Genomic DNA, 288,358 nt, shown 5'->3' on the forward strand with positions numbered 1-288,358 from the left:
CTATCTGCTCAAAGACTGAGTATAGGGAGTATGTGATGTGCCAGACTAAAGAGACTGGGATGGAGGGTGTTTGTCTGTAATATCTGGGGGCATCCAAACCCCAAGACCTCTGGGCTTGGGCCCACAGGTAGGATGCCTCCCATGGATTTGGGATCAGGACTTGTAGTAGAGGTGATATCTTTTACTAGGCCAACTAGATTTTTGCAAAACAAAAATAAAAAAAATCTTTTGGGCACAAGCACCCTCCTTCAGGCATAGGAGAAAAATTGCAGAAGTCCTCCTGAGTAGAAATGAAAGTTTGTATCGGTCTGAAGTCCCTGGGGGATGGAGGATGCCTGCCTGTTGTAGCGCCACCCAGGGCGTTCAGAACAACTGAGTTCTGGAAACTCAAGCCATATGATGTGGAGCTGCTTTAGCTAATTCGACCTGGAACACGAAAGATATTAATTAAAAAAAAAAAATCTGCTGTGCACAGACAAGAGCGATGTCCCCAGCCTGGACTTCACCTGCTCGTGGCTCGCCCAACTGCAAGAGCAGGGATTCGCCCTCGTCCCCCCCGCCCTGCGGCCTGTCAGTGACCCTGCCCGGAGGGTGGAGGGTGGAGGGTGCCGGGAGGGTGGAGGCCCTTGCTCGTGGCTGCGTTTTGTGCCTCCAGCCGCTCCCCCCTCTCCCTCCCCCGCCCTTCCGCTCCCGCTCCCGCTGCTGGGCTGGGCTGGGCTGGGCTGGGCTGGGCGGGAGAGAGCGGGCGGCTCCGGCTGGGCTCCCCGCTGCTCCGCATCGCGCGCCCGCCCCTCAGGCGACCCTGCTCCGGGGCAAGGACAGCCCGTGTGCCAGCCTGCTCCGGCCCTGAAGGGGAGGGCTGGGGGCAAAGCGTGGGGAAGGATGGCTGCGCTGAACCAGGACGTGCTGGTGGAAGTGGAAGAAGAGGAAGAGGACGAGGAGGAGGACGAGGAGGATGGGGATGTTGGTGAGTAGAAGACATCTGAGCAGGGGGGCCGGGAGCCCCCACCAGAAATCAAGGGAGTTCAGTACAGCAGGCTCTCGGAGGGCTTTGCAGGCTGGGGAGTTTTGCAGCAGAGCGCACAAGGCTCCGCAAAAAAAAAGTGAAAGCTTCCTTTGGTCTGTAGCAGGATTTTCAAGTCTCTTCTCGGGAAGGAGCAGGGGTAAGGGATACCGCTTTCTGTGCTTCAGTCTCACTTCACCACCCCCCCGCCCCACACACACACACACTCACACCCAAAACACCTCACTTAATGACTTGTCAGACTAAACTGCAGACCTAGGGAAGTTTCTTCTGGAGTTTATTTAGAGATTGAAAGTCAGCCACTAACACAGCATTTTCTTTAGTATTAGTCACGCAGTATGACTGAGGCCAAGGCAGTGCTTAAACATGTAATTCCTTTTAAAGTCCCAAATGCTGGCTTGATATTTGTATATGTAATGAATGAAGGAAGGTGTCCCTGAAGTGTGTGGATGGGAGGCCAGGGTAGAAAGATGCCTGGTTTACAGGTAAGTAGCTAGTGAGACAGTCATAGTGTGATTTAACCTAGTTCTGTGAGTTTAAAGCACAGCATCCGAGTTTTCATTACAAAGGTGGAACAAAGAATGTGGAATGAATTTGTCCTTGCTAGCAATGCATGTAGAAGTGTATTTTCAGCAGGTAGCCTGGAAGTAATTTGGTTCTTTTCATTCTTTCGTATATTCAGGGCATTTTGGTATGTGTAAGTATACAGAAAACCCTTCATAGAATCATAGAAGTAGGTCGGAAGGGACCTTATAGATCTTCAAGTCCGACCCCCTGCCAGGGCAGGAGAAAAAAAAACTGGGCTCAAATGATCCCAGCTAGGTAGGCATCAAGCCTCCTCTTAAAGACCCCCAGGGTAGGAGCCAGCACCACTTCCCTTGAAAGTTGGTTCCTTGATAGCACCAATGCATTAAATATGAAGAGAGGAACATAGTGATGTAGCCAGGATCTCAGAACAGCCTTTAAGGGTGGAGAAGTGAAATAAAGTTGGCTCAGTATTTCTGGAAAATGGAAAGAATGGCATTTCCACAACACACAGACAGAGAGGATCCCCTGAGGCTGATCTGGACTGTGCAGTTGGCATCAGCTTCAAGAGCTAGCAACTTGTGCTTCCTCTTTGCCAGACTTCATATGCCTTTATTTGACAGCTAAGCAAGATAGAAGGGGAAAAAAGAATCAAAAGAAAAGGCATAAACAGAGTAGGGAGAAGATTGGCCCAACGTAGAAAGATTTGCCACTCAAAATGCAAACTGTGTCTGCCAGAATGGTAGATACTAAAATAACCAGAGAGCTGGATGTCGAACCAGATGATACATTAGCCCCTATACCAGGGGTGGGCAAAATGTGGCTCTGGGGGATGGATGTGGCCCACCAGGCCATTCTATCTGGCCTGCGGGGCCCCTAAAAAATTTAGAAAATTAATATTGATCTGCCCTGGGTTGCCTGTCATGTGGCCCTTGATGGCTTGCTAAAACTCAGTAAATGGCCCTGTACCCAAAATAATTGCCCGCCCCTGCCATATACGAACAGGCACTCTCCAGAACAATTACTTTTGTATTTACTGTTGAACTAAATCTTGTTTATAGACAATGGGTCAGATACTCAAGATGGTGCAAATGGATGTGTCACCATTTGTTTCAAAGCTGCTTTACACCAGATTTAGATCTGGATCTGGTCCTGTGTTTTGCCATCCAAAAGCCTTTTATTTTCGCAGTAGTTTTTATAAGAAATAAAATAACTCAAAAAGTGTAGATGTTATCTTTGTGAGTTGTACATTCAAGTAGAGAAGACTAGATATGAGATATGTTCCTGTAGTCAAAGACAATGGATAAGCTTTTCACACTGTTTTTAAACTTTACCATATAAATAGGATTCTTATCATTAATACTGAAAAATGAATGAAGAATTTTATGGATAACTACAGAATTTTGACATTTCCATTACATTGGGATTGATTTTCGAGTTGAAAAACAGTAGTAGTGGAGACTTAAAAAATTGTAGCTGTCGGTAAGTATGAACTCATGGTAAAGTATTCTTTGTTAACACAAATGACAAGAAGACAAAAATAATTTTTCCTACTAGGAGTGACCCAGAGGGACAACATTTCATACTACTCCCCTTATTAGAGGGTGGAGCAGCTCTTCAGTATGTTAATGAACACATCTCTGGTTTTCCATCTTCTACCTCAGAGAACAGCTAACTTGTTTTCTGCTCAGGGCTGAGTATTCCATCAAGCTGTGTTTGGGTCCCAAACCAAACTAAGCATGAGTTGCTTGCAGGAGACAGGAATTTGGAATATCAATGATATATTGGAAGTTTGATTTAAAAAAGTGAGCAGTGGTGATCTCACAAATTATTACACAGAGAAATTTCACTGTGCAGCTTTGTTGAAACTGCTATTCGGCCTTGTAAAGTTGCACTTTCTACTAACACAAGTATTTCAGCTCACATACCTGATTTTTTTCTACACAAATTATAAAGCAAACTGTGGACAGGAAGTTCAGCAAGAAAGTTGCATTAGTGGGAGAGGGTAGAAGTCCATGATTGTTTCTAATTTTACCGTGCAAGTGTGCTTCTGTTATATGCACACAAAAAGCATCCCTTGATTTAGAATTAAATGGGATTTATCAGGTGGTACTCACTTCATTTCAGCTGCAGTTTTGCTTGAGTAGGGATCCAGGGTCTGGAATTCAGATTGGGTTTTCACTAAGCTAGAGGAATATTTTTTCTGTAGCTTGATTAGAGGGACATCTCTATTTCATTTAGAGGCAAGTTGCTATCAAAATGGTAGTTACATTTGTAACATTATTATGTTTCTGAAATTTCTAGTACCAGATAAAAAGTGGTGAAATGCGTATGTAACAGGGGCCTGCTCAGGGCCGATCTAACTGTGGCCTGCCCATCGGTTCCTGGGCTAACCGCCCGTGTCCTTGTCTACCACACCTTGTTGTTATATTTAATTAGTAAATGTTAATAAGCAGGAGGCTGCCCATTTTCTGCCCCAATGCCAGGGGGTGCTATCTGTGGCTCCTTTCCTTCCCTACACTGCAGCCCAAGCCTTGTAGACGGCATCATACTGTTTCCACTATCACTGGCCCCTCACTGGGCCCCAGAATCCTACTATTGAACCACCTGGATTCCTCCCCTCAGGCAGACTCTTCCACCATCATACTGGGCAACATACCTCCCTGAGCTGCTACCCCTTCGGGTGTGATTCCCCCCACCGGGACCTTTGGCTCACTAGCCCTGGCCCACCTCCAGGCCAGTCGGAACCCCAGGCCCTTAGCTTTTGGGTGTCCCTTGAGGTGGGCCCCTGGCCCTTTGACCCTTCCAGTCCTGGCCTCAGCATGGACAGGGGAAATTCAGACAGGCATTGAGTCTATGGCCCTTTTCTCACTCACTGGGTCCACTTTCAGGGCCCTCCAAAACAAGGGGTAACCCACCTGGTTGTGGGGTTAAGGTGCCCCAACCCATCTTTCACTGGGGTGGTAACTGGCCTGGTATTTCCTAGGGGCTCCTACGCCACTGGGAGCCCCACCAGGCCACCCACTCCCGGCAGGGTGCAGTTTTAGGTCATACCCAGGAGCCTCCTACCCATCCCCTACAGCTCCTCCCTTACCTCCAAATGATATCAGCAGCCCTCCAGCCAGGCTGTGTTGTTGCCTGGCCCCCCAGCAGCAGAACTTTCTTGTTTATATGGGCAGCCCTGAATCTAAAATGGCTGCGCTTATTAGGCACCTAGCAGCCACCAGCTCCAGGCCCTTAAAGTGGCAGGCACAACCAAGGTCAATCACTGGAGAAGCTGAAACTCAAAACAAGTAATTTGTTATCTAGAAGCCCTTGACTTATTAAGACAGAGCTCAGGAAAATGTAAATGTTTATTAGGATCATACCACAGACTATATGATACTAAACTAGTTTGTGTTTGTGTGTGTCTTTACTGGATTCTGGGGGGGTGGGGAAGGGGGAGCATGGTTTAGGGCCAGTGACTTTAAAGATAGTTTGCATAGACATACAATCTAGGGACAGAAATTACACATAAACCAGTATAAGTGATCAGAAACCAGTTCTTATCTGTAACACAATGGAAGTTAAGTGCACATAAACCTCTTTCAAAATGGCCAAAACTGGTTTAAGATAAACCTGGATAGATGTAGTATCAGACTTAACTGATTAGGTTAAATCAGTTTATTGAACTTCTGTCTCAGACCCTCTCCAGATTCAAGTTAACTCACAGTCCCCCAGCATCCCAGGATGCTTTGCACCTCCCCCACAAATCTCTCTTGTAGGGTGGGTAAACTAGCCTTGTCCCAAGCTGTCTGCTCCAGCTGAGCAGGGAGGTGTGCTCTAGCACTCCCTGGGTTCTGGCTTAGGCCACTGCAGGCAGGGGGCTGCATTTCTGGAATCAAAAGTAAATGTGTGTTCACTTGCTCTTTGGTTCAATCTATACAGCTTAGACAACCTGCAAAATTGAATTGATTCAACCCTGAGCTTTCTGACTGTACTTAGCCTTAGTACAAGTGATTGTCATCTTAACCATTCAGCATTGCATCCTTTTCACTTGCTTGGGATAGTTTGCTCTTTGTTCTGGTTTGTTTTTTTTTTGCTCCATCCTGTGACTCCAATCTAACTTTTGGACCCTCTTCAAGAAATTAGATGTTCTATTTGAACTTTAACTCTTGAGCCCTATTGTCTTCTTGGTCCTGTATATGTGTTGCTATAATCATGAAAACATCTTTTGGATATGATGCTAGTTTAATCACAAAGAAGATAAACTAATTCATACTTTTTTCCCCTCGTGTCAAGCCAGTTGCCTGCTGGTAAAAATTCTATTTCTTCTTTTAGAAAATGAATTCACAGTTGGCCTGATTGGCCAGCATACATTTTTCCTAGTTCTTACGCCATTATTCTAGTTATTTCTCCCTGTCTTGTGCTGAAACTCCTAGCCTTTATACTCATAGCATTGGTGCTTTTTAAATTGATCAGAGATCTTCACTAGCTGCCTAGCCCATTTATGAATCCAGCACATCTTTCTCTTAGTCTTCAAGTTCCTCTGTAGAGGTGCACTCTTCTCCAGTCTCATTTCTTCCTGTGTAGGTACTGCACCCAGCAGTACCGGTTATGTACCATAATATAACTCTACACTATAAAGTAATATAAATGAAGAAAAGTACTTATAGTTATTCTTCACCTCATTAATTTTTCTCTTTATTCTATTCTCCCCTCTTTGCCTCCTGTTTTATAAAACGATAAATTATATGTATGAGTGTATACATCTCTCCAATAGCAGAGACTAATATAAATCTTCTGATTTCTTAAAATATAACTGATTTTCTTCTGTAGTTTATTGAAGGACACAATTGTGGAAACTTTGAAGACTTTTCTTCTGCTCTATGGGGCCAAAAGTAAATCTTACCATCATAACAAAGTAAACATCCTTATCAATTTCATTTTCACAGGGAGATGTTTTCCTTAGTGCTTCATACATGCAGGGATGTGAATATCTACAATATAATGTAATATCCTATCTACTTCTGTCATGCCTGTTGTCTTTCAATTTTATTTCTCTGTTTTATAATTTAACTAAAAATGAATTAAGCCATATGTTGGTCAGCCCTTGTCTTGAAAAATACTGCAGAACAATTCTGTCTGTTGCAGAACCATTGGAGAAAGACCAGTTCAGTTTCCTGTTTAGTCAAACATATCAGGCTGAGCAAATGTAGAGCGGGGTTGAAGGGTTAAGGGTTAATATTGCAACTACTTCTGCTACATTGTATTTTACCATCTTAGATTCATTGTGGAATACTGATGGAAGTCACCTGCTGGTAGAAAAAGCAATGGCAACAGCCAAAAACAAGTGAAAGGAAATTCATTTGTACTTCAGCTGTAGAAAGTGCCTTCTTATTTAATAAAACTTATTGCAGCTTTAGTGTTTTTTTCGGTATTGGAGAGAACATGACTCTTGATACAATATAGGCATCATTCAGCATTATAACAACAGATTTTGTTGCTGTTTAGCTTGTTTTATTGCCAACTGTGTCACAAAGTTAGGGGAAATGTGTCACCAGGAAAAATTAATATATTAGTTTTTATGTTAGTAGCTTCCATGTAAGTTTTCATATAAGGTGAGTGAGCCTTATCTCTGTTCTACAGCCAGAAAAACTGAGGAGCAGAGCAGTGAAGTACATCCCTAATGCTATAAGAAACGGCAGAAGTGGGCTTAAAACTCAGAAATTGTCCTTCCTGTTCTTTTCTATACAGCATGCTGCTTCTATAGCTTATTAAAAAAAAGTCAAAAACTATACATAAAGGAGCTTGATTTCTTTCTTTGCACAGTGTAGATTGGAATTTCAAGCACATATGCATGTACATATGTACAAAAACATATTAAAATGTCAGGAAGTCTGAAATTTGGAAATGTGTTTTTGTTTATTATTCTTTAATATTGTACTGACTCAGAATCTTAATCTTGGATGAAGATCTCATTTTTCTAGGCCGCTACAAACAAAAGATGGTTCCTGTAATACCAAGTATTGTTTGTTACCTCTTGGCTAGGGAAAGAAGTTACATATAAACTGGTATAAGTGACTGGAAACCAGTTCTCTGTAGCACAACAGAAGTCCGGTGCACAAAGTACTTTCAAAATTACCAAAATCAATTTAAGATAAACCTGTATGGTTGTATCAGACTTAACTGATTTAGGTTAAATAGGTTAACTGAACTTTCGTCCCAGATCCCCACCAAATCCAAGTTAAGTCACAGTTACCCCAGCATCCCAGGATGGTTTGCACCTCCCCACAATCCCCGCCTTGCAAGTTGGGTGGGCTAGCCTTGGCCCAAGCTATTGCTCCAGCTGAGCAGGGAGGTATGCTCTAGCGCCCCCCTGGATACTGCCCTGGGCCAGTGCAGGCATGTGGCTACATTTCCAGAATTAAAAAGTGAATGTCTTTTTACTTTCATATCAGTTCAATCTATGCAACTTAAAATAACTTGTGAAGATTGAATCAGTTCAGCCACGGACTCTTTGACTGTCTGTACTTAGCCTTTGTGTTCGCTGCTTGCTTCTCCTTATATACATCTGACCATCTGGCTTTACATCTGACCCTTTCTTCCTCTCCTATTACTTCAACTGTCCTACTTTTTCACTCTCCCTATTTGTTTTACATTCACTTACACATTTGTGTCATTTGTAAATTTTACCAACAATGAAAAATGGAGCCGAACAAGCTGCATTAGATGAATTGCCCATGCGGTTCATCAGCCGCTCTTACTGCCAGCTAGGAACGGTGCCAGCCAATGACGTCATCAAAAGTTGCTGCCCAGCTGATTTAAAAGCCGGCAATGGGGAAGTGGAGAGGAGGGCAACACCACTGGGACCAGTAGGCAAGGCAGCTCCCCGGGCTGCACACAGGCTGTGTTGGTAGCTTAGGAACAATACAGACAGCAACCCAACAGAGGGGTCCAGGATTTATTGAAGGAGGCATCACACTGGCCTGGCAGGGCAGCCAGGCCAAGGAGAATGGTGTCGAGGGACGTTGGAGCTACAGACACTGGACTTGGAGTACAGGGCCGCAGCCCACCCACTCAACTGTTCCTTTTTCTTTCTTCTTAAATCATTTCAAGTTTTTGCAGGGCCCCAAAGCAGGGAGAGGGGCCAAGGACAGTCTCCACAGGCCAGGAGGAGCCAGAACAGCACAGCAGGTAGCAGTGTAGTAAAGGAAGAACAGGTGTTTTGGCTGGAATGTTCCAACGTCCTGTGGTCGTCTCACACAGAAAGAGGCCGGGTGATGAGCGGGGAGAAGAGGAGGCAGGTGAAGACATCAGAAGGGCTAGCCAGTAATCTGACATCTGGCTGTCCTGAGGTTTGGTGCATGGCTAGGATGTAGGGGAGGGGGAGCCCCAAGAACGCCTGCTGAGGGCAGCGCCCAGTCTGCAAGGAGTGACAAGAAGGAGCCCCAACACCGAAGGAAACCACCAAGTCGTGGCAGGCGAGTATCGGGGCCTCCTCCAGGGTGAACATGACCTAAGATCAAGACCACTGGAACACACCCTGTGGCTGGCACTGGGTGCACACTCCAAAGCAGCAAGAGGGTGGCTCCACAAGGCCAGACAAGTGCAGTGATCATAAAAATTCTTGAATTATAAAGGGGTCAGCAACATGAAAAGGGTGGAAAATAAGCCAATATTTCTAGAAAAATGGGAAAGGATTTAATATAGGAAACTATTCTAGAACACTCCAGACATATCAAAGGGAAGGCCAAAACCTCATGAATGTGTTTAACCATTAAAGAAAAGTATGACAAAATACCTCATCAAATATATGAAAAAGTGAGCCAGAAGTACTGGAGAGGGTATGGAGACCTCACTGTAAATATTGTAGATACAAAAACAGCAAGTAGAATTTTTCAAGATTGAGGTACAAGTTAGGCTACCCACAGATCTCATGTTGATTCTTTAGGTCACAGTCCAAAGTTGATTACTACAGAAAGAACCCCTTGATAAAATATGCTACCAGTAGCCATGGATACGATAGCTTATTTTTTGAAAAAAGACAAGTCTCAGAAAGTCAGTAGAACTGGGAGAGATACGGGAAATCCTTTCAATGAAAAGTGTTTAATTAGGATCAAATTAATTTAATGATGAATAGTTACAATTTTGCAATTTGAACAAATAGCATTAAGAGGTTGAACAAACAAAGCTTTTACAAAGAATAAATACAGATTCTGAATAAGATTTGTTAATACACTCATGGAAACTTCACCCATATCAGTAATGACAAGTAGAATTTTTTTCCCCCCAGGAAAAGAACATCATCCTTGTTCAAATACAGTTTATAGCATCCTTTAAGCCACTTCATCTTGATGCTGGTTGGCACTCATGCCCTGTAATTTCATAGGAAATGATGGCTTGGATGCTGAGGATTCAAAGGTCTGGTTTGCACCTGAAGATGTGCCAAACCTGAAATTAGGATAGCTAATGCCAAAACTGAGGTTTTCACTGCTACACTTCCAAAAAAAAAATCAAGGATTAATACTTGAGCTATATGTAAGAATATTTAGTTACAGCAACTGTAACTGGCTTTGTAATTATTTCCCGCTTTTTCTCCTACCCATATAATTGAAAGGATTTTTCTTTGATTGTTTGTAGTCCACAGTTTGGGAGGATTTGCTCTGTGTGACTGAAGGGGAGGGGAAGACATTAGACAAGCCTGGCCTGGCAGGAAAAAGTCAGGAAGAGGGTTCTCTGTTTTGAAAGCATTAGGAGCAAAGCTAAAGAAATTAAGCCTGTTGCACCTGATGTAAGCAAGTAAATTTTTCAAAACACAGCTGAAGACTTTGAGACTATAAATTCTCCACAGGTGTATAGTTTAACAAGATAAGCATTTGAACAAAATGAGGAAACAGAAGGGAGTTTGTCTGTGTGTTTCTGTTTGTTCTTGCAGGCATTAGGATGCATGGTGCAACTCAGGTTCTGTAATGTATAACATAGAAAGCTGAACTTGCTTTATCTCTAGTGTTTGTTGCTTTAGTAGCATCTGTACACATAATGTCTGTGACTTTTGTAACATCAAAAGTGTTGGTCTATGAAATCCATACATTATTAAACAGTTTCTTAACCCATGCATTTAATACCTGAAAAATGAGAAACAATTCCCATGGTGATGCCCATAATATCACATAGCTTTTTGCAGGTTTGTTATCCAAATTCAGCTTTTAACATTATTAAAGTAAGACAGCTTCCCAAATAAATTAAATGTGTGGTGGTCAACCTGCTCCTCTGTCGATGTAATTAAAATGAAAATACATGAAGTCACTGTTCAGGTTTGGTATTAGAATACAAGTATGAAGCTAGAGTACACCTTGTTTTTAGGTATCTGTTGGAGACTGATATGAAAGCCGAATTGTGCTTTGTGGCACATTAATCACTATATTGGAGGCTGCATGAAAACAGAAAGAAAGTTTTCTCCTTTTAGTTTCTTCATGATGTGCTTTCAAGCCATTCTGTGAATGTGGTATGACCTTCTGTAACCTGAACTATCACTAAGCATAGATTTTTCCCCTCACAAATTTATCTAAGTAAAGCAACTGTTTGTGTGTGGAATCTTTCATTTAGTTCACCATACATGCTTTACTCAAGAATCCCTCCTTTCTGCCTGATTGTGCTTCATTACAGGATATGTATATTGACCGCTCCCTGGAGAATTATATTAATATCTGAAACTTACCAGCTTGCTCATATAATTTAGTCTTCCCACTGTGTTTGTTTTCTGTCCCAAAGTCTCTGCAGCAGAAACGAGATCCCCTGATCTCTGTATGGACTTCTAGAATGAAATCTTGGTCCTATTAAGGTCAGTTAAGACTCTCTTGTTCACAACAGTAAGACTGGATTTTATCCCAGGTCTCAAGAGGTCTCCTTTTCTCCACTGGGAACACTGAAGGACACCATTGCACCCTCTTCTGCGGGTACTCAGTACTAATGACACATGAATCAGGAGGCACAACTGGGCCCTGGTTTTTACCCACAGTAATACTGTACTTAACAGGATAGACTCAGAGAAAGGTTTTTCTCTACAGTGCTGTCACCTGATTGACATAAATGCCCCATTTGCTGTGCCAGTCTTTGTGCAGCAATGAAATGATTAATGGGCACTGTGACAGGACCAGCCCTGATGCCCCCTGGTGGCCACCTTAATCCTGCCCTACTGCAGCTCCTCAGTTTGTCATCTGCCATGCCTCACTATTAAATGTTACCTTACACTGGGAGGTTGTCCCTACTCCAAGCCCTGCAGTGATTCTATTGATGCTACTCTTAGACTCTGGAACCTATGCGTTTCTCTCTGGGGCTCCAGCCCCTCCAAGCTCAGTCCCTCTCTCTGGGGCTCTGAATCCTCCAAGCATCAGCTCTCTGAAACTAGGCCCTAATTGTGGCCCCATGGTCCAGTTGTCTTAAGGGCTATCATCATGGCTTCTAGCTACCTTCATAGCCACAGCCATGCAGATAATACTTGTCTTGTCATGCACCAAGCTCTCTGGTCTGATGCTCTGGCCCACAGGGTCCCTGACCCTGGCTGGACCACTAGACCTTCCCTTTAGCCCTGTTCTGGGTTCAGCCCCCTGAGTCCCCAGTTCTGCAGGGCTAGCTGCTATCTTCTACCTCTAAAGCAGGGGCAGGCAATTATTTCAAGCAGAGGGCTGCTTGATGAGTTTTGGTGAGCTGTTGAGGGCCTCATGGGTAGCCCTGCCCCTTCAGTTGCCCCACCACCTGGTTGCCATCTTGGGACTGGATGTCCCACCCCCTGACCCCTGACCCTAGCCACCAGAAGCCCCACCCCCGACCTTTGCCATCAGAAGTCCCTCCCCTTGCACAACTTAACAGGTAGCAAAGGGTTGTAACGCCCCTAACATCCTGCCCCAGAAGTGGGATTTCAGGGGCATCAGAGCTCCCCCAGAACTTTCCCCCTACCAAAAGGAGGCTCTGCCGCTGCTTCTGCTGGCCAGTGCTGACCCAGTCGGGCTTGCCCTGTCCCCAGCAGCACCTGGGAAGCTGACTTCAGTCACATGCTGCTCCAGATGGGACGGACTTGGCCAGGTCTGCACTGGCCAGGAAAGGCGGCATGCAGCTGAAGTCAGCTTCCCATGTGCTGCTGGAGACGGGAGGAGCCCAGCCAGGTCTGCACCAGCCAGCAGAATTGGCGGCGGAGCTGTGTGCCGCTTGGGATGGAACAAGCCTGGCCATGTCCTCCTGCTCAGTGCAAAGAAATATGATGTCATTGGGATAACGGAGACCTGGTGGGACTCCACCCATGACTGGACCACAGGGATAGAGGGCTATACCCTGTACAGGAGGGATCGTATTGACAAAAGGGGCGGGGGTGTAGCTCTCTATGTGAAGGAAAGCTACATGTCCCTGCAAGCTGATGTTGGCGACCGGCATGGACAGCTAGAGACCCTCTGGGTTAAAATTCGTGGGGAATTCAGCACAGGGGACACAACGGTGGGAGTCTACTACAGACCTCCCACTCAAAGTCCCGAGCTTGACCAGGAGTTTGCCCGGGAACTGACTGAGGCCGCTTGCTTCAGGACCTTGGTTGTCATGGGTGACTTCAATTACACGGACATCTCGTGGGAAGATCACTCAGCTAAATCTGAGCGGGCGCAAAGCTCTCTCATGCGTGGATGACCTCTACCTGACTCAAGAAGTCTATGGGCCAATGAGAGGCAAAGCGCTGCTTGACCTGGTACTGGCTACGGGGGACGACCTAATCGGCGACCTAGTGATTGACGGGAAGTTGGGTGACAGCGACTACGAGCTGATCACCTTCACCATCCGCCGTAAAGCTGGCAAGTCAGTCAGCAACACAGAAGTCCTTGACTTCAGAAAAGCCGACTTTGACAAGCTCAAGAGGCTTGTCGGTCAGGCCGTCAGGGACCATGACCACAGGGAGTTGGGAGTTCAAGAAGAGTGGTTGCTTCTCAAGGAAGCGATCCTCAGTGCACAAGCTAAATCTATTCCAACACGGAGGAAAGGCAGCAAGAAGGCATAGCAGCCCCCTGGCTCTCCAGAGACCTAGCGGACCTACTGTGGCTAAAAAGGAAAGCCTACAAAGGATGGAGGATGGGATTCACCTCCAAGGAGGATTACTCCGCGCTGGTCCGGTCCTGCAGGGAGCAAACCAGGAAAGCCAAGGCTGCAACTGAACTCCAACTAGCTTCAGGCATCAAGGACAACAAAAAGTCCTTTTTCAGATATGTGGGGAGCTGGAGGAAAAGCAAGGGCAATGTTGGACCCCTGCTAAACCAGATGGGGCAACTGACAACTGACGCCCAGGAAAAAGCCAACCTATTAAATAGGTACTTTGCGTCAGTCTTTCATCAGTCACACGGGATGCCCATGCCTGCTATGGGACAGGGAAATCTGGGTGAGGGGGATCCCCTACCCTCCATCAATGCTGACCTCATGAAGGAACACCTTGAGAAGCTGGATACCTTCAAGTCAGCTGGCCCTGACAACCTGCACCCCAGGGTACTCAAGGAGCTGGCGAGCGTCATAGCCCAGCCCCTGGCACGGATCTCTGAAAACTCCTGGCACTCTGGTGTAGTGCCCAAAGACTGGAAGAAGGCCAATGTGGTGCCGATCTTCAAGAAAGGGAGGAGAGTGGATCCGGCTAACTACAGGCCCATTAGCCTGACTTCTATCCTGGGGAAGATCTTAGAAAAGTTTATTAAGGAGGCCATCCTTGAGGGACTGGCCCAGGCTAACATTCTAAGGGACAGCCAGCACGGGTTTGTTGCGGGTAGGTCTTGTTTGACCAATCTCATTTCCTTCTATGACCAGGTGACCTATCACCTGGACAAGGGAGAGGAGGTTAATGTCATATATCTTGACTTCAAAAAAGCTTTTGATCTGGTATCCCATGATCACCTCTTGGCCAAACTGCCCAGTTGTGGCTTTGGCTCCACCACGATCCGCTGGCTGGGAAACTGGCTTCGTGGTCGGACCCAGAGGGTTGTGATTGATGGCAGTCACTCATCGTGGTGCCCTGTGACCAGTGGGGTCCCTCAAGGCTCTGTCCTGGGACCCATACTGTTCAACATCTTCATTAATGATGTGGACATTGGAGTCAGGAGTGGACTGGCCAAGTTCGTCGATGACACCAAACTTTGGGGCAAAGCATCCACGCCAGAAGATAGGCGGGTGATCCAGGCTGACCTGGACAAGCTCAGCAAATGGGCAGACGAGAACCTCACGGTGTTTAACACCGAAAAATGCAAGGTTCTCCACCTTGGGAGGAAAAACCTGCAGCTTCCTTATAGGCTCGGCAGTGCTACGTTGGTTAGCACTACAGAAGAAAGAGACTTGGGGGTCATCATTGACCACAAGATGAACATGAGCCTCCAATGCGATGCTGCGGCTAATAAAGCGACCAAAATGCTGGCGTGCATCCATAGATGCTTCTCGAGCAAATCCCGGGACGTCATTCTCCCCTTGTACTCGGCCTTAGTGAGGCCGCAGCTGGAGTACTGTGTCCAGTTTTGGGCTCCACAATTCAAAAAGGATGTGGAGAAGCTTGAGAGAGTCCAGAGGAGAGCCACGCGCACGATCAGAGGTCAGGAAAACAGATCTTACGATGACAGGCTGAGAGCCATGGGACTCTTTAGCCTGGAAAAGCGCAGGCTCAGGGGTGATCTGATGGCCACCTACAAGTTTATCAGGGGTGACCACCAGGATCTGGGGGAACATCTGTTCACCAGAGCGCCCCATGGGTGATGAGGTCGAACGGTCACAAACTCCTGCAAGACCGTTTCAGGCTGGACATAAGGAAGAATTTCTCTACTGTCCGAGCCCCCAAGGTCTGGAACAGTCTGCCAGCGGAGGTGGTTCAAGCGCCTACATTGAACACCTTCAAGAGTAAATTGGATGCTTATCTTGCTGGGATCCTATGACCCCAGCTGACTTCCTGCCCTTTGGGCAGGGGGGCTGGACTCAATGATCTCCCGAGGTCCCTTCCAGCCCTAATGTCTATGAAATCTATGAAATCTATGAAGCCCAGCTGGAGCAGCAGGGGCTCAGCTGCATTTTCCCCGTCTGCGCCAGTCAGTCCCGAGCAGCACCACGGCTCCACTGCTGCTTCTGCTGGCTGGTGCAGACCTGGCCGGGCTCCTCCTGTCCCCAGCAGCACACGAGGCGCTGACTTGAGCTGCATGCCACTTTTGCTGGCCGGTGTAGACCCTGCTGGGTCCCAGAGCAGCATGTGACTGAAGCTGGCTTCCCATATGCTGCTGGGGACGGGGTGAGCCCGGCCAGGTCTTCCACAGCCAGCAGAAGTGGTGGTGGAGCCATGTGCTGCTCGGGACTGACAGGCGCTGGTAGCGGGAAAATGCAGCTGAGCCCCTGCCACTTTGGCAGGGCTCATCCTGTCCCGAGCGGCACACGGCTCCACCTCCACCTCTCCTCCCTGGTGATGACTGGGCCAGAGCTGCGGCCCAGCTGCTGCTTCCCCTCCCCAGTGCCAGCCAAGCCTGACCCTGTATGGCCCGAATGGCATGGCATAGCATGGGGAAAGCCTGCCCAGCAGCTGCTTTCCTGGGCTTACCTGCAGGGCAGGACCCTTTCCAGTCCTGTGCAGCAAAGCAGAACCTGGCCCAGACACTCTTTTCCCCTCACTGGCACCACAGGTTCTGGCCCCGCCCCCCTCCAGCTGCAAAGTGGCCGGAGCCAGGGCAGGGTGAGGCTAGCTGCGTTGGACTGAGGTCAGGGTTGGTTGCCTTGCAACCAGAACCCAAGGAAACAGCCTGAGGTGCTGCAGCTAGCAGCTGATGCCGCCAGAGGCTTTTAGCAAGGCAGCCACCATTACGTGGGTTTTGAAGGGGCTCTGTGGGCTGGAGGTGGACCATGAGCCATATTTTGCCCACCTCCGCTCTAAAGTACTTGGCATCAGCCTCACACAGCCTGTTGGGTCCCAGACTCTTGCAGGGCTCAGTCCGTATAACACAGGCTGCCTCCCAAGGCACCCCACTCATGGCTTTTATTGCCCTTATAGCTACACGCAGACCTCCAATACTATACCTGCCAATACTCAAACTAAGGTGCCCTCCGGGGCTCCCTGCTTCAGGGAGCAAGGTCCCAGCAAACTCCTACCCTCTACCTGCTGACTTCTTGCAACTTCACCTGGTATCTGCATTGCCTGGTTTCCTCTCTCTAGCAGCACAGGCTAATAGTTTCACCCTCAGCAGATATCAGAACGAGACTTAAGTTCTCTGTCTCAGAAGCTGAGTTTTTAGTATACTGGGGCTCCACCCTTTCTGGTGATAAAGCCTCAACTTTGCCCAGGGGTTTCTTCTTAGCCCACTACCCAGCTGTTCTGACCTACTGCAGGCAGCTCTCAGGTGCTGCAGCTTGAGCCACTGAGCTGCAGTCATTGCCCTCTTACCTACCTGGAGCCTTAGCTGCCTGTGGTCATGCAGCTAGCTCTCAAGTAGTCCCCTGCTGCTCTTTTAACTCCTATCTGTAGCTTCCCCTGGCTGCTTGCTTCTCTTCAGCTTCTTCAGGTGCTTGCTTAGCTGCCTTTACTGCCTTGCGGCCCTCTAATGCTGCCCTCTCATTCTCCAAGTTGCAGGGTTTAGGAGACTCTCCAACAGGCATAAAATTATTTAATTAAACAAAGCTTATGTAAAGACCAAAGGCTAATTGTTTTGTATGTGGTCATAGCTATTAGTAACATTTTCATGTCATGTTTGTAGACAGGAAAAAGCCAAATCAGGTTAGTTTTTCATCAAAAGGAGCAGAAAGACTAACTGGTTTATAGAGAGATTTTGTGTAAATATCTAATTAATGCACCTTCTTGTTGGAAAATTGCTTAAAAATATATTACAGCATAAATTCATTTTTATTTTTGGCCAGGATAGACTGGGTTGGGGCATGGCTTTTTTGGCCCACCTTTTCCAGGGCCTTTCTCAAGAGAGGCAAGCAGGCCATCCCTGAATAGGGATGCTTGGATACCTTGGTAGCTGCCTCAGGTTCCTTATGCCCCTTATGGAGAGTCCCGTGACTATCATGCCAAGACCTTCAGTGCATACACTTATGCAAGAGTATGGAGGAGTGGAGGCTGTCCTAGAACTATTATCCTCCCTGCTGCTTCTGGGAGCAATGTTGGCAAGCACTAAGATCTTCTCTAAAGCACTTGCAGATTGGCTGTGTTACAGGGGCCGGGACCACGTTATCTCATCCGTGTTAAAGGGTAGAATAGAGTAAAATCCTGTCAATCTGAGAGTTATTCATCTGTAACTGGATCCTTTCATTTCTTTCACAAAATAGAAATCATGCAGAATGCTCAAACTTCCGTATGATTAACCCATTACACTACCTCTCATCTGTCAGATACTGCTTACAACTCAATACCCTTCTCAAATACTGGTTTTATAGAAAAAGGAATGACTGGTTTTTTATCTAAAAAGAATGATAGAGCAGAATGCCACTGAACCAAGTATTAAGTGCTGTATTCTGTAAATATTTAATGTGCCTGGTTCCTTATGCCCCTTAGAGTCCTGTAACCATCACACCAAGACCTTCAGTGCATAGGCCTAGACAAAAGTATGAAGGAATGGAGGCTGTCCTCCGTTTAGACCATTGAGGCAGAGTACAAAGTCCAGAGTGAGTTCATCCATTCAGTGCCTCAGTAGTTGTAGCTTCTGCCAGAAAGCAACAGATTAGAGCTGCTGTTGACTGTCTAACGTCAGAGAAAGCATAAATTAACTGAACATTATGTATTTCAGGAGTGTAGGTTGTAGCTGTGTTGGTCTAAAGACATAGGCAGACAAGATTCTTTGGATAAATTCAATATCTTTTTGGGGGTAAATCCGATATACAAAAAAAGATATTGAATTTACCCAAAGAACCTTATCTGAACTTTATATGGTGCAGTTGCATATATGCTAGAGTTCAGATGCTCTTCTTCAAATGCTCTGATTTTATGCCTTGTATAGCTCACTTTCAAAATAGTCTAAAACGGCTGAATAAGAACATTTTCAATTTAACATTTATATTAAATATTTGCTGCCTAAACTACTAATCACTACCATTTTCTAACTGAAAAGCAAAGGTTTGTAGTGGCTGCCAAGAGTTCTAGGTTTTGTTTTTCTTATATTTTCTCTTCCTTTAAGTTTTCTTGTGGAAAGATTTCCCCCTACCCTGCCATGTTAGTCTGGTTAGTCAGGTTCTTCAGCATTTTTAAAAATGTAGTTTCCCATGGCACATTAAATATTTACATAATATAGCACTTATTCCTTGCTTCAATGGCACTCTGCTCCACCACTCTTTTACAGGAAAAACAGCAGGCATTTGTCATTCTATAAAAGTATTTGAAAAAAGCTCTAATAGATGAGAAGTAGCATAGTGGGTTAAACATATGGACGTTTGAGTGTTCTACATTATTTCTATTCTGTGAAGGAAACCAAAGGATCAAGTTACGGATGAATAACTGTCGGATTCACAGGATTTTACTCTGTGTTTATTCTGCCCTTTAACACGGATAAGATGACGAAGTTCAGCCCCTTGTAACACAGCCAATCTTGAAGTGCTTTAGAGAAGATCTTAGTGCTTGCCAACATTGCTGCCAGCAGAGTCCACAGAACAACTGATGAACTACCACTGCTTCAGGGAACAGCTGCCAGGTAAGAGCCAGCTTGAAGGATCTCAGCAAAAAGGAAATGTGATTGGTAGTAGATCTGCCTTGATTTGTCAGTGGGAACATTGAGTTGGGCAGGGAATATAGAGCTGGTAGATTTTTTTAGAAGGAGTTTTTTACTCAGGAAATGTCACATGTATCACAGATTAACATGGAAAACTTTAGGAAGCCCATTGTTGAAGTCTTGGCAATATATTATTGGGAAAATGCCTATCATCATTATTTTTGTAGTTAAAAACTATGTAAGCTTCTCAGAATTTCACTCTGCGAGTATATTCAGTGATGATGCAGACAGGACCATATCTGTCTTTGACCAGCAAGGTTCTTTAAGTAGATGTGATATCTTTTATTAGACTAATTGAGTAGCTGGAAAAAAACTTCTTAGCAAGCTTTCAGGCACAGTCATCCTTCATCAGACACAGGGAGTCTCTGCTCGTCTGAGACTTCAAGGAATGAGAGAAGCTAAAAGTGTGGCAACTTAGACCAGCATGGCTACAGCCAAGAACCTGGCATATCTGGCTTTGCTACTTACTTATTGCTAATGTCAGTGGAAGTCCATTGTTTGCACTGATAGATTATTTTGCATTTGAGCAACGAAGAGAAGCAGTAGGGCGGGACAGGATGTATGCTGAAGAACTTGAAAGGGAGAAGAGATTCCAGTGAAAAGATAGGAAGGTTGGCAGTATAGTTGTATCTAGAGATAAGCAGACAGAACAAAAAGAATCTTTCTAACTATTCAAATGAAAAAAACCCATCAGTGTACTTTACTGCTATTCAGAACCTCTTTATGAATTATTTATGAGTTCATGTAAGCTCTTGTTCACAAGAATGTTCAGGGAAAGCAAAAATATTGCAAATGCTAATGTGAATAAATATAACAGGAGAAGCATTGTCACAGCTCTCTTTGATTCACAGAGGAGGCCCAACTAATTATAAATAGTGAACTGATTTGTAAAAGCCATAACCTGCTCTTGGTTAACAGAAGTGAGAAAGACACTCTTCCTGCTGGTAATCCAGAGGTCTTCCAGAGGAGGAACAGAAATGTTATGGTGGGACTAAGGGTATGCCACAGTATTTGTAATGAATCATGAAGATAAAATACTTTAAATGAGATACAAGCATGCTTGTAATCCTCAGTAGAAATCATGACTGATCTTCAGGGCCGGTCTAACCATTAGGCAAACTAGGCAGTCACCTAGGGTGCCAAAATTCAGGGGGAGGCACCAAAATTATATGCAGAACAAAATAACAGGAATATCATTCTAAATAACAGCCCTGGGCAGCTGTTATAATTGTGTTAGAGTTAATGAAAAGTGTGAAACAACCAATAAAAATGTTTTGTTGTTATTGTTTTAGTGCTCATTTTGAATATCAAATAAGTACATGTAAAAGTTCATTCTAGACTTCGTATTTTGCTCTATGTTGGAAGTGCTGGGGGCAACGAGGTACACAGTTCAGCTAGGTTGCCACCTAACCTTGGACCGGCCCTGCTGATCTTGGTAATTTACCAACGGGAGGGGGGATTTGTTTTTAATGTCAATTATTTGCAGCAAAATTTCTATTGCTCTCTCTTGATTAATCAATAGAGACAGATATAATGGTATGAAGTAAAGTGAGATCACAAGGATTTTCTAGAATGCTGTAGCATTTCTAAAGAGTTTTACAAGTTTGTTAGTATGATACTACTAAATATAGTTGAAATTTGTTTCTCTCCATCTCTTTTTAGAAGGAATAAGTGGCTGAATTTCTAAGTACGCACTAAAAGTAAAGATCAGGCCACTGATTGCAATAGGATTAGGATAATTTTTGTGAAAAAGTGCTACTCATAAAAATTGCAGAACCCATCCCTTCACGAAAATATTCTCCTCATTACATATTTCATCATCTTATTACTGCACTGTAGTATTCAGTGTACTTCATTCAGAAATGGTTAATTTAGAGGAAAAAAAAATCAAATCCATATTGTTACTTCCTGCTCTGTAAAAGACAAATAAGTAGAAATACATCTGGACTGCAGTAAGAAGAAATTACTCGAAACCCACCTATTAGCACTTGGTAAGACTCCAAAATGTAATTGTATAATGCTCTATTTGAAAAAACCCCAAACAAAACAAAATAAAAAAAACAATATAGCCTGATGGAAAAGAAAGCCATATCTTACCTAAATATAATATTTCAGAACAAATCCCTTAAGGCTGATAAAATGATAGAAGAAAAATGTTGCAGGGATAATGTGGTCTCGGTCAAATAGAACTCCAGTGGCTGTTTCATACATATTGGTCTTGGAGGACTTATGCATTCACTGTCTATTCACAGGAATATTAGGCTTTAGGTAAAGAAGCTGATAATTATGCTTGCTTCAGCTCCTAGCGAAAAAATTGAGACGATTCCTTGCATTGCAAAAACTAGAAAATACTTTTTGATTAGAGGACTAAATTGTCTATATTTTCATGAATCCAGGGACCAGTTTTGCAAAAATTTATATGCATACAGAGAAGTAGTAATGTGAATTGTGCATAAATGTTTACAGCATCAGGTTATGAGGCTTATATTTCTGTATTCAAAGTAATTTGAATTTAAAATATTCCTTTTCACGAATCTTACATAACATTTAGTTGTATAAATATTTTAAAGCAAATATATATTAAACTTATTATGGAGCTGAAGTATATCTGTCAGCTTAGAGACATGTTAACTTAAAAATACAGTTATAATTTTATAAAAGTTCAAACTACACATTTCCACTTGATCCAGAGGCATCAAGGTCTAACCGAAAAGCTATTTGCAATTACAATTTGGCTGATCATATTAGTGCTCATTAAAAACTGGTTTCACAGCTGGCCAGGAGGTTGGTATTGGTGATGCATACCTTGGGCTTATCATCTTCACTGCTTAAAAAGCTGTTTTTCCTGCTTTGGGACAGTTAGAGCAGACCAATTAACCTAAGGTAAAACATTGTGAAGACAAGGAACTTTAGTTTTATTGTTAGGTAATTTCACCAAGGTATATAGGGATAACTTCAGCAGAATTTCCCCACAATAAACTAAAATGCCATGTCTATATTGTCGTCAGGCAAGGTTCTTTGAGTAGATGTGATATCTTTTATTAGACCAACCAAGTAGTTGGAATAAAGCTTTCGGGCGCAATTACTCTTCTTTAGGCATAGGAAGGCTTTGCTGTTCACTTCCTATGCCTGAATAAGGGTGATTGAAAGCTTACTAAGAACTTTATTCCAACTACTCAGTTGGTCTAATAAAATATATCACATCTACTCAAAGAACCTTGTCTGCTAGCTATATTGTGTTCAGACCAGAATATGGATGTCTATCGCTTGAGCTAAAAGAGTAAATTCACTTAGTTGGCAGTATTGTTCTTTCTGCACCAGCTACCTAACTGAGACACACCACTTTTTTCAGTTTTTACTCATCTGTGACTGACTTCACTCACTGAAGCATCCCTTTAACAGAACTGTCCACATGCATAAAGTTATTTAGGTATGTAAATGTTGGCAGGCTCAGACTATATGGTTTGCATATTACTATCCTGGGCATTCTTGTCAGAGGTTTATTATCCAAAGCACAACCTATTTTATTATCACCTAAGGATGAATAAGGAGTATCACTGTAAATAGTAAGAATGCTTGTATCGTGTGTACCTGGTCTCTCTCTCCAGCTGTCTCCTTTGAGTGGAAAGAGAGCTTAATTAAATATTTTGAGGATAGATGTTTATCTTAAAGCATGTGGCAGTTACCCAGGTTTCTGTACATTTTAATGAATGCTGTTCAGTGAAACAAACAGACCCTGTAATCATCCTGCTTGGCAGGGTTTTTAAGTGAGTTTTCTGCATATAGAAACATTCCAGAGCAGAGATCTCATTGATTACTCTCAAGAGAAACCTGCAGAATTCTTTATCCTTCCTTTTCCCCTTTTTAATCACCCTTTAAAGGAGCCCTCCCATGCACCTCCTGGTCTTCAGAGGATACAGTGATGTCCTGTAGGGCTGGTCAGTACCATGCAAAATCAAAACTAGAGGGAAACTGCTTGGAAATAACCATGATAGGATCTGACTATAAGTGTGATCCTGAATCAGGATCCCAGTATGAGTAATGAGCATTTTCACTACGTGAAGCATCTGTTTTTATTTGTGCAAAAAGAAAAGTATTGAAATCTATGTACAAAAGAGGCACACCCACCCACACAACTGTAGTTTACAGTTTACTTTGGGAGCAGTTGAAATATTATATTCTATGTATGTGTATCTGTAGGGAACAACACTGCCCCCTTTCCTTCTCCCCATATGAATTATGAGCACACTTTTCCAACTTTTTTAACTGAACATGTGCATTTCTTTTCTTAATAAAATAAAAGAATGTGCCAGTACTTCCTTAAAGGCCAGGATATTTTATATCTATGATACCCTGCATCAACATGCTATTTAATTATGTAGACATTGGACAGTAAGAGTCATATCAATCAAAATTCTAACAAAAGGTTTGAATTGTTTATGACAGCAGAGTATGGAGTGCTGTTGAAATCAATGGGATGTTTGTATTATTCATCCTAGGCATAAACACTTTTCCTCTAACTTCCCCAGCACCTTCATCAAGCATACTTTGTTTTTGTGTTTCATTAGGGTAATTATGCCTGTTATACATTGTCGCGGGGCACTCCCGCGCCCCGCTCCTAAGGAGACGCCCCAGGAAGAGGAGAGGTGTAACAGGGCACCAGGGTGTCTGCTACTAGCAGGAGGAATAGGGCTGCTGAAGCACCCTGGAGCAACACAGATGGGGGTTGCTAGGGCAACCAGGCAGGTCATGTGGCCAGGAGGGGGCAGGGCCAGGCCCTTATAAACAGCTAGGCCCAAGCCTAGCTAGCAGTACCTTTCTGGATGCCACAGGAGCAGGAGCTTTGTGGCTGAGCTGAGTGGCCAGAGTTGGGGGTTGCAGCCTTACCTTACTGACCGGCTGCAATGATGCTAGGGACAAGAACACCCTGATAAGAGGTAGGGCTGGGAGCTCGAGAGGGGCTGAGAGTTGGCTTTACGAGCGGGTAACTCTTGGTTGGTTTTGTTACAGCCGTTCAGGCTTGGCTTGAGTTATAGTTAACCGGAGGACCGGGTGAGGCTGTAGGGGAGCGAGGAGGCCTCAGTGGGGCTCCCCAGCAGTTTGGGGGCTCCGGGTGCCCAGTAGGGGCACAGCTGTTTGTGCCGGAGTGGCACGGAGCACGGGGTTGGACCCCGGCCCGGAAGGGCGGCACTTTGCCCAGTGGGGCAAAAGACCCAAGAAAGGGTCAAGGGGGCCAGGCACGGCTACGGCCACCTGAGCCCCAAGCGCGGAGAGGGCGCAGAACAGAAACGACCCAGGAAAGGGTCAAGGGGGCCAGGCACGGCTACGGCCACCTGAGCCCCAAACACGGACAGGCCCCGGAGAGGGCGCAGCGCGGAGAGGGCGGGACAGGCCCCGGAGAGGGCGCAGCGCGGAGAGGGCGGGACAGGCCCCGGAGAGGGCGCAGCGCGGAGAGGGCGGGACAGGCCCCGGAGAGGGCGCAGCGCGGAGAGGGCGCAGAACAGAAACGACCCAGGAAAGGGTCAAGGGGGCCAGGCACGGCTACGGCCACCTGAGCCCCAAACACGGGAAATCCGCGAGCGCGGAGGGCGCGGCGGAGACCCAAGGGCGTCAGGAATAGGCTGGTGGGTGAGAGCCCGGCCCAGGGGCACCAGGTGGGTGACGAGCCCAGGGTGCCAGAGGGAGAGCACCAGAGGGGCAGGGGACCAGACAACGTCCCCCGGGACAGCTGCGAGGCTTGGGGCGTGCTAAAGGGGAGGTTTTGGAGGCACGCATTTGCCCATAAGGCTGGGGCGAGAGTACCCCCCACTTTGGAGCGGAGGTGATACCATCAAGGTGCTGTTAGGTGCGAGTAGGCAGCCTCCCATTCTGAACCTCAACAGCAAAGATGTGGCGGGCGAGTAGAGGGTGTCAGACCACCCTAATTGGCACGGCAAGGGGGCGCTCGCGAGCTCACGGGGCCATCCATGACATACATCACCCTGTTTTGGCAGTACCAGAGGTCTTCTGCTTCAAGGTTGCCTCCCGTAGCATATGCCATGCTGTGTAGCAGGCCAACCTCATGACTGGTATGTAGTAAGAGAGAAGACATGACCACCTTCTTACTGCCCCTTTTTGATGTATCCTCTGAGTCACTAATTAAGGAGTGATTCTATGCTTCCCTGACTTAAAGTTTTGTTCTGGCTTTTCACTCTTTCAACATGCCAGTATGCTAGACTGTCTTCCTATAATACAAAAAGAGAGCAAAAAATATTTCACTACTGATAAAATATAAGCCGAAGGCCAGCAGGGTGACACCTTATTAAGTTGTTCAGAGGGGTATAAACTTTTGTAGGCTACAGCCTACTTCATTGGATGTATACACATTGTGAAAATAGCTTATATGAAGCAGTATTATTAGTTGTATTATATTATATAAATATCAACTGTCACCAATAATACCTTTCTTGGTTCTAGGAGCCTAAAAACTGCAGGTTAGCCTAATGTGGCTAATGTGGTACTATTGCATGTTACTAAATATATTTTTTTTACCATATATAAATATACAATGCTTGCAAATTCTACTAACAATATGCAGTCAAAACATTTGTAAGAAGAATTTATTCGTCTAATTTTCATTATTTTTATACCTTTTTAAAAAATCAGTCCATAAATCAACCCACAGTGCATTCACTATATGTTCTGAAGTTAAGAGGAAATGATGCCATTCAGCTGCAAGTTGCTGTGCTCAGTGCAAAATTTAGCAGGATAAATCAATGGTCTATGTTACACAGGAGGTCAGATTATCTGACCTTAATCTTTGAACTAGAATCATAGTTTTTAGCTGATAAATTTTTAGATTCATTAGTGTTTGCATGCAAATTTGTTAGGTATTTTATTATAAAAAGATATGCTGTAGTTTCTATCAAAAATTTTTGCTGGTCTTCTACTACCTTTGACATATTTATGTAGTAGATATATACATCATCCTTCCTAGCAAAGGCTCAGGGTAGCTTACAGTTAGAGATGAAATTACTAAATTTCTAATTTCTAAAGCAGATTGAATATTCTAAGAACACTACTTTTAAAATCATAAAATAGTAGGTCTCTGTAACAGGACCAGTGCTTTGGGGGTGGCCATGATGCCTCTGGTAGTCATGTGGCTTCTGTCCTGCTCTGGCTCTTGGGTCCCCTCCATTCTCTCCTTCTTGCCATACCTTGGTGTTCTTAGTTAACTTTTGAAAGGGAAGCCTCCCAAGAGACCTAGAGCAAGCCCTGCTCTGTCTTCCTGCCAGTAGATCCTTCTTGGACCCAGATAGTAACAAGGCTGGATTGGGACTTTGTGGGCATTCCTGACCTGTGCATGCCCCAGGGCATCTTCTGCCTTGTGGGCTATTCAAAGCTTCCAACCTCCCCTACAGCCATGCTGTGCCTTGCAGGTGTTATGATTTAGTTACTTCCCCTTGTTGGGGTTTCAGCCTTCCTGGTCTCCACTCCCTTCCTCTCACTGGGTCTTCTGGCCCCAGCCTACTGTGTTGGACATGGCTTCTGGACTCTAGCCCGTGTCCTGCCTACTTTGTGGCTTTAGCCCTCAGCCCTGGTCTCACCCCTCTAGGACTGTGGGGGGCATCTGACCTGCTCTCATCTCCCTAGGCTGTGGATCCCTGGCCCTGGTCTCACCCCTCTAGGGCTTTGGGCCCCTGGCCCTATTTATTGCTTCTCTTGGGCTTCTCGTTCACTGGGGCCATTGGCCCTTTGCCTTAGCTCTCACCTTGCTATGAGTGCTCTCTCCCTGCTCAGGGCTCTGGGTTCACTGACCCTGCCTGACTTTAGCCTGGGTTAGGCTTCAGCCCTGCTCCCAGCTACCAGCCTGTTCAGCCCAAGCTGCTTCTGGGCCTTGGGCCTCAGCCCCTGGCGAAGCTCACAAGAAACACACCTCCTCTCAGGAACTACTAGAACCTCCTCTTGTCCCCAATAGTCCCGTAGTCAGTAGGGTCAGAAGAGACCTGAGCAGATCATCAAGTCTAACCCCCTGCCATCGCATTCCATTACTATGCCAGACACTGCTGATCATAGCTGTAACAAGAGACCAGGCCCTCTTGGCTATAACACAGACTTCTCAGGGTATCTTAACCCAATAGCAATTCCTCAGCTGACTCACTTCCCTCTACCCCAAGTCATATTTCCCTTTAAATCAGCAGTATTCTACCTGCCTGGCCTAGGGTAGCCAAGGTGTCTGTCCAGAGCTCCTCTACTTCTCTCCCACTCTAGAGCACCTTCCTGTGCAGTCTCAGACTGCCCCCCCCGCTCCCCAGGCCATGGGTTTATATACTTCTCCAAACCCTGCCCCTTTCTGGTCAGGTGACTCTCCCCACCACCTGCAGTGGTTTCTCATCAGGGCCTGACATCTAGTTTCCATGGGAGCTTACACTTACTGCTCCAGCTGTGTCCTGGTTGCCTGTCTAGGCTCTGCCCTGTTGTCTTATTGCAGCATAGCCACCCCAGAAATAGATACTCCAAGCCTTTGGCATCTAATTGCCTGCTCTCTTGCAGCCAGCTTACTTTGGGCAGCGTTCCCTTGCCTGGCTGCAGATGTTCCTCTTTTCCTTAATGTGCAGCTCTCTGTATAGATAACAGTGCTTCTTTGCTGCCTACTCCTTTGCAGCTAACCTCTATTAAGCTGCCTGGACTCTATCCACTACAAGTTTTTTCCCTTGAGGTAACAGAACTCCCTGTTACAGTTTCAAGGAGACATCAGCTAGCTGGTCCCTTGCAGTGAGGCAGAAATAAATATATCTAGACTGTCCCTGATAGATTTCTTGCTTACTTGTTCTTAAAACCCCCCAGTAAAGGAGATCCTATCAGATCCCTACACAGCCTGTTCCTGCTATTTCACCAGCATTACTGTTAGACATCTTTTTGTGATATCTTTCCTATCTCAGGCTTGTCTAGCTTGAGAGTACTTGGAAACTGGGTGGAGGGGAAAGGCAGCAGGGAAGCAGTCACTGGGGAGGGCAAGTGGCAGAAGGGACAGACACCATTGTGGGGGAAGTGATAGTGGAGACAGATGTTAGGAGGGTAGGCTTATGAAGGCATATACAATACTAGGCAAATGGTGGGGAGGCAGGTGAGGGGAGCAAGAAATGAGGGTCAGGCTGCCTACCCCCCGCCACTACTTTTCTTGCCACTTTCATAGATTTCATAGACATTAGGGCTGGAAGAGACCTTGGGAGATCATTGAGTGAGGCCCCTGCCCCAAGGGCAGGAAGTCAGCTGGGGTCAAAGGATCCCAGCAAGATAAGAATCCAAATGCTTCTTAAAGGAGTCCGGAGTAGGTGCTCGCACCACCTCTAGAGGGAGCATATTCCAAGCCTTGGTGGCTCAGTCAGTAAAGAAGTTTTTCCTTATGTCCAGCCTAAAACAGTCTTGGAGGAGTTTTTGACCATTGGTCCTTGTCATCCCTTGGGGCGCTCTGGTGAACAGACATTCCCCCAGATCCTGATGCACACCCCTGATGTACTTATGGGCTGCTATCAGGTCTCCCTTGACCCTGCGCTTTTCCAGGCTAAAGAGCCCCATGGCTCTCAACCTCTCTTCATAAGGCCTATTCTCCTGCCCTCTGATCATGTGCATGGCTCTCCTCTGGACTCTCTCCAGCTTCTCTATATACTTCCTGAATTGTGGAGCCCAGAATTGGATGCAGTACTTGTGAGAGCCCCAGCCCCGAGCAGCCTCGGGAGCAGCAAGGCGGGTCCTGCCACATCAGTAAATTGTTGGCGGCTGCGGGGCGTGGGGCGCAATATAGGCGGTACAGCTGTGGTGGGGGCGAGATCGCACGCAAGCCACCGAGTGGGCCTGACTCCGGAGGCGAGCTTCGCGCGGTGCCTCAAGGCACGAGGCTTAATTACCTCTCCCAGGTGTGCGGCGGTGCTGGCGGGCACAAAAGCAGCACCAGCGCGGAGAAGCAGCGGACCGGAAGGGCCGGGAGAGGAGCGGATCCCCAGCGGAAGCTTGGAGCGGCGGAGGCTTGCCAACACGCACCCGGCACACGTATTCTGGGGAAAGGGTAAGGCCCCGCAGGGGCAAGGCACCAGGGGTGACAAGCCCCGAAGTCACTTGAGGCGGTTGTGAAGGCTGGGGGGTGGCACCTCACCCCAGCTGAAGGTTGTTTGGCCGGTAGCCAGGAGAAGCAGGCTATGGGCCTCAGCCACAGTGCATTGGGGGCAGGAGGCAGAGCCGCCCAGGCGGGGCAGGGACGCTCCAGTGACAGACGGCGGACCCCAATAGAGGGACAAAAGCCTCCTGAGAGAGGTGAGCGGGACTTGAAGGGACCCGGAGTCAGATACCCGTACGGGAACTGACTGTTCGGCTTACGGGTTACCAACTTTGTGTTTGATATTCGAGGCGTTGTCTCATCCCCCCCACCAGAGGGGAGGCTAGGTGGGCAACCCGGACTTGTATATGGAGGCCCGGGTGAGGATGTAGGGGAGGAAGGAGCCCTCAACGATCTTGGACCTGGACCGACGGGAGGGCCCACTTCTGGACGTGCATGCGCCATCATAGACACACTGAACCAAGGAAACATCGAAGTCGTTGCAGACGGACCTGGCATGAGCATCCCCGGAGCGGGGGCCACACCCGGAGATTAATGGTCAATCATCCGTAGACGTCCAAGCGAGCGTACTCATTGACGGGCGCGTGGACAGTACTCCAGCTGCAGCCTCACCAAGCGGGAGGATGACATCCTGAGATTTACTTGAGAAGCATCTATGGATGCAAGCCAGAGTTTGGTTTGCTTTACTAGCTACGACATTGCATTGCTGGCTTATGTTCATCTTGTGGTCAGTCATGACCCCCAAGTCCCTTTCAGCCTTGGTGCTAGTGAGTGTAGCACTGCCGAGCCTATAAGCATCCTGCAGGTTTTTTCCCCAAGGTGGAGTACCTTACATTTGTCGGTATTAAAAGTCATCAGGTTTGTATCCACCCACCTTTTCAGCCTATCCAAGTCAGCCTGGATCACCAACCTATCCTCTGGTGTGGCTGCTCTACCCCAAAGTTTGGTGTCATTGGCAAACTTGGCCAGTCCACTTCTGACACCTGTATCCACGTTGTTGATAAAGACGTTAAAAAGAACAGGTCCAAGGACAGAGCCTTGGGGGACACCACTGGTCACAGAGCACCATGATGATTCACTTCTGTCGATCACCACTCTCTGAGTCCGGCCTCCAATCCAATTCTCCAGCCTTCGGACTGTGATGTAGCTGAGACCACAGTTGGCCAATTTTTCCAAGAGAAGATTGGGACACCAGATCAAAGGCTTTTTTGAAGTCCAGATATATGATGTCAGTCTCTTCTCCCTTGTCCAGGTGATACATCACCTGGTTGTAGAAGGAGATGAGATTGGTCAGGCAAGACCTACCTGCAACAAACCCATGCTGGCTGTCCCTCAGGATGTTGCCATCAGCTAGCTTGTCAAGAATGGACTCTGATTTTTTTCCAGACTCTTACCAGGGACTGAGGTCAAGCTTATTGGCCTGTAGTTCTCTGGTTCTACTTTCCTCCCTTTCTTGAAGATGGGCACCACATTGGCCTTCTTCCCATCTTCAGGTACTTCACCTCTGTGCCAGGAGTTTTTTTTTTTAAATCTTGGCCAGTGGCTGGGCTATGACTCCTGCCAGCTCCTTAAGTACTCTGGGGTGCAATCTGTCAGGACCCACTGACTTGAAGGTGTCCAGCCTCTCAAGGTGTTCCTTTACAAGGTCTACACCGATGCTGGGTATAATTTCACCCTCACCCTGGCCGTCCCACATCTTGCTAGGCTAGACAGGGTAGGCAGCCTGACCCCCTTGGGGTTGATGAAAACTTGACACAAAGGATCAATTAAGCAGGTTAGCTTTTTCATGGGAGTCAGTTGTCAGTTGTCCCATTTGGTTCAGCAGGGATCCAGTGTTACCCTTGCTTTCCTTCCGACTCCCCACATATCTAAAAAAGGACTTTTTATTGTCTTTGATGTGTAGCCAGGTGGAGTTTGGTTGCAGTGTAGCCAGGTGGAGTTTGGTTGCAGCCTTGGCTTTCCTGGTTTGCTCCCGACAGGTACGCATCAGTACAAAGTGATCCTCCTTTGTGGTGATTTCTATCTTCCATCCTTTATAAGCCTCTCTTTTTTGGCTTAGGAGGTCCATGAGTTCCCTGCTGAGCCAACAGGGTTGCTGTGCCCTTTTGCTACCTCTCCTCCGAGATGGGATGGACATCTCTTGTGCCTCCAGGATCACTCCCTTAAGGAGAGACCACTCCTCTTGGACTTGTTTTCCTGCCGAGTCATGGTCCCTTAGTGCCTCTACAACAAGCCTCTTGAACTTAAAGTCAGCTTTCCTAAAGTCGAGGACTTCTGCATTGCTGACTGACTTGCCAGCTTTGCAATGGCTAGTAAAAGTGATCAGCTCATGGTCACTGTCTCCCAGCTTTCCTTCCATCTTTAGTTTGCTGACTAGGTCAACCCCTTTAGCCAGTACCAAGTCTAGCAGCGCTTTACCTCTTGTGGGTCCATAGGCTTCTTGGGTCAGGTAAAGTTTGTCCACACACATGAGGAGGCTTTGCAACCGTTTGGATTTGGCCGAGTGCTCTTTGCACGAGATGTCTGGGTAGCTGAAGTCTCCCATGACAACTATGCACCAAGAGCATGTAGCCTCAGCCAGTTCCCTGGTGAATTCCTGGTCAATCTCTTGTTCCTGATTAGGGTGTCTATAGTAGACTCCTACCATTGTGTCCCCTGTGCCACATTCCTCCCATATTTTAGCCCAGAGGGTCTCTAGTCGCCCTCCTTGGGTGCCAATGTCAGCTTGCAGGGATGTGTAGCTGTCCTTGACATAGAGAGCTACACCTCCGCCTCTTTTATCTGCATGATCTCTCCTATACAGGGTATAGTCATCTATACCTGTGGCCCAGCCATAGGTGGAGTCCCACCAAGTCTCCCTTATCCCTATGAGATCATAGTCTTTCTTGTTTAGTAGGAGGACCAGTTCCTCCTGTCTGTTCCCCAAGCTCCTGGCATTGGTGTAGAGACACGTAAGTGTCCCATTGGGAGCCCTAGGCTTCCTCACATTCCCAGGAGGACACCGTTCCAGGGCTGGGGTAGGAGTGGAATCCCTTGGGTGCCCTAGCCTGTTGGTTTTGTAACTATTGCTTAGTGGGCTTGCTCTGGTGGTTGCCTACCCATCCCCCAGCAGGCTTAGTTTAAAGCCTGGTCGAGCAGGTCAGCCATTCTGGCTGAGAAGAGCTTCCTCCCCAGTGAAGTGAGGTGGAGGCCATCTCTTCCCAGCAGACTGCTGTTCCTCTCACCAGAGAGTGGACTATGATCATGGAAGTCAAAGCCTTCACAATGACACCAGCGCCACTGTCTTCAGTTGACTACCTCGCTCCTCAGCCCATGACCCATAACCGGGAGGATAGAGGAAAAAAATAACCTGCACCCAATCCCCTGTGCCCCACTCCCAGAGCCCTGTAGCCATTCATGACCTGGCTGGGATTGCTCTGAGCCGTGTCAATTATGTCCACATGGATAAGGAGCATAGGGTAGTGGTTGGAGGGTTGGATAAGCGTGGCTGGATAAGCTCTGCCACATCCCGGATGTGGGCCCCTGGGAGGCAGCAGGGGGTCAGGGTGGCAGATTGTCCCCTCAGTCCCCCTTAGGAGGGAGTGTCCCACAATGACCACTCTGTGTTTTTTCTTAGGGGACCTCTGCCACTGCTTTCTCTGTCACAGCAGTGGGCAGGATGAATTTAAGACAACCATCCAGTAATTAGAAGCTATACAGGGAAAATTATAACAAACATAATTTTCCATATATATAATCTAATTATTGAGGGGTTGTGTTAAATTTGAAGCCTTCTTAGATTTGAGTAAATGTGGTATGTTTACCTTTCCAGTGTTCTGTGACTCTGTCTGTTCTCTGTAAGTTCTTGGCAATAATCTCTAATGATTTTCAGCTAGTACCTTAAGGTGTAGTGTTGAGTTTTTCTAGGCAATCCTGACTTAAACGTATCTGTTTTATGTATTTTTTTTTAACTTGTTCTTCCCATATCGTGGCCTGCCCTCCTACCTTGTTTTTCTAAAATTAATTTTATAAAGTATCTGGTCACAATTTCCCCTTTCTTGTAGTGAAATGAGTGCACCTTCCTGAGGGAAGAGGATTTGGTCAAAATGAGTTATAGTGTAACACCTCTGACACCTGCTGGCTTTGAAGACACGAAGGGATCTTGCTGAAGGTTTCTCATCAGGAGTGTCTTTCAGTTGCAGCCTACTCCAAGGCATTTGTCCCAGTGACAGTGAAGCCTGAAGTAATGAAGATATTGAATATTTCTGCCTTGTCTGCATCTTCTGATTACTCTCTTTTCCCATTTAGTAATGAACCTGTCCTTTCCTTGGTATTCCTCTTACTTCATATATGTTTATAGAATCTTTTTGTGTTGTCCCTTTTGTTCTCTGCTGATTTGAAATTCACTTTGCATCTAATCTATTAGATGTTTTCCCAATATGCTTGTGCTTTTCCTTTATATTCATCTTTAGTCGTGTGCCCTTGTTTCCACTTTTTGTTTGATTCTTTTTTCATTTGTCAATTACTGAAAAACTCCTGCTGGAATCCATAATAGTCTCTTACTTTGTTTCCTTATCTTTCCATAGCATTGAGATAGTTTCATCATTGTGCATTTAATATGCTGTTATTCAGTAACTGCCAGATCTCCTGCACTTATTCATTTCAACAGATCCTACCTAGCAGTTTATTTAACAATTTACTTACCAGTTAGTTTATTGAACTCTGTTTTTTCTGAATTCCATTATCCTTATTCTGGTATTCTCACACATTTCTTTCCTTAGGATAGCAAACTCTATCATTTTATGATCACTTTCATCCAAATTACCTTCCACTTTTTAGATTCTCAATCTATCTTCCTGTTAGTCAAATCTAATATCTGCTGTCCTAGTAGACGACTCCATTTTCTGAAGGACTTTAAAGGTCCATGCCCTGCCATATCATTTTTCAACAGATACCAGGGTAGTTAAAATTCCCTGTTACAATCCAGTCCTATCCTTTTGGTACATTTAATAGTTCTTCCTGAGAAGAGGAAGAGTATTGCTATGCAATTACTTCTGTTTTGTCCTGTCCCTTTTTATAGGACATCAGTGTTGATGTTTGACGCTATCCTTCCATGATGAGCTATATGTAATGCATTACAGAATTTTCTTTTGCTGCATAACTTTACCAAATTTATTTTTACTTCTTCTATGTTGAGCAGAAGAGCAATGGATGGCCTTGTGAGCATGATTCTCACTTAGTTTTGTTTCCTGTTTTTGTGACTCAGAATAGTAATATGATCTCTTGCAATATAGCTCAAATGTAGCATCAACATTTTTTACTGATCTGAGGTAGTTATTTTATGTTTCATATGTATTTTTTGCATTAGTTACCTATGGATTTTAAAGCCAGTGATACTACCTGAGAGTCATTAATGTTATTTTTCCTGGTAACATTTAAGACTTTATCTGTTAACACAATATTGTCTGATCCCTACATTCACACACCACCCAGACTTTGTGGATGACTAAAGCCTGCTGGTCATGAGGTCTTCAATTTGGGTTCAATTCAACCCTCTCTCCACAGAAATCTGTTTTATTTGTCTACCCTCAACCTTAATTTTTGTTGTTGTTATTCTGGTTCCCTTTTTTTCCTATGCCTTCAAAGTTTTCATTGTTTAATGATCAGTTTTGAGCACATGCTATTCTTTTCACATTTTCAGAACTTGTTTTTGTATCTGCATCTTCACTTGGTATCTTACTCTGTTTCTATTTATTTTTATCCTGTTGTACACTGCATCCAACATTTTGGCTGGGGATAGAAAAAAGTTATTCGTATTTTCTTATCAGACTGCACATATGAATAGTAGTAGAAGCATACTTTCTATTGGTAACATACTTTCCACTGGTGCTTCTTTGCCTCCTTCTGCCAAAAGGTAGTTTAGATCCCTTTGTGTCTTCAAAGCCATAGATTCTAAACATTAATTTACTAGACCTACCTAGCTTTAATCACTGGGCTTTTGTGAAATGTCAGCAGAATCCAAAATATGTATTAAAGGTGACTACAGATCAAAGAATACATGCAGATTTTTCCATCGTTATGTTGAATTTATAATAATTATATGAACTTATATTTACTTCTAAAACTTAGCAAACTGGATATGTAAGCTGTTAAGAAAATGTGTCTGTTGCTTTTCTAATGTCTTTTCTTATATGTCCTGCTGCTGTTATGTGATCTTTTAAAAGTGTGGGTATTATATTTTAGATTCTACGTATATTTTACTAATTAAATTCCTTGATTAGGTGAAAATCTAGAGTCAAAACAGATTTTTCTTTGATAATGTTTTAGCAATAATTTTTGCATTCTTTCTATACACAAGAATGTCTAAAATTTTTCAGATATAATTTTTGAGGTTGTTTGCTTAATTACATAAGAAGGTATAGCCATCAGTCATCCTTCTCCATATTGAAATAGCTGTAATAATGAAATACAACTATTACCAGTTGCCAATGGCAGCTGAATTATTCCTTATTTTCTACAGGTGACTGCATCCAAATACTAGGAGATACAGTACAAATAACTGCATCATATATTAACTGCATAAAAAATGTGTACACTGAACATGATTACTATGGAGCAATATAGCCTAGATTTTACTCTGTAGTAAATTTATTCTTCAGTAGGGAGTGGACACATCACCAGCTCTCTATGTCAATTGCTTGCAGTAGGCACAGTTATAGAACCTGGCCACCAGATGGCAGTAAGATCCATTTTTCATTTGGCAAAGGACTTCCTTTGGATGCAATACACTAGGGGAGTGGGCACGTGACAGATTCTACATATTATCTTTTGCATATAGCAACTTTACTGCATGTTTTTCTGTGGGTAACTTTTTCCTGGATTTGAATGATTTACTATGTTGTAAAGCTGTGTCATGTGTGCACTTCACTTTTACTCTGCAGTAAAACTCTTGTGTGTCCATATCCAAAGAAAATAACAATGTAAATTGAAGCACTCAAAAGTTAGAAAATTCCAAAATTAAAGCTACCTATGCAACCTTTACTTGGGTACCCCTTGTACATACACATTGCAGTATAGAGTTAAATTCCATAGACATGCAGTTTTTGCATAGGATCACTCTAAATTCAGAGGACTTGGACAAACATCTTAGTTTCTGGATCTCAGTCAGGCTTAGCCAGAAGGTGGGCCCCAAACTGCTCAGACTGGGGAAGTTTATGCATGCACCAGTTCAGAACTCTGGGCACTAAAGAGAACTTTGTATAGAACTTTGAAGTCAATATCAATTCCTTGAGGATTAGTAAGCAGCTAAGAAGGATATTATGGATTGTATTTTGGATTTAGGCTGTTCAACTCTACCCAAGTTTTAAGTCCATTATTGGTTCTAGCTCTCTGGCTAAATACACTTATTTCAACAGTTTATTGGTCAACATATATTCACTGAGATTCCCTGTTTTTCACATTTTGTTATTGTGTTAGATAAGTGAGAACAACTAATTTCTTGTTTACTAGATGATATGTATGTACTTGAAATCTATGGGTCCCTATACATAAGCAGCAAGGCTGCTCCAACGTGTTGTAACTCAATTAATCAAGTCTTCTGGAGCATCATAATTATCGTAATTATCATGCTCCAGCAGACTCCAGCATCTTCTGTATCAGCATCCCCCATACTTAAAAATAGTGGTAGGGATGCTTTAATTATAGCTTGTCAAAGAGCTTTAGTTAAAATGACCCTGCTGCCATTTTTAAGCCCAAGGATACTGATACGCAAGATGCTCCAGGTGCTTTAATTAGAGCAGGACTCAGAGCCACTCTAATTAGAGCACAGCACAGTGTGGGCTCGCCCCATCACCCCCAAGCACCTGCATCCCCCAGGCTACCAGGTGCCAAGCTGGGCATACCCTGCTTACTGTTCCCTTATCCAGTGGTGGTGGTGCCCCATGTACCAAGTATGGGGTGCTACCCCTACAGCTTCCCCACTGCCAATGTCACCTGCCCACCTGGTAGCGGACTGTAGTTTGGCAGCGCTTCCCTATTAGAGCCACAGTGGGCCCCTGACAGCAGCAGTGGTGGGGGAGTCATAGGCATAGTGCCACAAGATTCCTTCCCCTTTGGAAAGAAAATTTTAGAAAATATATTCCTGGATATGGAAATAATACAGTAGGGCATGATTCACTTCTCAAATGCCATAGCTGCATTGGAGGACACAACACTTTGCACCAACTGTAGTCATTAGCCTCTATGTCCCTTGTCTTCTGGCCAGAACATCTTCACTGCCCTTTGTATACCCTTTAGAAATGAAAGTGGCCTGTGGTACAGAGTGAGATGTGAAGAAAGGAAGATACAAACTCTGGATTGCCATCACAGCATATCCCGTTCTAGTATGTGGGGAAAATGATTGATGTAGCATAGCCATGTTACCTTCCTCTTGTCTATTTCCTCTGTCCTGAAGAAGCTCTCTGTAGAGATTAGAGAACCTTGCACATTGATGGTTGAGAACGTCCTTCAGCACAAAGCAGGGATATTCTATGCGTGGATGGTCATTTGCCCATGCACCAATCTCAAGGTGCATGGACAACAGAAAGGGTTTTGAACTTCCTGATCAGTTTTTTCCATTATCTTATAGTTTTGACTGCAACCAGCTACATGTTTTTAAATATTACTGCACTGTCTCCATGAAATTTAAATCTGTGATAATTAACAAGTGTTTGTTAATATGTTTTAAAATTCCACCTATAATAGTTGTCTAGTTATCCCCGTACTGATACATGAAAGTTGAAGTAGGGTTCAAGTGTTGTTGTAGCTGTGATGGTCCAGGAAATGTCTAAAAGGCAAGGATTTTTTGTGATATCTTTTATTGGACTAACATTTTTTAGTTAGGAGAGCTGTTGAACAAGTTTCAGACATCTGTTGACCTTGTGAGGTCCTTTCCAGCCCTACAGTCTGAGCCTAAATCCCCTTTCTCATGAAAGTTGAAATAATTCTTAACAACCACCATTTCTGTCACAGGAGGGAAAATTGCTTCTAATATGTGTCTGTACAGCAGGCTAATTTCTGCACTGATTTAAAGCCAGTGCACCCCCATGCTATGTTGCATGGTATGTAAATCAGACTAGAAGTTTCTCTGATGGGTTATGTCTAGGCTGAATTGCACCAGTGAAGATCTGGAGTCAGCATTTGGATTTCACGGGCATAGGTCTAGATGTACAGTGGTGTAGCTAATCAAAATCTAGCCCATTTTCTGTTTATAAACAACTAAACTTGGAGCCAATCCATCTTCCATTGAAATGAGCAGGAGTTCTGCCACAGGCTTTGGGCAAATGACCTACTTTCAAATGGAGAGCATGCATTTGTCCATTTAAGATTTGTACATGTAAAAATTGAGGAACAATATTCTAATCTTATGCCTTCTACATATACAAACACTACAGTTAGCCCAATCATTTATCCATGAAACTGCTTTGTCACTTGATACCAGTCTACTAGCCACATTATTTCTTCTGAAGGGGTTGCCTTGATTCTGACCAGCTTCTGGAAACAGGGCTTTAGATTTTAATTATTCTTTATGTTATGTTATCAACTGAACCATCTTTTTCTTTATGGCTAGACCTAGAAGATATTTTATTTTTGGATTTCAAACCATGTATCCTGGGTACTTTGTTTTAACAACTATAAGAAAAGATTACTCAGCAGAAAGAAGAGTTTTCCAAACAAAAAAGAATCATCTTCTAGGACAGCCATTACATTCCCGTGGTGATACAGTAGTGCCTTTGTAACTACATCCTGAGTATGCTTGCATGTTCTGAAATTAAAATAAATATTTTGCTTACTAGGTAATATAGATATGGGCCTTGATTTGATACCTGAAGACCTGCTGTGTGTGGCTGTGCTTTTAGTAACAGCTTTAAACAGTTTTTTGGCATAACTAATTATTGTCTGTTTATTCACCTATCCTCAAAACGGGCTATAAGCAACCATAAAGAGAGAAAAAGATTTTCTTATTACAGTTATTAAATTAGACAAATAAATTAGAAATTTAGAATATTTAATTAGAATATTTAATTAAAATAAAAGAGAATTAAATTTTAAAATATGATTTCCATAATTTTTTTTCTACCACATCTTTTTCAAAAAATAACTAGTTTTATTCTACCCCTAATCTATATATTGTCAGCTCCTTTTTCTATTCATAGTCCTAGAGTACGCCAACTTTCTTTTAATTCTTGATGTTCCCCATGTGAGCACTGGGACTTGGAAAAGGGAAGTTTTTCCACATTTAGAGAACCCCTCCCCCTTTATTTTGGCAGGAATTTCTTCAGTAGCCCACAATGGTTACATCTTCAATTTCAGCCTGGTCTTCTAAGTGCATTTGAAGCAAGACATCATACATTTGCCTTCCAGAATGCAGGATCAAAATCCTAGGTTTAAAGACCAAGGCTCTTAGGCCTTTCTACTGATAAAGGTCTTGTCTAGGCCTTTTTTAAAATGAGCGTGTTCATAAAGCCTGTTTCAGAATATGCAGCTGCCTCACATCACGGACAACATGTGCTCTTGAGCCAATACCTATCCATCCTAGTTATTAATGTTTATTTTCTGCTGTGATGAAGACAGTGGTTGCCAACTCCTCACTTAGCTGGTTGTCTTAAATGTATTGATAATAGTTCTTTTCCTAGGAGATGCCTCTGCCTGCATAATAGTCCCGGGCCACATTAAGCAAGAAAGAGAAGAGGATCAAAATAATTAGTCTGTGGGCCTTTGATTTCCTTAGAATCTGAGAATGACCACCTATCTTGGTCTGAGACTGAAATATGATTTTTTTTAAAACAGTACTGAAGAGTTTTTATTAATCTCAGAACCCAGTTTGTAACTGGGTATTTTGCCTCATCACTTCACATGATTCCTGGGACTGTACATGTGAGGTAAGCCCTTGTGAGCAAATGAGCCACTCTTTCTTGAAAAATGATCAAATCATAGGCAACTGGTAGGGCATGCACAGAGATGCATGTGCTCCCCAATGGCTGACACCAGCGCTGTTGGCAGGGCTGGTGCCCCCATGACAGGGCTGTGGCTGTCGGCGGCTTCTGCAGATCCCCCCCCAGATTCAGGAGGCACCAGTCACTCGTGGATAAAATTACAGTTACCAGCATAAGAAACGTTTCAAAGTTCAGTTACTACCATAGTGTTAGCCCCCTTTTTAAGAGGCTCCACGTAAAGTGATAAAAAAGCCCTTGACTTTTTTGTCACGCTACTTCAGGGTTGGGCAATTATTTCAGCTGCAGGACCACTTACTGAGTTTTGGTGAGCTGTTGAGGGCTGCAAACATAAAATATTTTAGAAGATATTTTAACAAATTACAAAAAATATATATACTAAAAATCAAATATCTACTATATTTTAATATTATGTCAAAAATAAGTTTTGTTCTGATTTGTGTTTTTCTGAGTAGCATGTATAGAGGGGATTACTGAAAATAAAGCCTAACTCTTACATATTATATAGGAGGGGAGGGGACTGGGTGTGTGGGTCTGTATACAGGGGTGCATGTGGGGGATGGGTGTGCATGTGTGTGGCTGGGGGCTAGCTACCTGCTAGGTCCCAGGAGCCTGCCAGGGGCGGGGGGAGGAAGGGGAGCCAGGGAGCACATGCAGCAGAGATCAACAAGGTGGGGCTGGTGCTGGTGCATTCCCCCTCTTCCCCCCCCTGCAGCTGCCTGGCAGCTGCCACCATGGCACTCCACATGGGGCTGAGCCCTACCCATTGCCACCTGGGCCAGCTCGCACTGTGCTCCCACCTGCACCCACTGGACAGTTTTGACCCCAGATAGTGCACATAGCTTCCCGGTGGGGCTGCTCCTGGTGCAACTGCAGCTGCCCAGGTGCTGCTTGGCTCCCTCCACCTCCTATGGCTCCTCCTGCCCCTGCTGTACTGCTCCAGGTAGAGGGGAAGAAGCTGCAGCTGGGCGGCTCCTGCTTCAGTGTGCAGAGCTATGACTCCAGCTTCAACCTGCCTTCCACCCACTTCACCTGTCCGGCACAATGAGCAGCCAAGGTGGCCGATTAGGAGCAACCTGCTGGTGGCTGAGTGGGTCGAAGGCCACCAGGAGATGAAGCTGGAGAAGGAGGTGCTGAAGGTGGGGGAAATGAACAGTACCCAGGTGGCTGCAGACACACCGGGAGCAGTCCTGCTGGCTGCCCTGGGTAGTAGCGGGTGGGGCTCAGCTCCATGTAGACTGTAGCTGGGGAAGCCTCAGGCCAGTGAATTTGCACACTGGATCCAGCCCTCAGGTCATATTTTGCCCACCCCTGCACTACTTGGATGTTACATTTAGACACTGGTTTTGACCAGGAGGCAGGGCAGCAACAGAAGCATTTCACTCCATTCAGTATGAGCACACATGGGTCTACTGATGGAGAATTTGATGCCTTATTATTTTGGTTGATAAGTTATTTTATTCAGCTCAGGCAAATAGTTAAAACCAATTTACTTTATTTTCTGTTTCTCGTGTAGTAGGACAAGGCTGCAATATAAACATTGTAGGGGAAGATTTTGATTCAGAGAAAAACTCTCTGTATTTTACTTAGTGCAGATGTTCACTGAATTTTTCAAAATTCATTAAATTATTTCATATGCATCTCATTTACCCCCAAGCCCAATGAACTATAAATGACCTAATTGTCTTGCTGTACATTTTATTTACAGTTTTACATGCAGTCTGTCACTGAACTACATCATTATCTAAAAATCCCTGGGTGCAAAGCCAAGTACAAAAACTTTGCAATGGAGAGATCCCACCAAGATACTAAGCAAGAGCTGAAAGAAGCATAAGTTGTGTGCTGACCCTCTGCAGAGGGGTGAATTTTAACCATTAAATGAGAGCTCAGTGTTCCATTAACATTGTCTGCGAGCAAAGGATTTTCAGTTGTTATTTTTAAACTGCTTTGACAGCCAGTCAATGCTCTCACTTACCAAATACTCTTAGGAAAGTGAGGGATGACATTTAATGCAAGGTAACAACATTTGAGGACATGAGGGAATTGCAAGCATCATGAATTGGCCTTGCATTCATGATTACACACTCGCTATCTTATTCATTGTCATGGCCAAGTTCTTGTCCTTCGCAGTGTCTCACAGGGTCACATGAAGAGCTAAGTTTTCATATTGGTCATGATCAGTATTTTGAAAAGAGCTCTTGACACTCAGAACAATCCTGTTTTGATTAGGTTAGCTTCTCTAGGTGACTTACAAGGCTGAATAATATCACTGCTCCTTTTGGCCTGAGGTGTTGGTGTTTTGTGAATTGTATCTGTCATAGAAGGAGAAATTGAAAATGGGCAGGTATTTCTGATGCAAAATTATTGATTTACAAAAAAATGTACATAGCTTTCTTCCCCTAAACACAATACAAATTAAAAAATAGGAGGCAGTGTCTTTGCTCACAGGTCCAAACTTCTTTCCAGCTAGACCTCTGCCCATGAAGTGTTTCTCTCATTATGTCTTTCCAGTATCTTCTTTTGGATGCCTCTGAGTACTGCTGCTTACCAACACATGCCTTCCTCTATCTATCAGTCTCCAGCAAAACCTTTTCCCATAGCTCAGATTCTGACTGGTTTTTCATGTGGCCTTCATTTTGGGCAGTAAATGCAATTGCTTCAACTTTCTTACTCCAGCAAGTAGCTTAACTACAGCTGTCATACCTGCCAGCTTCCATGAAGTTTCACCATCGTAACAGTAGTGTTATATTCCCGTATTGTACAAAATTGAATTATTCAAGAGAATGCTGAAGCAAACTGGAAATAATGAAAGCAAGTAAATAGGTCACAGTTACTATTAATTCATTGCTTTGTTATAGAAATATATTTAGTCTTCAGGGAAATAGCAACAAAGATGAGAATCCAAATAATGAGACAGGATACTTTGCCTTGTAACAATTTTTTTATGCTTCCATAGTGCTTTCCATCTTAAGCTCAATGGAAGGAGGGGTATCCAGTACCTTGTTAGGTGTCTAGTATTGGGTTATTTAACATCCTCATTAATGATCTAGAATGGGGCTGTCCAGCTGGCAGCCCACAGGCTTCATGCAGCCTAAAAGGGATTATAATATGACCACATGCTTATCCCATTCTCTTGAGGCAGTGGTAGCTAGGGTCTCCAGGCTCCCCCTCCCTCTTCCAGATTTTATTCCTGCCCCAACTCCTGGAGTCAGGACAATGCATCGGGAGAGGGCCACACTGCCCATGTGGCACGGGAGGGTTCTGCGGAGATGGGATGGGAGCCAGGCTGCCCCTGCTGCATGTGCAGCAGAGGGAGCTGGGTTGTATGTATAGCAGGGAAGAGCTGGGCTGCACACATGCTGAAGAGGAGCTATGCTACATGTGCAGTGGGGTGGGATCAAGGGGGTGGCGTCCACAGTGTATGCCTCATAGGTGTGCAAAGGAGAAGCATAAAAGTTACTCTGCTAAGTGGCACAGGGGCATGTCAGGGATAGAACCAGCGGTATGGTCACTGCACCTACACGTGTACTGGACTGCAGTCCAGCCTTTATGCAGCTGTGAGGGTTGGGCCTGTCTGCACATGAAATTATTTTGGTCTAGCTATTATGCTTGAAATTATATCACACTTTAGTCTAACTATAGACAAGCCCTAAATTAGAGCAACTCCTGGGGCGCTCTGCCTTACGTTGCAGGCACCCAAGGTTCATAGAATCATGGAAGTAGGGTCAGAAGGGACCTTGTAGATCTTCAAGTCCGACCCCCCCCACCTGGGCAGGAGAAAAACTGGGCTCAAATGACTCCAGCCAGGTAGGCATCAAGCCTCTTCTTAAAGAACCCCAGGGTAGGAGCCAGCACCACTTCCCTTGGAAGTTGGTTCCAGATCCTAGCCGCCCTAACTGTGAAGTAGTTCTTACAGGTGACTAAACTATACCTACTCTCCAACAACTTGGAGCCATTATTCCTTGTTATGCCAGGGGGCGCTAGGGGAAACAAGGTCTCTCCCAAACCCTTCTGGTCCCCCCTAGTGAGTTTATAGACAGTCACCAGGTCCCCCCTCAGCCTTCTCTTGTGAAGGCTGAACAGGTTCAGTCCCGCAGTCTCTCATTGTAGGGTCTGCCCTGTTGTCCCCGGATCATGCGGATGGCCCTCCTCTCGACCCTCTCCATGTTGTCCACATCCCTCCTGAAGTGGGGCGCACAGAACTGGACACAGTACTCCAGCTGTTGCCTGACCAGTGTCACGTAGAGAGGGAGGATCACCTCCTTGGCCCTACTTGAGATGCACCTGTGGATGCACGACAAGGTCCGGTTAGCCCTGCCAACCGTGACCTCGCATTGTCGGCCCATGTTCATCTTGGAGTCAGTAATGACTCCAAGATCCCTTTCTGCCTCCATGCTTTCAAGAAGGGCATTTCCCATCTTATAAGTGTGCTGCTGGTTACTACTGCCTAAGTGCAGCACCCTGCACTTGTCAGTATTGAAATGCATCCTGTTTTTGTTAGCCCACCCCTGCAACCTATCCAGGTCCCTCCCTACTAGCGTGCTCACCTCACCCCAAATTTTGGTATCATCAGCAAATTTAAACAGGTTGCTTTTCACCCTGTCGTCCAAATCACTGCTAAAAAAATTGAACAGCGCGGGCCCAAGGACCAAGCCCTGGGGGACTCCGCTGGCCACTTCCCCCAGGTCGACTATGACCCGTCCACCACCACCATCTGAGTACAACCCTTCAGCCAATCTGCAATCCATCTGACTGTGTAGGCATCAATGCCACAGTCACCTAGTCTTTTAATGAGGATGGGGTGGGAGACGGTGTCAAAGGCCTTGATGAAGTCCAGAAAGACTACGTCCATGGCGACACCTGCATCCAATGCTTTTGTGACCTGATCATAAAAGGCAATCAGGTTGGTCTGATATGACCTGCCCCTAATGAAACCATGCTGGTTGCCCTTGAGCATCATCCCTGAAGCCAGCCCATCACAGATGTGTTCCTTGATGATCTTCTCAAAGAGTTTCCCTAGGATTGAGGTAAGACTGATGGGGCTATAGTTGCCAGGGTCCTCTCTCTCTCCAGGGACCACGTTGTAAAGGTATCCCAAAGCAACATGTCTTCTGTTGTCCAGCACAGTGCCTTTAGAGCTGTATATATTTCTAGAGATGAGGTGCAGAATCTGACTCTTAGTCTCGAGGCCCTTCATGCTTCTCAGACACTGTTCAGATATTTTGTAAAGGAATGCGTACAGATATAGAACCTGCCATTTGGAAGAAAGCATAATGTCTCTTTGTGGGAGTATAACAAAGAGCACTGAGCATCACTGAGGTAGGATCTTGGAAACTAGGATAACTATGAGAAAATTCAGATAAAATACTCCTACAAAGGAACATTCAAAAAGGAATTGTATAATTCAACCAAGGAGGGGTAAGAGGCAACAAATTTAATAGATTCCTGTATTTTCTTTCCCTTTGTCTTATTGCTCATTAATGTCCCAGCAGGAAAGAATGGCCAGTCCCTTTTTGCCCAAGGCCTTGTGTACTGCCAATGGCCCACAGATAATGTTGGAGAGCTAGCCAAGACAAGATGCAATTGTACAGCCAGGCCCTGATCCAGACATGTGGGGGGAGGAGGTGTGGCCCAGCCCCAACTTATCTATGCAGGGGGAGAAGAGGCATCACCTTGCCCCAACCCAGCCTCATGGAGCAGGAATGTGTGGCCTGGCACCACGAGGGGAGACCTGGTTGTATGGGAAGCATGGCCTGGTCCTGATCTGGCCAGGCTGGGGAAAGAAGGAGTGGTTCAACCCTGACCAAGTCACATGGGGCTTGGGTATTTGTCAGCAGGGGAAGGGTGACAGTATTGCTACTGCTTCCCTGCTGCCAAATTTCCTGATCCATGAGGATCCCCATGGGCCAATTACCATGGTTCTGTGGACCAGATTTGGCCCATGTGCCAGGGATTGAGCACCCCAGTGTAGAAAATAGCACAGGCCAGACATATGGATGGAGAGAAAAATTGCACTAGCTGTTTCAACTTGAGTTTGCCCTATTTGATGTTTATTACTGCTAAGCCACAGAGTATCAGTACTTGGGAACAAGTATGGCAATAATTCTTTCCACCACGAAGGAGGGTTCTCCTCTCCTCTCTTTCCAATTCTGCTGAAAAGATTTCTAGACAGTGCTGAGGAGGAGTTTGCAATTATGTCCTTGGGCCAGAGTACAGGCCAGTTTTAACATCTGGTTTTTACTTGAGTAGTTGTAGATGGTCTTTGTGGAGGTCTTAAGAGGTAGTACTGCAGCCAGATCCCTGTTCAAAGGCTCCCCTGCTGGCCGAAGGGGCTATTGCACTTTATACATGGCTTTGCTCAGTATAATACCCTATAGTGCAGTGTAGAGTGAGGCAGATAACAGTAAAATTTGCCTGCTGTCCTTCCAGGCCATGTCCCGTTTGCAGTATGTGCAGCCAACAGTGCTTCCTCAGTTGCAGGTTTATTGAAGTATTCCACTGCCTGATACAGAGTAGCCGTTAACTTTGTGTAGAACAGATCTCTAAGCGTATAACTGATGGTCACAAGTCTGATACAAGAGGTATTTCTATACTCTAGATTAAATGGATCCCTAAAAATATGTAATGATATACAGAGGGGGTGATCTTACCATACATGCTGAAATGTATCACTGTTACCTAATTGCCCATAATATGATTCAGCTTATGTCTAATACTGGTGAACTGTAGCCATGAGCTCTTTCCTACTGTTCTTTTGGTTTTTTTATGTTAGCTAATACTTTGAAAGATGTTACTGTTATTCCCCAATCACTTCCGGAAATTTATTTTGAGAGCTGACCAACTCTGATTATCCAACTGGGCCAAGATTTTAAGCTATGACTCAAACATTTCTGGAACTTATACTGATGGAAAATCCATGGTGTGTCTTTTGCTTTCCTCCCTGGACTTAACACAACCACCACAGGACAGATCAAGAAACTGACAGTTTAACATCTGGAACAGGCCCTATCACACAGTTTGTACCACGCTATCAGAAATAGAATCTGAACCAGGGAACTTTGCAATATGCAGCTTAGAAACCAGGGATAGCTTTATAAACACCCTTTGTTATATATTATTCTGTAAATTTTTTTGCCATTCTGTAGTTTTTTGCCATTCTGGATAGGAAAGTATTGTAGCATCATATCTTCAGTTAGTATAAATTAGCTCAGTTGATGAATCATTAGCTTCTGGCAGCATACAAATGTACATTTCTAAAAAAACATTCAAAAAGCTTTAGAAGTATTTGTGAGGTTGATATGTCTCACCTGATTCTCTGGCACTCATTTAACTGCTATTTAAAAGCACCGTCTGTTCACATTGACAAATATTGTTGGTAACTTGGGGCCCCGAGTCTCTGTTTAGCCCTTGAGTGCACACGTGTCAACAACTCTTTCCCTAGTAAAACTCGTATTTTTGGCAGAAAATTCTCTTCCATTTTTAAGGTAGAGGGGATGAAAATAGCATGAAGAAGTATCTGGTATTTGTGGGAAAACACAGTATTTGTCTTACTTTACCCCACCACCCTTCTCCAGCCTCAAATGTGGGTTTTGTTTTATATTTTTATATTTTGGATGCTGAAAGGTAGTACTTTTAATTCTTAACAAGGTAGCAATTCTGGTCATTGAGAGTGATTCACCTGTCATGAGCCTTCTGGTAGCAGTTTTGTTAGGGTGTCTTATATATTACCCAGTGCTTGACCTGACAGCCAATTTTACCACCTGTAAGCAACTACTGTTGTGATGTAGAATAGTTTGTGTTTCACTAAATCATTTAGTTTTTGTGTTTATATTGTAAAAAAAAAAAGAAATAGCACATTGCTAGAACCTGGGAACCATTTTTTTTTAAACAGGATATCACTCAGGGCAGTATTTTAATGTTGCATACATGCCTTACCTTTTAGGTTATGTGGAAGTTATTCACCTCCTACCACAAATTTGTGTTCCTACCTGTACCATTCCTGTTTTGGGACATAAAATAAGAATTACCTGGCAATGGTAGCTATTACTGAATAACAAATACAGTCAACCTCAGGCAGGGTTACATTGTGCTTGGTACACATGGAGTCAGATTCTCACATTGAGAAAATATCAACACTGCGATTTTTTTGCATCAGGGTAGGTTGATCTGTATAAACTACTAAAGACATGGCACTGAGGAGAAGGGTGCATTTTACACTATTGCAGTATGTCTATACCTATTTGTACTGGTGGGCCTAAATCTCTGGCTCAGGTCTCTTTCTTCCTACCCTCCTCAAAATCCTCTTGCATAGACAAGCCAGAGAAATGTCTTATTTGATAAATATTCAGTTGACTTTAGAGGCATGTAAAGACAATTGGTTTACTTGACAAACTAAGTGCTGTTCAGTGTGTGAGTAAGAATAGTAGCATCTGGGTTTAATGGCAAGCCTTCCTCCACCATGTATTACTGTATGGAACAGTGAGCATGGAGTTTGTGAGGTGCCAATAAAGATTGAAGGCATTCTTTTTTATTAGGTTTCGTTAGTGCAACTCCACAAATGCATAAACTAGGATGAGTTGTTTAGATTCAAACATGTTGATTAACCCAGACCTGTTATAATTGAGAGTATGGAAGCACAAAGATAAGAAATTATTAGAACTGCGAAGAGAAGTCAAGTATTTTGGCATCCAAGTCACTCACACAAGTTCCAAATAGCTTAAATGTTATAGTCTGTATTCTTTTTTTTAGTCTTGGAAGAACTGGAGCAGACTATCTTTCCCAGCTATGGAACAACTTCAGAGCAGAAAAATCTCCATACTGCAGAATGGGTAGGTATTACCTGACTTTAAGTTAATTGTATGTGCCTATACATTTCCAGATATTTAATACAATTTTGAGGTAGGTTTCCAGAAGAGAGAGCTTCTATTTTGTAGTTGAAATTAGTGCCTGTAGTTCAACATGAGTAGTTGCATATTTAACTACCAACTCTGGTCTCCCGTCATCTAATTTAGAGGTGCAGTTTTTCAGGTGTTCTATGAATCTTCACCTTTGGGTGCAAAATATAGTTTCAAATTACATACAGGGAAACCAGGCCTCAAACCAGATTAAAAAATTGCCTCTTAATCACCTGGATATCAATAACTTATGAGTCAGGAGGATGTGTACTATGTTGCATTTATTCTTATTTCCAACATATAATTTTATTTGAGCGCTTGTAGCACTGTGTAGAATTAAGTTTGCCTAGTAGTTTTACATTTTAAAGAAGTTTGCTTTCAGTAAATAAATGGTACTGAAATGCACTAGCAAAATGTGTAGGTCACAGCCCATTCTAGTGGATGTGCCACAGAGGATCACTCCTCCCACCAGTCAAGCCCAGTTCATATTGACTGAGTTGGTGGTCAGTACAGCTCCGCATGGGCAAAATTCTATTTTCTCCATACATTTCAAAGATGTTACTTCCAAGAAGCTAATTAACTAAAATTAAAGAACAGTCACAATCAGATGTCTGTGCCTTAAGGAAGCCTGTGCCTTGTGCATAAGGTTAGGTAGGCCTACATGAATACTTTTAATTTTTGTTTTAGCTAATCAAATGAAAAAATCTTTTCTTCAAATCAAGCTAGAATGGAAACAGAGCAAACCAAAATGAAATAGAGTTATGCTAGAAATCCCACGAACTTTCATAGTGGGACTTACGAACGATTTTGTTTCTGTTTCACACATTTTTAACAAAAACAGCTGAAATGAAGGCACTATGAGATGCCATATATAAAATCAGAGGTGCAGGTTTTTTCCCTTTTTACTAATAGCCTGGTGTTTAGAGCATTCATCTAGGATGTGGAAGACAGACTCTATTCCTCCATTACCTGAGGGGATTTTCATAGTTGTTTCATAGTTGGTAGGGTTGGAAGGGACCTGAGCAAATCATCAAGTCTGACCCCCTGCCATGGCAGGAAAGAGTACTGGGGTCAAATGACCCCAGCAAGGTGTTCATCTAGCTTCCTCTTAAAGACCCCAGGGTCTGAGCCAGCACCACTTCACTTGGAAGTTGGTTTCAGATCCTAGCTGCCCTGACAGTGAAGTAGCGCCTCCTGATGTCTAGTCTGAACTCTCCTTATCTCTTTCCTGAAAGGGGAGGTGCTAACGGGCTGTAGTGTATTCAGGGTGAGACTGGTTTCAGTCTCTTATGCTAATCCTGTTCCATTTTGTATAAAATACTGAAATAGTTTATGCTGAAACTGGAACCCAGTCCTCCCTCATTCCTGGTGCCTGCCTTAACCACCTAGCTACAAAGTTCTCCCACTTCTCCCTGGCTCAATGATTATTTAAGTATTCCAAATAAAATGAAACCATTTTAGCAACAAAGATTGATGTCCTGACTATGCCACAGTCTTAAAATACCACGCAGCTATGACCTCAAATACACTATGCTGCTCCATGTGGGCTACCTCCTGGACAGCATACAACATACCTGTTTACACGGCACTGCAGGATAATGAATGCTGTTATTCAGCAGTACAGTGCGTTTAGGTGCTGCTGCCTGGTGCAATAAGTGTGTGATGCATATGGGTCCTGAAAGTAGCTCTCACAAGATAGCCTACAAGCTGTGGTTAGAACACTCTCATGGTAGATGGATGATGTGCATTTAAAGACACTCGTGGGATATGGTGGATGAAGCCCCTCACCACCAGCTCCTGGAGTAGAAGTGGGCACTACCCCTATTATCTGAATGTAGTCCCCAATTCTTGCCCAAATGAAATCATTCAGTGATTCAGTTCTTGTTTACAAATAGTTTGGGATTAATCAAAATTGCATGTTTTATATGTATTATGTATTTACCAAAAAGAATTCAGCCAGCCCATATTACGAGGCAGTCTTAAATACAAGATCACGTACTGTCTTTCCAGGATCCCTGCCTCATTCATTAGATACTGCCCTGGAAATTAATACTTTTTCTGTAGTAAAAGAGACTCTGATTGTGTACTGGGGAAGATGGTAGGTGTATAATGAGTAGGGGTGTGCAAAGCGGGCAGTATTTGATTCGGATTCAGCCCAATTTGAGGGACAGTGATTTGGTTTGTTAATTCAGATCACTGTCCTGATTTGATTTGGTGAAATCTGAATCTGAAGATTCAATTCTGATTTGGAGAATCAGTGATTTGGCCATATATACAGCTTTATATGTTTTTTCTACGTACCTTGAGGTACCAGGCATGGCTCATGAATGCTGAGATGGTGGAGTGGGTGGAACGTCCCACAGGACCACAGGGGGAGTCCCCTGCACAATTGGCAGTGGACCCGGAAGTGGACCAGAAGTCCATGGCTGGGTCCGCCGGCTCAGTGATCAGCCTTGGGGGGACCCCTGGTGCCCCCACCAGACCCAGGAGGCACCAGTTGCCAAGAGTGTTCTGGGCCCGCTGCTGAACGTGCAGGGGACACCCCTGCACTCCCACAGGACGCTGCATCCTCCCCACCATCTCAGCATTCAAGAGCCGCACCTGGTACAAAGAAAAAACATATAAGCTGTGTCTATGGCTGAATCATCAAATCTCTCTGAATATAATTGGAGGCTTCTGATTTGGAGAGATTAATGGGTCTCCTGATTAGATTTGTATTTGGAAATTTGGCCACCGAATCGGGCCGAATCTCCTCCAAATCAAATCGGTGACTGAAGCTTTGCACAGCCCTAGTAGTGAATGAGAGAGAATTCTAATTGCAATAAGATGGGAGTGTCTGATAGTTATAGAAACTGAAGTCCTGGAGAACTGGATTTTATCCTTGTCTCTGCCACAGAGTTGCTATCTGTTGTTAGTTGAGTAACTTCACTTATACAGGCTGTTCAAAGTGGCCACTGTTTTTCTGATTTTTGACTGCCTAAGATGAGATACCAGAAACCAGACTAACTCAAGTGCTGAGCATTCACAACTGCAAATAATGTCTATTTTGTTTTGTTTTAAACTGGCCAAGTACTTTTAAAAAAGGGCAAGCGCCTGTCATCTCAGGATTGACATCCATGGTGGATATTTGACAATTCTGGCCTTAATCTGTCTGCCTTATCTCCCCATCAATAAAATGATGGTAATGATACTACTTTATTTTACAAGGTATTGTGAAAATAACTGCATGAATATGCATGAAATACTCAGGTTCTTTGGCGAGAACACCACAGGAACACAAAAGTGAAATCAAGGGGTGCCTACAAACATGCAGCAAGGCTACTCCAACGTGAGCAGACTTGATTAATCGAGTTTGCTGGAGCATGGTTATTACCGTGCTCCAGAGGACTCCAGCATCATGTGTATCAGTGTCCCTGTGCTGAAAATGGTGGCAGGGACACTTTAACTAAGGCTTATCAAATGAGCTTTAGTTAAAGTGCCCCTGCTGCCATTTTTCAGCACAGGGACGCTGATACATGTTAAGCTCTGGGCGCTTTAATTACAGCTGCTCTTGGAGCTCTAATTAAAGCCCCACCCCCCCAACACCAACACCACTCCCAGAGCACATGTATAAATTTCCAAGAGTTTTATATTAGAGCATAGTCTGGCTGGTGTGAAGTAAATAAAGTCTTGGTAGTAGGGACTGAAGAGATGATAAAAAAATATGTATTTGCGTATTCACCAAATATGGAAAAATAGCATGTGGTCAGGTAATTAAAGACTCTCATGGTGCTTGTGCACAATGGAAACAAATTAAAATCACATGGGCAATCTTAATTAAAGAACTTTCCACATCCTGAGTCTTTGACTTCACAAACTCAATTTATTTTAGAATGGTTTGTTTTGTTTTGAATGTAATAGAACCATAATATAAGTTCAACACCTTCCTGGAAGGAATCATATAAGAAACTAGAACTGTAGCTAGTATATTAATTCAAATTATAGCTTGCATCTTGAGAATGCACCCCCAAAAATCAGAAATTGGAGCTTTCCCAAGTGGGCAGAAAAGTATTCTTGCAGTGGGTTGTAGGCTTCAACTTCAGATAAACATAGTCCTTGCCTTGATAAAGTGTAACTAAAGTTGATTGTATCAGTTGCAGAGGCTGCATGCAAAATAAACAGGAAATCAAGTGGGTGTCTAACCTAAAGTTAGCTCAAGATATAAGTCATCCTAATGCAACAGTAGTTGCCAACAGTTTTCTAAAGCCAATGTGACACTAATGACTTCCTAGTTTTTATTCTGTTCTACTTTGTATGCAAACTTTAGTTCAGTTTCAACCTTCATTCAATAACTATGGATATGTTTCTCCCCATGGGTGTCAGGGTACTGAAAAAATATATATGAAACAGTTTTGCTTTTGATTCATACTTGCTAATAATCATAACTGGCTAAAAATGGAAATAAAACATAACCATGTTACTAGCACTAATAAAATTATTAGCAAACATGAGTCAAAAAGAACACTGTATAACAGATTTACTGCTTCATAAGACACACACATTTATTTCCTGTGGGATGTAAATAAATGTTACAGCTTTCAGATATCAAGGTCTTTGTTGGGCGTAAAGTCAGAAAAATTGCCATATTTATTAGTCACTATGAATGTTAAGGAATATGAGACTTTATTAGTAAAAAAAAAGCATTGCACTTCAGCATCTTTCAACAGATCTCAGAAACATGACAAACAACAAAGGTTCACAATGCCTCTGAGATTTATAGTCTTTCATTTTGCATGTGGAGAAACAAACATGGACATTTCCAGAAAGAGTTTCTGAGGAATGCAAGAATAGGTACTCTTGAAGTTGTTGGAATTTGCAAAGCCACAAGCAGAAGTGGCTAATGTCTTGAAAGTACAGCTACTTCTCATATTGCACATATTCTTGGTACTTGGACTCCAACAGCATGCTCTACTCAAGGATTTTCAGAAAGCATCTCTCCGTGAAGGCTGTGGTACTCAGCCACTTTTCTGCTCACTTGTCACTAGAGAACAGTTTCCCCAACACTGGTTCAGCATGCAGGAGGATGCTATTTTGAGTCCATCTGAAGGTGCAAGCGGGAGGTTTGCCTCTCCAGCCAGTTTGGCACAGGCTGGTAGACTAATGTTTATGCTTTAGTCCCTCTAACAGAAGATCCCCTTTCCCAGGGATGACATGGAAACTGAACTAAACAAGCAATTTTCTAAGCTCCTTTCAAACAATTCTTTGTCAGCCCTTCTGGACTCCAAGTTCTTTGGCATTCTTCTTAAAACCTCCTGGTCTTTATCAGCTCTCTTTTCCCTTTCTAGTATTGTGCCATTAACACCGGATGTTTCCATGCAACCTCAGCAGGTGCTGTCTCAGGGGCGACCTATGCCTTCTCTTTGTTGGAGATGCAAGCCTGGCTGGAAATGTCCTCTCTCCATACAAGTTTCCTGTTTCTGTTTCCCAGGATCTCTTCCAATAATGGATCTGAGGGTCCATGAGAGATACCACCAAGGTCAAGTCACTTAGTGGAGAACACTCTTGGGATCTCAGTAGCTTTCTTCTGCTTCCAACTACTTGCTGTGAATTTGACCATATAACTCGTAGGTTTACAACATGCTTCCTAAAATCTGTCCTCCCTCCTGCAACACTATCACAAGCCTCTCTTCCTGCTGTGATATCCTCCCCTTTTGGGCTACAGGTTTTCTACTGTATAGCCTACCCAGCTGAGGAACCTGACCTTGTACCTGATTAACCTATTACTTTCCTTCTTGCTTCTCTGATCATTTTACTTCATTTGTGGCTTCAACTCTCCTTCCTGCATTAACGTGCTGGAGCAGACTTGCTTAATCGAGCACATTCTAGCAGCCTCAGTGTTATGTGTGTGCAGGCTCCCATGCTTCAGAATGGTGGTGGCAGTGGGAGCTTTTTAAATAAAGCTCATTGAGCGAGCTTTGGTTAAAGTACCCCCACTGCCATTTTGAAGCATGGGACACTACATACATGAGATGCTGCAGGCACTTTAATTAGAGCAGCTCCCAAGCGCCACTTTAATTAAAGTGCCCCTCTCCCCCACTGCCCCAACCTGAAGCATGTGTAAAGATGCCTCTTGTTCCTAAATCAAGCACTCCAGAGATTATTTTGTTTTAGTTTTATTGTGTACTTTTCAGAGACAGTACAGCTCTCTCTGCCCTTGTGGAGTCGTTTAGCTCAAGGATGTCAGTTCCTAAACTAGGGGCCAAAACCCTCCGTGGGTTGCAGCACTTACAAGTGGGATTAAGAGACTCAAAAATTCTGTTGCAAGAGTCAGATACACACCAGAAGTGGGACTGCAGAGCCAGAAAGATTGGGAACCTCTTCTCTCAGTAACTGAGTGGTTACTTGTTTCCAGACTGATAACAAGGGTGAAGAATTTAGTCCTGTGTAAGGCATGTGGTAAATTCAGGGTGCGTCCTCAAAAGATGCTTACTGCAGCAAAGTGTCACCGTTTACGTGAGTGGTGCTATTAGGCTGGAGTAAACTAAACTCTGCTGTTGGATAATACTGCCCAGCACAAGTACTATTCTACAGTGGAGATATTTACTCTACTGCAACACACATGTAGACATTGACTGGGGCTGGCTGGGGCATGCGGGTGGGTGCTGCAGTGCATGGCTAACCAGCAGGCAGTCCCACACTGCAGCATCTTTGTGCCCCAGCCAGCCCATCCACAGCCCATTGAGGTTGGGGCGAGGGGAGCAGCTATGGGCTGGCAGGCTGACCTCCCAGGACTCCTGCCAGCTGGGGCTGCACCACCCTGGCTTAATGTGCTGCAGTCATGGACACATATGTAAATGCTACTCCTGGGAGCAGTAAACTCTGGCCTGAACTGTGCTGGAGTTTATTGTGTTGCATTAATATCACATGTAGATGTGCACTCTGTTTTGTAACAACAGAAAATCCATCAGGATGTTGTCATTTTTTCCCCTCTCAGCACTGTATGAGTCTCAGTGTGTGGTGATGATGACCTTGGTACTTGTCTATCAGTGAAGAAGCAGCCTACCTTAGTACAAAGGCGCTTGTTTTTCCATGGCATAGAGAGAAACATATTACAAAACAGTTGGCCAGCCTCTCAGAAAATATAAATCAGCATAGTCCTGTTGCCTTCAACAGAGCTAAGTGAAATCAGCTGAGGAAATGTCCTAGTGCAGGCTTGTCAGATTTGCCCTGTGCTCCAGGCTGGATCCAGATGGCACGGACCAGCAACAGTTGTGGTAGGGCTGTGTTCCAGCAGAAGTACAAAGCTGCATTTGGCAGTAGCATGGATCCAGTGCTAGGCAGCAGCACAGAACCTCACTCAGTTGGGTGGCAGCATAAGTCTAGGTCTGAGCAGCAGCACAAGTCTGGGGACATGCAGGAGCACAGGTGACAACATAGGCTTAGGGAGCTGCCACCAATTGCCATGTATTTCAGGGTCCAATTGCCCTGTATTCTGCTTCAGGCCATGCCCCTCCCCCAAATTCTGGCATCCCATCAGACTGCCAGCAGGAGGAATGAAATGGTTTCATGTGCCACATCTGGCCTGAGAGCCATGTGTTTGGCACTCATGTCTTAGTGTCTATGAATTTAGAGTCAAAGGAAGACATCCTGTTCCTATATTGGATAATTTCTCAAAGAACAATTAAGTACAGTAAAATTTTTCCTCGTGGTTTCAAATATAGTGTGAACTTTTGTTTTCTGCCCTTAAAATGACAGTTTGACAAGTCATTTCTGCATGGAAACCTGTACCTTAGTCATATTTTTTTTAAACACTATGCTTGTCCATGGTATAGTAAATAAATAAATATAATTCTAGCCTTACTATTTTGCTCACTTTTTCTTCATTCTTATCTTTTCTTTGCTGTTACTGTTATTATTGTTATGACCCATATTATGGCATGTTCCAGTTACTCATGACAGGCCATAAACAGTTACAGTTCCCACGTTCTTAAGGCCTTCGTAGTCAATGCTAGCTTAACTCTATTCATAGACAGAAATACTGGCTCTACACTTGCCTTCCCAAAGTACCAGATTGTTTTGCCTTCTGTGGCCTGCCACTACACTTCCTTAGCTTCTCTCTAACAGCATGGCAATTGTCTAGTGAGGTAGCAATATAAATGATTAGTGCTGTTCTGATCTTCATGATGTCTAGTCAGTTGTATGACATGATCCAGTCTGTTATGGGTGTACATGATGACAAAGATATATAATTATGTAATGACAATGATGATGATGTTATATCAAAATGTAGTCAAGGGAAAAATGGAACTTACGTTCTTGAAGTGTTTTGAAAAAAGTATTCACACAATCTAGCCCTTTATGTCTCTCATTCACACTGAGAACGTGGCTAATAGTTACCAATATCACACAGATATTATTCTGAATGGTTGTACTGTACTTTAAGATTTCAAAAAACACTACACAATATGTCCTAGATAGAATGATCTGATTTTTGTACTGTTTAATTATGCTAATCCGTATTTAACTGGATAAGCATTAGGGTGTTATAACAACAAACTGTTAAAAGTGATTGTGTTTGTCAATACTAAAAATGTGCTAGTTGATTAAGCTGAAACTCTGAAAATTGGAAAACACAAAAATAGGATCCTGGTTTATTTCTTCTCAAACAAAACACTATCAGATATGAAATTCTCTCTAGACTTTTGGCACTAGATTTCAGTCATTTTTTCAGCAAAATTCCTCACTGAAATTACAACCTGATTTTAGTATTTAATTTTTTGTTTTCTATATTCAGTAATAGCATTTGAAGCATAAACCTATTTCTTAAAAAACCCTGGACATAAACGTCTGCATAGTTTAAATAATAAAAATAAGGTTCTTGCAAAATTGTTAACTTAGTTGCATTGCATATATGTTGTTTACTACTCCTGTTTGGTTTTATTCCAACTAAAAGCATTGTTTAATTTACTATTGTTTGTCACAAAACTATCCAGTAAAGCATATGGAATCTACAGTGCATTTGAGTTAATGTGACTGTTGGAAACTTAACTTAAATGTTTCTAGATTTTTTTTATGTTTTAATTTTACAATATTTACTCTTACATTTTTTCATAATGTTGATCTTACAATATAATGATATATATCCATGCCCAATGGGTTAATTATGTTACTTTATTGATTTATAAAATGTCTATTTCCAGGGCATTTGGACACTATGTACAATAATTAAAAATAGTCGTTAAAGACCTCCCCAGTGAGCTTACATTTAAGAAACTGGCTTGCTAACTATGAGCCTTTGCAAACCTTGATTCATGATGTTTCATCTTTCAACTATGCACAGTTTTATGTATCCATGTTATTTGTATATAAACAACCTCTTCATACTTAACAGTAGTATTGTGTGTCCTAGCCGGGATACTCTTGCATACCAGATCTATACTGTTACTTATAAATATGCTACATTCATTATTAAAATAAAGTTATTTAGGATGCAAGTCAAGCATTTATGAGTTAGAGAGGCAAGGTTTAAATTTCCTCTAAAACCTTGATTCCTGCAAGTAAGATATGTATCCTAATGCATACACCAAGGGTGGAATTCTGTTTGTTTTTGTGCATCTTAAGGGTTACATAAATGCCCAAAACATCACTTAAATATAGGTAGCAAATTCTGTTGGCCTGGCATGTGGCTATCTAAGTTTGTACACACAGACTGAACAGTAGACTGCGGACTAACCAGGCATGTATGCACACCTGTTTTGGATGTGGACTGGCATCTAAAGCACAAAGAGGTAAATGGCTAGAAACCCACTACTTAATGGGTTAGGGGAGGAGGATGATGACAACTGACCTTAGCAAGTTCAGGCCATGATGCCCCCTGGTGACTACACAACCCTTCCCCACTCCAAATGTAGGGTATCCTCCCTTCTCACTTTCCTGCCAGGCCTCGATGTATTTAATTGATTGGAAGGGAGGCTATCTAATAGGTCCTAGAACAAGTTGACATTTCTCTGAAAGCCAGCAAGTCCCTTCCAGACTCCGATGGTTTCAACCCTGCCTTCACATTAAATGGACCCTGTCAGCCTGTCCATGCCCCACTCCCCCAGACACCTGTAGCCTTAAGAGCTGTTCATGGGCGTCAACCTCCCCTACAGCCATGCTTATACCTCACAGGTGTTACTCTACCATCACTGTCTTGTTAGGACCTCAGCCTCTGCCCCTTTTCTCTAGCTTGGTCTTATAGCCTGATCCCACTGTGCTGGATCTGGCTTCAGCTCTTGTCTTTATATTTGGTTCTGGGCGTCCTGGCCCTGTCTCCACTCTGCCTTGGGTAATAAGCCTGCTTTGGCTCTCTCTGTCTGGGCCCCCTGGCCCTATCTCTTTCCTGCTCTGGGCACTGATCCTGCTTTGGCTCTGTTTGGGCCCCCTGGGCCCTGCTTGGCTTCAGTCGTGCTAGGCTACCATCTCTCTAGGCTATAGCCTACCTTTGGGTTCAGAGCTACTCCATGTCCTGCACCACCTCAGCCCTTGGCAAGCTCAAGACACTGTCATGCCCTCTGGCACTACTGGGACTTCCGTACCACCCCTAATAGTCCCTAACTCAAATCACCATATTAAACTGCAATGAAGGAGTAAGACACCTGGCTATAATTGAGCATTCTCAAGCCCAGTGGCTGTAAGACAAACTCAATCCACATTAGCTCCAAACATAAACAGGAGCTTACTACTGTTAGAGTAGCAAGACTTTCCCTTGCCCTGATTTATGTCCCCCGATAGCAAGATTTCAGTGCCTTACTTGCATCCTTAAGGTACTCCAGGAGTCAGCAGAGCCCCTTCCTGCAGTCTACAGACAGGAACTCTTCACTCTGCAGCTTGTTGGGCCAGACTGCCTAGCCTAGCTCAGCAAGGGGTGGCCAGAGTTACTCACCCTGGGAGCCACATTTGATCCTCCACTGAAGTTCAAGAGCTGGAGAGTGGGGGGCTGGGGGTGGGGGCTGTGCCCCAGCAGCAGCAGCCGCCGCCCAGCACCTGAGCTGGCAGTCCTGAGAGAAGTGGGTGGGGTTTTGTCCAATTTCTGGAGAGCAACGAGTACTGTGCTGGCGAGCCCCATGAGGCTTGTAAGCCGCAGTTTGGCCACCATGGCTATAGGCTTTTACTGGGCCTAAGCCTTGCCTGTTCCAGTCCAGTGGTAGGCAGGGGTTTCACATTAAGGCATGAAGGTTAATTTCCATGGGATCTTATGACTGTTGCTCTAGCAGCCTCCCTGTGCCCAAACTAGGCTCTGCTGTACTGCCAATTCCCTAGCAGTCAACTTGCTGTAGGCGGAGCTCTCCAGACTGGGGTGTAAGTACACCCCCTACTCTAATGGGCAGCTGTCTGCCCAGGCCCCTGTGTTCCCTTGCAGCCTTCCCCCTTGTAGCTAGTCTGCATTCAGCTAGCTGGGCTCTGTCACCTGTAGTTTCTCCCTTAAAATAACAGGCTCTGTTACACCCTCTTACATTTTAACTCCAATAGCTGAGTGAATTGGGAAGTCACCCAGTGAGCTAGAGATCTGGGTTTTAGGCCTTTATCACCCACAGAAGATTTGAACCTGTAGGTCTCTGACATAGGTCAGGACCAAGTGCTTCTCCTACGCTCCTTTTCAAGCTTGGTCCCTGGCAGTTAAAAGAGGGAGTTATATGGGGTCAGGAGAACTAGGGCTCACCAAAGTGTATATGGTTGAGATGGATGCTGGTTTGGAAAAAAGGTGGGGCAGAAGCTGCACTGCTCTCTGTCCATTTTATTTAATAACTAATCTTAGTGGTTTGGACTGAGAAGGAGCACTTGAGAGGGCTCTGGTTTATGCTTATCTTGTGGCATAGTATTTAAAGTACTGTGCTAGGAGGGCTGAAAGATGCGGACTTAAGCTCCCTGTGAGGTGGGCTTAAACCTCAGGTCTTTGGCTTCCCAGGCACACTTCTGAACCACACAACTACTGGGGCTAAACACAGATGGTCCCCTCCCACCATTTTTTCTGGAACTCATGCACATTTGTGGGTACATATACATGTGGTCTGTGTGCCCAAAGCATAAAGAAGATGCTGAAAACAGCCATGTTGATGTTTAGAAAACTGCCACTTAGATGCACAAATGCAAATAGAATTCTCTGGTGGCCAAATCAAGCTTGCTTGCGCATCCTTATGTCTTTTTAACTTTCAGTTGCTTGACTTTCACAACCTAAAGCACTTTCTTTAGCACAGGCTTCAAGGATTTTCATACCCTAGTTTTGTTTTAAAAAAGAAAAAAAGAAAATATATTACAGAACACTTCCCCCCATTATTCGTTATGAGGTTTGAACTATTTTTCAGTCTCGTTTTTACCTTAAGTTATAGACAACCCCATTAGCCAGCACCTGGAAAAGATGGCTAACCTGAAGAAAAACACACACTACTAGGTTAATGTACTCCAGAGTATGGAAAAAGCCATATCTGGTTTCTTCTGTTTCCATGACTCCCCTGCTACAGCAGCTCTTGGGCAGCTCCCATTGCTTTGGCATGTAGGTAATATTTTCCTGATTATCAAAGGCAGGAAAAAGTAAAATGGAGATTTTTCAATGGGTCTTGTTAGCAGAACATGAATGGAATTTCATGGGATGAAGAAAAAGCACTTCTCTATTTACCCTGAGGATTTTCTTCCGGCTCAATGCCAAAGACCTTCTGCTAACAATGGAAATGCAGCTAGAGCATCCAAAATGCAAAATATTTATACTGCAAAGTGTTAGGCAATCTACCTAACATGCAACATCTTCCTCTGTAATTATAGTCTTGGATTACATGAGGGTCTACTGCAATTTATGATCTAGAGATTAACCTATTTAGCATTCAGTTTCTATGCCTTTTCATTACAAGAATTGTATAAATTGTTTTTAGTCTAATTATAATATTTAGAGTATCTGTTTGTTGGCTTGATTTTAATAATTTCATCATTTTCCTGAAAGGATATTGCATGGGGTTTTTTAAATGGAAATGACAGTTTAATTGTCATGGTAGAATCAGTGTGATAAAAATACAAATCCTGAATTAAATATCACTCCCAGGTTTATACTGATTCCAAGAAAAGTGAGAAGAGTCTATCAGACTCTGTTTTGGTGGAAAAAAGACATTCACGTAAAGCAAAAAATAAATCTGTTTGGTAGTAGGCTGATACTTTGACTCCCAACTAGATTCTAGTCACTTTATACCTAACCCCAATCACATGAAACACTTAAAACTAGAGTAGAAAGGGCATTGGCAGCTTCACATTTTGTATGTAAAACTCCTGCTGAGAGAAAGAAAGCCTGCAGAGGCAATCTGTGTTGCCCTAATAGGACTGTTCCAGCTCCAACTCTTATAATTCTAGGATTCACAGCTGCTGATTCATTTGATTGACAGAGATTGTCAGTCTCATTGCAGTAGTCTAGGAGATGCTGTCTAACTGGAAGTTTAAACTATTAATTTTTTCAAAGCTTTTTGGCGCAGGATGCTGGGATTTTGGGATCAGTCCAGTACAATTAATAAATTCTGATTGTGAATTCAATCAATTACACAATTGCTGAATCATTGAATGCCTCTGCATTTATGGAGTCAACCATTTTCTAGCAGACCTACGGCATAAATATCCCAGACCAAAGAGAGTATTAAACCTTGATGACTCCCATCAAAGTGGAAGCACTTTGTGACAATGTAATGGTTGGAATAAAAGGAAACAATGCATCTAAGTTTTGTTGTTGGGTTTTTTTTTCCTACAGGGAAAAGCTTTGGAGTAAAGTTGACTGAAATGTCATTTTTCTGGTTTATGGGAACATTTGCATTTAAAAAAATGCTTTTAAAAAATCTTAAAAACCAAGAAGTCTGAAAAATGGTTTGCAAATACTAGCACAGGGTGTTTCCAAATAAAACATATTTCTTTTGAATCCCAAAGCTGCTCACTGAAATTGGCATGCTTGTCAACTCCATCCACCATTAGCAAGAACAGCAATTTCGGTGTGATAACTTGGAAGTCTGACTCTGCGGTCAGACTACTCAAAGTCATGGGCAGTATGACTCCACAGTCAGGGTCAAGGGTCTGTAGCCAAGAGACAAGCCAGACTTAGGAACCAGCAGATAAGCCATAATCAGGAGTCAAACTCAATCAGCCTAAGAACACAGAGTCTTTATAACCCAGATACCAGAAGAGAGAGGAACAGAGCAGGAGCTAGACCAGGGGTAGGCAATTATTTTGGCTGGAGGGCCACTTAATGAGTTTTGATGAGCTTCTGAGGGCTGCATAGGTAGCCCTGTCCTTTGACAGCTGCCCCAGCCCCTGGTTGCTGTATTAGGACCAGAAGTCCCACCCCCTAACCCCTGACCTTTGCCACACTTGCCCCCTCCCCCCTGCAAAATACTCCTTTTGGGAGGGGAGGGTTGCCATCTTGGAACTAGAAAAAAACCCAAAAACCCAAAGGCCCTGCTACCAGCAGCAGCATGAGACAGGGGTGCTCAGAGTGCTTGTGCCCCATTCAGGTGCTGGCACCCGGTGGCGCATTACTCCGGCCAGCGCTGCATGTGGGGGCGAGGAGCACAGCCTGCCTGGCCTGCCGCTATTGCAGGGGCCCTGTGTGGTGGCACTGGAGGAAGCCCTCTGTTGGTGCTGGCTGCCTTCTCCACCCCCTGCTGCACAGGTCCTGGGACTCCACTGGGAATGGAAAGGGCCTTGCCCCCTGCTTCCCCATGGAGTCTCGAGACTTGTGTAGCAGGGAATAGGGAAGGCGGCTGGCTCTAGCACAGGGCTTCCCCCAGTAGTGTGCGAGTGAAGGTCCCTCCCATCCCCATCTCTTCCCCTTCCCTATCTGCTGCCCAGAGTGAGCGGGACACTGGGGACGCCAAGCCGGTCCCTCCGAGGTGATTGCAACGACAGCAGCAGCAGCCCCGCCCAGCAGCTGTCTGTCCCAGGAAATCCCAGGAGCCCAGAAGTCTGTCCCAGGAAGTCCAAATCCCTAGACTCGCTGTCTGCCCTGGGGACCCTGGTCCTGATATTCTGTATTGACTATACAGGTATAATCCCTTGCTTTTGGCTGGTTATTCATTTTGCACAAGGAGGAAGACTAAAATCTTAACTCACGTAACTGTATAATGGGTATCAGTCAAGGAAAGATGTGGGAAGGTTCTTGTATATGACAGTTCTGCTATTTTCTGGAAGCATATCTTCTTTTATATAATGATGTGTGGGATTCCTCAGCTGTATTTAATGCTGAATGCCTTCAATGGAGCTACATCCACATATACCAACTGAGGATCTGGCCCAAAATCACGAATACTTTCCAGTTTAGCCTGTGGCATACTTGTGTCATCTCTCCTTCAGATAGTGCAAGAATTCTGATGATATTAAACTCTAATTTTTAATGAGAAAAATGTGGTGATGAGCATTACAATATGTGGCCATGCCCATTCAGTACTCCCACAAACTGTGAAATCATAACTTTGGCACTCAAATTCCCCCATCAGTCCCAATGCCCCTAATATGTCACACGTACAAAATAAGATGTTATAAGTGAAGATGATAATCCAACCTGCTTTCCTCCAGGGATTGGGTGATAGTTTATAGATGTATTAATCCATTTGATTATGGTATTCATTATAGCATGGGATGTGTGGTATATAATAGTGTTCTTTTCTGGCTGAGATTTTGCTAATAAAAAAGAGAAGTGTATCGACACGGGATGTGTTACATTTTGTGCATGGGAGTTTGCACTGTGGTCATGTTCTTCATTCTGAGGCACTGGTGCTTTTGGATGTTCATGTATGTGAAGTTGTTACAAGTTTTTTAAGTTATTGAGCTGTCCAGATTTCTGGTAGGTAATGGGACAGATGGTAAGGCACTTACTCTAAAAATCCCTGTAGGAGCCAGAATATTTTATATCAAGACTCCATAGCAGCATAGCCATGATGGTACATAACTTACTTGATAGATGCCTTATTTGGTAATGGTATTGCAGCCTAATATCCCTCCTATTGCTAGATCTCCAAAGCTAATTTACAATTTTTGAAAGACAAAATTAAGTGGAAGTTCTGTTATCCTCACGTCATGCAGAGACCTGCCAGACTTTCCAGCATACATATTTGGATCTTTAGTTTGTGACCTTTCTTGCATTAATTTTGCTACTTTAATGACATGTTATAAGTGTGTAACAGGTATTGAGTATTTCTACTCTTCAACATCTATATGTATTCTACAGGTATGAAAATTGACTGGTAAAATGCTACATCATAAAAATGTTTTACCTGTCTTTCAGGTGGAGTTTGATCGTAAACCTGACTCTTTATTCTTCAATGATGGCCAACGAAGAATTGACTTTGTGTTAGTATATGAAGATGAGAGAAAAAAAGACAATCGCACGAAAAAATTGAATAAAAAGCGCAAGGTACTATGTGTTATCATACCCTTGAAGGCATTAAGCAAAATCATATAATTCAGAATGAAACCAGACTTTCATTTTAAGTCCTATTTTATACCCACTCACTTTTATTTGGAATAACTGTCCACATCTACATGAGATGCTGACTACACAGTAGCTCATTACTACTGCACAGTAGCATTGCATGGCGTGAAGCATTGCATGGCATGACACTACTGCACAGTAGTAATGAGCTCCTGTGCAGTCAGCATCACCAAAAAGCCGTTTGGCAGCGCTACTGTGCAGTAACTCTGGTTACTGCGTGGTCATTTAGTACTTGTGTGTGCAAGTACCAAATGACTGTGAAGTAACAACTGTGCAGTCAGCATCTCATATAGTGCCACTACATATCAGAATGCTTGAATCATCATGTGTGGATTTTGTCAGAAAATCTAGAAGGTGCAAGAAGAGAGATGTTTATACATAAACATAATAAAAAATATATATGTTTTTCATCCCATGTAATTTTTACAAGAGGAAATTTTCTTAACTCCAGGTATCATTCAGATGTTGTTATTTAGGCAGTCACAAATTGTCACAAAATTTCAGCCAGAAATTTTGCAGAGCAATTCTCTAGAAAGAACTGTCAAGAAATCTTCATTGTTGGGGCCTATCTCCTCCTTCAAGGTGGCTGGCATTGGAAAGATACCAGATCCAGGGGTGTTGATTGTTGACATAGCCACCCAAGTGTGCACCAGAGCACTCCAGACCTTCCTTGTGGACACATACAGACAGATGGGGTTAATCCTCAGATATTAGTGGGGCTCTTCTTTTGCATACCTGAGAGGAGCAGAGATGGTTTGGGAACTGTTAGAGGCTGTTTTGGCTGCTGACACACAGTTTAGCAGTCATTAGGCTGCTCTAACTTGCCCCAGCCAAAATAGTCCCTGAGAGCCATTTCACTGGCCTAGGATTACATAGTACATTATGGCCACACGTCCTTCTTTCCCTGACATGCTTCCTGGGCAGTGGTGCAGAGGGCAGAAATCAGGCAGTCATGCTAGCTTTACGCTCCTTAGAAATATTTCTTTGTATATGAAGCTGAATGCCTAGTTGTCCCATTAGTCCATTTTTTACACAGAGCAATCAGAATGTAGGCCATGATCATATCACCTCTGTGGGTCAGAGGTGAATTACAAGGCACTGAGGCCCTAGGCGCCTCAGAGCCTTGACACATAGCTATATCTGGCTTCTTCCTTCTTTCCTCTTTATGTCCCTCCCCCAGGATTAGTAGTCCTGTGTTCCTGTTATATCGCAGTAGCTAGGTCCTTATCATGGTCCCCTGCAATACATGAGTTCCTTTACCACACCAATGTGCTGCAATAGGAATAGTGCTTTGAAATTCATCCAAGAAAGGTCACAACAGTATTGTTTAATTTTATCAGTATACAAAGAAGTGGATACTACAAGCAATTATATGTCACAACTTTGAACTCCTTGATATTATCCCTTTAATTTAGAGTGATGCTGACATGCCTAACAGTTTACTTTAATACCATGGTTCTTTCTTCTGTATCAGCAGTGTGTTTGCCTAAAGTCTCTAAGTTTTAAAAGACTCAGCTGAGAAGTGGGCAAGGAGAAAATATAATACCAAAAGAAGTAGATACAAGGACTTGACGCAGGGAAAAGGAGGCATAGTGGTAAAAAGCCTTGTAGCTAGCCTGGTTGATAATAGGCCTGTGTGAAGCGGCAAGTACTTGCTTCGGATTTGAATTCCGCCGATTCAGAGTGATTTGATTCAGAGATTCAAATCACTGTATTGATTTGATTCGGCTGAATCAGATCCAAAGATTCAGTGCCACTTCAGAGATTTGGCCATAGACTAAACAGGCAGCAGTCCTCACCATGCTGGACACAGCTGCCTTCAGCTGGTAAGTCTGTTGCGGTGGGCAGAGGGGGCAGGGAAGAGGTGTGAGGGAGGGATTGGGCCTGGGGCTGGGAAAAGCTGCCCAGCTGGGGTGGGGGGCACAGGACTCAGGGAGGAGGGCAGAGGGGGTGTGCAGGATGCGGGAAGTGGGCGCAGCAACGCTAGAGTGGAGGCTATGTCCTGATGCTGTTTGCCCAGCTGGGGTGGGGAGGGGGGCAGGATTTGAGCGCGGCTCGCTCTGGACAGAAGGGGGCAAGTGGCTGCAGGCCATAGCCCCCGTTCCCAGTGGTGCCGCGCCTGCATCCCGCACCCCCTGCCCCAGCTGGGCAAGCAGGAGCAGTGCCCACCCCCCGTTCCCCCACCCCAGCTGGCCAAGTGACGGCGGGGCAGAGCTCCCACTCCCAGCACTGATGCGGGCACGGCAGTGCTGGGAATTGGGCTCTGCCCTGCTGCCACTTGCCCAGCCCGGGGCGGGTGTGGGGGGTGGGATGCAGGTGCAGCAACGCTGGGAGCAGGGGCTGTGCCCTGCTGCCACTTGCCCCCTTCCACCAGGACTGAGCCACGCCTGTGTCACACACCCCCCCCACTGCAGCTGGGCAAATGGCAGCAGAGCAGAGCCCCCACTCCGAGTGCTGTTACATCCTGCGCCCCCCGCCCGCCACCCTGAGTCCCACACCCCTTGCCCCAGCTGGGCAGCTTATCCCAGCCCCAATCCCTCCCTCCCGTATGTGCCTTCCCTCCTCTCTCCACTCACCACAAAAGACTTACCAGCTGAAGGCAGCTGTGTCCAGCGTGGTGAGGACTGCTGCCTGTTTATTCTATGACCAAATCTCCAAATCAGGATGAATCTTTTCCGAATCAATCTGGAGGCTTCCAGTTTAATTCAGAGCTTTTAACTGGTCTCCCAATTTGATTTGGATTTGGAGCTTCTGCTGCTGAATCGGGCCAACTCTCCTCCGTATAGAATCGGCTACCAAAGCTTCACACAGCCCTAGTTGATAATTATCATACAGTATTGTTGTTGACATTGCCAGGGCAGCCATAAGGAGTGGGTGTAGGTTACTTTATGTATGTATCACATATCACAAGTACCAGAAATAATGTGAAGTAGAGAGGTAATTAAAACCAGAAAGCTGCTGTTTTGTAGACACTGCTTTTATTAATTAGATTTTCACATTTTATATTTGTAGTTTTTGATCACAGCCCAAACATTTAAAATAGTAAGCATTGTTTCCAAATATTGATTAAAACTAAATGTGCATGCTACCATAGTATTTTCTTATGGGACTGTAACTAAACCTTGAATGATCTGACTAAAAAGCATAATCCTAGGTGCCTTCCCTGGTCCTGGCTGAAAGACCTTTCTGTCTTAGGATCCAATCCTGTTACTGGTAGTATGTTAGTGCATTACTGAATCCACATGGACCCAGCTAAAGGGTTCTGTGTGGACACAGTGGTCTTGTTGTGTATAATGAATTTTAGAACAGGGTTTATAGGATTAACAAGTAGAGAGTAGTTAGAAACAGCAGACAAATGACCAGTTTGGAGATTAGCCAGTTTGGGTAATTAGTAGGGTTCTAATATATGAGTGGATATTCATTTTTTGTAATATACAGATTTTATTCTAATTATTTGTCAAGTCTGCCAATACCTGCAAGAGTCATGGCAGAAGCAGATTCACAGGAGAAATTTGAATAGAGAGAAAGTAGTAGCCTTTATAGAAGAGCCTGCATGAACAGGGACACTTAGAAGGCATAAAGATATATATGGGAGAAACAGACAAACATTTTGGGACTGGTAACTTCAGTAGCACTGAAAAGATGTGTGGTGCCATGAAAAAGACAAGAATGGAGAAACAAAAGAAATCAAAATTATGCAGGACCTTGAAAGCAAACACAAGTAGCTTTGAATGGATGCAGCAGAGAATAGATTCAAAGTAAGAAAGAGACAGACAGCAAAAGACGGGCAAGCAAAAGAAAAATGTCAGTTGACAGTGAAAAGTGTAGGAACAATAGGTAGTAGGTAGAGAAAATGAGCTGGATTTTTTTCCCTTTTAATATATGCATTTTTTGTTTTGTAGAGTCAGAAAAAATGAGTTATTCAGAGCAACCAAAACCACGTTGTATAATTCTGAAACATTGACTCCTTTCCTTAAAACTGAAAAATACTTCAAACACAGGTGTCATGGATTTAGTAATACATTTTCCTTATCTATTAGTTAAGGATTCTGGGTACTTCAAGAGATGCGAGTGTTCTGCTTTTTTGATGATAGAATAAGTGAGCAATTGGCATAGTAGATAAAGGCAAGATTCGGTTTTGCAGCCCCTCCTTCTGTAGTTCACACTTTGCAGTTGGACCCTGTTTGCTTTTTTGGAGAGTTTCATGTTTATTTAAAAAATCTATACTGAAATGTGAGCCTTGAAAACCTAGATTTCAAAGGTTTCTGTAATACGTAGATGCTTGATTTCATGTCAGAACACCTGCTGCTCAGAGAATATTGAGGCCGACAAGTTACAGGACTTCATTTTAAAGCAAATTTTGCATGCACATGTAAAACATTTTTCTTCCTGTGTTTCCTTCCAAACAATGCACTGTTTTCCAGCGCCTGCTGCACACCGCTAGTAGGATTGTATTAAGAGAGGCGGAGAAGAAACAAAGGTACATAGAGTAACAGAAGAGAGAAAAGCTAAATGAAAATAGGGAGGGATAGGTGATTTACTTATGATGCAGCTTTGTAGCCTTGGAACATGCTAATAAATAAGCAGTGTAACAATAAAATTAACATTTTGGCCTATCAGAATTTCCAGATTATACTACCTAAAATATATAAAGATTTTATCTGCCCTAGAGTAATCTTTAATTGGTATCTTGTCTTTTACTGACGCCACTGCTTATTTGGTTATATTTTCTTCTTGGACAAACTGACTACTACTTTTATGATGAAATACTGTTACAAGTAACCAAACTCAGAAATTTGTCATTTACAATCAACTTTAAATACTGCAGACTCCACTGTCAGTCCCTGATCAATAATGAGCTGAAAAATGCCAAACTTTATAAGCACACCGTGTAATTCAAGGAGCTTAAAGCATAAAAGATTCCATGTTTGTGCTACTGTTTGACTCCCCTGGCAGTTTTATATAGCTATTAGCCAGAGGTTTATTGAAGAGTAATAGATCCAGTGGGCTTTGTTCTCTTGGTTTCACTGAAGTTAATGGCAAAGCACCAGTTGACTCCTATAGGGCCAGGACTTTGTCCGTAATGTGTTCCACCTACCAGGACAAATCCTGACAGGGCTTGCATTCTACCCAATGCCATCAGATGACATAGAAGTAATATGACATATAAATAATCTGCCCCAAATGAACCAGTATACCATTTTATCTGTTAACACCTCTTACAGAGCATATAGTTGAAATCTAATATGGAAACAATAGAAAAGTATATTCAAAATAAATGAATAAAGAATGTGGCTTTTCTCCTAATCCTACTCCAGTTGAAATGCAGTGAAAGACTCAATTAAAGTGGAAACTGGACTAGAATCTTTAGTTTTTGAGGATGGCATCCAATAAAACAATGCAATCTTCATACAAATAGTTTTCATAAAAATTTCACCAAACAAAAAATAACCCTCAGCAAATAGTTCATATTCAGCAATTTCTACAGAAAGGTTTTACAAGAACTTCAGCAAGATGTGAGTAGTTTGTTTTCACAAGTAAACAGTCTTTTCATAATGTGTCTTGCCAGTCAAATATAGTAAATCTAATTTAGTTTAGTTACATGGCAAACAAAAAATGAGCTTAAACAATTTTAAATAACCCAGCTGTACTTCTCAGAAGAAAGAACAATATTGGTGATAGTTAAATAAACACTGAAAACAAATATAGGATACTTTAAGGCCATAGTTTGGGACTGTGAAAGATGACATGGTATATAAACTAGTTGTGCACCCAGCTGCCCTGCTATCATTCAATCAGGTAAGAAAGATGAAAGAGCCCAACGGATTAAGAAAGATGGGAAATCATACATACTTTTTCCTTTAGCAGGACTGAGGAAAGTGGAGTAGTGGAAATAAGGTCTCTGTTCCCAAGACAGCCCCACTTGTATTATGCTTTCCACTTCCTTGCCTCATCTGCTGGGGGAGGAAAGAAGTCAGGAATGTCTCTAGACCTAGTAGACAGCTTTATGGGGAAGTGTGGCCAGAAGTCATTTCTTTCAGTCTAGTTATTAAAAGTAATTCCTAGCAGTATGGGGCATGTATTAATGTCACACCTCCCAGAATTAAAATTGACTTGAAAATCATGAAAAATTCTCTGTAAAATAAAATATTTTGCATTTTTTCCTTTGCTTTCCAGTGTCTGTGTCTTTATAGTATGTTCCACTCACATTTTCAGCCTACTCTCTGCAATGATGAGTGATAGGGACTTTCTCTTTCTTAGGGAAAAAAAATAACTCCAAAGCAGAGATACTGAAGTGATGTCTTGATGATACAATTGAGGTTTTAAGAAAAACCCCAAGTATCATCAGAGTTGCAATGAAATTATAATCTCTGGAAATGCTGGGTTGGCAGGGACGCATCCTCTGTGTTCGCAATGCTAACTGGACAGAGGGCAATCCTTTAACCCAGTGGGCTCAATATTCTCTTCCTGAAAGACTAAGATTCCCCTGTAAAGTTTTGAGGAATAAATGGAACTCATTGCCACAAAAAACTATTGGGGAAACCTGATTAGTATGACTGGAAAAATAATTAGATGTCTATAAATAAGAAAAATATCTACATTTGTACTTACTGGGAGAAATGAAAATACTTGTCTATCAGCTGAATGGCAGTAGGGATCAGATAGTAATAGTTTCTTATGAAACAACATTGTGCATCTTCTTCACTGTCACCAGAACAGATTAGGAGACATAATCATAGGGTAGGATTAAATGGTTAACTCTCACTATGGCAAAAGTTAATTGTAAGGTAGCCCTGAATCCCTTGTGTTTTAGTGTATTTAAATATCTGGAAAGGAGAGATAATAATGAGGTAGCAAGATCTGCAGATGGCAGAGCATCATTTCAGTTTTTCAGGAGCAGAATGACTTTGAGGAATTAAACCAGCTAGGTGATTTGGCAATATGGTTGAAAATGAAATTCGTTGTTGACAAATGCAAAGGAGTGCACCTTTCTTGGAAAAATTTAAACTATACTTGCCCCATACAGCTTCCTGAATTAACTGTATTGGTTCAAGAAAGTGACTTATATGCCACTGTAGGCAGCTCTGTGAAAGCCTCTGGCTCAGTGTACAGCTGTAGCAAAAAAAATCCAACAAAATAGGAGATATAAGAAACAGGATGGTGAAAAACATTCCTTTGTGGAAGTCAGTGGTACAGGCTGATTTGGATTACTGTGTATAATCCGGATTATTGCAGTGTTAAAAGTGATTCAAAGAAGGAGAAAAGGATGATCCAGGCTATGGAATATTCTCATAGGAAGAGAATTTGCAAATATCAGAATTGTTTACTTTATAAATGAGATTACTAGAAGAGAACATGTCTCTGCATATGGAATAGTGCTCATGTTTTTGGCTCCATGGGCCAGATGAATGGCATAGGGCTAGTCCTTGAGCTGGATTGGACCCTGCGCCACCCTCACATACTAGGATCAGGCCCATGGTCCCTGCACTGCCTCCTCCCAACCCCCACCCAGCCAGGATCAGGCACCAGGGCACTGCTCCTGCTCCCGCTCCCGCACTGCTCCTGTTTGTCTGGGATTGGGCTCCAGGGCCCTATGCTGCCCCTGTCTGACCAGAATCAGGCTCTGGGGCCCTGTATTGCCTCCATCTGGCTGGGATCAGGCTGCATGGCCCTTTGCTGCTTCCACCCAGCTGCAGTTGGGCTCTGCACTGCTCCTGCCTGGCCTCCTCATGTCAAGACTGGGTCCCATGCCACCTTGTGTGCCTGATCTGGTGTGCAGGACCACAGTTGACAGGGCTCTCCACAAATCCATGGGTAGCCCCACAGGCCAAATAACAGTGTCAGGGGCCAGATCTGGCCCATGGGCTGGGGGTTAAGCACACCTAGTCTAGACTATTGAATGGTCTGAATGAATGCTGGAGACAGATCAGAAACTTCTGTTCTCCCAGTCTTATTACACAAGAACAAAGAGATACCTTATGAAATAAAAATGTGTAAAATTAAAAAGGAACACCTTTTTAATACAACATGTGATTAAGCTGAAGAACACATTACCACAAGGAGTTGTTGAGGCCAAGAATTTAACAAGCTCTAAAAGAGGATTGGTCATTTGTATGGTTGTCAAGAATATTCAGCATTAGCATAATTTAGTGGTAGTAAAAATGTTGGAAGGATAATAAACTCTGTGTTTCAGGATTTACACCAATCTATAAATATTAGCAATCATGATAAGCTGTAATTACAAGGCTGATTATCCCACTGCTAGCTACTGCAGAGTTCCTGCAATCCCCTCTAAAGCGTCTGGGACCAGCTCCTGGCAGATACAGGCTACTGGGATAGATGGACCTTGGAGCTGACCCTATATAATAATTACTATCAAGATACTGAACCCAATTCCATTGAAGTAGATGCAAGTGCACATGGCTTTAAGTACATAAGTTACTGTTGCATGAAGGGTGCTAGCATACATGGACCTTTGAAATATTCTTGTCTGAGAATTCAAGCAAGATTTAATAAAATATTTAGTCATCTACAAGTCAGGAATTGCAGTGAATTCAGGAATTGCATTTGTGTGGTATTCAGGAATTGCAGTTCAGAAATTGCAGTGAAGTCAGGAATTGCACTTGTAGGCATGTGGCTGCTGAAATGTAGAACCCTGTATGAGGTACATGGGCTCCCTACACAGTGCACGGGGAAATACAGTACCCAGAAAAACAACACACTGAGCAGGAAGCTGCCTAGAACTAGCCAACTGGAAACAGCATAGAGGTGTGTCTGAAATCTTGCACCTCTGTGCATAGTAAAGCCACAGCCTAGAATCCTTTCCTGAGAGTTTATGCCTACACCCATTCTTTGAAAGAACAGGTCAGGACTTGCATTTTCTTGCTCTCCCTCATTCTCTATCTTTCTCTTTTTTTAAAAAAAGAAGCACAGCCAAAGGAAAAAGTGGTGTGGCCTTCACCAACATTGTGGTGAGACAGTTTGCTCAGGAAGTGGGCAGACTCGGTTCAGTTTCCTTCTCAGACTGAAAGCCATATCTCTCACGTCCGTGGAGAGTACCCTCACCGCAAGGCTTTAAGGTTTTTGGGGGGAGGAGAAAAGGGCAGGGATAGAAGGACTTGGCACTCTATTCTTCATGTTGAAGCTGGCCCCCTGTGCAGAAAATAATTCAAGATTCATGTAAGCGGGTTAGTGAGCCTGCTGCCTTGAGGGCTGGCTTTGCTCCCAAAAATGCTCCTTAGCCAGACCTTTAAACACAGAAACACATTCCTTCTATTGAACAAACAAATAAACCAGTAACCAGAAATCTTTAGCCTTTCTCCAGCAATAGAAAGGGCTTTAGCTTTGTCCCAGTACAATAGTGTGGCCCCTTCATGGTAGCAACCTTATTTGAATTTCAGTTTGCCTCCTGCCTGTAAACTGCTTCTTCACCCAGTCTGCTGCCCTCTGCCTTCTCCTCTGGGTTTTTTACACTACAGATGGGATACTCCAGCTTTTCCCAATGGATGATCACAGTGTTGAGTATTCTCATTAAGTAAAAGCGTGAAGCTAACTCTTACCTCAGTAAGCTAGAACACCAAAACAGTCTCAAGAGCTGAACTAGTGATTCTTTTTATCTCAAATTAGACTAAAGATCAAGTGCTTTCCACATTTCAGGAGTGTGGGCATTCTACATAGCTGCTCTTAGATGAAGAATGAGAAGACTGGTGGTTAATAGAGCACCCATTGCCATTGCAGTCATAGCATGGGTATTGTGCACAGCAGCTTGTCAGTTGAGGGATTTTTCACTTTTGTTGAATTATTTTTTACTTTTATTTTATGTACATTGCTTTATACAAATACAAATGAACAAAAATGCATTACTATTTGCCATCACTTTTAGCAGAGGAAAAGAGCAAACTACGAGTCAAATCTGATAAACAATGGCTTGGAACTTGAAGCAACAAGATCGGTGAGTAACGTTTCCTTTATGTGGGCAACCATATCTAAGTTCAGATTTTGGCATCATCTGGATAAGGAGATGAAGTCTGTAAATGAACTATAGCATTTTTCTTTCTCTTTGTTCCTAGGAGATCAAAGGTTTAATTTTGGTTGCTTTCTCTACTCCTTGTTCAGCAGCCAGAAACCTCTGAGTTATAGCAGGGTATCTGTCATTGACTTGCTCTGTGGCAGCTTGTTTCCCCTTCCCCTGCCCACCACTCTTTGAAGAGAATTCTGCTTTGTGCTGTGGGGACACATAGATGTCCTATTCATTTCAGGGGGCAGCACTCAGTTACCTAGGGGTACAAGCAGGTGTTGCATTTGTCTCAGGAGAAACAATTTTCTATGGGACAAAGTATAGTGATTCAGACACCCATGCCCATTGTCCTGGGTTAAACCCTAAAAGGGTTAATGGGATAACAAGTACAAACAGTTTGTCCCAGGATGTTGTGATATGTGTCTGAATGTTTATCCTGGGATTGCATCATTCAGTCAGCGGCAGAAAAGCAGGACTTTTTTATTCCAGGAAAAACATAGGCACAACATGTCCCAGGACAAGCCCATTTCTAGCTTAAGAGGTACATTAATTGGAATTCTGCTTCTCTCTGACTGTATAAAGACATATGTATCTCAGCAGGACTTCAGACAAAGCAGATTGATATCTACATTCATTAGGCTTCTTCTGTCTCCATGAATACCTTAAAGATCAGAGACCTGAGTTTTAGGCTCCCTTCAGCTTTGAAAATTGAACCCATACCTCCTATATCCCAGCAGAGTGTCCTAACCCTCCAAGGTATGGTGCAGACATACCTGTGAGTATCTTCTATCCTGCTCTTCTGGCCCACTAGGCAAGACACCTCTACTTGCCCATTCCAGGACATGATTTGACCTTTAGACTGTAGTGGCTCTGATTGCAAGAGAGAAAAATTTTAAATACCGACATGTAAATACCATAAGCCTTTTACCACCTGTAAACAGCCAAGCTAAAAACACTTGTCCATAAAATCTTTTTTAAAAAGTGTGCTATCTGTAACAACATAAAGCATTCAGAGCTGATTGAAGCTCTTTGGTAGGGGAAGCAAGTAGGACTCAGTGGGCTCTTACAAAGTTACATTTTTTATATGATTGGGCCCCTGAAAGTGCCATGCCATAATACATATGCACAGCTGCAGAGTGTTTTTAAATGGCTGATCACATGAAAAATTAACCGGCCTCAAATGAGGTGTTAGATAAAGTGCTCTAAAGCAGAGCCTCTTAGAGAACATGTGTTCCCTCCAGGGTTAATTTTTCATGCTTTGTAGGGCTGTCAGTGGAGGAGGGGGGAGGAGGAGAAGGGAGCAGCATGGAGCTGTTGGCTGGGCTTGGCCAGGCTGGAGCTGGTGGGGGAAGGGGGTGGAACAGAGCTCCCTTGCCTCATGGTCCCAGCCCAGCTCCCCACAATACCCCAGACAACTCACCGCCTCCCCTCACTCCAGCTCCAACCAGGCTCTGTGCTGCTTCCCCCGACTCCTCCCTCCCCCACTGATAGCCCTGGAACTGGAGAGGGGAGTGGGACTGGGGAGCGAAGTGATTCTGCAGCCTTCTTGGAGGCTGCTGGAGCACCCCTGCCTACTGTCCAGGGCCAGTGCAGGCAGGCTCAATCTCGTCAGCCCAACTGGAGAACATCTGTGACGGAAGCAGGGAGAGAGTGCTCTAATGCATGGTGCTAGGACTTAGAACAGGTCCCCCAAATGTCTATAGGCACCCAGTGTTGAAACACAGACAGAGCACAGCACCACCACCAGGTGTCTTGAGAAGTAAAGCACCCTGAAGGGAGCTCTTCTCAGGACTTCGGGGTTCAAGAGATTCTCTGTACCTCCTTCCCCAACCCCCAGCCATGTGCTGGTGCTGTTGCATCCTGTCTGCCTCAAATACTGTGGCAGGCAGTGGAGGTCCATTTCATGATGGGGGGAGTGGGGCCAGTGGGTGTAAGACTAGGAGCTGGACTGGGGGGACAGCTTGGTGCAGGGTACGGTTGGGGGCTCAGGGTGTTTGGGTGAGTAGAGGACCTCGGTGAGGTGTAAAATGTTTGCTGTCATCAAGTAGGGTTACCAATCTAAGAACATTTTTTTATTGATAATCTGAAAACATTTTACTGATGACCAATTTTTTTTATTATGGTTTAAATTTGACCTTTGTCCAGGGTCTGGCAGAAGGGTTACATTTACGTTTGGTAAAACTTGTCAATCAAAACGTGTCAGTACAAAAGTTTGCAGGTTGTCATTAGGCAGACAGTGTTCATTGGGTAAATGTAATATCTTTTATTAGACCAACTCAGTAGTTGGAAAGATTGTTCTTTGCAAGCTTTTGGGCACAAACATCCTTCTTCAGGCACTGGAGAGAGGTTGTCATTAAAAATTTGTCTTTGGTTGGCAACCCTGGATACCAGTCCAATACTGAATATCCTGCAACATGTATGTGTTGTACTTTCTTTGCTGGTTTTGATAATTCTGCCATGCTCATGGACTAGGATCCTTTTAATAATTTGTAGGTTTAGAAATCTAGTGTAGGTTTATAGAAAGGCTAATAAATGATTATGCAGAAAGCTTTGTTAAATTACTTTGTAATATTTTACAGAAATGTTACCCTTAAAGCAATGATTTGGTGGTGTTTTAATAATACCATTCTATCCAGAATGTTCTCACTGCCTACCTCTAGCAATGGAAGTGAATGAGATGTTCACTATAATGGAAAAGGAATACAGCCTTGAATAGGTTTTCCATGGGCTTTAAAAGAATGGGGAAGCTTGTAGTTTAAAAGATTTTTAAAACATTTTTTATTTAATTTTTCACACAAACATATTTTTAATATGCTTACCTTTCAGGTCTTGGATGAACAGCTTATTTTTGTAAAAGTACATGCACCTTGGGAAGTGCTATGCACATATGCTGAGGTTATGCACATCAAATTACCTCTGCAGCCCAATGACCTGAAAGCCCGAGATTCAGCTTTCAACTGGTTCAGTAGACTCTTCAGAGTGGATGAAAATATCATCAAACCAGAGCAAGAGTTTTTCACTGCCCCATTTGAAAAGGACCATTTGTCTAACTTTTACATTCAGGACAAAGACATGTTCTTCAACCCTGCAACCAGAAGCCGAATTGTAAGTTAATATAAAGGGTTTATTTGCCTAAATCTGTTTATTTCCAACAGAAGCAGCACAACCATCATTGCTACAAAAAAAAAGCCCTCCCAAAACCTCATTGGGCAGTGCAGGGGTGTGGGGGAATGGACCCAGAGCCAAAGGGGTGGGAAACAGCCCCAGACCTGGGGGAGAAGGGATAGGGAATGGGCCGGGACCCGAACTGGCAGGGGGAGGAGAGGGAAAATGGACCTGGACCCAAAGGGCGGGGACCAGACGTGGGATGTGTCCCTGCCCACCCATCATTCTTGATGGGCAATTTGGTAGTAGAATATAAGGGGGTACTAAAATTGGGTAAAGGCCCTGTACAGTGAATTTCCCCCACAGAATTTTTATGACTATACTAACATGTTTATCCTCTTTATCAGGCATCAGCAACCAGTGGCAGGCTGCTAAAACAGAGCTAGCTCCACAGGTGACTGCTGAGTCTTAGCGGACTGGCACGGCCACTGCTGCTTCCCCTACTGCTGCAGTGCTACTGCTGTAACTTCCCCACAATGCCTCCTCCCCCACCAAACCATGCTAACCTCTCCAGCTTGTGGGTCATAGGTTGCTGACCCATGGTCTACACTGATTAATTGCAAATTGTAAGAGAGATGAGGCCTTTTTTTCAGGTTTACTGTATTCTGTCCCGCATGGAATATGAAGTTAGAGGCAATGTGAAAAAGTTTGGTATTAACAAACTGTTGGACTCTGGGATCTACAAGGCAGCATTTCCTCTTCATGATGTAAGTCTAATGCTTGCAACAATTCTTTATTGACAAATGCAGGTATGAATGTTGAGGGCATATGTATGATTCCCATACAATGTCAAAATGCATCTGGACATTATGGATGATTAAAGCAGGGCTGGACAAAAATATCTCCCTTGAAAAATTTTCTTGTGGAAAATGGGAGGTTTTAACTAAAGGTTTGCTGTAGTTTGTTTATTTATTTTTAAAAAGCATCTGCTTTTCTCAAAGAATTGTGATTATTCACAGAAAAATCAAAAAAATGACATGGAAACTACAAAGTTTTCTACAAAAAATTAAACTAAATTTTTTTTTTCTGATTGATATTCTTTGCAGATGTCAAAGAGCTCTCTTTGTAGGGCATTCCACCCATTTCACAATTTGGTCTTACAAACCCAAGCCAGACCTCCACTTCGAGTGGACCTTGTGTGCATCTATGCACGGGATTCTTTTTCAAGGATTGCCTTGAGTCTAACAAGGGATCCCTTGCATCTGGAAAGGCTGAGAACCACTGGCTTAGTGGGATACAATTGTTATATGCATTCTGTTTTGCAGTCTTGTTTCAGGCACAAATCAGAGGATCCCAATTGTCCCAGTGAACGATATCTTCTGTATAAGGAATGGGCTCACCCTCAAAAAATTTTCAAACTGCAGCCATTAGACTTTGTCAGGTGGGTTTCAGTGTGATCAGTTCAATACACAGGGACCTAAAAAGTCACATCAAATATTCACTTTTTGATACATTGAGGATTCAGGGTTTGCTTATTATAGACATATATACTTATATCAGCCTATGCATTGGATCAGGCTCTGTTTTTGAGTAGCTGAGATATAGGTTCATGCATATGTAACTAACCAAAATTGAACTTCTGTAACAAGTGATCTCATTTTTGGAAACTGCATTTGGGAAGGAGACGTTCTATGCAAGCATAAAAATGTACACATTCACAGATATAGTAAGTTACACTTTGCAATCACACAGTCATACTATAAAAATATGAAAATAGAGTCTGGATCACAATATTTGGAATAGGAAGCTATTTGAGGAAGGAATGTGGAGTTATTGCATCTTGAAAGAGTATTTTTCCTCCTCACCCCAACAGGAAATATTATGGAGAGAAAATTGGAATCTATTTTGCTTGGCTTGGTTTTTACACTCAGATGCTGTTACTGGCAGCAGTAGTTGGACTTGGCTGTTTTTTATATGGATGCATAACAAAGGACAACTGCACATGGAGGTACCTGATGTACAGTTCAAACATATTCTAATATATACAAAATTCTGAGTATGTACTTAAGAGTGCAGAATTTGCTAGGCACTCAAAAAGGTACACCTTGTTAGTGCAGAGGTTCACTGAATTAGCAAACGAGCACTATTACAACAGAAATGACGAGTATATATAAAGGTTGCAAGCACATTTTGGGGCCTTTTAGCCCTATGCCCCTTGTTCCCTCTTCTTCCTTTGCTCTTTTTCCCTCATTTTTTCTTTTCTCATTGTAAATGTTCCTGCCTATACTCTTTGTCTATTTTCTTCTGCCTAACAAAAAGTAAGCAAACAAAGGGCCATATCATGCCATCATCTTTTAAGCAGAACTCCCCATCAAAATCAGTGGAGAGTTTTGCTGTAAGATGGATGGTCCATTATGACCCAAAGGCTTTACAAATCAGAATTTACAGAGAGATGCACATCAACAAAAAAAACAGCATGGAAGAAAAGGGCAGATGAGGAACATAATTAAAGCAACTAGAACATTAAAAAAGCTTCAGAAATGTACTGAAAACAATCTCTAGCTTACAAAATAAGTAAAAGGAAATAAAAAGAAAAGCAGAGACAAGCAGACCCTGAAAAAATAAAAAATACAGCAGAGGATCTGAAACGGAATCAAATGATTTACATCTATTGGGAAGCTAGGACTGTATGGGAAAGAAAGAGCTAATTAAGAGCCTGCTTTAACAGTTAATCTCTGAACTGACAGAACAGGCTCCTTTTGACTTCAGTGGGTGGTGGATCAATCCTTGCAAGAACAAAAATCTAGTTAATGGAATAACTAAGCTGGAGACAAAATGAACGTGAAGGATAACAGAAGCTGGCTTGTATCTGAAGATAAATATGTCATGTGGGCAGATGAGTAGCAGACGTGCAGAGAACATTATGCTGATTCCTGTGGAAGATTGCATTTCCTGATTTTCTTTGTACTTGCACATATCTGGGCAAAAATCCATATATAGTGTACAAATACAGAACACACAGTGAAAAATCTTAGCTTCAGAACAAGTTAATATAACATGTCATTTTAGGTATGTTACTCCCTAAGGGAGAGTAAGAACTTTCTCATCAAGTGATTTCACATAGGGCAGGTGGGCCTGTTAAAACAAACATCTTAAAACTGAAGGTGCTCAGCTGCTCATTCCAGCTTTTCAATAGAAGGAAAACAGGCAATCTGATGACACAGATGTGTTAAAGACCTCTACCCCTCCCTTAGATCCTGGAGAGAGACATTGACTAAGGAGGGGCTACCAGAACCAACTTATACAGATTCCTGCTCATAGGAACATTAGGACAGATGAATTAAAGAAGCCTCCCGAGTCACACATCCAGCTTCTCTACTGTCACAGGCAATATCACTATGTAATCTCATTCATACATTAATCAGCTCCTTAAGGCTGGGAGGGCTTACTCCTCTATGACACAAAAACAATGGCTGGGAATTCAAAGAGTGTTTATAACCTAAGTTTAATCTTGGACAGTTTACACTCCTTGTGCTTGTACAACATTGTCCTTTAACTTAAGTCTTCTCCCTCTCGAGTGTTTATCCTCCTTGATGTATTTATAGAGCAATTAAAAGTTGTATCAAACACTGCCTTGCTAAACTAAACAAGATAGTCCCCCTTTTTGTCTCCTATCATGAGATCATGGAGGTACCTGATGTGCGGTTCAAACATATGCTGTACTAATTTTCCCCACTAGGCAGCTGTGCTGAAACAATTATCCTGGGCATAGACTGTGTGATGCTCCTTCTGGTTTGGAGATGTTACACATGGAGCAGCACGGCATGTTTAAGTAGAGCACCATCCAGTAACCAGTCACTGTTCTTTCTGTCATCTTTCTCTGTACCTGTCAATTTGGTCCTCCTTTTTCTTCTGTAGCTAGAACCATGCAAACTACTTCTGCCACTTCCAAGTACTTCTGCAGTCTATAGCCTGGCAGGCAGAAGCCCTGTTTTTTTCATCTACAACCTTCCCGTCCTCCAATAGCTGTATTGAAAGCTGTGGAAGGGGGTAACAGAGGATAATCTGCGCACAGAATATTTGTCAGCTAACAGAGTCACCTCAAAACCTTAAAAAGGAACAGTGGAATTAAGATTTTTTTACTTGTTTTATTCTTAAACTGAGCTACTTTAGAGCATACTGCAAAGCATAACAGCAGATATTTCCTGCTGTTCTGTATTATCTAATGTGCAGTAAACTGAAGGCTAAGTATGAAAATGGCAGGAGGGCCCAAAGCATGAAAACTGTGTGTCATTCCTTACTTCTCCTAGTCGTCACACCACAACAAGCCTTGAAGAGAGCTTGGCTTTATGTTTGTGTGAATGAGTGATTTTATTTTTAGCCAAGAAGTGTGTGATCCCAACATAGGAGGCAATATTATAATGTGCCCTCAGTGTGATCGAGAATGTACATACTGGAATCTCACCATCACCTGTGAATCCTCTAAAGTAAGTTGTTGTTTGCAGCCTACCAATGTGTTTTGTAAGTTCAATTACAATAACTTTCATGTTTTTACCTGTACTATTTATGTAAATATGTCTATTTATGGGTACTGTACTATTTATGGGTTCCTGTACTATTTATGGGTAAATATGCCCCAGTGTTTCCCAGTCTGATTTCTGAAGAGCTGCAAGAACTGTGCAAATAATTGATTTTTTTTTTTAATTCAGTGGGTCAAATGAAACGTCAATAAAAAGATTTCAACTGGACCCTTACGGAAAAAGTTTTAGTTTTTCTCATCAGAACAAAAAACTACAAATATTTGGGTTTGGTGAAATACAGCATTTTGTTAAATCCAAAATGGAATGCTTGCCTTTATTTACATGAATCCAAAAAGAGATTTCCCTCCCACAGTTATCTGGCTGAACCCAGAGCTGAGCAGCCGCATCCCTGGGCTGGAACAGGTCATTCAGTGGGGGAGGGGGCACATGGCCAGGGGGAGTGCAGGGTTGGCTGCAGGGTACAAGCAGGAACCCGCAGCCTGTCCCCGCATTCCTTGTCCCTCCTCCCCCCGCCACCCCACCCCACCTCCATGCCTGTACCTGCCCCCTCCCCCTTTAGCTTCTGCCTTGGCTTCAGTCCCCCCAGCTCCAACCCAGCCTGGCCAGGAGCTGCTGTCACTTCAATACAGCTGCAGCAGAAGTTAGGGGCAGGGAAAGTCAGGGATGAATTTAAGATGACCTTCCACTAATTAAATTGTATACATGGACAATTATAACAAATTTATAACTGTCCATGTATAGAATCTAAATTTTGGTGGGTCATCTTAAATTTGAAGTAATCTTGGATTCCAGTATATATGTTATATTTTGGTGGGTTTTTTACTTTTATTCTTTTATCAGTCAAATTTAGCTGACTTAGATTTCAAAAGAGAACTTCCCAATGACATAGCAGGCCATTCTGTTTAGAAAATGAAAAAATATATATTCAAATTTTTCTAGTTTTTCTCCAATTCTCATTGGATGGGAGCAAATCACAGTTTCAGCTGTTCACTGAATTTGATGCAGGTGTGCAACTTGTTTTAGCCTCTATAAAGCTTCATTTTTAACTTTTCAATCAGATAAACTGCTGATTGGGAAAACTTCAGTCAATTCTAATGATTTTTTGTTCTTCAGCACAGGAATTTGAAGGGGAGAGGAAGGTAAAATAATAGGGAAGGGGTGTTGTAAAAATAGTCAGAGGATGGTTCCACCTTCTGTTAGTCTATAAAGGTGCATATCTACCCTGCCTTCTGCCTGCCTTCTGTTACTTACCATACTGAAATAACATTCTCTTATTAACCAAGTAGATTTTTTATTATTTTGTATTTTACTACTTCTAACGTCTGTATAGATACATATGTCTCAACTGAAATGTACAGTCCAGTAAACAGATGGTGTATTGATACTGGGCCATTTTTATATTCTTTTACTGAATATTTGACTCATATTTCGATTTAGTTTTTTTCCATTTATTTATTGTGGAGTGGTTAACATTAGAAAAATGGTATGAGGAAAGGTGGAGATTGCTTATTAACCATATAAAAGTTTAAAAGATATCATCAAAATGTGCAACAAGTAACTTCTCTTCTTGTTTTGTATAAGAACACCCCCTCCCCCCGAGTATTATATATTAAGCATCTACTTTATTTTAAATTCTTTCTAGAAACTCTGCATGTTTGATAGCTTTGGAACACTAGTGTTTGCAGTATTTATGGGAATATGGGGTAAGTCATTTTCAAGGTTTTCCTTTTTAACTGTGGTTTTTTCATCTCATTTTGGCCAAACCTACAGCATCAGCTAAAAATGTGGCTAAAATTTTACAACTACTTCAGTGTCTAGTGTTCAGCAGTTTCACTGTAGGGGATTCACTACCAGACCTAAGCACGCCCCATAATTCTTTCTAGCGTCATTAGTAAGATAAAAAGGTTTCTTTACAATTAAAGGGACAGATAGTAATGTTTTTCAGTTTTCCTTCATTCTGTCAGACCTGGAGAAAAGCAAAAAGAGATTAGAACTTCCAAGTGTTGATCCAGCAGGAACCACATGTTTAAGTGTGTCTGGCAAATGAACTGTTTTTCTCCCAAAGAATCTTGGAAATGTCTATGCCTACTAGCAGCCGTATGAGTGCAGCAGGCAATGGAAAAAAAGAGATGGTTATTATATCCTCCAGTAATTTTTTCCTTCCTTCTTCATTTAAGTAACTGATATGCTAAAAATACAGTAGTTATACTCTAGGGACATCTTAAGGCAGGCTAAATGTCTCTTTAATTAGGATATTTCCACTGACTTGAAGCCATTTAGTACTGGATTCAATGGACCAGGCAAAGCTTGTTTACCCAGAAACTGTCTCATTTCACTGGATTGTCCATATTAGCAACAATGAATTGACTTTAACCAAACCCTCTTAGCTAGGGGACAAACTTATTGGTAGTTAAGAATAACAATGACTTATACACTAGTAAAAGAGTTATGAAAGTGAGTTTTATGTTAGTGTTGCATGAAAAGCAGCTGACTGAAGACAATTTGACTAACCTTTTTGAATAATATATGTAAACTGACAAGAAATTGACAAATTATGATAATGACAAATTATTTTATAGTAACTGTTTCTTTAAATGAATTGTTAAATTAAATATTTTTTTTTCAAAAGAAGACTTTTTCAAAGATGTGCAAAATTCAGGATACCAGCAGGACATTCCCTACATCAGACTTAGAGAATCTTGATGTTAATTTGGTCTTGTCATTGTTGTTGCAATAGCTTATGTGTAATTTGCTTCTTAGTTAAAAATCATGATTTTCTGTTTTGTATTTTATTCCAGAAATTATAGTTTGAAAGTTAAAAGCTCCACAATTACTATATTGGCTCCATCAGTCTATTAGTATTCATATCATAAATCCACTTTATACGGAGGTGAATGATAATTTGGTAGTTAAGTGAAAACTTTAGTGAATCCAAATGACCCCTGGTTCTGGTGCTCTTTAATTGTACTTGTCATTAAATTGTAAGACTCTGGTCTAAAATAACTTACAAAATGTTGCATTTTTAGATGTATTAAGTGTACTCCTGCCTTATGTTTCCTTCAAAGATCTCAAAGCACCATAAAATTTAAATGAAAAGCCTCACAGTACCCTGTGCAGAGTAGCATATCTACATTACTTTGAGCACAGGGTTAAACTAGATGATCTCCAGAGGTACCTTCCAACCCTAATTTTCTATGACTATGATTACTAACCTTCTGCTATTGTAGCAGTGTCAACAGAATTCCCTCCTGGAGAGACAGTGTATGCCATTAGGAGTTTGTTTGTTTTCTTACAGCATAGCTAAACCACTGCCCTGAACAACAGAAGCTCTGCCAACACAAAGTTTTCTTAGCTGGGGGATACAGGGATTTTCATATTTCCAGCCAATGTAGCTATGCCAGTAGAACTTGTAGTATATAGCAACAGTAGGTTACAGTAAAGGACACATGCCTGAAGTAATATAGTAAGTCTGATCCAGAGACAGGATTGGAATTTCGATCTCAGAGTAATTTATTTTAATGATTAGAAAATGCCTCAAGAATAAAACATTGGCAACAGATGGGTCATAGCTCCAAAGCCTGAATGGCACAGAACACCTGGAAAGATAAGGATAGGATAGGAAATTGATGATGACCTTCGCATAAGCCAGTGGTATTCAACCTTTCAGTCTTGCAGGTGAAATGACTGGCACAGGGCCAGTCTGTGGGCCAGATTGAGTACCTGCACACTGGGATTGGGCCTCAGGACCCCACACTGCCCCCCTGTATGGCCCTGCACAACTCTGCAGCATGCAGGACCCGAGCCTACAGAGTTCCTCATGGCCAGGATGATTTGTCTCCCAGGGCCAGATTTGGCCTGAGGCCAGGGGTTGAGCACCCCAAGCATAGGCAGATCTCCCGGTGATACACAGCATATCCTATGACCCAGAACCTTCCCTGCCTGCTAGCACTGGGATAGTGGCAGGGCGAAGGGCATAACTAGGATGGGTCTAGGCTTCAGTATTCCCCATCTAGCTAGTTCTTGAGGGCCTTTTTCAGCTGATGCAAATCATAGCTGCCTATCTTCTAGTTTATCCTGGGAACCAAACCCAGTAGAAAGATACTGCAGGAGATTGTTTCCTTTGGTGCACTGGAAAGGATAGAAAGACACCTTCTATACCATTTTTCACCACCTGCTTGGAATGAGTTGTCCTTGTGCTCAGCAGAGAGCAAAGGGACTGCTCCTGTGGGAGGTCTTTCATAGGTTGGGGAGGAACAACTCTCTTTTAGGCCTATGTATTGGTGCAAGGACCATACTCAGTCTAATCCATAGAGCTTTCTACTTAGTGCATGCTTGATTTCAGTGTACTCACTGTAACTAATTTTGGAAAACCTGGTGCAGGCATGTACTGAGTAAGTGTATATGGTAATAAACAGATGTTAGTCTGTTTATTACCTGTGGCAAATTGCTAAGGTATTCTTTTTAAAACATCATTTTTCTTTGATTAACCAAAAAACTCCTTTTCCTTTGCATCCCATAATAAGTTTTTTCAAAAAAATCCCACAATGTAAAATCCAAGTTGCTCATATTCTCTACATATTCATGAAAGAAAATAAGCTTCCATGCATCTTCAGCAGGTGCTTATACACCATTCATGCACAGGTTTATGTCATAATACATAATACCTACATAATCGAAGCAGTAATTTGGTAAAGAAAAAGATCCTGTTATTTTCTCCCTCATAAAGACTTGGCAGCATCCCACTAACCAGTAAAGATTTTATTCCATGTCTGCAGAAAGCAATATAGAAAATTAATGATCCACATATTACAGCCCAAGAGGTCAAAACAGCGTACAGTGCACATGTGATATAGCTCTAGTTGTTTGTTGTTTGGTTAGTTACTTTGTTTCTGGAGTTTTGGAAGCGTCGGCAGGCTGAACTGGAATATGAATGGGACACTGTTGAGTTCCTAGAGCAGGAAGAACAAATACGGCCAGAATATGAAGCACGATGCACTCACATAGTAATGAATGAAATTACACAGGTAAGGAATGTTTTTACAATTAAGCATAGCAAAAACTATCACAAAGCTAGAAATTTAAGGAAGAGCCTCACAAAATGATAAGCCAGATGTTCAGTTGGTAGAAATCAGAATTACTTCAACAAAGTCAGTGACTTGAAAATCTGCTTTGGTGGCTTGATTTACCAAATAGTATTGCACAACACTGGACGTGTCTACACATGCATTTACACCAATTTACTGTGCAATAGGTAGGAAAAGGCCAGTGTCTACACATGTAGGCATTAAAGCACATTAACCCTGTATGTGGACTGACTTGGAACTAAACTTAGTCCCAAGTCAGTCCACACACCCAGTGTTACTGCACAGTAGGGCATCTACATGTGTGTTACTGAGCACTAACCAATCAGGCATAAATTGGATACCTGCATGATGCAGGTATCCAATTTATGCTCAAGATAGCTTAAGTGACCATATTTACTGCACAGTGTGGGCGTGCACACGTGCCCATACTGCTTGGTAATTTCGGTTACTGTGCAGTAAATGCACAAGTTTAGACACACCCATAATGTATCAGGTTAAAATGGAAGGCCAGAAATCAAATTTACCATTGCCAATGGCTGTGCTGATCATTGCAACCTTGGGAACTGACAGATTTCTGTAACCATGATACCATGTATGTGGGATGATTTAGTAGTAGAGAGTTTCCTAAAAGCTAACAAGACTTCACTAAAAAGCCCTGGTGCCACAGAACAGTGCTCCTACTCCAAGTTATCAATTGGGGTAGGATTTTTTGTTGCGAGAAGCCCACAGTGGTCACCAGTTTTCTCAGTTATTTGCCTATGGACATGTCAAGAAAACAAAATTGAATGAAGGATAAAAAATTGTATTTATATCCAAAGTTGTTTTTGGGTGAAAGCGGTATAAAGAGGTATTGTTGCCAAACATATGTGGATGCTAATAAGAGAGGTAATGGCAAATTCACAGGAAGATAATCCTCATTGCAGTGAAAACCGGATTCATATTTATGAGTATCTTAGTTTAGATCTCTGCTTATTACATATTTTCAAGTAGCTCTAGCTTAAATGAATCATGCCAGATAAGGGTTAGTTTCACATTTTTATTATTTTGTGTTAATACATCACCGCAGCATTTATTTGATTATTTGCATTTCTTTAATTTTCTATCCATATTACATTAATGTGTATAAATAAAGAACTCAAGGATTTCTGAAGATAGCCGCATACGGTAACAACCTGTCCTAAATGACTGACTCTTTTATGTCTTGTGCTATCTTTACTGCATAAGGATAATTCTTTTTGGGTATTTTAAAGTGTAAAGAGGGAGTCCCCTGCGGTTCAGTGGTAGGATCCTTGTCTACCACACAGGAGGCCTAGGCTCAGTTCCATCACACTTATACATCTACAGCCATGGAGGCATCAAACATCTGGACTCAGTTTGGTCTTTGGATTCTGTCTCAGTGGCCTAAAGGGAGGATGGAAGGTCTGGGTATGGAAGGTCTGGGTAGCCTTCACTCTTCCAAAAAAAAAATCCTGCCAAGTATATGCATCGAAGGTCTGGGTGGCCCTCACGCACACACCATGATCCAGGAGGATCAATAGTTGCCACAAATTGTGAAGAAAAAAGAAAAATTCTAAAAAAAAAAAATTCTACTAAGTAGCACATTTCATTTGAGCATTTCAAGCATCTTCTAAAACATTGCTAAGTCTCATACTGCTGAAGTGAGGCTGGTTTAAGTCCAGATTTTCAGTGTCCACTAATTTTCACTGAGAACTTCTAGATGCCAAACTTGAGGGGATTGGTTTTCAGACGGACTGAGCAACTGAACAGTGGATTCTTGGATCCCTAGGTGTCTCAGGCTGACAGCCAAACCCAGTAGACATTTGTTTGAGAACTTGGGCCTATTCAAACTGCCATGGTGACATAGCAAAAATCAGGTCTGGAAAGTGAAATTAAGTCCTTAGTCTTGTTCTTCTGTTCTAAATACTGGAACATGACAAACAAATATATATACACACACATATAAAAAACACACACACATATACATATGTGTATATATACATATATACATATACATACACATATATACATATATGTATATATACATAGATACACACACACACACGTGTATATATACACACACACACACGTGTATATATACACACACACACACACACACACACGTGTGTGTAGATATCTAACTATATAAATAGATGCTCATGTGTATGAGCAAAAGGTATTATTAATCTACCTCTAAATTGACTTTCTTTATAGGAAGAAGAACGTGTTCCATACACAGCCTGCGGAAAGTGTGTCAGGATGGCCTGCTGTACAAGTGCAGTCTTTTTCTGGGTAAAAATTCCATTGGTCTTTTATCTGACAAGCTTTATTTTTCAGAGCATTTAAAAAAAACAACCAGTGAACTAATACATGAACCTATGAAGTATCATAGTGGTCAGAATTTTCCAATACTGTATCAATGCTGAAATTGCACCCATGAAGCATGTACATATGTGCACAAATGTTCATCAATCAAAGATACTGTTACACAGGCAAAATAGATCATTGTGAATACAATTCCATACATATGCACAGTAAATGTTGTGGTTATCATTGGTCAGCTGGTTTGAAAATGCATGTCTTTTGTTTCTTCTGTTATTATTTTCAGCTAAATGCTCTGCTGCTAGGTGGAGCAAAGAGACTGGTTTTAGGGATAGATTTGGTTGCACTCTCTTTCCTCCTTGCCAGTTTCTTTCATACTTGTTGTTCCAGCCCTTCATTTTAGTGCCACATTGCAGACTACTGGGCCTCTTTCAGCTTTTTTGTTTCACTTAAAAGAGCAAAGCTGGGAGTGCTTTAATCTTCCTAATACTGCTCCTTAATTAAAACTAAAACTTGAAAGAATTCAGTCATCCATGAAACAATATGTAAGATGGCAAACAGGCCCAAAGCAGCTACTTTTAAAAGCTCCAGGTTTTAATACACTGTGGGTTCCTGTACCCAAGCACAGAGACTGCTCTGATGCACTGTAATTACAGTGCATTGGAGCAGATTCGATTAATCGAATCTGCTGGAATGTGGTAATTATCGTACTCCAGCAGCCTCCCATGTCTCATGTATCAGTGTCCCCACACTTCAAAATGGTGGCAGGGGCACTTGAACTAGTTTGAGGGCATTTGAACTAGTCCCCGCCATCATCTTGAAGTGTGGAGACACTGATACACGAGACACTGTGGCACTCTACTTACAGCGACTCTTGGAGCCTCTCTAATTGAAGTGCTAGCCCCCTCATCCCTAAAGCACATGTAAAAATGCCCTGTGTGCTCCTAGAGCTGCAGCATAAACCATAATTAGAAATCATTACAAATACCAGGGAGTAGTGCTGGGGCCCAAGGGTAATAAAGAGCACTGGCTGGCCAATGCAAAAGAAGCTGCGCTCAATGTTCCCACAACTGGAGCAGAGTAAAAAGAACACTGGCTGGCTGCTGGCATTAAACGGGGTGGGCTCCAGATTGCCAGATCTTGGGACTTGTTTGCGGAATTTGCATTATTATTATTTTATTATGTATATAATACTGGTGGCCAGTGGGGGAGGGGAATGGGAGTACATGTCACTTTACAGAAATATAATAGGAGACTCTCCTTGCTCCAAGCAACTTACAATCTAAACATCTTGACAGCCAACAATAAACAGAAACAGAAGAAGTAGCAGAGGTCACAAAACTGAAGGGAGGCATAAACTAGGGGATCATAACACCAGAAGACCCTGGCAGATATTAGATTTATGGTGCAATTAAGGTGTTAAATGCACCATAAATAATACACCTGTTATATTTACTGTATTATCTCACCATAAATTGGCATTAACATGTATGTGGATCCACATGTAATGTGGAATATTTTTGTGGTTCTTTGTATCACACGTTAAATTGAATATATGGCATTTGGAGCTGATTCATGATCGATCCCAATGCTCACCTGAGCATCAGGATCTGGCATTGGGCAGCCCCAGAGTCTGAGATATAGCCATTCCCCCCTAATCAGTGGGTTTGGACTGGTGGAGCCCAAGACCTGATGGGCCCTCTAATCCCCAGAGGCACATATGGAGGGGGGGCGTGGCACTGTGAGGCTGCTACAACACACTGTAATTACAGCATGTCAGAGCAGACTTGATTAAAATCAAGGCTGCTGTAGCATGGTAATTACCGCACTTCAGCAGACTCCAGCATCATGTGCATCAGTGTCCTCATGCTGAAAGATTGCAGCAGGGATGCTTTAATTAGAGCACTGCCATTTTTCAGTGTGGGGGAGCTGATACACATGATGGTCCAGGTGATTTCATTACAGCAGCTCTCAGAGTCACTTTAAATAAAGTGCCCCCCTCCTGGAGTATGTGTATACGCACTCTTAGAGACTAACTGATTCAGAGAGGCATGAGCTTTCGTAGGGAACAACCTACTTCAGGGAAAGAGGGAAAAATGCAAAGGGAAAGAGAACACTGACCAGGAAAGTATGGTTTCAACCAATGCATATCAGATGACTTTGCTTAAAATTTGCCTGTTTCTGTTGGGTGTAGTTGCTTATTTTGGGTCACTAACAACAACAGTATCCAACTCTTCTACAGGGATTTTCATCCACTGTGCAGTCCTGCCAGTTATGCAGTGCTTTAAATAAATGGAGTAACAGGAGAAAAAATTCCTTCCTAACTCCTGAAAATGGCCATCATAAGATTTGATTGCCCTTCTCATTATCTTAGCTTGCATAGCTACAAACATTATTATTGGCTATAAAATAGTCCATACCTTTTCTTGCATGTGTGCTGCACTTTTTTATGGATTCTGATTCATTGACCTTTATCTGCACTGAACAACCTTATGAGCTAGGGTAAAAGGAGAGTCCAATCCATTTCACTTTGCCCTGTGTAATGCATATTTCAAACTCACTGTTTTTCCCAACCCATATTATTTAACTCAAATACATTTACTGTACTGTGTTTTCAGATTCTTTTGATTATTGCTTCTGTTATTGGAATCATCGTCTACAGACTATCAGTTTTTCTCGTGTTTTCTTCAACACTTCCACGGCACATTAATGGAACAGAGGCAATCCAGAAGTACCTGACTCCACAGACAGCCACTTCAGTCACTGCTTCAATCATCAGCTTTATAATCATTATGATTCTGAACATCATCTACGAAAAAGTGGCAATCATGATTACTGACTTTGGTAAGATTATGTTGTAGCTAAGATAGAAACTTTGTCTAAGATAACAAGAAATGACAACATTACTCTTACAATAAGAATCAGCTGTACTATGCATTTTGGAATTTTCTCAACATAGCATGCAATGACTTCTAGAATTTTTCAAGTTCAAAATTTCAGTGCTATCAAAGAAATAAGATGTTCAACATCTTGCATCAAAATTTCTTATAAAGCCAGCATGAAAGATCAATTATTTACAGCGTTGTATTTGTGAAACAGACAAGGCAAAGAAGGTTACTATAATATCCAAGCTTTATGAAAACAGATCAGTAACGCATAACACATTCAATTAAATTAGCTTTTGTTTATAGAGAGAATAGCCTTTTTCTTGTAAATAGATATAATAAGGTCACCATTCCAAAGCTAGAAATTATTCTCCTGCTATTGAATAAATAAACAGTCACAAACATTACCATTTGTTTCTGACCAGGCCATCTGCATCAAAGTTGCTATTCTACTTTAGTTATGTTTTCTTCAACAAATCTTTAGATGTGTAAAGTAGTGTGGTATTTCAATATTGTTTTATTTTCATCAGTTCAAAGTATAATGTTATATATTTAGTGTGCCAGGGTTTTTCTGTGAGCAATACTGAATTTTTGCTTATAGAAAAAAAGACTAAGCGTCTAAGAATACTGTAACGGGGGGCGTTCTAGGGGCCACTTTCCCAGTGGCCTGCCCACTTGTTTCTGGGCTAACCACCCGCATTCTCACCCACCGAACCTTGTTGTTAATTATTTAATTGAAGTTAATAAAGCAGGAGGGTGCCTATTTCTTGTCCCGATGCCAGGACACATTATCTGCAGCTCTGTTCCTCCCCTACATTGCAGCCCAAGCCTCGCAGATGGCATCCAGATGTTATCAATGTCACCGGCACCACACTGGGCCCCAGAATCCTAGTAGTTGCATCCCACTTAGATCCCTCCATTCAGGCAGCCTATTCTGCCTTCATTCCTGGCTGCATAGCTCCCTGAGCTGCTTCCCCCTTACGGGTGTAGTCCCCCCGGCTCTACTGGCCCTGGCCCACCTCCAGGCCAGTCAGAACCCTAGGTGCGCAGCTCTTGGGCGTTCCTCCACTGGGACCCTGGCCCTTTGAGCTTTCCAGTCCTGGCCCCAGCTTGGACCAGTCAAGGGGAGTCCAGACAGGTGTGAGTCTATGGCCTGACTCTCTCTCTGGGGTCCACCTTCTAGACCCTACAAAGGGGGTAACCCACCCAGCTGTGGGGGCTAGGGGTTAAGGTGCCCCAACCCACCTTTCACCAGGGTGATAACTGGCCTGGCATTTCCTGGGGGCTCCCGCACCACTGAGAGTCCCACCAGACCACCCACTCCCAGCAGGGTGCAGTTTTAGGTCATGCCCAAGACCAGGAGCCTCCTATCCATCCCCTGCAGCTCCTCCCTTACCTCCAGGTGATACCTGCAGCCAGGCAATGTTGTTGCCTGGCCTTCCAGCAGCAAAATGCCCTGTTTATATGGGCAGCCCTGAATCTAAAATGGCTGCCCTCATCAGGAACCTGCCAGTTGCTGTCTTCTGGCCCTTAAAGTGGCAGGCACAAAAGTGCCCTGCCACAAATACACTCTCTACTTTTTACAACAGATACAGTTTTAGAATTAGTATAATGACTACAGTATATTAAGAGGTACTAAACTACATAGATAATAATGATGTAATTGTATTCTGGCATGCAAGGCTCATGCAGATTTTTTGACTGAGGCTCCAGAGTCATTCATGGGTTAACACTATTTTTTTTTAACTACAGAACTTCCAAGGACACAGACTGATTATGAAAACAGCTTGACCACGAAGATGTTCTTATTCCAGTTTGTCAACTATTATTCTTCGTGTTTCTACATTGCATTCTTTAAGGGCAAATTTGTAGGTTACCCTGGGGACCCAGTTTATTGGTTAGGAAAATACAGGAATGAGGAGGTAAGAATGTACTACAACATCCTAATTATTAACAGTTAGAGGTATTAGCCAGGGAATGCCCAATGCACTTCAGAAACAGGGGTTCAAAATATAGCCTTGTCCCTTGCCCTTTTCTAGGCCAGCTGCATAGCGTATCAGCATCCAGCACAATTTATAGTAGTTTGAAAGTGTCTTAAAAATCTTCTGACTGTCAACATTCCCTTATTATAGGGACTGCTCTAATAGCTGGGGTTTAGCAGAGCATAACAAAGGTCCAGTCACTCGGATTCTCTCTCGGGGCAGGCCAGCTAAGTTGGCACTGGGGAGGAAGTGGCACAATGTCCTCAACCATCCACTGAGAACCCCCTCGTTTAGCAGTGATCTTCTTATGCTGACAGTGCAGCATGAGGAGGTTGCATAGCCTGGCACCTGCCTGCTTAGGCGAGTGTCAGATTTAGTCTAGTTAGACAAAAGTCACAATTACTAGAAGGTTTTACCTCAGTTGTCCTGTTTTTAAAAATGGTTAAAATAACATTAATTGAAATAAAATTTGTACTTCTTTTTTTAAAAAGAACTCTTCACTTGTGCCCAAAGCATAACATGACTTTGAGAATTTTTCATACCTCTCTAACTTTTAGTGTGATCCAGGTGGATGTCTCCTAGAACTTACCACTCAGCTTGCAATAATAGTAGGGGGTAAATCAATCTGGAATAATGTACAAGAAGTGCTTCTTCCGTAAGTACAGTGTTAAGTATTTTATTATCTAACTAATGAAACGGCTAAAATATTTGAAGGCAAAGAACTTCCCTTTGTTTGAAGTCAATTTGCATTTTGCTATATTTTTCATTAAGAGTAGACTGAGGTGTCAAGAGAACAAGACCAACAGTTCACACTTTGCAGGCCTACCTTGACAATCTTGGGTTTGATTTTTTCAGAAGTCCTGTGCACCCACAGTTTCTAATGACTTGAGTTCAGTATGAGGGTATGTCCTGAATATCAGGCCCCACCTGTTCAAGTTGGGTGCCCATAATTCAGGTGATCGAGATTCAACCCTACTCTGAACACTTTGGCTAGTTTATTATTGCTTAATATTTAGTTGCATGGTTTATATCTCAGGATGTGTCACAGGGTGCCTTACCTCCTGAACTCTAGCCAGAACAGCCTCTCAGCCAGACATTTCCTCCTTCCTTGCTGCAGCAAACTGCAGCCCAGCTTATACTTCTGGGCCAAACTGGCTGTCCTCATCAGGCACCTGGCTGCTGCCTGTTTACTGCTCTTAAAGTGGCCCTGCCACAATGTGCAATTTAAGAATCAGTTATCTACTTATTTATTTTTAAGTATGTTTTTGTAGTTATAAATTTTAGAGGAGTTGATATTTACTGCTTCAATCCAACAGCCAAAAAATGTGATCCTAGTTGGTTTTATGCCACTGGTTTTTCCAGTTCACTGAGCCAGTTATCTGTCCTTCAGATTATTTGTACGTCTCCATTTCCACTTACACTGTATGACCACTTGCAGTTAGGAGTTGAGTCTTAGCTTCATGCCACTTCTAAGTCAGTAGTTAATGTTGCTTGGTATTGTTTGGTCCTGAAGAACTAAATCAAGCCACATCTACCCTTTCTGTTACTTGCAACAATCATGTAACAGGTGTTATTAAGGCTTTAGGGCTTATCAGTCAGAAGTTTGGGAGAAAAATAGAATTATGATGAATTAAATGCGTCTCCAGATGGAGACTCAGAAGAACATAGAAATAAATGAAGTATGCAGCAGGTTAGAGGTGTATAAGGGACTTACTTATATTATTTATTGAACAAAAACAGTGTGCTCAGGGCTGCATAAGTTAGGTGACAAAAATCATACAATTTAAGTCAAACACAGACAATACAGATTGGAGACCACAGTGCTAGGCAAAAATCACAGGCAGAATAATTGAAATGTTTATATATATGTTTCAGTAGGTAAAGGATGGGAACACAACTGAGCTTGATACATATGGCTTTGTGGAAAACTCATCTAAATGGAATGCTGATGTCATTCTTTGAGAAGAGTAGAAGTTTAACTGAGAACGATAAATGCATAGCTGTCATATACTTAGAATTGTATTAGGCACGTGGTTAGCATCTTGTGACATTCTGATAAAAAACTTAATACAATGTCAACAGAATACACATTCAATGGATTGGAAATGATGTCTCAAAAATAGTTATCAGTAGGGTGGAGATTGTTTCTGCAGGGATTCTTATTAGACCTGACTCTAGTCAACATTTTCAACAACAATATGGAGTAAAAATAAAATTTCCATTGATAAAATTTGCAGATGAGACAAAAATTGTTAGATAACTGTGAAGAGATTCATTCACTGATCTGAATCACTTGCTAAGCTGGGCCTATTTAAACAAAATACAGGCAAATATTCTGGAAGACATATGATAGCCAAACACAAGTTATGTATCTTATGACAATGCAGGAATGCAGACCAAACCTACAGAATTTGGAGTTGAAAAGCAATGAATCTGAAAAGGGCTGAAAAGCTAAAGGAGACTAGTAATTCAGCATGAGTTCTCAGAGCTGATGTGGCAGAAGGGCGAACCTGGTCTTCTGGTATATAAACAGGAGAATAGTGAGCCAGAGTGGAGGGGCAATTTATATGTTTACGTGATATTGGTGTGACCACTACTGCCCTATTGCATATGGTAGCATGCATGTTCTGGTGTTGACAGTTTAAAAGGGATAATGAAAAATGGAGAGGCTACAGGTAAGAGTCATAAAAATGAATATGTCTTACAGTGAGAGACAAATATATCTTTTAAACACTTTAAATGGGGAAAGGGACTTACTCTTGGGGCTGTTCATCAGCTTGTACTAACTGTTGCACTTGCATGATTCTCTAGGGATACAAGTTTGCTAAACTGCTGTGATTTTGATCAAGGTTAAAGTTGTGTTGGTTTTGTTATGCTCGTAGCACTATGGACGCGTGTAAGTGCAACACTGATATCTTAACAGCATTGCATCAGTATTATTTGATGTCAATATAGTTATTACATCTGTTTATACCCTTAAAGAACTCAGTCTATTTACCTTATGAAAAAGAAGCCTGAAAGATGACTTGATTATGCAATATATATACCTTTAGAGAGAGTCCTCAGAGGGGACAGAGACACTTTTAATCTAGGAGAGAAAGGCATACCAAGAAACTAAAGCTGAAAATTAAAAAATAAGGGTGATTAACAATTGAAACAAACTACCAAGAGGAATGGTGGGCTCTGCATTTCTTGGAGAAATATAAGAGGAGAAGAACAGAAAGAAAAATGAGGAGAAAAGGACATACATATACACACCCATATACACACACACTCTCAAATCTGAGATGTAAGTAAAGGACATTTAGAAAGGAAGGAAGGAGGCCCTACATCTTGCCTCCACTGAAGTTAAATTCCACTTGTCAATGAATTGGGAATGAAAACTGCAGGTAAAAACGGGGGAAGGATGGAGAATATGAGATGAATGTCCTGTTTTACTTGTTTCATTTTAGGTTCAGTTTCAATGCAGCTATTTTCCAGGATATGTTTAAGGAGTACCCATCATGATAAAGGATACATTAAAAGATGCTTTGACTAAAAAGAAGAATGTTGAAAAAGCAGTACTTCCATACTGTGATAGGGGCATGCTCAAGGCCGGACCTCATGCCGGCCAGCCCACCTGTCTCTGATCTAACCACCTGCCTCACTATTCTGCCGTGCCTTGATGTTTCTTAATTAGTTCTAATTAGGTGGGAAGCTGCCCATTCTTGCCCTGATGCCAGGGGACACTATCTGTGGCTCCGTTCCTCCCTTACACTGCAGCCCAAGCCTCGCAGATGGCATCTACCAGTGGTCTGCACTTGGTCTTTCATAATACATACACCATACATACAAACATACAAGCAAACACATACTGGGCTCCAAGCCCTCAGCCCCCCCACTGGGGCTGTACACTGGGGTCTTCCACCCCTTGGGGCTCAGGTGGCCGCAACCCTACCTGGCCCTAGAGTCTTACATCCCCACACTGTCCCCTCACTGGGGCTCCACACACTGCCCCTTCACTGGGGCTTTGCACACTGCCCCTTCACTGGTCATTGGGGTCTGCCGCCCTGTCCGGCTTAGGTGGCCATAGCCCTGCCTGGCCCTTTGCCCTGGGGTATTACACCCTGTGAGGCTCAGGTGGCCATAGCCATGCCTGGCCCCTTCTCAGGGTCCCTGCAGCCACAAGACTCAAAGAGCCTGGGCGCTGCTTCAGGACCCTCTGCTGACCTGAGCCCTGCCTCAGGACTTGCATGATCCTGGGCTCCCCTTGAACCTGAGATGTGGGGCCTAGAGGTTATTGAGGCACCCCAACCCACCTTCCACCGGGGTGGTAACTGGCCTGGTATTTACTGGGGGCTCCCAGACCACTGGGAGCCCCACCTGACCACCCACTCCCAGCAGTGTGCATTTTTAGGTCATGCCCAGGACCAAGAGTCTCCTATCTGTCCCCATAAGCTCTTGCCCTTACCTCCTAGGTAAGGGCAAGAGCTGCAGCTCAGCTAGGCGATATTTCTGCCTGGGCTGGTAGCAGCACATGGCAGCTTTTATATGCCTAGTATTCAAAGTGGCTGCCCTCATCAGGCACCTGGTAGCTGCCTGCCTGTGTCCTGCCACATTTACATATTAAGAAATCAAAGATCTAGTAAAGTTGGCATCTCTTGAAAAATTTCAGAAGCATTTGGCTAGTATCTCATTCTTTATTTCTCATTACAAACAGGGTGTCTCTTTTCTCTTACTATGAAGGACTTGTATGTAAAAATAGTATCTTGGTTCCTTAACGTACTGTTGCTGTCCTACTTATTCCAAGATAACAAGTAGATTGTAATCGTAGCATAATTTTTCTTAAATTCTGGTGCATGGTTTTTTTGGACCAGACCCTCTAGGGAGGACAGAAAAACACCCTAACCTGGGGAATATATTGGACCACAGTCTCTGTTACTCTTTTCTTTGTGTAGGTATTTTCACCAATTCAATATGGGCATAAAATTCTGCCATTTTGATTTGTTAGCATTTTACACCCATTTTTCACTCTTATAACTTACTCTGTAAAGTCTGATCCACATCAAATCAGACCCACTGTTTGAATTTGGGAGTTTTGGTTGTCCAGTTGTGATCAACAACTTGGCAACAGCACCAGAGCAATTCTCTGCTATAGTAAGTCTTTGATCAGGCACACTAACAATATTAATTATCAAATTTTTCCCTGACTGATAGTTGGATTAAAAATCTAATTGGAAGATGTTGTACACCTGCTAGATCAGAAAAGGTTATTCCACGTTGGGAGCAGGACTACCATCTTCAACCCATTGGAAAACTTGGATTGTTTTATGAGTATCTTGAAATGGGTAAGGAACAGTTCAAATCTGATGTATATGACATTCTCTAAACATGTTTTAAAGAGAGTTTTTGGGTAAATAATGATTTTATAGATTGCCTTGTTTTAGAGATGAAAGCTTGTCTGAAATGATCAAAGATAGATGTTTCCATCAATCTAAATCAATTAAGTGTTTGAAATTGTCAAAGATAGATATTTCTATTAATCTAAATCAATTAAGTGTTTGAAATTGTCAAAGATATATATTTCTATTAATCTAAATCAACTATCTAAAAAGACACGACTTGACTAGCAGTGGTTTATATGAATGGTTTGTTGCCCCTTCATCTCTTACCAATCCTCCTGAAAGTGTTTTAGGAGCGAGGACGCTATCAGCTTCAGCCCCTGTACAACAACATCAGGTTTCTATAGCACACTAATTGGAATTAGGTCCACCTACTTATCATAGGTTTTTGAGAGTTCACAAAACTCCAAGTTTTTTTCCGACCAAGCATACTTTCATACTGTTATAATCATACCTACGTCTGCACCACACACCAACAAGTAATGCCTGTTCATTCTTATGGAATCTTCATTTTTGGCTTAGAAATAGTAAATCCCACATTTGGGATGATGACCCTTGAGGTCCCTTATAAACTTATTATTTTGTTTTTCTAATTTAGGCTTTACAGTATAGCACTTAGTTATTAAATTCCCAATCCAGCAAGGTCAATAATCATATGAAAGAAGCAGGTTACTCATGTTTAGGAGTTATACCTTTTCAACTTTTCACAAACCCAGCACTCTTTCACCGTTTTTTAAATTTTGGTAGATTTCCTTTTCTTTTGGGATTGTGATGTACTTTTCTATGTATCTGATCTCACAAGGAATCCCACTTGAGGACCAGATTATGTACCTGGTAAAAAAAAAAAAATCCCGTCTCTCTGATGGTGTGAGTGAATACATACACATGAAAGTTAAAGAATAATTATCCTATATTTTTTGTCTCATTGTAAGTTATACAGTTTGGATTCGTCACTCTGTTTGTGGCATCATTCCCTTTGGCTCCTCTTCTGGCTCTTATTAACAATTTGTTGGAAATACGAATAGATGCCTGGAAGATTACAACCCAGTTCCAACGCATGGTGCCACAGAAAGCACAAGATATTGGTGCATGGCAGCCAATCATGCAAGGAATGGCGATTGTGGCTGTAGTGACCAACGTAAGTACACAGTGACAATTCCAAACAAAAGTTTTGGGAGTAACTCTTAAATGTTACTTCCAGTTTAGGAGGTAAAGTATCAATAAGTTTCATGCTGGAACAACTGGAGATAAAGTGTTCAAAATTCAGAATTTAGGACTCTAGCCTAAGTCACTTTTCATAAAGAATGTGGATGCTTTCAAGAAATCTAAGTCATTTCACTTTTCAAGAAGATATTAAATTCTTCAGAAATCTTGTGTTCAAACTCATTCTGCGGTGGAAAAATACACTGCATCTTTCCTAGCTGTACAGAACATACTAAATATAGAATTAATTTTCTGAGAATTTTCAAGTAAATTCATGCATTTTGAATAAATTAGGTTGTAATTAAACTAAGTTATTAAATATTATTGTTTCTAATTGTTCTAGTTATGTTTATGACTTCATAGTTAAGTTTGACTTAAAGCAGTTTTTCACTTAAAGCAGAGATTTAAGCTTCTTTCTTGTGTTTTAAAAGCTTCAATGAATCCTCCAAATGACTTATCTTGTGAGGGCAGAATAAATTTTCTCAGAATTTGCAAATGAATCTGTTAATCAGTTTCAGTTAAAATTAGTTTAAATGGGTCCTTTACACATTTTAGCACCTGGTGCCAAAAATTTTTCTCCCCAAATAGTCTTAATAGTCAAATGCGGAGTCTTCAAACTTTCAGTATATTTTAAAACTCATTAACAACTTAAACAAGCTTGGTAAAAAACAGGATTAAGACATTTTAGAAGGCAGGGTAGATTCGAACCTAATAGGCTAAACCAGGGGTGCTCAGCCACTGGCCTGCAGGCCCAATCTGCCCCGCGGAGCTATGACATCCAGCCCACAGAAATCTTCACAGGTCAGAAACATTGGCAGGTGGGGAGTAGTGGAACCTCCACGTGGCAGGGTTCAGCCCTGCCCAGGCCATTGCCACACAGTGGGATCAGGGCTGGGTCCACCCGCTGTGCATCTGGACTGGACCAAGCCGTTCCCCACACATCTAGATAGGGGTCACTTAACTCTCTTCTCCCCTTCCCTCCCTTCCCACCCCCCCAGCCATCTGGATCAGGGCCTAGCTGTGCTCCATGCTCCCATGTGCCATGTGTACAGATTGGGGCCACTCCACCCTGCCCTGCCTCATGCATCTAGACCAGGTCTGGATTCCTCCCCAACCCCGTGTATGCAGATCAGGGCAGCTGCAGCAACCCCCACCCCGCCATGCATCTGCATATGGGGTGGGCTGCTTCTCCCTCCCCAACATGTTTGGATTGGGGCTGCTCTGCCCTGCACCCCTTGGTGGTCAGATCAGGTTCAGGCTCCATAACCCCACTAAGGCCAGATGGGGCTCTGCAATGTCAGCCAGAGCTAGCCCACAGCTGGGCCTGGCACTTCTCATCCAGCCTACAGGGTAAAAAGTTTGGGCACCACTGAGTTAAACAAAGTAGATGGATATATAACACAAGCTTTTGTGGGCTGAAGCTCACTTCTTCACATGCTTTGAAAGGAAATGCTCAAAGCTGTGCATAAGAAGGAGAGAGAAATTTTAATGCAAAAGCAGAAGGGGCAGAGGGAGAGGAGAGGAAATCTCTTTTGCCAATGAAGTATACAATGTGGTATATCAGCTTCTTCTGAAGACTAAACTCTGATCTCAAAAGTGTCCAGTGCTACTGCTATCTTTCTAAATGACTGCAATCTCCCGTTTCTCCCCTTAGCAGACTGAAGTTACATTACCGTCTCACATGGCCATGATCTCAGAGTAGAATCATAGGCTCATAAGAAACTAGGGCTGGAAGGGACCTCACAAAATCTAGTGCTGCTCCCTGGTCAAGGCAGGATCATCCCTGATTAAACCATCCCAGCAAAATGTCTGTCCAGTCTGCTCTTGAAAATTTCCAGAGATGGAGATTTTACAACTTCTCTAGGGAGCCTATTCCAAAGCTTGACCATCCTCTTAGGAAGTTCTTTCTAACTTCCAACACAAATTTCCTCTGCTGCAGCTTGAGTCCATTGCTCATAGTCCTATCCCCTACAGCCACAAGAAATAGTCTATCTCCATCCTCTGTATAATTACCCTTCAAGTATTTGAAGACTGTTATCAAATACCCCCTTAGTCTTCTCTTCTCCAGACTAAATACCCTAGTTCCTTCAGCCTTTCCTCATAAGTCTTGCTTCCCAAGCCTCTAATATTTTTTGTTGTTCTCCTCTGGACTCTTTCCAATCAGTCCACATCTATTTTAAAGTGTGGGGCCCAAAACTGAACACTACTCCAGGTGACACCTCACCAGTGCTGAACAGAGTAGAAGAATTGTTTCCCTTGATTTACATATGATGCTCTTGTTAAATACAATCCAGTATGCTATTGGCTTTTTTTGCAAGAAGAGCACACTGCTGGCTCATATTTAGCTTATGGTCTGCTACAGTAGACTCTACTGTAACCCCAGGCCCTTCTCTGTAGTATTGCAGCCTTGGCCGTCATTCCCCCAGTCTGTTGTTATGCATACAATTATTCTGTCCCAAACACAGGACTTTCAACTTCTCCTTGTTGAATTTCATCTGATTGACAATGGACTATTTTTTTCAGTCTATCTAGGTCATTCTGGATGCTAGCCCCATGATCCAGAGTGTTTGCAATGCCACCCAACTTGGTGTCACCACAAATTGACTAAGCATATACTTAATCCCATCATCCAGATTATTAATAAGATGTTAAACAATATCAGATTCAGAACAGACCCCTGGGGAATCCCACTTGAGCCCTCTCAACTCAACATCGAGCTCAATGAGAGCTACTCATTAAGCACAATGATCCAACCAGTTACGTAGCCACCGTGTAGTACAGATTCACAGATTCACACACAATTTAGGGATGGAAAGGACCTCATGAGATCATTGGGTTCAGCCCCCCTTCTCTGGGCAGGAAAGACTGCTGGGGTCAAATAACCCCAGAAAGGTGTGTCCAGTCTCCTTTTGAAGATCTCCAGGGTAGGTACCTGCACCACCCCCACTGGGAGTCTATTCCAGAGTCTGGTCCCATGAACCATACAGAAGTTTTTTCTTAAAACTAGTACTTTCATCTAGGCCAGGGGTTCTCATACTTTGTGCTACCGTAACCCTAAGTGCTGGATAGTGAGGAATTGAGAGCTCGCATGCAGCAGCTGCCACCGCCACATGCTGCTTCCCCATGCCACCGTGGTAACCCCTGGGAAGTTTGTGGCCCCCTTTTAAGTTGCTCACGACCCTCTGGGGGGTGACAACCCAGTTTGAGAACCCTTGATCTAGGCTGTATTTCCGTAGCTTGTTAATATGAATATGTCAAAAGGCTTGCTAAAGTCTAGCTAAAGTTAAGGTATATCACATCCACTACTCCCCCTTCATCCACAGAGCCTGTACCTTCTTATAAAAGGAAACCAGGTTGGTCAGGCATGACTTGCTCTTGGTGAATCCACGCTAGCTGTTCCTGACACCTTGTTCTTTTCTCAATGCTTCACAGTAGATTCCTTGAGGACATGCTTCATGATATTTCCAGGGATCAACATTAGACTGACCAGTCTGTAATTTCCCAAATCCTTCTTCTTCCCTTTCTTAAAGATGGGTCTATATTTCCCTTTTTCCAAGCATCTGGGACCTCACCTGACCTCCATGAGTTCTCAAAGAGGATAGCCAATGGCTCTAAAACTACCTTAGCCAATTCCTTCAGTACCTGAGGATTCATCCCACCCACATAGGGGTTGGGGTAGCACAGGCACTAAGGCACATGGTTGACAGCCCAGACATCATGCACTTGAGGCCATAGCAGAAGTGCTCATGGTGCAGTCCTGTCAGATTCCAATGAATCTGTGAATTCTACTAAAAACCTTGTCACAAGGGCATGGAAGAGGAAGGATCACATCCAGCCCTGCCAACTTGCAAGGATCTGGCTTCTCTAAGTAATCTTTAACTTATTCCAGAAATCTGGACTTCTTCCCTACTTTTGTTTCCAGCCATGCTCATCACTTGGTAGCTGATCCTATTTGTGAAGACTGAAATAAAAAACCATAATATACTTTAGCCTTTTCTGGACCAATCTTAACTAGATTGCCTTCCATACTCCATAAGGGATCTTCTGGTCTTCCTTTTTGACATACTTGTAGAATCCCTTTTTATTGCCTCAAGTCCCTTGCTAGGTGCATCTTAAATCATGTGTGGCCTTCCTAATGTTCTTCCTGCATGCCCATAGGATGCTCTTACACTTTCCCCTAGTAATATGGCTCAGTTCCCACTTTTTGTAGGATTTCTTTTTGAGATTCAATTCACTGAAGAGATTTCTGTCCAGACAGGCTGGTCTTCTGTTGCACTTCCCATTTTTTCAGTGCTTCAGGACAGCTTGCTCGTGTCCTTAAAAGAACCGCCTTAAAGTACAGCCAGCTGTCCTGGACTCCTTTCCCCACCTCAGAGTGCCCTCCTAGGATATCCTGCCCACCAGTTCCCTAGGTTTGTTGAAATCTGTTTTTCTGAACTCCAGTGTCTTCATTCTGCTGCTGTCCTTTCTTTTTCCCTTAGGATCTTGCATTCTATCATTTCATGGTCACTGTCACCTAAGTTGCCAACTTTTCCATTACCATTCACTTCCTCCCTTTTTGTGAGCAGAAAGTCAAGAAGAGCTTTCCCTTAGCTGGCCTGATTGCCAGCTGTGTCAAAAAGTTATCCCCAACACTCCAGGAATTTGCTGGACTGCTTCTACACTGTTGTATTTCCCTCCCAGTAGATGTCTCGGTAATTGAAGTCTCCCTTGAGAACCAAGTCCTATAATTTGGAAATGCCCATCAGTTGTTTAAAAGAAGTTCTCCTCTACTTCTTCCTTCTGGTTTGGGGCTTATAGCAGGTGCCCACTGTGACATCCCCCGTGCTGCTTTCCCCTCTGACCTTTACCTAGAGGCTTTCAATAGACCTACCTTCCACTTCATACTGCATCTCAGAACACAGGTACATCTCTCTATAAAGTGCAACACCTCCTTTTTTTCCATGCCTGTCCTTCCTAAACAAGTTATACCCATTCATGTCAATATAGTTATGTGAACTATCCCACCATGTCTCTGTAATCCCAATTACATCACAATTCTGTGATTGTTCTGTGATAGGGCATCCAATTTTTCCTATATATTCCCCATGCTTTGTGCATTAGATAGAAACATTTCAGGTGTCTAACTGATTGTCATAACTTCTCCCTGAGATTATTGCTAAGTATTCTGCTATTGCTTCCACTTCATAAGTTTTTTATGCAGCACCCCTGGCTCTTTACTGATCTCGGGACATTTGTTTCCACCCCCAGCAGTTAGTAACTAATAAGCAATGAATATTAATAACACTGTTAGTAACAAGATTAAGGCAAAAATGCGACTTAGCAAAACAAAAAACAAAGAAGAGAGATGAGAAAAGGTATAGCAAAGATACTCACATACTTTATTAACCTGCATCTCTAATTAGTCTCCACTACAGCCAATTAGGATTTTTTTTTTTATTGGAACTATTTTAAGTACATAACTATTTCAGTCTACATATTTCAGACAAACAGATTTAGCCAATAGCCCAGTTGCCAGGCCACTCACCTGAAATCCTGGAGCAAGATGCAAGTGAGTCAGGCCAAATAATTTAATTATGTCTTCTAAATCCCAGGAAGGAGAGTGAACCACTAGGTATAAACACCAGGTGACAGAGTCTACAGCAGTTATTGCTAGTGTTCCATCTAATATAAATACATGGCCATTGAAATATGAGATTAAAGCTTGAACTTGAGTTGTTGGCTGCTGTGCTGTAGACAGGGATTATGTGGCATGAATTAGAACTTTTTTAATTTTGAAAGGTCTCTCTCAACCCAGTGTGAAACAAGAACATTCCAATACAACTGGAAAATCATTCCCCACCTAGCTCCAGTCTCCATTTACTGACTGCATTTGGGACCACCATCTTCCCAGAGAACTTGAGAACTACCCATTGCACCAGATCAACTCAACAGAGGTGGCTAGAATTAAATGGAGAAGGAGTGTACTCAGAAAAATGGGTGTTGGGAGGAATGGCAAGCATGTGCCATTAAAGTGTACACTCCAGTTGCTTTGTGCTACTTTGTTAGCCAAAATGACTGTACATCCAGCAAGTTCGGTAGTGGTATAAAGAAGTGATATAAAGAAAAATTGGTTCAAAATTGGTAATACGTATCACCAAATTATTATAAGTATGACATGATAGCAGCTCTTTGGCTCTTAAATTTAGTATTTACATACCCAAAAAATTACATTAAAATAATCTACAAAAGGGAATTCCCAGAAAATAACCAGCTATATTATGCTAGAGTTAAGATTCTCAGTGCATATCAGGAACTTCCATAGGCTGATTCAGGATTTTTAAAAGGGTGGGGTGCAGAAATAGCAACCAGTGCTACAGGAGTAACTGTATTCCCCATGCCCAGCCTTTTTCCCCTTGCCCCACTCAACTGGATTGTGCATACCACTCTCCAGCTGAAGCAAGGATCTTTTTTAAGTTCTTGAAGCAGGTTAGAATCCCTACATACACTTTTGGCACCTCTCCCTTCCCCTTTGTGCTCAGAGGCACCTCCCCTGCCTTCCCCTCCCTTTCCCTATTTATGCCTCTGGATGCAGGGAGACACACCTGCTGCCACCACTGTTCTGCTCCAGCTGTGGCTGCCAAGAGAGGGGCATGTGGAGGCAGGATCAGCTGGGAACAGCTGTGGCAGTTTCCCCTCCCTGCCCTGTTCCCAGGGAATACTTGGGGGAGCTCCTCCATTGCCACCACTGCTGTCCCTGGCTGAGCTGCGTTCCCTGCACAGCCTGGTTGGGGCAGAGCACTGTAGCACCCCTGCCTACATGTTAGGAAGGAACAGCGGTGGCAGCATGGAGGGGGAGGGAGAGGGTGCCAGGAACAAGGCAGGGTTGGATTCTTGCTTGCTTTGGGGACTTAAAAACAAGTCCTCAGTTGCTGCTTCCACAGGGTGGCCCAAAAAGGGTGAAACCATGCCACTGCATGCCCTCTGGATCTACCCTGTGGTAACTGCTTTTAGATAACTGTTACAATGGCTAAAGTAAAACAATAGCTTCCTGGTGTAGTTATGCCACAAAAGAAATCCAAATATATTAAGGCATAAAGATGCCCAGTTAGGACATGAGGAATGCCCTTTGAAAGGAAGAATGCCCTAATTCTGCCCTTTGAAGGCACCACAAGATGAAAAATGGAATGCATTTTTTTAAAATAAATTTAATCTACTCTCAAGTGAAGATCTCTGGAATACTATCATCATAACCCAGATGATTCTTGTATGTCATTAGAGACAGAGTTATGGTTGTTAGTGACTTAGTTGTATATTAACATGCTCTTATTAATGTGCATGGATTTCTTCTGAGGCAAAACTGTACAAGGAAGTTATCAGAGCAACTTGTTTTTGTATTCTGTGGACAAATCACATAAAGAACTCACATGAAAAAATCATGTGAAGAACAAAATGGATATTTCCCCTTATCCTTGTTTAATTACCAACCTTTCTCTCACGAAGACATGTACTTACTGCTCTAAAGGTAACTGAAGTGCAGCCTTGCTCTGCCCTTGGTTCCTCAATTACTACTTAATCCTGTAGACTTATTGCATGTTGATATCATATTGATATCATGCATTCCTATTCACACTGTACTTTTGTGGAAAATTTGTATGCCAGAGACAACCAACCTTTGTATAAATTCAGCTTATTTCCTACCAACTTCAGTGATATTATTACCACAGAAGGGCTGCAGGATCAGTGTAATTTATGTGCAATAATTTTAGCCCCAGTTGTTTTACAGACTGCAAGAGACTTGAGAATCATTTTGGATGAAGGTTTGTTACACACCAGGATATGACGCTATAGCCCAAGTGCTGGGAATAGTTTATTTTTTTCCTTTTCTTTTAATTTGTGTTTATTTTCTTTGACATCCAGGCTCCTGCACGTGAATGCATAAACTTTCCTTCACCATCCCTTCTCCCATCTGATTGCTTTACATCAGTGTACAGAATCTGTACCTACTCTTCCCTGTGCAACTGTTGATTTTGTTACTACTGATCAGCTACTATAGCCTTGGGCACAGTATATTTTCCCCTGCATATATTACCTTTGCAACACCTGCTATGCTACAAGTAACTTTTGTGTAAAACTGTTAGTCTTGGGGCTTGTGGTTCAAGCAGCAGAGCTGTTATTGTAGCATGCCAGAGCATCTGTTGTTGATTTGAAGACTGATTTTAATTTGTTATGGTATAAATGGAAAACTGTATTCAGTATAGCTTGGGAAACAGAGAACACTGCTTGTGTTTGTACTTTTTCCATGCGATACTCTAGAAAGCAGCCCACAATTCTGAAAAAAAAGATGTTTCCTTTTAGAGGACACAGTAGAATTAGCTTTCTTGTTTCTGTTCTTGTAGCTCTGTGCAGCACATCTGGAGATGATTCTGAAACAGGGGAAAAAGTGAATCGAAGTTCAGATTTATGATTATGTGAAAACTGGGACCTTGCAAAAAATTCAATAAGAAGGAGCCATTAAACTATGTAAATACTGTATCCCACATTTTTTTTTATTGATGCTTAGGAGAAGCAGCAAATTGATTTGATCCAAAGGAGAGGGGTTTTTTTTCCTTCCGTTTTGCCTTCAGCTAGTTTACGGTTTGATCGTATCCAAACCATATGTGTAATGAATATTATAAATTTATATTTAGCTAACATTGTTTCTGTTCTTTTAGCTCAGCAAAAGCTGGGTAATTTGGTTATCAGGGTTTTTTTCCTCCATGCAGTTAGAAAACTTGTTAATATTTTGCATATCTGTTCTAATTTTAGCCTTTGTATGCTAAAAGCAACTAGTATCTGAGTGTAAATGTAAACAACATACAGAAGTTCTGCTTCATTGCTCCCTGGTGTCTACTGCCTGAAAGCGGTTTCTAAAGGGACACTCCCTTGTATTTAATCTATGCCAGAATATATTATAAAAAAGCTTTCTTATGTTGATATTTATCCTTGAAAACTTAACGCAAAATTCTTTTATTATGAAGCCTCTGTCACTTATCAGCCAAATTAATGCAAGTTTTGACAACTAAACAGCAAACCATCAAAGCTCCATCGAGTTTGAACTCTAAAAGGGCCCAATACTTGTGCTACTGGAGTCAGTTGGAATTTTTCCCAGATGTGACCAGGGTGTAATTGTCCTTGCTTCTGCCACCTCATTCTTATATTAAGTAGGATTTTGGTCATCACAGAGTTTGGGGAATAAGATATTACTCGACATATGTAATATTATGTTTTGCATAATTTACAATTGCATCTTCAGATCAGGGCTTCCCTCACATGTACAGCTCCTAGGCAAGGATTTTTTTGCTTCCCCCATCCCCACCCTAAGCTTGCAACACGCACTGTTTCCCCAAAAGGAAGGAGCATTACATACAATTGCATCACACAATGGCTCTTAGGAAAACTAGGCTAACATAAATGTGAATAGAGTAAAAATATATACCACCTCTGAAGTTCAACTTTACTTTCTCTCTTCACCTATTTTCTTAAATGTTCTCCCCATTTTTCTATCGCACACCAATATACACTGACTTTCTCTCCCCTTCTATGTACAGTATTTCCCATTCTGGGTTTCTGTCTCTATAGTTTTCCCCATCTCTGCATTGGTTACATTCTGTTTTATGATCAAGGTTTTGTCTACTGCCTCGCACCTGCAGTTTTCCAGTTATTGTGCTGCTAATTAATCTAGCTTTATGCCTGATTGATCAGCAGCAGATCTTAACAATGGAGATCCTTTTCCATAGGAATAGGCAGCAATCAGAGAAGGCATTGGATTAACCAGGATGAAGCCATCATCTTGAACAGGGTTGTCTTGGGGAGCTCACTACTGTAACTGCCATTAAACCCACAAGCCTGATTCCAATATTTGCTTTATAGCAGGCAAGTGGAGTGAAGTATGGCTTCTCTTGGGAGCAGGATGGCAATAAGAAGTCGTGTAATATGTTTAACAGCAGCAGGCAGCTGCTATCAAGAAAGGAAAAACTGTCCTGGCATAAAAAATAGTTTCCATGTCCAATGACACCTGGAACCTGTGAGCCAGCAGCTGCAGAAATGAACTTGGCCTAGAGAACCCCCATAAAAACCAGGAATGTTTTGGGGGTCAGGAGTGAATAAGCTATAGATGTTGGGGGGGTGGGGTTTAATTCAAGCCTAAGCATTCCTCATACAGTTTAATTTCTTTTTTAATAACAGACTTTAATCTGTAAATTTAGTCACAATTCATCAATCAGCAGTTGTTTAAAATATGTGGTAAGTAGGTCTCAGAGTAACCATGTTTACTGTAGCCGACTATAAAGTGCTGCATGTTTAGTTTGGTTGCTGAACTGCTCTGAGTAGCCATAAGAAAAAATCATTAACTGCACAGCTTTCTAAAGGGGTCCAACAGAGCTGGTATAATTTAGAGGCTATACGCAGTGTACATTCCAAAAGAAGATCGTTTTATGCCTCTGAGTGACAGCATATTTGTTTTTCAGGAAGAACTACTGAATTGAAAGTGCATACATTCTGTTTTTAATGAAATAATGCAAATCTGTTGAAATGCAAATTGTATAAGAAAACTACCTGTATTAATGCAGTTTGTTAAATATGGTTTTCTTTTTGTCTTCTTCATCTAACTTGCAGGCAATGATAATTGCTTTTACATCTGACATGATACCTCGTTTGGTTTATTACTGGTCCTTTTCAGTCCCTCCCTATGGGAATCACAGCGACTATACCATGAAAGGCTACATTAACAATACACTTTCTGTCTTTGCTGTATCGGACTTCAGAAAGGAAAGCAAGCCAGTTCCACTCTCTTGGTTTGATAACCAAACAACATGCAGGCAAGTGTCAAATAAGTTTTCTTTCCATTTCATAAGAATAATCCAGAAAACATCCTCATCTGGTTTGCAGAAATCTAATTTAGTCCTGTTTATACACGGTTCACCTCAGAAACAGTCAAAAGTGAAATTAAACAACAGTATTATTCACATCACTTATTAATCCTTGCTCAGTTTGATTTCTACCACTAATGAATACATTGTATTAACACTGTCTTTGTTGTGTTGTATTTATTATGTAATGGAGGAAAATGAATTTCAACAAGTTTACCTTATTTAGTAGTTGCACATTTTATCTATCATGTTAGTTCCATACAGTTTACAGCTTACTACTCCAGACTGCATTAAGCCATGACATGTTTTGCTCCATCCCCTGGCCATAGTGTATTACTGCAGAGCTTGCTGAAATGATCTTGTGTTTTTAAATTACCCACAGATACCGTGATTTCCGCTATCCTCCTGGGCATGAACATCAATATGAACACAACACATACTACTGGCATGTGATCGCAGCCAAACTTGCTTTCATCATTGTCATGGAGGTCAGTCCACAGAGCTTTAAATTTTTATAAGTCTTCCCCACAAGCAAAAACTACAAACTGAAATTAATTATTTTGCAAAGTGATCAGTTTGTTTGCTTTGCTAACAAAATGTATTGTGGTGGGTTTGCATCAGCATAGCAATGAAACAATACCAGTTTACCCTAACTGAAGATCAGAATCTGCATTTAGCAGATCCTTACTTAGGGACCTTAAAATATTGGAAGAGTCTGTTAAAGCAACTTGTGTGCATGCCTTTGTGCCTGTGGATCCCCCACCCAGCCCAAACATGCTAACTAGGCATTAGTTTTAAATGATTTTATTAAGGTAAGCAACAATATGGCCACATTGTTGTAGTCCATATGGTGGATGATAAAAAGCTCAAATCTAGTGCTAAACTTGTGCTGGAGGCAGAACAGCTGCTCTGCTGTATTCTGTGCTATTCTGGGCTCTGCCATGCTCGGAGTTAAGCTGGGGAGAAAAGCCACAGAGCAGCTCTGTGGTCCTAGATACCCTAATGTTGCCAACCCCAGGTGTACAGAAATCTTGAGCTCAGTCCTTGCAAATCTGTGCAATTGAATTTAGAAATGTGAGCTGTTTTGAAACAGCATATGTCTGGGATATATTATTTGCCTTCTGATTGTTGAGACCTTAGTTTTCACATTTTCAAGCCCTTCTCCATAATCCTGAGAGCCAGAAATTTAATAGCAGTTGGCAGTGCTGACTGCACCTCACTGCAATCAGATTAGCAGCAACTTCTCTCTCCTGTGGGATTTTGAAGAGATGTTGAAAGTAGCTGCAAAGCTGCAGGGCTCCTAAGGAGAACTAAGCTGCTGGGTAGGAAATGGGAACCCAAAGAGCTGTATAGCAGCCTTTGGCCTATGTGCAGGTGCTTCTGAAGAACTTGGTGGATCTCAGATTTCTGTGGGGCTGCACTGTCCATTCTGCAAGGGAGCAAATCCTGTCTCCTGTGTCAATACTGGGACAAGGTTTGGTGGGTCCAGTTCTGAGTTATTCTTTTCTTTTTTGGGGGATGGAAATAGAGTATGATTAGGTAGAGTTGGCTGGCCCAAAAGTGACCTAAGAGCTGCTTTAACTAATGCAGTCTTTTCTGTGTCCCTCACTAAGCTTGGAAACCAACAAATAGTCATAGATAATTATGCGTCTTGGTCACGTTCTGAACTAGGGTCAATGCAGTGCCCTTCTATCACTTTCATACAAACCAGGGAGGCTTTCTGCACTGAGGACACATTTTGAAATCCTCTTACACAACCAGAGTACCATGAAAAGGTCTCATTGGGAAACAGGCCCTGAAAGTAGAACTTGGGATTTCCAAGCCACTATAACATGACCCACAGTATCCATGAGTATCAGTGAAGCACTTGTAAGTAAAAATAGAGGTTTTGGGTAGTGAGTGTGCAGACATTAAAGAATCCACAGTCTGACTAGCTATGGGAGGTCTGACACTCAGAATTTGTATTATTTTCTGGATCCTGACTTTTTCCCCAGTCAAACTAATTAGGTTTTGCTTCCCTTCCTACAAATACAGCAGTCCATAAAGGCAAATTCTTTAAAGTCCTAAGCCGGAACCATACCCTGCCCAAAGCACACCCCTTGCCAGTCTCTGTCCCAAATCTCATGTCCCTGTCTTTAATAGCTGGCCTACTGTGACTGTTTATTTAAACCAGCCATAGCTGGCTCCCTGCAACTTGGTGCTCCCAGGTTTCTGTCTATAGATTGCATATAACTACTGCTTTGTCATGCATTCGTATTGTAAACTCTTCTGCAGAAGGGATGGCCTCATCTTTATATGCACAGAGTGTAGAGCACATTGATAGTGCTAGATATTATGGGCCAAATCTAAAAAAGAAGCTGGCAGCATAAATGTAGAATTCAGATAGTGTTCAGATGCCCAAGTTATAAACTGCATTCTTAAAACCCCTTAGTCAGCAACTGCCTAGATGCTGAAGAGGTCTCAGCTTCATAGGCACTGCAGTCCTTGATCTTAGCCTTCCCAACCGATTTAAAAGTTATGCTTCTGGACATGCACAGAACAGAACAGTATTGATAAGGCTGGGCAGCTTGGTTCCTAGCTCATGCCCAAGCCCAGTGAGATTCCAGAAACCAGGTATCCTTTCATTTAAGCCCATTGAGCATCCACTGACAAGACACGCTTACAGAACGCCCTCTCCTCCCAACACACGCACACACCACTGGTCTTCCCACAGAATGCTACTGTTTCCTTTTAAAAGACAAAAGAGCTTAAGGAGAGGATAGTGCTGTTCTCCCCTCTTATAGTATCATAGGGCTTAAAACGCTTGCCCACAATGCAGGAAACAGAATCCATTCTTACCTGTCTGCCAGAGGACATTGTGTCTTGGATCTCTAGCTTCCTTGGAGATTGTGCTGCCACCTGGCTGCAGGCTATTCCAGGTGCAGCTGTGCCAGTGTACAAGAAAGACACTAGAGGCTAGACAGAGCATGCCTCTGCAGGTTAGTGATCAGAGCAGAGTTCCAGGCCATGCTGCAAGGACTGTGGGTGTGAATGCTTTGCTGCCTAGTGGCCCACCTTCAACAAGGATGGAAGTGCCCCATCACCCAAAACAGCCAAGTGCCAGCTGGTTATGGCTCTTTATAGAAATATGGGAGATGTGGGTTTGAAGTCCCTTAGACGCAGATGGGCATCGAGTCCAATTTTGGGGAGGCTAAAGGACCCGTAAGCTACTACTTAAAGGGTGGGCATCACCACTGCCACTTCAGTTTTTAGAGGTAAGAGCAAACCTTAGAGCTCAGTTCTTTGGAAGAACAGTTATAAGCACCATTCTGAGGCAGATATTCTTGGCTCTGGATCCTGGGTGGATGGAGATGCCGGTTGCTCTTAATCAGGAGCTACAGAAAAGGGTGTGGTTCAAGTGACACTGGCGAGCAGAAGGTGGCTCCCTGCTTAATATTCAGGTTTACTAGGGATCACTTCTCAGGTGCCTAATTCTTGCCATGTATTGAATAGGAGGAAGAGGATGATTATCTGGGTGTTACAATGCCTGGCTCTGGTACAGTTCCAGGACTGGCACCACACTGGAGTCTGGAACTGGCTCCAGGTTGTCACTTTCCTACCACACGTTAAATTTAAGTCATGATGGAAACCAGACACAAAAAAAAATGCATATTTTGCAGACTGTTTTTGTGGCTGGTTTTCTACTTTGTAGCAGCATTAATTTATTGAATGTTTTTCAGGGTTGCTGTTTACACTGAAATTAACATGATAATTTGCCAGGGGCCTATATTACTGTTTTCACTCAGATGTCCTGATTTTATGGTACAAAACAAATCTCACTGATCCTAAGAGATAAAGCAACATTTCTTCTCTGTGTTGTTCTATAATAATAGTCTTATTCTGTGTGAATAAACCTTTTTATTTTTACCTTCCCCAGCATATCATATATTTTGTGAAGTTTATTATTTCATACGCAATTCCAGATGTATCAAAAAAGACCAAGAGCAAGATCAAACGAGAGAAATACCTAACACAGAAACTCTTGCACGAGAATCATCTCAGGGTTATGAAGAAAAATGTGGGAAATATAGCTGACAAACTCTTGAATGTAACCGACACCATTTTCCGACCAAAAACTGAATAAGAATTTTGCGTGCTGATATTGCTTACCTAGTGTGGCTCTGTCAGATGTTACTAATGACTAATCAAAAGTTTTAGATTAGCTACTTTTAGCAAATACAGTTTCCTTTTAAATAGTATCTGTTTAAAGGTACAGCATTTGTTGGTTTCAGCAAGACATTAAGAGACTAAGATAATGCCTTGCTAAAATTATCACCAAGACAAAGTGACATTTTTTTCCCCTAGTTGTTTTAGACAAAATTTTTATCATGACTTTTTGCACACTGTTAAGAAGAGGTCGGTTTATTTTGGAATGTAGCAGAATACCTTCCACTTCATTCAGGCATTGTTTTTTTAATCTGTGTCATTTGAACAAAACACAAATAATTTGTATTAAAGGAAATAACACAGCAGCCATTAACTGAGAGCTTTGATCAATGAATAATTCAATCACTTGGGAGCTAAATAAATTAAGAAGAAAAGCTAAAAACAAGGGAAGAAAATGAAATAAAAAGGAAGATAATAGAACTAAATGATCCTTATTGCACAACCTGTTGTCGTCATGGTAAGCATTGTGGTATACTATAGGATAGCTTGATAGTCGCACTGGGCATTGTGTGCATTATAGGTTACTTCAGTCACTGTGATAAGTATGGATTTGATCACAGTGTCAGGAAGCATTACAAGCCTGATTCTCTTCTTGTTAACAGCTGTGTAAAGCAAGAGGGATTCCATTAAAAGTCAGTGGAGATGCACTGACTTTGCAGCATTGAGTGTGAAGATCAGGCAATGTATCTTTACACAATCAATGTACTTTAATTAGTTCATTATGGCAGTTCTGTTTTGAGCTGGTGTGTGTAATCTTGAAGGTCTCTTACCTGTCTGGTAAAAGTTTAAAATTCTTTTCACATATATAATAATATCCAGAAGGATGTATTTTACTTTACTTTCACAGCCAAAACTATCTACTTCATTGGTACTTTTAACAGTGGAAGGAGTACATGGCTGGACTTATCATGATACACTATTTTATGAGTAAACTTAGACAGGAGCATGGATTCACTGAAACAGAAAAGGAAGCATACGATTTTAAATGTGTTACATGTGTATGTTGAGTTAGGTGGGTCATGCTTGCTTGTTTTGTCATTTTTTACATTTAATACAATATGTACGCATGACAGAACTCTAAAATAGTTCATTCATAACTATATTACATATTATGAAGTGTGCTTTTGCTGAAGCTAGATAATGTCAATTAAATGTATTTTATCCTGGTAACAACCAAAGAAAATCAGAAAAATTGAAAGTACTGCTAATATAATTCACCCCCTCCCAGGCTCATCATGTGACACAAAAATGCAGCTCCAGTGCTGTATTGTGTGTTTTTTAAAACACCTACTGACCAGGGAGTTGAAGTAGCTGTCAATATGGAAATAGTTGAGAGATGGATTAAATTCAAGCTTTCTTAGGCTCAGAACCTGTGGAAAGATCCACACGGACACACAGGCCGCAATCAGACAAGGATGGATGTTTAGTTCCCTGGAGACAAGTAGCAATGGAGCACCTTGTGCTGCCGCTACTTGTCTCTGAGGAACGCCCATGCCATGTGCACTTTGATGTGTGGCAAGTTACACTGGGTGACATCAGGGAGGCTGAGGCCAGCAGCCTTACCTGTGGTGCTGGGGGTCTCCTGGGGCTGCAGCAGCAGGAATTCTGCTACTTGGAGCCTAACCAGCAGCCAGAGCATGGCTCCAGGTGACCTGGCTCCACTTTTGAGTGGCGAGTGCTGCCTGTGCATGCAAGGTTCAAAAAAACCCATGGAAAAAAGAAGTGAAGCAGTGCTCACACAGGCAGCATGCCCTTGCAGCTCGGAGAACATCTAAATGTACGGTATGTGGCACCACAGATGTGTTTGTGGTGCCATGTACCACACAGCTGTGCTCATCTGGACATGGCCACAGGGATCGCACCATTTTCCCCAATACAGGGATGTGGTCTTCATTGTAATAATAAGGTATGAAACATTCTCATCATCAAAAACATGTGCTATGATAAACTTGAATACCATTCCACAGCAGAGTGAGAAGAAATGCTGTACAAACGAGAAGAGTGAAATCAACAGAGCCTGGAGTAAAGACAATTACTTGATCCAGTCCAAATGCCCTTACTGCCCCATTTGACAGTTAGTGAAACTAAGATGCACAGAGGTTAAGTGCCTTGCCTTAACCACAAAGTCAGCAGTGAAGGAGCTAATATTAGTGAGCAGGAGGTTCCCAGTGACATGCTTAGTCCCTTGGACCTCACTTTCGTGTGCTCACACAGGCATGTATTATCTCTTCACTTAGCAGTATTCTTCTAAATCCAAGAGCCAACCTCTTCCGTAGTATCTCAGGATTCAGAGTCTTTCCTTTAATACATCGCCATGTCAGTAAACATTTCTTTTTTAAGTGTAATGTTACCAATATTAGAAACAAGTGGAGATACAGCTAATCTAGTTGTAGAATCCTGATAAGCGTTGCCTTCAGGACACAGTTTGATCTGGTCCATTGTACTGGTGGCACTGTACACACGGTATTATTTCTCACACAATGCTGAATTTCAGATCAAGGAGAGAAATATGGTGCCTATAAACGCCATAACAATAACAATAAATTTTAAATAACAGTACCTTTAAAATTCTGTGCAGTTTACACCAGCTCTGCCTTTACCTGTAAAAGACATGGACTGTGCTGAGATTTTAAAATAAAATATTAAGGAGGGGGGAAAAAGTGCCAGCATGATCATTGAGCAACATCAGGTATTGCAGTGCCATTATTCATAAAGTGCCACTATTCTTGAAGTCCTTCGTATGTTGGTATGTTTTGATGCACAGGAATTCACATTTGCTTTCTTTTTTTCTAAGAATGGCTGTTTTTAGTTGTTAATTAATGTTTTAACACTAATTCCTTTATATTTATTATTTTAATAAAATTTATTTTAAAACATATTCAGTGCCTTAAACTATTGCTTTTTTCAGAAGTCGAACGAATAACAGTGAAGCTACCAAGTTTGATGTTTAAAAGTCAACTTTGTTTTTCAGCATAATGTTCTGTTTCAAGCTGTCACCATTAAATTGCATCATTGCTATCAAGAATTATCAGCTTCTGTCTTTTCTAAACTCTCTCTGTGGGATTCCTCCTTTTCAGTAGCAGCTCTGTGATAAGGGTGAAGAACATTATGTTCCTCTACAAACATTAAATTTTAGGCTTTTTTAAAGCCATTTTGAGTTCTTATTACAAATGTGGAGCTTCTAAATCCTCATCTATTTCAGTAGGGTCAGGTCTCCCTACATCCAGGTAGTTAAGCCTAAATCTAGCCCCAGCCGGCATAAATTACAACTTGTTGCTCCTATACCCACTATGGGCAAGAGTGACATATTCACTTTAACACTGAAGCCAAAGGTCCCAGACGTCCATGTACAATTAAAAAAAAGTACAACTCTTGCTGAACTTTTGTTCTCCCTAAGCAAACAATCATGAACTTTACTATACCTCTCAAACCCCAAACTCTTAAAGAGTCTAACAAGAGGGATAATCCTGAAAGGTAAATATGATCCTTGGGCCATTTCAGAACAGATCTTGTCTGCAGTAGTCTTTTTCTTTTGTTTTCTCACAGTCGCTTTTAAGTGCTGATGTATTCCCGTAACAGTAGAGTACTAATTTAGGTGTTTTAACTCTAGTTTGAGCAGGCTTAAACAATGGTTATAAAAATGTCTATATTCTGTTATTGTTCTCACAAGGTCATCTTCTGCAATAAAATTCCACTCATTTGGCATTGAGCTAATATACAAAAAGACTGTGATTTACAAGCAAAGAGGAGACAACTCACACTTGGACTAACTAACATGCACAAGGAAGAGTAATTTGTAACCAACTGCTACATGCTTTACTTTATACTCGGTCCCCTTTTCCTCACCCAGTAGTTGAACTGCCATTATTGGGCGCATCCACACATGCAAGCACGTGCGCTTGCAGCAGCTCAAATAGAAGCGGTGCAAATTTAAGCGGGGGCTTTTTGCCTCAGCACACGTGCTCAGACATGCACTTCGTTATGGAGCAAATTGTGCCACTTGGGGCAAAATAACCCTGCCTGGCTCCTCCCGGATCTTCAGCCAGGGGGAGCCCAGGGCCAGCACCTGTGCTGTCCCCAGCAGTATAAAAAGCTGCCCTGGCAAGTAGCTCAGGGCTACTGGCTCTCAGAACCTTCTGGGGCCCAGCCCATTGGTACCTGGGGACACTACCTCTTGTGCCAGCTAGACTACTGAAGCAGCCCTGAGAGTTCCCTGTACCCTCTACCCACTGCAGGGGCCTGGCAGTGGGGGCTGCTGCCTGGCTGTGACCTGCTGTGCACCTGCCAGACTCAGATGGGGACTGCACAGCCAGTAGAGGCATCTGCCACTATGGGCCAGCTGCCAATGCACTGTGGTTGCAGGGTTGGACTTTGTGCAGCACTACTGCCATTTGTGCCCCCTGGGCAGCTATCACCCAGAAGATGTTCCAGGTGTGGTGGCCTGCTTTGAACTGTCAAAGCATGTCCTCCTGGCCCCATCTGGCCAGGAGGTCAGCCACAGCCAGATGGGTCCAAGGTGCCAGCTCTGAGCAAGCAGGGTCCTGCCACTGGCCTTCCTAGCAGGAATTCTAGGGTTCCCTATTGGAAAACTGAAAAGTCCCCGATAAAAAAATCCCAAAGTCGCCCTCTAAAATACCCCTAAATCCATGTTCCTCCACAAGTAAACAAAAGACCACTATAAAGAGAGAGAGAGAGAGTGAGACAGAGACAGTAATCAGTTGAACTGATTACTGATATATCTACAGTGTTAAAGCAAGTCTCCTATCATAATAATAAAGTGAACTCTAAATACAGGTTTAATGAATTAATGAATACATATTTTGCTGCCCTCCCACAGGGCAATGGCCCCCACACAAGGGCTACGCCCCCCCAACAGGGGATTCAGCCCCTATACAAGTGGTTCAGCCCCCACACAAGAGATACACCCCCCCAACAGGGAGTTCAGCTCCCCAACAGGGCATTCGTCCACCACACAAAGGGTTTGGCCCCCCAACAGGGGGTTCATCCCCCACGCAAGGGGTACAACACCCCAACGGGAGCCAAATGGCCCCCGCAGGGGCTTCCAACCCCCCTGCAAGGCCCACATTCCTCCCCAACCCCCTGATTGCTGCCCCACCTGCCCTCATCCCCCACCAGCTGCTGCAGCCACCCCAATGGCTGCGCCACTCAGCCCCACCCCATGCTCCCCCAGACCTCCCAATGGCTGCCCCACCCAACCCCACCCCCCAACTTGCACCCCAGGCCCCCAAGGCTACCCCCACAACCCCAGGCACCATCACTTAAAAAAAACACCCAGAAAAAGAACAGAAAAAATGGGGGAGAAAAAGCCTCTGCTTACCTTAGAAGCAGGGGTTGGGGGGCTCCAGGGCCTCCTGGCAGAGCCCCCTGTGCAGCACAAGACAGCAGAGGGACAGGAGGACCCAGGCTGGGGCCACTGGGGCTGTCGCCCTGCCCTGCACTGTGCAGGTAGGGCCCCAGTCAGCAGATGGCAGCTTCAACTGCTGGTAAGTGCCAGGGTTTTGTTTGGTTTTTTTTTTTTAAGTGGAGTGGGGCAGGGATGGGGAGGTTTGGGGGGATGGGGCCGGACAGGGCAGGGGTCAGGGGCCTCAGGGGGAGGATGGCGGGGGGAGGGGCTGGCTACATCAGTAGTCGGAGGCCTGGGGAGGTTGGTGGGGGCTAGGGGAGTGGGCGGGGCCAGCAGAGTTCCCCCCCACAGTCCCTTCCCCCTCCTCCAGCCCCCCCCAACCCCTTACTCACCGGCACCAGAGCCCTGGTGCTGAAACACGTGGCACCACTGCAAGGGGACAACCATAGAGATGCTTTGGCAGCCAGAGCGTCTCTATGGAGTACCCAACCTCTGGTTGCCTGCCCCACTTTTTTATACTTCCCTTATATCCAGGGGTCAACTTTTCTCCCTGCACTGCAAACTTGCAGCGTGGGGAACATGTTTTTGTTCCCGCACGTGCCTGTTTCCCCACCTCAAACGGGTTTGAGGCGGGACAAGAAGCATGTGCACACTCATGTGGACGCGCCCATTGTGTATAACTAAGCCTCTTTCTCCTACGTGCCATATCAATACTAGTTATTCTTACCAAGCACGTTCTGTAAACTGGTTTTTGTGCTAGCTCAAATTACGTCAAGATAGAAGAAGTACTTAGATAGAACTGTCTCCTAAAAAACACCACATAAGTACATTTATCAGCTATACTGTACTCATCTAGTGCAAGATCTTCCTCATAGCACAGGACAATTTAAGGAATCTTGTATTGGTTTCAGCAGTATTAGGATACATTACCCTCTGCTGACCAGCCATCATAGCACACGTACCTGCAGTGCAGTTGAAGCTCTATGTACTAGAGCTGTGCAAAGCTTCTGTCCCTGATTCGATCCAGTTTGGTGGCCAAATCTCCGAATCTGAATTGAATCAGAGGACCCTTTAATCTCTACGAATCAAATCAGAACCCTTTGAATCGATTCGGAGAAATTTGGTGAATCAGACATAGACAGTTTTAAATGTTTTCTCTACCTACCTCAAGGTACCAGGTGGCTTGTGAATGCTGTGATGGTGGGGCAGATGCAGCGTCCCACAGGAGTGCAGGGAGGTCCCCAGCGCGCTCAGCAGCAGACCCAGAAGTGGACCAGAAGCACTTTCAGTCTAGTTCCAGGTGCACTGGAGAGCATGCGAGGCCCCCCAGCTTGGTGACTGGTGCCTCCTGGATCTGGGGTGGACCCAGGATCCCCCCACAGCTGATCACCAAGCTGGGGGAGCAGCAGTGCACTCCCTAGTGGAACTGGAAGTGGACTGCAAGTACATCCAGTCCACTTCCAGGTTCGTCACTGAGCATGGGGGCCCCTCCCCCCCCACCCCTTCCATGCTCCTGTGGGATACTTCATCCACCCCAGCATCGCAGCATTCACAAGTTGCACCTGGTACCTTGAGGTATGTAGAAAAAACATTTAAAGCTGTGTCTATGTCTGAATCGCTGATTCTCTGAATTAGTATCAGATCTTCAGATTTGGTTGAATTGAATCAGGGACAGTGATCCAAATCAACAAACTGAATCACTGTCCCCAGTTTGGGCCAAATCTGAATTTGAATTGAATAGGGCCCATTTTGCACTCCCCTAGTATGTACCATTCTGGTGTTTAGTATCTCAGCAGCCCTGGGCAGGGTGCAAACCTGGGAAGATGGAGATCCTTATGCAAATAAAGATACTGTTGCTTGCATATTGGCCATTGCCTCATTTGCATAGGCTTAACCACAATTAATTTTACCACCCTCTACTGCTTTCTAGCCAATCCTCTTCTCCCCTTCTTTCGTTGCTCTTTATATAGACTTCGAATTTCTCACTTTCCCTCATTTCTCCATTTCCCCTGTATACCTTTAGTTTCTCAGGACTCTGCCATCTCTGGGCTTCCCACTTCAGCTGCCATCTTTCTGGGATGAAGGAGACTTAGCAGGCCTGCAGTCACAGTGAAAGCCTGTGCCTGGAAAGGATTGCTAGATGGGAGTGCTATTATGGTAAGGCCAGCTGGGTAGGTCTGAGTGCTCCTGGAACTGGAGAAGGTGATCTCATGTAGGTCTGGAGGGAAAAGTGCTACTGGATGCAGCTGAGTTCCTTTAGTCCTCCTTCTCACTTCTCTTCCTTCCTCTACTTACCTGCAGCAATAAAACAACAAACTTTCCATATCTTTCCAGAGCAGAATTGTAGCCCCTTGTCTCTGGGTTGTCAAACTTGGAATTTTGTCCTCAATTTTCAAAAACTGGACTTGATCAGCCAGACCCTTCTCACATGTGTTCCTGTAGCACTGGGAAGCATCCCATTGCATCTGCTAAGAAGGCACAGAACAATAGTACTTCGAGCCATAGGGACATTTTTTCTTCTGGTTCAAGATGTAACTGCTGTCTCTGGAAATAGTCTGGCCTCTGAGTAGAGCTAACTAGCCTTCCATCAGTACAGCACTAAAAGCAGCTACTCTTATTGGAATTAGACCACTTCTTGAGGTCTGTAAAGCATCTGGGATTGTGTCCTGGCTTTTGTCCTACAAGCTGACTGCTTTACTATGTACAGCATTGCACCACACTGCAGCTCACATATATTGAACAGATAGCTACAGAGAACAACCATGACAAACTCAACTTTTATATAACTCTTACCCAACCAACTCCATGCAAGTGGCACAGCTATTGAAATGTCCCACTCACCCTGTGGCAAAGTGTTGGGAGTTTGGGTATTGAATTCTCTTTCCTACTGTGTGTCTGAATAATCCACTTCCTTTCCATCCATTTATGAAACCTCATTAGCATGGTTTCATTCTTTATTTTTGTTTGCTGTACTCTTTGTGGGACAGTAGTACCAACAGTGTGTTGAACACTGTAGCAATCATTGGATTTAATAAGCCCAGGCATATGTGAATGAAAAGAATTAAACAATAAGCTTTATTGTGGAACAGTAGGCAACCTCTGCAGACCATTGGTCTCTCCCTAAGTAGCCTAACTGTGGGGTCAATCTCCCAATTCCCAAATGCTGTAGTCTAGGTAAGGTAATATCTCTAAATAACAGCTTCTATTGCTACAAACATTTCCCTTCCTAAATAGGAAAACAGCCCCCCTCCCCTCTGTGTAACATGCAACTTAGAAAGCTGACATCCTCTGCACCTTCTCTTTGGGTCTCTGTGATCATTGCCGAGCAAACTACTGCAAGTTCCATTAATCTTAATAGCAGTCATGCACACGTTAAAGGAATGGAATTTTCCAGTCTTCTTCTGCCATTAATTCCCCAAACCTATGCAGCTTAATTTTGTCATTGCTCAAGATTCTTGTTTTACTCCCAGTCTTTATCCTTTAAAGTGTGGTCCAAATTTGAGATCAGTGTTTGTTTGTTTATTAGATTTGTAAGTTGACCTTCCCCACAAAGGTTCAGGGCAATGTACAGAGGAGAGAAAAAAAACTTATAAAATGAATAAGAAGGAACAGAATTCTAATATTATAAAAGCCTTGGTCTGTCTGTCTGTCCGTAACGCTTTATTCGCACTCTATAGTGCTGAAAAAAACTCTGTAGAAAGAAAGCGTTACAGCCTTCTTACCAGGTCAAGTTGATGAAAGGCACTACTAACACCTAGTGCCACTTAGAGATCCTAACTTCAGGCTGTGAATCTGAATAACAAAGAGGCTGAACCCCATCAGTGATAGGGATCCCGATGCCCTCAGGTGATATGGCATACCTACCACCATTGCCTTTTTCTTGCCTGCATTTAGCTTCAATTGGTTCACTTGCATCCAAACCCCACCAGCATCCAGACACTGGGAATGGACAGAGGCTGAAGGGCACAGCTGAAATGAGGAAGAAAAAGTTGGGTATCATTAGCATATATGGGTGAATTCCAGATTTCTGCATGATCTCCCCCAGAAGCCTTAAATGCACGCTAGCCAACTGCCTGTCAAGAATGATGGGGGAGGTGAGGTGGGCGGGGATGGAGCGCCAGCACCCCGCGGTGTCACTGCTCTGCCTCTGGCCCCATGTGCCCCCCCCACCCCCGTGTTCTCCCCCCACCCACAGCTGGCTCCCAGGAACAGGGGGGAGAGGAGCTTCTACACAGCAGCAGCCACTGACACTCAGTGCCCTGTGCTGCCATTAGTCTGCATTCAGCTACAAGCAACATCTCCCTCCACCCTGCCTCCCTTCTCTCTCTCCTTCATCCCTCCCCACCGCCTCCCTCTACCAGCTGTTGTCACGGCTGGGCAGCAGCAGCGGGGAGGGGCGGGGGGGACACGCTGCCCCTGAAAACCACCCAATTCCCTGCCCTACTCCCCTTTCTCCCTCCCCTCTTCCCCTCTTCCCCACCGCCTCCACCTCCCTGCCAGGCGGGGATGGAGCACTGCCACCCACCATCCTGCACTGCCACCACCTGCCAGAAGTGGCGGAGGAAAGCTTGCCCCGCCATCCCTACCGCCAGCACCCTGGTCACCTCCCATGAGTGGGGAGGAGGGCAGGAAGCTTGTCCCACCATCCCCTCTGTCCCCCTTGTCCAGCATGCTAGGCTGCCACTGCCTCCAGGAAGCAGGGCGAGGGGTGGCGGGGGGCAGGCCAACACTCCATCACTGCTGCCTCCAAGGAGCAGGGCTGGAAGAGGGGGGACAAGGCCAGTGCTGCTGGCCTGGCCCCACACTCTGTCCCTGCCATCATGGTGGCACTCCACCACACTGCCATCGCCACTTCCTGTCCACAACACTCTTGGAGCACTCTGATTGGCTGCCAAGACAACCAATCAGAGTGCGAATAAAGCGTTATGGACAGACCAAAGCTTTTATCATATTAGCATTGCGTGGGAAGGGCAACAAGTTGGAGCCCTGGAGAACCCCACAGAGACGTTCCCAAGGGAACTGCAATCTCTTCTCTCTCCTACCACCACCTTCTGGAACCTCTGTGCTGGAAAGTGGAAGCAATTAAGAACAGTCCCATAAATACCCAGCAGATCATGGTCAAGTGTATCAAAGGCCACGGAAAGACCTAAAAGAATCAGCAGAGCACAATTTCCCCTGCTGATGTCTAAGAAAAGATCATTGACTAAGGCCTCGAGCTCAATTTCTGTGCTATACCCAGGGCAAAAGCCAGAACGACAAGAATCCACGAATCACTTCCAAAACACAGGTCTTAACAACTCTGCTCATAAACGGGGCCCCTGTATCCAGGCAGGTACAAGACATTAAGTTCAACATGTTCCCTGCATTAGGTGTTGGCTCAGTTACTACATGGGATGGTCCCACGGTAGTTATGGAAGAGATGCAGTCCCACTTCAGCCCTGAAAAGGAAGCCTCAACATGGCTGTTAAAGTCACCAAAGACAATAAATCTGGGTGTCCTCAGCACCACCTCCAAGACCAGCTCAGCTAATTTGGTCACATAATTTCCTGTATAATGACATAGTAGTTGATACACCAGTAGAATTCCCATCCTATCCCCTAGACTTAAGTCCAAGGTAAGCACACTCCACCCTCAAGCAATTAGATGATGTCTTACCACTGGTAAGATGGGGGATTCAGAGGTGATGGTGGTAGCCTCAGAGCTAGGGAGGGCCTTCTGCACAACAGACATCATGGAAGACATGGAAACACTTATAAGGGAAGATGACAAATGGGCAGGGAAGGTAGATATTGCTGGTTGAGTAGCTGAATAAGTGAACAATAATACAGCAGACAAGCTAGAAGGAGCTAAATTGAGGAAGCCCTTGAGGAGACAGCTTGGAGTGGTGGACAAAAGGACTAGCACAGGGAATTAGGGATTTTATTTTAAATAAAACTAGTATTAATTGAAAATTTAAATTAAAAAATATGTTCGAATTCAAGCTTTTGTTCTCATTCTTCAACTTGAGTGAAATCCAGGAAGAAAATCATCAGCATGACCAGAGGGGCGGGGAAAGTCCATGAACTTCCCATTTTAGTATCACAGCCCCACCTGAGTACCCCACTCTGAGCACTGATCAGGCTGTGTTTGAGACCCACCATGAACACCACATGCCCCCAGAGGCTGGGGGGGGCACGGTGAGCTCCCACAGGTAGCAGCAGTGCTGCTGGTGGCAAGCTGGGGGGGAGAAGGGGTGGTGAGCTGCGCCTGCAGGTGCCGTCGGCAGCGTCAGTGGTGCCTCTTTGCAAGGGGTGCACCACCAATCTCAGGGGGTGCACGTGCACCCGCATGCACCCCTCCATGCATTGCCAATGAATCCCACTACACTGTTCTATTCTTGGACCTCCCTCTCACACTTTGCCTCATAGAGGCTGTCTGTGTGTTACTCCTCAGAGAAAGGTTGAAGCTCTCTAATGCCAAATCCTCCCAGCTCCCCAACTGCTGAAACAGATCCTGTCACGGAGCTTCAATGTTGTGGGCACCCTCATTTATAGCTCTTCTGTCTGCAGCACACGATAGCTGAAGCACACAACACGAAGTCTTTGCAACACAAGAGTCTAATCAGCCACTCTTTGGATACTGAAAAAAAATCTCCAACTACACGGAGGAAGTTGAGAGAAATTTCCCACACGCTATTCCCTGGCTGTTTCTGGATTCAGGTCAACTCCTTCCAAGATGCCACATCCCCTTTCCTGCACTTCTCTCCTCATGGCTTCCCCTCTGGATCTTAAGGCTGTCATCTCTCTCTCCCAGCCAACTTCCTTCTTTCTCAGCCCCACCCTGAACCCTTTTGAGATGAGAACATACCCTCACGTTTCTCTCCATGGTTCTCCATCTCTGAGAGCCCCCTGAGCACCTAGCTACTTTGTCCTCCATCTGAGAAAATGCGATGGTTTCAAACTCTACAGAGCAGTTGGAAAAAACTAGTTTTATCTAGAGACAGTTATTCTTTTGTCCTCCTGCTCCAAATAAGACCTATTCAGGTGTGACAGTCTTTAGGGAATGACCTAATCATGAATAAACAGGCATACACCACTTCCTTTTCTCATTAGTCTTAAGGCAGTAAGCCTGAGAGAGATACAATCATACCGACAGCTCATAAAATGAAAGTGGAGTAAAACTATACACAATTTCCCCAAATTCCCATAGAAAAATCAGTTTTCAAATCAGAAAGCTTCCATTTAATAGCCAAGTCTTAATTTCCCTACTTCTTGGCCAATGCATGCAATGAGTCAAGCAGCAGTCTATGCTTTTATCCACAAACATATAGCTAGCTCTTGTATGCCTTCCACTACGTGCTTTCTTTTCAGACCTGGCTAATCCCCGTGTCCTGTTTTAGGCATACCTTTCACAACCAGGCAATCATTTCCTCTACCAGTCCAACTGTCTCTCAGTGCCCAGACTGAATTGAATTGCATTTAAGTCATCTATGACCAAAGTCATTGTAATATTTTATTTGGCTTTGATTTGTTCACTGGAAGAGCTTGGAAGCAGGGTGAAAGTTTGTGACAATAAATTTTGCCCAGCAATCAACCCTAAGGATATTTACTAATCCCAGAGCAGATGACACACAAGATGTGCTAATTTCATGAATGTTGTAGGGATAAATGCATTTTGGGAAGTGTCTTGGGGGAAAAGAGGGGAAGTGTCTGCCCCCCAGGACAGGGATCAGGATCCCCGGCACACATGCCAATTAGTGCTGGGTAGAGACTTTTTCATTAGGAAGTGGGGGCTGGGTGGGAAGCAGGGGCTGCTCCGGACCTTTGGGGTCTCGAGGTGTGGCAGGGCACCTGGCAGCACCCAAAGGGGGGCCCGACCCAGCCTGCGGGGATGAAGTGCAACCTTCCTGCCCGGCTGGGCACGAAGCCAGGCTCAGGGGGCTCCTGCCTCCAGGCTCAGCCTCCCTGCCCATGTTCCCTCTAAGGAGCAGTGGTCCGTGAGTGCGCCGCCTCGGTCCGGCGTGGGACACTTACCAACGGGGCTGGAGGCTGGAGCTGGGAGACGGGAGCCAGAGGCTGGGCGGGAGCCTGGCGTGGACTGCGCCAGCTCCAGGGAAGCGCTCCGCTCCCCTGCGTCATGGCCGCATCCCCCGCATCAGGGAGCAGAGCCCGCGCCAGCGCCCCCCCCAGCCTGCATCCCCGCCCGGCCTCACCGCTGTCCGCCCCAGTGAGGCTCCGCCGGCTCCGGGCCACTGCTCCCCTCCCCGGCCCTGACATCATGTGCCTCCTCGCTCCCTGAGGCGATGCGGGGGAGCGGAGCAGTGTCCCGAGCCGGCAGAGCCTCACGTGGGGCAGGCAGCGGCTCCTCCCCGACGTGAGGCGAAGCAAGGCGGGGATGGAGGCTGGGGCTCCGCCGGCTCCCGGGAAGTGCTCCGCTCCCCGGCCCTGATGCGGGGGAGCGAAGCACTTCCCCGGAGGCGGCAGAGTCCGCGCCAGGCTCCCGCCCAGCCTCTCCCGCTGCACGGCCTTGAAAAGGCTGTGCTCGGCCGCGCATGCGCGCACCGTAGAGGGACCCTTGCTCCCTGCACGCTGGGCACGGGGCGAGCAGGGTGGAGCCACCCCCAGTTCAGGGGGCTGGCCCTGGGATCTCCCAGGAAAAGCCGCCGTGGTTGCCCTGGCTTGCCCTGAACCCTGCCTTGCCCACCCGCAGCTCCCCTCAAGTAGCTGCCGGGACCAGGGCTGCAGCCCTGCCCGCAGTGGCTGTTCCCAGAGCCCGGGGGGTTCCCACTGTGGCCCAGGGGGCTCCGCCTCACTTGTGCTGCACACAGCATGCACAGAGGATGAGCGAGGAGCCCAGAGTCCTGCCCCAGCCAGGTGGTGTCCCCTCTCAGGGAGGGCAGCTGTGCCCCATCCCTACGAAGCTGTGTGGGCTGGGCTGGGCTGGGCTGGGCCCCACCTTGTGTGCTGCTGGGCATCCCTGCCCACCTGCCCTGGCCTGAGTCTGAAGAGCCCTCGGGCAGCCCCCACTTCCCACCTGGCTCCACACTCCTCTAGCTACTCCTTTCCCAAGGGCCAGACCAGGTCAGCCTGCCTGGGCCACCTCCCCCTGCCTCTGCTTCTCTCTGCACTGCCTGGTCCCAGTGCTGGGCGCCCTGGCGCTACCCCCACCCGAGCAGGATGGGGTGTCCATCTGCCCGAGCCCTAACTGAGTCCTCCCTCCTAGCTCTGGGCCCAGGCTCTCCCTGCTCCAGGACCGCTGGGGAGGCCTGAGCACCCTGGTACTGGCAGCTGCTGCTGGGGAGTCACTGCCTCCCTCCACCCAACACTGCACTGGACCAGCAGGCCTGAGCCACAGCTACTAGTGGTGGGAGACATGGGCACAAAGGGACACAACCTCTTTCTTTTTCCTTTTTTCCTCTTTTTCTTTCTCTCTCTTCTCATTTTTCTTTCTCTCTCTATGTTTTCTTTCTTTTTTCTCTCCCCCCTTTTTTGTCTATTTTTCTTTTTTCTTTCTTTACCTCGTTCTCTTTTCTTTCTGTTCTCTTTTTCTTTTTTCTCTTTCCCTCTCTTTATTCTTTCTTGTTTTCTCCCTCTCATCATAACATGCTTAACAAAAAAGAATACACAAGAACAAAGGTAGTATATGAAGTTTTATTTATTGTCACAAGGTTTAGAATTTTTAGAAAACCTGGTATTTACTGTAAAAAGAAAAGCAATATTTATGATTATTAATGTGCAGTGCATCCTGCCATGTACCCTCTGCCCCATTTTTCTTTTCGTGGCATGCTGGCACTCCAGCACCTTACAAGGTAGGCATTGCCACTTTTTTGGCACCCTGGCCAAAAATGTTGCCTACCTGTTGAATTAAAAAAATCGTGGTTCGTTTCTCGGGAGGTGGAAAAAACTTTCAGCTTCAGACACACTTTATTAGCAATACAAAAGGTATATATTTGCAAATAGGGTCAGAGGGAGAAGACAAAAGATCAAATCCCTCTGCCCCCGAGCATAATCATTAGCAGGCTTTTATCCCCTCTCTCCTGACCACGTGTGCAGAAGGAGGAATTTTTACAACTCATTTCCGGTTCATACAAACATATATGTAAACATGTCGCTTCATACGTCCCATGTGCATTATAATTAACTACTTAAGTATGCGGGGCGGGTAGGCTTAATATGCATTAGGTTATCACGCGTGCGTGGATGGGACTCAAGATTACTCAAGGTTCAACCTGAAGGCAAAAATGGCATTTGCTCTTATCTTAGCCTTAGGAATGTGGGGTCATAAAAGAAAGTGTGATTTAGTGTGACAAAGAGATAGTAAATTTGCAGGACAGAGAGGGAGTGATGCCTTAGTACAAAGGGCCTTTTGGTGGCTTTTCCCTTCAATTTCCACCCCCCCCCTTCCCTCTCCCATTAAGGAGACAAGGATGGGTAGCAGCTGTGTTTGTTTGTTTTTTTCTAAATCTGCTATTGATAATGCATTTTTAATAATATTTCTAACATACCCCTGCCCCAGGAGGTGAGAGAAGCAATTCCTGACCTCCTTTGCCTCTCCTGGATGGTAAACCCCTCTCCTTCCACAACTCAGACACCCAATGAGTTTTACTTCCCATGGCTGTTTTTAATAAATTTACAAACCTTTGTGGCTACTTGTATGTCTAACCTGGTTACCTGCCTTTAGGGCTCTAGTTGCTGATCCTTCACACTACTGCAAACTGTTGGGTCTTGCCTACAAATACAGTTAGCTATTTTGTTTTAAGTCGGATGTTACCTTAACCCAGATGTACGCTCCAGGGTAGATAAACCCTGATGCATGTGTATAACTTACTTCAAATTGTAGACAAGGGCAAGAGTTTGCAGAATAAGGCCACTTTATTGTCTTAATTACAGATTTAAAAGAAGTCATAGGACAATTTCCTGTTCTGACTGTTACTTGCCAGTATGCTGTCAAGTCTAATGGAATTTGTGACAAGAAAGGTAGTACAGCATCTAAAAACATCAGGAAGACAAGGAACTGAGATGCTGAGTTAGAAGTCTCCTGCAGTGTTTGTCCCCCAAGTTACTGAGAAGTATCAATGAAGTGAGAAATCACTGAGGAGAGAGTAGCTCCATTTACAATTATGGAAGCATAATATTAAAATGGTACTAGGTATTTCTATTTAAAAAGACATTAAAATACTTTCAATAGCTCTCATTAATTAGTAACTACTGATTTAGCTATGCAAGAGCCATATGCTGATCTAACGCTCAATGGGTATGCTACTCCCAGACTAATGACAGATTATGGCCCTCTAGCTAGTCATAGCATTTACAGAGGTTCTAAGAAAATCATTTTTTCCTTACCGATAAAACTATCTCTGTAAAGGAGTCCATTAAATCAGAAAGCTGTTACAATACTATGTTATACAGTTTTCTATACACAAACACATGCTTTTTAAAAAAAATTAAAAGCACTCATGCAACTTTAACATCTTAAAAGCTTTAACTGAAAGGCATGAACCCACAAGCATTGTCTACCTCTATCCAAACTACGCTGTTGGTTCAATAAAAGATATCACCCAAATAAATCCTTGCCGCTCAGAATTCCTGAACCTTCATGGCTACAATACCACTCTAAGACTACCGAAACCCACAACATAATTTGATCCAAAATTCTGTTTCCCTGTTCTATTTCTGACCTACAAGGAAGACATTCATCATCCTTAATTGGAGCTATTAACAAATCCTCTCTTAACTTACAGTTAAAGTAATGACATCTTATTGACAGACAGTAGAATAAACAGTGTCTTATTGAAAGCTTATGTCTTGCAGGAGTTAGAGCTGTCTTCAGGACTTCAGGCCAAGTAATGAAAACAGGTTTTGCTACTAAATCAAGGACAATGACTTCACTAGCTCTCTGCTGGCCTTTGGCAATAACTTAAATCCTTTCTAACTCACTGAGCCATCCTCCACGGTACAATCAAATAAAGGAAACCTATTCCAAGAAAGATGCACCCCCCCCCATATAAAATAGTTAAAAGTAGAATCTGTAAGAGCCATGTGGTAACTGAATCCTGTGACCTGACAGCATGTGGAACAGATTGGACCTGAAAGGACAAAATGTGTGCTAATGGTCCTATTCAGCCTTACCCAATTGTATTTGTAAGTGATTCAACAGTTTTGTCTCATGATTTTATCTTACAAAAATTAATTCAGAACCATCTGGTTATGTACATTCTTACTGGATTCAGGGATTTAAGTCCCCAGCTGCTGCTCCCACAGCATAGTCTGCCCGCTCTATGGAAGGAAGGAGGCAAGAAGCTAGGAGTGGGGAGTGCAGGCACCCCTACAGTGCCAGTTGCTGCTCCCATGTCACCCTTTAAACCCTGAATTCTCCCATGCAAATAAATCCTCAGACTGTTTATAGGGCACAGACAGAAACAGATAGGTACAGCAAGGTGGGCCATGGCTGGGAGAAGTTGCATATTTCACAAAAAAGAGCATGTGCTTTGGAAGGCTGGGATTAGATTTGTTGGGTTTTTCATTTATGTATTTACCGTCCTAATATGTTATTGAGAATCTGCTTTATTATTCTATTGTACATTAAGGTGATAATGCTCATTTTGTATTAAATCTGTAATAAAATCTGTAATACTGACATCTAAGATTAAATACAACTTTAAATACTTAATCTTTGATTAATGATCAATATGTTAAGATTAAAATCTGGTTTTATTGTAATACTGTTTATCACAATGGTTGGATTGGGTAATCGATGATGTCTTTTACTTCATAATTATGTTACATAGAAAGTTAAAGCAAGTGTAGTTGAAAACGAACAAAATCTGGTTCCCCTTACTAATCTGAAAGTATGTCAAGCACTGGTTTCATAGTTTCATAGTTAGTAGGGTCGGAAGGGACCTGAACAGATCATCAAGTCTGACCCCCTGCCATGGCAGGAAAGAGTACTGGGGTCAAACGACCCCAGCAAGGTGTTTGTCTAGCCTTGTCTTAAAGACCCCCAGGGTAGGAGCCAGCACCACTTCTCTTGGAAGTTGGTTCCAGATCCTAGCTACCCTGACACTGAAGTAGCGCCTCCTGATGTCTAATCTGAATTTACCCTCTGCCAGCTTGTGACCGTTATTTCTAGTTACTCCCGGTAGAGCTCGGGGAAACAGGGACTGCCCCAATGTCTGCTGGTCCCCTCTGACTAGTTTGTAAACGGCCACTAGATCCCCACTCCACTAGATCTCTTGTGGAGGCTGAACAGGTTCAGGTCCTGTAGCCTCTCCTCACAGGGCCTGCCCTGCTGCCCCCTGATCATGCGAGTGGCCCTGCTCTGGACCCTCTCCATGTTGTCCACATCCCTCCTGAAGTGCGGCGCACAGAACTGGACGCAGTACTCCAGCTGCGGCCTGACCAGTGCCGCATAGAGGGGAAGCATCACCTCCTTGGATCTGCTTGAGATGCATCTGTGGATGCATGACAAGGTGTGGTTGGCCTTCCTGACTGCAGCCCCACACTGCCGGCTCATGTTCATCTTGGAATCAATGACGACTCCAAGATCCTTTTCTGCCTCTGTACTGATGAGAAAGGAGTTCCCCAGCCTGTAGGTATGGTGCTGGTTCTTCTTCCTCCCCAGGTGCAGTACCTTGCACTTGTCATTGTTAAAACCCATCCTGTTCTCATCCACCCACCCCTGTAACCTGGTTAGTGGGGGAGATGGAAGGCTCTATTAACCAGCAAGTCTTCAGATGTCAAAACTAAGGACTTGTGCGCACAACAATTGTGAACCACTTCCCAATCAGTGACATATGGACTGGTTTAATTGTCACATGTGTCTGCACCATTGCATAATGAAACATCTCCTTTCCTCCAAGCTAGAAGAGCAATAAGCTCAAGAGGTTCACTTTTCAGATTTCCTTATCAAGAAAAGAAGATTTTTGCTACAGATCTTAAACTAACTGCCTTTTGAGAAAGGAAACCAGATTAAATAAACAAAATATTCCCAGCTGTTTTTACTGTTTGAATTATCAGAGCATCTAGGAGCCCTAACCAAGGTGATGGGCCGTGCTGCTGTACAGAGAAGGTCCCCTGTCTCAGATGAACTTACAGTCAACTAACAGACAAGAGTCAATGGACCAGGGGCAGGCAATTATTTTGGGCGGAGGGCCGCTTACTGAGTTTTGGCAAGCCATCAAGGGCCACATGACAAGCAGCCATGGGCAGATGACTATTAAATTGTCTAAATTTTTTAGGGGCCCTGCAAATGGAATAGAATGGCCTAGCAGGCTGCATCTGGCCCGCAGGCCATATTTTGCCCACCCCTGCAATGGATGGACACAAACTAACAGGGAACCAAGAGGCAATGGACTCAGCCCACTAGCAGTTTAAGTGCTGTCAAGGTTTTGCAAGCATTGGAGTGAGTGAGAATTTTAAAGGGGCAATCTGAAGAGCAATGAAGGATTTTTACAGGGAGCCTCTTCCAAGTGTGAGCAGCAGGGTGGTAGAAAGCACAATAGTGATCTCTAAAAAATGTGATAAGTCTGTGATGGAAGTGGCATTACAAGCTAACTGGAGATGAGAGGTGACCTCACAATAAATTAATGGGTGGGGATAGGCTGTGAAAAACCTTGAAAGTGAAAACAAGCTGTTCATGTTTGGCCCAACAGGGGAAGCTAATAAAGAAAGTTTTGACAAGCTCAATGTGTCAATTTAGATGCACATTTTTGTAGCAATATTCTGAATGTGTATGAGCCAAACAAGATTGCTTCTGTCAAGGCCTGAGGAAAGAACATCATGGAAAGCCCTAAGAACAGTCATCATGACATGAGGTGATCAGAGACTTAACAAGAATTTTAATTTGTGTGGATGAACAGAAAAGGCTGTATCTTAGATGTTATGCAGAATGACATTGCTCTACATCCTTGCAATTAGACTATGTCTGAATCAAAGAGGATTTCCAGGTGATGTGCCTGAGTAGTAGGATAGTGGTGGCATCCACGGTAACAGAAAAAGAATGCAGCTGCAAGGATTTATGGAGAAGGCAAGAAACTAAGGGCTATAAGGCATTCCAAGTTTGAGCTGAGAGACAGGTATCCATAAAATGATCATATAAATGGAGGGCTAGAAAGGACCTCAAGATATAATGTAGTCCACCTCCCTGTTCTGAAGCAGGATCAAGTAGATAGATCATATCTTTCAGATGTTTGTCTAAACTATTCTTAAAAGCTTCTAATGAAGGAGAATTTGCAATTTCCCCAAGTAGTTTCTTGTTTTCAGTGCTTAAATTTTCTTACAGTTAGCAAACTTTTCCCAGTATCTAATCTAAGTTCTTCCCTACTACAAAATTAAACCAATTGCTTTTTTTCCTTACCCTTGGTGCTCATGGAAAATTGACCATTGCCCTCCTTGATAAGACAGCATGTTGGAAAATGATCATAATATTCCCGTATCTCGGTCTTCCTTTTTCTAGACTAAATAAACCCAGTTCTTTCAAACTTTTCTCAGAACTCATTTTCCAGAACTTCTCATCAGTCCTGTCTCTTTCCTGTGGAATCCCAGGACAGGAATCCCCTGTCTCTTGTATGTCTATAATTTTCTTAAAAGCATGATGCCCAAACTAGACATCATATACCAGCTGAGGCTTTACCATTGCCTAATACAGCAGTTTTCAAACTTCCTAAAGTCATAGCACCCTCTTCTCTCACTATTTCTGCAGCAGAACCCCTGTCCCTGGCTCTGTGGGCCACATGAGCTGACATGGAAACAGGAGGTGACCCAGCCTGGCAATGACAACACATTGCCTCCCAGCCTGCTCTGCTGCTTCTCCCAATCTCTTTCTGGAGTCCCTGACAATTTATCACAGAAACCCAGGGTTCTGTGGAAAACAGTTTGAAAACCAATAGCCTGGTTGAACAAGATAATTACTGCCCATGTCTTACATGCAGCAACCATGTTAATTTGCCTTCTGTAAAACAGCATTGCATTTATCATTCAGTTTGTGGTCCCACAGAACTTTGCCCCCTGCAATTCTCATTTGATTTCTCCTTCTAAGTGTACCACTTTTAAACAAGAAGGCAAACACTGAATATTTGACCAGCCCTCTGGGTTCTCCACCATCCTTCTTGTATTCTCAGAAATATTCAGCTAGCTCCTTTATTATGCCACAGAGAACATCACCAGGTCCCACCACCTTAAATTCATTTAACTTACCTAAAGATCCTTGTCCTGCACTCTTATCCCCTTCTTTAATGATTTTAATTAACTGTCTGATCACAATTAACCTTTTTGTGAAGTCTGAAGCAAAACAAAGGCACTGAATACTCCAGCATCCTTTATGTATTTGTTCTCTGTACTCGTTAAACAATGGATCTATGCTTTCTTTGGTCCTTTCCTTACTTTTAATATATTTATAGAACCTTTTCTTACAGACTTTTAGGTGCCTTGTTCTTTTAAACTCATTTTGCACCCTACCCTTTCCAACTTTGTCTATATATGCCTGTGATATGTTTTTATACTCATCCTCAGTCACAAGTCCTTATTTCTAGATTTTGTCTATTCCCTTTGATTTTTCAGGCCATGAAGGTCCTGATATAACAACATTATTCTTTCTTCCTCATCCTTTCCTCTGCAGTGGCAGGGTTGACTGTTGTGTCTTTGATATTACCTTATTTAGCCACAGGTCTCCCCTACTTCTTTATTTTTTAGAACATCTTCAAATGTGATCCTACCCACAGTTTTTCCAGGTTTACTGAAGTCTGCTTCATTGAAGTTTTTTGGTTTTATTCTGCAGCCCTCACTCCTTCCTTTTTCAGAACTGTGAATTCTATCATTTATCAATCCTTTCTCCCAAGTTACCTTCCATGTTTAGATTCTTAACCAGGTTCTCCCATCTAGTCATAATCAAATCTAAAATAGCCACCAGCTTCCCCAACAACTTTCTCCACCTTCAGAAATAAGTTACCCACAAACACTCCAAGAGTTTATTAGACAGCCAGGTACCAGAGAAACAGGTCAAACTTAAAGATGCACCTAAAGCATCTGTGCGTCTTCAGCATACAGGTAGCCTGAAAGATAAGAAGAGAATGTGACCAAAAGATACTACCATGTTAGCACCCCAAAGAGGCTGGTGGTGGGTTAAGAAGCATCCCCTGAAAAACAATTAAAGAGGTAGAAAGTGAACTAGGAGAGGACAGAGTTCTGGATGCCTGGCCAGAATCAATGTGTTACTCAGTCTACAGAGAAATTATGGTTCTCATACAGACTTTTCCACCAAGAACTATTATAGGCATCCCTGACTCTTTCCAGTTTTCAGAAAAAAAACTGAGAATCAGGAGGATCATGTCCAACTTCCACTGTCTCCCGTCCAAGAGACTGATAAGAAACCATGACAATTTGCACAGCCCCAACATAGATTTTTTTTTCCCCTGTGGCATTCAGCAATGATTCAAAATCAGTACCTAATATCAGACTGCAATTAACTTCTGAAGCAGTTGGATCTGGGTTACAATATGCAGCTCTGAACTTATTCTTGCAAATCCTGGTTTTCAACTAGTCCGGTTACCAAAAAAAGGCACCATAAAGGCATATTTTTGCAACTTCTAATTCAGATGTAACCAAAATTTCATGAGTCAAGCTGTGGTCACAAAAGACTAACCAACTATCATGGAAATCTTGCAAGGATGACCTCTCTCAAAATAGCAGGATTATCACAAGATTTCAGCACTTCCAAATCTGAGCCCTCATCCTGGTCCGGATCCTGCCTTAGACTTGAACCCAAACACTTCTATATTTACCTTCAGTCTTTCATATAAGTTGCGAAATCTTTGGGGCATGGACCTTTTTTGTTCTATGTTTGTACACCAGTTTCCCAAATTGTGGGGTGTGCTACCTGGGGGATACAAAAGGTTGGTAGGGTGTTCGAGTGAGTCTCAAGATGGCAATCAGCAGTGCCCCCCTACTTCAGCCACTCTCATGGCCCTCTACCTAAAATGTAGTGGTTGCTTCCCTCACTGCTAATACCCTGTCTCTGTGAGTCTTATGAGCTAACACAGAGGTAGGCAACCCGGCCTGGCAATGGCAGCGCCCTGCCTCCTAGCCTGCTCTGCCATTACCCACAACCACGTTGCAGAACCCCCGATTACCACCAACAAGAGGAACTGGTGGCAGGGGAAGTTGTGGCAGCGGCTGACGTAGGAGTGGGGGACTGCCTGACTTCACTACAACGTGATCTAAGCCCACAATGCTCAGCATACACTGCTGCACAGCATTTTAGCACACAGGTATCTTAGTTGATGATTGGGGTGTATAGGTCCGGCTACAGAGTGGACATGTCTACACGTGCCCCTATGGCCCAGTTCTTACTGTTACTGGCACAAAAGGAGACCGTTCTGGGCTGTGCTGGTGGCACACAGTTATTTTTAACCCCTACATTGCTGTAGCGATGCACAATATGGAAGAAGAGTGTTGCTACAGCGACATAGCAGCAGCGTCATAGTTTTTGCTTGCGGATGCTACGTCACTGCAGCATGTTGCTATGGCAACAGAGCATCACATGTAGATGTGCCCAATAAGTAATATTTTGACCATAATCTGAACATTACCTTTTTGGTATAATGAATGATACCATTACCAGACTAGTTTATTGTAATCACATATGAATTCTATTAAATAATGTCACAGCTCAGTAGTACCAACACCCCCAAATTAGGTTGCTCTCTGCACACAGTTTTCATTTATTTCTCCCGTCTGGCCTTAAACTTGATTACAATTGGAAAGGTCAGGGTGTCCTGTAAATAAACTACTTTGATCATCTGATATTACCCAGATTAGAAAGTTTTTCACCAGGAGGTTTAAAGAATTAATTTATTTCTCAAGAACATCAAGCAGCCAGTTCATAAGACTCTTTAAATCCCAGTTGTCCAATAATTATTTGTTGTGTTGTATAATGATTTATCCTCAACATACTTCTAAAGTTAGAATGAAAAATTAAATATGGTCACACTTTATAAAACAGTTACAGGCAGGATGAAATTAGAGAATCACTAAATCTATTCACTACTGCTAAGTTTAGACATCTGGAACTTCATCAGTGCTATGCTCAATATCAAAACAATTTTCACTGGAATTCTCATGTTTCATACATGCCAACCATGTTGAAAGTCCTCATAATTTTTTAGTGAACCCCTTTGAAATTTTTCCCACTCTGTCCTTGAAGAATTTTTTCTTAAACTCTGGAATTTCAGTGTAGGAAAAGGCTTTCTTACAGTTACAGCTTTTCTTACTGTACAGTTGGAATAGTTAGACAAGCTTTTGAATACAAGATATTCTTTACTGCATAGGTAAAAAGATATCTATAAAACTCAGCAATTGCATTTTGCAGGGAGTCCAAACCAATCTTTCTTGTTTTCAAAGGTATACATTTCTTAAATCTTCCCTGCTTGATTTTAATGAGCATAAGGTCAGTTGGGCAGAACTGTACAGCCTTCCAAGTCAAAAGGTTAGATTTCTGTACTACCATGGGGAAGAGCAGGAGAAGCAAATCCTTGGTCTGGATCCCTGTCTGCAGGAAAACTAAGGCAGAATCCTATTTCACATTATATATTAGGCAGCTGTCTAACTGCAGTTTGCTTGTGATTCAACTCTGGGAACACAAGCACGTATACCTACTGAGCAAGCTCCAGCTGAGTCAGTCACACCTACAGTACAATCAGCTGAGTCAGTACACACCTACAGTACAATCCTTAAATTATAGCCAGGCAAAAACTGGTGAGTAGTAGGTGAAATACAGGGTGGGTCTACATGAGTGCTTTAATGTGCATTAGCCTCTTGTAATGCACATTTATCATCACTAAAAAAAAAAGCATGCTATTTAGTGAATGGGCATTAAAATAGGCTACTGCACATTAAGCATCACTTAAAAACCATGCTCTTTAGTTAATGTGCATTACAACAGGCTAATGAGCTGTTTCCTAGTAGCTCACAATGGAAGGCATTTTTACTCATGCTCTGGGAGCAGGGTGGGGTGAGAAGGTGATGGCACTTTAATTACAATGGCTCCAAGTGCCATTCTAATTAAAGCACCACAGCATTGCATTTATCAGCATCCCCAAGCTTAAAAATGGTGGCAGGGGCACTTGAGCTAAAGCTTGTTCAACTAGTTTTAGATAAAGCACTCCCACACAAGGTACAGGAGGCTGCTGGAGTCCAGCAATTGCCACGTTCCAACAGACTCAATTAATCAAGTCTGCTTTGATGCACTGGAATTTCAACGTGTCAGAGCAGCTTCTGTGCTCATATATAGGCACCCGGAAGTACTAGATTTAAAGCACCTTAATTAAACTGCATTAATGTACATGTATATGCACCCAAAGCCTTTACATGTTTCAGCCTGATAGCCTAACAGTTAGGTCACTTGCCTAGAGATCCAAATCCTAGCTTGTCTCACCCAGAGTAGGGTTTGAACCTGCAGCACCTGTTTCCCAGCAAAGTGCTCTAAACTTCAGGCTGCAGGTTATACATTATCTAGTTCCCTCTCCAGCCTCCCTCTTGGAACTGGCTCAATACATTTGGCATCTAATATTCCTTGGATACACTGGATAGAAAGCAGTGGGAAGTTTCTACACTGTTAGGAGCAAGAGCCCAGGCCAGAACTGAGGCCCATCTCCCCATCCAGGACCACAGCCATCTCATCAAGCCACATATTCTTGGCATTTATTCTCTTCCTCCACAGGGCAAAATAGAATCTGAAACTCTGTGCAAGTGCCAAAATCTTCAGTTCCACAGCAATGTTCATGCCATTTAGGTACATGCAGTAAAACAGGATTCTGTCCAAAAACACTGAATCCTTAACAGAGGAGATGATTTAAATTATCTGTCAGCTATGATTATTTAACATATCTCTGGTGAAAAATACATTTAAATGATGTGTGTGCATGTCTCAAATTATAGTGACTAAAAACAAAAACCAAAAAATTTTCACATTCATACAAAAGTAAGTTAGGTAGTTTACTGAAGACTAGTGAATTATCTACCTTACTATTGGCCAGCAGGAACTCCATGTCTAAAAAATGTATATCAAGTTTGCTGTTTGGGATATCTTGATGTTCTTTTTTTTAAATCAAATTATTGTCACCGTTTTACTGGTTGTAACAAAAAAAATAATCAAACAATTAATTTTTCAGCTTGCACAGGTCAGTCTGACAGAGTGACATGGATTCTCTCCATGCCAAACTAAGAATCTTAATCTGCTCTCCAGGTACTAACAGCATTACCTTAAGGTGTGATTCAGTCTTTGAACCTGAGCTATACTATTTTATTTAAAACCCAACTACAAAAGGGGGCAGGAAGCATAGAGGGAAATAAAAAACCAAATCATATGGCTAAGGTCCACATGATCAGCATGATAATCACATTTATTTGTATAACACTGTCCTTAACGGAGGTTGTTCTTACACTGATCCTTAATAAAAGGATAATAGCCGACAAGAATAACAGCCACAAGAGATATTTCTAGTCAGCTATTGTTCTCTCACTTGGCCAGTCTCTTTGCAGTCTAAGGGTATAAGTAGAGGGGATTAGCTGACTTTCCTTCCAGAATAACTGAGGTGCCAAAATGACAATTCTATTAGGACTGTTTCCATTGAATGGAATATTTCATTCACGCTTTCAGAAATCCATCACAAAGGCAACAATTCATCATTTCCATTTTCGTCCTCCTTCCCCACTGAGGATGAGCTAAGCAAAAAATAACCTAATCTAAGCATCACTGGTCATCAATAAGAACTTCATAGGTGGAATTAAGTTTAGCTTGTAAATCCCATTGCTTAGAGCCAACTAAAATCAACCAAAACATGCTTATGGGATACCATAGGCCCCAACAAGCGCTTGATGTACGTCAAACTGGCAGTCATTTTTCCTCTTACTGCAGGTGATAGAATCAACTTCAGCTTCACTAAACAATGCTTGGTGAAAAACAGATAACTGATGTTTTTGCCCTTTCAATTTCCTGTGGTAAAGAAAAAGAAAAAAGAACATAAACAGAACATTCTTGTGTGTTTTATCCCTGAAGGGAGATCTATTTGATAACTCAAAAGCAGTAAAATAATAGTGCATTACACAACCAGAGATATTACGGAATATAAAGCAACTGCTTCTCAGCTCAGTTTCACAGAGAAACTCACACGTGGACAACCCTTCTTGACATTTATTTAAATTCTCTGGTTTTTCACTCAAATAAAATTCACCTCATGTCCCCTAGAAAAATCATGAATCCTTTCCATCAACAGAATCAGCAGAGCCACAAGTTAACAAGATGCAAGTGCTATATTCCTGCTCTCAACTGCTGACCAGGCATCAACTGTCTCATTCCAGCTGACCAATCTTGCAAAGATGTATACACATGCTTAACTTTTAGACAGATGGGAACAGTCAGATACCATGAGTGATAAAGTTGTTTTAGCGAATAAGTAACAAAGAGAAATATTTGCTGCATAGCATGAAAAATGTTAGTCTCCTACTGTCTTATCCTGTGCTTCTGCCCCTGACCCAGCCAACCACTTGAGCATGTATTTAGGGTTGTCCAGTCGGTGACCCAACTGGCTGGACAACCCTACTTAAACCCATAAGGGGTTAAACATGCAAACTGAGCAGCTGATGGGTGGGACAGGTATGTAGGGGAGGCGGGGGATGCTGGGATGCCTGCCCAAGGCAGGTAACTGGGCTGTGAACAGCAGGAAGAAGCTTGTGGGGGTGGCCCAGTGGCATACTGCCCCTGGGTTTGTAGACTGCACTTCATATGTTCCCCAGATTCCCAGAAGCTGGACAGCCCTGTGTTTAAGCACAATAACTTGTTAAAAGTTAAGATTGTGCCTAGGTGCCTGGCAAGAATGAGATCATTTCTTTGTCTACCAGTTAACATCCCAACAATTTCATAATTAACTAAACTAGAGACTTATTTTGACAATTCACTTACGATGCAAGGTTACATCTCCATGTTATCATCAGTGGCTATGCCATTCAGTGAATTTTAGCTGTTAGAAAAATTAGTGTGAATACAATGTAATACTTAACGCCTTGTGAACTGTGAAACACAAGGATGAAGGCTACAGGCCATCAAAGCAGCTAAGTGTGATTTACTACACAATAGCTCAAAGCCTGTGGTGTGTCTTATATTAATCATTTATACAGCAGCATATTATTAATACATGCAGAAGCAGATGTCCCTTTCTCTAGTAAAATGTGCTCATGTGAGCAATTAGGGAGAAACCAAATAGATTAAGCAGTCATACCCAAGCATAGCATTTTATAACAACAATGAAGAGAGAGTGGCTGCTGCCCACAGGACTATTTTAGAGTTTCTATGTTATCTTCCACTTAAAAAAAAACCCTTGTGTTGTTTAAGTACTTGAGACCAGATCCACAGCTGGTGTGAGGCAGCATAGCTCCACTGATTCTGACCATGCCTATTTGTGCCAACTGAAGTGCTAACATTTTCTGAAATGTAAAGGAGCAAAACCACCAATAACAAATCCATTAGTTATTTCAAGTATGCATTAATACAAAGCAGAACATACATTGCACTGTAATAAGAATATAACTTGGATGCAATTCAAGACAAAGGGCCAAAGTACTGTTGTTATCGTAGAATGAACACATTAGAGAGAAAATTTGTCTTTATGTATTTATCAAATAAAGATTTCCTCCTTGCCTCTCTACTCAAATTCTTTACCTGCTGCCATGTCATGACTGCCATCTAAAATTTCTTCCACTTGAGGACTGCATCTGAGTCACTTTGGAAAATTAAAAAGCATTCTTGGCTTTTATAGAAATCTGTTCGTCCTATTTAAACTCACAATTAATTTCAAAGCAGATGAAGTAGTAAAATCCAAGTAGTAAAAAAAAAAAGAAAAGAAAATCCCACTATTTCCTGAAGTAGAATTTATAAATAAAGCACTGTAAAATATCTTTATTTAATCTGTGTGTCTTGCTCCTTACCCCAGAATTCACACTTACGGGCTGCTGGGCCCCTGGTCTCTGCTTTCCTGGGCTGCTCTCACCCCTCCTGGGCTATGAGATCACCCTTCCTGGGCCATGGGGCCACAACCCTAGTTCTTGCTCCTGCTGGGCTTTGAGCTCACCACTCATGGGCTGTCACTTGTTCTTGTCCCTCTTGTGCTATGAGTACACCCCTTTTGGGCTTCAGGTCCCTGGCCCCAATTCCTGCCCCTCTCAGACACTTGGTTTTCCCCTTCACAGGCTGTGGGTCCTTAACACTGGTTTGCATCCTGCTCAGGCACTGGACCTCTGTCTCTGTCTCTGCTACTCTCACAAACCTGGGTAAAGGGCCACACCTCTTACTACAAAGGAGGGCAACCCCCACCCCCCCACTCCATCCCAATCCTGACCAAGTCTCCTCAAGTGCTTGAAATTCACCAGTGAGACTGCTTCAGACTCATCCCCAGCACTTGTCTCAAGCCCAAAGTCTCTGGCTGACTTTAAGTCAAGCCTAGAGCAGCTTTATAAGTGAAGGTTTGGCTCTGGAGTATATTAGCTAATTCAGATAGGGTAAAGGTGGAACATGTTCAATCCTACCCTCCTTGAACTGCTAAGTGATGTGACATGGACAAGCCCAAGCAGCTCAGTACCCAGAACAGCAGCACTGCTGGGCAGGCCTGCAATTCTCAACCAATTCTCAAGCATTGCAGTAGCATTGTTATATGTACTTACATTTACACAATTCACAGGACAGAAGATTCAAATAAGAATCCAGAAGATTTCAAATAGGAATCTACGGTGTCAAACACATTCTGCCTGTTGGGATTTTTCTGAGTCCTTTGCACCAGAAAAAAATATTTTTCTGCAGCTAAATGCTGGCATATTCCAAAGGATGACTCGAGTCTAATAATGGGTGTCTAAAAAAGGTTGAGAACCACTCATCTAGGTGCATAGGAAGCTTACTAGCAAAAACTTAAGCACCTCAGTAGTTAGGATCATACTTGGACTTAGACAACTAAGTTCCACTTTAAATGCCTGAGAGCTTTCACAAATCTAGGCCTTTGTTACCTGCTAAAAATAGCAAGAACATTTTCAACAGTTACCAAAAAGGAGAAAGTAAAATGCATTTTTCTATTTTTCTACAAATTTGAAACAAAATTTGCTTTTAAGAAGAATAAAATATTACATGATAGGTAAGTGATGTTTACATGATAAAGTATTACATGATAGGTAAGCCATATTTATAATAATTAGGATATGTTTTAAATTAGAAATAAATGGAGAAGTTAAGATACTCTTTGAAGAAAAAAAAATCCTCTCTCAAAGCACAGGTTCGTATTCAAAACTATGTATACATTGTTTTAAAAAAAATTACCAAAATATTTCCTCCCACCTATAGAAAACCCATGGTGGCAGAGATTCCTGTCCAGAAAAAAAATTATCCCTGAAAAAATGTGTTTCACTTTTTGCAATGTCCTGTAGAGGGAGTGTCTCTGTCATTTAGCAACCAGATTCCACATGCAAACTGCCTGATGGATTTTAAGATTGGTGCCTCAGCTAATTTATCCAGCTATGCTATAAATGAGAGAAAACAAAATGGAATGTTTACAACAGCTATCCGACCAAGTCAAGTCAAACATTTCATCTGACACCATTTAAAAATTTAGGCTGCAACTCTACATACACAGTAGTTCACTGATTCCTAATAAGGGTGCCGTGATTCACATGATTCACAAGATGAACCCATAGAATTCAAAAAGGAGTCCATAATGTTACAAACATGCTGACCTGTTGTGGTCTTTCTGAGTGCTTTGCATCAGAAGAACTGCTCTCTTATTTTTCTATAGCTGAAAAGCAAGTGAAAACAAAGAGTTGGCATTTCCCAAGGGGTGCCTCAAGTCTATTGAGGTGTGCCTCGAATCTATTGAGGAGTGTCTTAAGTGTAAAAAAAGTTAAGAACCACTGCAGTAGTTGAGGGAACTAATCACGTGCTTAATGTTACATACAAAGATGTTTGGAGGATCAGAGCCATTGGGCCCAATACTGTAAGACACTAGCTGGCAGTCATTTACACCTTCCAGATAAGACAAAGGTTTTTGTAATCCCAAAGTGCTCAACAGACTTAAAATCCTGGTATAGCTTCAGAACCTCCTTTTTAAAATTTTGCTGAGGTGATGCTACATTTCCAAATAGCTGGAAATTACTGATTTTTCAAACACACACTATTTTAATATCCGTGTCATGTCTTTGCAAAGCTTTTAACTACTCTGGAGCTGAGCTGGCTGGGAATTTTTCCACAACATTTTTTTTTCCGATCAGAAAATGCTAATTTATCAAAATGGAAATTTTTGACAAAAATGTATCAGTTTTCAAAAAAAAAGCAACAGCATTTCCGTCAGGAAGACTTCCAAGGTATAGGATGTGTGATGCTCCCCTTCTTATACTAGCCAATGGCTTTGTGGTGAAGGACAACCTAGGCTGAAGTTGCTACTCCAATTTGGACAGAACTGGGACTTTGCCCTGGATCTACCACAGCTATTCTATAAACAGATAGATGCCAGCCCCCCTTTCACATGTCCCTCCTTCCCACACCCCAAACACCATATCACCCCAAACACCATATGCCCAATTTCTTTCATTGAAAAATCTCCCTTTCATCCCAATGCAAAATGAAAACATATTTTGAAACCCTATAATTTCATGAAATGTAATTCATGTTTTCCTACCAGTCCTATTCTGACATCCATTCTTGCAGTCCAAAAGCCAGTACTCTAGCAAGTGAATCAGGAACATTTACCACTCTTGTGAATTATGATAACTGAGGAAATAACCATTCTCTGGCACAACAAATTCCTAGTTTTTTAGGTTTAGGTAGGGCTTTCAATCTTTCTCCCAACCGTGCAGTCTAGAAAAGGCAGTCTGATGTGCTTGTGCCTGGGCCTGTGACTGTGAAATCAAAACACTGTACTTTTTCCAATTGTCTCAAGATTTCTTTCACAGATGCATGGTTTGTCCTTGCCAGGAACCTTCATTCATTCTAAGTGGAGAAAATGTTAAACCACAATCAGGAGTTCTTTTCGATAGAACAATAATTTCTCTCTAAAGAAACTATACGAAGTCTATATGCATGCCCAGAGAAGCATGTACGTGCATTTTCCTAGGGACAAACAGCAGCAGCACATAGTTGTGCCACTGCTACTTGTCCCTGGGGAACACGCGTGCACACGGAATCTGGTGCATGGCGAGTTGCCCTGGGTGTATGGACAGGGAAGGGGTAGGGGAGACTGAGGCCAGCACCTGGACTGGCCTCAGCAGCATTACCTGGGACCCTGGGGGCTTCCCAGCCTTACCTGAGGGCAGTGGTGACATGGAGCCTGGCCGGCAGCCAGAGCATGGCTCCAGCCGGCCAAGCTCCAATTTCGGGCAACTGCTACTACGTGTTCTACCTCACTTTTTTCTGCTGTATGGTTTTTTTTACACCAGGATCTCCCATGCCCAAATTAGCACAGTGAACACCTGCACATGCTGCATGTGCAGTTTGTGGTTCCACAGACTCGTCTGAAGTATTGCAAACTGCACGTGCGCATTTGTCTGGGTTTGCTAAGTGGCCATTCTCAAAGTCCTTTGTGTGTCTGAGTCACTGTTCTTTCCATTCATACCTGTGAGCAACTGTGTCCAAGGCAAGAGGGTTTTTAGTTATGGGTAGGCTAAAAAAAGGAGTAATCACAACTCTGAAAATGCTAAATCATCCTCCACTGAGCACTGAAATGATTTCTCACACATGCTACAGAATGTTTTTGCAATACTGGCAAATCCAAAAATAAATCTTCTGTAATAGAAGCAGAGTCCTACACAACCGTAAACACCTAAGGAATGGTCTGTTCTCTATAGACATTTTTTTTGGAAGTGGAAATTCCTCCCTCTCCAGCTGTGTGCCCAAGGTAAGTCACCCCACATTTCTCTAGGTTCATTTTTAGCTTGGCAGACTTAAATTTATAACAGATCATTTGTAAAACTATCAGTTCGTATTCAAAAGGCTTAGCATGCAGCACAATATCAACCAGGTACCACAAAACAACATAGTTGGTTTTATGCATAAACACTTAATTAGCCACAGGTTGTAATGACCTGAAATAGTCTTTTCCCTGTCGTTTGGGCTCACTTCCACTGTCCAAAACCTATAGTTAAGATCTAGCGTGGAAAACCGGGTTGAACCTGCTACAGGTTCTTAACCTTTTTAAGGTACCCCTTGTTAGACTCCAGGCACCTTTGGAAAACAGCAGCTCTTAATATTAATCCTTTTTTTGAGTATGGAAAAATAGCAGAGCAATTTTTCTGTTGCAAAGAACTCATAAAGACCACAACAGGTCAGAATGTTTCTAACATTATGGATTCCTTTTTTGAAATCTTTGAGTTTATCTTGGGAACCATATTTTTACACCAACAGTGTTAATGTTATGTAGCATCCTACGACACCCTTAAGATCTCCAGACACCCCAGGGTGTCGTGGCATCCTGGTTTAGAATCACTGTGCTACAGTATCCAGAGCATCCACAATCATGTATATATAAGTCCTTCGAAGTGACTTCATTTAACTTGTCATAACCCATACAGAATCTGGTGCTGTCATTTTTTCCCTAACGAGAGCTATCAGCAGAGACCAGCTGAAGGCTGGGGTGATACCTTCCTGATCGATTTCCTTAGTGACATGTCACAACTCAATTACTATTGGTAAAAGATGAAAAGACTCTTTCATGGGCTGCTTTCCTTCCCCCCCGCATCTAGCTCTCCTCCCACCCCTCATGGAATCATACAAAATTAGGATTGGAAGGGACCCCAGGAGGTCATTTAGACTAACCTCTTGCTCAAAGCAGGATCATCCCCATCTAGATCATCCCAGGCAAAGCTTTGTCTAGTCAGGTCTTAAAACCTCCAAGGATGGAGATCCCACCATCTCTCTATGTAACCTTTTCCAGTGTTTTACTACCCTCCTAGAGAGAAAATTCTTCCTAATATCTAACCTAAACTTCCCTTGCTGCAACTTGAAACCATTGCTCCTTGTTCTGTCATCTGCCACCACTGAAAACAGTCTAGCTCCATCCTTTTTGGAACCCCGCTTCAGACAGTTGAAGGCTGCTATTAAATCCCCTCCCAGTCTTCTTTTCTCTAGACTAAATAATGCCAGTTCCCTCATCCTCTCCTCATAAGTCATGTTCCCCAGCCCCCTCACCATTTTTGTTGCCCTCGGCTGGACTCTCTCTAGTTTGCCCATATCCTTTGGTGGGGTGGGGGTGGGGGGCACAAAACTGAACACAGTACTCCAGATGTGTCCTCACCAGCGCTGAATAGAAGGAAGCAATCACTTATTTTGACCTACTAGCAACACATCTACCAATCCAGCCCAGTATGCCATTACCTTCTGAGCAACAAGGGCACGCTGCTGGCTCATATTCAGCTTATTGTCCCCTGTAACCCCCCAGGGCCTTTTCTGCAGAGCTTCTGCCCAGCCAGTCAGCCCCCAGCCTGTACTAGTGTATATATACGTTTGCTCTGTCCTATGTGCAGGGCTTGTTTCTTGTCTTTGTTGGCCCAATCCTCCAATTTGTCTAGGTCACTCTGAATCCTAGTCCTACCCTCCAGCGTATCTACTATGCCCTGCCCCCCCACCACTTGGTGTCAACTGCTGACTTGCTGAGGGTGCACGCTATGCCATCTTCCAGGTCATTGATGAAGGCATTGACCAAAACTAGCCCCAGGACTGACTCCTGGGGTAGTCCATTTGATACCAGCTGCCAACTAGACATTGTGCCATTGATTACTACTCTCTGAGCCTGATATTCCAGTCAGTTTTCTATCCAGCTTACAGTCCACCTTACAGTCACCACCATCCACCTTACAGTCTCACCCTCATAGCTATCCTTCCCTGGACAAATGCAGTAAAAATTATACCCTACCTGGATGAGGATAGCAACAAGAAAGTTGTTTAGTAATCTATGTCTGATTTAGGTGCATAGCAATGTATTGGAAAAACTAGAATTCTGGGAGTAAGCTTTCACCCTCTTCTAGTTTATTTCTAAACTACTCAATCCACCAATTCATATTTTACAACTGTGATTTATTGCTTTAACTATTTGCTGAGTGAATGATTCTGACAAGCACTTAAGAGAGATCTATTCTAGTTTCAGATCCAGTTAAAAAAAATTAAATATAGATTTTTAGTAGGTAAGCCTCCTACCAACCCCCACCCAAGGCTTCTCTGTCAAATGGTGTGGCAAAAATTCCACAACCTTTCGAAGTCCTCTTGATCTCCTCTGGCCAATCTTGATTTGCAAATCCAAGTCCAGCTGAGCCAATTCAGCTGAGGTCCTTTCTTTCCCTCTCCTAGCTGTTCTCTAGTCAGCTCAAATTGAAGGCTGACTCGCAACAGCTTAAACAGATTTGGTTCAAACCCTTGATAACTCACACTTTTTTCTCCATGAATACATTCTGCAACATGAGCAGGGCTGGGCCACAAAGGTTGGCTGCTAGGAACATCCCTTACTTTCTATCTTCTCCAAGGAATTCTATTTCTTCTGCCTCTCAATGCCATGCTCTTTACTACTTCTGTGGATTTCTGTCTCTGGCTCACAGGCCACACAGTTGCAAGGAGTTCAGAAGTAAAACTCATTTCTGCCAAGTTAATTCTTGCCCATGTCTTCTTATGTGAACAGTAGTTTCTATGTTCAATTTTCTTATCCCATAAAGACATCTAAATCTTGATTCACAAGGGAGACTCAGTGCCTTAGTGCTACTTAAGGTGCCTAAATCCAAAATTTACAATCCAAAAACCTGCTGAAGTTTTCACCAGTAACATCTACTTAGTGCTGATTTTTTAGTTAATTACTTTTGTTCAAGATAAACTACTGTCAATACATGTTACTTTTTACCTGAGTATCAAATGAGTGGGTGAAACATAAAAAGACAATTGCACATACCAACAACACTGGGGTGGTATATTGCACATAAACTTCACTAAATGTACAGCTAGATTGAAGGAATTTTTTTCTGGTTTATCCTAGAACTTAGTCCACTTTTTCTTAAACCAAAGCCTGAACTTATTAAAAGCCCATTAAATGTGTCAGGTAAATTGCTATACATTGGCTGGTGTCTCAGAAATTCTAATTAGGTGTCTATCTTTCCTTAATTTCAGCAAGCCAGGAAGCTTTTCTAACACCATTATAAAAGGAATTTACCAGAGGGAAAATGAATGTGATAGTTACTTTGGAGACCTAAAGCAGCCCAGAAGCCTTTCATTTGGGGAAAATCCTAGTAAGTGTGCAGATTGTTATAACTTGGCTTCTTTCACACTCCCCTCCTGCTCAAAAGCAGTTGAGCCTTTTTTGCTCTTACTTGAAACAAAGAGTTATTTATATTGTAGTACTGACCAAATATGGAAAACTTCAGCTCAATAGGTAAGTATGAGACAGCTTTATAACTAACTGAAGACAGAAGGTTAGAATGTAAATGGCTTATCCATGGCTGTTTAGGCACACTCTAAATTCTAGAATTTTTGCATGAAACATGGCATTTTTTTGCACTAGAACAATTTCATGTACTGGATTATACTTATATTTCATTTGATTTTCCAAATGATAATGCACTTACACACGCTAAACATTTTCTTAGAAGGCTACAGTCATGTATTTTTCAACTAGCTCTCTTGTAATTAGTTTGAGGTGCTAGAATACAATAGATTATGGGAACTATAAACATAATATGTTTGTTTAGGATGTTTAAGATGTGCGACTCCTCTGCCAAAAAAAATATTTTAATAAACAAAATTTCTCTCCACCCACAACCTTAAGGTTAAACTTCTCAAATAATTAAAGTAATATACATGAGTAAAATATTATGGACATATCAGGAAGTCAATTGGACTCACCTGTTTCAAGTTAAAAGGCATTTGAGAGAGTCAGGATCCAAATAGCTGTTTCTATAATATATTAAAAGTGGCTAGTCAATTAATTTAGAACTGTTACAACTCCAAGAATCCAATCAAGCAATAATACTATTCATTTCAACTGAAGTGACTTTAGTTGAATCAGTATAGCACAAATAAAATAAAGTAACAACAAAATCAAGATCTTAGCAACAGAAACCCAGTTTGCAAGCTGCATCTAGCCACATTTCATTCCTAATTCAGTCTCAAACTAATGCCAGCTGTAACTGTTTCCACATAACAGTTTATTTTGATCTCTGTATCCATTGACTGCTAAATCTTAAAGGTGTAGTAACCACACTGAATCAGCACTTGGCATTCACCTGCAGGCTTCAGACATATAAATACAGTTTGTCTGCAAACTATTTGGTATGTTTGCAACCAAGATTATTGCTATTAAAAGGAAAGACTTATTTTTCTCTGTACAAAAAACCCAAGAAGTAGTTTATACAGCTGGGATTATTAATATCTTTTTGGAGTGATGGACATGATACAATTCAGTGTCTAGAAGACTATACTACATATTTTTAGCTACTTACAGAAGGATATATGACTTCAGCTAGACAGAGCACAGGCTATTTTTGAAGCTAATTCTCCTATGAATGCTCATAAGCTTGAGTTTGCTTTGAAGGGCCAAAAGGTATATTCTTACTTCAACACACAGGAGATTTAAGTGCAAAGTTCCCATTAGCAGCTGTTACCAGAATTTTTTTGTGTAAACCCCTGTGCTCTAAGACAAAGATAAACTTCTAAAATGCAAAGACTCTGTAAGGAAGAAAGAGGAAAAATGAAAAGAAATGGAAAATAGGATATGGGGTCTGGGCTGTAAAATTTAGATATTACAGTGTCTACTCTTTAGACATCTACATCCTTTATTGCAGAGGTCAGCATCCTATGGTCCATGATCTGGATCCAGCCCATGGCAGAACCCCATGCAATGGTACATTTGCTTTGGGCTTGTGGAGGTCATTTCCCAGTAGAATCACCCCCCACCCCGTCAACTCAAGGCCCCCAGCTACTGTGGGGGAGGTGTTGGCACAGTCTACAGTCTGTTGATTAATGCAGCCCCCAAATTTGACTTGCCTGATTGCTTTCAATGACAGGATTTGGCAGCAGCTGCAGTTGGGGGGCAGCAGAAAGTCCTCAGACCCAGAAGCTGCTGTGTTAACCCCCTTGCTGCTGGCCACACCAACACCTCTCATGGGAGAAGTGGGCATGAGGCTGCCAAAGGGACAGGGGCTACTGGGACATTACCTCTGTGCTAGCTCTGTTGGGCCCACTCTCATGTGGGTTCAGCCCACAGTAGCAACTGGATTGCAAATAATGGTCTAGCATTGTTAACCGTTTCTGACTCCTGCTTTATTCACTAGTGTAATTCCAGCAATGTCCATGGAGTTACCCCAGGGATGAATTTACTCTTCTTCAGTTAAGTTCCCAGCTGGTTCACTTTCTCTAGTATTGCTTATGCTGCAAAAATGAATTGTGACCACCAACAGGTGTCAGCAATGGGTAAAGCTGAACTGATGTTGTGACCATATTAACTACGAATAAACTAAATAAACATAGGTATACTATTCAATTCAGTATCCATTCCCAGCAGGCCAGATATTAGAGGAGGGATCAGGCAACTCAAATAGACAATTGTAAAATAATCTAAACAGCTTCTTTCTTTTTCCTTAATATGTCAGTTAGTGGGTGCTTTGTACCACAAAGTGGTATTTAATGCAGTTATAGATCTTCTCATGATATATAGCCAGGTGTTTTCCTTGTCTGAATTTTTATTAAGCCCTGTGTTTCACTGATGTGCATGGCAATCAGAGTCATAAATTAATTATGTTTTGCTTTAAATGTGTTTTTCTTTTAATTTAAATTAATAGGCCCTGTTTTTTTGTGCAATGCAAAAAGGTAACTAGAATAGGGTCCAATTTTTTATAATGTTAAATATTTGGTATATCCTTCATCTCCTCTTCTATCTACCTGCTCTTGGAATGAAACAGAAATACCTTTCCAGTCCTCCTTTAGGAAGATGACTTCTCATGTCTTTAACAGAGGTCTCTGAGTATTGGGACCCCTTTTTCCAGCCACTCTGAAATATAAATGTAACACTAGCAGCAGTGCTACTCACAGCCACATCCAAATTTTTGGGATCCTGGTGTGCTAATACGGCTCCGTCTACTCTCACTCCATCTACAAGCTGGGAGCACCACTCATTGGAGTGCTCTCCCAAGGTCCTTCCCGCATCAGACCACACACTAAATAACTATTTACAGTAATAACTGAGAGAGTCACAAATTTGACATCCCATAAATAACAAACAAAATATTTCCAAACAGCTCAATAATAATCTATACAAGCAGATAAAGCAAATACTTACCATATAACAAGAGCAATTAAGTTATCAACTTTAACACTCAGGCACCTTATAACAGGTATACACTTAATCAGTCAGGTCTCCACAAAATCACTCTGCCTGCACCAAAGTAGCCCACTGTGGAGTGGCTGCAGTGGAGCCCCCTCTAAAGAGATGTGGCGATGCCATCATCAGGACAAAAGATGGGGGTGCCTATCAGCACCTCAGGTGTGGCTGCTCTGGAGACCAGGGTTTCTTCCCTTTTCCCATCTTTCCTGGGTGCCTGCAATCAACCACACCATTCCCCAGACACTTCCCAAGGCAGCACCCCTTCTCAGCTGTACTTTATTAAGCTCTCTGCTGGAGCTCCCCCACAGCCACCATTCCCCCCTGCTTTATCCAGCTCTTCCGGAAAACCTCCTCTAGCAACCCCTGTCCCTGATTCCCTCCCAGTGACTCCCTGTACCCTGGAATCTTAAGAGTGGGGAGGGGGACTTGTTTGCACAACCCCTGCTCCTGTAGTAAAGAATACCAGGTGATCCTGGGTACTCATTAGCTGGTGGCTCCTCTGCCCTCAGTAGCGGCTCACTCAGAAGCAGCCCTTCTCCGCACAACTTCAGCTCCCCCCACCTCAGCTAGTCTCCCCTGTTTTTTCCTGGGCGTCCTGCTCTGGAGTTCCAGCTGTCCAACCAGGTGCGTGCATTCTGTGTGCATAGCCTGCTGCAGAGCCTGGTCCCAGGAGTGCAAACACCCTGATTGAGTTTGCAAGCGCTGAGGAAACCCTTCAGCACTTGTACATCAGAAAAGCCTTCTACAATTAAGCTAACCTCCCTTAAGTAAATTACCCCTCTTTGGTGGAAGTTTTCTGGCCCTAAAGCAGGTATTAATCTGAGTCAATTTCTGTGGTATTATTACTACTACTACCATGTCATAGACTTCATAGGCCAAGTATAGATGGCACAGTTATTGCAGAGTAAGTGTGCAGTAAGTACTCTACAGCCATAAACGTAGATAGTCATGGCAGACAGAGTGCTTAAAAAATGGCAGATCGTGCTCTAAGGTAACCCTGGATAGATGTGATATCAGACACTGTACATTAGGGCACTGTATTGAATGTCTATGCAGAATCCCTTCTCAACTCATGTTAGGTCATAACCCATGGGGCTTTGTGGTATCCCACTCACCCTCCCTCACAAGGCAATGCTTTAGCCTAGGCCAGAGCTCGTCGCCTCTGCCTGAGTACTGGGTTGGCTCTACCTCTGGACTCTCACTGGTAGCAAAGCCCCTGTTTCCAATGCCTCTTCCTCCCCACATTTTCTCCAGCTAGCTGTGGCGGGGAAAGGGTCTGTGGCCCAGCATCAGCCCCACCACCGGCACACCTGTATCCCTGGGCCTTCTCCCCCCACCCCATCATGAAACACCCCACAGACCTCATGGTGAGACCAGGAAAACACACTGCACATGTGCCCAGCTCTGTGCGGTCTGGGCCTTGACACTAGCACACCCTCCCAGGTACCCCCTTCCAGTCAGACCCAGCTTGCCCTCCCCCACCCCCCCCCACACAACCCAGCAGGACCTAGTGCAGGTGGCCTGATGCAGAAGTGGAGCCTGGACATCTGTGCTCCATCTCCTAGCCATGGGAGCCTGGACACCTCAGTTCTGTCTGCCAGCTGTGGGTGCCCAGATGCCTGGGTTCTGTTTCCCAGTGGGAGAGCCTGGATGCTTGGGCTCCCGGGCATTGTAGCTGCCACAGCAGGCAGGTGGGACCCAGGCAGCCGGGTTTTCCCAGCTGGGAAATGGAGCCCAGATGTGTGGTTTGGGGTGACCTAAAAAGGATTTTCACCAAAAATCCCAATCCAGCTCCTTCTTCAGCATCCCAGCTCTCTTAGCTGGGAGATGCCACCCAGCTGTTCCATGGGGTGGTCAGTGCTGGGTTGTGAGCATCTGCATGGCTTCCAGCCCCAGGCAGAGGAAAGGGTCAGGACAGGGGACTCATCAGAGCTACCTCAGTGTCTCCCTTGTCTGCAGAGTCTGCATTTGTGCATGGGAGATCCAGTCATGGAGGTCAAGATGCTGGATCCAGGATGGTTGCCTGGACACCTGCAGAGTGCATGAGACATACATAGATGGTACCAGCGAAATAGGGAACAAATGCAACTCCCTATGTGGAAGGTGGGAATGGACAAGCTGGTGACTGCTTACACCTGTACTGCTGCTACACTTGAAAAAGCCACCCGGGCCCAGGGACACATTGTGAAGGTCCAAGAACAAGGTTTTCAGGAGGCCACCTGCTATCTGACAGAGGACACCTGCACCACTACAGAGCTGAGAATCACAGTGCCAGTTTATGCACTAGGTCAAAGACTGCTTGGGATCCAGGTACAAAAACCCTGAGTGGTGTCAGAGCAGCCTCCCACAGAGAGAATGTAAACCCCTTGGGCCAGAGTGCTGGGAAAGGTTGATGCCCAGTCTCCCACAGCATGGCAAGTCCTACTCCCGGGACTCTTCTCTGGAGTGACATAGCTGAGGGTCCCATGAAGGGGAGCCCCTGGATGGCAGTCAAGGGGGAACACTCCACACCACACATTGATTCAGAGGTGCTGGGGGTGGGGAAACAGGAGATGTGGTGCATGGGAGCTGATGACCCAAAGTCCAAGGAAGCAGGAAGGTGTCCAGCATGGCCCACTGGAGGTCAGCAGTGGGGGAGGGAAATGAGGCTGCCCAAGACTTGATGCTAGGGCCAGCAGGGACACCATCCACCTTCCAGGGCCAACTCACTACCCTTAGCTGCTGGTGGTCACCAGCATAGGCACAGCCCCCCCAAGAGATTTCAGTATTAGAAAGGCATGGGAGCATTCAGAACAGGGACGAGGTGGGGCGGGGGCGCGGGGCCCCAACCTGCCAGGATCAGCTGTTCTGGGCCCGGGTCCCATTGAAGAAGGAGCAGCACAGCCTCTATGGGGATTGGCAGCCCCCGGGCTCGGGTCCAAGTTCCAAAGTGGGCAGCGTTTCAGTTTTGCTTTATTATGAAAATCTGGCAGCCGCAGCATTTAATGTAACCAAAGGACATCGGTTTTCCATGCAGCATTCCCCCTGCCCCCCCAAGGAAGGTTTTGTGTTTGAGGAGTTGAGCCCTGTAGTTTCCCACTGCCTCCCCTCCACCCCAACGTTATAACCACCCAGTGCTGCCAGGGTCTCTTCCCCACTCTCTCAATGTTAACTGAGAAGATGGCTCCAGAGTGGGCAACGTTCCATGGTTTTTCTTTAATAAATACACTAAAAGTTTGGCAGTTTCAACATTTGATTAAAACAAGGCAAGTCTCTTCCTTGGGCTGCATTCCCCTGCAGCCCGATATGTGTCCCTGGTGGGAGTCGGAGAGAGAGAGGGGAAGAGGAATGGTGCCCAGCCAGCCTGGGTTGTGCCCAGTCAGCAGGGCTGCCCAGGACATGGGGCCAAGGAGCCCAAGGCTGGAGACCCATGGCCTGGTGCCAGGGCAGGGACACTCAAAGCCCTTGAGTCCCATTCATCCAGGGAGGGCTCCCAAGTAACATGGGTGAAGAGGTAATCAGACAGAGCTCCACAGATCCAGACACCCTGATGCTGTGCAGGGCTGGGACCACCAACATTAATGGGGGGACTTACTTCCTCCCCAGTCCCTGTGCTGCATATGCCCAGGGTGCCAGACCCAGACTGTACTTGAAGCATTCCTTCTGGTAGTCCAGCTGCCCCTAATAGGACTTCCTAAGCCAAGGCAGGAGGAGGGTAAAATGAGCCCCTGATGAGAACTGAGGTGCAATGACATCACTGCGGACTCTAGAAGCATAGTGCCCATTCTCCATCAGCCCAGGCTATGGAGTTGAGCAAGATGCGAGAATCATCCTCATCAACCACATGAAAGTTGGTGGCCTAGTCATGCCCTGGATGTCTGTGGGGGGTTCTGTGTGTGTGGGGGGTGTGCACACACAGACACAGAACCAAGGCATTCTGGACACACACATACACACACATTCACACAACCCAGGCATCCAGGACACATACACACACAGAACCCAGGCATCTGGGATGGACACAAACACACACACACACACAGAACCCAGGCATCCAAGACATCCACACACTCTTGGCGGATGCAGGGTGCACTAGATTACCATGCAAGGGAAAGCTGGCTGGTGGCTTGTGTCCATGAGGGTGCATGCCTTGGTAAGCTGCTACTGCATCAGGTCCAGGTGGGCAGCTGTGATGTCCCACTGCCTCCAGTGAGACTCTCACAGGGTAACCAGTAGGACCTGCTGCATCACCTGGGTCCCCCTGCTTGCTTGGGTGTGCAGGCCTGGAATCAAAGGCACGTGAAAGTCATGATGGCAGGGGGTTTGGGGGCATGGTGGCCCATGCCCAGCAACTAATCATGGGTGCCTCAGCCGTTTGGCTCCATTTGGGAGTCTTAGACTACCTGGGGAGCCCACAGGGCATTCTGGGAGGTATGCAAGAACCCCCCTAGCTGCTGGACTCAGGCATTCAGGCCCCACCAAAGGGCTAACGCCTGTGTTGTTTGCTTCTCATCTAATCTCAGGCACCTGAAGCTCAAATGTTAGAGTGCTTCTACCTCGGGCTTCTTGAATGCCTGTACTTAGCTGTAAGGTCTGACCTAAATTTCACCCAAGCCAACAGAAACATTTCTATTGACCTCAGACACATATAACCCTTTTTATCCATGGATCTCAAAGCACTCTAGAAAGGGTGTAAATATTAAAGATCCATATAGGTGGGGAGGCATGGTGCAATGAAATGACTTGGTCAAAGCAACATAGCAGACACACATAATGAACGGCCATCAGCAACTGCCATTCACTTCATTGCCTAGATACCTTTAAGCATTAAACTAAATGTACCTATGGCAGTATTGATCCTTCTCTGCAAATGCCTTTCTCAGGCATGCATTTGATTTTAGTTTAATAGCTTAAGAATGTTTGTTACTATATGGTCTTTGTCTTTTCAAAAATACTATAAAGTCAACGTACATAGCCAAACAGTCGCCTTAAGGCAAAAATAAAGCTGGTGATGTGTGTGTTTAGTGCTTGGCTCAAAGAGGTTTTCACAATGCATAAATATATAAATAAGCAAAAAGTGGAATTTCCCAGTTAAAAACAAAGCAATATTAACATATGTCATAGATATCTGCAAGATATTTAATTATACCTAACTTAAGGTATTTTCAGGAACATTATTCTCCCTGAGATTTTGTTTTACAGGACTTCCATTCTTGCCAATGTTTTATACGTTTAAACAGGAATATTTAATGAGAAAAGAGATACAACATTTTCAATTCTATTGGAATATACTGTTGTAGGGGCAGGGGGAGTTTTAGGAAAGGTAAGAAATGAGCTGTATTTCCTTTAAAGGAAAGTCAGAACCTACTTCATCTGCCATTGCAATATGACATAGTCTAAGAGGTGTGGTTTTAATCCCTCAAAGCTACAGTAGCAGTAATGCCTTCTTCTACAGCAGCAGAATTCACTTTTTAAAGGAATACTTCAAATGGCAGAACACGCATTGACTTCAGTGCAAACTCATGTTAAACTCGTATAAACATGTTTCATGTCTAAACCACAGAAATGAAATCCACAAAAGCCAACATGTTGCATGGGATGCCACCTAGTCTGGGGAGGACACTGTTTAAACCAGTCAGTAGGAAATGCTGAGAAGAGATGGGGTTTAAACCCACCCCTCAAATACGATTAGGTTTATACCTCCAGTGGGGTATAAACACACAGCCCTGCAACCTCTCTGGAGTTAGTGGTCAGGGGCGATGCACAGGGGGTACATGGGGTGCACCCCCATCAGGCTGCACTCCCTGTTTAGCCAGCAGTCAGGGGGGCTGGCAGGAGCACCAATGCCCCCCCTGCGAGTACCAGCCAGGAAGTGGTGCCGCCAGCAAAAGTGGAAGTGGCTGCAGGAGTTCCGGTGGGTGAAATCGGCCGCCGGGGGACCACCCCCTCCGGTCGCTGACTCAAGAGGCACCAGACACCCATGTTAGAGGTTAAAGGCAGCCCTTTCTCACAAAATGTGGATGGTGGCATGTCCATTTTAACTAACTGTGCACTGGTTAGAGCAATCACTCAGGTGTGACAAACCTGGACCCCCTTTCCCCTTCTACTCAAGGGATTATTCCTCCTCCTCACAGGAAAGTGCCCTAACCACCTGGAAACAAATTAAGATGGAATGGGCTTATTGTAGTTCCTCTCATGGAGGCTGTTCTAGTTTGCATGGAAAAATTAAACATTCCTTGTGTTTAAGAGAGAGAGACATAGAGACAGAAAGAGAGAGAGGGCACTCCCATGGGAAGGGGGAGCACTGGATTCAAATCCTACTCCAATTACTATTTTATTATTTTATGTTAAATATTACAGAGAGCAGGCACAGGAACCCAAGTCTACTGAACAAGGGTCAGATGACACCATTTTTTTGCACAGAGCTCAGGATGGCAGGTGTGCTGTGAGAATGACTAGTTGGTAAAGCACAGCTTAGTTTAGGCATAAACTAGACACATTGTTTCTCAGCATGTTCAATTCTTGGCATGTGAGATATATTTGTAAGGTGTAAGGGTGCACTATACAGAGACACAACAGCTAGCTCTGCAAGTGCTTGTTCTAGAATCAGAAGCAATATAACCATATTAGTGTGGTGCTGTACCTGAGCTAACAAGCTGTAGTAATATGGCTACATTGATACCAGTCCCAAAGATAAAGCATGCAGAGCTAGCTCAGGGTATCTGCATTGTGTTCTGCAGGCATATCCTTAAGATGCTAGGATGACATTCAAAGAGGCGTTTTGGTATCTTGGTGTCTAAAGTCCCACTGAAATCATTTAATTTTTGGACTTGGGTTTGGGTGCGTACAGTGACACTTAGGTGCCTACATCCTTTTGTGGATCTAACCCATGTTGCCTATTACGCCTGTTGCAGACCTTGCTTATGGAGGGATTTCCACAGGCTCGGAAGGAAGTGCAGAGCATGTCCTAATACATCAGTACCCTTTTAGGCTCCTACCCCAAATGCATTCCGATCTTGTCCCTTCTCCCCACATCCATGAAGGTATAAATATAGCCCACTGTCATTAATAAATTATCAATTACATGAATACTTACCCACTTTTACAACAATGGTAAATATTGGCAGAATATATTAGCTGTATGAAAAGGTCAAAAAGAAGTAAGTCTTTACCTACTGAGATAATAAATAAAGCTCAAGATGAACAGAATTCTTCTAACAGTAAAAATAAAGTATATTCAATATGCATGGCTGTTTCATCTGTTAAGAAAATCTACCCATTAATTAAAATTGTTGCACTAAAACTGGAACAACAAAAAATGCTAAAACATGATATCTCTAAGCAGCAGGAAATCAGCCTGAGGACAGTAAAACAATCTGAAAGCACTAAAAGAACAGAAGAAAAGGAGCAGAAAGAACAAAAATGCCAGGGATACAGCAAACAACAAGAACCATGAGAAATGAGAAAAGCCATCAAGGTCATCAACTGACAAGGGAAATCACTGAAATGTACAGACAATGTTCTGTTCATTTACATGCATTGTTTTTCTGATTGCAGAGTCATTAAAGAAGTGTTCAGTACTAACAAATAGCTTTACAGATTTTTTTACAGTAAGAAAACTAAATCTGTAGCTTCAGAGAGAAACTGAAAATGATCTGGTATTCTATAATGTGAGAATCAGGATTTGGGTTAATAAGCACATTTGTCTGATTAACCTTCTCCATAGTCAATGATTTGCGATGGTCCATCAGTCAAGAGTGCTTAGCCAGTGTTGCCAACTGAACATCTAACACTTGAGCATTTATTCATAGAAATAATCATAAAACATCAAAATAAAATGCACGGGTCACATGATAATTAACAATAACTAAGACAAACATATTTAAAAATATTCAAACACCTGATGATAAGCCCTACCAGAGAGAAGTCCCAGCATTTGTAGTTATAGTAAAATTGCAATGATATTGACAGTTGTCATAGATAATATCCACAATTATTACAGTTTTTGAGGAAAAAAATAAGGAAGATAAATCTGCATAATAGTGAATGAAAGATATTAATGCCTGGCAGCTGTTTGGTGGTGTACCTGTATGTGACCTCAGTTATTGGTGCTATTCCCATTAATAAAATACAGGTGTTTATAGCAAAAAATCTGGCATCCAATTCAGTGTTAAATATAACAGGAGATTGCAGTCTGAAAAAAACAAAGAATAACTGAGCATGTAATCTGACCACTCTTCTAAACTGGTTAAAGCACTTTGGTGAGGAAATGTGAGGAGATGTATTTGGATGCACACATCAATTCACTGTCTGAGACTGCCAAGTAAATACCTGAACTTACTATTAACCTCTTTAAAAAGAGCACAAATGGACACCAAAAGTTAGATTTTTTTATCTCTATTTGGTTCAACAAATTCACAGTAGGCAAGGATACATAAAAAAGATTTGAAAATTTTGGTGTCATGCTTTAGGGCATACGTCAAGTATTAACTTCCTGGAATTAAAAACTACTCCTATGAGAGGAAGTTTGTTGCAATTTCCCTTTGAAGCATACAATATTAGATATTGTCAGAGATGCAATATCAGACCAGTTGGGCCATTTGCCTATTTCAATATGATAATTTTTCTGTTCCTATGTTATATACTAGAGCTGACCCAGTAACTGGCAATGAATCATTTATTAGACAACTGTTGACTTTTGTGAACTGTCCCCAAACAAACTGCAAAATTCTCAAACATATCTGTTATTCAAAATTATTTGAAAGTGAATACTTTATGGAGAGTGGAGATTGTTCATTAAGATTAGCAAATTTGCAAATTTGTACTGTCTTGATTAATTATACATGTCACATAGGCTTGTTTTAGTTTCCAGCATGGATCACATCTGTAAATAACAATCAAAGTAAAAAAATTGAAAATTTGTAACATTACAAATGAAATACAAGGCAACAGGTACTCTTGGAAAATATTATAGTATAAAATACACTATATTTGATGTTTGTACTAGGAAATTGAAAGTATTCAAATGTTCACAAAAAGGTCATGTCAAATTGAAGCTTGCTTTCAAATGCAAGTTTCAAATATTTATTTCTGAAGATTTACTAGCCAAATTTTGTTCTAAAATAATTCTGTTTAATTTAATCTCTGGGACACTTCTCAGTTTGGGGAGAATCTATCCTACTTTACAAACGTAGAAGAACCTGGTCTTTTGATGTCAGCAGTACTCATGCATAATCGTTTACAGCCATGTAATCACACTAAAGTTACTAAGTGCAGAATCTGGTTTATAATATGTTTCTTCTATTGGAGTTCACAGATGTCATTTTCTTAATTATGTTTTACTAATTATATTATTGACTTTGTTCTGAGAAAGCTCCTCTCTGAGGATGGTATCAACTCAATTAAAAAATGGAATGTGTTTTTAAAGACAACAGAGGACATTTCAACATACCATAATAAAAACCATTTCAGAGTACATGGATTTACCTAAATTCCACTGGTTCCAAATCAATTGAAATTATGCTTATTCGATTACTTCAGTAAATACTGTAGGTTCTGAAAATAAATGAATGAGGTATCTGCCATTGAAATGTAACTGAAAATAAGGTAACCTGACCCACCACATTCAGCTGTCATAAACAGAATATTGTCCTTTATTATACAAATAAAAGGATACTTGATAAAGGAATACTAGTAGACTGCTGGCAAGTAGACTGCTAAGTTATGATTGGACAATGGTGTGTGCTGACTGTATAGAATTTGTGACACTATGCAATTTATTATAGAAACATGCTCAAAGAGCTTAATGGATAAAGAGCTTGGTCCTAATCCGGCTGACTCCAATGGAAGCAAGTTGAGTCTCAAGCAGTAGAACTGATATGTTTTATCACTTTGCCCTGCCTGAATAGAAGGAAGAAAAACTAGTGAAACACCATACTTAGCAGATGGTGTAGTGGCTCTTAAGGGTGGCTAAATTTTTGGTGGGATACAGGAGACGAGCAAAAAAGAGGCAAAATTATGTCTACTACATTCTATAAAACAAGAACAGATTATTCAGGTGGTTGGCAGAACACGTGGTAAAGAATAACAGATTTGACTGGTTCAGGGCGATTTATGGTTTACAGAGATCTTGTGAATAACAGCCAACGTTCTGAACAAATGTTTAGTCTATTAGACCTTTCTCATTCCCCTGACAGAAGCAATGTCTACCTACAAAGACCACACATCGCCTTTACTGTCAGCTATAGACCATGTAGAGGCATGTTTTATTACCATAGATAAATGATCAAGAGCATGTGTCTGGCCTAAGGCCCAATGAGTAATTTCTATAGACGTTACTTAACTGCAAAGTTCAAAAGGTTCACAGTAATATATACTGAAGCAGAAAAATTTTGACAGAAACACTGAAATACTTTGATCTAAATAAACAAACAAACAAACAAACAAACAAACCCTAACAGCTGGTTTCTGAAGTAGATGTCCTTAGAAAGACGATGGCAAGATTAAACATTTTTTTAGAAGCAGTCTGAATGTAGAAGATTGGAAGAATTTTCTCTCATGCTGGTCATGAATCAGTTCCTCACAATTCTCTCAGAGTATGTCAAGCTGTAGATCCAGTAATGTCAAACAGAACAGTTTCTAGGTTAGAGAATTTCTTAGCTATGTGACAAGACTATGAAAAAAGAGAGGGAAGGTAAAGAATATACAAGTCTCACTTCTATGCCCCCACTACAGCTGAGCAAAGAAAAGAAATGAAAGTGTCACCAAGAATGGAAACATTGTTAACCATTTGGAAAGGCAGAATACCTTAGTCTAGCATTGTCAAACACTTCTGGCCCAATGAGCCAGATCAGTGGCACAAGACCAGTTCATGGGACAGATCCAGAGTGTGGAGCCACATCATCTGGTTCAAGGATCTGGAATTTGGTAGCAGTACCATTAATTGCTGAGACCCCTGGAGCCTTGGTAACTACCACTCCTCCCACCACCAAATTTCCAGTCTCACAGGGCAGGTGATATGGCTGCATGCTCTGAGTGTGGCCCATGAGGGTCCTTACAGGTCTGGAAATGTGGTGGGATAACAAGATTAATTGCCACAGCTCAATTGACACTGAGATTGCTCGCCACACTGCCAAATTTCTGGACTCGTGGGGACTCCCATGGCCTGGCTGGCATGACTCCGTAGTGGTTTCTCCTGCCTTAGTCTGCTTTGTCAGGAAAAAGCTGAAGGAACTAGCCATGTAGCCAAGACATTTATACCAATTCAGAGCTAGTTTAACCTACAGTTCATGTAAAGATAGCTAGAGAGGCCTACTGTACTGGTTGCAGTTTTCAGAGAACTAGGGAAACGTATGGAGTAGTGATTTCTTATATATGTTTTACCGGGTAAAGTATGTGTTCTCCAAACCAGTCCAGATTTGGAAAAGGTACATGGAGTCTTGTCTATACCACTTGACTCTCTGTTGCCCATAGGGTTTCTGGTCCTGTTGGTATAACATCCTCTAGCTATGTATACCAGAAATGTCTGCATTTTTGTGTGTCCAGCCCTCACCTAGGGATAAAAAAGGGAAAGTTTTCATCTGTCTCTTATGCAAGGCACCACATAGCCCATCATAATAAATATTTTGTTTAGCAAAATGATTTAACCTTTTCTTATCATCATTTAGAACAGGGATGCTCAACCTCCAGCCACTGGGCCAACTGTAGCCCACAGAGCCTTGAAATCCAGCCCATGGGGCTCCCCAGGTTGGGAAATTTGGCGGCGGGGGAGCAGTAGCAGTTAACACTGCCACCCCTCCCTGCTGCCAAAATGCCACCCCCGGGGATGGGGTGGAGCTGGGCCAGGACCCTCCTCTAGCCACATTGGAGCTAGGCCATGCTCCCTTCTCCCATGCACAGGGCCAGACCATGCCCCCTTCCTCCCTCAGGGCTAGATTGGGGCTGTATATTGGCCCCTCCCCGCTGGGGGTCAGGTTGGGGCAGCCAAGCCCCCATCCACCGTGCAGCTGGATCAGTGTTGGGTTACCCACGCCCTGCTCTGTATAGCTGGATTGGGCCCTGACAGATCCAACCCATAGAAGGATCAAGCACCGCCCATCCAGCTAAAAGGGTTGAGCACCACTACTTTAGAACGTTTAAAATCTCCAAGGACTTCAGTGAGTGAACTTAGTGTAATTCCTAAAAAAGACATCTTAAAACTGAACTGAAATACTACAGGAACACCTCTTTAGTTCGGTGTTCAGTTGGATAGTTCAGTTGGATAGTTCTAAGTACTAGATTCTTCAAGGATATTGTCACATTTTAGCCAAAAGAATAGGTTTTTATATGTCTTACTATACAGATAATTCAAAATATGGCTACTTTGAAAGTTGTCGCCAAAGGTGTTCATATTGCTTTCAGTCATGTGTAAGTCAAACAGAGGTGAGCATCATAGTAACCAAAAGGAAGTACAATGAGTTAACAGGAGTTGAAATTAATATATGAAGTAGATTAGAAAGTGAAATCCAAAACGAAAATTGCTATCCAGTATGGTATTTCTTTTTTCATACTTTTGACCTATTTGAAGAATAGAGAAGTTGGCAATGGAAAGATAGGAAACCAGATTGAGGAAAAGAATCTAAGGTGAAAAACATTCAGATTTAGAAACTGAATTGTTTGAGTGGTTTTATGTTTTGAAGCAGAATAATATGCCAATATCTGGGCCACTAGTTAAAGAGAAAGCAGATGATATTCCACTGAAGCTAGGAATCAATTTGCAGCATTCTAATGGTTGGCTCCAGAGATTCCAGTATCATCACATCATTTCACTTCATGTACATGGCAAAGCATCTTCCACTGATGTCTTGGCTACAGAAAATTAGCGAGAAAGCGTGAAGCCAATTCTGGACAAATATAGCCCAAAGGACGTGTTCAACGCTGATGAGAAGGGAGTTTTTTTATAATCTGCAGCCTGATAGGATACTGGAATTTAAAGGAAAAATGTGTCGCTGAGGGAAGTAAAGCAAAGAATGGCTCATCATACTACTCTGCTGCAATGACAACAATAGTGAGAAACTATAGTGGTGGGAAGTTTCAAAATCCGCAGTGTATGAAAGGGGCAAAACACCTGCCATGTCAGTTCAGGGCCAGTATAAATGCATTGATGATGACTAAATTGCTTCAAGAATGGCTGCTCTGGTTTGAATGGAGAAAGCCATGCCAAGATCAGGGTGGATTTGACTTAAATCACTGGCCAAGAAGCCTCGATTTAATCATTGTTTTCTACAAAAAGTACATTCTTGTTTGATATAACCTTAATACATATTATTCATAACTCAGAGATAGATTTAGGTTTCATTTTTAGAAGGTATACACTATACATTTTAAAGCAGTGATTTATTTTGATATTTTTTCAGATTAATTGTGCAGCTACATCAGGAAACTGAATTATGATGTGGTTATTTTATTCACCAAAGCTAATTGAAGCAGATACTTGTGAAGTAATTTGGGAGGTGAACTATTTTCAATTCACTAGACTAATCATGGATATTTAGCGCATATTTTTGCCATGCTGTGTTAGGAAGACAGCAACAACCATCATGAAAAACAGACATTTAAATTGCTTTATTTAACTAAAACAAGCTCATGCATTTTGGATATTTTTCTTCAACAACAAACATATAATTATTTTAACAAAACAAGCGCATGCATTTTTGAATTTTTATCTGTTTTAGTTATAAATGTGAAATGTATCTTTAACAAAAAATAAATAAGTTATTTCAGCTAGGTCAACATGAGAAACTTAAAACACAGGATTATGCAGAAAACTCAGTCTTCACCTTCCTCTTCCTGTTTATTCATAGCCTGGGAAAGAAAGACAAGTTTTCCTGCTTTCTCAGTTCCCAGGTGATTCCTCAATTTTGAATGAATTAGTCCAAAGGAAGAAAATATTCTTTCTACACCTGCAGAAGAAGCTACTGCTGTTCTAAGATGGATTATCACTTCAGTAGTCTCTGATGAATCCAGGTGCTTAAGTGACTTCTATCAGTTCACTGTAACTTCCATTAAAACCTCCTCAGAAAACTTATATTTCTTGAATGGTTGACCCTTAACTCTGAAATTTATTATAGTTGGTATTGTGGAGGAATGATTGTTGGATGTCCATGTCATAGCCAACTCCTCCTCTTAAGCAGTTAAGGATTGATCCTGGTACCGAGTATTGAGAATATTGGCAAGAAAATAAGCTGGAGATAGCACTTGATCCATTTGTTTTTTTAATGCCTGTAATTTAACACTGTCATAGCTTATTTCTATTTTCAAGATCTCACTCAGTTCCTTCCAAATTTCAGAGCATCAGTAATAAAACAGCGATTTCTCTGCACTTTGTTCAGGGCTATGGTAATATGCTTCAGGATAGTCAGCATATGTTCTACATTTCTCTTTAGCCCAATGTTGAGAACTTTGGCTATGACAGTTCCAACTAGTTTGTCACAATTTTGTTCACACATTGTCATCAGATTAGGTCAGTCTCAATGTATCGCTCAAAACGGTCCACTACTGAGTTCTATCGCACGTCTTGTGGGAGAGTTAGTTTGGTTCCTCCTGCTTTCTTCAGAGCAGCTGCTGCAAAGTAGTTGTTATGGAAGTATTTTGCAATTTCAATAACATTAGCCTTTATTTCTGGAACGCTGAAATCTTTAGCTAAGAGGTGCATCAAATGTTATTAATGTAGGCCTTTCTTCACTTTCTTCTAGATTTCTTCTCATTTTTGATACATTTGCAGCTTTCTGTGCAATCTGTAACAAAGCTGCATACTGGACATTTTAATTTTTTTCAGTTTGTTTTAGCTTTTACTGCTACCTCTTGTAAGTATTCTGCTGTGTGTGCATTTTCTGATGTATCAATTGTTTCTGTAAGGTAGACAGTACTTTCTTCTGTTGTCACACAAGCACATATTACTGGATCGTTGTAGACATTACTCCACCCATCAAGGCTCAGACTAACAATTTCCCCCTCTAGACTTTTTACACACTGTTCAATTTCTTTCTCATACACTTTATCCAGCAATTTGCCTGCTATTTCTGTTCTGTTGAGTGGACTGTATCCTGGCCATAATGACTGAACCATATCAATGAAGTGTGTGCTCTCAACCATACAGAAAGGAGAGTCTGTTGCATAAACAAGCTGAGCAATTTTTTCCTCAATTACCTCTTGCTATAATCTGTTGGCTTTTATTACAAACTTATCTATAGTTGTTTTGGATGATGGAGATTTGTTTTTCTTTTTGCTACAGGTGATATACTATGTGACATACATTTGACTAAAACAATGATATCATTAGCAGATAGTGCTGAAACTGTAGACAGTGATGATGATGATGATGATGATGATGATGATGATGGATAGTTAGAATCCTGTATTTTGGGGATGGATGAACAAAAATGTCAGTGCAGTCACTGCAGTACTGCTCATTTCATTGCACTCAGTACTACTTTAGAAGTGAAAGTATAAAAGGAAGCTCTGCCTATTTCAGCCATTATTTTACTTCACAACTGCATTAAAAATATGTAGTTTTTCCTCAAACACTTTTATGAGAATTCATAATTTATATTTTTCCTCAAGCATTTTTATGAGAATTCAATTAGTCCAGAAGTCCATCAGATGTGGACAAGGAAGACAGGCAGTCCTTAAGAAAGAAGTACAAAATAAAGTTTACTAACCTGGAGATCCTGAATGTTTAGACATGTTCCATTCATCATCTTCAAAGCAGCTTCCTCCTTAGAAGGAGCAGTTCTTATGACGTTGTTTCATTTGGGCAACCAGACCTTGCATTTCTTTGTTGCACTGTTTGCATTTTGCACACATGCCTGTCTTACCCACAGGTAGAGGAACTTCCTTAACAGATTCCCAAACAGGGTCTGTTTTATGGCCTGGCAAGCCTGCTGCCATGATAGGTTTTCCCTTCTACAACACTGTTCCCTCACTAGATCTCAAATCAATGGAGAGTCTGTACTCAGAAACTTATTCCTTAAGACTTCTGGAATATTCTGCTCAAAACATTTTTCTTTTGTTTCTACTGCCACTCCTTCCTTGCATTTATCTCCAGTCTCCTCCTCCTTGCCCAGATCTACTCCACCCTCAACAATCCTCTATTTATTTAACTTCTTGAAACTTTGCACTTTTAGAGGGAGGTAAGGGCTTGACTCTGTGCACACAAACTTGTACTTTTAGAGAGAGACAATAGGGCTGGTGGGTAGGTAATTAGGTCTGTTATCTCTCATCTCCATATATTGCTGTTAACAAGGATAGGTATATTTTTAAAGCATCTTAACAAAAAATACAATAATATAAAAAATTGATTTAAATTTAAAAAAATCAGATTTTTTTTATTTTTTTAAATGATTTATTTTTATCCAGCCTAACCTAAATCAAAATGTGTTTCTATTAATTTATAACTGCAGCCCACGATTGTGAAGGATTAGGCCTGAAGCAAGTGTGTGCACTCTTTCTCCCAGCAACCACTATGAGCTATATGCAGCCCCTAGATCAGGGAATAATACACCATGTTAAGTTGGCACATAGGAAAAAAACTGGTGTGGTATCTGCTGCAAGAGATTTCTAGGAATGCAACAGACTGGCAAAAATGGAATGTTCTTGATGCTATGATAAATGTCATCATTTCATGGGATAAAGTTTCACTTCATATCATTGCAAATCACTTTGCAAAGGGAGACTTTGGCACCAAGGCTCCCAAAAAACTTGAGTTTGAGCAAGATGATCCTGGCTGGGCTGAGCTTTGGAGAGAAATGGATTACATCACTGATTTCCAAGAGTTCATCAATGCTGATGATACAACGTCAACTTTTGAAGTAGGACATGATAAAGAGCAAGTCAGGAAGAGGCAGAAGAAAATGAGGACCCGGAGTCTGAACAAGCCTGTGCAGTTCTCAGTTCTATGCTAAAAGCCAATACTGTTTCTGTGGAGGAGAGATTAATGAAAGCTGTGGAAAAAAATGAATAAATTTGTCCATGATCAATATAAGAAGATAGTCAAGCAGACCACAATAAACTCTTTCTTTAAGAAACTGTGAGAAAAAGTATACTATACAGTGGTTTTGTATAATAAATGCAGGCCAAGTCTACACAAAATGCTTATTGCATAGTCATTATTGTACAGTCATTTAGTACTTGTACACCGAAGACTACTATGCAGTAGTATCGCATCACACTTTCTGCCACACAACGCTTTTGCACAGTAGTCTTGGGCTATTGCATGGTTAACATCTTGTGTAGATGCAGCCACAGTATTGTAATTTGATTATTTCAACCTGGTTATTTCAAAGTCAGTATATTCCCTTGCATTTTGAATTAACAAGGTTTTCATGCAAATCCTAAACTGATATTTTTTGGCAAATTATATAAAATCCTATTATGATTCCTATAGCAACAGCACATGGCTGGAAGATGAGGGCAAAATGGGACTGTTGTTCTTCTTTCTCCAATGGTGGATATATACCTACAATTTGTCAAAGAGTGTATTACTGAATATATACTGCAAGCCTTTCAACACTGACACAACTAATTTTTACACTGAAAAGTAAAATGCTGGAAACTGTTAGCACAGTGGTTTTAACCAACTTTAACCAGATTACTTCTCTCTCCCGACTACAATAAGTTGGTCCAATAAAAGATATTGCAGACTTAACCAGTATTGACAGTTCTACCACTTAAGTAAAAAAAAAAATCAATGGACATTTGGTTAAAGGGACTTTATCTTCTTCGGTAGTCTTCAAACTTTGATTAAACCTGAGGCATGGCTTTTTAGAAAACACTGCTATATACACAATGGAATTCAGTAAACTTACTTTTAATGCCAGCTTCCTTTGTGATCTTGTTCTTTTCTCTTGTATCATCATCATTCTGTCAAAATGAAGGAAAGATGGGTGCTCCCCAATCTTAACTCAATTAAAAAATAATTACTCTTCAAAAAAAAGGAAGAGAAAGGAAATAGATGCCTTTGGCAATTGATTAGAACAATGATTAATTATTCTATGGTTGTGAGTTTCTGAAACATTCTTTTCCTTAATACTCAGTAATATTCAGTACAAATTTTCACTCAGATGGAACTATCCGATGAAATAGCTAGTAGCCAGGCCGCTTCTACTATTCCATTCAACTTACAGATACAGGAACAGCTCAAGTCAATGGAACGCTACCTTTTTGCACAGACAAAGCACCTGGCCTTAGATATTTTAAAATGTGTTCTTACCATTCTCACATGGATAAGGTATCTGGATATTTCAAGTACAATCTGTAAGAGATTTGCAAAAATTTGTTCAAGGGAATCCTAGGGAATATAAGGATTATTTCCCATACATTTTCTTTACATACATAAACTTTACAGGTCCTGCAGACCTGCAAGACGTATCTGGGAAATCTGAATAGGCAAGAAAGGAAAGTTCAGTGTCTTATATGGCACTAGGAGAAACTAGGAGAAACTGAACCAATTATGTCAATAGCAAAGACCAGAGGAATACCAAATAGTTAACCAGAAAAAGTTAAAAGCTTGCTAAATGTCGATATTACCACTGGGGGAAGTACTTGTTGAGTTTGAGACACTGTTTTAGTTTTGTTACCCAAAGACTATGGGTAACCCAAAGACTATGGGTTACTCCTATTCCTCTGGTCTGAAGATAATTTAAAGAAAATAAAGGCAGTATAAAACACATGTAATACCCACCCCTGAGTTGCAATGGATTAAGCAGAGAGGTGTGGGGCCACTTCAAACCCAGGAAAACTAAACCCAGAGAACTGATTTGAACTATGGCTCCCAACCTGTCTTGGGAGCTGGCAGAAAGTTGCCACTAAAATGCTATGAAATGCCCGCAAAAATGAAAACGAGACAAACAGGGTTTGAACTACAGCCTCCAGGCTGCTTGAAAGCTAGCAGGAGGGGAACTGGGGGAAAAGGAGCTGCAGCATGAGGGCCATTCTGCCCAGATCCAGCATGGATAGAGCAGGGGAGAGGCCTTGCTGCCTGGCATGCTCCAAGAAACACTGAAAGAGGCCCCAGGGAAACTGTGGAAGAGCCTGGTCTGAATGTAGCTGGGAGAAGTATCGACTTCCTCCCAGAAGAGACCCCAGCAGAGAGAGAGAAATCAACTGTGGCTACAGAGCAGCACATGCTTGAGTAGCATGGAAAAGGCTGCAGAAGTTAGTGCAATCAGTATGGTTATGAGCCAGTGAAAGTCCTTGTGGCATCTGGGACAGCTTGGGCTAGTCACAAAGTGAAGACAATCACCATGGAGGATCTTTGTGACACTGCTTGGAGTTGGGGTTTTAAGCTGCACTGTTAAAAGGGTTAAGTGTGTTATCTAGCTTTGATGCTGGGTTTGATGGGTATTATGGTATTATGAATTGCTGGTCTGTTGCTTAGGAGTGTGAATAAATCATTCTGGTTTGTACCCTCCTATTAAACTGATGTGCTGTTGGGGAAACTGAGTCACCACAACCACACCTCCCCTCCCCCTCCTGGGAGGAGTTACATAAACTGGGATAAAGTTGGGAAATAGGATATATAGCAATGGTAGAGAAAAGGTAGAGACTGACTTACCTTCCTAATTAATTCCAAAAATAGACTAAATGTGAAGTTATTAAATTTTTTGAGGGACTTAAAAAGTCAGGAGCCATAACTGAGGAGACATGTATTTGATCATCTCAATCTCTGAAACAAAAAGATACCTAGCAACCAATATTTGAATCCTGCTCACTGGATACAGAAGACTTTTTAAAATCTTCCAAAATAAAGAACAAAACAAAAAAAAATTGTCATGTTTCCTTTTCACTTCAGTTCTAGGTTTATTCCTTGAAGAGCCCAGATAAATACAGAAAAAGTTTTTAAGGTAGCAAAATGTCTTCTTTACTTACAGAAGCACCCTGAAGACACCTCCACTGAGGGGGAAGCAGCAAGCGACTGTGTCCCAGCTCCACTGTGGAGGGAACTGTGGCGTCGGTGCATGGATCGGTACATGGAGGATCCGAGGGAAGCTGAAGGCATCTCAAAGCTGCACAAAGCAGCACTGGTCCCCATCCTTGCAAGAGGCAGGAGCCCCACAGTGCATAGAATGGTGCACGGGGCCAGGAAGGAGCCCCACGGTGCATGGGGCCTGGGAGGAAACTGCTTCCCATCCCTGCAATCCACGATTCATGGAGTGGTGCACAGGGCCTGGAAAGAGCTGAAGGGATCTCATGGCTGCACAAGGCACTGAGAGGCAGGAGCCCCTCAGTGCACAGAGCAGTGCACAGGCCCTGGACAGCACTGAAGGGACTTTGTGGCAGTGCAGGTCCTCTTCCATGCAAGGGACAGGAGCCCCTCAGCATACAGAGCAGTGCATGGGGCCTGGACGATGCTGAAGGGACCCCGCAGCTGCACAAGGCAGCGTGGGTCCCCATCCCTGCAAGAGGCAGGGGTCCCTCGGTGCACACACTGGTGCATGGGGCCTGGATAGAGCTTAAGGGATCCCCTCAGCTGCATGCGACAGCACAGGTCCCCATTAATGCAAGAGGCAGGAGTCCCTTGGTGCACAGAGTGGTACATGGGGCCTGAGAGGGATGACAGACCAGGGCTGCACGAGGTTTCGTGCAGCAAGTGGCAGCAGGATGGAGTGACCATTCTAGTGAGGGGGGAAGCCCCGCAGCAAACCTGCAGAGAGAGAGAGACAAGCCAAGCCCACCAGAATTGCTGGGAGTCATGAGTTACCCAGGAAGGGGATTGCAATCTCAAGGAGGGGAAGAAACGAGGCTTTCCACAGTGGAGGAGGGTCTCTCCCCTTTTGGTGATCAAAGGAGAGCCCTGCATTGTGGGGGAAAGACCCCTTTGTGGCATGGGAGTTAAGGGCCCCTGTTCATTCAGGGGGTGGCTTCCTGGGCACTGAGCCATTCTAGTCACGTGGACTAAGGGTGGGTGACAGTGTTTCTTTATGGTAACCTGTTATTTTTCCTCAGCATTATTACTTCCCTTTAGGCACAATTGCTGTACTATTGTTGTTGTCCTTGCTCCTAATATTACTGGGACCTTCGCTGTAAACTTGCATATTTTAATGTTGTATTATGAGATGCTTATGAACTGCCTTATTTTGCCTGCTAGCGGTTCAGTTGCTTAAAGACCTGCTAAAGCATCCCTTGTTCAATATTTGCTTTCACTGTGTTCATTATCCTTATGTACTGAATTTTATTAATGTAATCTCATTTATGTATGTTTAGACTATTGTTTTATCCCTGCCAGGTTTCATCTGCTGATCTATTGTTTAACCTATGTTTACTGTTGATTATTCCCTTGCCTGCTGCCTGGAGGGCCTGCTGAGGGTGGAGCTGTACACTAATGTAGCAGGCTTACCTTTCAGAGCTTGAGTTGAGTCCCAAGCTTGAAATCCTGCTGTTTTGATTGGTGGAGCTCATCCACCAATCAGGAGTCAGCAAGAGAAATAACATCACGCCCCTTTTCTGAGGGGAGGGGGAGAACAGCTCCCCCGGACCTGGTTGAAGACTGCAAACTGTCAGGTCCAGAAGACTTCAGGGGTGGAGCCCTGGAGCATATAAAAGGAGCTGTATGGCCAGCATGAGGGGGATGTGTTGGTGACAGGGAAGAGAGAAGAGTGGGGCTTAGAAGAGCTGAGGAGAGCTGCTCAGTAGGGCAAAACAGTAGCCCAGGAAGAGCCCCTGAAGACTTCTATCAGCAAGAAGCAGCGGACGGCTCCAGCGGTTAGGCTCTTGGTGTGCAGCATGGCACACGGCGTCCAGACCCTGGGAGCTGTGTGAGGCGGCTTGGGTCTGCAACCTATGGTGTGTGGCCAGAGACATGGTGCATAGGATGGTGCACAAAGCAGGATCCTTGGAGCCCCTGGGGTGGCTCAGGTCCTCAACCCCCAGAACGAGGCTGAAAGCTCAGTGCAGGAGGCGCTGCATGGAGGGTGAGAGACCCGGGGATCCATTTGAGGTGGCTTGGGTCTACAGCTGCTGGCACTGGGCAGCAGCTTAGTGCAGACACTGCTCAGGGGGTCCAGGAGCAGACTGAGCCATGGTGCTGCACAAGGCTGTCCACCTTCAACCCCTAGCACAAGGTGAAGCACCCACTACACACAGCAGTGCATGTGGCCCTAAGCCAGGATGGTGGCAGCAGAGTTGGGTGGCAGGAAAACCCGGCAGGGAACAGAGCTCGACCTGGAGAACAGGAGGCAACTCTCTGGGACTGTAAGATACCCTGGAGAGAGGGTCCCCACAGGGGAGGGACCCCCTGAGGATTGCAAAGGGGCACCATGTGGGCCGCTCCTGGGGGATAGCAGGGGAGCTTAGAAGTGCTTGGGGTCTTCCTCTCCTTTTTCTTTCCTCCCACCTCCTTTCCTGTAGTGGTACTTTAGGAGTGGGGCCTCTACCCTGGAGGGCCTCCAGGTAGTCTAAGGACTGCTGGTTATATTTGTGGACTGTGCCTTACAGTTTATGTGAATAATTTGAAGTAATAGTTTGCATATTAATAGAGTTATAAGGTTGCCTAATCAATATCCTTTGGTCTGGTTTGTTCTATTGTTCATCTGTATTTTTAAATGATAACTCTGTGTGTGTGTGTGTGTGTATGGTATGGGATTTATTATTTTGTAAATTTGTACATATATATATATATATATACACACACACATACATATGTCCTTACCCTTTAATGGTTTTGTTGTAATAATAAATCTGTCTATAGTTAAGTAATTGATTGCCTGGGCCTGACTCTATAGGAGATGGATGCAGCCACTGGGCTGTTGTGTCCCTCTGCAGCACACTGCCCTGCCAATAATTCCCTCAACTGGAGAGGGAAGTACAAACCCATGTGTGCCCAGGCTACACTAACTAGAAGACCACTGAGGGTCAAAACTTATGCTGATATAGTGCCTTTGTCTGTCATACCCAGCTGAGATTGCCTGGGTATACATTTAATAAGAGTTACTGTCTTTGTAAACATACATCTGTAAATAGTATAGATTGATCTATCTATCTATATGTACATGTTTAATAAGTTTTTTTTATTGACACTATACTGTAAATTAAATCTGTAAATAGTTAAATATCACTGGGTGTCCTGCTCTGCTCTGTAGGGGAGGAAGGTGAGCTGACCTAAACTACACAGGCATGCTCCCACAGCACACTCACACCTTCTAACATCCCTTTAATTGAGGAGGGGGTACCAGCTGCGTACCACCTGGGCTACATTTTTAAGGAGATTCTGCCGATATCTGATCCAAGTGACTTCCCAAAGTACTTCCCAAAGTATATAACATCCCAAATGGGCAAGACCTGGTAGAGGCCCTTGTTATGCTTGGAGGTTTAAAGGATAAAAATGAGGTAGACTGTATCTGAGGTAGACTGGCTGAAGAAAAAATGGTTTGTTCTGGAAATACTTTTGGAAATGCTTTTACATAGAGCTACTTTTCCCTACTGTGTCCCAAAACTTTGAGCCTGACAAATAAACAGAGTAGAAAATGAGGTAATTTGAACTGTGACATGCTGTTCTTATGCTTAATGTCACCAGCAACGTATCAAACTCTACTTTTGGATTGAAAAAGTGATTTTCCTCATCCACTTCCAAGCGCTCAACTTTTAATGCTATTAAAACTAAGGGGAAAATGTAGAATATGTCACATTTTTTCAGCTAACCAAACTTAGTAGTAAAGTACTGTAACTTGTGTTAAGCAGGAGGATAACTTCATAAGCCAAATGACCCTTTCCTGTGGTGGGGGAAACTCAGGTCCACTCCAACCTACCTAGAGCCACTCCTGAAATAGGTCCTGTATTGTACCTCACTATCATTTTTTTCGTTTCTATTGCAGTGTCACAAACCCATTTGTAGGATACCCTTGGAGCCCTGTGTTTCTCCCTGCTGTCCCATTGCTTGTCCCAAGGAACAGACCAAGGTTTGCTTTCAGATAAGCCCCACAAGCCTCAACTCCATTGCCCTTACACTGGACTTCACATCTGCAGCAGTGGAACCTCTGCCAGGTCAGAGCAGCTTATCCTTCGGTTATGAAATCCATTTTAGGTCCCCCGGTCTGTAGAATGGGTGAGTCTCAAATATCACTCTCCCAGAGATCACTCTTTACCACAAGCAGGCAGTAAAGAGGCAAAGCAACAAAAGGATTTATTATGTAGGAGAAAACAAGTATACAAGAAAAACTTACCCTTGGTTTAAACATAGAACAAAAAGACAAGTAAAGTTTCTTACTCTTTCATCTGATTACCACTTAGTCCTTCAAAGAGACCTGCCAGTATTTTCAGAGATGAGTCTTCCTGCTGATCCTGCCAGCCCTGACTACTGGGGACTGGATTCTTCCCTAGCCTGAGATAATCCAAAGACCCTGGGCACCTCACAGATAGCCCTCAAAATATCTCCAAGTCAGCTCTCCCCTCCTCCTGTCCCTACTCCTTATTTGAATTGTTCCAATTCCTCAGAAATCTCAGAATCTCTCCCCAAGAGATTTGGCATCCCTCTGGCTCACAGGCCATTTCTCTTCACTACTGAGGGGTTGATTTTCCCATTACAGGCAGACAATGCCTTAGGTGCCCATGCCAGTAATGGCTCCTCCTGTCTGTCACTGAGTGGCAACTGTCCTTGCCCAAGAACACAATGGCAAGAGATACGTAGCAGTTTCACCTACAACTTTTTCCTTAAGTATGCATCCCTCAGTTCCTTTGATTAGATCATCTCCAAAACCATAAACAGACCACGTAATGTAATCCACACAACCATGACCAGATAGTGAGCTGTCCTACAGGTAGGTAAGAGGGCTCCTGGGGAAGGGAGCCAGAGAGACTTCCTGGGAGGGGAAGGAACCAGAAGGAGAGACTTCCTGAAAGGAGGAAGGGAGCAGAATAGGGCTTCTGGAGAGAGAGAAGGGGGGGAGGGGTCAGGCTCCTAGAGAGAGGAGCCTGAGACAGACAGACAGCTGAGAAAGGAGAGCTGGGAGGCTGACAGCCACAACTGAGAGGGAGGGAGATGGCGAGTCAGCACAGCGGTGCCTGAGGGCCCTGCCTGGAGTGCCTTTCAACTGGGAGTCAACCAGAGCATGTGAGTGTATTGGGGACTGTGTACACAGCTAGAGTGGACTGAGAGAGGGAGGGGGTGCAGGCTGGTGGTGGCGGACCTGAACTCTGGCACTCAGTGGTCTGGGAACAGACCACGTGTTGTGTGTTTGCACCCTGAAAAGTGCTTCTGTTGATTGACTCCTGCTGGGAAGGAGCTTGCCCCAGGGGAATATGGATGATCAAAAAAGGCTGTAAACCTGTGAAAGGACACTGAGGAATGATGTGGGGACCTAGTTAACACCAAACATGCTATACATGACCAAAATGTTTCATCTCAAAGTGAACTATAGTCAGAACAAGTTCACATTCATACTGTTTCCCCATAAAGAAAATAAACTCTTTTAAGTTTTTCTTCCAGATGCATACAGTTGGTTTATGGTCAAAATTCAGTCCCAGAGAGCGTAGTTTGCAAGGAAGATACTTTATTTGAACTTCATTCCTTCACATTGTTGATATTTTCACTCTTGCTCTTAATGTTTCTGCAGGATTATCCTAGTGGATTTTAGCCCTTCATTCTTCCCACTTTTTGATGTTGTGGCTTTCTTTTTTTTCCCCCGTCACTGTGATTCTAGAATAATTGCTATTGGTTTCTCAAGAAATGTTATCTTGATATATCCTTTTGACTAAATAATGATTATTTTTACTGTCATCATTTTTAATCTATTAAACTTAGAGAATGATCCAGTTGTCTTTTCATTAATAAATCTGGTAACAACCGACATTTTTATCAGGTATCTCTGTTTGCTGCAGTATTCCTTGTAGTCAGATTCCAATGCTAAGTCCAGGAAATACTACATTATTTTGCACTTCTGCAAGATAAGGCAAACTCAAATCCATGAATTTGGGTTCTAGGGTGAGAAATGATATTCCCCAATGATATTCTTCTTAATCCTGTGAAGATGTAGATGCTGCAGCATGTGAATGAGTGTTTGTGGGGATCTGATCTATACCTTCCAACTAAGTTACTAATGGCAAATTGCACTGGATGATGCACTGTGCAGAACCTGTAGAAAACTATCAAGACCTCTTCCAAGAGGGTTTTAGAGGCAGCAGGCAGTAAATGACCTTATAGGAGTAAGCAGCTTCTGTGTGGAAGATATGTCAGTCCTCATATTTTGGGGCCAAATTTCCTGCTGTTTTGTGTGACAGACCTCACAAATGACAATGGCAAAAGCAAACTCGTGGAGTTTCCACCCCGTATATGTTTTTTCCTAGTAGTGCAAACTCCTTTCATACCTGAAACTCTTGCTCTTCTCTTAAAAATTACTAATACAGAACTAGAAAACTAAAATACTGTTACTAAGATGGTATAGCCTCTCTTTGTAGGGCCTGGCCTGCTGCTCCCTGTCCATGCAAGTGGCCCTCCTTTGGACCCTCTCGATGCTGGCCACATCCCTCTTGAAGTGTGGCGCCCAGAACTGGATGCAGTACTCCAACTGCGTCCTGACCAATATCGCATAGAAGGGGAGGATCACCTCCTTGGACTTGCTCATGATGCATCTGTGGACTCATGGAATATAAGATCTTATTTTCACTTTTTATTTATTTTTTCCTTCAATTATCAGAAGACTACGCTTCATACTGTATCTATTTTTTTCTTTTCCATTTCAGAACCAAAAGTTATATACATAGAATTCATTTCTAGAAGTCATTATTTGGCAAGTAGATTATTCTAAAAGACATTATTTGTTAAGTAGACTGCTATATCTAACTTGCATATTGTTACCGTTATTCCTTGAATTCTTGAATTCTGTGAATGACAGCACATTTGCTAATTTTTTCCCATGAAACATTGGGATCAAACTCATTAAAAAAAATTGATCAATCCCATTATCAAAAAAATGTATATTAGCAGGAGCTTGTGAATTCTGCAGCCTTGTTGTAAAACTGGTTTTGGCCTTTATGGTAGCAGAGAAAATATCAAAAAATAATGAACTAACTGTAAACTGTGATCTTTCCAAATGTCTGCAGAGAACCTATAGAAATTAGTTCTGACAGCTGTTGTCTGCTTTGTTCACCTCACTGATGACCCTAAGGACTCCACAATTCTACATTTTCCCAAGATGCCAGAGAATTCAGCATTTATTATAATAACTGATTTTTTCAGTTAGAACCACACACATAGGAATCATAGAAAAATAGGAATAAAAAGAACCTCACAAGGCAGGATCATCTCTAACTAAACCATCTCAGCCAAGTGTCTGTCCAGACTTTTTTTGAAAATTTCCAAGGAGATTCCACAAGTTCTCTAGGTAATCTGTTTCAGTGCTTGACCACTCTTTGTCAAAAAGTTCCTCTTAATTTCTAACCTAAATTTACCCTAGGTTGTTCCTAGTCCTAGCCCCCTATAACCACAGGGAAAAGGTCATGTCTATCCTCTCTATAATCACCCTTCAGATATTTGGAGACTAGAATCACATCCTCTTCAGTCTTCTCTTCTCCAGACTAAAACAACCTAGTTCTTTTAGCCTTTCCTCATATGTCCTGTCTCCCAGGCCCCGATCATTTTTATCGCTGTGCACTGGACTCTTTCCACTCTGTCCACAAACTTCTTGAAGTCTGGGGCCCAAAACTGGACATAGTACTCCAGGGGAGACCTCACTACTGCTAAATAGAGGGGAAGAATCATTTCCCCTGATTTGCAAGTAACATTCCTGTTAATATAACTCAGTATGTTGTTGTTAAAAAAAGGCCAGAAGTCCACTGTAGAGCTTATTCAGTTTGTGGTCCACCATAACCCCCAGGCCCTTCTCTGCTACTGGCTACTTCAGCCTAGCCAGTCATTCCCCAAGCTGTGCTTGTGCATGTGGTTATTCTGTCCAAAATGCAGAACTTGGCACGAATTCTTGTTGAATCTCATCTGATTGATTGTGGATTATTTCTCCACCCTGAGTATTTCTCCAGTCTATCCACATGTCATGTTGTTTTCAGTCATGGCCCAGCTAGGACCAGTCTACACTTGTCTCTTGATATATGTCTTTCTGCACCAGAGGGAATGACTTGGATTACAGAGCTGGTTCTCAGACTCTTTGGATGAATGGACCACTGTCAACCCTCACAATTTTTCAGGTTCACCATGCACCCCATCATCCAATTTTAAAAAAAAATGGGGGAGAGCCTGAGGTAATCTGCAGACCAGGTACAACCCACTTGCCAATGTTTCACAGACTACTATTGGACCAAGGGCCACCATTTGGAAAGGACTGGATAATGGTGATATATTTTTCCCTGAACTTTTCCTTGTAGCAATAGGGATGGGAGAAGCAAGAGCTAGAATACAGATTACATCCAGAAAAGAGAGGAGATACAACACTGTAAGTGGTCATGCTAGACAGCCTAGAGAAGAATGTAATATATTGGATGAAATTCACCCTCTGCAGAAACCAACATAAGGGCCACGTGACATTAAATTTACATGTACGCATTAAACTTATTGTGTCAGCCAGCAGCACTGTCAAGCACTATCAGCAGCACTGCACTGTTCCAGACTGGCTGTCTCCTAAACCAGAAATTTTGCAGCACCCACATGGTGCTGAAGACAAGTTAATCACCAATGATGGGGAGTAACTGGTTTTCTCATTTAGCGGGGTTAACTGACCCACCCAGAGCACTAGGTGGACAAGACTATGCTGCTTTAGTTTAAGAGGCAACCCAGATGGAGAAGGGTGGTATACATGGCACAGTAAGTTTAGTGTGCAGAAAATTCAGGCATATTAAACTGCAGCCAGGGACACATTTGAACGTGCACACATCAGGAACAAATTTGCTCCTCATGGTAGCAGTTCAGTCCAGGGCTGCTCCTGCCCTGCTCTGAACCCCTGCAGCTGCCAGGAGGAGCTCCGGGCTCCATTGTGTGCCAACCCCAGGCTGGCGGGGGGCACAGAGGCTGGACCCAATCTCTGTGGGGTGGAGGGAGCTGTCCTGGCTGCAGGGTAGCTCCCTCCCAGCTGTGCAGCAATCAGGGCCAGCTCCAATCTCCGCATGGCTGGGAGGGAGGTGCCCTGCAACTGGGACAGCTCCCCCTGCCCTGTGGAGATTGGGGCTTAGCCAAGCAGCAGTGGCCCCTTCCTGCCTGGGCTGACTGGGAGCAAATTACTCCCGGTCAGGTTCTGCATGTGCGCTTCAGCACATTAGTTAATGTGCCATTTTTCTAGTAACTGAATGTATTGGTACTTGCAAACAGTGCATTAGGGTAATTTTAATGCACAGTAATTGACACACACATGTAGATACTGATGCTTTACTGCACATTAGATGAGTCTAATGTGCAGTAAAGCATCCCATGTAGATGTACCCACTGTTAAGAATTATTCAAAAGAGGGTGTAAGTGGGACTGATGTGGGCTTTAAGCCTGAATTTCACTCAGTATGTAGAAGTTCACAAATCCCAATACAAAAAACCCTGTGCTAAGAAACATTAAACAATTCTAATTATATTATTTTATTTGGTCAGGGCTTTCATTATAGCTATGTCCGTGGATAGGTTATTCTCTCAGCCATAATGAAACCACTGGGAAATTCTTTTTTATTTGCTCCTCTGTGGCATAGAGTAGACCTTTTGCATGTTTGTTAGGCCAGGACTAGGAACACTATCTATACAGATACATTTTGTAACATACACATTGATTATCTTTAAGTTTTTCACCTCTGCTTTCTAATGCAATGGAAGAGGAAGTTAGAGATTTTGGGGGACTAATCCAATTATTTTTAGTATTTAGCGTATCTCCAAGCTTTTTAACATTTTTAAATGATAGAGGTGTATTCACAGGTCCATTTGTGCTCCTGATAATCAGTAATATGTAACCTTTCATTTAAAATTTTTTTCATAGTAATAAGAAAACAGCTCTGGATGTGTTTTAGACAGCAGCCAAGATGTACCCAAGGGGTGTAATTATCACTTACTATATTAAAAAAAAAGAGAGAGAAGGTATTACAATACAAATATCCAGAGATAAACAAGGATACTAGAAAAATAATTGCTTTAAGTTTCTAGCTTTCACTAGATGTGGGCTTTAAGCCCACTAGACAATATTGGGTATATTTTAAAACAAGTCTAATTCCTTTGCTTTGGAAGTAAGATTGGCTATTTCTTGATTAATGGATAAGTTGGACCAGCAAGGATTTTGAAAATTCTGACTTGTACAATGCAACTAAGATAACTTATATAATTGGAAATTATTTGGTAATGGCAGATAATATGCTCAGTACTACTATACAAGGCACACAACAACCCACTGTGCCATGTGGAACATACAGTCTAAATTTCTGATCCTGTAATGAGCTCAATGGAGGTGGAGTCCTGTACCCATAAGGAGTTAATTATAGCAGGGATTGTAATTATAGCAGGGGTATGCATACCCCTGGGGTACTTAGGCTGTAGGGGGTATGTGTGGGCAGGGACAGAACGCACCCCAGGGCTCAGCGGCAGCATCTCCCCCAGCACCTTCCCATACTTTGCTTCTTCTCTGGAAGAGGGGGAGGGACATGCCGGGCGCTGCTGGCCCCACACAGCACACCATGGTGCCTCCCCACCCCACAACTCAGCTTGCTCTCTGTGCCTGCTCCTAGGAGCAGGGCTGGGGGGGGCAAGGGCAGCAGTGTCCCTCTGGAGGCTGCACATATGCTGCCCATCCAGCTGGCTGGGTGGGTGGGGCTCGCATGTGGTGGCCGCCACCACTGCTGCCGCACCTCCCGCTGCTTTCCTGCGGCCAGTCACACGTGTGGCTCTGCAGGCTGCTGACATGCCTCACACCTTGTATGCTGCTCATCAGCAGCCCGCAGAGCCACACATGTGATCATCCACGGGAAAGCGGTGCAGGGTGTGGTAGCAGCAGCATGGAGCAGTGGCAGCTGCCACGTGCCAGTCTCCCCCTCCCCCTTCAGCCAGCTGGGTGGCATGTGTATGGCCTGCAGAGAGGCACCACTGCCCTCATCTCCCCAGCCCGGCTCTTGGCAGGGAGCACATAGACGCACTCTCCCCCATTGTCGATCTCTCCCTGCCCAGCCCTTCCCTCTCTGCCACCCCATCCCTTCCCCCCACACACACTTACCTGTTGGGGGGGGGTGCCTGCATGTGTATCTCTGTGTCTGTGTCTGTGTCTATGTTTATGTCTATGTCTGTGCCTGTATGTGTGTGTGTGTGTGTCTTCATCTTTGTATGTGTGTGTCCTGCCCATCTGGCTGCAACAGGCACATGGCATCACACAGCTCTTGGGACAGCGGGGTGCAACTGCCTCTACCCTGCACACAGATCTGGGGGGTGCGTAACCCCTTGGATTTCCACCGGGGTGCGCACAGCAGCAGGAACTGCCCCCTACTCCCGACACCTCCCAGATGGACTGCTCTTGCAGCACCGTCTTGCACTCTGCCTCAGCTGTGCAGTGCCTGCCCCTGCTCTAGTCCCACTCCCTCCCTCAGCACAGGGGCCTCAATCTGTCCCCCCACCCCTCCGTCCCTTAAAACCAATAACAAAATATACAGGGGTACACGAGCTGAAACTTTGAAGCAGAAGGGGTGCACTTGTTAAAAAAGTTTAAAAACCCCTGAATTATAGGATCAGGGCCTAAAAATACATAAAGATAAGATTGGATAGCTCAAGACTCCTAGCAGAGGCATCAGCTTAGCACTTCCTTACAAGACCTTTATTTTGTCAGTTACTGCTAATTTTCTGGTCATAGTTCATCCATTCAAATTTATCAAAAGGTGAAAATAACTGGGTAGCAATATCAATACAATGCCTCATTATCAATTAAGCCATATTAAAAGTTATTATAAATTTCCATGCTGAGAAAGACATTGTGCTTTATAGGGCTGCAGATATAAAATCATATCTGATTTTAGCAATTTTTACCATAGCTTCACCTCAATTTTTAGCTTAAGGGATCAGCGCTTCACCTACTAATATTTTGGAAGAATAGATTGATGTATTAAAGATAAAGGGCATTTATACACATACATTTTCATGATCGGACACGCCAGAGATCCAACATGTTAATCAAGTCTGCTCTGCCTGCTGCTCTGCGAGCTGATACACACAGAGCCATGTCACTTGCAATTGTAAAAGTGGCAAAATGCACATCAGCACAGAGAAAATGGCAGTGGTGCACTTTTGAACTAAAACATTGTATTTTAGTTCAAAAGTGGATCACTGCCATTTTTTGCACACTGATACACATTTTGCTGGTTATACAACTGCAAGCAAAACAACACTGGGCACTTTTCAAAGCACCCAGTGCTGTGGTGTTTGCATGTGTAAAAAATGCCCAAAGATCATCATCCACCTGTAACAACAGGGTTAGTTATGAGGAATGCCACTGAAGTCCATGGAGTTAGCCAGTGTAGGTACAGTAAGGCTCAATCCAAAAGACTCTTAAACAGATAGATCTCTCTCACAACCTCTCATATATAATTTCAGGATCTATGAATCATAGCTATATTGGTTCTAGCATGGATAGAGATTTTAATTCAGCTAATTGCCATAGGTTTAATGAATGTCCCTTTTTAATTCATTTTTATCCTTGCACTGAGAAGGGCAGAACAGAGTTTAAAAGGGATGATCTATTTTATGCTGATACTGATTTTATGCTGATACCTTAATGTAACACGAGCTGGGGAACATGAATCAAAGATACTCGTACCTTTGAGCCACATAATGAGCGCTTAAAACTAGTTTCAGGTGTTAACGTGTGCACAATCCAGGTGTTAGGAGCTCCATGAGTCACCCAAAACTACGATGTAACAAGGCCCTAAGTAAAAGAACCCTTTAATGGGAAAAGCTGCTGTGACCTTACTCTGTTGTAACCCCTTCTGGGTCTTATATTTTAAGAATGGGACTGAAAAGCTAAAGAAAAGATACCAAACAAAAGTTTTAAAATGTATTTTATGGGTAGAATATTAATGTTAGACTTAACAGTTTCTAAAGTCTGCCAAAAAGAAGGCTCAGGGGAGACAAGATCACAGGGTATAAATACCTTTGTAGGAAGAGGATTATTCTTATAAAATTGTAACATGACAAAGAGTAATGCCTAAAACTCAGGGACACAAAGCATGATGGAGTAATTAAGCACTGGTGCTGTAGAGGAAGGTCAAGGAAAGACATGAATAAAATGATGTAGGAAGAAGGAATAAAAAAACCTCAATTCAGTATTTTGAAGAAAGTGGTATTAACAGAAGCAGAATACAACATGCTCCCTCTACCCAAGGAACAGTTACAGGGACCACTTCTGCACATCGGTCCATACATACAAAAACGAATCTTACTGTCTTCAATGACCCTCTACATGGAGACATTCTAACATGTACACCATAATTTCCCCTCTCCCTCCAACAGTGAATTGGTAACACAACCCCATCTTTCTACCTGAGCCCCTCAATTTTGCTAAACAAGAATTAGCAAAGCAAAGAATCAGGACCACAATGACAGCAAGCCTCCCAGTTGTTTGTCCAGATGCAAAAGGCACTTATTTGACTTCCCTGAAACAAAGAAGATTTAAATTCAATCTCAGAAAAAATATTCCTTACTATCACAACCAAAGGACAGTGGAACGGGCTGCCCATGACAGTTGTGGAATCTCTTGCTTTGGAGGTTTTCAGAAAGAGGCTGGATAAGCAACTGTCCAATATGGTTTAGGAATAGAACACACAGGGTTCATCTTCATATGCAATTAGTGTGATGCAATAGACTCGGGAGCAGTTTGCATCAGAGTTTGTAAGAGCTTTGGGCTGGCAGGCTGATCTCCCAGGCCCCCTGCCAGCCAGGGCTGCACCGCCCTGGCTCAATGTCTTGTTGTCCCGGGTGCAGAGATTACATGTGTGCCTGGGACAACAAGACAATGAGCCAGGGCAGTGCAGCCCTGGCTGGCAGGGGGCCTGGGAGATCAGCCTGCCAGCCCAGAGCTGCTTCCCATCCCATCCCATCCCTCCATCCCCCAAACTGCCTCAGTGTGCTGCAGAGGGGCTGGCTGGGCCACAAGGGTGCTATAGTGTAGGGCTAGCCAGCAAACAGCCCCCACAGAGTAAATAACTCTGCCATCAGACAGTACTTGTGTCTGGCAGTATTAACCTATGGCAGAGTTACCTAGTTTACTCTGGTCTAATAGCTCCACATGTGTAGATGGTGACACTTTAACATGGAGCTAATTAGGCAACTCCATAGTAAGCATCTTGTGTAGATGCTCCCAAAATGTTTGTGCCAGGTTTTGTACAAGATGACCCTAGATGGCCCTTCCAACCCTATGATTCTGCTATTTCTATAGAGAATGGCTGAAGAAGAGACATTAGTAACATATTAACTTAGAAGACACTTGGAAATCACAGTTATAAGTATTGTATAAGAACCTAACCAGAATAGAATTACTGGCCCTCAGAATACTTTTGGGATTAGGATGGCCTTACCTGCTCAGAGCTCAGAAGATAAGGTAGCAGTCAGCTGGTGCCATCTGAAAACCTAAGAAGGAGAACTACCAGAAGCAGGAAGCAGAAAGAATAGAGAGAAAACCACATCTCTGAAGATTCAATAAAATCATTCTTTGTATATTGTTCCTTTTCTCTTTGAAATAATTGTGCATATAAAAGTTTGTGCCCAATACATGGACAAAGAAAAGTGAAATAAAAGCCATTTCCAAGTTCCTTGAACATCTTTGGTTTTGGAAAAGTAGTAATCAGCTGGAAAATACCTATTAGGATTGCTGTTTGTAGCCGTGTTGGTCTAAGGACATAGGCTGACAGGGTTCTTTGGGTAGATGTGATCTTTTACTAGACCAACTAAATAAATATGTATTTAGTTGGTCTAATAAAAGATATCACATCTACCCAAAGAACCTTGTCTGAAAGATACCTATGGCATTTTAAATCCAAGGGTTCAGACTTGGAAAGCCTACCTACAGCTCCATTCACCAACTAGAATTGTCTTTTAGGAATATATGATAGAACATACTTTATTTGTTTAGCTCTCACATGCTTGCTTGTGAAATCCAATCATTTTTAATATTCTACGTAAGAATATATTTTTAAGTTCAGTAAAGCAAGTTCTCCTCTGTCTCAATGTCCTGCAGCATTTTAAGATTCACTCTGTTTCTTTTCCCTTTTCAAGGAAACCTATATATGTATAACTCAATTTATGTGAAAATTCCTTTGGGAGATACAGAGGCAAGTACTGAAACAAATAATGGAGATAGATAAATCATTACATATTAAGACAAAGCAGAAAATCAACGTTAATGAGAATGCTGAAAGCGAGACTGTTATTCACCATGCCTGTGACAATAGCGCATCCACTCCCTCATGGAGAGAATTTCAATAGAGTAGGATAACCTTCAATATTCCTGTCATACTAAAGACAATGTATCCAATTTGTTCATGTTTATTAAGAAGGCTGTGGTCAAACAGCAAACCACCTACATATAGACATTCAGGGAGGTTAGGGGGAGGTTAGATCAAGTTAAAAATGGCTACTCAATCTAAGGTAAGTCAGGATAGGAGGGCTAATGGGGAGAGAGGTCAGGGTCAGAGAGGCTGGTGGGGTCTGCAGAGGGGGTTGGGAGAACTGAGAGAGCAAGCAGGGTCCACAGCAGGGTTAGGAGTCCCCCTGGACCTCCCTTCCTGATGATGCCAAACTGTCCCCGATCTTGCAAACAGCTCCCAGGGCTGGTTTTCACCAGTCCAGAGAGCCAGATGGAAGTAAGTCAGGGTTGGGGGTGGAGAGGGTGGACTGGGAGGGCTGTTGGCTCTGCAGGAGGGGACCCTCTGATCCTGCCCACCCCGGCCCCTCCATGACTTACTTCCTTTGGCTTCTGGCAGCAGTGAATGCCAGTAAAACCAGCCCCAGGAGCAACTTTTAGGATTGGGGGCTTTGCTGGGTTCTGGGTGAGGGTGGTCTGTCTGGGCTTGAGGGGTGGGGTTGGGGGGCTAAAAATAGCCTAGGGGGGCGGGGAGCAGAGCCCCAGGCTGAGTCCAGGGGCTGTACTTTCCCAGCCCTGGGGCTGCACTAGGAACTGTATAGAAGTTCAGTTACATTAGTCTCACTGGACCCAATCTAAGTTGGACTACCTCCAAGTTACTGTTAATTTAGATTGGATCAGCCATTTTTAGACTTCTGCACAGTTCACACTTAGATCTACCTAACTAGGGATCTAAGTGTAAGGTCCACACCTGGGCAAACTAGGTTAGATCAGATGGCCACTTTTAATGTGATCGAACCTCCCCCTAACCTCCTGGAATGTCTGTATCTAGCCTTAGTTTGACTGAAGTCATGGTGAACAGAATGCACCTGAGCTCATGGGATTCGAGAAAATAAACACTCCTAGGCCTGGTTAGTATTCAAATAGGAGACTATTTGAGAATCCCAGATACTATAGATACAACCCAAAAATTATAGTGAAACAGCATGCAAATACTAGAAAACAAATAAACGGCAAGCCTCCATTTCCCCCTGTTATCACTGTAAACTGAAACGTGGGAATAAAATAGGATTTGTATTGGATTCTGGCACATAACAAGATATTGTACCATTGAAGTATTGTTAAATAGAAAGCTTTTTAGTCTTAGGATATTTTGCATTTAGATCTGTGCCTAAAAAAAAAACAAATTTAAAAATAATGTCATGACCTAAAATGTGTATCTTCTCTCTGAGGAGAAAGGAAAACAATATGGGGCCAATGTGAACAATACAAAGAAGATGATCTCAAGAAATGAAGATCATCACTCTAAATGACAATAATCAAGAAGTATTTCTAGAAAGGCAAGACCTAAATCAATCAATATTGGAGAACCAATTCTATAATCAATATTAAGTTCTGTGTTCTTAAAAATTAGCCAGATGAAATCTTCTTTAATGTCCTGTTTTCAGATGAATTGCAATTACAATGAAAGTAATTAGAGTCTGATGTTTTGGTGAAGGTCTCAATGCTCCTTGGAATGAATCCAGTAAATTGTAAGCCCAGTGACTTATAGGTAGTGATTTTTCATTTGACTTTGTTCCTTACTAGCAATAGGAAGAGAGTGACTATTTAAAAGAAACAATAAATGCCCATGAATTTTACTTTTATTATACTCAAACTGTCTTTTTTCTTTCTCGGTCCTGAAATATATCACTTAAGATATTAATGAAAAGAACATCCTGTATTTACTAACTAGTATGTCTGCTTTGAAGTAGAAAGGTGAAAATTGACCTAATGCCTCAAAATATGTGCATATACCACACACTGTCTGCATATAGAGAGCATTGTTAGAATTTGAGTTTCTGTGCCAGTTAGATTTGGGCATAAAGGGCCAAACCAATAACCACTGATGATAATGGGAATATTTCCATTGCCTGTATCGATCTTCTCATCAGGCTCTCAAAGAGGAGAGTTCTACAGGGAGTACACCAACAATGGCAGCACAATCCCTAAGGAGAAATGAAAGGAAGGGCAACAGGAAGTGAGATAAAGGTAACAGTAAGTTGAGTTCAGTGGGAGAAAAGAAAAGTGGCAGGAAGGTAGAGTGAACCTCTCCCCCTCCCCACCCCAACCCTCCCTACCAGGAAACTCTAGATTCAAAGAGAACTGAAATCCCACTAAAGGGACACAGGTGAAGCAGCTGTTCATTATCTCACTGCATTAATCATCCAGAGGTTTGAACTCCTGTGTGAACTGCTTTTTAATTCAGTATGAGAATTAACATGTTATCCTGTTTTCTTTTTGAGGAAGTTCTTTTCTCTACCAGGTCACTTTCAGCAAGGGGATAAAATGGGTTAAGCAGCTTACAATTCTTCTAATAAGAGAATTACTAATGGTAATTACTAGATCATGGGAATCCACAACTTCTTTTGGTGGGCCCAATCTTTCTCCTCAATGATCGTACAGTATAAAAACCAAAACAACAAATCCTAAAATACAAGGTTCTTTTCCATTCGGTTCTATCAGTTTCATCCTATCTTCAACACAAAACAAAATAAATTGTCTCCACCAGAAAATCCCATACCCTGCAGATCCCTGGCCCTGTAAGTTCCCCAGTGAAGTTGTAGACCAGCCTACTGTCACAAATCAAACAAATAAAATAGGTAGGCACATAATGTCACTTTAGAAAAGTTAGGAATGGGACTCCCCAGATCTTAACCCAGAACTTAACCATTTGGTCAATCATCATTTTAGAAGTGTAACCCATGCTAACAATGTATATGTCTTTGTCCCCTTCTGACAGAATCAATAGCTAGAAATAGATGTCTCCATATCAAGCAGTTCAGCTATGTCAGGATGTGTCCCAGCACAGCTGATCCATTTCATTGGGTGAAACACGTTGGGCATTGTCCCACCTGTTGATTTTGTGGAACAAGGGGGGACATGGTCTTCCAGGGCTTGAGAGGCCCAGTCCTGCACAACCTGGTAAGTTTCATGCAGGATCAGGCCCCTTAAGTCCTGGGAGCACCTGCCTGGCTTTCCCCTCTACAGAGACACACCCTGGGGAATCTCAGGGTGTGCCACTGTAAGTGAGAAACCTCAGCTTTTCCACTTACAGAGCTGTGCACTAGGATCTCCAGGGTCTTGTCTCTGTAAGCAGGTAAGCCCTAGCTTTCCCACTTGCAAACATGCCCCAAGATTCCCCAGGGCATATATCTGTAAGAGAGAAAAGCCAGGCAGGCACTCCCAGGGCTTGAGGGGCCTGAGACTGCAAAGGAATTCATAAGGTGCACAGGATCAGACCCCCCAAACCGCCAGAGTATCTGCTTGGGGCACCTGGAGAGTAAAGATGGCCCCAGGCTGCCTGGGCTCTCCTACCACAAAACAAATAGACATCCGCTGCTAAACAGCAACACAAATTAATATCACCTTTATCATGGCCATAAATTTTGGGCATTCATGGTGTGACAAGGAACATAGATGTCTGTTTTCTTAGTTTTTAGGATTCCTAAACCTGTATGGGTAGAAACAGACATTGCCTTTTACACCTTTGTGCCACCATAAACATTTTTATGGTGGCACAAAGGCATGAAAGGCAATGCCTGTTTCCACCTGTAAAGGTTTAAGAATCCTATACTGCCTTCTCTCCATGCTAATTAACCCAGTCATTTAGCCCACATAGTCCTTTAGGTCAGTGGATCTCAACCTTGTTTGTACCAGGACCCATTTTTAAACATCGATAGCCAGTTCCGACCCAGTGCCCCTTGCTCCCAACCCAATGCCCCCACCCTCAGGCCCTAGCTCCCCAGTGTGTGGGGCAAGGGGTGGGTATGTGGGGCGGGGGGGGGAAGGGCATGGAGTGCCCCAAACAACCCCTTCCAGGCTGGAACTCTGCCAATTTTCCACCATTTTCTCCTTTAAAGGAGAATCTATTTTTAAAGTTTATTGTCCCATTTTTAAAGTTTCTTCGCTGCCCTTTCACATATTCTTGCAACTCACTTTTGGGTTGTGAACCACAGGTTGAGAAATGCTGCTTTAAGTTACACGTAAAGGCTTATACTTTTATAGCCAGAGGTCTCACATTCATTTTCTTCAGATGACCCAAACAGGCATATCATGCTTCTGGCTCTACTGTCTCTATTACTAAGCCATATCTTTGTTCTTCGAGAAAGGAGTAGAACCTAGGAATCCTCATATCCAGCATGCCAGTACTATTTTAATTAGTTATGTAACCAACAGATAAAGAGTATCATACTTATGGGCTACTCCTCATAAAAGATAGTGTGCTTTTCTCTGCTAGGTACTCCTATGACTGATTCTGTGATTTAAGGGTACAAATCCTGCTAGAAATTGATGAAGTATGTCAAGATGAGGAACCTGAAATCGTTATAAGTAAATAAAATATGTTTAGCAGCATGAAATATTTTCAAGCTGAGCCTGGATGTTCATTTTATTATATTTTGCTCTACTTTCCCTGACAAGGAGGTCAAAAACAACATGGACTATAAAGAGTGCCTTATTAATTATTCCTAAAATAATTTGCCCCCACTCCCACATCATGGCTGAGGTATATTAGCAGGGGAGCAGTAACTGGAGGTCCCAGGTGTGTATACCCAACTTAAGTCACTCTGACCCAGAAACTCAAAACTATGTCTATCAACAGTGGTGTAACTAGGGCAGGGTGACCAGGGATGCTACCCCAGGTGCTGACTTTGGGTGCAGAAAAACATATGTTACCAGAGCCGAACTATCATGCTGGCAGCATAGCAGCAACCAGAAGCCACTGCTGTCCCTGTGTGTGGTAGCTGCCCTGGGCCCCTGGCTGCATTGTTATGCCTCTTCCTATTAACATAATTTTTGTTCATGATGTAGGGCTCTATGTATGATTTTAAGAAGTGCTAAGCATCTATATCTTGGAACTGCAGGCTTTAATAGCTTTTGAAATAAGGACAGAGAACTAATAATAATATCTAAAGCAAAATGTAGGTGCCTATGTGGGTGTCTAACTCTAAACTTGTGATCCAAGCAAAACCAATTTGGCTGTGTAGCAGGATGCCACCCAAGGGCTGCCATGATGAACCCTAGTGGCTGCCTTAAACCTGCCCAGTTCCTGCCTCCCAGGGTCTTGCCCTACTTCCTCTCCTGCCACACCTTGATGTTGAAAGGTAACAAGGGAAGGCTGCCCTCAGACTTCGGTAAGCCTAACATGCTCTCTCTCTCCATGCATATTTCCTCAGGCCCTACTTGCCTTAAGGGCTAAATTTGTGGCCTCCTTCCATCCCTATAGACATGTGCATGCTTGATCCAAGGCAAGGCTGCTCTCAGTCCACATCAGCCCCACACCGACATCAGGCTCTCTGCCCTCTCTTATGGTCCCCTCTCCTTCCCTGCCATTATGCCCAAGTAACAGGGTTTGAGTTCCTGGTTACAGGCTGCTACCTAGTCTGGGAGGCACTTACATTCCATAGGTGCTTTATTTTAAAGTAAAAAAGTTCTCTACATGCCTAAAGTGCTGGTTCTGGGTGTTCCTAGAACTAGGTCAGCCTGACCAGCTCAGTGATTAGCACTTACGTCAGCCCAGTCAGAATCCAGAAACCAAGTAATCCTCTCCCAGTGTCCACAAGAGCCCTCCCAGAAACAGGAGGCCTGTGGTCTAGTCCTGGATCCAGAAACTACGCATGATTTTCACTTTACACAGTAACTGGATTCATCAGTTAAAAGATAAATACCTAGCTTATGGGTTGATTAAGTTTAGGGCTGAGGTGTCAAGATGGTGGAGCATACACAAGTATAGGACTTCTAGGTAGCCAGGAAGTGTGGAGGTCACACACTGCAGAACCCCTGAAGTTTAGGTGGCTCCATAATTAAACAGCTGAGAAAGGGGGTTTTTTTATCACAATTTTGTACGCAGATGCCTGAATTCTGCTTATGTGCTACTTTAGGTGGCTATGGCCACTTCAAATAAAGGATTTAGGGGCCTGGCACACTGCAGCAAAGAATTAAAAACTCATTGGGCCAAAGAGATCATAGAATCATAGAAAATTAGGGTTGGAAGGGACCTCAGGAGGTCACCTTGTCCAACCCCCTGCTCAAAGCAAGACCATCCCAAAGTATATAATCCCAGTCAAGGCTTTGTCTAGCTGGCTCTTAAAAAGTTCTACCTCTCTGTGTAACCTGTTCCAGTGTTTTACTACCCTCCTAGTGAGAAAGTTTTTCATAATATCTAACCTCAGCTTCCCTTGTTGCAACTAGAGACCATTGCTCCTTGTTCTGTCATCTGCCACCACTGAGAACAGTCTAGCTGCATCCTCTTTGGTATTTGAAGGCTGCTATTAAATCCCCACTTCAATAGGTGTCTACAGGTGAATTTCAGTGGGCTTAAATTTAATGTGCCTTAAGCACCATGTGCCCCTGTGAACACTGAGGGGACCTCCAGTCTCTGGCAACATAGCTGCCAGCACTTGGTAGCCATGCTGAAACCAGAGCCACCTGCCACCACTTGACAGCCATCTTGAAAGCATACCCTATGCATTGTGACCTCTGAGCTAATGCTTCCTGTCAGAGCAGCAATGTGGTAGAGACAGAGGCAACGCATGCCTGCTCTGCTCCTGCCACAGCTGTGCTTCGCAACATTGGGTGCCTAAAGCTCCTGGCCCTGGCACCCAGGGACAGGGTCCCTCACTCCTCAGGGCTGCCACAGCTGTCCTGCTCACCTGCTGTTGTTCCATGCACCTGGCACTCAGCCATCTAGTGCTGCCTGACTCCCACAACCACTCCGGCTGCTGGCTAGATGACTGGTACATGACCTTCTAGAGCCCCTGCTGCACCACCAACAAAAAACCCTCCTTCCAAACTGAAAACTATTTACATCAGTCTCAGTCCTTCTCTGAGTCTCAGAGTGGAGGACTGTGTGAGCCCAGCAGCAGGCAGCCAGCACCCTGCAGGTTGGGGGCTGCAGCAAATGCCAGGGGCTCCTGCAGATGGAAGGTGGCAGAGGCCCTCCTCTGAGGTTCAGGTGGGGGCCTGCTGCAGGGCAGTGGGTGGGACCCAGGGGCCTTGGCTGGCCAGCTACTGCTAGGCCTGGGGCTGGGCCTGGGCCTGGGCCTGGGCCTGACGTGGTGGGGGAACAAGCCCAAGCTGGGGGAAAAGCCATCTTGTTGTGGCAGTGCGGGGGGAGGGGCAGTGGGCCCAGCCTAGCCCAGCCCAACATGGCAGGTGCAGGGGGAGAGGAGAAGTGAGCCTTCTAGCCTCAACGGGCCCAGGCCCACTCCTCCTCCAACCCCACTCCCCCATGTTGGCCCTCAGCCCGTTCCTCCTGTCCCCCCACCACCGCTGGGTCAGCCCAGATCCACTTCCCCCCGCCACAGCAGCCTGGCTTCTCCCCATCCTTGGGCCCAGTCCTTCTCTGCATAAGGCCCGGGCCTGCTCCTCCCTTCCCCCCGCCACTGCGGTGGGGAGGGGGGCACGAGTCCAGACCTCAAGCACCAGGAGGGAAGGGGGAGTAGGCCCGGACAGGGCAGGGCCCGGGGCTCCGTCCCTACCTGCTCCCACCCCCATCATTCTTGACAGGCAATTGGCTAGTTAGCCTATAATTGCTATTTTTAAGGTGCATTAAGGGAGTCCACGTGAAGACACACTTCCTTAATGCACCTTAAATCAGGATAATGCACATTAAATGCCCACATGTAGACATGCACAGTCTTCTCTTCTCCACACTAAATAAGCCCAGTTCTTTCAGCCTCTCCTCAGAAGTCATGTGCCCTAGACCCTTCTTGAACCTGATGGCTGCATCCAGATGAGTGAGCACATGCCTGTTATGGAATCTCAGAGCAGCTTGAGACACTGGAAGAGGCACACTGGGAAAGAAAAAATGTTCCCAAAGCTGCATTTTCGCAGCATGGACTCTAAATTTTATACCGGGATACCGGGTATCAAATTGAAACACACTGAAGAAAAGCAGCACAGGGCATGCTCCTGGAGTGTTCACTGAGGCAACCAGAGGCTGGGTCCTACAGAGAGATGCTCTAGCACCTAGCCAGAGCATCTCTATAGCTGCTGTGTGTCCCTGCTACTCCAGCACACTGCCTCAGCGTGCTGGAAAAAATAGGAGTGGGGCAAAGCTGCAGCAGTGGATCAGACCCAGGTTCAGTCCCAGGTAAGTAGGGATGTGGAGGTACGGGGGGGATGGGACTGTGGGTGGGGGAAACTGTGTGGGGGTGGGAGAGACATGTGTGGGGGGGGGAAACTGTGTGAGAGTGGGGGGAACTCTGTGGGGGTGAGGGGACTATGTGGGAGGGGTGGGTCCCCTGCTCACCCCTTTGCACAGCACATAGCCCCCTAACAGCAGCAGCAGGCCATCAGGGTACTCATGGCTGGCTCCTGATAGAGACCCCTGGCAGCTGCAAATGGCATACAGTGTGGGCCCAGCCCACTGACATGCACCACTGGATAGGAGCTGGGCCAGCTCTTGCTGTCACCCAGGCTCCTGGCACCACACACAAGAGCTGCACACCCTTGGGCTGGGCCAGGTTCTGCCTCCATGGAGCCGGCCCAGCCTGATGGCACGCGGGGCACATGGAGGCAGGACCTGGACCATCCTGAGAGTGCATGGCTCTTGCATGTGGTGCTGGGAGCTGATGACATCAAGAGCTGGCCTAGTCTTGGCTGATGGTGTGCACCAGTAGGCCAGGCTGGTGCCAAGGACCATGTGCAGCCACCAGGGGTCTATCCCGGGAGCTGGCCATGAGTGCCCCAATGGCCCTCACAATCCCCCTACAAATCCCATCCACAAACCTCACACCCACAAACCACCCTGCAACCCCCAACCCACATACCCACCCACAAACCCCACCCCACCCGTCTTCACCCCCACAAATCTTACATCCATCCCTACATCCACCCACAACCCCCCTATAAACCACACCCCTGCCCCCCACACCCCTTCCCCCCTAAACCCCACATCCTCATCCCCAATCTCACACCCTGCATGCCCAGCTGCCAGATGAGACAGAAGCTGCTGGCAGCAAACACAGCTAAAGGGGCAACTGCCATGCTGCTGCCTTGCTCCATGCCCACACTGATGGTAGGACATGTGGCCCCAGCCAGAGGGAGCTCCTGGTCCCAGAAACCGCTTGGGGAGTTTGGTGGGTTGGGGGAAGGGGGAGGGGTAGCTGCAGGGGTGGGTGTGTGAGAGAGAGAGAGGTGGGGGGTCAGGGATGGAGGAGTGATCTGGGTAGCAGATGCTTCCAGAGCCAAGCTTAGAGCGCCCCTAAAGCAACCTGTGTGGGGGAGACCGGCTTAGAAGGGAAAGGGCTTACCCCGCCCAGCCCTTGAGCCCCAAATGAAGGCTTCCCTGGAACAGCATGGGGATCACTGGGGCCCAGGCACAGGCACAGGGAGCAGAATGTAAGGGTGTGCACTACTCAGAGCCACAAGCAGTGGGTGGGGCAGCTTCAGCTAGACTCATCTTGGTGCTGGGACAGAGCTGCTGCTGGGAGGGAGCTAGTGGGGGCAGACAGGGGCTGTGGGTCAGGATGAGGGGCACTGGCGGGGCTGTGGGTAGACAGTGAGAGGCAAGGGCAGGGGCAGGGGCAGGGCACTGGGATCCCAGTGCTGCTTTGTGCCCCACATCCTGGTGAGCGAAGGGGGCAGGGGCAGCTCTGATTTTTCTATGATTAAAAAAATCAAAAGCAAACACCAAAATGTATAGATATTTAGAATTAATTTTGTTATAATGATAGAGGCACTGCTAGGCTTCCAAAATTCTTTAAAATTGAAAATATATAAAAAAAACGTTGCCCAGCTGATCTCTCTAAATATAGTGGAGTTTCACTTTAATCACAGAAGAACATGGATTTTGGGTATTTTAATGAGAGAATTTGGGGTTTTGATGAGCAAATTTGCAATTTTGAAACAGGGACCACCACCCTGTTGGTGAGGCAAGTGGCAGGACCTGGGCAAAGGAGCCTGCACCAGGGACCTAGTTGGAGGGCAGACAAAGTGGCTGACCTCCTGGCCAGGCTTTGACAATTCGAAGTGGGCCACCACAATGAGCACATCTTCTAGGTGATAGCTGCCCAGATGGCAGGGCAGGACACCAGAAGACAAGACAGCAGCGCGACACAAAGGCCAGCTGTGCAGCCATGGCCCACTGGCAGTTGGCCCAGAGGTGCAGAAGACTCTGCTACAGTGTCCATACCACAGCCCAAGCGGCTGTGCTGTCCCCGTCTCAGTCTGGCATGCGTGCAGCCATGGAGCCAGAGGTCCACGGAAGGTGGATGCTGTCATAGGTAGCAGGTCACAGCCAGAAAGCAGCCCCTGCCAACAGACTGCTGCAGTGGGTAGAGGGTGCAGGGGCCACTCCAGGTTAGGGCTGCTTCAGGGGTCAGAAAAACCCACAGAAAAAAAATGGAGCAGCACATGCATGTGCAGTGCACCCTTGCAGCATAGTAGATGTGTTTGAGATGCCACATACCACACAGCTGAACTTGTCTGGACACACCCCATAATATTTCTTTTGGTCCAAGCCTCCAATTTGTCTAGGTCTCTCTGAATCCTAACCCCACACTCCAGTGTATCTACTACTTCCCTCAACTTGGTGTCATCTGCAAACTTGCTGAGGGTGCATTCTATGCCACCTTCCAGATCACTGATGAAGATATTAAAACTGGCCCTATAATTGACCCCTGGAACACTCTACTTGATACCAACTGCCAACTAGACATTGAACCATTAACTACTACCTTCTAAGCCTGATGATCCAGACAGTTTTCTATCCACCTTACAGTCCATTCTTCCAACCCATACTTCCATAGCTTGCCTGTGCCCATGTTGTGGATGACCATATCAAAAGCATTGCTAAAGTCAAGGTATACCACTTCCACTGGTCTCCTCACATCCATAAAGCCAGTCATCTCATCATAGAAGGCAAACAGGTTGATTAGGCATGATTTGCCCATTGGTGAATCCAAGCTGACTATTCCTAATCACCTACTTCTCCTCCAAGTGCTTAGAAATGGATTGCTTGAGGACCTGCTCCATGATTTTTCCAGGGACTGAGGTGAGGTTGACCAATCTGTAGTTCCCAGGATCCTCTTTTTTCCCTTTCTTAAATATTGGCACTGTATCTGCCCTTTTCCAGTCATCTGGAGCCTCTCCTAATTGCCATGAGTTTTCAAAGATGATGGCCAGTGGATCTGCAATCACATCAGCCAACTCTCTCAGGAACCTTGGGTACACAGACTTGTATTTGTCCAGCTTTTTTACATAGTCTCTAACCTGTTCTTTTGCCACAGAATTATGATTATTCTTTACATTAATCAGGGATCAGATGAAATATAGAAAGAATTCAAGAAGCAGGACCCAGGACTTCCTTCTAATTTAAGTGCAAGAACCATAAAGTTAAAAACAGTAGACTCTTTTGCATTTTACTTCCTGGCCCTGTAGAATTGTGCACTATTTTGTTGCATGCTGGCAAAACTTAAGACAGACACTTGGTTCTTTGTAAAGACTAAAATAATATGCTTGCTAAAAGCAGTACACAACACCATAATGCAGTGGTGCAGAACCTCCAGCCCATTGAACCACACGTCTTTCCACCTGCAGGGCTCCCAAAAGTAAGTCTGGAGATTTGGCAGTGGGGGAATGGTGGCTGCAGTAATTGCTGCTCCCTTACTGCCAAATTTCTGGATCTTTCAGGAACCCTGCGGGCTGGATGACATAGCTCTGTATATTCAATCACTGGTCTGCAGTGGGACTGGCCTGAAGGGTCACTTCACAGCCAGATCCAGTGTGTAGGATTGAGCTAGTGTGCAGCCAGAACCAGTACGTGGGACTAGGCCATGCATAGGGTCAGACCAGCATGCAAGCTGGATCCAGCACACAGGACTGGGTCATGCAGGGGGTCAGATTGGTGCAGGATTGGGCTGATACACAAGATAGGGCTGAGCAGGGTTGGGACACCACGTGGCCTGCTCTGGTACACAGGATCAGGTTGGCACACTCATCCAGCCTGCGGGGCTAGAAGGTTGAGCCACTGCCCTACCATACTTATAATGCTGGATTTGACTATAGCAATACAAACAAAGTTCTTCTCTATTCACTTTGTAATGTAAAAATTCATTACATTTGAGGTTGGTTTATTCATGCAGCATGTTTTCATTTATTTGAATGCATTTAATAGATTGCAGTAAATTTAGGCATTAAAACAAGCTATCATCGTTTCAATTTTAAACAGGTTTATTTTTTAAAAGAAAAATATTTATTTTAAACTAAACATTCCAATTTCCATAAAACAATCAGATTGTAAAATTACAAAATAAACTATTTTTTAAGATCATTGTAATGTGAATGTAACCTGTGCAACAGCAGGTAGAACCAGGGGCAGTCTACAGAGCTGTGATGTCTGTTAATTTGGATTGCAGCTCCCTAAACCCCCCAGGGGTTGGGGAGCAAGGAAAAAAGGAAGAGGAAGGTTGAGATGGGGATGAGAGCAGCATGTACATGGAACTTGGTCAACCCTACACGGAGGAGTGCACAGGAGAGCTGGAGATCTCACTGGCTCCATCAGCCAGGACTGTGGATTGAAGGAGCTACCCTCAGACTTGAGGGCAGGTGCAGGCTGCTATTTGAGCACTCTAGGGACTAAAGTCTTGTTTGGGGACACCTCTGGGAGTGTGTGGAGGGAAAGGGGCAGAAATTAAAGGTGCTGAGTGTATGTTACCACAGTGTTGGTGTTTCTTTATCTTTACCTGTTCCTTCCCTTTGGCCCGTTAGCTTGTGACCCTAACCCCTATGATTCTCTATACGAAAGTAGGAACTCCCCCTTGCCTCTTGTGCCAGTTTCTGGGGCTGCAGGGTTGGCACACCATACATTTTAAATCATTCTGTTTTGAAATTTGTAATCCACCTCGAGCAAGAAAAGGTATGAAACAACAGTAGCAGTAAGGCTGACACCAGAAGACTATCAGGGAGGGGAAGAAATGTTTAGTGACTAAAATTGTGTTAATGGTGGTAGACTGTGAGATAATATCCTTTCCATTTTGCCTAAGGTAACAAAAGCCATGGATTGGGGAGCTTGGTATCGACATTTATAGTATATAAAAATAAAAGATGAAGCATAGATATGATGTTAGGCAATAACACAATGATTTAATTAAGGAAGTAAGATGTACTGGATGGTGGCTTACTGGTGGCACCTAATTCAAACCTCTATTCCTTTTATTTTTTGTTCTAGTGGAATAGATGTGATATCAGCACCAAGCATTAGAATCTGAACAAAGTTGAATCAGTACAGTAATAGGTACTCTAGTAAAACTTAAGCTACATTTGTATTTTATAACTTTTCACTGTGCTTCTGTTGCCCTAATCTTATTTTAATGCCTTGCCTAAGATTTTATCACTCTTTTACTAAACAAACACTCATTATAAAGACCATTTCATCCCTTCAAGTTCTAAATTAGAGCAGCAGCTAACATTTATAAGACTTTAACATTCAGATATGCAAGCTACCTAACATCATTTGGATAATGGGTTGGGGCTGAGCATAAGTGACAATAAACTAATGCAGATTCATTACAATGACTCGGAGAAACAATATTACATTATAAATTCTAGGTAATCTGTTCCTGTTGAGGGTGGATGTGGTCTTGCTATAAAAAAACAACTATTTTAATACCTGTTCCTTTGGGCTAGAAAAGCTGCTTGTATTTTTAAAGATAAAGGATACTGAAATATGGGGGGAAGGTGGAAGGGAGAAATATCTAATAAAAAAGGCATTTTCTGTTTAAAATATGTGACTTGCTTTTCCAATATCTTACTATGAAAATCTTGTAATCTAATTTTTAATTTGTTTACAAGCTGATAAAATAAGCTACAAGAGCCTATATACTGAAAACAAGGTCAATTCCTTATGGTGGCACAGGATCCACTGGACATATTTCTTTTTATGACATTGTGACATACGCACAAGTGAAACAAAGAATGAGCTCATAATGAAGGTTCAGTGAAGAAAGGTCACCTGTTGTGAACCACAAGCAAGTTCATTAGGTCATTCCTAGCAAGTGAAATGAAAGAATCCCTCTTTCTGTCTACACACAAACTATTCTGATAATACCTCCCCCTATAATAATATCTTTTATTCTGTATATTTAAACTTTTATTATCTAGCTTTCTAGCAGCAGGTTGTAAGTGGAGTCTGACTGAGAAATAAATAGGTACAAAATGACTGACAATCTCCAAAGATGTAAAAATACGTACATTTTTCAAACTCATGCTGTTAAATAGTTCCAGGACCGATTATTTGAGGAGCTGTCTTTACCTGCAGTTGAAGGCATACAACACCCTGAAAAACTGGGTCTTTATTTTGTATGTTCTAAAATTAGAACCTTATCAGGTAGATACTTATATGTCTTCCATGGGATTACACTGAGCTAAGTTAAGGAAATGTCACCCATACTGCATATTATCTGATATGACTTACTGTAATAGTACACACTGGGCACATCTACACGAGACACTACGTCGCCGTAGTGATGAGCTACATCACCATATGCATCTTGTTTTTGTTAATATCAGGCCTACCTAAGAAAAGCTGAACAGCAGTCTACATTCTGTTATGTATGGTACTGACTGTAAATTATGGTACTTCTGGTCCTCTTCCGGGTCCGCTGCCCCGCACACAGGCCCCTCCCCTCCACCATGCTCCTGTGAGATGCTTCATCTGCTCCACCATCTCAACATTCACAAGCTGTGCCTGGCACCTCGAGGTATATAGAACAAAAATTTAAAGCTGTGTCTATGGCCGAATCACTGATTCTCCAAATCAGCATTGAATCTTCATATGCGGATTCAGCCAAATTGAATCAGGGACAGTAATCCGAATCAATGAATCGAATCACTGTCCCCCGAACTGGGTCGAATCTGAATCGAATATGACCCACTTTACACACTCCTAGTAATTATAAACAGAACCATGTCAGAATGGCAGGAGGTTTTGAGTGGAGTCCCGCAGGGGTTTGTCCTGGGTGTAGTGCTGTTCAATATGTTTACTAATGATTTGGGTACTTGCATACAAAGCCTCTTGTGCAAGTTTGCGGACAACATGAAACTGGGAAGGACTGTGAACATGTTGGAGGACAGGAATGTAATTCAGAAGAATCTTGAGAAATTGGAAAGCTGAGCTGAAGCTAACAGGGTGAAGTTCAATGCTAACAAATGCAAGGTGCTACATCTTGGAAAGAATAATCAAAAATACAAATACAAAATGGGTGACATCTGGCTGGATGGTAGCAGTATGGAGAAGGATCAGGGAGTCTTGGTAGATCACAAACTCAACATGAATATGCAAACAGATACAGATACACAAAAGGCAAATGTGCTTTGGGGAAGCATCAAGAGAAGCACTAGGTGCAGGACATGGGAAGTGATAGTGTCTCTACTTGGCACTGATTAGGCCTCACCCAGAGTATTGTGTGAAGTTTGGGGCTCCACATTTTAAAAAGGATGTGAAAAAATTAGAAGGGGTCCCGAGGTGGGTGACAAGATTATAAAAAGGCTGTTAAAGCAACTTATACAAGGACAGGCTGAAAGAGCTAGGCATGTTCAGCTTGCAGAAAATGCACTTAAGGGGAGACATGATAGCAGTCTTTGAATACTTGAAGGGCTGCCACAAAGACGTGGGAGAGATCCTTTTCTCTCTTGCTGCAGAGAGAAGGATGTGGACCAGTGGCTTGAAACTGCAGTAAAGTAGGTTTAGATTGTATATCAAGAAAACTTCTTCACTGTTAGAATAGTGAGGCAGTGGAATAGACTGCCTAGGGAAGCTGTGGACTCTCCATCACTGGAGGTGTTCAAGGAGAAGTTGAACAGCTACTGGTCAGGAATGATCTAGGCATAACTTTGCTTATGTTCTACTCCGGATATTTCCCATGCTTCTGGTCTTTGCTGGTTGCTGCATGTAGCTGGGAGAGAATGCTGTGTCCCATCCTGTCCCTGCCCCTTTTTTCTGCTACATGTGTCAGGGTTTTTTTAAAGAAACGTTCTTCAGAGACACTGAGTGGAGGCTGCAGCCAAGGCTGGTGATTTTGACTGGGCTGTGCCAATGCTCCTCCTGGGAATTAGAGCCAGAGGCTCCTGGCTAGAGGGTCTTACCCATCTGCTCACGGTCAGACTGATTACCATATTTGGGGTCAGGAAGGAATTTTATCCTGAGGTCAGACCGATATGGACTGTGAGAGTTTTTGCCTTCCTCTGTAGCTGAGGGGGTGGCCCTCTACCTGGGATCTTTCGAATGTATATTAACAACCTTGTGCAGAAGCAGGACATTGGCTGCCATAATCCCTCTGCTTTTCCTGTAGCAGGCTGGGTTATGTCTTTTGTTGTGTCAAGACTGATGGTAGCTTCACTAAGAAATTAGATTATAGATTTGTACAGGATGGTTTGGATAAGGATGATTCTGCCTCCAGCAGACGGTTGGACTTGATAACCTATAGAGGTCCATTCCAGCCATACTTCTCTATAATTCTATGACTTCAGGGTGACTGTCTCTTAATTCTTCCCCCTGATGTTTACCAGGCAGCTATGAATACTTACAAATAACTACCTTCAAATAATTATAGTAGGGATAAGGGGGGCTACAGTACAAAGAGCAAATTTGGAAAGAAAATTGAAGATTAGGGATGTAGGAAAGAGACTAGGAACCCATATAGGTATTATATTTGTACCTGGAGAAAAGCCTTTCTCCCAGCACAAAAGAAATCATATGGCCATTCAAGGGCTTTTTTGGGGGAAGAAAAATGTCTCTTTTGCAAGAAAGTTCTCCCTCATCCAACCAGGTGTATCTCTCCCTTCTCAAACTAATTTCAATGGCTGTAAGCTTTTCTCGGGTGTTGAGGACACCTAGAATCCCAGTCCTCTGCTTTTCCTTCCTCCCTCCAAGGGAGAGGGAGGGAGGGAAGGAGAGTACCCAAAAACAAACCATCAGGGAGCCCTCTGAGGACCGTGTCCCCTCTCCTACCAATCAACTTATTGGCAGGAGAGAGGGGGTCATTCTCCTGCTGTCCACGGCCTAAGATTAAAAAATCATGGGACTGAGAGCTATCAAACAGCTAGGGAACTGGCTGGGCAAGGACAAATGGGATAAGATTGGCAAAGAAATTAGGACTGGGAGAGGATGAGAGGGAGCAGGGTAAAGAATCTGAGGACTCTGGCATAACAAAAGAAGGTGAGAAGAAAAAATACTTGGATTAGAACAGAGACATTCCAGAGGAAGACATGGATTAGTTGTATGAAAAAACTTAGGGTACTGACATACAAACAGTTTACCACAAGTAAAATAAGGCAGGCTTTAACATGTGAAATTGCTCCATGTGTACAATTTTACCCCATGGTGAGGAGCATGGGAGCTAAATGAGGAACCAGTAGAGGGAAGCAAGTGGAGAGACAGGCCTGGGACATACACCATTCAAAGAGGTCAGGAACAGAAGAGTGTACAGCTACTAGATCATACTACCATTCAAAACTGGAATGAAATCCAAGATGCCCATGTTTCAACTTTCGTCTGCTATCAGTAAATGTCTGTGAAACTCATTGGAAATGTCCCATTTTCCTCTTGTCTCAGTCCATGTATCAGGTGACAACCTACTACTTTCAGTTAACTCCAGGGCTAAGTACAGACAGTGAAAAAGCCCAAGGCTGAGTCAATTCAGTCTTTGCAGGCTAATCTAAACTGCAGAGATTAAACAGAAACAACTTAACAGACATTCACTTTTGATTCAGGAAATGCAGCCACATACCTGCAGTGGCTCAGACCAGAAGCCAGGGGTGCTAAAGCTTGGATCTCTAGCACATAGCCAGTATGGGCTGTGTTCACTTCCTCTTCCTGCTGCCTCTAAGGTCTCTGAGATTTGCAGTCCAGAATTATAATAGCAGGACTCTGCAGGGTTGCTCATCACTTCCTCTTCCTGCTTCCAGGTGCCTCTGGGATTTGTAGTCCACAGTTGCAGCCAACAGTAAGTTTTTAGCAGGGCAATGCAGCTCTGTACTCTGGGGAAGGGAAGTTTAACATCCGCCCCCTCCCTGGCCCCACACCACAGTCGGGGTTTACCTGGGGGGAGGGGGGAAGTCCCTGCCTTCTCCCTCAACCCTTCTCTGCTGGAGTACACAGCACAGCCCAACCCAGGGCTGGAAAGCATGCTGGGATGCTGGGGGACTGTGATTTAACTTGAACTAGGAAAGGGTCTGGGACAGAAGTTTCATAAACCATTATGAAATTAGTTAAGTCAGATACTGCATTCAACCAGGTTTATCTTAAACCAGTTTCAGCCATTTTGGAACTGGTTCAGGAACACTGGACTTCTGTTACAGCTTTGAACCAGTTTCTGGTTACTTAAATTGGTGTAGCCCAGTAGTCCACTAGTTCAAGTGACAAAGATCTGTAAGACGGATCCAAGGTTCCAATCCTGTCAATAACTGTATGAATATGTTGCAATATGATAACATTTCTGTTTCTTTCAGATGTTTTGTAAAAGCCTATGATATCATATGCAAAAATACATGTTAAAAGAAAATTAAGGTTCCAAGTTTTGCACTTAAAATTCAGGATATATCAAAATTAAAATTACCAGTGCAATCTTAATTTGGCCCCCTTGTATAAAGGCATTATGGTAGTCCTCAATTACATGTTGACATTCTGTTTTTTCCATAGGATCCTTTTATTCAGTGTTCAGTATGGACCTGTTTGGGAATGAGCCTTATAAATTAGCCTTAAGAAGTGCAAAAGATAGTTGTCTGTATGAACCCTACTTTGTGACAGTATATGGAAGTAAAACTGGCTTTTCATCAGAAAATACCAATTCAGTGAAATCAAAACTTTTAAGAAGAAAGTGCTAGTTTTGATAAGAGTTTAATGGGAAAGGTTTCCCATGGGGTTTTATGCAGAAAGAGAGAGACAAGAAGCAAGACCAAATTACCAATCAGGCATTCATTTAGCATATCCAATCCCTATTCTGCCAGATCCAGAACAGGGACTATGAACCTTAGCTTCCCACATTCTAGATGTACTCATTGAGCTATAGAGAGTTTCTTTCTTGACTAACAAATACATAACTATTTATACAACATAAAAAGTCTTCCAACAGGAAATATAGAAAGATACCCACCTACAGTAATAGAAATTATCATTTAGAGACACTTCCTTACTTAGAGGACTATAGAAATTGGGAAGTGGGAAACAGTCCCTCAGTTAGGTTACTGCAATGATTCTCAACCAGGGTGACGTGGCACCCTGGGATGCCTTGAGATCTTTTCAAGAGTACCATGGGTTACCACAGAACGTTAGCACTGTTAAGTTTGCAAACTTGATTCACAAGACAAACGTAGATATTTCAAATAGAATCCAAAGTTGGTCATTCCAAGTTCTTTGCAACAGAAAACTGCTGTATTATTTTTCTGTAAACAAAAAAATACGAGTGAAAACTGAAAGCTGGCATTTTCCAAGGGGCACTGTGAATCTATACAGGGGTGCTGCAAGTCTAAAAAGGTTGTGAACCACTGAGCTAGCAAGTTACAGAAAGATAAATAGTCTGTAGATGTTGTCTGCTGCTCCACAATAAAGTTAATTGTTGTTACTTCTTTTCATTCATTATACACCTGTATTAATGGCACCCAGGGATCTCTACAGTGCCTCAGATATATGTTATATGTTATGGAAAACGAGACACAATCAACCTGAATCAGCCAGAGTAGGACATGACTGGATTTTCAACATCCCAGGCAAGTGTCCTAACTACTACATTATTGGTCTGCTCTGATCAATCTGTATTTTCATGAAAACTTTTGAAGGGTTTGAGCTTTGTCCCAATGTGAAATAGTATTTCCTCTTTAAATCTTGAGAATTTTCAAGTTACTAGAAAACTGTTTCCTGCTCAACTTTAATTCCAGGGTGTAGCTTATGAAACAGCAGACTGAAAGGAAAATGACTGAAGGTAAAACTGTCTCACAGTTAAGGCAACTGAATGCTGCTCTAAAGAAATGGGTTATTTTCTTACCTGTACGCGTAGACGCTATGCGATGGCAGGAAGCTCAATTATACCAAAAATTCACAGGTGACTATGAATGATGCATTTCTTAATTTTAGGTTCCTGATTCAAGGTCTCAAAGTCTGATACGTAGAAGCGCTGAGCACTGCAGCTGAAGGCAATGGATATTGTGCTTTGAACATATGTAGTGCTCCATAATGTTGTGTACTCCAAAAAATCAGTTTCATTTTTCAAATTGAGGAGCCTGAACTTGTGGACATTTCTGACTTTTGTCAGGCTCCAATTTGCCACCTATAACGTGGAGATAATAAACGCTCTTCATCTCCCACACTCACCTAAGGATCCTGAGTTTTGAAGTAGCTGCTATTCTCAAGGACTAGACTCCTGCTTCAAGATTCTGAGCAATTCTACCCGTTAAGACTTTCTTTGCACAGTTCTCAGCAGGGAAACATCCATCACAGATTCTAGGCCTGACTTTTGGAGGGCATCCGCTAACCTCTTATGTAAGGGAGGCTTGTTCCTTTCACAACTCTATTGCCTGTTCTTAAAGGGTCAGGGCTTGGAGGAAGAATGGGTGAGAACAAAAAAGGATTCATCCTGTAATTTGTGATGATTAATTTTCAAGCATTGCTTTTAGGGTTCAGTAACAAATGTTTATTACTATTTGTTAGTAATTTCCATATCACATTATTTAAAGTGTGTAAAGTAGGTGAAATTCAACCCCACATAGTGGTCCATGGACAAAGCTTTATGTACTTCTTAAAACCATATACTATGTGTGTTTTGGGCTGACTGTAATATAACTAGGTCATCTCAAACACTGAGCTATATTTTAGGTTGTCAATAGGATTAAGAGCCATGCATAATGATGCACAAAATTAAGCTATCATTCATTCCATAGGAAGTAAAAATTAACTGTTAGAAAGTGTGTGGATAGATTTGTTCATACGTTTCAATCACTGACAAATTGTAGATAACTGTAAAAAGAATTCTTTAGATATTAAAATTTGCCACTGTGATTGATTTTTAGCTTATAAATCACCCCTTTCTCAGACTCTCTCAAGTAACATTTCTTGAAGAAAAATAGCGAAGCTAATCTAAGAATCAAAATGAGATACCTGAGAGAAAATAATGAATTTCCATTTTGAAATTCTAGTATATGAAAGGGGGAACTGAATCTAAATTATTGATAGAAAATATTTTGTTCATTTTCAGATTAAATACACGCATTCAGCTTTTTATGGGGTTGTTATATTTTACAACAGAAAGTTTATTAATTATAGGTACAATAGTACCATACAGGACTGTGTTACAGTGCCTGGAGTTTGGTCAATAAAAACTTGTGCCTAATTATTGAGATGTTAACTTCAAGAATACTTAGCAGCTCTTAGAAGCCCAGTACCTTGAAGATTCAACTCTAAAATTAATCCAGAATACAGTTGTGTGTGAAACTTTGAATGTTTCTATGAGTTTAAGAAACTGTTGACATAATTCCATACATTCTAATAGACTCTCTAATAGACCAGTAAAGCATTTTGCCCATGAGTTTCAGAGGGTGAAAAGACATACTGTAAAGTTAAACAAGGCAGTTATTCTACAGATGTGCAGACATTCCTACCTCTATAAGAACAGCGTAACAAGTTTCTGCTGGAAACATGTTTCCATAAATGATAGTACTTAAAAGTTATTGTTTCTTTATAGTGTGATGATGAAATCCCTCTTTCAAAGAATTTGGAAGAGTCCAATTACCAGGGTTAGTTTTCAGAAAAAGCCTCTCTCTCACAAAACCAGATATATTCCTAGTTTAATAGTCCCTCAAATTTTATCAAAATTATTTTGAATCATATCCGAAACACCACTTGTGTTTGTGCATAATCACCATTTTTAATCTCTTTTTTTTTTTTTCTGAGGAAGGATGTGTGTGTCCAAAAGCTTACAAATAACAACTTATTTGCAACTGTTTAGTTGGTCTAAAAAAGATATTGCCTCTACCCCAAAATTATCAAAGAATCCATCACATAAGCTAACTGAAGGCAGTATTCTGATGGATAGCCAACATGGCTTCATTACAGGCAGGTTGTGCCAGACCAACTTTATTTCCTTCTATGATCAGGTAAGGTAACTCACCACCTAGATAGGGGAAATGAGGTTGATGTCATACACTTGGAATTCAAAAAGGCCTTTAACTGGGTCTCCCACAGTGTCCTCATGGTCAAATTGGGAAAATGTGGCCTCAACTACTTTATGGTCTGGTGGCTAGGTAACTGGCTCCGCCATAGGACCCAAAGTGTACTGATTGACAGAACTGAGTTATCATGGCAGGTGACCAGTGACTTCCCCGAGTTCAGTACTCGGACTAGTGCTCTTCAACACGTTCATTAACGATTTGGATTCAGGTATTATAAGCTATCTGGCAAAGTTTGCTGATGGCACCAAACTATGGGGGAGCATGGTCATGCTCAAAGACAGGCTGGCAATACAGGCTGACCTAGGCAGGCTCATGAAGTGGCCGAACCTCAACCTGATGTTGTTTAATACAGAGAAGTATAAAGTGCTCCATCTGGGGAGAAATAATCCACAACACTCTTACAGGCTTGATAGTGCTACGCTTGCCAGCACCAAAACTGAATGAGACCTAGGTGTCATGATTGACAACAAAATGAATGTGAGCCACCAATGCGATGTTGCATCTGGCAGAGCTAACCAAACACTGGCATGCATCCACTGAGGCATCTTAAACAAAACAAAAAATATCATCCTCCTACTCTACTCAACCTTGGTAAGACCACAATGGGAATAGTGCAGCCAGTTCTGGGCACCATACTTGAAAAAGAATGTGGAGAAGCTTGAGAGAGTCCAAAGGAGGGCCACACATGTGATTAGAGGCCTGGAGACCAAGACATATGAGGAGAGGCTGACGGACTTGGGATTGTTCAACCTGGAGAAGAGAAGACTCAGGGAGGACTTGGTAGCAGCCTATAAGTATATCAGGGGTGTACATCAGGGCTTGGAGGAGCTTCTATTCATCAAGGCTCCCCGTGGGCGGACAAGAAATAATGGGTACAAACTGGCTGAAGAGTGCTTCAGGCTAGACATAAGGACATACAGTCATCTGACCCCAGCACTCTTTCCAGCCCAGGGCAGGGGCTCGGATTCGGTAATCTACTAAGGTGCCTTCTGACTCTAAAAATCTATGAAATCTATGAAAAACTTCTTTAAAAGCCAAGTGCCAGGCTCCCCCAGAGAGCTCCCCCAAAGGTGGTACAGTTATCCACCCTGGTGATCTTCAAAAAATGCCTTGATGCCAATTTTGCTGGGGTCATTTGATCCCAGCAGTTTTCCCTGCCCAAGTGCAGGGGGGCTGGACCCGATGATCTGTAAGGTCCCTTTCAGCCCCTCACAATTATGAAATGATGAAACTTTGCCTACCTTTTGTACTCAGGTCAACACGGCTGCTGCCTCGATCCCATTCTTCCCCTAGCAATTTAATCATATGGCATGGCCTACATCTAACCTCTTGGTATGAAATCATATTCGCTTTCCTAGGAAATAATACTCTTTAAATAACTTAATTAGCTGAAATGTTGTGGACCCAAGCTTGTCCCTTGTCTACACTTGGTTAAACAGTGACCAGGACTAGTTTAGCTACTGAAACAGCATTGTTGTCTAGTAGATAAGGTATATGAGTTAATGAAAAACAGATACCATTGAGTAGCTACTGTTGGAGAGTGCACTTCTGAACCAGAGTTGATAAACCAAATAATTTGCTACTGCCAGGTTCAGGAAGGTCAATCAGATTCATCAAGCTTGGTTTTGTAGTGGAACAGGGAGTAAGTTGCAAATTTCACAAGAAATGAGAATGTCCACCGTACTACTTCTATAGCCAAGGCTTATAAAATTCAGCGCATTTAGAGTGTTTGAGTTTCACCTTTCATCTGAGAAACTAATTTTTGTCCCTCAAGAGTTTAAAATCTGAACTTTGGCAACATTTAGCATTTTGAATTGCACAACCAACATTACAGCAGTCATATTTTGAGCTACTACAAGCAAGTTTTATCAGGTTTTATTTTGCCTGTTGCATTAGTACTTTCCAGCCTACAACAGAACAAGAACTTTGATTAGCTAAGGGTGAGGTAATATGTTCGAACGAGACCACTTAAAGGGCACTTAAACCATGAATGATCACAAGTTCAGGCTCATTAATAACTACTAAGGACCCTCTAGGCATCTTAAATTTATGCCATTTCAGGCAAGGGTTATCTCTGAGGCCTGCTACCCAGCACGAATCACCAGAACTTCTGGTGATGAAACAACCAAGTTGAAGATCTCCAGCATCCAAGGAGACACTGCTCCCAGGTGGACCAGCTATCCACCTGGACTCTACAGACCTAACCTGATACCTGGGAAGCAGGTGAGCAGGAAAGTGGGAGAGAGAAGGGGAAAAAGGGAGTAGGGGCAGGGTTTAAGCAGGGAAGAGGCACAGGCCCAGCAGTTCCCTTCATGTCCAAATTTGGCCCCATGCCCAAGCAGCATCCCCCAAGGGAAGGAGCTCCCAGGCTGCCATGGGGACCAACAGGGGTAGCACAGGCTCAATCCAGACACATAAGGAGTTGCCATCCTCCAGTGGCTGCCTGGCAGTTCCTCATCCACAGCCCTTTATCCCCTCCCCCTTCCCCAGTGAGGCCTGATCCTGGAACTTATACTGTGGGTACAGAGGAAAGAAGGAGGGCAGGGAGGGAGCAGACTTCGCAACTCCTAGCCATACACCTGCTTGCCACAGGTCACAGCACTGTATGTTTGAAATGATATTAACCACAAATGTGCAAATGCTCATACTACATGCTAAATTTTACACCCCCTAACATTCCTTAGCATTAGGATGTGTCAATTGGAATCTGTAACTTCACCCTAAGTGACATAACAAATGTAATCTTTTCTACTGATACGGTGTTTTTTGTGGGGTGAGGGAAAGAGGAAAGTCCTTGAACTTTGTTTTGCATTTTAACTATTTTAGAGTTTGTTTGCTTCTTATTCGAAAGGACAAACAATACATTTATTTCTTGTCTTACTGTTTCTTTGTGCCTAAATTTTGGGCCCTAGTAGACTTTACTTTTATTATGTGATTAATGTGTTAATTGTGCAAAATATAGCAATTTGTGGCACACCAGCCATCAAAGGCACTTTTACATGTGCTCTGGGGGTGGGGGTGGCAGCACTTTAATTACAGCAGCTTCAAGAACTGCTCTAGTTAAAGCACTGCCACTTCTCCTGTATCAGTGTCCCCACACTTAAAAATGGCAGCAGGAGTGCTTGAACTAAAGTGCATACAATGAGCCTTAGTTCAAGCACACCTGGTGCCATTTTTAAGTGCAGGGATGCTAGAGGGTGGTGTGGTAGGGCACTTTTGGTGCCGGCCACTTTAAGGGCTGAGTCAAGCAGCCAGTAGGTGCTTGATAGTGGTGGCCATTTTAGAACCATGGTCGCCTATATAAACAGAGCAGTTTGCTGCTGACAGCCAGGCAGGAAACATAGCCTGGCTGAGCTGCTGTAGGGGAACATCTACAGTTAGGAGCAAGAGGCTCTTGGTCCTGGGCATGACCTAAAACTCCATTCTGCTGGGAGTAGGTGGCCTGGTAGGGCTCCCAGTAGCATGGGAGCCTCCAGGAAAATACCAGACCAGTTACCACCCTGGTGGAAGGTGGGTTGGGGTGCATCAATAACCCCTAGCCCCTATATCACTGTGGGTAGCAGTTGGGGCCAAACATAGCTATAGCCACCTGAGCCCCCACCAGAGAGGGAAGCCCTACAGCCATGGTGAAGAGGTAGAAGATGTGGAACCCCAGTAAAGGTAGGCCCCAGTGAATGGGTAGAGATGTGCAGACTCAGGGAGGGGGCAGATGTGGAGCCCCAGTGAGGGGGAAACCAGAGGGCTGGGAGCCCAGTGTGTGTGTGAGAGTTTGTGAAGAGTTGCCCCAGGAGGTGCCAGGGCAAGCTTGGCCCTGGTCGGGTAATTGGCTGGCCACTACCCTGGTGAGGGTTGCGGGAGAGGCCCAAAAGATGGTATGTCTGCCACGCAAGATGTGCACTAGGTAAATCCTATGGCTGAAGGGGCCCGCTCTGAGAGGGAGCAAAGCGATATAAGTTGTCAATGCGTGAAAGAGACCCTGTGAGAAGGGGTGGAGTGTGAGTGGCCCTAGTGAGAGGAGGGCAGTATGAATGGGTGTGTATGAGGCCTGACAATGAGGGATAAGCTTGGTCTGGCTGTAGGCTGGGAGTATTTGTGTCACCTGGATGCCATCTGTGGGGCTTGGGCTTCAGTGTAGGGGAGGAACGGAGCCGCAGATAGCACCCCCTGGCATCAGGGCAAGAACGGGCGGCCTCCCACCAAATAAGAAACAACAAGGCATCACACGAGAGTGAGGCAGGCAGTTATGCATAGGCACCCCAAAATATTCCACATTAAATGAAACTGGGATTGGGTCCATGGCAGCTTCAGGGTCCAGGACACAGTAAAAACTTGCCTAATCCCCAGGATCAGCATCTATCCCATCTAAGAGGGACAATATAATTTTTTGATTGACATAATTCTTTTTCATATATAAAGAGAGCTGTCCTGGTGTTTCATACAAGGCAAAGAATATAATGAATATGCTAGCCAGGCTTCTTGTCGCTTTCTCTAGGCTATGCCATAATATAACACTTGTCATGAATGAAGTGTTATATGGCATGTTCTTGCACTACCTCATGAGCAGACCAGGAAAAGCCTCTAGCTTAATCAAAGCTCCTTTTCTGTTGCCCAGATTCAGAGAGAAAAAGGACTGTGGAAAAAGATCATATGTTACTTTAGCTTTTAGTCAGCAAGTCTAAGTTCATCCCTCTCCCCACTTCCATTCATTTATACCATCCATATTTCTTGCACATACCTTTATCCTACAATTTCATGGTAGCACAAGACAAAATGCATGTTTCCTCTTGTTGGCTACTTTAAGAAATCGGTCCCTACTGTTTAAATATGCCACCTGATTTCTGTTTGTTTCCTATGAATTAGGAGCCAGCAGGGGAGGTTATGCTTAGGGGCAACCAACACAGGTTCATTAGAGGCAGGTCCTGTCAGACCAACCTGGTGGCCTTCTATGACCAGGTCACAAAATCCTTAGACGCAGGGGTAGCAGTGGTATTCTAGCAGGGGTACCAGTATTCTTTCCTGCCATGGCAGGGGGTCGGACTAGATGATCTGCTCAGGTCCCTTCCTACCCTAGAAACTATAAGTACAAGGTGGTATACCTGGGGAGGAAGAACCAGCACCATACATACAGGCTGGGGAACTCCCTTCTTGTCAGTGCAGAGGCAGAAAAGGATCTTGGAGTCACTATTGATGCCAAAATGAATATGGGCCAACAGTGTGGGGATGCAGTCAGGAAGGCCAACCATACCTTGTCATGCATCCAGATGCATCTTGAGCAGGTCCAAGGAGGTGATCCTTCCCCTCTATGCGGCACTGGTCAGGCCACAGTTGGAGTACTGTGTCCTGTTCTGGGCATCACACTTCAGCAGGGATGTGGAGAGGGTCCAGAGGAGGGCCACTCGCATGATCAGGGGCAGCAGGGCAGGCCCTACGAGGAAAGGCTACAGGACCTGAACCTGTTCAGCCTCCACAAGAGAAGGCTGAGGGGGGATCTAGTGGTCTGTTACAAACTAGTCGGAGGGGACCAGCAGGTATTGGGGGAGTCCCTGTTTCCCCAAGCACTACCAGGAGTGACTAGAAATAACGGTCACAAGCTGGCAGAGAGTAGATTCAGATTAGACATCAGAAGGCGCTACTTCACTGTCAGGGCGGCTAGGATCTGGAACCAACTTCCAAGCGAAGTGGTGCTGGCTCCTACCCTGGGGGTCTTTGAGAGGCTAGACAAACACCTTGCTGGGGTCATTTGACCCCAGTACTTTTTCCTGCTATGGCAGGGGATCGGACTTGATGATCTGCTCAGGTCCCTTCTGACCTTACCAGCTATGAAATTACTTGATAATCAGTTCTTAAAGATCTAGAGCTTTCTTAAATCTAAGGAAAGTGTCTCTGTAGAGGAAAAGCGTGACACCTACAGTAGCCTGCAGAGCCAAACTTCCAAGCAAACTATAATAATGTTTAATGTTTCTTACTGTCTGTGGTTACATATACCATTTATCTCCGTCCTCTCTGTAATCACCCTAGAGATATTTGAAGATTGCTATCAAGTCTCCCCTTACTCTTCTCTTCTCCAGAGTAAATAACTCTAGTTCTTTCAGCCTTTCCTCGTAAGTGTTACTTCCCAGGGCCTCTAATAATTTTTGTTGCTGTCTGCTGAACTCTTTCCAATTTGTCCACATCCTTCTCGAACTGTGCGTCCCAAAACTGGACAGAGTACTCCAGGTTAGTCTCAAGTCAGTGCACACACACAATGGTACTGCACAGTATGGTATCTACATGTGCATTTCTGTGCAGTAACTAATTGGGCATAAATTAGATACCTGAATGATGCAGGTATCAAATTTACACCCAAGTTGGTGTAAGTCACCATATTTCAAACCAAATTGTTATAATGCAAGTTTAGCATACAAGTACCAGTGGCAGTAACTACATTAAGAAAGCAAGTAATCTATAAAATCAATACCAGGATACAAAAAAGGAGAAGGAAGAAGAAAGCAGGAGAGAGTTTAAAGTCTATTTTATGCAAGTTTAGTATAGTACAAGTAGGATTATCAGGGCTAATTTGTAGTTTTTCATACCCATTAAAAATCTTAGTAACATCATTTTTATCAATGATGCTTACACCAGATTCATAGATTATAGAGTTGGAAGGGACCCAATGGATCATCGTGTCCGACCCCCTGCCTCTGGCAGGAAAGAGGACTGAGGTCAGACAACCCCAGCCAGGTGATTGTCAAGCCTCCTCTTGAAGACCTCCAAGTGAGGTGATAGTACCACTTCTCTTGGAAGTCCATTCTAGACTCTGGCCACACTTACTGTAAAAAATTTTTTCCTAATGTCTAACCTAAATCTACACTCCACTAGTTTGTACCCATTATTCTTAATTACTCCCTGAGGCGCTCTGGTAAACAGAGCATCCCCAATTCCCTGCTGTCCTCCCCTGATAAACTTGTAGGTGGCCACAAGGTCACCCCTCAGCCATCTTTTGTAAAGGGTGAACAACCTCTCCTCGCAGGGTCTTTCACGGAGATCGCTAATCATGCAAGTGGTCCTCCTCCAGATTCTCTGTCTCCCTCTTGAAGTGCGGCACCCAAAACTGGACACAGTACCCCAACTATGGCCTGACTAATGCCACATAGAGGGGGAGCATCACCTCCCTCGATCTGTTGGTCATGCATCTGCTAATACATAACAAGGTGCGATTGGCTTTGTTGATGGCCTCGTTACACTGCCAGCTCACATTCATCTTGAAGTCAACTATGACTCCAAGATCTCTCTCTGCTTCTGAGCTGCTGAGGAGGTCATCCCCCCAACCTGTAGGTGTACTGGGGATTCCTCCTTCCTAGGTGGAGTACCTTACATTTATCTTGGTTGAATTGCATTCTACTTTGTTCCGTCCATTGATTTAACCTGTCCAGGTCGGCTTGTATCTGCTCCCTGCCCTCCGGTGTATTAACTTTGCCCTATAACTTGGTATTATCTGCAAACTTGAAAGGGTGCTCTCCACACTCTCGTCCAGATCGCTGATGAAGATATTAAACAACACCGGTCCAAGAACCAAACCCTGTGGGACCCCACTGCTCACCTTCTTCCAGGCTGAGAACAACCTGTCCACCACCACTCTCTAGGTGCAGTCCCTAAGCCAGTTAGCCACCCACCTGACTGCATAGGCGTCCACTCCACAGCTCGTTAGCTTCCCTAAGAGAACAGGATGAGAAACTGTGTCGAAGGCCTTCCTAAAATCCGGGTAGATGACATCGGCCTCAGCTCCTGTGTCAAGGCAGTGTGCGACCTGGTTATAAAAGGCTATAAGGTTTGTCAGGCAGGATCTACCTGTGACAAACCCGTGCTGGTTTCCTTTCAGCATCGTTTCCCCTGCTGGACCTTCACAAATGTACTCTTTGATTTTTTTCTAGTATTTTCTCAGGGATAGAGGTAAGACTGACTGACCTAAAGTTACCCGGCTCATCCCGTCTCCCCTTCTTAAAAATGGGCACCACATTGGCCTTTTTCCAGTTCTCAGGGACCTGGCCAGAGCACCATGAGAGCTCAAACAGCTGTGCCAGTGGCTCAGCAATGACACTGGCCAATTCCTTCAGCATCTGTGGATGCAGGTCATCCAGGCTGGCTGACTTGTACCCATCCAGCCCTTCCAAGTGCTCCTTAACTAAGTCAGCACTAACCTTTGGCAGTCTGGTGCCTTTTGGACATCTGTCTACGCTCATGGTGGGGGAATTGTTTTGGTCAGTATTAAGGAATACTGAAGCAAAGAACTCATTGAAGAGCTCTGCCTTTTTCTCTGAGTTAACTACCAACTGACCTGATTTGTCCTGCAGGGCCTCTATGCTACTCTTTGCTTTCCTTTTGCTCACTATATATCAGATAAAAGGCTTAAAAAACTATTGCCAAATTAAGAGGACACAAGACTAAAATAAAATTCTAGGATATTCAAATACATTGCCCTTTTTATAATGTACCTGAATTTGCTTAGGACTACCACTACTGATTGTCTACTTTATTGCTTTATTCCACCATCTCTTGACCTCACCCATTCCTATGGTTTGAGTTCAGGATTTTGTGTATTTAAAATAGTCAATCAATCACAGCCTAATGCTTTCCTTCGGAAGTTACAAGATAGCATAATATATTCCTATATCTCAATTACTGAAAATTCAAAATAAATGCGTCTTTGCAATTAAACAGACCTCCTTCTTTATGACAGATAGTACTTAGTATTCTAGTCGGAGACTGGCAAATATCCAACACCCACTGTGTTTGAAGATAAAATAATCAAAACATTTAAGTAAATTTAGTACATTGGTATAATTCTTTGCTTCTTCTGACCTTTCAATTTTCAAAAATACTTGGCTGCTTTGTGTAAGATAGTGGAGAATTATCCTGAGAGAAAAAGTGACAATCCATGAGATTCCAGTGACTCAACGGTTCTAGTTTCTTTAAGCAGACTAAGAGCAAGGTGAGTTGCACTGGCTCTTAGTTGCATTGGCCTCTTTAATAGTCCTGCTGTCATACTGTTATATGTTTATCGTGGCAGCTGAAAGCACTCTGCAACCAGTACCATGCTATCACATGCTGATGATGCTCAAGAAACAAGTCTTCTGCAACAGTATTTTATCCAGCAGTAGTTGCCTCTGCAGCTGTTGGTGGCAATGGTCTGGTACCATGGTACTGCAGAAACATGCTATTTTAATCCTAACCAGATCTTTCACCGAGTTTCTTTGATCATTCTTTGACTTGAAGGAAGACTTCCAAAGTTCACCTTTACTAAGATTTCTCAGCTAGTGAATGGTGCTACATGCAGAAATGTTCAGGAAGCTGATTACCCAGGTGTGTATGTTAATAAGGTACATAAGCAAAAATGCTCCTTTTCCGTTCAATTTAAGTTACTTGTGTCAAGTTAAAAAGTATCCAGTTAACCACAGTCTAAATGCCTACACTATCAGCACTTTTGTTAAACAGATCCTCCTTTCCTATCTATGCTCTAATAAAGGTGGGTAGCTTGGCCCATACCAAATGAGAAAGATGTGATGTTCTGTTCCCTGTGATTCTCATCCTGTAAGGGTAAAGTTTATCTTAGAAAAACAATTTGAGATGGTTAAAGCATCCATTAACCACAGGAATTGTTCCCTACTTCAGGCAAACAATCAAAATAAAAGCTATTGAAATGTATGCATTTCCTAAAGTAGGACTTATGTGTATTCTTTTGTTCTATTATCTACATACTTCTTTTTACGTTGTTTGCTGTATCATTTGATGTATTTTCCCTCCTGTGCATATTTTTAGTTGCCATAGGAACTTTCCTATTTCCTGTCAGCTGACACAGCTATTTAATAGCATTAACTATATAAAAGGGGGTTGATTCTGGCACTCTAAATGCTGAGAAAGGCCTCAGCTAGGCAAAACACATTTCAGTTTTCTCTTTTTGTTTTCTTTCTATCAACAATATTTATGAAAAAGGTAGACAGAGTATTAACATCTGGAAATGCTGGCTGTTTCTAGTGGCAAAGTGTAGATCCTTTTCAGTCTTGTTGTTTTTTGTTTTGGTGTCAGCTTTCTCCTGCTACCAAAATATAAAGATAGGAAATATAATCTTTTGTTTAATTGGCTTGTGGTTTTGGTGTCCTCAACCTAATCTTTCTTTATTTCCTTTTCTAAAGAAAAGAAACTAAACTTTGCTATTAAAATTAATATTAGTGAAATCAAATCATTCCATTAGCACAAAAGTCTCCAAAGAATGTTTTTTAAGAATCCCAGCTCTCTTTCCAAAATGTAATAAGCCCTTTAGGTAATGCCAATTTTCCTACCAGTTATTATATTGTGTAAGCAGAAGAGAGACATAGAATGACTGAAACTGGCTGACAGCCATGTTACTTTGACCTGTATGCTGTCACTTCCCGTACCCATATTTTTATCAAATCTAAAATTTCAAAAATACCGATTTTGATCATAAACAGAAACTGTTTTCATTCATTACTTGAATCATGAATTGATACTATTTTCAAGAATAACACTTAATCAATAGAATGTAAAATGGCATTAGCAGTTTTACTTTACTTGCAAATGGCACTGAAACAGACTCTTTCTGGAAAAATATTAATATTGGAGCAGTGTTCTTATTAATTATAACAATACATGAATCCTTTGCATGCTTTTTTTCTAATTTATGCCACTCTACTTTTCTTCATATAACTGAAGAAAAGTGTGCAACTTGGAATGGGGCAACCACTCCATAAATTATTTCAAAACAACTTACATGTTTATAACTTCAGAAAAAAATTCCCCATATACCGTTAAGTTATGCAAATATTATTCAAAGCCTGCTAAAATCAAAGAGAATATTTCTATTGAATTTGTGGCATTCTGGATGAGTTGATTTGCACCTTAGAATAGTTAGTCTATAGGGTGCAAATCTACCCTGTCTTCTGACTGACTTCAGACTAACACAGCTAACTACCTCATTCTGGATGCATGCCACAGAGTGGAAAAGCCAGACTGTGCTTCCTCACTTATATATCACCTCTTTATGGGGTCTTTTTAGTGTTGTGATACCAAACTTTATTTGGAAACAGTCCATAGTAACATACCATGCATACAACAGCTAATGCTAGTGCTGTAAGTGCTTCAGCTACTCAGGTCCCAACATGTGGCAGATCCCAACCCATTCTGCTAACCGCCTCACTACCATGATCCAAATAGGGTCCCTGACATTCTGACTCTCTGATGTACCCTCCACTGAACCATTTATTATATGTTAAAGAACTTTGCCTTTGATAACCTATTGGCTTCTCCAGCCAGAAGAAAAGAGCAATAGCAGGACATCCCCATGCTGACCTTTCACTGCTAAACAGGTTCATCCTGGTCCAAGCAGTCTCATTCCTCAAGCAGCTCCACTGACTTCAGCTGGCAATGAAATGAATTCCTATAGTATGGTAATGCAATAAGGTGATACAATATGGGTCCACTGTTTTAGAAAGTAATTTAGGTTGGTCTACAGAGGGCACATCTATACATTCATTTGATCTGGGATTAGTTTACTTGCTAGTAAACTTCTGTGGATTAAGTGCTCCTGGGCAGCGGTCTACACATGCAGGGACTAGGCAATGGATTTGTTGCTCTTATCACCAAACTTCCTGCAGCCCTGAGACAGGCCCCACTGGGGGGAGCTCCAGGCTCTGGCTGCAGCTGCTAGCAGCCAGCAGCCATCTTCAAAAGGCAGCCCCATTGGCTGCTCTCTGGCCAGCCAGTTCCCTGGCCAGGAGCAGTGTCCAGTACAGGGACAGCATGTGGCAGCTCTCTCCTTGCCCACTCAGCCAGCATTATGGCTCCTCTAGCCCCTACCCCTGGCAGTGACAACCAGTGCCCCAGGCTTCTTCTGGCTCTGTAACATGCAGCCACTGCCTGCTTGGCTGCAGTGCACCATCACAGGGCCACCACTGCGTATCTGTTGCAGGCAAGGACACTGATGATAGGCTTCTGGATGCCACTGCTGGGGCCACTGTCACCCTTCTGGGCCCTCCAGGCCAACCAGGACTGGTGGCTGCACATTATCCAGCCTACCTGCGATGATAAGCAGTGACTGGAGGTGTTCTGCATGATCTAGGCCACCTTCCAGGACCTCCTCAAGCAGCTCTGGCCCCACCTGGAGTGGCAGTACACTGCCACATGGCCACCCCTCCCTGTGGACACATGGCTAGCCCTCACCTTGCTCAAGCTGGCCACACCCATCAGTCTCCATTATGTGGACCATCTCTTTGGGGTAGGCAAGGCCACCTCTAGGGAGGCTGTCGGGGATGTGTGTGGTGTTCTCCAGAGTGTGCTGAGGCCCATCATGCTCCACATGCATGACCCCCTGGCAGTGGTGGTGGGGCTCCATGCCCTGGGCTTCCCCCAGTGCATTGGGGCATCAGGGCCCGGGATGAGACCCACCCCTCCTCATCGGGGACCCTGTCTACCTGCTCCTGCCCTGGCTCATGTGACCCTTCACTGACCACCAGGACCCCCACCAAGGCCACTTTAACAGCTGCCTGGGATGGACCCATACCCTGGTGGAGTGCACCTTCAGTCATCTCAAGGGATGCTGGTACTCCTTCACTGCCCACCTTGAGTTCACCAAGGACAACCTGCCTCAGGTCATCATCACAGCCTGCATGCTGCATAACATCTCTGAGGCCCAGGGGGAGCTGTTCCACAAGGCTTGGCCAGAGGAGGTGTGGCGCAGCGCATGGAGGCCTGACAGAGGGAGCACCACCTGCGGTAGTGGCAGCAGGACCTCCCTGCCCCCTGCTGAGGCCTCGGGAGAGCTGTACACCCACCAGCAGGAGCCAGGGCACTGGATGCAGGAGGCCCTGGCCAACCACCTCCTCCTGCACTCCCCATGAACCCCCCACACTGACTTCCAGCACCATGCTCACTGCAGATCTCTCATAAGAACAAGTTTTTATTCCCCTTGCATCCAACAAAGCCCCTCTCCCTCCCCGACAGACAAACTCCTTCACCACCCACTCCATACACCAACAATAAAACACCCTCTTCATTGTGCAAACTATTTACAAAGTGCTTTGTGTGGTGTCCCAGGGTGGGGGCCATGGGTTGGGGGCACCTAGGGGGCAGAACCTGGGGACAGGTGTCCAGCACTCCAGCCTCTGGCTGCTCTCTCTCTCTCCCCTCGTGGCAAAATTGGGGAACTGTGGTCTCGACAACCTTATGGTCCGATGAATGGGGAACTGGCTCCATGGTCAGACCCTGAGAGCAATTGTGGATGAAACCGAGTCAACATGGCACATGGTTACCAGTGGTATCCCCCAGGGTTCAGTATTTGAACCAGTACTCTTTAATATATTCATTAATGATCTGGATTCAAGTGTCAGAAGTGGACTAGCTAAATTTGCAGACAACACAAAATTATGCGGAAGTACGGTCACGCTAGAAGATAGGCTGGCAATTCAGGCCGACCTGGACAGGCTCACAAGGTGGGTGGATCAAAACCTGATGGCATTTAACACAGAGAAATGCAAGGTGTTCCATCTTGGGCCCAGTAACTAATCACATATAAATTTGCTACTTGCATTTGCAGGTAGCAGATTTACACACGACTAGGGGTCTCTACTGCTCAGTAAGTGTGTGCACATATAGACATGTGCGTTTACTGTGCAGTAAACTAGGCTACTGTGCAGTGAAGTGTCTCATGTAGACATGCCCAGAATGTATTAAACACCTATTTTTCCTTTTTTTTTTTAATGAGGTTGAAATGTATTCTTTTTTACAAGTTCCTTTCCTTATAACAGATAATAAAACAGCTGTTTCGGGGGGGGGGGGAGAAGAGAGAGAGAGAGAGAGAGAGAGGATTTGCTGCCTGGAAGTAGTATCATTTGTTCAAGTAATATTAAAACAATATTATAAAATATAAAGTACTGAAAAATATTAAAATAATAAACAAAAATTAAGCCTATCTAGATGGGTTTCTTCACTTTAGGACTGATTTTGGGAACCAAAGACTGGATGTTTACTTCACTCATCTAAAGATGGATATTAGACTTAACTAAGGCAAAGATTTCCTATGCTAGAGCTTTGTGGGAGGCTTTTAATTACTTTTTCAAGGACCATATGAATCTCATATTTAAATTGCCTGAAAAATTAAACAGAGTTGCCACTTACATATACAAAATTGTGTTGTGCATATATAAAAATTGTAGTATCAGTATGTTTACATTTCTTCTCTGGGTTAAACAATCAATCTGTTCTATATCTTAGGAGCATTTACTTCTGGTATGGCCAAAGTGCGGCTGAAAATGAATTCTAGTCATTTTTCTGGTCCTGAAGTGGCATTTAAATATCACATTTTATTTTAGGAAAAACACAAATGTAATTAACCACTTACATTTCCCAAAATTTGTCACAGTATATTACCACCCAAGTCAAGCCAGTACAGGAACTCAAAAAAACCCCTCAATTACCAGGTCAGACAGGCAAATCAACCTATAAGAAAAAAAATGTAATAAAAAGTCAATATCCCTTCTATCCTATTCTCAGACACCCTGGTCAGACAGTCAATATAAAACAGCATAAGCTGGAGAGTCATTGCTGGCAGCAGTCCCCTTGATATGAGGATGATAGTGTTTGAGTAAATAGGGAAGTCATCTGTGAGTCCAAAGATGACTGAGAAGGTCAAGCTGAGATCTGCATATTTGACTGCAGACATGACAAATAGATGCTGGAGATCTAAGCTCTCTCCCTTGGTCTCTCTCATCTATGCACCTCCATAATGAGGCAAGTTTGTTCCAAAAATCAATGGCATCATGGGAGATGATTCAGTGATTGAGTCTCCTGAGGACTGATTTCTTCAAATTCGTCTTCCAGGTGCCCTTGAATCTCTTCTTTTGTCCACCTCTAGAATGGTGGCCAGTGGCAAGTTGGGGTATAGGACCTGTTTTGAGATCCAATTATCAGGCATCCTTATGACACGTCCTGTCCAACAGAGCTGGTGCCATATAAACACGGCTTCAATGCTGGTGATGTTTACTTGGGCCAGAATGTTGGTGATTATCCTTCTGTTCTTCCAATTGATAGGGAGGATTTTCTGAAGCCATTACTGATGGTAACTAACTGGGAGACTAGCTCCAACCCTGTCACGGAGGTTTTGCAGTACTTACCCACCAGGAGTCCAGGAAACTTAGGGCAGGGAGATGATGTCATCAAGTGGCATCTCTCAGTGTCTAAAACCTCACACCTGTAAAGAGAAAGAAAGAAGATGAGCCGGAAATGAGTGAAAGAGGGAAACAGCTAAAAACTGTCAGCAGCAAGGTTAGTTCCCCAGAAGGGGACAGAGAGAGATGAAGCAGCTGGGCATGGTTGCTGTAATCTATATGGAGGCAGAGAACTTTACTGAAATACTGAGAGTGGCTAAGACACCATTTGGGTGAAAGTGGAGAAAAAAAACTTACCTGCAAGAGGTGTGTGAGTTCTCTTCTTAAATAGGAGGCATCATATGACCCAGATATAAAAGACTGAAAGCTGGGAGGAATTTATTGAGGATTTGACTTTGAAATGAACTATGTAACAGTCAGTATATTTATAGGAGTGACTTTAAGTGCAACCTATTAGGTTCTAAGTAAACCCATTGAAGCAGGAACCCTGCTATAATAATTACAGCTATAAGCTAACTACTTTGGTTTATATGCCAGCAATTATGTTTGTTACAATTTCTGTACATATTCCCCCATCAAGGCATGGCAAAAGAGTCTTCAAAGGAGGGCCAGCAATGTATTTACCAGGTCAGCTAAAAGCTTAAGAAACCCCCTGAACACCTGGTGCAGTAACATTCTGACTTTCAATGTTCCTAACACGTAGTTCAAGTCTCACTCCCATACAACAGGGTAGGGATGACAATAGTCTGGTAGACAAGAAATCTGGTTTGGTCATGGTATCATGATTGTCAAAGAAACATATTTCATAGATATCCAAAGACAGCACTGGCAGTTCATCTGGTGTTGAATATTGTCATCTATATTTTCTTTCTGGGAAAAGCAGCTACCCAAGCAGGAGAAATACTCAACATCCTCCAAGGATTGCCCTCCAATTGTAATATGTGGAGGAGTAGCTGGTTTGTTTGGGATAGGTTGGTAATGTAACTTTGTTTTTGTGGAGTTGACAGTGAGTCCAAACAATTCATACAATTTGCAGAAGTCATCAAGAATGACCTAGAGCTCTTCAACTGAGTGGGTACACACAATACAATCATCAGTGTATTGAAGATCAGTAATAGAGGTATTGGTTATCTCGGAGTTGGAACATAGCAGAAGACGTTCAAGACATTTCCGTCCATGGAATACAGGACGTTGACTCTAGATAGAAGTCTATCAGAAATGAGATGAGGGATAGCTGTGATATAGATAGAAAATAGTGTTGGTGCAATCACACATCCCTGATTGATTCCACTTCTAATAGCGAAGGATTCCATTTTTGAGCCATTTCTTAGGACAGCTGTTGTCATGCCACTGTGAAAAAGTATGTTAATAGTAACAAATTTTGGTGGGTATCCAAATCTCATCAGGATCTTCCATAGGACCTCTCCATTGATTGAAACACAATACGATCACTCCCTTTCCAATCTCTCAGTTCTAATCCTCAAAGGGAACTTACATAACACCTTTCATACATGAGCCTAAAAACTTCACTTGATAAATCTACTGGATACAAAAAATCATGGACTCAATATAGACATTGGGTTTATGACACATTACAAACTGCCTGACATCTGATACACCAGCTACTGCCAGACCTGACCTCATACTTTTCTTCCCCCACTCCTTTTCTGTCCTTTGTGCTCCTAATTTCCAGCTATTTTCTTTTTCACAGACAACCTCTTTTCTACCTTGAATTACAGCTACTGTAGAGGCAAGGTTCTTTGAGTAGATGTGATATCTTTTATTAGACCAGCTGAGGAGTTGGAAAAAACTTTTTAGCAAGCTTTCAGGTACAATCACCCTTCTTCAGGCATAGGAGGTTTCTGCTGTTCGGAGACTAAAAGTGTGACATGATGTCAGTGAGAATGTAAATACGTAGAAATTAAGAAAACCAAAGGTAAAACAGGGAAGGGAGTGGGGGAAAGCAGGGGGGAAAAAAAGCCAAAGGTAAGAGAGACTTTACAGCATGAATGATGGATGCTCCTGGAGGCGGGGGGCGGGCACGGTGACTGCCCTTAGGTGGCAGTGGCGGTGGCATGGTGGTGGCGAGCAAGGAGCTCCTGCAGGCGGCCATGGCAGTGTTGGCAGTGGGGGGGTTGGTGAGCACCAACCAATGGTCAGCGACCATTGCAGACACCACTAGCTGCATTGGTAGTGGCCAGCGATGATCAGCAACTGCCCACAGATGCCACCAGTGGTGTTGGTGGCGAAGGGGGTGGTGGTGAGTGGCAACTGCCCGCAGGTGCTACCGGCAGCATCAGCAGTGCTTCTCTCAGGGGATGCACTGCCAATTTCAGGGGTGCACATGCATCTGTGAGCACCCCCTACGTGTTGCCGATGCTTTACAGTAGCAGTAATTCAAGGTAGAAAAGAGGCTGTCTGTGAAAAACGAAATAACTGGAAATAAGGAAGACAAAGGGCAGGAAAATAGGGAAGGGGAGGGGAGAAAGAAAAGTGTATGAGGTCAGACTCTACTACTCACAGAATCATAGAAATAGGGTCGGAAGGGACCTTGTAGGTCTTCGAGTCTGACCCCCCGCCTGGGCAGGAGAAAAAATGACTCAAATGAGTCCAGCCAGGTAGGCATCAAGCCTCTTTAAAGACCCCCAGGGTAGGAGCCAGCACCACTTCCCTTGGAAGTCTGTAATGTCTTCCTTACTAACCTTACTCATCTTTGGCTCCTCCCCTCCTGCTTTTTTCCCCCCCTCCCTTCCCTGCTCTACCTTTTGTTTCCCTAATTTCTACCTATTTACATTATCACTTGACATCAGCTTCAAACAGAAGCACACAGAATAAAATTGGAGAATACCTGAACAGTAAACCAACAATTCTGTGTATTGTCCTTTAGGAGACTGGATGGAATGATATAGTTGGGAAGTCCCATGGCAGGGGGAAAGGAAGTTGGATTTTTACAGGACAAGAGGGGAGCAGAGAAGGATGCAACCAGCAGGAGTCCTGCAAGAAGAGAGAAAGTTAAGAAGCTAGGTTCAGTAGAGATGAACTGAGAGTCAGTGAAAAAACCACAATGGCACTAACAGTGGCAGTGAGAAAGACCAAAAGCTCCTGGAGAAAGAAAATCTTAAAAGTTCCTCCTCTTTCCATCACTCCATTATTGTGGAGAATGCAATAGAAATTCTGGAAAAACCAGCAACTCACCTGAGGGAACAGTTGGGGAGTGTGCAGAGAATTCAGCTGCCCTGGCCATGAGGCAAAACAATCCTGAAAACACACTGGCAGCTCCACAGGTGTGCCAACATGTATTTCATGAGCTCCGGCTACCAGAAGTTGTTGTCCTGGAAATGGGAAAGCTGACAGGTCCAGGAAGCACAAAGGCCGGGAACAAAAGCAAGCAGGTGGAATGCTGGAAGTGGGAGAGAAGGGAAAAAGGGCAACCAGAACTGTCCTGTGAGCAAAGGCTTGGAGGAAACTGCCCAAGCGGTGCAGGTGGCAGCACAGACATGGAGAGCACATCAGTTGAGAAAGATGAGAGAAGCCTCTGAGATGTCAGTTGACCATGCCGGGCAGCAGCTGTGAGAGATTGCACCTGTAGACAGAGTTTAGGAAAGAGAAAGGAATGGGCAATCTGTTCCTTGTCCAGTATGAGGCCACACTTGAGCCAGGTGGCACAGAATTACAGAGGGAGCAAACCTCAGAGTGTACCCTGACTGAAAGAGAAGAGGGTCAGAACCAGGTTTGTTCTGGTTCAAGTGCTTAAGTGGATAAACTTTATTTTGCACTGGTCTCTAACTCAGTAAAAGACACCTTAAGGGGAGGGCCCTCAATTAGGTGGACCACTAGAGCAGAGGAAAAGCCCAGGCTACTAAACACTGACCATTTGGACTGGGGAGACAAGCTTTGAAACAGTGTACGCACCCCAAGCAGGAGGGGTTATGACAACCATTTTGAGGACAGATGTTTTGTTTGGGTTGTTTCTCTGGAAGAATCACCCTTCCAGGCTGCAGGTAGCCCCTCCCCCATCTGTTCCATTTAACACCGATTTGTGACCTGTGCTGGAGACATTCCTGAGGGAAAGGGGACCTGCTGCCATTGTCTCCATTTCCACTCCTCTGCAGGTCACGTGACTAGTCCCCTCACCTGGGAAGCACTGGGCAGGACCTAATGGGGCTGCTTCTGGTGGGAACTTAATAATGAGGGTCCCCATGAGAAAGGGGAAGGAGGCATTTTTTTGGGAACATGGAGCAAGTACATGGCCTCTGGAGCTCTCTCAGACTCCAGAAGAACATGTGAGTAACTTACCTGAATTTAGTCAGTAACAGTGTTCTAGAAACTTGTCAAAAGGCTAACAAGCCACTTCTGCTTGCTCAGGGTATTCTTTTGATACTTTTCTGACTTGTACCTCTCTCCAAGCCTACCCTCACTCCCCAATAAAGTTATCCCCTATAACAAGCTTTGTGGTACATGCTGGAGAGGGAATGGGCATGCCTTTTTATTTCCTTGGCTTGGCTGACTAAGGGAAGCTACTTTCTGTGCTTCAGGTCAAAAGGAAGCACCCCAAGATCTCACACTGGGTTACGTGCCCTCAAGGTCTAGTCTACAAAGCCTATGCACCCCAGAGGGCACAAGGTCCAAGCAATGACCAGACCCTGGGTGGTGGTGGTGGTGAACCCCCAGGCTTGCAGGTGTGCTCCAGGAAGGGGGTTGGTCAGAAGTTGGCACCCCTGGGGAGCTGGCACCCCTGGGGGGTGATGGGGTGCAGTGAGGCAGGCGTTTTGGTGCAGGAGCACTCCTTCTGGCCCGCCACAGTTTCCTTTTGTACTTACTCAGTTTCTGTTTCTTTACTGGAGTCAAACTTTACAAAACAATAGTAAGTTGCCAACATGAGGCATGCAAGCAGGGTGTAGAGGTGGGGAGAGCTCTGCAAAAGAACCTTAGCAGCCAGAATTGTCCTACAAGTAGAGGCTCAGAGGAAAACTGTGAAATTAGGTAGCCTCCTATCTCAGAAAATTGCATCAAGTCATGGCAGGTAAGAAATAGTGAGTAACTACAAACAATGACTCTCCTGCATTCCGGGGATGCTGGTGCAGGTATGCTTGAGTCACCCGTGGACAGAGAGGGCTGACAGTAAGAATTTATTTTTTCCACTAAGAAAATTCCAGCATGACAGTAACTTAAGATCCAATATGGAGCAAAATGAATTTAATGGACCATTTGACCAGTACTAAGACTTTCTAATAACATGTTGTGAATAATTAGGATTTCAAAAATATTTAAGAGTATGGGCTTCCAAATTAACTTTTTTTCACTATACAAATAATGATGGGGTTTAAAGTATTAGTCAATGCCTTGCTCGATCCATGAGTTTTTGACTGCTACTATACAACAGAGAAAACATAAGGGATTTCCACTCTTTATAACTCTCTCATTAAATTTCCCTAACAGCTTTGCTTATAAACTAGTAGATATTAATACAGTGTTGGGAGTAAAAATTTAGTAGGCACCATCCAGCAGAGGGAGCAGTGTAACTTTAAAAAAAAATCACTTTATAAAGTGAAGGCCCTTCTGTATCAGATTAAGTTCCAGAGGGCTGACAATCTGCTATTCAACTGAGTCTCCTGCTGCTGCAAAAATGAGAGAAAAGAAAGAGACAGAAAGTTCTATACACAAACAGAAGACAAAAATCGTGGGGAACAAAAACAATAAAATGAATGTTCTGAATTTCATATACTAACAGTACTACTGTGACTTGCAATAATAATAAAAATAAAATTTAAATAAGAGAGAATATTGGGGTGAAATCTCATGAAAAGAAATCAAGTTTGTTTTAAAAGGCTGATTTTAATTTTAAAAGAAATAGGTGGTATGACTGAAAGATTCAAATACTGTTTTCGCTGAAATTATAGATTGCAGAAACATTTAAAATAGTCAGGATTTTTTAAAGTGAAATTTTAAGGAAAGTGTTTTTAAAAATAAGATGTTTCTCTAAAAGGAATTTGTATATTATGCTTTAGTACAACTCCTTTTCTGTTAAAAAGCATTGCAAAAAATTATAAGCCTACAATTAAAGTTTTGATGATTCCAGGTTAGATTAAACTAATATTTAAAAAAAGAGACTGCTTTCCATTATTTTTCCCCTCACGGTATAATTCCAGGGTAGAATTAAGGTTACTTGGGAGCCTTGGTTGTGTATTTCCATAGGAACATGAATATGCTTTGATCTCTCTTATTTTTAATCTTCAGATTGACTTTTCAGATTTTATACTGCTTGATTTGGGGATAATTGCAACATTCTTGTGGTGGCTTTTAACCTTAAATTACTAATATCTATTTTCAATCTTAACTCCAATCCAACGAGGTTTTTTGTTCAAATTTTTTTCAGTGTCCAGAATGATAAAAATCTCACCATAGTTGCTCTTGATCTTTATGTGATTATTATGTACTCTGGTCTAATTGTGTTCAGATAATTGTGGTTTAAAAAGAAAAAATCCTCAAATGCTTCATTTGTAAGAAATAGTCATACCACTGTGAGAGAGCACTTCATATATTGAAAATTGTAAAAATAAACTACAATGATTAGAGAAATATACACTGAAATAAACAGTATAAGTCATTGCCACATTAAAAACAGAATGCATTGCATTAGTGTGGTTACAGCACAAGACTAGGAGTCACATTCCATTCCTACCTCTCCCATTGTCCAAATCATTGACCTTGGGTAACTCACAGCCTCTATAACAGAGCTTTCCCTCTCTGTGGAATGAATACTTACTTCAGAGTAGTGCTATGTGCTTTCATGTCTGTAATAGTTCCTTGGCCTTCTGATGGACAGCACTAATGAAATAAAATAAAAATGAATGTTTCAGTCAGAAACACTGAATAGAAGCAATTTTATTCAATTTTGGCATGTTTTATAGACTTTACTAGGATTTAAATAACAAGACAACTTAGAAGAAAACTAATTTAGTACTTTGCAAATACATATGTTGAAAGTTCTTTTCATGAACATGCAATCAGATTAGTTGCTGGAACAAAACATCTTAAGTCACAGAATGGAAAAGTTGGCCAAATACAGCAGGTTTTGTGCTTTTATTTTGTATTTTATTTTACTGCTTGATCATATGCCATTTAGAACTTCAGGGGCAGATACCAGAGTCAAAAATTAGATCCAGCCTTAGAAATCCACAGTACTTTTGCAGTCTAGATTACTCATGCGACTAAACTGTGATAGTATCACAATGACAACCATCTAGTCTAGAGAAATAAAAAAAAGTGAAATCCAAGTTGCTGCTATCACTGCCTTTATATGGAAGTAACAATACAGGCTGAAAATGGAGGCTTCAAACCATGAACAATGCATGCTCCAGGCAGCTGGGAGGGCATGGAGGTGCTAGTGGTGGCGGGAACACGGTGGCGGTAAATGGGGAGCTCCCACAGATGCTGCTATCGGGGGGAGGAATGGGGTGGCGAGCGCCGACCAGGGGTTGGTGATTGCTGACCACCTGCAGCCGGTGGTGTCACCGGTGAGGGGAAGGGGTGGCGAGCGGCAACTGCCTGCAGGCACCGCTGACAGTGTCGGTGGTGCCTTTTCGTAGAGGGTGCACCCATGTGCACCCTGTATCCATCATCAATGCTCAAACCCACAGCCTTGTCCTTTGTGCATTCATATACATCAGAATAAAATATGCCCAATGCTAGTGTAAAGGATTCCTTTTTGATTTAGGATATAAAATATCTCAGTGCACTTCACTTTTGACAGCAGCCTGCACATCTATGTTTGGGGTTTGAATCAGCTGCAGCAGTATCAAGCTGGCTGCATCAGTGCTAAAAACAATTAAACCCCCATAAACCTCCAGTGCTGGCAGAGGCCAAGGTTGGGTATTGCAAGTCAGCAATTCCACTTATCTATATCAGCAACTGTATTTACTCAAATCCAAGATGAGGATTTCTACTCAAACAATATAGGCTCAGGCAGAAGCTTGAGCTGAGCTGCTACCTGCACAAGACCAAAATGGCTTGTTTGGCAGGGAAAGGGGCATGTGACTCGGGGGGAGTGCAAGGGCAACCATGGGATGTGGGGAGGGGAACATGCAGCCTGCCTCCCCCACCTCTTGCCTCCCCCCTGGCCTAGCCAGGAGCTGCTGCCACTACTCTGACAAGGCTGCTGCTGACTTCCCTAAGCCAAAGGAGAGCTGCAGCAGAAGGTAAGGAAGGGGGCTGGGCATGGAGTGGTGAGGCAGACACAGGCACAAGGGCTAGAGAATGGAGGGGACAAATTGCAGGGGAGAGCAGAGGTGGGGGGAGCATGGATTGGGAGGGCAGGCATAGGCACAAGGGCAAAAGCAAGGAGCTGGCAGGAGGTAAGTACAAGCACAGGGGAGATGCATGGCAGGGGGAACATGGCAAGGGGCAGGCACAGTGGGGACAAGCACAAGCACGGTGGGCAAGGGGCAGGAGAACCAGGGGAGGTCTGGGGGGTCTGGCCCCACCACTGTTTTTCCCACCATAATAGTGGGGGGTTGAATTTAAGATGACCTTCCATTAATCAGATTCTATACACAGAATATTATAATTTTCCATGTACAGAATTTTACTATTGGGAAGGGTTGTTTTAAATTCACAATTGTCATGGATTTAGATAAATAAGGTAATTACTGATATTTAAGCCATTGATATGATTTCTCCTAAATATGGCTTGATTTACACGTTTCATGAAGAAAGGTGCACAAAAAAATCATAGTCTGAAGACACAATATATTGCAGCATATTATATAAAGACTGTATGGAATCTAATATGAATTATATTAATTTGTAAAATTTGAAACACAAGGAGGAAGAATTAAGGCTAAGTCTGCTTTACAAAATTCTGTTGGTATAACTGTCAGCTAGGACAGTGAAAAAAAATGACATGTCTGTGTTGGTAAAATCCCCGGTGTAGACACACCTTTCTAATACAGGATTTTGGTGTACAGTGCATTTCCACTAGGGGGCTCTACCAACAAGCAGGATTAGCAGTGCATGCAAGAACTAAAATTAATCTTTAAATACTATATTTACTTGAATGTTTCATTTCTATCTAGGGATTTCTCTCCATTGAGGGTTTTATATAGTGCCCATCACACTGGTATCTAAGTATTTCCTTTATTTTAACTATGCATTATCACTGGCGGTTTGAATGAATTATCTCATTATTGTTGCAAAAGTGATATGCTGCATCCTGGCAGCACACTAGAAACACATATTAAAAAGACAATACCCTATTAGCTGCTTAAATTCCAACAGATTTTTTGAGTGTAACAGCAGTACTTTTAAAACCTATATTCTTCAAGAAAGTCAGTTTAGTTGCCACCAAGGTACAAAGTCTTTAAGTTTTGATAAGGATCTAGGATGCACTGTAACTATTAAGTTTCTATGAAACATAAATCTCTCTAGTGTCAAATGTTTTCAACATAAAGCTCTTAGGCACAGAAATAGTTTCTTATCTGGAAGTAAACATTCATATCAACCTGTTTTGCAAAATACAATAGAGAAAAAACAGACTCTTATGAACAGAACGGAGAAAAAAGAGAAATATTTTTCATTCATAGGTCATTGTGGATGCAGCAAAATCTATGGTGCCTACTGAACATAAGAAAATGTACTTGTAAAACAACTTTGAACATGTGCCTGATCTCCATTAGAGAAATGTGAATGCCCATTACGGCAATCATAGAGTTAAAAAAACCACAACATTGTAGATTCCCCACTTTTTATAATTCATCATACTATTTTTTCCTTTTGTATGTGAACACTATACTACAGAGGTTATATTCATTAAGGGACTTGGGGTATGTCTATACTACATCAAGCAGTGTAGTATGGAGATACCAGAATTCACTGTAACTCAGGTAACAGCAGCTGTCTAGATATAGTAACACAGAGATCCTTATGGGCTACTTTACCTTGAATTTAGTCTCCAATTTCCCCACAACAAAACTGCTGCTCAGCTGCCATGTAATCTTGTAGAAACTTGAATTCCTTCATAATAAATTTCTGCCAATGGGCAAGTGCAAATCTACCTACAGTTCTGACATTGCCAAGGTATTCTGAACCCCAATTCACATCTAATCCCCAGCAGGATTGTCAAATTATGTCTTACCTCACCTATGATGCCTGATTTTCAAAATGTTCAAACAGCACGAGACAGAGACAGGCTGGCAGACAAACATTTAATTTTTACTTAAGAGTGCAGTGGGGAGGGCATTCACTTGGAGGTAGGAGGCCTGTTTTCAAATCTCAGTTCTGCCTGAGTTGGAGCAGGGAGCTGAATCCAGAGCTCCTATCTCCCTGGAGATTGGCCTAACCATCACTGGCCCAACTTGTCTGAATCTTTTCTTGGTGAAGCTGTTCTACTTTATACAAATAAATAAATAAGTTTGCATTAAAAGAAAATAAAAATGAGTGATCAACTGAACAGCTTGGCTGTTAAGGCTTGCCTACAATGTAGAAGAATCAAGTTCAAGTCTCTTCTCTAAAATAGGCAGAATAGCGATTTTAACACAGGTCTCCCAACTCTCAGATAAGTGCTCCCCCCCCACATATCTACAAGGCCTAATGGTTTCTCTTTGTCTTCACAGCTTAGTGAATCCCAGAGCAGTGATGGGGCCTCCCTCCAGATGCCTAACCCTGGTATTTCTTCCTGCCCAGAAAAAGCCAGCCCAGCTTGCTGATTTTGAGGATCCCTTTCTTTAGCACCTAACTCTTCATATCCTATTGAACACTCACATGCCTAACAGGGAAATGCCACTAAGTACCAGGGCACATAAAACTGTGGGAATTTAGCTGTCACTTGCTGTTGTTTTTGAATGAAGAAGATCACCTGCAAATGGACAAGGTTTAAGCTATTTAAAAACCAACAACACCCCCCCCCCCAGTTTTTATCTTATAAAATGAGGTAGTCCTCAGTCAAGCTACTATCAGGGCAACATGCTGCATCAGAAATATAACAGCCTCTCAAAAGCAAAGGGCATCCTGAGCTAATACAAACAAAAGCCACTGCCCAGCTATGCAGTATGTGCTTAAATATTATACCTTATAGGTTTGGTAGCAACTGAAGAAGTTGTACGATACTTGGACATAGGTTTCTGGTATATTTCTTCCCAGTGGGGGGGTCATCTACAACAGTACCATTAACACAAATGGGAATCACACATGGACAGAGGGTTCAATATAGTGTCAGATAGTGAATTGCCTAGATATTGTTTAAACTTTGTTATAGACGTTTAATAAATTCTTTACAATTAATACTGTATTGAGAACTAAAATGAACTCTGCTTTTAAGATTTCCTGTTATATGGAATCCTGAAACAGGAAGAAATGAGAAATGAAACATTTAAAAATATAACTTGTGTTCTAGATGTGATTATTAGCCTCATCTAATTTTTACATCAATCGATTTCTGAAGCTCTTATTTTATTGATCTCCAGCGAACATCCACTCCATGCAAGGCTAACAAACGCTGATAAAAACAATTTTAAACAAATTGCTTTTTTCCAACGAAAGATTTTTCATCCAGTTATAGCGGACTTCCCAACTGGGTTGGCACACAACGATGATCTAAAATGAAGCCACAGTGAAAAATATTTAATTCCCAGACATATTTTAATTATTCTCAACTGGAAGAACATAGTGAGAATGTGCTATTAACTCACCCGTTCTACCTAAGGATTTTATCAAATACTAAGTCAAAGATAGGACAGGATAATGAATAAAGCCTACAGGATTTTAAAAAATCCTTTAAAACATGTTTTTACTATTAGAGTACTATTAGATTCAAAATAAACCTATGGCTTCCTAGTTCAAGATTTCACTAACTTTAAAAGTGATCAGTTCACATGAGGGGACTCCTGAAGTTATATGCTAAAATTATTACTGTGGTACATACAGTCATCCTGTTTGCAACTAAAGTGAAAGTGAGTATTAAAAGGTTTTCATAGCCATTATTGTCTGTTATATAAATAACACTTTATTAAATAGTGTGTTGCTATTTCAGTTTTAGATCTCCATCTTAATTAAAGCAGATTAAAATTTTAAATAAGGCATGTAGGCGTGAACATGTCTCCTCCCTCCTTTCCCCACTTCCGCTTCACTATTCTACCCTTTAACCAAGAGAAAAAAAATCCCTACTTTTGAGAGCCAGAAGCTTGCATTCAGCACATTTTTATACCCAAGTGCTTGTCTTTTCCAAGTTCTTACAGTGATTCTAGAACTAAAATCCACAATCTTTAAGTGAAGGTCAAAAGTTATTAGCATAATCATGATGTCAAAACACAAGGTCACCTTATTTACTTTCATTCTAGAGGTTTCCTACTTACCAATAATGATATTAATTATGACCCCAGGGTTTCAGTCATAAACAGATAGAAGGGTAGTAACATTTAGTTGCACAAAAATTTGGAAAAGAAACATCTGATATGGTTACAGTTAGTAGGATGCATTTATCTATATTTCAATAAAGTGCTTAAAATTGTAGGGGAATTATAGTAAAAACTTCAGTGACTCATTGACTTCTAATAGGCTGCCTCAGTCTACTGAGTGGCTGCCATATTGTCATAATCTGGGCAGCTATTGATAAATTCCACACTATATTAATTCCTTTTGGTATCTCAGTAGTACTGAAGTATTGCGATTTTTGTCTTTTATATGAGTTAGGGTTTTTTTTTTTTTAAGTGTGTGTGAGTGTGTATGTGTATTTATATCACCACCCATTAAGGTTTCCTAATCTCTGGCACTGTAAAATTTTGTTTTCAGTTGTTCATAATTTGCTAAACTTTAATGGTTTGGCCTTAAATTTTCTATGGCAGATAGCCTCAGGCTGAACTTTTCTTAAAATTTCCTCAAAATAATTTTAGGGTGGTGGTGGGGAGGGGTGTCTGAGAATGAGACTGAAGAAAAATGCAGTATTTTTGCCCGTTAAAACCCCCCCCAAATAAACAGATGAATGTTCTTTGAAAAGATCCAGTGCCTCATGATCAGGGATACTGGTTTTCTCTGTTTAAAAATCCCAAATTCTCTGATAAAAATCCAACATTCTCTGATTAAAAATCCCAAAAGCCATGCTTTTTCTGTGATTAAAATGGAATGCCACTATATATATACATATGTATTGGTTGAACACAATGTTTTATTGATATAGTTGCAATTTTAAATCAGTTTGAAAGCTTAGCAGTGCCTCAATCATTACAATAAAATTAATTCTAAATACACACACACACACACACACACACACACACACAGACATTTGATTTGGGGGTTTTTTATCATAGAAAATCAGAGATCCCCCTGCCCCCTTCATTCACCAGGATGCAGGTCCAGCTGTGGCTGTCCCCCCCACACTGCTTTGAGGTGCTGAGGACCCCTGATACGCTGGTGCCCTGCTCCTGCCTGTGCTGTTGTCCCACACTCCCAACCCATAGCCCTCCAACCCTGCCAGCCCTGCTGACCTAGTCTCTGCACCCCTGCCACCCAGCCCTGTTGCTGCCATTCCCTCCCGACCTGCTACCCCTCATCCACCCAGGGTATGAGGAAGGGGGAGCATGTGCAGCAAAAGGGAGGGGGTGGGCATAGGTAATGTATGGTGGAAGCTGGGGGACACAGGTGACATGTCAGGGGGCAAGGGAGGGCACATGTACCCCCAGATTTCTGTGCCCACAGCAGGGTGTGAGGTGTGGGGCTGCAGCCTGGTTGGACCAGCTCTGGGCAGGAGCCACCTCTGCAGCTCAGCAGGTAGGACCCAGCATAGGAGGGAATGCCACGCCACCAAGGTGAAGCATGACAGCACAGAGCTGTGCCCCCCGCTGTTGCCTGAAGGGCAGAGGGTGCCTCACCTTAGTAGTCATGGCACCATAGTACTGCCTTCCACACCGGGTCCCACCCACTGGGCTGTGGCAAACAAAAAAACCCAGATCCGCTCATGATTATAAGTAAGGAACTGCAATTTGGCAGTGTGTCAGGAATGTACCTTTTACCATTTCCATGAAAACCTGGCTTTGAAAATAAACTGCAATTTGGTTATGCTCTATAGACTTTAGCAGCTAAATTCCCAAAGGTTCTGGCTACATTGGGTATCTTCAAGCCTTCCTCCCTCCACCCCACTGAGGTAGACAGACTGTGCTGCAGAAGCAGCAGCCTGGGGCTTCTTTTTTTAAATCCCTGAATCAGGTAAAAGGTAAGAATCTCTCCCTCCTCCCCACCCCCGAGTCATGGCACCCCCTTCCTTCCCCTCCATGCTCAGCAGTACTTCCCCTCTCATTCCCCTCTTGCCACTGTTGCTATCCCTGAGCTCCGGAGCTGCTCCTGCCTTTTGGTAGCTGAGTTTGTGGGGAATCAGGCTCAGCTGGCAGCAGTAGCAGCAGGTGGGCTCCTCACTCCCTGCTCCCAGGCTGGTGGAGAACACTCAGGGGTCTTGGGTTGGGAAGAAGAACCCTCCCACTTCCACTGCTGTCACTGTCCCCAGCTGAGCCCAGTTCCCTGTGCAGCCTGGCTGACGCAGGGCAGTAGCAGCTCTAAAGCTCCCTCCAGAACCAAGTCAGCTGGAGATGGTGGGGACAGTGGTAGCAGTGGGCAGGGGAAGGAATGTTTCGCTGAAAACAGAAGGGAAGGAAGTGAGGAGATTAGCTGCTTTAGAACTTTAAAATACCTATGGCTGCTGGTCGTGTGGCATAGTTCAAAAGGGGGATGTGAGTATTGCACCTCCTCTGGATCCACTACTGAAGACAGGCAGTCCTCCAGGATAGCATTACTAAGGAGAGTGCTCAGAGCTATCTGCTCTGCTTATTTGCCAGTTTCTGAGGCAACCACGTAGACCTTGTTCTGTCAGCCGTAAACCTAGGGTCAGGAATCCGAGCTGGAACTAATCAGTGCAGAGGAGGATACTGCCCGATTCAAATGTAAAGGGAACAAGTCAGACCAGCATTTTTAGTCCTTAAATTAATTTCAGAAAGTGAGGCAAATGCCCAAAGTAGACAAGACTTTGGATAAAGAGGCTTTGCTGTTTTGACCCACATCCATATCATAGTTTCATAGTAGCCAGGGTCAGGAGGGACCTGAACAGATCATCTAGCCTGACCCCCTGCTACAGGCAGGAATGAATGCTGGGTTCACAAGACCCCAGACAGGTGATCATCCAACCCCCTCTTGAATTTGCCCAAGGTAGGGGTGAGGATCACTTCCCTGGGAAGTTGGATCCAGATTTTGGCCACCCTAACTAAAAAATTGCCTTCTGATCTCTAACCTAAACCTATTCTCCATCAACTTATTACCATTGTTCCTTGTCACCCCAGGTGGTGCTGGGGAGAAAAGGGTTCTACCTATTTGCTGTTGATCTCCCCTGATGAGTTTGTAGGCAGCCACCAGGTCCCCCCTCAGCCTCATCTTGCTGAAGCTGAACAGGTTCAGGTCCCTCAGTCCCTCCTCATAGGGCCTGTCCTGCTGCCCTCTCATCAAGCGGGTGATGCTCCTCTGAACCCACTCCAGGCTGCCCACATCCCTCTTGAAATGTGGCAACCAGTACCGGACGCAGTACTCCAACTACAGCCTGACCAAAGTTGCATAGAGGGGGAATATCAGCTCTCTGGACCGGCTTGAGATGCATCTCTGGATGCATGACAAGGTATGGCTGGCCTTGCTGGCTGCGCTCTGGCATTGGCGGCTCATGTTCATCTCGGTAGTCAATAATGACTCTAAGATCCTGTTCCACCTCTGTGCTTTCAAGAGGGGAACTCCCTAGCCTGTATTTATGCTGTGGATTCCTTCTCCCAAGGTGCAGCACCCTGCATTTGTCTACGTTGAACCCCATCCTATTCTCAACTGCTCACTTTTGTAGTCTGTCTAAATTTATTTTCAGCCTCTCTCTCCCTTCAAGCATGTCCACCTCACCCCACATCTTAGTGTCATCAGCAAACTTGGACAGAGTGCTTTCCACCCCCTTGTCCAAGTCACTGATGAAGATGTTAAACAGTGCGGGCCTGAGGACTGAGCCCTGGGGTACCCCACTGCTCACATCTCACCAGGTTCAGTACAACCTGTCCGCCACTACTCTCTGGGTGCACCCCGTCAGCCAATTTTTTACCCATCCAACTGTGCAGGCATCAATGCCACAGTCGCTTAACTGATTGATGAGGATGGGGTGAGAGACAGTGTCAAAGGCCTTCTTAAAGTCTAGAAAGACTCCATCCACGGCAACACCATCATCCAAGGATTTAGTCACCTGGTCATAAAAGGCAACCAGGTCGGTCAGGCAGGACCTCCTTTTGATGAACCCATGCTGATTGCCCCTGAGCATGATCTCCCCTGCTGGCCCCCCACAAATGTACTCCTTGATGGTTCTCTCCAAGATCTTCCTGAGCACCGAGGTAAAGCTTACAGGCCTATAGTTACCTGGGTCCTCCCTCCTCCCTTTCTTGAAAATTGGGAGCACATTAGCCAGTTTCAATCCCCTGGCATCTGGCCAGATGACCACGAATGCTCATACAGCCGGGCCAAGGGCTCCGTGATGACCCCTGCCAGCTCCCTCAACACCCTTGGGTAGAGGGCATCTGGACCTGCAGATTTAAAGATGTCTAGACCTTCAAGAAGATCCCTAACTACATCTGCGCTGACTGAAGGCCTGACAGATTGCCCCTACCTCTGGTAGGTGGGATGTCCCTACCTCTGGTAGGTGGGATGTCCCCAGTCCCTGTTCAAGAAAACAGAGGCAAAGAAACTGTTAAAAATATCAGTTTTCTTGTCTGGCGTAGCCACAAGATTACCGTTTGCATCTTGCAGGGGCCCTACATTGCTTGGTGCCCTCTTCTTGCTCCAAATGTACTTGAAAAAGGACTTTTTGTTGTCCTTAATCCTGGACGCTAGCCTGAGTTCCATCTCTGCCCTGGCCTTCCTAATAGCCCTCCTACACTCGCGGGCTGAGGAGGAGTACTTCTTCTTGATGACAACTCCTCCCTTCCACTGGTTGTATGCCCCCCTTTTAGTCTTCAGGCATTGCTGAATGTCCTTGCTGAGCCAAGGGGTTTGAGCACTCCTATACACCTTGCTTCTCTCAGGGACTGTTACCCTTTGGGCCTGGAGGATTGCCCCCTTAAGGTATCAAAAGTGTTCTTAGTTACTTTAACTGCAATCCCCTCCCATCGGTTCTGAAACTTGCAAGTGTGCAAAACATCCAAACATATGACATATGACCAAATAGTATTGAACCAATGTTTAATGTCATGCCATTAACAAATACACATCTTATTAAGTACAAAGCACATACTGAGCATATTTTTCCACTGCATCCATGAAATACACCAGTTTTGCCAATTGTAACTAGTTCATAGCTGGAAAGCTAGCATATAGACATGTTACATCTGTAAAACCAGTTCATGGGATTCAGTGAAAAACATCCCTATAACAGATTTAAACCAGGGTGCCCAACCATTGGTTCACAGGCCGGATTGGCCCACAGCGCCATGTAATCCATCTTGTGAATCTTCATGGGTTCAGAAATTTGGCAGTGAGGGAGCAGTGGCAATTAACTTTGCCACCACTCCCCTTCCACCAAATTTCCAAGCCTTACATGGGTGGATCAACCCCAGCTGCCTGGCTCCACATGGAGAGATCAAGTCCCACCTCTGCACAGCTGGATCAGCTTCATGTGGCTGCATCAGACCCTGGCTGGGCCAGTGCCATGCTTCGGCTCAGGCCCATGGACTGGATGTGGCTGCAAATGGACTTGACACTGTTCATCCAGCTCATGGGCCAGTAAGTTTAGGCACCACTCGTTTTAAGCATAAAACCAGATTGAATCCATCACTGCTGGTACCATGCCCAATAAAACATTGATTTCATATCTGTTTGTTATCTGGATACAAATCCTTAGAGATTCTTAGGTTCACAATTCCATTGTTTAGATACCAAAGAAATCCTCTCATTCAACTCCCACCTAATACCCCTACAAACCCAAAGTCCCCTAGGTGTCTAGGTTTCTGCTGGTTGACATACATATTACCACTCAAATCCTGACGTATACAAGTTGCTTGAATCCCTACAGTTTGTACTTAATCCCCAGTGATAGTCTCAAACTATATTTTCCTACCTAACTCATACGTGGGACCCAGTCTAACAGGTCTTCTTGGAGCACAGTTACCAAATTTCCCTTGAGCAAGAGATATCCATAGGCAAGACTCCTGGGGACACGCAGAGGTATACACTTCATTATATTAAGTAGCTTAGCGGTTAGGATACTTACCCATCAGGTACGAAGCCCTGCTCCCATTGATAATTATTTATATGATGTAAAACAGCTTCAACAGGCTACTTGCAAATGTTAAAAAAAAAGGTGCTTTTCTTTAAACTCAGTGCACTCCCACACCAAGCCCAGCACATACCCAGAAGAGGCATTGTGTTAGTTGGACCCGGCTTGCCCAACATCTGTATAGATCGGGTGCTTTAGTGGGGCTTTTGTTGGCTCATTTATCTAATCAGCTCTTAGATAAAAGCACCAAAAAGCCCCACTGAAGCACCCAATCTATACAGATACTGTGGAGCCAGATCAAAGTAATGCGCTGCTTCTTCTGATAAAGCGCTTTTTTTTTTTTTTTTTTTAACATCTGCAAGCAACCAGTGACAGACTCGACCCTGAATACTCAATAGCCTGATAGGGCAGTGTCTCAGGATGGCAAAGATCTGGGAAGATGTCCAAGACAGGGTTCATGGCTGCAATCCTAGTGGACATAATCACCTTTCTCTGGCCTGGAATCAGGCAAATAACTGCCTAAGCCGCACCACCCTTTGGCTTCTCAACACATTGACTAATTTGAGAGGCTTCCCAATCAGCACACTGGCTTTTGTCAGTCCTCTTCTTAGAAGCTCCAATATCCCCACACGTTGTGCAGTAAGTCTAGGCATCTGACATCAAACTGTGAGTAGTGAATTCCACTGCAGATCAGGACAGCTATAGAACAGGCAACAGAGTGGTGAACAGAGCACCTTGAAAGTTGAGATAGGAAGCATTCCTGTCCTGCCCACATAGATGAAAGATTTGAGGAGGAAGATATTACTCCTACTCAGACTGTCTCAAAACAGTTAACGAAACCTCCAATTAAAGCAGCACTCCTTAAAATTCCTGTTGATATCACTTAATTCATGTTAGCTACACTTCAGTGGATACAGATCACCTGTCCACACCTCTCACCATCCTCCACACATACACACAGTATCTGTTCATCTTCCTGCTCATCCCTGCTGCATCTTTCAGGCCCAGCCTACCTGGAGTAGAAAGAGAAGCCAATAATTGCTAGAAGAATTCATGAACACCTAGCTGAGGCTGTGGGTGAGTTGATCTTCTATTTTCTACCTTTCTTCCCAGGCACCTGTGAAGGAGACAGCAACCAACTTTTGATAGGGAAATGTTTGATGAGAAAACAGTTGTTCTGATTTGACATATTGCCTGCAGGAAGGCATAGGGAGGAAGCAACCCCTCCCCCCAACCCAACAGCTCAGAGTCAGTTTATTTCTTTTCCCCTTCTTGATTTGGCCAAATTTAATTGCTCTTTTCTTGCCCCTGCCTTACCAAAATTCTGTTGGCCTTTGTGACACAACTCTTCAGTCTTCTCTCTTTCTGCTCCTGTGTTGAGGTGCAATGGCAAAAGTTACTGGCTCCCAGTCCTAGACAGGCTATGATATGCATTATATAATCCAGTTCAATTAAAGTCTGCCCCTGAGTACTGTAACCTATGATTCCTGGTCTGGCTCCCAAGTCATTTTGGAAAGTTTAAACAACTATCAGCTCCCTGGGACAGTAGTGGGATAATTAGATAAACTGTTCAGCTAATTTTTATCTACTGTTAGTTCAGTTTGAAATGATTCATAGACTTGCTGCAAACAAATCTAAACTAAGTGGTTCTGGGAATTTAACTAGTTGGATTATTGTGTTTTTCTATGTGTATCTCTATTCTTATAAAAGCATTCTAAGGTTCAATCCCAGCCACATGTGCAGCCTGGCTCCCCACCCCCCAGCCATGTGAAGATCACAAGCAGCACAAATGCTGGTTACCTCTCCCCTACACCACCCTGCCCCCAGGAGCATGGCAGGCAGGAGAAACCAGAAGAGAGGGGGTTAGCCTAGAACCCCCGGCCTCCATGGCACATAATCACTCCTTCCATTGCTCCTGCTGTTGTCAGGCAGGAGCCAACAGGCCACATATTGTGGGCCACCAGTTGGACAGCCCTGTGGTAGGCCATTTTTTTAGTATAAAGGAAAGTGTGGGTAACTTCAGGCTTTGAAAAGGTACCTCAAGGAAGCTGTCTGTATGATAACAGTTTGCAAGCCCTAAGACATAATGGAAATATTTTTTTCTGCAATATTTCCTTCTGTCTGAGGATCGCAAAGCACTTCAAAATGTGAAACAGGTTTCAGTAGTAATGTGGAGTAAGCAAATGTGACCATGTTGCAGAGGAGGAAATTGAGACACAAATTACAAAGCTAGACTATGACAGACCTAGAAATATCACCTAGATCTTCTGGTGTCTATTTCTGGGCAGTAATCACTTGACTGCTTTCACTACGCTTCTCACAGCCAGAAATATATTGTTCTGTACTTCAGAAAGTTTTACATAAAAAAACGTTTTGCTCAGAGGTAGAGACACTGCTGGTCAGGGTTTGGTAGGGGTACTTCTACACTGAAGGGGTCAGCCAACTCTGAGCTGTGTTCTAGGACAGCTGAAGTGCTAGGAGTACCAGTCCTGTCACTTACTTCTACTCCCTCTGGGAAAAACAGAGTTTGTAAGCGTGACACAAGGCTTAGAGCAAGGTGGAGGAAGAGACCTTCCAGGTAAGTAAACAAGAGCAGGAGGCTAAACAGGTCCTCTCACCTTGTAAACCTGCTTCTGTGGTCACATTTAGACTGCCTCTCACCATGCTAGGGAGTGCAGCTGTGAAAATACACACTATCCACTTGCTTCTCCTCCTTGTATACTGCAAACATTTTTGATGACCCCCCCACCACACACACACTCCCCCTGCCAGTACAGCCAGGCTGAATATGCAGCAATAAGCATGTTGAATCTATGAGCCTGGGAGCAGCACTGGGCCTGACTTGGATGCACACCACCCAGCATCCACCTTACATTTTTGGCATTTGGAGCAGACATGGTGGAAGCAAGAGGGTGGACATGTTTTCACAGCAGCAGTCCCCAGCATGGTTGGAGGGCAACGTAGAAGTGTCCTTAGTCACTGTAAGCTAAACTATCGGTGAACCTACTATGTTGTTGGAAGAGCTAAACTGAAATTGTATTCCTGGTATAGATATTACATGGAAACAGAAAACAGAAGTAAAAAGGACAGATGAATGTGTAGCTCACATAGGACACTATTTTTAAAGGATAATCACTGAAAAATAACCACCTCAGTCTGTATAAATACTTAAATATATAGTATCCGTTTAGATTATTTTGTTGCACTATTATGGTGGCAGGGCACCTTTGGGTGCCTGCCACTTTACAGGCAGAAAACAACCAGGTGCCTGATGAGGACAGCCATTTTGAACCCAGGGATATAAGCTGGGCTGCAGTTTACTGCAGGAGGAAATATCATGCTGAGAGGCTGCTCCTGCCAGAGTCAGGAGGTAAGGGTGAGGTGGAGGTGATCCCTTGTTTTGGGTCAGATGTAAAACTGCACCCTGCTGGGGAAGGGTGGCCTGGTTGGGCTCCTCGTCACGTGGGAGTCCCCAGGAAATGCCAGGCCAGTGACCTCCCCAGTGATAGGCAGGTCAGGGCCCCTTATAACCCCAGCCCCACATCCCTGGTGGTATACTAACGAGCAGGGGGACCCTGGGGCTCATTAAGGAGCCCTGAGGCAGAGCCCAGACCGGAGGAGGGACCTGGGGCTGCACCTAGGCAGCAGGGGAAAGCCTAGGGGTGTGGGAGAGACCCTGAGTGAGAGGAACGACAAGTAGAGAGGCCCCGAGTATAAGTGAGTGAGGAGGCCCAGTGGGGGCACAGTGGCCCAGCAAGGGGCCAGGAGCGAAATAGGCCTACAGTCATACAATCGCTCAGTGAACGCTCAGGTGAGGGTAGTTGGAGACACCCAACAGACTGCTCCAGGGCTGACCAAGATGAGGAGAGCTAAGCCTGAAGCCGGGTGAGGCCAGGCAGGATCAGTGTGGCCCTGAGAGAAGGCAGTATGAAAGACGCTGGGTGAGAGCCAGCAGCGTAAATGGGATGCCAGCAAGACAGAGGTGGTATATGAGTGGCCCTCCAGGGCTGGAGAGAAGAGTTACAACTCTGTGCCCAGTTTGCTCTGTCCATAGGCTGGGGAAGTAACACCAGAGTAACATCTGCGAGGCATAGGACCCATGAAGGGAAGGTCAGAGAGGGTGTTAGGCCCTTGTCAGCAGGGCGAGTAATGGGTAGCCTCCCACCTCAGTAACAACTCTCATATTTTTCCATCAAGGTGTTGCAGCCAAGCAAAGTGGGTGGTTACCTCAGGAGCAGGGTGGCTGGCAGAGACCTGATGAGGAGGCCACCCTGTTACAATTACATTGTGTACGATTCCTGACTGCTCCAACCATGACCTAACTGCAATATTCCCTTAACAATATTCAGTTTTACATTACACTCTGAAATTTATTTATTTTTTTATATTACTGTACTGTACTTTGCACACAAATAATAACCAGCTACTTACTTATATAAGCATTCTCTATAGCCATAAATATTATTTTTATATAGTGGAATTTAGAAGTCAAGAAAGTTCTTTGCTGGCTTGTTTTCAGACAATAACACAGACTTTAAGCTACTTTTTTAGCAGTATCTTGGTGCCTATAACTATAAAAAAAGATGCCTGTAATTTTATAAATTCTTTAAGCAGAGGTTACATGGCTTGTTTTCTTAAATAAGGGAAAGAAGACTGATTAGTTAAGGCTGATTTCCTGGAGATGTATTCTTGTAACCTAAGTGTTTTAGTGATACTTATCATTTTATGTATTTTGGATCAAAGGAACAGATTTTAAAGAGAATTAAATAGAATTAAAAGTCATTCCTTCCATGACTCGGGAATGGGATACAGTTAAATTTAAGACCTAAAGGCTGAAAGATAAATATTCTGTCTGTCCTGTATGGCAAACCTTTTCTTCTTCTTCTCCCATGTTTTCAAATAGGGTCTGAATTGACAAATTTGTGAGTTAACATAGTAATTAAAGGTGAAGAACATGTTTTTAACCAGCATCCCTCATAAAAAGTGATGAAGTTCTAGACTTAAAATAAAACCCAAAAGATATTTCCTAGATCTGAAAACTTCAAATATGTTTAGTATTTCCTTTAAGACAGTAGCCAGCATTCTTCACTGCTTACATGTTATATAATCACCCACAACTGTGCAAGGTGTTACCTGATCAGAGTAGAAGCTCCAGACTTATTTTACATAGTTGTAAATCACTAAATGTGAAAGATAAGGAAGAATCAAGAGGACATACTAAAGCCACCTTATCACTTTAAGAAATTCTCCTTGAAATGATTAACAGACTATATATCCTTTGCGGAAATTAAATGTTCACATTTGTGAGTCCAACAACATAGTATACATGGTTTCACAACTGCTGAATTCAAGTACAATGTCAATAAAGACAAAACAAAGTATTTAAAACCTGAATGGCAGTTAGGAAAAGACACCTAAGATCTAATACTTAATGTTTTGTACTGTCTAGATAGAAGTATGACTTGACTACTAAGCATATCCCAAATAGATAAATAATCCTTTCACAAATTACAGCAACAACCCAGTATTCATATAGGTTTTTTCCTCAAAGGGCTGGGCCATTTGAAAACACTTGTCACTTTCTCATCATCCCTGACTTCTCATTAGGGTTACAAATAGGTAGTTATCCTTCAAACTAATTCTAATTAATTATGATTTCTAACTTCTTCAAATCCAGGTAGCAAATGTACTCACGATTAGTTACTGCACAGTAACACGTGTAGATGCGATCTGGGAGTAAATTTACTCAGTCAGTCCTGCCACTAGGGGGCTGGCCTCAGGCTAGCCCCAGGGCTCCAGGTAGGGAGCCTCTCCTGCCCCAGGGCTGGGCTGCCTATATGGCAGCCCCTGCCTCAGGCCCTTAAAAGCTAGCAGGAATTTTAATCCCTGGTGGACACAGTCAGGGAGCATGAGGGCACTCCAGGCCCGTGTCCCCCTGGGCAGGCCGCAGCCTAGCTGTGCCAGCCTGCCTGGCACTGCAGTGCTGCTGCCTTCCACTGTTCCTGCTGCTGCAGGGGGTGTTCCCGATGCCACGCATCCTCCACCCAGACTTTGCAGAAGAGATGCCCCAGGCCTCACAGACATTATGTAACACACAGGCTGCAAAGATGACCTGGGGAGGTTCATCTTGGCAAACTTGAGGTGTGTGGTGAGGACGCACCAGTGGCCCTTGAGGTGGCCAAAGGCACACTCCACCAGGGCACAGGTTGGCCCAGGCAGCAGTTAATGTGGGCCTGGTGGGGATCCAGCTGGCTGCTGTACAACTGCATGAGCCAGGGCAGGAACAGGTAGATGGGGTCCCCGATGGCACTCAGCTGGAGGTCCAGCACCCCCTCAGCGTAAAGCAGTCTCTCTGCACCAGGGCACAGAACCCCACCGCCGCCGCCAGGGGAGCGAAGCACATGGTGCACGGTATCCCCCAGCATGTCTTAGAGGGCACCGCATACCTCCAGAATGGCCCCCCCCCAGTGGTGGTCTTGCCCACATTGAAGAGGTGGCTGACATACTGCAGGCTGGTGGGTGTAGCCAGCTTGAGCAGGGCAAGGACCAGCTGGGTGTCCATGGAGAGGGGCAGACACATGCCAGTATCCTGTCACTCTAGGTGTCGCCAGAGCTGCCCTAGGAGATGCTGTAAGGTGGCTCAAGTCATGTAGAACGCCTCCACCCACTGCTCATCATCCCAGGCATGCTAGACAATGTGCAGTAATCAGTCCTGGCTGGACCCAGTGGGCCAGAGGGGGCAAGCCTGGATGCCCAGGAGGGTGATGGCCCAAGGGCTCCAGTGGTGGCATCCTGAAGCCTATTGTTGGTGTCCCTGCCAGGGTCCGGCCTAGCAGCCAGGGTCTAGGCAGCAGGTGGGTGGTACCAGCTCTGGGTGGCACGCGGTGGCTGAGCAGGGAGTCAATGCATGTGAGGGAGCCGGGAGGGCCCAGACAACCGTGGGCAAGCTGGCAGTTGGCACACTGGTCTAGCAGGACCACAAGGTGCTCGTTATCGCTGCCAGGGGCAGGGGCTGGAGCAGTCATAGGGGACTCAGGCAGAGGCGGTGAAGAGAGCACTGCCCTATGCTCCCTGTGCTGTCCATGTTGCTCCTGACCAGGGAAGGGGCTGGCCAGGGAGCAGCAAGTGGGGCTGGCTTTTGAAGAGAGCTGCTGGCTGCTCGTAGCTGCAGCCAGAGCCTGGAACTCCCCCCAGCGGTGGCAAGGGCCCATTGCAGGGCCCCAGAGAGCAAAAGCCAATTGGCAGCAAATAGGCTCCCACTTTCCTGCACATGTAGATCATGCCTGGGACCCTTTCCTCACAAGTAATTTACTTGCAAGTAAACTGGTGCAGCATCAAATGCACATGCAGACACACTCAGTGATTCCTAAGTAGGTCCCTATTAGAGTCCCATGCCGTAAAGAGCCTTTACCTCCCCTGAACCTTCACATAGGTCTAACCAGAAAATTGTCAATAAAAACATGCCTCTGTAATGTTCTTCAGAGAACTACCTCTGTTACTTTTGGTCATGTGCTCATAATTAGAGGTAAAAGCTATGTGTTAGCTGCAGTAAGTTAAAGTTAAAGCAGGCAATTTAGTCTTGTTTCATTCAAAGGTAAACTGCCAGGGTGTAACTCTTATCATGAGGTAAGAGAAGGCACAGGGGCTGTTACCACGCAGCAGATCTCGTCAGTTTTGGGCACATAATTACCCACCAGATGGGAGCTCTAGCAGGGCTCTAGCTCAGAGTTTAATTTATTAGATCCATATGGAGAGAGAGAGAGAGAGAGAGAGAGAGAGAGAGAGAGAGAGAGAGAGAGAGAGAGAGAGAGTGAGTGAGTGTGTGTGTGTGTGTGTGTGTGTGTACCTAATGTATGATCTCATATAAAATTATTGTTCTGTAAGTGGGACCCTAACCAGGAAAAAGTTTGGGAACCATTACCCTAACAGCTAGATTACAGGATATTCATAGGATCAGGCACTCTCCACCCCTCTTGTGGAAGCTGTTCTGTTGTGCATTGAATAATTAAAGATTAGTCAGGCTGGGGCAAAGGGTGGAGGGATGAGAATGTCTGAGTAAGATAAGGGAACTAACTCTGAATTTCCCACCCCTGGTATGAATATTGTAACTACTAAGCTATTATATACAAGTAGGAGAGTCGTGCCTCCCCCCACCCCTGCAGTCATATTTTAGAAGAAAGGCGTGGCACATACCCCATCTTTGAGTGAAAAGTCATTGGTACTTACCCTCAAGAGAAGATTCCAGGCCATGAATCCCAACCTAAGTGAAGGTCCTTTGAATAAAGAATCCAAGCTCCAGACAGCCCTGTTCTCAATGTTTCTCTACAAAGTAGTTTAAGCATCCTCCTGCTTGTTGTGCTTGTTTTTGGGGCTCTCACTCCGAGGCATCTAATTTTCCTTATGCACTGCATATGTGGCCTAGGTGCTTATTGTGGGGCTTAGGATTCTACTACAGTGGCCAGCCATCTAAAAGTTAGGTGCTACTGTGCCCAGATTCTTTTTTTGGATATGGGCCTAAATAGCTTTCCCCTCTAACTACTACTTCTGTTTATGAACTCTTTCAGGTACAGAATGTAGTTCAATGGCTTCTTTCATATACAGACATTTATAGTTTAAAATTTGGATTTTGCAAGAGAAAATGGGATAATAATCAGAAAATAATACTTCTGATATTTGAAGGTGTGGCTAGGTACATGGGAAATAGTTTTAAAATTTTGTTTTCCTTTTAACTTGTCCACAATGCATCAGGTGATGGTTTCTCTTAAACTCTTATTTTCCAGGGGAAAAAATAGTGGGAGTCACAGTGCATTATTTGCATTGTAATAGAACACCTCCCCCCGCCCCCCTCAGAAAGACACTTAGCTGGGTGTTGCATACACAGGCAGCAACACTTAAATGCTTCACTTAACCTGGACACTTAACTTGGTGATGCTCAGACTGCAGCTCCTGAACTGCAAGTAGTTCTTCAGTTTATTACCTGCAGTTCTTGCCCAAAAATGTTATCATATTTCCGTTCATTTATTTACTTCATTTTTGCTTTTGTCTTGTCTTGTCTTTTTTTTTTTACTGCATCCACTGGCCATTTCTTGCAGTGGTTTAAAAACAGTATATATATAAATTGAGTAAATATCAACTAAAGTAGTTTTTTGTTCAGGTTTTTTTCGTTTTGAACTACGGTGTTTGTCACAGTTCACCTAGGGCAGTGATATACAACCAGGGTGTTGTGACCTTCTGAGAAGGGTGCCACAGCATCTGGCCCCTCTGAGGGGAAGTAAGCACTGGCTCCTCTACGTGCTAGGCATCCTGTGCCTGCCCCAGCACACCACTCCCCGTGGCCCCTCCCACCAGTTCTGGGAGCACAGGAGGAGCAGGGGACCAAGCTAAGCTGAAAAGCACAACCCCCATCCCCTGGCAGTTCCTGCAAAGCCTACCCCTGCGTTCCCAGTGGCACAATTTGCCACGAGGCCATTCTGCCAGAGGTAGTAGAAGGAGCTGCGGGGAATGATGACTCCAGGCACCAGCATTCAGGTCCCTGGGGGGACAGCCACGGTAGCAGAGGCAACACTCACTCCATCAGTTAGAGACAGGGCAGGGAGGGGGAAAAACAGTGGAAAAAACAGGCCACAAAATGATTCTGCCCTTACTGCCCTCACCTGGCAGCAGCTTCTGCAGCCAAGGTCACTCTCACCTCCCTTCCACCTCCTGCAGGGACAGCTGCCTCCTTCGGGGTCTAATGATCCATCCCTGAGCTCCCCAATCTGCCCCATCGAGCAGCCCCTCAGTGCCAAGCACCATACTCCAGCCCCTGTCATGCTCTAAGGGTGCCATGCCCACCCTGCCATCCTGTGAGGTTCCTTTAGAGTGCTGTGGGATGTTAGGAGGTAAGCACTCGAAGAAAATAATTAAATGAGAAATGAATTAAATAATTAAATTACATTCCAAAAACCTATGGAGAGGTGCCTCGAATCTAAAAGGTTTGAGAACCACTGACCTAGGGCTATCTATGTTGTTTTGACTGTTTCATTAACACAGATACTGCTGACAGACATGGGAAAAAACTCCAAACGGCACTTTACTGGAAGAGTATCATGTCAGTTTGACCTGGCTCCCCAGCATCTATAGATTGCATGCTTCAGTGGGGCTTCTTGGTGCTTTTATCCAATAGCTTCTGCTATTAGATAAAACAGCTATTAGACCAGCTATTAGACGAAAGCTACAAAAAGCCCCACTGAAGTTCATGAGTTAGTTATACAGACACCGGGTAAGCTGGGTCAAACTGATGTGATCCCTCTTCTGGGCATGCACTGCACTTGGCATGGGGGCATGCTGAGCTGAAAGGAAAGAGCTGGGGGGCAGGGAGCTCCCCATGCCTGTAAGGAGGCCAGGCTGTTCATGTGGCTGCTGAGCCAATTAGGACTGAGTGGAACTGGCTTAATTTTATATCCGAGTTGCACCACATCGAGGGGGCTATTCATATATAAAATTAGATATTGTTAAGCATCTGAAGGGTTAGGGCCTAAGCACAGAAGAATAATAAGAAGCAAATAAACCACACAAGCCTGAAGGAGAACCTGGTACAAGTTAAAGAATAAGATTTAGGATAAGATAAGAGGCAGTGTACAGACATCAGTTTTTACCAAGAGAACTGTTGCTCTCCTGGTAGAAACCACAAGTGTACAGATATTCTCGTTTTTCCTCTCGGCACAAAATGGCTGCTCCAAGAGAAAAGTAACCCAAGTACAACCAGGTAGAAAACACTCCTGGAAGGGTCCTCAAGGGAAAATGAATAGCTGCACACTTTCCCACAACTTAAGTCCTTCTGGGGAGCAGGAGGAGTGGAGCTTCAGGAAAGGCTCCCATGCCTTCTGGAGTCTGAGAACACCCTAGTCTGGAGAAGACACAAGGAACAGCTGCTCCAGGCCTTCTCACAGGCTGGATGAGGAGCAGTTGCCAGCTTGCAGCTGGTTCTTCACACACTGGATTCCCAGGTGTGAAAAGTGGGCAGAAGGCTTTGCCCAACTGCTTCATCTTTTTGGTTCCCAGGCACTTAGAGCCAAGTGGAAAGAGCTGCACCATGAGCCCTATGCCTGCTTCTCATTCCAGAGGCCATGGAGTGAGAGGCAGTCAGTGGGCTCTGCCCCATTACTTTGTCCACTCAGCTTCAGGGCACTGGAAGCCAAGCAGAGGAAGTGGTGCCATGAGCCTCCTGCCTGCTTCTCACACTGGAATCCTCACTGTGAGAAGCAGGCAGGGACTTTAACTCATTGCTCCAGTTTCCCTGGGAATGGGAAGACTGGAGCAACCCAGATCTTCCCAGACCAAGATCATCCTCATCTCAGAAATGCACAAGGAACAGGGGAGAGCTGTTTCCAAACTAGGGTGACCACCCATCCCTAACTGGGTGAGACAGTCCAAAAATGTAAAATCAAGTCCCAGTCCCAGGCTGAATGACTCCGGGACAGCATTTGTCCCAATTTCCCTCAACACAGTTCCCATGGGTCACTTCCCAACCCCCAGCCTCTAGGGCTCTGTATCCCTGGTTGTACATCACTCAGAGACATCACAAGGTGCACAGCCCAGTCCCCCAGCACATGCTCCAGAAGGGTGAGCCCACCCTTAGAATGTCCTCCCCATGGGAAAGCGGCACTCAGCCCCCTCCTACTGTGTGCGCATGTGCGGAGCTAGAGAGGGTGGGGGTAGATGGCTCTCCTTACCCCTCCCCCACTCCTCCAGCTGCCCCATGCTGGTGCCCTACGTCATGCCCCCCCTTACTTCCAGGCAGTGCTACTGGCACAATACCCCCACCCCATTTTTTTATGGCATGCGTCTCGCTTTTGCATTTTGAAAAGGTGGTAACCCCTATTCCAGACTGAACTGTACTTCTCTCTTTTTCAGAACAATTTCTAGCACTGGAAATTTTCTACTGCTAGAAATGAACTGTTGTACACAGTCTATGTCTCCACACCAAATAACCGACTATCTCTGAATGCTTTTAATGCATCACAAAACATTACCTTGTAAGTTTTAAGGAGGTATTTGGCACAGAATATCAACTTTTTTTTTTGGCATTTTAAGTAAAATCAAAAGTGCAAAAATACAACTTCTGAGGCACTGCTGATTTGAGGGAAAAGTATTATATTCCCATTCCAGTTCAATCACTGCCATTCAGAAGTATAGGGCTCCTTTGATTTTACTTGAAATACTTAATTGGGAGTGTTTCAAAGGGAAATTGAAACTGAGTGAAAGTGAAATTTAATTATAACATCTAGCTTTTTATATACAATGCTCTTCAGTTCCCTGAACAACACAACAGCTGGACTGGAGGTGTACAACTGTTGTCTTTGCAACTGAAGCTGTATTTACTTTTAAAACCAGAAGTAAACAATGTATTTGTTCCTTCATTTCCATTCCTATCTTCCCCCATCTCTTTGTTCCATTTCACATAATGAACACAGAAATTTTTGTTGTAAGGTCTAACATTCAAATTGCACTAAATTGATTAAGTTGGACTATTCTGGGACTACCCCTGCTCTGTGATCTGTAGTCCAACCTATCCTACCTACATATCATACTAGGATGGCTTTCAATTTTATATGCAGTTCAAATATACATAGACCTCAGAATGCACAGATATATATATAGAAAGATAGAGGATATACGGAAGGACCAACAGGCCTGCTGAGTTATATACTGTGAATGTTAAAGTATAGGATGAATGAAGACTTGTCTTCTAATCCATATAGGCCTTTAAACGTCATTGGAAAAATACTCATTCAAGTATAGTAGTTTCTTTATAGACTCCACCTATCCCAAAAGCACTACTTTGGGGTATAAGCCTGAGGACAGGCATAGTCCACTTTAGGCAAATATGGTAGTGTTGATCTCCATAGCCAAAACGTTTCTTCTAATTTCTGTATAGTCTTTGCCTATCCCACAAGGACATGTTGCACTTAAAATGAAAACTAGCTTTCTACTTCTGTTTTCTTGTAAATACCACAAGATGACAGTTGTATCCTGCACTGAAAAACATGCCTGAAACCTGCCAGGTGCACACCTTCTGTATTAAACGAGGGTTGCAACTTGCCAAGTGAAGTTAGAGGAAGAATTTAGCAGAGAATTAGGCAAATCAGCTCTTTTACTGCCCTTTTTTAGTGATGTTTGCAATGAAATATTTGTAGGGGGCTAATTTTAGTTTTCTTTACAGGTCTTAGACTAGTCAGTCATTGTATAGTAAAATACATAATGAGTGATATTTTTGACCCTAAACTATTGCTATTTGAATGATAAGCACATGGCCTGGAAAATGGCTCTTTAGAAAAGAGGAAAGGAAAGCAATGTTGGAATCAAAAGTTTCTGTGACTATCAGGACTAACTACTGAGAAGAGCAAACAGAAGTGAAGTGGCAGTAGCAGCAGCACCTCCCTGCATAGGAAGGAATGGGGAATAAAGGGTAGCAGGACAGAATATAAGCTCATAGCGTAAAGGAAAGGAAAAACAGGACATAAACAGAATAAAGACAAACAGAAAAAGTGAAATAAACCAACAAAACCAGGAAAAACCTGAAATATTCCTAAAGAAATGAGAGTACTCTCAAAGACTAAATATTTAATTATATCTAGAATGTAAATGGTCAATAGCTGCTTGACCCATTTTTAACTTGTAAAGTCAATCTTTACGTATAGCATTTGTTTTTCTGCAGTGTCATTAAGGGTAAGTAACAAGGAGTTGCCCCAGCCAAGATCTTGCCACTGCCATTTCTCCTTCTACTCATCTAACTTCAGTGATGATGGCAGAGTTCAAATTTAACAAGTATCCCATCCTTCACTCTGCTGTAAAAGCTGCCTTTTGGGTTCTCCTCATGACTTCTTGGCCCACACAAGAGGATCACTAAAGAGTTTAGATATAACAAGGGAGTCACTCAGCCTGAAGAGGCTTATAGGAGTGTAATAGGGAAGTTAGAACCAACACTATCACTGGTAGGAATGAACGGTCCAATTCTCAAAAGGCCTGCTTCTACTATGTAAAAATTAGGCCTTTAATTTCTTAACCCTGCTTTGTTAAAATTCTTGTAAAAAATTCTTACATTCTCTTTGGAGCTATGTATATTCAAGGATGGATCCAGGGAGGATGCATTTTTACCTTTTGATTCCTGCTACACCCAAAATGTAAACAAACTGGGCATGTATACATGAGACGCTTAATGCACATTAGAATATTTCTACTGTGCATTCATGCGGCTGGCAAAAACCATGCTAATCTGAAGTAGTTAAATCTAATGCGTCACCTAAAAAGTGTTGATCTGTTCTAATGCACAGTATCACCAATCATGGAACATTGTTTAGTACCCATAATAACCTGTTATCACAGGTACTAAACTTAATGCACCATAATTACAATGCATTCATGAACAGGTAGATGCGCTCATTGCCTGGCAGCATCAGCAGCATTTCTATTCAGGCAGCAATGGAATTCATGGTTTATAGTCTACCTAATTCCTTCTAAATTCCTCATTCCACAGGTTTTAACAACCCTCTCTTCTTTTCAAGTCTCCAGTAGTTCCACTAATCATGCTAGACTTTATTCTGTAATTCTGCTGTTTGTTAGCTGTTCCTGGTAATATAGCACCTATTTCACAGCCCTGCAGACTGTTTTTAACTTTAGATAGAAACTTTAACTCAGATGTGGAAATGTTAACTCAGATGAACATTAGCTCAGGTGTGTAAATAAATTTTCAGTGAAGCATTGGAAGCACCATCAAGATGCTCAAGGAGGCTAGATTTTGTTGTATGAATCTGGAAGAGATGTTAATTCTAATGACTACAGGATTAATTAAACACCTTTTGATTGTTTTTGCCTAGTTCACTGTGTTTTTATATATAAAGTATGATATAGCAAATTAATGCCTATTTCAGCTGCTTCTTTTTTTGCTTCAGTCTTAAACTGAATAATATAGGCCTGGGCCTCTAATATATTAGTAATGCTTCTGGACTTTTTAACTAGAGAAAAATAGGTGTTGTAGTATATGTGAAGATGCACCACACCACTTGCACCCCGCTTTTCAAAATCTTGAATTAATGTAGCATGAGTGGATCTAAGATTTTTGTCTGTTGTCTCAAAAACCAAAAGGTCTGGTAAATGACCAAATAGATTCAGAAGTACAGATGCTTGGTGAAGAACTTGTGTATTAAGCGCACTGCTGGAATACCGGGTTGCAGGCTTGTCTCCCACGTATTTGGAACACTCATGGATTACCAGTATAACTATGATTAAGTGCAAGACATAGAAGTATTGGCAGTTCAATAATTTACCTGTTTATCTTGGTTCATATTCACACAGTAATGCTTATCCAGGTATTCTAGGGCAGGACCTCTGAGCTCAGCTGATTAGAACCCCACTTGCCCATCCATAATGTTTTTTTCTAATACGTGTCAAGTCTGCTTACTCACATCCACATTATGGTGCCATGATCCACAGGAGCCTATTTCAGGGATCAATTTGTTGTCTACTGTGAAACAACTTGTCTTTCCTCAAAGCCCATAAAGGCAGACATTATTGCATCACACCAATACACATGGCTATGTCAGCCCAGCATACCGCTCAGTTAAGCTTGCTTGTAGTGGTATGAAACCAGTCATAAGTCCCTACAGGATGAAGCACATGTATTGTTGTACAAGGCAGCTGTGCAAGAAGACTCCAGAGGTCCTTTTGGGATGTATAGTCTTGCAGATCTAAAAGGACATCGGTCATAGTGAGGAATCAGACAACAGATTTGGAAGGCTACGTCCCAAATCTGAGACACTATACAAGCTGTAAGTGCTGCTGTATCCTATACAACAAAATCCCTAGCAGAGAAAATCTAGCACTGAGTAGTGGGATTGTTATTCCACAGACATGGGATGAGTAAAAGTTACTCCAGAGCTTAAAGGAGAGAAAGCAGACCTACTCAAAACTATGAGAGATGTTTGACTCAACTTGCTGGGACAACAGCACACAATTGAGTCCATATTGCCAAAAAGATTGATTGCTATTGCTATCAGGAAACTGTTACAGAGCCCAGGTTGGTAATGGTGAATTAAGTGTCAGGCTACTGGTGGCAATTTGTGACAATAATAGACAAGGAAGTTTATGCATACATTACTGACATCAAGAAAGTGTTTGAGATTATGTCCATCTTCCAGAGAATGAGATACTCAAATTTGAACTGGGGCCACTTATTTTCCTTCCTGAAGGAACTAGTATGTGTCAACTGCAAGGGGTACTACTCGCTTTGTTTGCAGGGTTTAATGGACTACGGGGGAAGGACAATGCACACAAAAGTAGGAAGCACTATTAACACACATCATGCAAAAATTCTGAGACTAGGTATTAACATGTCTGGATAAAACAGGATCTTATGCTTTCCCATGGCATCTCTTGACTACAGTATCATTTGCCCAAATATTAAGGGCCTTGATACTTATCCTTTTCTGAAACTGAGCCATACATTAATACAAGACCATATGAACAGTCAGTTGTGGAACAGGGATAGTGCATATTGGGAGGGCTGAAGACAAAGTGGCACTGCCTCCATAATCCTTTATACCTAAATGCTCTGAATGCTAAATGTGTTATTGTGCCCTGCCCAAACAGGCAAACCTAGAAGCAAACAGAACACAACGTGGACACGGATAGGTTCCATAATTGATTCCCCACAACAGGAAAGTGCCTCTATAAGCAACATGAACCTTGGGCCAAAGCAGGATAAGAAATGTACAGGTAACCTCAGTGCTAGTATAGGAATCTAATATGTAATGTTGCAGGTTGTATAATACAACTCAGGATAACATGTTAGGAGGCAATAAGGGTTAGATATGCATTCTGTAATTATTTTTGGAACCCTAGAAGCCCTTTCTACATAAAGTACATACAGTATTTGTTCCTGATACATTTTGGATTATGAAAGATAAAGAAAGCACTGATTTGTCTGCCAAATTATGAGCGTTACCAGCTAGTCTGGGGTAATGGTGCCGTTTAAGTAGATTGTATAGGTTGCTTACACTGGTTTTTATACATTAATAAAATAATTTTGCAAACCCACAGCTTCCCCTTTCATTAGAACTGAGCAGGCAACAGTAGGCATTTCAAACAACAGTGAACTTTATTAAACTCACAAACATGAACAATTAATAACTTAACAACTATGGCTGCCGATCAACAGCAAACAAATTCTATTTAAATATTGCAGAACAATATGCATAAACAAATTAACAATTCCCCCCCCCGCACACTTTAAAAAACAAAACAAAACTAAACACAACAACAAACAACCCATTCTCTTTACTCGCTTCTATACCTTTTTGTGCATGTAAAATGAGAGGAGATTGCTTGGTTCCCAGCACTCAAGACCTAAGAGACCATAGTTTTAACTTCTTATACTATCTACTGGTCAACTTCATGTATAAGACACTGGAAGAACAATGTCATGAAGCAGTCCCAGCATCTTATGGAGAATTTGAAGAGACATTAGTGGGGGAGGGGAGGAAATTTAAAAAAAAAATGTGCTTACACTTCCATCTGTACCAGTGCCATCACTGGTAGCAGGGTCTGTTCAACAGCATAAGCTTACCTGTAAGCATAGTTAGCAAGAGCACCAAACTTTACAGGAAATCTCCCGTGTGGGCATTTGCACTTATTCAACACCATCATAAATATTGTCAAAGTTCTCCATTCTATTGCCTTCTTCATAACCTTTTTCTCCAAAGCTTCTGCTCCCCCTATGCCAAGTACTTTCTCATTCTGTTCTTACTTGGCCTATTTACACAATGGTTCAGAGTATTTCATGCCTCTGCTTTACATTTTGGATATGTCATCCATGACATGCTTCCTTTTAACCCATTACTACATCATCATCTACGTGCTGAAGATGGTGTGGCAGGGTACTTGTATCTTGTACTGCCTGCAATAAGGTATGCAAAAAGTCCATTCATTACCTTCTTTGAAGGTTAGAAATGGTAACAAGTAATACACTGCATCTCCAAGCTGTTTGCATCTCTTACCATTTCTGGTTATGTCAACCCTACTCATTGTTGAGATTAGCAGGCTAGAGACAGCATACAAAAGGCAACAGTTGTTAACAATTTAATTAAAGTACAGGGACTTTTTCGTGCATCTTTTAAAATCAAACATTTAAGATTGTTTATAACTCCCAATGGGCAGCAATTTATCATCCCAGGGCCTGTCTCTCTTTCAGGTAGGACATTTTGGAGATACATGAAAGGAGAAGAGATGGCATTTTGAGACACTTACAGTGATCCCTCAAAAGTATGTGCAGGGGCTTTTTTGAAGTCTGGTGACAGCAAAACAATTGAATACAAGTTTCTTGTCAGTAGCCAGTGGTCCATCAAGGTTTCTTTTACCAACTAAACTACCTGAACAGCTAGAATTTCTGCTGTAATACAGATTTAAAGATATCACTTCCCATGAACATTGACAACCTGCTTACCTAGCTATTGTTTCAACTGTGTCTGTAAACCAGAATCTACTCAACCACCGCCAGAACTGAAATATTTGGCCTTTGCCATCTAGGGTTTCACAAAGCTCTCTGCAGAAACTGTGACACAGCAGCTGCCACAGAAAGACTAATGCAGCTGGTGACTTTCCACATTAGCCAACATAATTTGAACTCTAATAAATGGTACTTACTCATTAATAATCTTATGTTCATACCTCTTACTAAAATGTATTTTATAAACACTATGCTTATTTGGACTGTAAAAATGTATTAGGGAAAAAAAGTGTTGTGGTACTTTTAGAGTGATGTTATAACCAGAACAGTCCAGGAAATCAAGTGAGGGGGCAAGGATATTTTTTGGGATAGTACCACACTTACATTCAGGATTGTCTTGGATTCTGGTAAGATGACTCCCTAATAATTAGATTCTAGACATGAAAAATGTATTATAATTTTCCAAGTATACAATCTAATAATTGGCAGATAATAATCATAATCTAATCATAATAATAATCATCTAATTTTTTTTTAAATTTGTCACCCACCACTACTGTAAGCAGGGAAAACAGCAGCAGGGGAAATGGGCAGCGAGAGAGACAGCGAAGAGGGAGGTAAAGGAGGAAGCAGTGGGGGACGCAGGCAGCTTGCCCCTTGCTGCTTGTCCCTCCACACTTGCCCCCTCCTTTGTGCCCATCCCCCCACTTGCAGCCTCAATCCCCTGCCCTTCCCGTCTCCCCCCACCATGGCTTCTTCCCCACCTGCAGCCTCTATCCTCCTCACCCTCTATTTACCCTTACTCTAACAGCAGCAGATTCCACTCCTGCTTCAGCAGTGGCAGGGAGCCTGCAGTGCTGCTACAGGGCCTGGCCAAAGCAGGAATGGAGCCAGCCGCACTGGAGCAAGGATAAATGGAAAAGGAAAGGTGGGGCAGAAGGGGCCTGAGGCCAGGGTTGGGACCAGAGCAGTAGCAGTTGCCACCCCATAATCAATTGAAGAGGAGGAGCTTTTTTCTGAATATTAAAACCTTATCTTGGAATCAAATAAATACAGATTCTTTTACTGGATGGCTGGGAGAGATTTCAGACACGTTTTTTAACACAAAATACTCTGCTTTACATCTGAGAAAGCTCAAGCTGTGTCTGCTTCTAAGTAACGAGTAGGGCAATAACCTGTGAAAAATCTCTATGTGTAAATAAAACAGCCTGCCTAAAGGAATAGAGCAGCACTATAAAAAGAGCAGAGATATTATCATGGTTAAGGAAAAGACAAGAGAAAGGCACTAGTAAGGATAAACTGGTAAGTGAAAGGGCAAGATCCTTCATCGCTGAAGGAGGTCATAGAGTGCAGAGTTGAAGGCAGATTATGTTAAGCCATAAAGTCAGCGTCTGTATTTAATCCCTGGTTTTGGTGTCCGGTAAAACAAATTAGGAATGTTAGGTCTCAGGCCCATCTTCTGAAGGCGTTTTGTAAACTTCACTTGAGCATGAAAATTGTAAGGTGAGAAAGCAGTTATTTTATGAAATGTGTTCTGCTTTCCATGTCTACATGTCTCTGTCCTTTAACTTTTTCCCGAGTTTGTTCATTCTGCAGTGTTGTTTTTGCCTAGTTTCACCCAGCTTCAGTGAGGGCATTTGATACACTGGATGAGATGTACCACATTCTGGGACAGCCATGTGTAGGATCCAGGTTGTGGGGAGTGTTTAGTATGGTAGCAGTGGAGATGAATTGACAGGTTTTAAAATTTCTTGAAAGCATGAATATGTTCTATTAGATACATGCTGATCAGCAGGGAGTTGCTTCTGACCACGAGATGGGCCAGGTTCACAGGCTGCTTGAAAGCCAGAAGCAAGAAAGCTGAGAATATTTTTCTCAAGTTCTGATCCTTTTCAACTGTAGGCTATAATTGAGGATCCTTATCAGTTCCAGGGTGGGATGGCACATGACAACCAGGGGTGGGTCACTGGGGGTTTGCGTTGCAGTAGGTTACTGAAGACCACCATACTCACAGACAAAAAAAAATAAAAAAAATAGTAGTCATCCCAAACACAAAAGAAAAAAGGTGTAAATTACATAGTCAGGCCCTCAAATACCACCCATCAGCTCCAAGGAGAATGCTTGTGACACTTGCCTCCCCACCCTGAAAAACGCTTTGACCCAACAATAATGCTTCAGCGGGGAGGAAGGGGCGGGAAGACAAAAAGACCATAGTTTTGAAAGAGCCGTCCAAATACTTCATAATTTACTAAAATGCAAAAAGAAAGCTGATTGGCCATACATACAAAGAATTCTCTTTTACAAAAAGTGTCATTAAAATAAATACAAATGGAAGGCAGGACTTACTGGGCTGAGGCTCTGGCTCCTTGGCATCCTCCACAGGTTTGCCCCCTTTTACCAAGATATCTAGAACAACAGCTTGCTGAACAGGCTGCTCCACATGTGCTGAGGGGCAAGCCACTGTAACTGCATTTGAAACATGGGGCTGTTCTGAACCACCCTCTCTTCCTCTATAAACTCCTCTATAAGCCTCCAAGAAGAATGGGTCATAGGACTCATCTGACTTGGTGGCTGGAGAAGTGGTAGCACCTTGTCCACCTCCACACAAGAGGTACAAACCTGGATCATCATTGCATCTACTGTAATGAGAGATTCACTCCTTGGCCGTCTCAAAGAGCTGCTTTTACCAAGATGCTACACCCATGGAGATCTTGACTAACTTAGGCCACTGACAGGTGTTAGCACCATATATGCCCTCATAGCACTACAACAATCAAATGTACAGCTGTTCAAGATGTAGCACTAAAAAGACACTGGCATTTGTAATGCTGTGTGTAACACCTGCACAGTTATATGTAGCACTACAGGGGGCTCCAGAACCCCCTAGAATCTCAAGAGTCCCCACTCTCCCACTTCAGTGGAGAGTGGCTGGCTCCCTGCTAGCCCGCCCAGTGGTGACCCTGCTGCTGCAATGACAGCTATGCCCCTACCCAGTTCCACCAATCAGCTAGGCCACGTGATTCTGTCTCAGTCCGTAGCCAACAGAGATCCAATCCCTCTCCTACTCACCAGAGCGGGTGATCAGTGGAACCAGGTAGCTGTGTCCCTGCCTGGGCTAGCAGAGCTGGAAAGCTGGGGGCTCTGCCAGCAGATTACAGCGAGCCTGCTGCCTTCCCTAGCAGACTGTTGTTAATCTGGGGTGGGGGTACCCAAGTAGTATCCTTCTATTATTTCCTGGCTAGAGACTGCCTCTGAGAAAAAACTTGGTAGCCCTCCAGCTTACAATGCCTCCATGCCTCTAGTTTTATATTGAATGCCTGTCCACACCCTGAGTATCCCAGGAAATAGTTTTTCTTAGACAGTTCCTACAACACCTTTCAGAACTGGGTTTAAAAGTTAGAAAAAAAATAATTCAAGGTGTTCTTGTGCTGATCAGGGAAGTCTACTTAAGTCTTGTTAAAGAAATAGATAAGTCTGTATTTACTATTTTAGCATCTTGCATGCAAAACCACCAAGAAAACTAGCTCATTTTTCATACACCTATGAAGTCCTTACTAAACAAAGAAAAAAAAAAAGTTGGCTTCTTAAATTTGTAGAACATAAATTATTAGTTTGGGATTAAATGTAATTATTCACATGAACAGTAACTCAAATGCATAAGTGTTTGCAGGATTGAGTCATGGTAACACTTCAAGCTGCAAGATATTCCATTCTGAAAACCAGTATTAAGTTGCTTATGACTTTGCCAAACTAACACTTTGGGCTCAAATTTTTCATACCAAGGTGTCTGCCTCAGGCTGATTTGTTTGAGATAGTTTCAGTAAAAGTAGCTCTATTGTTCTGAAGATCAAGATTAGGGAAAAATATATAGTTGTGCTCACATGAGGAAAAAAAAGTCACTGAAAAGTTCTAGTACCCCCATGTTTTGGACTTGGAATTTGGCAGGGTGTTGATTTTGCATCAGCAGTTTTCCTTTTGGCCAGCTTTTCCATAGGAACAAATCTGACCAAGCATAAGCTTCTGAAGCATCACTGCACATACTCAGCAGAGAATTTTTCTGGCACTAGAACTGAAGATTTATCCACATTGAGCAGGCTCCAGGCTGGAAGTCTGGAGTCTAAACAGGAATTCCATTGCAATAGCTACTCCTACCTGAGGTGGTGCTAGGCATAGAAATTTGGAGCAAGAAAACTCCTTCACTGTAATAAATCCCCTCTCTCACACCTAGGCATTAGAGAGGAGGGATGTCTGACTAGAATGCAGGAGCAGGGGTGGGGAAGAGATGGACTTCTGGGGATGTTCATAGAAGAGAGAAGTACAAAAGGATGAACTGGTGTCTCACCAGGGATTCAACCATGATGAATCGGGGTTGTCTAGGAAAGAAGAATTTTCTGTAAGATTGATGCCTTATTTGTTCTAGAGTAAAGAATGACATAGGAACTACCTGAAGAGAAAGGATAGTCTCATGGTTTCCAGATCTCAGGGAAAACCTAAAAAGCAGGTTGTAACATCTCTCCCCAACTATACATTGATCCAATAAAAGATATTAACACAAATCCTTGCTAGCCTCATGATTAAGGCAGCTAAATACTTCCTGAAGAAGTAGAGTTTATTCCTCCTTCTGTCAAAATAGCCCAATGAAATATTAAGGGACTCATCTACACCAAAAATACTCAAGCCATTTGCTAAGTATTTTTCATCTTGTGTGTGGCACACAAGATGAAAACCTAGCATACAGAAATACCGCATGTTTCTAAGATCTAGCATGCAGAAATACTACACTATCTATGACAGTAGTGCTCACCCTTCAGGCCTTGTGGGCTGAATGAATGGTTTGGGGTTGATTTGTGGGGCAGATCCCAGCACAGGTTTGGTGCACAAAGTTCACCTGCGTATGCAATTTAGTGCTCTGGCCCAGTCCCACATCCTGGATCTGGCTGCACAGTGATCCCATTTGTTGACTCCACCCCCCCAATCCACCAGCATGATCTAGCTCATAGGGCAATGTCATCCAGTCCACAGGGCTCCTCACAGTGTTGGAAATTTGGCAGCAGGGTTGGAAATTTGGCAGCAGGGGAACAGCAGTTAATGTTGCCACTGCTGCCAAAAATTTCCAGATCTGTGGGAAGACCCACAGGCCAGATGACATGGCTTTACAGGCTAGAAGTTGAGCACCCCTGCTCTATGATGGTTACATAAGATCCATCACTGCAGTATTTTCACAAGCTTAAGTGAACTGATAATCAAACTGGGTATGTATCCAAACTGAATGGACACTTTTGGTCTTTATTTCTCTGCATCACAGTTCTCCATCTTTAAAATTGAGATAATATCACCACCTCATTAAAGTATTGAGCAAGTAAGTTGATTAGTATAACATCTAAGGGCTGCATAAATAGTACTGAGCATTACAGAGAAGTTCATGAGAAAACGTATGAATACTATTTTCAAGGAAGGATTTGAATAGTACACAGGTAGGGACACAAGGGGCCATAGCAGCAGAAAACAAAATATTGAGTAACAGCTTATTCAGTGAGTACTATTCATTCTATGGACTGAGAGGGAGGGTTCTCATAGAAAACAAACAAACAAAAAAAATACATACGATTACAATAAGCAAGAAGAACTAAAGGTTGCGCATGAGAGAATTTCCTAACCTCCGAGTACCAAATTTTGCAACCTGAACATTCTTTGAATGTAATTTGTGTGACATTATATATACACACATTTAAATCTTTAGTCGTCTGTATAGAAAACACACTTAATTCTCTTTTTAAAATTTAGATCTTTTGACAGACTAAAGGAGGCAACAAATGTTTCTAACTACTATCTGGACAACAACTATAACAATGAACTTGGCTCCAACGACAGTTACCGCAAACGTGGTTATAAAAACAAAACAAAACACCTTGTTTTAAAAACTAGATTAATATCATGTTTTGGCTCAAATGCAGATTAGGGGCTAGGCAAACAACTATTCACTAAAGTGCCTCAGGGAAAAACTAGGAGTAATGGTTATGAACTCCTTGAAGAAGGTTTCAGACTGGATATAAGGAAAAACATCTTCACAGTCCATGTGACCAGACTCTGGAACAGATTCCCAGTGCGGCTGGTGCAGGCGCCTACACTGGAGATCTTCACAAGAAGACTGGATGTGTACCTTGCTGGGGTTATTTGACCCCAGCAGTATTTCCTGCCCAGAGCAGGGGGGCTGGACCCAATGATCTCATGAGGTCCCTTCCAGCCCTAAACTTCTGTGGATTATGTTCCAGAATTCCTGAAAGCAGGGATTGAAACTGGAAGTCTCCCTGAAGCACTGTATAGATATCAAGCCTGAGAGTAAGATTATTATAATACCTGAACAAATGCTTCTAGATTAAAGCCATAGGGCTAGATTGTTTTAAAGTACTCAGAACAGTAACCCTAACCCAAGGCAATACAGGTCATAATGGGAAGCCAAGAAATTACCCCCAAACCTGAAATATTTAAAGTGAAGTCTGAGGAAAATAAGTCAATGAAATGCAAGTGATAAATCAAAAATTAAATTCAAAAAGCCTCTCTCTAGATACTGATATCACTTTTGTTATTTTCAGTCCAACTAAATCTGTAGCATTTAAAAATTACCATAGACTTTGTAAAGTGCATAAAATTAGAGTAGATTCAAAGAGACAGTGATACAGAAGGTAGTTTAGTAAAGAAAGCATACTTTAACTAGAGGTTGCTGAGACCTCCTATCTACTTCAGTCAGCATATAAAAACTGTGTGTAACCTATGATCTGAGGATCATGTAATTTGCTGTCAGTAAATCAATGTCTCAGAATCTACATTTCTGCATTTAAACTTGCAAAAAAATATTAAGAACATGATTTAACTATAGCACTGCCTCACTTCACACTTAAGAGTCCACAAAGAACTTGAAACAATAAGGGCTATGCTTTAACTGCATGTCTTATAACTGTTTTTCTGAAAATCAGTGACAAAATGTTGGCACATAATCTATCAGCTATTCCATTGCCCAGAACACCCTTTGAACTGTTGGTCCTTGTTAAAAGTCAAGTCTCTTTAGTATTGCTGTTGTTCACAACAAACATACATGGGCATACCCTTTCTTTCACATCTCAGACCTACCCATCTCTTTAGAAAAACTAAAACAAGGTGTCCTGACTTCTTAACCACTACACAGGACTTCCAGGGGAATCTAAGAGAATACACTTCATTGTCTCTCATTTTTCCTCAATTCCATGCAGGGTTCCTCTGCCCCTATGTTCCAGTCCCATCCTCAACCTACTTATGAAAGGGATTATATGATGTGGTTGCCTTTGACAGCAGGGGTCTAGGCTTGATGACCCAGAAAGTGCCTTTCAGTCACAGGTTTTGGGGACAGAAAATGAATGAATCAATACATACCATTATCTTGCCTCAAAATTAAATAGAAGCTCTGCTGTTACAAACAAATATTTTATTACAGTATCTGGAGAAGACCCTACTCAGGAGTTCACCCCAGAGGAGGAAAGAGTGATGCCATACTAATGCACAAAACAGGAACTGAAATTGACCATCCATTTGATAATGCTTTATGTTCAAAATAAACAGCCTCAAAAAATGTTTTCTACCAGCTTCTTTTAGTAGTGATTGTTATTTATAAACTAGAATGAAGTACAATATTTTAAGGTAGTGCAATTTTCAAGTTTTTAAATCTAACCAATGGAGTAATTTTTAAAAGAAAAAGAAACTACAACTATACTCAAGACTACTAGAGTTAAAACAGCAGTACCCAGTTGCACTGGTACTTACTCGCTTGTCAGTAGTCCATACAATTGCATCTTCACTTGATAACCTAATAGCTAACAAATTAAAGAGTAATAGTTTTTGTTTTGTTTTTTTAAGAAGATAAAAAATCTCCTTAGGTAATCACACTTTTTCCACTACTTTAAGAATTTTAAACCAGCTTGGAGTATGGAAATTTTGTTAAGTCAGTTACCAGTCCATTTTAATTTTACATTTTTGTTTTCTCAAGTGTTTCAATACCATGAAACAGAAATTCATAAATTGACTCATAGACACCTTTCCTAAGATTAAGATAAACACTTCCCTTTTCATCTCAGATTGCATAATGGGCATCTACTAACTAAAGCAACTGCTTACTAACTAAGGTTTCATCCAGTAAGTCATGAGAGTAAATTAAGCAGTGTTTAATTCTGCAGAAATTTAAGGAAGATGAGTGTGAAGCATGCAGGCTGGGTTGCCTGTTGATCATCCAGGATTTTGAGAACCCCTACACAAGAACTGTCACACAACCTAGACTTCCAAACACTATGTTAGGTTATTTCAGTGTTTTTTATTTTGGTTTTTTATTTCCACTAGACTTAAGTTATAATGCTGGTCTTTGTTCATCTAGGAAACTTCCACAACATCAAACACAAATACCCTTAAATTTGGGGCCAAATGCATCCCCAAAAGTTCTCTTTTAACACTTAAAGAGAAAAAGAAATTTGGAAACAAGTTCATAATTTCATATTTGCATTTTAAGATATCAAACAAGCAGGTGTGGCTGCAAAAATGTGATCTCTTTCAATTCATATGAACAAGTGCAATCACAAAACAATACTTGTATACAGGCTATTTATATGGCAAAAATAACTTATTTTCTAAGAGCAACTCAGTATTTCTTTATGAATCTATACCAGTTAGCCATTCATGAATTCCACCTAATAAGATATTTTTACTACAGCAGCAACATTTCCCTCCTCACCCCCAAAATCCACCACTTAGACATCTAGTTTTAATATCTTTGCATTCCAGGTATGGTAGCCTTGAATATATTACAAGTAATTTTGCTTCAACTATGTGTTATGCAAGAGCTACACCAATTTAAGAGTCTAAAAAGTTAGTTATATTCCATTTTCTTGCATATAACCCACACCTTTCCCCTAAAACCAGCTGGGGAAAAATTGGGGTGTGCATTTTAAGCGAGAAAAAGGGATCTCCACCAGTCTGGAAATCTGGCAATCAGGGTGGGGAGGGGGTATTGGGGAGGCTCCTTCCCCACTTCTCATCACCAAGTCTTGGGACCAAAGGTAAGCTCCTCACCACAGCCATGCTGGATTGGGCTGGAGCACAAGGTTAGCATGTGGCCAGACTCAGCACACGGGGTCCAATCCAGCACATAGCTCTGGACTGGAATGCCAGGTCTGACCCCATACACCAAGTCTGGGACTGCATGCTAGATTTGGAGCTGTGTGCTGGCTCCAGAGCTGTGCGCTGGGTCTGACTTGTTGTGCTGCCTCAGGGCTGTCCACCAAACCTTGGACTATGTACTGGCTCAAGAGCCATGTGCTGGGTCCAACGTGAACACAAAGCACCATCCTGAGCTCGGCGTGTAACCCTGGAGACAATACATGGGGTCCAACATGGGATAGTCCCAGGCTAGCAAGCAATCCTAGAGGCAGAGCACAGGGTCAAACTTGGTGTGTGGCTACAGATTCACTTACCTTAATAGAAGATTTTTTTTTCCCCTGAAGGCTTCTCTTCAAAATAAAAAAGGTGAGTATTATACACAGGGGTGTGCTATATGCAAAACAACAACAAACCCCCCTCAGAATTATTGCAACCCCAAGTATTCAGAACTCAGCACTGCCAAACTAACCTGTTGCGTTTACACACTCATGATTTTGAAGATGCATTTGGGATTCTCTCTGATGCCTTGCTGTAGTATTTAAAGTCCGTTTCAGCCAAATATTTTTTAAAAAGCCGTATTTTAAGTTAAATAGCATTCTTGAATCATGATATTTAAGGGATCAAGCATATAAATTCAGATTGGCACTAATTTCACTTAACTACTTCCAAGTAAGAATTTGTAAAACTAGACTGTGTACTTCATATCTGATTTCCCATTTTGAAGTAGTTGCTTTTTTCATTTGTACATATGCTACAAGAACTTCTTTAACATATAGGATGGAAATACTGGACAAATCAATAAAACATATTTATGATATGTACGCATATAAAATGCAATAGGCTATATAGTAAATTGTAACAGAGTTAAAAAGGGTTATATACTACTGGAGGGAAAAATGGCTATTTTGCTGGTTAAATGCCTGATAAGTGTGTTTGCATAATAGTGAGCTATGCAAACACAGAAACATGTCATCTACTTGGTATCGACTTGGAAAGATGTGGGCAGTGGGGTCCTCCAAGGCTTGGTCCTTGGACCTGTGCTATTCAATGTGTTCATCAGCAACTTGGATGAGGGCGTGGAGAGCACTATGTCCAAATTTGCGGATAAACACAAAGTTATGGGGTAAAGTTAAACACACTAGGGGGAAGAGATCGAATCCAGGCAGATGTGGACAGGTTGGAAAAGTGGGCAGTAAAGAACAGGATGCAGTTCAACAAAGACACGTGCAAAGTGCTGCACCTAGGGAGAAGGAATCACCAACACACCTATGGGTTAGGGGAGGACCTTCTCAGCAACACAGCAGCAGAAAGGGATCTCAAGAGTCATAGCTGACTCCATGAGCCGTCAATGTGACAAAGTAATCAGTAAGGCTAACTGCATTAGCAGATGCATCACAACAGGTCCACAGAGGTGATACTTCCCCTCTATGTGGCACTGGTCAGGCCACAGCTGGAGTACTGTGTTGAGTTCTGGGCACCGCACTTCAAGAGGGATGTGGATAACCCGGAGAGGGTCAGGCCCTACGAGGAAAGACTGAGGAACCTTGATCTCTCCAGCCTCCACAAGAGAAGACTGAGAGGGGAATCTTGTGGCCATTTACAAATTCATCAGGGGGAGGGAGGGGAGCAAAGAAATAGGAGATGCTGTTTACCAGGGCACCTCTTGGAACAACCAGGAACAACAGCCACAATTTGACAGACCAGATTTAGGCTGGACATCAGGAGGAACTTCTTTACAGTAAGGGTTGCCAGATTTTGGAATGGGTTTCCAAGGGAGGTGGTGCTCTCCCCTACCCTGGGAGCCTTTAAGAGGAGACTGGACAAGTACCTGGCTGGGGTTATATGACCCCAGTGCTCTTTCCTGCCCAGGGCAGGGAGTCCGGTTTGATGATCTACTGAGGTCCCTTCTGACCCTAACAACTATGAAACTTAACAAATGCACATTGACATGTGTGTTAAGTTCCTAAAAATGCTTGTATCTGTATAGTTCCACTGGTAATTCACTGTTATATGAAGTGTATCAATTCTAGACAACTGTTCAACACCCAATTATTTTTCTAAGATTTCATCCTCTAATACATACTACTGTCTGCAGGGTCCCCAAAAATGCAGGAGATAACTGTCCTCTCTAGGTCAAACAACAAATTGCAGTTATCAGGACTACTAACACTCAAGATACAGTAAGTTCATTTTCAAGGGTTTACAACTTGCTATTAACATAACACAGAAATTCCTTAGGTAAGTAGCATATAGCTAGTAAATCAATATTTTTGATCAGCAGCAACTAATGCTGTTAAGATTCAAAAGCAGTGAAAGCAGGAGCAGAAAGCAGTGACATTCCACCCTTCAGAAAGCATGATGAAAGAGTGGCAAGCTGGCAAAAACAGTCATGGCCTGGTGGCCATGGGACAAGTTGGTAGCAAGCATAACAAACAAGCAAGGCAGAAGTAGAGGTTCAAAAAATTAACTGCAACTACAGTGCTGGGGAAGAACCAGGCTGGCAATTTTATGCCCTAATTTGTCTTTTTACAATTATTCAAATCTGTACTGTTCACAAAATACTAACATACCAAACAAGTACTGCACAGTTTAACTTCAGGTTTAACCTGTAGTGTTTTTGCTTTCATTTGACATTGTGCAAGAATCCTGAGCCCTGAACCCAGGAACTAGCTACACAGTAATGGATTATTAAGGAAAGTGTTACAGCAAGTCAGGTTTTTCTTCTTTCCACCGACACTTAATTTGTATGACTCGATCTTGTACAGCAAGAGGAAAGGAGATATTTCATAACCACTGAACGCCACACAGCAAGCGATTGCTACATGTTTAAGACTGTAATTAATAACATCTCCACCATCAACAGAAAGGCACCTGCATTCCACAGCCATTAAAATGTACCTAGACTAAATCGATTTGAGAAATTGAGTGATACCACAATTTAATAGTTCCTCCTCTGCCTCCCCAACCCCCCAAAAGCCCCTCATTTGGACCAAAAAAAAAGGCACGACAATATTGCAAACAGCTTCAGGATCGTACGGCAGGGACCCTGGCCAGCTAGACGATGGGAAGTGAGTCCCCCTGAACGTGAAGCCACCCGTGCCGGCTGGCGGGGGCACACCGAGCGCTGGAGCCTACCACAGACATTTTGTACCTTGCGGACGGCTAGTGTGACTCGAAGCACGAGCTTAATAGCCGGTCTGCTCCGGAGGCGACGCGCTAAAATGAAACAAACAGTAATTAAGCGCGGAAAGTGACCTATTTAGCTGCACCGAGAGCATAGGTCCTCCTTGCCCTTCACGCCAGCGCTCCACACCGCGGCCGGTTATATCAAGCGGGTGGGGATAGAGAGGGGCGGCGAGGATGGAGCCGGGCTGCAGCAAAGCCTCCCCCGCGGCAGCAAAGCCTCTCGCAGTCCTGCGCGGCCCGGCCCGGAGCCCGCCGCCGCCCCACGAAGCCTCCAGTCGGCGGCGGACAGAGCCGCGGGGCAGCCCTCCCTCCGCTCGCCTCCCTCGCTCCTTGCCCCGCATCGCAGTCGCCGCCGCCGCCTCCTGGTTCTCCGGCGCAGCCGGCTCCGCGGCTGCCGGCGGGCTCTGTAAGCACAAAATGGGGCTGCTGCTTCCATGGGCGCCGCCATTTTGTGAGCGAGGAGCCGCGGCGGAGCGGGAACCGCTGCCCGAGGGCGGCGGCGGCGCGGGACCGGGGGCTATGTAATGGTTGCACGCCGTGACCCCCTCTAGGGAACCCCCAGCTGACAGTTACGTAAGGGACCACGCGCAGTTGCGGCGCCGAGCACAGAAACCCACCTCGACCGCCCGCCCGGATACGCAATGTGACCGACCGCCGGGGGGTCCCAGTTTATAGAGCCGCGCCAAGGCACGTGTGCCGCAGTCGTGGGGGAGGCTCTCGCTGGGCTTGTTTCGAGGACACAAGGCGTGTGAAGCCCGTCGCGTTGCTCTGGCAGTCTTGCCCCACCCCCGTTAAGGAGCAATCCCCCCGGGGCTGGGAGTCTTTAAACCCAAGAACGAGGTCTCAGCTCCCAAGGGGGAAGACTGGAGCTGCTGCCTGGGAGTTCATCCCAAACTAGGTGACCCCTGTGGTATATGGACTATAACCGTCCCCCCCACCCCACCCACCCACACACACCAGTCAAGGTGGGGGAAACATCTGCGAAAGAAAATATTTTATGCCTTGAAGTAACTTTGTATATGGAGGATAAGGGGTTTCTTTTAATGCTTGCTGGAGGCCATAATATGCCATTGATTTTAAAACACAACTCCTTTCTGACTGTAATGAGAAGTTCTGCTTAAAAACTAAAGGCCTGATATGGCCTTGGATGTCACATCATTGTGTGAGAGGGGCGAATGCTCCCCTGAAGTCTCATCAACTCCAACAAGTTTTCACCTGCAGTTCTGCTTAGGCATGGCCTGGGCAGGGCAGGTGCCCACCTGGGTGACTGTTTACTGTAAACGAGGGGCCGGTTTTAGGGAGAGGGGCTTCTCTGGGAGCCTGTTTATACTGTATAGGCCCTTGCTCCCATTTACTTAAATGGGAGCAGGATCATAGCCTGGGTGAAGAGCAGGCATCTTCCTGGGGTCCTACCTGTGTATGTAGGAAAGGGACAAGAAAGTGCCCAGAGCTCAGGGGAGGCGAATTTACTCCTCTTCACTGTAAGAGGACAGAGTAGAAACAACTGCTCAGGTAGACTCTTATGAACAGTTATAGAAAGGCTGCAACACTGGTCACTTTTTAACTCAGGTGCGGTATTGTGTGTGTGTATCTATCGATCTATCTAGATACATATATAGATATATATACAGCCTTTCTATAACCATTCATGGGAGTCTACCTGAGCCGTTGTTTCTACTTGGTCCTCCTACAACAGGGGCAGGAAATTATTTTGGGCAGAGGGCCGCTTACTGAGTTTTGGCAAGCCATCGAGGGCCACATGACAGGCAGCCCAGGGCAGATAAATATGAATTTTCTAAAAGTTTAGGGGCCCCACAGACCAGATAGAATGGCCTGAAGGGCTGTATCCAGCCCCTGGGCCGCATTTTGCCCACCCCGTCCTACAGCGAAGAGGGGTAAATTCACCTCCCCTGAGGAGGCCATCACTTGTATATTAACATAAAATGGTAATTGTAGTACACACACACACACACAGAGTACTGCATCTCAGTTAAAGCTACATATATGCAGCACACATACATACACATATATGTATGCACACATGCATACATATGTATACGTATATATGTATGCACACATACATATACATACATTTTACACACACACACACCAACTCTAAATCAAATTATTTACCTAACTGGAAAATTGAGACCCAGGGTGTGCTGTCTGCCTGTCTCTCTCACTGGAAGAAAGAGGTCAGACTGCCTAATTAGGAAGTTTATTCTGAACCTCTTAAAAGGAGGGGAGGGAGTGTGCTGGGGGCCTTTGAATGGGGCATTCACAAAATCCCCCTTGTCATTTTGTGGGACTTCCTGGCTCAAAACCTCTCAGCTCGAGACAGTCATAAGTTTTTTCAAAGTGAGAATTCTCCAATGCCCCTTTCCCTTTTTTCTTTTTTTGTTTTTTAAAAACCTTCAACAGACTCGGTCTAATTTGTTTTTTTCAATCTCAGCGTGGCCCGAGTTAAAAACACTGCATGTCTGTATTTCAGATCAGTCTCTCCTTCCTCCTCCTTCCTAGTAACGGCAGGCACTGGAGCGCCTCGTTCGTCCGCAGCCCGGGAAGAAGGGAACATTTCCCTGGCCCCTAACCCTGCAACAACCGGTAGTAGCCGTTTTTTCCCTTCCCTCCTCGCCTTCTCCCTCGTCTCTTTCCGCCCGGCTTTGTGTGAAGTTTGCGGCACATTGCAGATGAGCCCTTAGCGGCGAGAGGAGCCTATTGTTCCCCGCCAGGAACTGCTTTGCTGGGGCTGAGCTGGCTCCTGCCTCGCGAGCCGCGGCCGCTGCAGTGCCGGGACGGGCCTGCGGGGCGCGCTGTGCGGCGCTCGGGCCCAGGCAGCCGCACGGCGGCCTCGGATCTTTTTGTCTGAGAGGGAAGAGAAGTGAAGCCCGCTGCCGCCGCCACCGCCGCCACTGCTGCCGTAGCCGTACAGTGTGTGTGTGTGCGCGCGCGTGTGTGTGTGCGTGTGTGCGCGCGATTGCATGGAGCCGCGTCTGTAACACACACACACACACACACACATACACACACACTGTCAATCCCTCACTCCGGCTCCCCCCCACCCACCCACCCCGCCACAACAGTAACCCAATTCATTGTGTGATCCAGCAGCACCATGTTGAGTCTCATGTGCGGGCTGGATCGCCTGGCTTCGCGGCGCTGAGAGCGGCGGCGGCGGCGGCAGCAGCGAGCAGCAGCGGCGGCAGCAGCGAGCAGCGGGAAGCAAGGGAAGGGAAGGAGTCGCGGCGAGGTGCCCCCGCCGGGGTGCGGGGCTGCCTGCCCGGGCGCCGCGCGGAGGAGGCAGCGCCCGCGGGGCCGCCGGAGCCCTTTTAAACTTTTTTTTCCCCCTGCCCCTCTCCATGGCTGCTCCCCGGCTGAGCACGGGCGCCTGGGTCTCCTAGAGACAAGGAGGAGCCGGCGATTGTTGTTGTTGTTGTTGGATCGCTTTTTATTTTCGAGCCCGGCCCGGACCCCCCCCCCTTTTTTTTTTTTTTTTTTTTTTTGAATTTCCTTCGCACCCAAACGATGGCCAGTTCGGCGGGGAAGAGCCCGGCAGAGCAGCGGAGAAAGGGACTCGCTTTCCTGGACGAGCTGCGGCAGTTTCACCACAGCAGAGGGTGAGGAAAATGGGAAGATGGAAGGGGAGGGGGGGAGGCTGTTTAAACCGACCCGATCCAACTTCCAGCCCCTTCCCTGAAGGACACGGCGGCCCCGGCGAGGGGGGCGAGGGGCGCCGGGTGGCCAAGTTGTGCGGTTTGGTGTGTCTCTCCCCCGGCAGGTCTCCTCTGAAGAAGATCCCCGTGGTGGGTGGGAAGGAGCTGGACCTGCACGCTCTCTACACCCGAGTCACCACTTTGGGCGGATTTGGGAAGGTGAGTGGAAGTTTGGCTGCGGCTTGGCCGCCCCCCCCCGCTTCCCAAAAGTCTCCTCTGCCCCCCGGGGGCGGCGGGGCGGCTGGGGGGGGCGCGGGCCGGCCGCTTTCCAGCGCCTGAGGAGAGGGGGGGAGGCAGGAAGCAGGCAGGCAGGTTGGTGGCTCGGCCTTGTCGGTGGAGGGATCCTGCGGGGGGCCGTGCCCGCCCGGCCGGGGCCTCCCCCGCGCCCCCCGCCACCCCCAGCCCGGCCCTGCCGCCCTTGGGCCGAGGGAGGCGAGGGGGCCGGGGGGAGGCAGGTCCCGGCCGGACGGCCGGGGCTGGCGGCGGCTGTGCGCCTCTCGCGCAGAGAGAGGAGAGTGCGAGTGCAGTTTTAGTGCAACTCAAAATTAGCGGGCATGTTTAACATCGATAATCGGCACGGAGCACGGGCTAGGAAACGATCCTTGGCGGCGGGGGGCACCGGCGCTGCCCTCCGGGCCCTTCCCGGGGAGAAATAACAAAAGGGGCACCCCAGCCGGTGTGTAATCAAATAGCCATCTTTAGGCTTCAAGGCTGGGGACAGAAATGTAGGCCTCAAAAGAAAGGCCTCGGTGTGTCTGTGACTCTGTCTTGAGGGGGGCCCGGCCGGGACGGCTCCCCCGCCCCCCTGCGGCCGGGGGGCGCCCCCGCCAAGACTCGCACGGATTATTTTCAACTTCTTTGGGTTTTTAACGGCCGCGGGAGGATTTAAAAGGGGGCGACAGAGGGACTCCCGATTGGTTATTGTCCAGGTAGGACAAACAAAAACAAACAGCCCCCAAAACAGGGCACCCCCACCCCCAACAGAAACTTGCACAGTGCTGCTGGGCAGCGGGGTTCCCCCGGGGTGGGGTGGGGGGGTGCAACACCAGGGACTGCCAGTCAGGAATGCAGCCCTATAGCCCTCATACACAGCCACCTATACGTGTGTCTCTCTATTTTTTAATATATATCTACTTATCCGTTTGCTGTGTGGCTGCCCCTGGTTTTTTGTGAGGTTTGCCACTAGGGAGGCGTGTTGTGTGTGTTGTGTATCTCTGTTTGTGTGTTGTTGCTTTTTTTTTTATTATTTGATAGGTCTCTGAGAAGAATCAGTGGGGAGAAATTGCAGAGGGGTTCAACTTTCCCAGAAGTTGCTCTAATGCTGCCTTCGCTTTAAAACAGTATTACTTGCGGTAAGTGCTGCCAGGCTCTTGGAAGAGTGTTGCTGAGCATGGGATGGCTGCTGCTTTTTTTCTTTTTTTCTGATTTCCGTAGTGTGCTACAATAAAAGTACTTGTATCTGTGAAAATAAGGCAGATAAAGCATGGGTGATGTCTAAAGCCTTATTCTACTGGTTTGGTGGTCAATTAAAAGGGTCCCTATGTTGTGATTGGCTGGGTAGCAGTTGTAAAATATAAACATAAACAAAAACATGCAGGTGACCCCAACTCTGTAAACAGTACTCATGGGGCGTTTTTATTGATTATTTTAAACAGACAATACAGTAGGACTCCCACTAGCAAATCAAGTTAGTGCGGTTATTGAAACTTTGTTTTGTTATAGAGCAATAAAATGTTTTATTATCGATGGACTTGGTTTCCTCTTTACAAAGCTGGATTTTTGGATTAAAAATATATATTCGTTGTTTGAAGATGGTTCACTTCTCAGCAGTGGATAACTATGGAATTACCTGTCTGTAGCATTTTATGTCTTTTTTTTTTTTTTTTTTTATCAGCCAGAATTGCCAAATAGGTTTTGTTTTTGTTTTTTTCCTTACTCGTGAATATCAGCTTTCTGGATTATTTTAATGAATAGGTGATGGTAAGAGTTATTTCCTAACTTTGCATGGAGCTACTAGTGAATATTTTAATTTGGTGTTTGAAATTATTGTTCAGCTACTAATATTTTTATATTGAATTGCAACTTTTTGCAACTATGATTTGTATGAAAGTTTCTAAAACTAAATATTATATGCCCTCCTTCAGAATTGTTCATGTAAGATGAGGTTTGTTGTCTGTTTTTTAAGTGGACGAAATGTTGCCTATGAATTGTGTGTGTAATATTTACATTTTTCTAGTATTTTTCAATTTATTTAATGATAAAATAGATGCAGGGTGTGCTTTTTATTTTAGATAATATACATAAAATATCCTGTGTGTGTTGTTTTGATTGCACACAAGTTATATCTGTCTAAGGTTTAGCACTCTGAATTAGGAAAGGCAGTAATAGTACAGGTGCACTTTCTATTGGCTGTCCTAGATTGACTTCCAGCTTGAAGCTGTAGAGTTCACAGCACTGTGTGGAGCAGTTATTGAGTTACAGTGAAGTCTGGAAAACCTTAGTCAGATATCTGTATTTGCTGGATTCTTTTTGTGATGGCATATGGTTTCTTTGGTTGGTCTGGTTTTTAAAGAAATACATTCTTTTCAAACTAGGTAATATATTAATGACCCCTAATAGGTCCAGAGATAAGGTGGGAATCTCATTTTTAGATGTGTTCCATCTGTTTGTTTTCCTTAGTAATATTAAATATCTGGAGAATATCGCTAAAAATATATTGGATCACAGGAAATGTGGGGTTTTTTTTCTGATGGACCTCAAGATCTGAAACTAGGCTATTTTTTTTTTTCTCCATAATTTACAAAGATCACAGTTGCTTGTCTGAACCTTTCTTCATTTCATCACTATTTTTTAATGTGTCAGAACACCCAAATCTTGCAGTAGTGGGTTATATATCCTTTGGGATAGTTAATGTTGTCTTAATTTGTGTTATGAAAGCACCTGTCATGCTGTGGCTATTGGCACAATTCAAATAATGAGTAATTTAAAATAGAATGTGGCTCATAATGCATTATTTCAAAATAAATTGTATTCTTAGTCAAGGAGATCATACAAGAAAATCTGTGTTTGGTGTTACCAAGCAGTATTGACTAAATGTCCACTTTTTTCAAAAAAGGATGTACATAAATGTTCATAACAGAAACAAATACAATTTTTCTAAAAAACACTTTATTGAAAATAAAATTTTGAATAACTTGCTACAATGAAGAATCTAAAAAAAGCCTGTTCTTAATAAATTCCTATGACTTAATGGAGACTATGCCCAAAATACACTGTATCCTTCTCTCCCGTATTTTCTCAAATTGCTATTGTACTCATTATTGGAGGCCAGTAACTAAAGGGTTTCTTTATCAAACTTTTTTTCCTCCTACATGCATGCATTGGTTTGCTGCTGTTGTGCCTTTTGATAGTTTCATTTGTTTAGTTTAGAAAAGAGATTTCAGGTTTTTCATTTTTGGCTTGGCAAAACCAAAATCATGAAATGCCCTATCATGGCTTAGTTCTCATGAAGTGCTAGACAACTGTCTTCAGAATATTAGGCCCCTTTGAGGGGTTTCAGATTAGGCATCAGTAATCTTGGCCTCAATATTTCAAGGGGTTTGCAAACGCATGAGCGCACATACACACATCTAATAACTTTAATAGAAATTTCACCTAGTTGTGTATATATAGAATCCTATTTCTGCTAAGCAGTCTGAATGGGAAATACAAGAGTCCTGGTGAACTTAGTGGGATCTATTTATGTTCACTTACTTGGATACCTTTGCAGATTTGAAACCTTGGTAGTTTGTGATAGTAGGAAGTTGCATGTTTCTGTGAGGCATCTGGCATTCCATGCTGGATGAGATGAGATTTAGAGCTAGATTGATCATTGGTCTGCTTTGCTGTGTTGCCTCTTATGACAATGTCATTTTTATGTTAAATAGCAAACAAGTTAATTATTTGTGTGATATACTGGTGATCTAGTTGGCTTTATCAAATTGAAAGTCTTGTGTAAGATATACAGGTGAGGTGACATTTTTTTAACATTGCTCTTTTAATTTGACTATGGAATTTTGCCAGATGTCTTTAAGGGTACATGTTAGTCTTCATTAAAGAAATAAGTTTAAAACGTGTTATTTACTGGATCCTGTGATAACAATTCAGAAAAGTTATATTTCCGCCCCCCCCCATACAGTTGTATGTGATAGAGACAACCTCAATTATTCCATCTATTTGAATGCATTGCTTTGAGGTGTCTGACAGGTATGGTAATTTATGCACTATGATTCTGTAGCGAGCAGTCAAAAGCCATAGTGCCGATAACCATTGATAGACTTTAGTTGTTAATGTAGTGCTGTAAGTCTCTGTAGCACAGTTCGTGTAATTCCCTTGGACTTCAGTGCAAATTAGATGTTTCATCTCAATTGAGGTGAATTAGGAAAGCATTTTCCAAATGCTTCTCTGTAGATATTTTATGGGGCAGTAAATATTGCTCATAGGCATGTTCTTAAATTTTTTATAATCATGTAAAGGGTTAAAGAGACGTTTTAACATACAAACTGAAATAGTTTTAATAGGATGGATGGTTAGGCCTGAGAACTACAAATAGCGACACTAATGTGGCCCTCTGCATTTGTGTGGAATCCTGTTTGTTTGACTTTGTGGGCAAAAGAGTCTACAGCTATTTTATTTGTAGGCTCTGGGTCTACATCTGTATCCTGGGAGGGTGAGGAAATTATTAAAATTAGAGGTGCAACTAGTATATGAGTCCTGAATTAAAAATCAGTTTGCAGAGATAAACTTTTTAAAAATAAGTTAGCTTGCCAACAACATCTAAATAAAAAGAGTAAGAGCTTGCTCTACCTAATAAAATAAGTTTAATTCTCAGTTATGCAAGTAATTTTAAAAAACATAAATCCATTTTGTACAGTAAATGGACGAATACAAGGATAGCAAAGAAGTAAATTGAGTTAATTCTATCCAAACAGGTTAAGGGAATACGAGTAGTTTTTAGAAATACCAGAGAATAAAGTACCAGTTAAAATAAAATAGGTCAATTAATAAATGAAGATTATGAGATGAGTGATTCTGAAAAGTCCATTGTATTGGAAAAAAAAATTCTGCATCTAGTGAGAAAAGTAAAACAAAAAAGAAACTGGCAATTAAGAACTGAAGAGCACCTTATAAAAGTAACTGTTGCTAGAGAATACATTGGAGACTATTTAGAAAATTTGAATGTAATGTATAAATCAGCTGAGCTGTGAGGGGCCACAGTAATATAGAAAAGCAAAAATAGTTCTGATTGGAAAAGAAATGTGATCATAAAAATTAATTTATGGGGCTGTAACTTTTCTCCCTAGCAAAATAATGGAACAAATATTGAGGGTTTTCCCCGCTTAATACCTAAACTATAATGGAATCCTACAGGTTAAGCAGCCTCAGTTTCTGTAGAAAAGATTTTTCCCACATCAATTGATATGTTTTCTTAATGCACAAAACTTGGTCCTAATCATGCAACAGGACTTGCACAGACCACTGTGGCTTCTGGATGGATATAGGGTTTGATCTATTTGCCAGATCTGTCTGTAGAATCGGGGCCCTAGTGGATAAATGGAAAGTTATAGCAGTAATACATTTCGGATGGTTTTGTCAAAATCCATATATTGTCTCAATCTCAGTCTTAAATTTATTTAT

At 43.4% G+C, this 288,358-nt stretch overlaps 3 protein-coding genes and 1 long non-coding RNA gene across 15 annotated transcripts in view; 2 read left to right on the top strand and 2 right to left on the bottom strand.

Moving 5' to 3' along the window:
- The first annotated feature begins 730 nt into the window (after positions 1 to 730).
- ANO6 (anoctamin 6) lies at positions 731 to 120,365 on the top strand. 4 transcript variants are annotated; one of them, XM_090042384.1, is made up of 20 exons: positions 731 to 967; positions 49,084 to 49,163; positions 65,494 to 65,622; positions 75,587 to 75,652; positions 78,545 to 78,823; positions 79,477 to 79,590; positions 80,149 to 80,264; positions 80,697 to 80,831; positions 83,205 to 83,310; positions 85,007 to 85,067; positions 88,243 to 88,388; positions 90,660 to 90,737; positions 93,386 to 93,611; positions 95,405 to 95,574; positions 96,192 to 96,289; positions 100,831 to 100,961; positions 101,948 to 102,153; positions 112,854 to 113,056; positions 113,490 to 113,595; positions 117,024 to 120,365. In XM_090042384.1, the coding sequence occupies exons 1-20, from the start codon at positions 883 to 885 to the stop codon at positions 117,228 to 117,230; spliced, it is 2,742 nt and encodes a 913-aa protein (XP_089898510.1). In that variant the 5' UTR covers positions 731 to 882; the 3' UTR covers positions 117,231 to 120,365. The 4 variants fall into 4 exon arrangements, with proteins under 4 accessions (XP_089898510.1, XP_089898509.1, XP_089898512.1 ...); XM_090042383.1 differs by having other exon boundaries at positions 75,584 to 75,652; positions 117,024 to 120,364; XM_090042385.1 differs by lacking the exon at positions 731 to 967 and adding an exon at positions 19,015 to 19,194 and having other exon boundaries at positions 75,584 to 75,652; positions 117,024 to 120,364.
- LOC149865756 (uncharacterized) lies at positions 103,239 to 131,141 on the bottom strand. Of its 6 annotated transcripts, XR_016441764.1 has the most exons (6): positions 130,691 to 131,141; positions 128,334 to 128,393; positions 126,543 to 126,647; positions 124,696 to 124,973; positions 119,874 to 119,913; positions 103,239 to 110,623 (listed from the first exon to the last, which is right to left on the bottom strand). XR_016441764.1 is itself a non-coding variant. In XM_090042389.1 (5 exons), exons 1-4 carry the CDS (start codon positions 130,934 to 130,936, stop codon positions 119,893 to 119,895), a joined length of 432 nt encoding a protein of 143 aa, XP_089898515.1. In that variant the 5' UTR covers positions 130,937 to 131,141; the 3' UTR covers positions 103,239 to 110,623; positions 119,874 to 119,892. The 6 variants fall into 6 exon arrangements, 3 of the variants coding, with proteins under 3 accessions (XP_089898515.1, XP_089898513.1, XP_089898514.1); XM_090042389.1 differs by lacking the exon at positions 124,696 to 124,973; XM_090042387.1 differs by lacking the exons at positions 119,874 to 119,913; positions 124,696 to 124,973.
- Positions 131,142 to 204,682: 73,541 nt separating this feature from the next.
- Positions 204,683 to 281,145, bottom strand: LOC149865757 (uncharacterized). Of its 2 annotated transcripts, XR_016441768.1 has the most exons (6): positions 279,587 to 281,145; positions 278,935 to 278,999; positions 249,440 to 249,493; positions 249,136 to 249,239; positions 236,627 to 236,688; positions 204,683 to 229,943 (listed from the first exon to the last, which is right to left on the bottom strand). It is a non-coding gene; the product is annotated as an uncharacterized LOC149865757 (long non-coding RNA). The 2 variants fall into 2 exon arrangements; XR_016441767.1 differs by lacking the exons at positions 278,935 to 278,999; positions 279,587 to 281,145 and having other exon boundaries at positions 249,136 to 278,927.
- A 335-nt stretch (positions 281,146 to 281,480) lies between these two features.
- The window catches only part of ARID2 (AT-rich interaction domain 2), a 166,117-nt gene continuing 159,239 nt past the window's right edge, over positions 281,481 to 288,358 (top strand). Inside the window, exons 1-4 of one of the 3 annotated variants that reach the window (XM_090042392.1) lie at positions 281,481 to 281,902; positions 282,078 to 282,586; positions 282,748 to 282,841; positions 283,937 to 284,034. In XM_090042392.1, the coding sequence (XP_089898518.1) occupies positions 282,495 to 282,586; positions 282,748 to 282,841; positions 283,937 to 284,034 (284 nt within the window). In that variant the 5' untranslated portion in view covers positions 281,481 to 281,902; positions 282,078 to 282,494. Of the gene's footprint in view, positions 282,587 to 282,747; positions 282,842 to 283,936; positions 284,035 to 288,358 lie in introns of all 3 variants that reach the window. The other 2 variants (XM_090042391.1, XM_090042393.1) reach the window with 2 other exon arrangements.

The sequence above is a fragment of the Crocodylus siamensis genome, chromosome 4 (assembly GCF_052110815.1).
Source record: "Crocodylus siamensis isolate JL-2025a chromosome 4, ASM5211081v1, whole genome shotgun sequence".
In the NCBI taxonomy this organism is placed as follows: Eukaryota; Metazoa; Chordata; order Crocodylia; family Crocodylidae; genus Crocodylus; species Crocodylus siamensis.

Bases quoted from the DNA above. Each gene is read 5' to 3' on its own strand.
- LOC149865756 (XM_090042387.1), bottom strand. From the start codon at position 130,936: ATGATGTCAGGGCCGGGGAGGGGAGCAGTGGCCCGGAGCCGGCGGAGC. The intron at 126,648-128,333 runs GTAAGACATCAT...TCCTCATTTCAG, and splicing joins AATCCCCCATCTTACCAGTG to CTGTGCCCTTCAGCCTCTGT. The intron at 110,624-126,542 runs GTAGGTATGCCA...CCCCTGTTTCAG, and splicing joins GCAAGAAAAAGGCAATGGTG to AATCATCTCCAGATGTGCTG.
- ANO6 (XM_090042383.1), top strand. From the start codon at position 883: ATGGCTGCGCTGAACCAGGACGTGCTGGTGGAAGTGGAAGAAGAGGAA. The intron at 78,824-79,476 runs GTAAGTTAATAT...CCTTTTTTTCAG, and splicing joins CTGCAACCAGAAGCCGAATT to GTTTACTGTATTCTGTCCCG. The intron at 79,591-80,148 runs GTAAGTCTAATG...TCTGTTTTGCAG, and splicing joins CAGCATTTCCTCTTCATGAT to TCTTGTTTCAGGCACAAATC.